The sequence below is a fragment of the Lampetra fluviatilis genome, chromosome 26 (genome assembly GCF_964198595.1).
Source record: "Lampetra fluviatilis chromosome 26, kcLamFluv1.1, whole genome shotgun sequence".
Taxonomy (NCBI): Eukaryota; Metazoa; Chordata; class Hyperoartia; order Petromyzontiformes; family Petromyzontidae; genus Lampetra; species Lampetra fluviatilis.
Window position 1 is genome coordinate 4,163,790 of NC_136300.1, and position 284,403 is coordinate 4,448,192.

Consider the following 284,403-nt stretch of genomic DNA (forward strand, 5'->3'; position numbering starts at 1 on the left):
TTGGTTCTTTCGGTAAAGTCCCGTAGAAGGGAAATAATAAAATAATAATAAAAAAACATAATAAAATCATTCTCACGACGTTTCGGCCACAACGCAAGCAACCGTCCTCAGGTGAAGAACAGGTCTGTCGGGGAGACACCTGAGGACGGCTGCTTGCGTTGTGGCCGAAACGTCGTGAGAATTTTTATGTTTTATTATTTTTATTTTATTATTTCCCTTCTACGTGACTTTACCGAAAGAACCAAGAAGCAGGCGATTGTTCGCGTGGCCTGGGAGCTTCGTGAACGCCGCGCGGGGGGGGGGGGCCTTCGCGATGCCCTCAACGCGACTTGCACGGCCCACATGCGCCGAATTTTCGCTCGGAATCTTCGAGCGCGTAGAGCGCTCTAGGACGCTGGCCGCCGACTCGGTGGCGCGGGCGTTTGAACGCGCCCGAGCACGTGTTCGCCATGACAAGCGCGACATTCGCTCGTGCCCTCGGGCACGCCACACCTCAAGCAGATGCTAATTTAACAGAAATAAATCCTTCGGAGGGTGCTGTATTCACCCATCCCCCCTCCCCCCGCCCACCAAATTGCAGCTCAATTATAAAAATAAATTAAAAAACACACACATTTGAGGCACCATGCTCAGGAAGATGGAGATGAGGCATCTGGGCTCACCCTCATGCTAGTGCACTTTTCAACGCCTTATTCTGGCTGCATCGAGTCCGCAGCTACACAACAACGAGGCTGTTTTGCTGTGGAACAGATATGGCGACAATCCGATCAATGCCCTTGCAGCACACGCGCACCCCTTGGATGATTTCTTTTCCACCAAAAACGCCTCCACATGCGGTCTTCGTTTTCTGCCTGGAGAGACAGTGGCCAGGTTGGCCCATATGTATGAATGTTGAACTTCTTTCGCACCGTACGTAGCCAACCGTACTCATCGGAGGTGCGGGGGAAGGACAACAAACCAAACACAACAAACAGTTATGAGGAAATTAGTTTTCAATCTAGATTAAAAAGTGCTTCGCTCCAGTGGCTTCCTAATATCGGAAGGAAGAGCCTTTCAGACGGCCACAGAAGCGCATCTGAAAGCAGATGTAGCAGGCTCGAACCGTTGATTTTTAAAATAATATTTACCCGTAGCAAAAGGGATGGTTGCCGTGGTATAATAGTTATGGCATAATAATATTATTACAGTGGATTTGCAATCTAAAGGTCACCGGTTCAATCTCCGTGCACGGCAATTGAAACAGTGGCCAAGTTTCTTAAATCCTGCCCTCTACCTCTGTCCAATCAGCTGTACCAATGGGCACGCTGCAGTTGGTCAATCGACAGCTCATTGTGGCACATTAGGAATGGACCACTCTTTTAATAAGTCCTCATGTGCTGTGCAGTCCATTAATGCACGTGTGTACATCAGCATGTGATGACTGAGTTGGGCCTGTGGGGGAGGGAGGGGTTAGTGATTAACCGGACGTGGACACCAGTCACGTGGTTAATGGCGACTCGGTAAGATTGCTGTGTGTGACACCACGTGCTGTCGCAAGCTACAGATTAACCACAATACATAAATGTGTTTGCCCTCGATTTGGAGCACCTGCCCAACGTCCTTAATTTCGAGTGTGCAACATCATGCGTGGGGGAGTAAAGTGCGAGTATTCCCACCCCTTCCAAGATGTCTGGCCAACGTGGAAGAGGAGGCCAAATATCCACTGGAGGGGCTCTCCAGAGCTCTGTCTGAGTAGAGGCCCTTCCGCCAGCAGTGGTGTTTGAGCCAGAACTTGCAGGGCTGCACCTTTATATTTTACCCGTAGCATTGGACGCCTTCCCTCGCTTCGTGAACCCTGTGTATGTTATCATTATCTCCAAGTGAACTTGCGATCACTTGGAATCTAAACACGTGCATAAAAAGCACCAATGTGAATTGTACCCAAACCTTTGCGTGTTTATATAAATAAATAGGATCGGTAAGGTTATTGGCATGCATTAATACAAAAAATATATAACTATGACTGTATATTAATTTTAAAGGTACAACTGTGTGTCCACCATTTAACTCACCAATCTACAAAACTTAACAATACATGCTATAGATAAGTGAGACAATTTTACAGGTAATAAGATTGTTATAGAATGGAAGAAAATTGTGACGTTGTTTTTTTCCCCCCTTTGTTACAAATTTGTTCCGTTGTAATGGGTTGTGTTCTTATAACAATTGTTGTCGTCATCATCATCATTATAATTGTCCACAGCCAACTAACTGCTGGATAAAGGCCTCCTCAAGCCACTGCTGTCTTGCATGTTGTAACCATAAACGTCGGACCTGTGCGCAATAATTTCACATTGATGTGAAGCCGTGTTTTGTAAATCCACTCAACTAAAATGTGGGTTTTGTCAAACTTCCAGATCAGTGTATCCCAGCGGCATTTGTTTATTCATTTAGGCAACTGTACAACGGACGGATTCACCTTCACCGTGTCTCGTCAGCATGGTGTGGTTCTCTGTGACAAACAACACCATTTAAGTTTTTATCAAGGGAGAGCCTCACTCGATCCTGCTTGAAATGTGTCGAAAATTGTTCTCGGGCTGTAGTGTGCGTGGGTTTTTCTTTTTTCTTTCAGCGATGAAATCAATCCCATAATACAAATAGGGGTTTTCCCCTTTTTTTTCTGGCAACAAAACTGACACCTTTTGCAAGGAATCATGCTTACATTAACCACAATACTTGCAGTCAAATGCAAACAAAAAACAATACTCTGATAAAAAAAAGGTGTCAGTTTTGTTGCCAGAAAAAAGGGGAAAAAACCCTATTTGTATATTTTGGTACTGGCAAAGGAGGTCCCATGATGTAGCAATCCCAGAATCTCAGAAGCGTTATTCATCCTGGAGAAATGCGACGAGCTGTGAAGCTCTTTGTCACACAAGCCCAGCGAGCAGTAGCTCGCGGCTTGTGGAGGCCCATATCCAGCTGCCGGATTGACCGTGGTTTGCCGATGACGGTGATGACTGGTTGATTTTGCTCGTGGCAGGGAGCCATAGGGCTCGGGGATAAGGAGAGCGAGAGAGAGGAATAAATAAACACCCACAGTGAGGAGAAAATACTCAAACACTGCTTGTATAATTCTAGATTTGAAGCTTTCGTGACTGCAAGGATTCATATTGTTAGGTTTTTTCGGTAAAGTCACGTAGGTAAAAAATTAAAATTAATAAAAGTACATTTTTAATTTTATTTTTATTTTACTTTTATTAATTTTCATTTTTTACCTACGTGACTTTACCGAAAAAACCTAAGAATACTGCTTGTATAAGTCAGAGACATACTTCCTGTTCTTCGGGAAGGAGCATGGCATCTAATAGGCATATATCATGATAACATTATTCGTGATTAAAATGGATGCTTGCAATCACGGTACATTCATTCAATTGGCGCGGTAAAGAAGGGATCATTTCAAATATATGTAAATCATATAAAAATGATTTGACAGTATTCATCTTAGGCTAATGAGGCAAACGATATGGATGATGAACAAGACGGGAAAATAACGAGACACGTCACAAGGGGCCGTCCATAAATGACGTCACGCGGTTTTAGACGATTTTTGACCCCCCCCCCTTGTCACACGGCATCACAAAAAGTCAGACCCCCCTCAAATATGACGTCACAAAGCTCTGCCCCCCCCCCCAAAACCATATTTCCATTTTGAAAATTAAACATGTTTCAATTCCCTTTAAATTATTGTCATTGTAGTGCACATTTAATGTGGCGCTGCACTCTGATGTTGTAAGATAAACCATTTCTTAAAAAGTCTATTTAATTACGTAGAACGTTTTGATTTAAAGCTTCCGTGACTGCAGGGATTCATATTCTTGGTTCTTTCGGTAAAGTCACGTAGAAGGGAAATAATAAAATAATAAAAATATTAGACAATAAAATTCTCACGACGTTTCGACTGCAACACAAGCAATCATCATCAGGTGTTAAATCCACTTTTTTCTAAATTTATTGCTGTGGATTTAATACCTGATGATGATTGCTTGTGTTGCAGTCGAAACGTCGTGAGAATTATATTGTTTAATATTTTTTTTCTTTTATTATTTCCCTTCTACGTGACTTTACCGAAAGAACCAAGAATAAAAGTAGAACGTGTTGTCTATATTTATTTAAAGTTGCGCATTTTGATGTGACGTCACATTTCTCAAACCCCCCCTCCCTCGTCACACATCGTCACAAATGTTTGACCCCCCCAGGTGCGTGACGTCATTTATGGACGGCCCCCAAGGAGACGGCAAACATGAGATGGTGAGGAGTAGATTTCCATAGAGAAACGTGACCCAAAAGAAGGACAATTCATCAAATTATTGTATAGTGCCAAGTGGTCAATCGTGTGGATGCTTAGCATCCAAAGCTGGCTCCATCTCGAAATGACCCGCCAAACCTGCCACCGAGCACCGATTTATTTTTATTTTTAATTCTAGTTCGTGCAAACAGTATTTACTTTCGCTAAACAGCGTTAAGTAATGCCCATGCAGCAAGCGAAGTGTTATTTATTGTATAACAAACACCAGCACTTGCACAGACCTCCTGTTGTGCCGCTAACGAGGCCAGGAAGAGACGCGCAACAGAGACACGCACGGCGCGCATCAAATTGGTATTCTCTCAAAAGTCCACCCTTCGGGGGTTTTGTGTTGTTCATTAATTTGTTTTCATTGCAGACGTCGGTAATTACGCTGTACATTTTCATTCTAACAAGCACTCCGGGTCCACGGTTTGTTGCGCTTAGCAACTCAAACGTTTCCGAAAAGTAGGCGTGCGATATCCTGTTTACTTCTTTGCAAATTACTTTTTTTTTATTTTACTCCATAAAGCATCTCACACAGTTGATACACCAAGCGCGTAGTTTTACGTGTTCGCTTTGTATTTATGAATTGACACCCTGGACACCCTTGCCAGTGGAATATCGCACCGGATTATGATTTATTTTTATTAATAAATGATGCCAATAAGAATAACAATAAAAGTAAAACTTAAGGTTATGCTTCGATTTAAAGCTTTCGTGACTGCAGGGATTCATCTTCTTGGTTCTTTCGGTAAAGTCACGTAGAAGGGAAATAATAAAAGAATAAAAATAAAACATAATAAAATACAATTCTCACGACGTTTCGGCCACAACGCAAGCAGCCGTCCTCAGGTGAAGAACAGCGCTGTCGGAAAGACCGCGTCTGAATGAACACCACCAAGCTTGGCAGCGTATATTTAAGCTGGGTTAGAGGTTATGCGTTCGCTAGACAAATCGTGTTCTTCCTTCTGTCTCTCGCTGTAATTCTAGACATGCAACTCTCCAACACATGGGTCAGGGAACACATACGTCAGACAGAGAGGCATCACGCGAACTGTCAAGAGACGGACGTGCATCTTTATACGGCGCGACGTTGCTGGCTGGTCGCCGTGGCGCAGGGTGCAGCGGCATCCGAATGAGGCGACGCTTCTTGAGAGGACGCCCACCATGGAGACGGAACGATAGGACAAGCTCGATGGACGGAGTTGGCATGGGGAGGGCAGCATCCAGCGGTGCATTGATCGATGCTCGCGGTGATGGGGTAGTGTGGCACATGCTGCAGTTCTATATTGCATCGCTCTGAGTGGCGCTTCGCGTTTAAGAAACGTAAGCCCAAACCCAATACATCATGAGCAATTGCTTCCATCCTGATGAGTTGAAATAGTTGAGCGTCGCCAGACAGGTGGTCACAAAATTGTAGTGCATGGAATGACAGGAGAGCAGTATAAATATGAATTTAAAACCTCAGATTAATACAACAAATATGACGAAGCAATATCAATGAGGTCACTTTGGGAATTCATAATAACAACAGATCTTCGGCAATCTACTGCTGAATGACGGCCTCACCATGCCGTGTCGGTTGTGGGGGCCTGGGGGGGGGACATTATTTGACCATACTTCACCACGCTGGTCAGTGTGGATTGGTCAAGGATTGGGCACAAGACCCGATAATTCTCCACTGATGTTATCTGTGGCAGGAAATTAAACGAAACTATTTCTTTTTTTATTTTACAAGGTAAGGCCCGCTGAGCTATATGGCTCTTTTTCAGAAGCGACCTGGCCACAAATGGTTGCTCAACGAAGTGGCTTATCACGTGGAAATGTATAGCAGCCAAATACTCCAAGCGCATGTTTCTAAATGTGGATGGAAAAACTGGAGGATCAGGAGAAAAATCCACGCGACCACGGGGAGAACGTGCAAACTCCAAATATACAGCAGGCGTCAGGGGGCCAAGCCACAACATTTACAAACTTGAGTACGACGTTTCGCCAGTAATTACAACTAGCTTCATCAGATTGTAAATGTTGTGGCTTGGCTCTCTAACACACCGGTGTGCCATACTAGTAACGAATTGGCCACGTTCTGTTTACGTGACAAACCTTACTAGTTGGCTGTGTCGGGTGGTGGCGGGTTTAACGACACATTTATATATTTACACGATATAACCCAAAAAAAACTCTGTTATTAATTATTCTGTTGCCTACAGATCTTATACACAACAGTTAACAATTTAACATGCAAGCTGCAAATGATATAAGTGCAACATATAGTTAAAGCAATGTAAAGTGCTCTCAACTGGAAATCTGGTTTGCTGTAAAAAAATAAAAGCCCCATCCCGAGTGCATTTGCGATGTAGTTGCGCTCAGTCTACCCGATGGCTAGATGTTCTATTGATTTGCAAAAAAAATGCGCACTTCAACTGGGATCTTCAAACAAATAACTCAGACATTATCTCGCTTCAACTTTTAATTCCTCTCGTCCTTAAAATCTTTGGTCGCCACCCACACGCGATGTGTGTGTGTGTGTGTTTTAATGTTTCCAATTGGTAAAAATCCACGCCCGGCGTGTCCCTGCTGCCGAGTCGGGGGAACGTTTTGAAAAGCCACGTGTTTTTTTTTTTTGAACTATACATACGGTGCCAAGCGTCGAATGTGGAACAGCTTAAAGGAAAACAAAAGTCTGGAACGTTAGAGGTTTTATAACTAATTCATGAAATGCGTATCCCGTGGACTCTGTCAATCAGGCTCATTGTGGTCACCGCGTGCACGTGAAGCAAATTGACCAAATTGTTCGAAATTCACGGAAGAAAGTGAACCATCGCAGCTGTGATCCATTGAGAAACATGCGTTGAGAGATTATGTCGATTATTTTGTTGCTAGAAATGCCCAAATGATTAGACACTTTGTTGCGCTATTGTTGGTGGTCAGGCCGCTTCCGAAAAATAGGTGGGCTTTGACTGGTAGGATGGGGACGGTTTATTTGTCGGTTTGAAGTTTTCGTGACTGCAAGGATCCATACTCTTGGTTCTTTCGGTAAAGTCACGTAGGAAAAAACAAACAGATAAAAAAAAAATTAATTAAATCACGACGTTTGGATTGCAACATAAGCAATCATCATCAGGTGTGAGAACCACAGAAATACATTTATTGCTGATGATTGCTTGTGTTGCAATCGAAACGTCGTGATTAAATTTTTTTTCTTTTATTTATAAATTTCTTTACCAACGTGACTTTTCCGAAAGAACCCAGAGTATTATTTGTAGGTGTTTAGGTGATTTGTTTACCTCACTTATAATTTTGCACTACTGTCGTTTTTTTTTTCTATTGCTTGTTGTTCTATCGTTCTTACCCGCCCCTTACTGGACATCTGTGAAACAATGAGCTTTGTGTGTCATCGGATACGTCCAGGATGAATACATATTCTCATTCTCCTGCTGCACCCTGAGCGAACGTCTGTCAAGAGTTGTCGTGATACAGAGGCGTTGTCACATCTATGCATCCCGTTTGTAAATGGATCAGTGCCGCACTCATTGCCTTGCTAAGTGAGGTTTTTGTACATTTGGTCAAACGTGACTTCTGGATCACTGCTCCGTTGTACGAATGCAGCTGCCTCGTGTTTTCTGCACGCGAACATTTGCGGCCCCGCAAGTATTTCCGTACAACTGCTCACACTGCTCCGCTGCGTCAATTGTCATCAGTCTCGTCCCGTCCACCAATGTGCATCGTCAGTGGAGATTTTAATGCGGAATGAGGCGTTCATTCTAAAATAGTAGGGCAGTGAAAACAATGCCAATTAATATTGCAGGATTGTTTTTGTTTCCTCACCCTCCTCCTCCTCCTCCTCAAAACTACATGTCAACGAAAAATATAAATCCGCGAGTAATTAAATTAAATTACACGTCTGAGTATTTCTATTCTGTTACGCTGCAAGTCTCTAAAAAGATGCTTCGTTGTTGTGTTTTTTGGCCTTTACTTACACGACCTCCTAATGGACTTAAACCGGAAGACGCGCCCAGCATATTTCAAATCAAGCGCTGCAAAAATGAGTTTGTCCCACCTCTCGTCTCCGTGAACGAGTGCACACGAGGGCACTCCGTCCGTTCTCTCGCAGGAACGCTGGGGAGCCGGAAAGGCCCTCTGCACCAGCGTGGACGGCACCCTCGTGGTGTTCACCTTCTGAAGCGCTCGCTCGTCACCGTGGCTTGCGCGATGACACCACAACCACGTGACTTTTCTTTGGTATTGTGCGCGGTGCTTTCAGCACCACAGCGCGTGGATTTGTAACGATTTGTAACGTTTGTTTTCTTTTGTTTGCTGGTGACTTTGTGTATTTCATATTGAAATCGCCTCCAGTGCTTTTGCTGCTGGCGGCAATGAAAGTTGTTTAAAAGTCAAACTCTCGCGTGCGCGCGTCCGCGCGCGTGCATTTGCGTTTTTTTGTTACGTAGCCCGCTGCAGTCACGCCCGCCCGCATGCAGGCGCGCGCACGCTTGCGCAACTCAACAGAAATTAATTACTGCGTACGAAATAGCTGACCGTCCGAAGACAGCCCCCCTTTTTTTGGAGTTTAGTTCAATTAAACGTCTCAATTAGGTGCGAGCGAGTGCGCGTGCACACGCCTTAATGATGTTGTTTGGGAGATGGCACCACGTATTGGCTCGAGTCCCCGGCCATCTGTTCCGACTGTGAATGCAGCACACGTGCTGGTGGCACGTCATCGAACGCGCGTGCGCGTGCGTCTACCTTTTCTCTGTTCGCGTCTACATACATAGTCGTACGTGATTTTAATGCACGTCGAAAGTGAAAGTGGAGTCGTATGTAGACATATCTTTCTCGTTATAGTGCCCGCAGTCAAATCGTCCTGAATACGGGCGATGTTGTGAGAACGCTGATCAACATTTGAGCCTGGTTAGTACCTAGATGTGGAGGCCGGTTTGGGTTTACCAGATGTTGTAAGCTTGTGCAGCGAGTTGATCAGTACGTGGCAGGGCAGCAAAATAATTATTGTTTCCATCCGTGTGGAGCTTTGAGATTTGTCCCATCGCACTGCGTGGCGTTTATCTGTGTACTCCTGCCTGCTCCCAAAATGCCAGGCATGAAGATAATTATGCCAAACACTCCAATGCAGGACGCTGCTGACAACAAAAACAATTCGGCTCGGTGATGGCTTCCCTAGCAAAAAATGAAGGGCACTATTATTATGGTATGTGTGTAAATGTTAAGTCATTGTTTGCATATGCAATGGTACTTGTGTCTAATAGCGTGACAATTCACTGAATATATTAAGTCGGGATTCGTATTCTACTAGACATATATGATAAAAGAGCTGTATAGCTCATAGGATTCCTCCAGTATAAATACATATTCTGATTCTGTATTAATGGTATGCGTTCTTGTAATCGTGACAGAATTCAGGGACACAACATAACTAAAAATATTACCGGGATTGTGCTACAATCTGTAAAGTTGCATATATATTTTTGTACAATTTTTGATACTTTTCTAACTTTAATGGTACACCGGTCTCGATAGCGTTTTATTGCAGCATGATTGTGAAAAAAGTGAGGGCCAATTTAAAGTTACATCTCGAATGGAAAAGTGCCTTTCTCCGCTATTTTTATTTCGTGTCTGGGTGACACATGTGCATTCATCTTATTTTATTTTACATTGGCAGAGCGCCTTCATAACTGTGAGAATATGGTCATCTTTATTGCAGACAAAATTGCTCAATTTACATGGTCACGTGACCTGTTCTCATCTAAACATTCACAGGTGTTGTGTGAATTGGTGGTGTCATGGTTAGTGCTCTGCGCTAAACCCGGATAACTGAGTTAGATTCCTGCCCAGGGCTCGCAATCAGATTTGGGCCTCCCTTAGGTTGACTCAACCTTAAATGACTATCCGGTTCAGTGTGAACACGTGAGCACTTTGGAGATAATTGCGGCAGGGTGTGATGATAGCCACACCACCTCCTCGTGCGCCGTCACAGCCTTCATGGGTTCTCACTAACAGCATTTACCCCAACAGTCGGTATGGCTTAAATTTCGATTTAAAGCTTTCGTGACTGCGGGGATTCATCTTCTTGGTTCTTTCGTAAAGTCACGTAGAATGGAAATAATAAAATAATAAAATAAAACATAATAAAATAATTCTCACGAAGTTTCGGCCACAACGCAAGCAGCCGTCCTCAGGTGAAGACCAGATGCTGTCTCCCCGACAGACCTGGTCTTCACCTGAGGACGGCTGCTTGCGTTGTGGCCGAAACGTCGTGAGAATTATTTTATTATGTTTTATTTTATTTTTTTATTATTTCCATTCTACGTGACTTTACCGAAAGAACCAAGAAGTCGGTATGGCCATAGCGGAGAATGTTTATCTTGGTGTATGCGCGTGTATGTGTCGTGGTCAAGGTTGACACCAAGGTTGACACAGGTCACACAGGTCACACAAGCTAGGGGAGAGGTACGTACTGGTCTGGACCGGTCCGGACCGGCAGGGACGAGAGGTGGTTGGAACCGCTCTGAGGGGAGGGGGCTGGCGAGAGCCAGGGCCCCGAGACACCCCCGCCCCTCAGAGGGAGGAGATATAAGACGGCTCCCGGAGAGCGGAGGGGGAATCTCAGGAGAAGCTGAAGGAGGTGCGGCCGGAGATCCTGGACCCCCAAGCCTCGAGGATGCCGCCCCGCTGGGACTGAGTGGGCTGAGTAGCTATAGGCTAGGGAAGGAGAGTAACTGGGTAGCTGTAGGCTAGGGAAGGGGAGTAAGGAGAAGAGAGCCGGAGGCTGTACCTCCCTAGGTTGTGTGGTTGGGCTGTTCCCCCAGTGAGTCCGGAGGACTAGTGTTATTGGAATAAAAGCGTGTGGCCTCTACGAAGTCTCTGCCTCATTCAAGAATACTACAACTGGTGTTAGAAGCGGCCAACGAACCTCGCCAACATGGAAACAAGACAGAAAGCGCTCACCAGGGGCCAGGAGAAGGACGTCGAGGGCGACGCTGAGCCGGAGTCGGGAGCGCCATTTCCGGGGGACGGGTCTGCAGGGGCGGGCTCGGGTTCTCCGGGGCCCTCCAGGAGTCCGCCGACGTCGGGATGGGCGATCCAGTCGGCCCATGCCCGGCTGGCCGATCTCCTCCATGCCGCTGCCTCCATCCTCGACGAGCTCACGCTGGGGGGAGCGGGAGCACCGGGTGGAGAACCAGGCCGGAGGATGGGACGGGTTCCCGCCGAGAAACGCGCCATTCCCGCGCAAAATTTTGACATCGCCTCCGGAGGGGGAAACGTCACTTCCGCTGGGAATGCGGCCGCCGGAGATGACGTCACTTCCGCCGGGGGGGTCACCGCTTCCGGGGGAAATGACGTCACCCGCCCAGGAGGTCATGGGGCACAGGTGACTCGCGTCACATCCGGCATCGGCGGCCTTACATCGGGAGAAGCAGAGTTTTCGGGTAGGTGCCCGCCGATTTGGTCGGACATTTTGCCGCCGGAAGATGCTTCAAATACTGCACTTGGGACGCTGCTGTCTTCAAGGGGGGACTACATCCCGGCGCTGCAACAGCGCTTGCCTTCGCTGCAGGTTTTCGCGGCAAAGGGGGGGGACTGGGCTGCTTTTTCACGCCGTTTCGTGGCAAATGCCGAGACGGCTGGGTGGTCTGCCGACATCGCTCTCCGAGCCCTGCCTTCCGCCTTGGACGACGTGGCCTTGGCCACGTTCCTCCTTATTCCACGGAGGGAGCGCTCCACCTTGCAGGAGGCCCTCAATCGGATGGCCTTAGTGTATGGACCTCCATCTGAAACAAGACATCGTTTCGCCAGTCGGAGGAGGGAGGCGGACGAGACACCCCTCGCCTATCAGAGTGCACTGATGGCGTTGGCTCAAGCGGCCTATCCTCGAATGGACGATGTGGGCCTGGACTCCATAGTGCTTGAGAAGTTGCTGCTGCTGGCTCGGGAACTGAGGATTGCCGTCCACGTCAAAGATGAAGCTAACCTTTCCTCGCTGGGGGCGGCACATTACTTACACACAGAGTTGCTCCTCCAGCGGGATGGGCAGGTGGCGGCGTGCGCCGCTGCAAGAGTTGACGAGGTCCCGGATACCCAGGCCTTCGCGTCGCAGCGGGCCGCCAGTTGGAGGGGGGCCGACCGGCCTCGCCAAGGGGAAACCCGGAGGAGACACGGATCCCCGCGGGCGTGGGCTCGCGTCACGTGCTACAACTGTGGCCAGCTGGGTCACCTGGCATCGGGTTGCCCAGCACCCCGGCGCCGAGCTCCGGGTCGTCCACCATCGTCCGCCCGTCCACCGGCCGCTCCACAAGAACCCCAGGCATGTCGCGACACCTCACGCACACGGTCCCTGCCCGCATCTCATACACCGCATACACCGCCAATCGGCGCGCCACTAAATCGCGTTGCGTTGAGGGGGGGGGAGCGGAACGCGGCTGATGTTCGGGGGCCACTTCGCGCTGTTCAGTGGTCCGAGTTGGCCCACAGGGTCGTGGCCGCGGCGACGGGCTCGTCGGTTATTCTCGGGGATATTGAGGGAATTCAATTTCGATTGCTGGTCGATACGGGAGCTTCGGCTACTATAATTTCAGACCTCATATACAACGTGTTACCAAAGAGATGTCAGGCACTCACCCCGTTCTCCGTCCCTTGCTTTGCGGCGAATGGGGGTTCCCTGGGGATTATTGGCCAAATAACTGCACAAATTTGTATTGGCGACATTAAATTATCTGGTCCCGTTTTGGTTTCCGATGCCTTGGCCGTTCCCTGTTTGTTGGGTACGGACTTCTTGGGGAGGATGCCCATCAAAATTTTAATTGACAAAGGCTGCATCGAGCTTCCTTCGGGCCGCCGGATGGCGTTTCTGCCCTCACCAAACCGGCTGCGCACAGCTTGCACGACTGTTCCGGCTATGGCGTCTGAAACCGTGCGGATTCCGCCGGGTGCGCAGATGCTAATACCGCTTCAGTTACGCAAACCACTGGAGGCAGACGCTACGTCGGGGGTTTTGTTGTCTCCTTCCAATACGACCGAGCGAGGGTTGGACCTGGTGGGTGCACAAACGCTTGTGCCTAGAGATGGACAGCCCTTCATTCAGGTGCTGAATGCGGGGTTGCGGACGAAGGTCGTGCACCGAGGGGCTGTCATTGCACATGCGTCGCTGCCGCTGCACACTGACTCCGTCGCGGCTCATGTCGGTGAGGCACCGGCGTTCGGGACGCAGGTGGGTGTCGATGAGGCATGGATGGATTCTCTCTGTTCAGGGGCTGAAAATCTTTCAGAGTCACAAAGATTAAAGCTGCGCATGTTGCTTCGTGAATTTCCCGATGTTTTTAGCAAACACAAATTCGATGTTGGGTGCACTAATCTATTGAAACACCACATTGATACGGGAGATTCCGCTCCCATTCGGCAAAATCCGTTCCGATTGAGTCCGGCAGAGAAGGAACATGTCCGGTTGGCAGTGAATGACATGCTTGCCGCTGACATTGTGGCTCCCTCCAACAGCCCATGGGGTGCGCCGATTGTGCTTGTTAAAAAACATGATGGCAGTTTGAGGTTTTGTGTGGATTTTCGGAAGCTTAACAAGGTTTCGCTGGCGGACGCGTATCCGCTCCCTCGCATGGACGAGTCGCTCGATGCCTTGGCGGGGGCACGGTATTTTTCAACCTTGGACCTTTTGTCGGGGTTTTGGCAACTGCCCTTGGATGACGCTTCCAAACCTAAGACCGCGTTTCGTACGCCACAGGGCCTTTATCAGTTCAATCGGTTGCCCATGGGATTGCACTCAGCTCCAGCAACGTTCCAGAGATTGATGGAACTGGTCCTCGCTGGCCTGCAGTGGGACTCTTGTCTTATATATCTGGACGACGTGATTATTTTCAGCCGTACGTTTGAGGAACATCTGGACAGACTGCGGGCTGTATTTCTCAGAGTGCGATCGGCTAACCTTAAATTTAAGCCTCAGAAATGTTTTCTGTTGCGTGAATCGGTGCGGTACCTCGGCCACGTTGTCAGTTCTACGGGTATAGCCACCGATCCTGCTAAAACTGACTGTGTAAGAACGTGGCCCACGCCCACGTCTGTGGGGGAAGTCCGCAGCTTTATAGGCTTTGCGTCCTATTACCGCCGGTTTGTTGAGGGGTTTGCGACGATCGCCAAACCCCTTCATGCTCTGACGGCTAAGGGGGCTAAATTCCATTGGGGGGAAGAGGAAGACAGGGCGTTCAGGGCGCTTCGCGATGCCCTTGTCCGAGCTCCTCCCTTATGCTATCCCGATTTCACATTGCCCTTCATCCTGGACACCGATGCCAGCAATACCGGCATCGGCGCGGTGCTTTCGCAGGTGGTCAACGGGGTCGAACGGGTCGTTGCCTACGGCAGTAGAGTCCTGTCTCCGGCAGAACAACGTTATTGCGTCACCCGCCGTGAACTGCTCGCGATTGTCGTGTTTGTTCAACAATATCGACCGTACCTATACGGTAGGCATTTTACGGTTCGTTCAGATCACGCCGCGCTACAGTATGCGTTGAAAATAGACCAGCCGTCCGGCCAGCTGTCACGTTGGCTTGAGGTCCTACAGGACTACACGTTCACGGTGGTGTACCGGAAGGGGACACAACATTCAAACGCGGATGGCTTGTCACGCCTCCCTCCGGGTGATGGGTGCGCGTGTTTTATGGGCTCGGGGAGATGCAAATCGGCCACGAGTACCGCTCCGGCTTCCCCCTTGGCGGCGGCAGCAGGGGTGGTCGATGGGGAACCTGTCACCGAGGGGGACTCACAGGTGTTGGTCGCTCGCGACTCGCTCCTCGATCTGCCTCTGGACGAATGGGGACGGTTCCAGATGGAAGACAATTCCCTCCTCAGGTTACGCCGTCGTGCGGAGAGAGGGGGAGATTGTCAGGGAAAGGTAGGTACTGTCAGCTTGCGGGAGGGTCTCCTCATGTCATGGGACGCCAGCTCGGGGCGTTACAAAATCGTCGTCCCCACCGCTCTGCGGGGCAGGGCCGTGTGGGCGGCGCACGAACGCATCCTGCATTTGGGTATTCACAAAACGCTCGCTACACTGCAATTGGATTTTTTTTGGCCGGGAATGGCGCGCGATGTCGCCGACCTTTTGAATAGTTGCACGCAGTGTGCGCGGCGGAAACACCCGGCTAGGGCGGCTTGCCCACCCCTTCAGTCCATTCAGGTGTCCCGGGTTAACGAGCTGGTGGCCCTTGACATTCTGGGTCCCTTCCCTGTCACCGCTCGGGGTAATAAGTACCTGCTGGTTGGGGTTGAATATTTCACCCGTTGGCCTATGGCCTGGCCCCTCCCCAACCAGTCGGCGGCAGCCATTGCGGAGGCGTTTCTCCAGGGCTACGTCCTGGATAAGGGCGCCCCGGAACGGCTGCTAACCGACCAGGGAAAGAACTTTTCGTCCAATCTTCTGCGGGAGGTTTGTGACCTTTTGTGCACGCAGAAGGTCCGGACTTCCCCCTACCACCCGCAGACCGATGGTATGGTCGAACGTCTACACCGGACCATTACCTCTATGTTGTGTCATCAGGTAGACGACACACAGTTGGATTGGGACCTGAGGATTCCCGGAGTTCTGGCCGCATATAGGTTGGCGCCTCACGCGGCCACGGGCTATTCGCCCTTCTACTTAATGTACGGCAGGGATGTCGACCCCCCCATGGAGGTGCAATTGCGGGTCCAGTCGGCGGCGTCTCGCTCGAAACTGTCCGAACACGCTCAGTTCAATATTCGGAAGTTGGTCGAGGCGAGGGTGGCCGCGCAGGAAAATTCCAGGGCAAGGCAACGGGCCAATGAGCGTCTGTATGATCGCCGGGTTACGGGGTATAAATGGGCGGTAGGGGATAAGGCGTGGCTGCACTGCCCGCAGGTGCCGCTGTCAACGTCATCGAAATTGCTGCGGCCCTGGCGGGGGCCGGTCGACATTATTCGGGTCGTTCGGGACCAGTGTGTTAGGGTCGCGTGCGGACGGCGTTCTTGGTACGTGCACCCCTCGCGCCTGAAGCCCTATGTCACACCACGCACTCACACATCTTCATCTCGCAGGGGCCGGCCGCGTGACGTGTCCGGCAGGTTGGGGGAAGGGCCTCGCGACCCCCTTGTTGTTCCGACACCCCCTGCCACTCTTTCGGATGCTGCAGGTGTGAGTCCACCTAGGGTGGCCTCACCGGAGGAGCGGGAAGCGAGCCGGCCGCCTGTCCAGCAGGAAGACGGCTCGCGGGCTTTGTCCCCGGGGCCTCGGGACGTGCCGGACGCCCGTCATTTGGGCCCTCCTGACCCTCCGCAAGGAACGCTGGCCTCTGGCGATGGACCCGCCACACGGACTCGTTCGAAGGGTCTCAGGTTCTCCTGAGACCTGTCGCAGACACACTGCCTCCTCGCGGAGCCTGGGTGTTCGAGTCACCTTGTTCGTTGGTGTGGTGTGTCCGCGGTGTTCTTGTGTACAGGGGGGTTGGGGTAAATTATTGGGGACGGTTGTGGTTGCTGTTCTGTTGTTGTTACTGTTGTGTTGAGGCTCACGCATTGTTCTTGTCGTGTTCAGAATTCCTGGTTCGCGAGTTAGGGTTGGGATGTGGATAGTGATGCAGCCGGGACGGCTGCGTGCTGTGTAGGGGGGGGTGATGTCGTGGTCAAGGTTGACACCAAGGTTGACACAGGTCACACAGGTCACACAAGCTAGGGGAGAGGTACGTACTGGTCTGGACCGGTCCGGACCGGCAGGGACGAGAGGTGGTTGGAACCGCTCTGAGGGGAGGGGGCTGGCGAGAGCCAGGGCCCCGAGACACCCCCGCCCCTCAGAGGGAGGAGATATAAGACGGCTCCCGGAGAGCGGAGGGGGAATCTCAGGAGAAGCTGAAGGAGGTGCGGCCGGAGATCCTGGACCCCCAAGCCTCGAGGATGCCGCCCCGCTGGGACTGAGTGGGCTGAGTAGCTATAGGCTAGGGAAGGATAGTGACTGGGTAGCTGTAGGCTAGGGAAGGGGAGTAAGGAGAAGAGAGCCGGAGGCTGTACCTCCCTAGGTTGTGTGGTTGGGCTGTTCCCCCAGTGAGTCCGGAGGACTAGTGTTATTGGAATAAAAGCGTGTGGCCTCTACGAAGTCTCTGCCTCATTCAAGAATACTACATATGCATTGTTTACATTTTTCCCCCAAATTACAATGCTGCACAACATCGGTGTACGGGATATATCACGGAAGCATTGGTTTGAGCTTAATTCCAGCTGCCAAGAAATGAAAGTTCACTTCGCAACATTTCCAAAGTCTCACGGTTATTAATGAGCTCTCCAGGATGTCAACTCTTCTGCTCAAGTTGGGCGCAGAGCGGCAGCCACGTGACCCTCCCCCCCACCACTCTTCCTCGTCCATACAGCTGCGTCCACCTGCCCCTCTCGCTCCCGCACGCTTCCTTTCACATCTCCCCCCCCCCCCCCCCACAATGCACAGGGACACATATACATGCGGCTCACGCACCAGCGCTAAGCGCAAAGGTTACATACCAAGAGGCTATGAATAATGTTTTATATGCACATGCTAATGCACGTATTAATCTGCGAATTTTTTAAGTGCTGCCTAGCAAATTAACAAAACTGGATTGTTTCATTATCCAATATTGTATCTTAATATTAATATGACATTTTGTTTTAATTACGTGACTTGCTGGATGTGTACGGTAATTTGCAATTTACGATTTGCCTCACCAGAGCAGACGGACCGTGTCACTCGGAAATATGGTGGTGTCTCTCTTCCTATAAAATGTTACCCGTTGGTTTTGTTTGTTTATTAAACGATGATGAGATATCTCAAAAGTAACCTGCGCAGTTTGAATACAAGTGCCGTGTTGCAAAGGAAACCAACTCTGTCTAGGTGCGAAAGACATCCTCATTAGATCATTGGCCGTGCACACTTTGCACTTAGACGTACCGCTCAATTTAACATTTATATTCTTCAACTGCTCCGACAGCTACTACGACTCCTAATCATTAATTTATACTCATATTTTTTCTTTCGCTGCAGTTCGGTATATGTCTCAGTTGGCAGGCTCTTTAATAAGTTCAAACCTCAGCGAGGCGTAACTCTGTTTCATCGTCGTCATTGACTCGCTGATGATGATGGTGGTGGTGGCGATTACGATGTGTTGTTAATGAAAGTACCTGGTGATGGCTGTCTTACGAAGATATTGGTCCCCACGACGGTACTGCAGAATTTCCACCATTAGTTGAAGGCGACGGACATGAATGAGCGCGGACAAATTCGTGTTTAATAGTGGGGGATATTAAATTTGGATTTGATATCTGGCACTAAATGTTAAAATATGCAATGTTGAGCTTTGCTTATACTTGTTGGAGGTGCAGAGAGGGGGGGGGTGGGTGGGTAAAAAGACCCCTCCTTTTCAAGGTTATTCATTTAACAAAGACACGTGCCCTTTTCCTTAAGCCTCGAAGATGTGAAGGCAGAGTGAGAGCTGTCATTCACTGGGAACTCTCCTCACCATTGCTTGCAGCTTCAGTCTGCCGCCAGTCTTCGGCTTCACTTTTACTTTATTTTATTTCGCTTGCAAGTGACTCCACAATATGCGAATGAGGCTTTCTTTTTCCCCGTCTGCTTTTCTACCCGTAAAAAAAAAATATGCTCCCCCCAGCTGCTCTCGTGAACGACAGCGCCTCGTGGCCACGTTTGTCTCCCCTCTCTCTCTCTCTTTCTCTCTCAGCTCCAGTCCCCTGGCTGGCTGAGCTCGCAGCCTCCATATCCCGTTTAACCCTCTCTCTTGCTCGCTTCCCCTTCTTCCCTCCCACTGCTCACATTTTCCCGCACACCTCTTACAAATAACTCCGCCATTGTCTGTTTCACCTCTCTCCTTAATACCATTGCAACCTTCGCTCTTCTCTTTTCTTCTCCATTCATCGTTGCTGCTGCCCTCTGCCTCTGCGCCTGCTGCGTTTTCCATATCTCCCAGTTTGCCTACCTCATTCCCAGTGCTGACTCTCTTGCCCCCTCATTCATATTTGCACCTCCCTTGTGTGCATTCTCCCTGCCACGCGGGCTCAAGCCCACTCTGTTCTGCAGTCTGCCCGCATCAGCGTGTCTCTCAGTTTCCATCTCGCCATTTCCATAATTCTTGTCGGCCTTCCTCACGAAGGCTTTTTTACATTTCAACATTTTCTTTGCTCTGACGAATGGCATTTACTTTGAGCAATAAATCCCCGGTTTCCCCCCCGCTGAGCTCAGAACATCGGTGGCTCATCCTCTGCCAGAGGTCCCCAATTGCTCCCACAGCAGAGAGTGTTCCCACTGCGGAGCACAGTTTATACCCTCACTGTGGCACACGAAGCAACCGCCGGTCAGAGGGGTGGCCCTATGAGAAAATGTGGTTAACTGTGCCAAACAGAGAGAGAGATCGCGTTACATATCGCGAGCTACTCTTGGTCGAAGGTTGATCCTTGTTGTTGATCGCTCCGTTCTTTGGAGATGATTTTACACGCAGCGCACAAAGAAAATGCAAAGTGTTCTATTAACGATGAAACAAATTGCCAAGCTCCTGTTGTTCATCATAAGCGTAACAATGAAAGATTGGCCAGTGTGCCAACGAGAGTTGGGAGCTCTGTGCATAAACAAAATATATTTGATGAGGTCGTGAGAGGGCGTGTTTATTTCTAATTGAAAATAATGTTTTGTTTTGAAATGGTGCTAATGCATTAGCCGTGTACGGGACTGTCGGCTGAACATTTTCATGCCTGAAAGCACAGCCTGTTTGTTGACTCTTCTCTTTCTGCCCGTCAAATAGAAGCGTATCGAAGTTATGAATCGGGTTTTCAAAAAGAGGGCATTTGAAAGGGAAGAGCACTGGGTGGTCGATGCGTCAAGTGTACAGTGCCCACCATTTAACGCATTCCTCCAGCTTTGCCTTGAATCTGAAGCCAGGTGGTGTGCGGATGAAATGCGTGACAATTATTCAGGGGGACTGCTTCCCGGCGTTATTTTGTCGTTGCTCACACACACAGAGAGAGAGAGAGAAAGCCCTGGAATAAACAGCTCCCTATTTTCACGCGGAGTAGCAGATGTAGCTGCGTCTTGATGTTGCCGGCTTTGCACATTTCCCCGCCCCCCTCCCCCCCTCCTTCTTCATTCCTTTGAAACGTTAACGCTGGAACTGCTAGCATGCTCGGTTGTCATTTGCGAGGGTTTCCTGTACACCGCCCCCACCTCCTCCCAGCACAAAGACAGGATTAGCCAAGTGAATTCGAGCAGAGGAATTATGGGATGAGTTGTAACGTGACTTGTGTTAGTTCAAGAGGTGCGGGGAGAGGTGTCCTATGGTATGAAACCCCCGCTCTTAGCAAAGAACGCCACAGGATCTTCAATATCCGCAGGCCAGACTTGATTTCTGTTTAAAGGCTCATCCAAGGCAGTGGCTGCTACATTATCACGACGGCCCCTACAAACAAACTGAGATATTGCTGGAGGGGTGAGTCGGAGGGGTTGGAATCCCAACTGAGAATCCTCTATAAATGACGGACCAGGCGCTTCGTGACGCCACTGCACGTGGCTTGCTCCCTTCTGAACAAACAAAGAGATGAGTACAATGCAGGGTGATCCAAGATAGCTTGTGACCACCAATTAATTGACCCCTAAAATAGTTTTTCCCTTTGCACGTTAATTTTTGTTTTAAATAAACCTTACTTTATTTCATTTGTTTTTCACTTCATATTTAATTGATTAGGTGTAGCCCCTGTGAGCGATGCGGCTCTTGACTCGGGTGCAACCGCAACAACAAAAATCATGAACAAGAAACATCTTAAAGTGACTATGCGCAACAGAAAAATCCAAGAAAAAACAGCAAAATCTTCCAGAAAAAAGCACCGTATATCATCGCTGTGTGCAAAAAGCCCAGCGGGATGCAAGTCAAACAATAACAACCATAAGACAATTTAGATTAAAGTTATCAGGCTAACTCTGTACTTCAACAAACAAACATGGATAAACCATACGTTTTCTAAATCACCAAAATAAAGCTATAAAAACAATGGAACAGTGATCATAGGAACTGTGATTAAATTTTAACAATAAACGATATACATAACACATGCATACTTAACGATATACATACTTAAATAATATATATTAATCTTGATTTGAAGCTTTCGTGACTGCAGGAATTACTCTTTGCTTATTTCGGTAAAGTCACATAGAAAGAAAATAAATAAATTAATAGAATACGACGTTTCGATTGCAACACAAACAACCGTCATCAGGCAAGAATTACGTTTTAGATAATTCAATGGGGGGAGGGGGGTCACGAGACATCTGGTCCAGATTGTCCAATAAAAGCATTGCGACATACACCACGTGTCACGGTCCGTGTGAAGATCCACCCCCCATACCGCTACCCCCACCCCCCTGCGATTCAAGGCCACAATTTTATTCAGTGTTGTGATTCGATTTAAAGCTTTCGTGACTGCAGGGATTCATCTTCTTGGTTCTTTCGGTAAAGTCACGTAGAATGGAAATAATAAAATAATAAAAATAAAACATAATAAAATAATTCTCACGACGTTTCGGCCACAACGCAAGCAGCCGTCCTCAGGTGGAGAACAGGTCTGTCGAGATAACATAGTCTGAATGAAAGACAGTGTCAGACGCTGTCTTTCCGACAGACCTGTTCTCCACCTGAGGACGGCTGCTTGCGTTGTGGCCGAAACGTCGTGAGAATTATTTTATTATGTTTTATTTTTATTATTTTATTATTTCCATTCTACGTGACTTTACCGAAAGAACCAAGAAGATCAATGGGGCCGCTTGACAATGTTCCCGCAGGTGTCGTGATCCATCGCCCAAAGGCAGCCCTTTCTGGACAGGCATTGTCCACCACATCGAGTGCCACAGCTGTCGACCCCATACGATTCGCCGCGCATTCTTGTACAGGGAAATTGAGTTTTCAAGTTCATACGGCGTACAGCCGTTTCAATACGGGCACACAAAAATGTTTTTTTGTCTATTTGTTTGTGTTTCTCCCTTGTGATGGGACTTTGTAAGATGAAAGTTGAGAATTATAAGGACACGGGGTGACCAATAAGGTCTGAATGGGTCTGTAATAAGGTAGGGCACTGATACAGGGTTGACAGGTTTTCAGTGCTCTCCGTGAGAGCACCAGCCTAAGTCTCCGCTTCGACGAACCCACGCACGGCTCTGGTTCTGTTCCGCGATCTTTTCTCGACACACTCGGACCGCTGTCGCAAGGTAAACTGGAACGCCCCGTCGAGAAGACGAGTGTGGGCCAGTGTGGGCTTGCCTGCGATAAATCACACGTGCAAATTGTGCACCCTGCTCATAGCTGCGGGTAGCCACGCGCGCGTTTTATTATTATCAATATTAGTCACTCTAAGTGATCAGGGATTGGACCCCGAACCCCACGCGCACAGTGGAGTATGAGGCACGTCCCCAATTTAGATTGTGGGCACTGATAAGGGGTTGACAGGCGTGAGAATATCGTTCTTCGAACGTTATTAATTGTTTGTTATTGCCCCCCTCTCCCCCTCGCAAGGATTCACGGCTGCAGGAGAGGGGGTACGAGGAGGACCCGTTTATGCGAGCTGCGCATAGACAGCAGTGTCGGATGAAGTCCTCTAGCGTCGGGAGACACGGTGCTCGGATATGACATGGTGACATGTGTCACGAAGTCAGACCACCTGATCCCAAGGATGCGACGTTGACAGTCGGCGTGAGGAAGGCTTACACCATGTTTCGACAAATGAACTTGACACGTGCATCGTAGGCAGAAGAATAAATGTTCATCGATCATTCGATGCTTTCTTTGTACAGATTTACAGCCCGTTGAGCAAAAATGTATACTGCTGGGTGAGGGGCCTCTTCATGCCACGTCGGTCATGGTTTTTTTTAATTTTATTTTGACCATTCTTCACCATGCTGGTTTGTCTGGCTTGATGGAAGGGATGGCCAGCACCATTTCTTGTATCTCTCACCACGGTTTTTAGTTGCGGCCAGAAATTGAACTCAGGTCGCAGTGTTTATAGAGCATTGCACAAATCACTGAGCTCTCGACCTCACAATATTTACATGATGAATATAAATTAAAACGTGTAAATACATAACAGAGAGTTACTTAAATACGAGTTTGAGAAGCCTTCATTATACAAAGCAAAATATTTAGCACTTATGATTATTTGGAGATTTGTCATTGTAGCAGCATTACATATTGCGAACGAAAGTTAATGGGATATGGACATGATTCTAGATTTGAAGCTTTGGTGACTGCAAGGATTCATACTCTTAGGTGTTTTCGGTAAAGTCACATAGGTAAAAAAGTGTGCCGTTCCTGGCCCTTCCCCCCTCAACCATTATATATACGGGGTAGTATTTCTTGTGATCTCTCATTTACTTGATACAGCTGTCGTGGCTGTGACGGTTCCACCTGAAGACGGAGGCTTGTGTTGCTTCCGAAACGTCGTGAATTTATTTTTTTATTTTTTTTATTTGACTTTTATTAATTTAAATTTTTTACCTACGTGACTTTACCGAAAAAACCTTAGAGTATGGACATGATGTTATGGAAGTGCTGGGCTTGGAGGTGAGAGGACTACTTACGATTTTAGAAATGCACAAGGCTCAAGATTTCAACGCTTTGCTTTCTGTGACCAGTCTGAACTGTGCTGAATCGTTGCTGGCCCTGGGCTGGGCCACAGAGCTCGTAATGTCATGGCAACTCAGCCTGACCAAGCTGCTCAATGACCCTGGCTGCTCTCCTCCAGACCCTGTGTTGTGTGTACGCTTAGATCCGGGCTGACTCAAAAAAATGTCACTTGGTCATGACGTTACTCGTTTGGTTTTAACTTCCCAGCGATGTTGTGAGTTACAGCTCCCAGTGAAGCGGCAGCAGCAGCAATGCAAAACCCATTTTTTTTGTTTGGATTTTAGTCTCACCTGAATAAAATTGGTCGCAGGACATTTGGCCGTGACATCGGATGACAGATGGGCAAAATTACTCACGTAATGTAGGCCGATGAAGGTAAGATGATTGAGAGGTAGACGGACATTAATATGGTGGGCCGAGAGATGAGAATATTTGGAGGAAACCCATTAGATGGAGATTGCCATCTGATTTTGAAGAGTGGAAGACATTCAGCGAGGCCTTTGCCAAAATAAGTAGGAATGTTGAAAGCTAACAAGGAAAGGACGGGAAAGTGTAACCTAACCAGGGCTTACATTAAGCTTAGCTTAAAATCTTATTTTTTTTTGTTGAGGTCAATTCATGTCTCCCCCACTCAGGAGGCTGGGGAGGCGGGGGAAGAGGGTGGAAGTGACGGGGCGGGTGAGGTTGAGTGGACGGCGGCTCGCGGCTCATGGGGCGTGGAGACCCGGACATGGGCCCTGATGCTGATCTGGACCCAGGACTGGGTCATTCCTGGTCCCTAATGATCATGATAACAACGCATCAGGTTACCTCGTTTGACATTCTCCTCAGGGAAGATGAAACCCGAAATTCAAATAGCTCTTGCGCGCATGCCCACAGGCTTGTGTCACGAACTATGCTGCCACAGTATACTCTAGAGATGTCACTCAATCGACGTGTAATTAAAATGAGTGGAATTGATGTGAGAGTGATATCACCGGAGTGTCATTATGAAATGCTGGACGTAGCTTTAAAGTCCATTTGCTCATGAGCAAAGCAGAAAACTCATATCAGCCTAGGTATGTATCGATAAGACTGATGCGTTTTTTTCCCTACATCCTCCTTTGCTTGACTCAGTTAAAACACGAAGGACATTAGTAGTAGGTTTTAACCCTTTCAACTGGTACAAAAACTGACACCTTTATACAAGGCATCATGTTTGCAATAACCACAACACAAGCAGTCAAAATGCAAACAAAAAGAAACAACTCTGATGATGATAATGATATGCACTGTCCTTGAAGTTGATTGGTCCACACCCGAGACAGCTTTTCTTAGAGCCTAGTCTCCATTGGTGTTGGACCAGATGACGCCAAAAGGCGTACAACTCAAAAACAGCGCACTATCAGAGTATTGAGAGCTCGGGGTAAGCATTTACACTATGAGACCTCCTTTACCAGTAGCAAAATATAGTAGTAGGTTTTTACAGTTTAAAGGGTAAAACCCTACTACTATACTTTGCCACTGGTAAAGGAGGTCTCATAGTGTAAACGAAGGACATTCTTGTTTTTTTCAGGACGCTTGCACTCCTATAAGGGTACAGGTAAATGTGCAGCCCTGCAATCGCTTGCTCACGCCACTGCTGGAGGGTTGGCCTCCCCTAGAGGGACCTCTAGGGGCCACGTGGCCGACTCGTCCACGCTGGTCGAGACATCTTGGAAGAGGTGGCGGGTACCCACACATCACTCCACCGCACGCGGCCTGCCGATCGCCTGACCGTGGTGTGTACCCATTGTGTTCCGCTGGGTGGACCGATCCGGTGTGCTGACCGCTACACCGAGGCAGCAGCACTGCACTTTGATTAGATTTGGTTAAATATCACCCAACCCCCTCCCCCCCCCCACAAAGAAAATGTACCACATACCAAAAAAATGAATAAAATTAACGGATAAAACAGCCCTTCGTTTTTTGACTCCACGATGTCAGAAACGTTATGGAGTAGAGGACGCGTTTATGAGAGCGTTTGTGGCGTCATTCAATTATTCGAGGTACGCTGGGCCCATAACTCAGGCTGTGGTTATTGCCTCCACCAGGTGCTGCCGAGCCACGTGCAAATAAAAAAAAACTAATCGGGTTGAAAATTATTTTCTTCTCGAAAGCCGCGAAGAGTATATTAAGCGTGAAAACTTTACGGCCGGCGACGGTGCACGTCGGCCAGGGGTGTTTACGAACACTCTCTGAGCACCAAAGGGTTTGGTCACCCCTCAACCCCCCCGCCCCCCCCCCAAAATGTTCCCCCCACACCGTGGGACCCAAAGCTTTGGCGAATGAAATCCGCGAAATAGTGCGAAGGGATGTTGACTCGGCTGATGCCGGCAGCGCCTCGCCACATGTCGGGATGCCGCTTACGAGGATCGCGATTTACGATTTTTGTATTTATGTCCCAGTTTGATTTTCGCTAGCAGTGTCCAAACTTTGGAAAGTTTCTCCTACAACTTGTCCGCCCTTCCCCCCTCCCCCGCCGCCGCCGCCCTCCCACCCCCCTGTCGTTCCCACATTTCAGCAGGGTGTTAATCACAGTAACATGCGGCATGGACTTAAGGTGCTACAGGAGTCGTCGTTTTCAAAGGTGTCCCGACAAATTCCATGAACAAACAAAAAATCATGGTCTATTTTGCGCCACTTTCTCTATGGCAAGATGTCTCCACCACTTAATTTAGCCTCGGAGCATGCATCAAATTATTGAGGTTTTTAAAAAATATACTAATGATTTTAATAAGAAATTTCACTCATTTTTCAATCCCATTGCTAGGTGAAGTCCTCCCCATGCTGTGTCGGTCATCGTTGTAATTTGACCATGCCAACCTCCACTCGGGTCGGTGTGGGTTGACGATGTAGTGGTCCCCATCACATCATGCCTAGGACCAGATGCGGTATCATTCGCGACTGGCATCAGCTGTGAGCGGGAATTAAACTCCAGGTTGCGAGTGCATTGACCACTGCGCCACCATTGCCTATCCCGTGTTCAACAGACAATGTCATCATTTGATCCTCAATGAAAAAAAAATAGTTGAGTAAAACCTTCAATAAGGGTACAGTAGTGGAAGAGGTGTGGACTTCTGTATGTAAAGTGTTTCGTAAAGTATGGCAGATATGACTTACAAGAAAATAAATTAACTGAAACCCTAATGTCTGAGCGATTTAATTGGGATGAATCCATTCAGCTTGGAGTACAGATGGCAAATCACCTCCAGATCCGTGTTGGGCGCGGCAGGGCCGCTCGTCTCTGGCCGCTGCCGCAATGTCGAAGGGGGCCACGGTGCTGAGATGTTAACTACCTCTCCTGATATACAGGATATCGGGTTTTCGATCCCGACCCTGACGCCTTTGGAGTTTGCATGTTTTCCCCGTCGTTGCGTGGATATCCTTCCGGGTCCCCTGGGTTTTCCCCCTCCGCATTTATAAACGCGCGTTCAGGGTGTGTGACTGCTATCGAAATTTCCACGCGGTGATGATAAGTCACTAACTTCGCTCAGCTATCATTTGTGATGGCCAGGTCGCTTCTGAAAAAGAGCCATAGAGCTCAGTGGGGCCTTGCCTGGTAAAATAACAACACAAATTGCTTCGTCTCACGCAATCAAGCGACTCTCTTTCGCTTTGCCGACGGTTCTCGGAGAGGCAAGAAGTCCTTCATGTTTGGCAAGGACCTTAGCGCTACAATACAGGGTGCTTCAAAAAAATGTTAACACGTATATGGGACTTTCGTTTTTAATGGAAAATTAACGGATAATATACTGTGACTTGATAACAAATGTCATGTTAATAGCTTCACAAAATCAAAGAGTCTTCACTTGTTCGCCATCGTTGTCAACGCGTGCCTGGAATCTTCTCCAGGTGGTCTCCAGAGCCAGGGAGCACATTTCTTGTGGTGTTGTTGTAAATTCTCCGAAGTGTTCACATTTTTTTGAAGCACCCTGTATATTTTGAAGACGCTGCACATTAGCTTTCTTATGTTAACACTACAGATGTCGTGATGCAGCCATTCATTCATTGACTTACTGTTGATTCGTAAGCTTGCAATAAAATCTATGTTTTTTTAATGATTATCGTTGTATGTTACTGGTTCATGTGACCCCCTGCATTCACCGCAGTGTAGAAACAAATACTAATCGCAGGCGGGGTGAATCGTTCCACCTCTGGTTGACACCAAAGAGCAGCGATCACGACGCTTGTGATGCAGAATCTCGCCCACTGACCCTGCCTCTCCGGGTCTAAACACGTGTTTGTGTGCCATCGACCGCTCGCCGTTTCGGAAGTTTTTAATTCGCTGAGCTCTCCGGGCTGCGGGTTGAGTGCGGTGAGCCATACTCTCAGGTTTTTCGGTAAAGTCACGTAGGTAAAACATAAAAAAATAATAGAAATAATAGAAATAAAATAATAATTCACGACGTTTCGGAGGCAACACAAGTCTCCGTCATCAGGTGGGACTGTCACAGCTAGATTTACTGTATCAAGTGAGTGCGGTGAGCCAAGCGCCAAACTCGGACGCGAGCACAACTCCTTCGTGCACCACGATAAAGGTGCGCTCACTTTCGTGAGGTTGCATCCGTTGGACAAAGCCCGCGTCATTTGCTGTGGTTCATTACGAGTCGTCACCGTCGTCATCGTCGTCGTCATCATGGACCGTTGTCTCTCAACAACGGGACGAAGGCCTCGGCTACGCAGTCTCCTTCCCAGTGCTGCTGCTATCCATCTCACACTCCTGCACGTGAACCGATCTCCATCGCTCCTCCGCGGTGGCGGTACTCACTCGCGGACGAGCTCTGCTGTGCTGTCCGCCACTCCATCACCAGCGTCGTCCATCGGGCCTCATCCAATCTCGTGACGCGACTTCTCAATTCCATCGCTTTCGATCCCAATCCGCCTTCGACACACCCTCCTGCTCCGGCTGAACGCGTTTTGGCGTCTTTCGGCAAGTTGTGAAAACGGTCGACGCTTAGGCGGTGGGTGGGATTTTAATTGGAGCACTCTCACTCATTGGCTCTCTCTCTCTCGCTCACCGTGCCTCCTGCAAATCTCAAGGTGGCCTTCGTCTCAGCACCCCCACCCCAGCTTCAGCCGGTGTTTGGCCAGTGGTGCCGTGCGAGTGTATTCGACAAACCTCGCCGTGATTGACCAGCCATTGGTGGCACCCCGACAATGTTTGTGCGTCGCGTGTGGAGTCTGTAGCCGACGACGGCTGCCTGCTTGCTTGCCTGGAGACGCGGAGCAACGATTTGCACTCTCAGGGTTAAATAATAATAATAATACAAACACGGAGCGCTGGCCTGACGCGCAGTCTGCTGCCAGCATTGATGGCCTTTGTAGATGGCAAGGACGGGCATTACATTTTATACATCCCAATTTGCCTCGCACATTAAGCGAGTACTGTGATATTGCCGTTGCGGGCAATTACGGTGTATGGTTGCGTATATTTCAACGCTTAATTTATCCCACCGCTTTGATTTACAGCGCGGTCTGTCGCTGGGCAGGTGGCCTCGGGGCAATTGAGGCCCCTCCCATGGAAGATACACCGAGGGATCCACAGCTCTCCAGGAGCGCCCCACCCACCATCATCCCCATCAACCACCACCAAAGGACCACGAACTTAAATTTCGATTTAAAGCTTTCGTGACTGCAGGGATTGCGAGTATATTTAGTATACTGATGATACTATGTAGTTTATACTTTAGTTGTTTACGTGGTGGTTTAGTTACTGCAGATACATACTATTAACATTCCTTCTCTTTATTAATGCTACCCCTACCCCCTCCCTTTGATGCTGCTAATCCTGCATAATGCACGGGGCATAATGACTTTAAACCCCTCGCCAAACCTCCTACGCATTTCACAAGTAGTACTAATCGCATATCTGCATTTCCCATAAATATGCTAAATTTCTCTTGATATGCAAATTATTTTGTCAAGGCGCTCTCTCCCCCCCTCCAACCCAGCTTAAAAAAGACGCTCCAAGCCTGGGGTTGTCATTCAGACTCTGTCTTCTCGACAGACCTGTTCTTCACCTGAGGACGGCTGCTTGCGTTGTGGCCGAAACGTCGTGAGAATTATTTTATTATGTTTTATTTTTATTATTTTATTATTTCCATTCTACGTGACTTTACCGAAAGAACCAAGAAGATGACCACGAACTTCGTCGCCAGTGCAGTCCGTCGAAGTTTTCACTGCCCGGAAACGTGACGGCACGAACACTCGGTGCTAATCGTAGAAGACGAGGGAGGGGTGGCGAGGGGGGGGGGAACTTTGAAGAGAGCGCTGACTTGCGAATCGAGAGCGTTGTAACCCTCTTGATGTTACGCTGTGCACACATCGGCTTTGTTATCTGCGTGCCGAGTCAATGCCACCCCCCCCCCCGTTTGGGGGGATGATGCCAACGGCTGTGCTGAGAAAAAGAAGGCGGGACGGAAGAAATGAATGGGGGGTTGAGAGAGTGTAAGAGCGATATGGAGTAGGAAGAGCGGGGGTACAGAGAGAGGGGGGGGCAGAAAGGGGGGTAGAGAGAGAAGGGGTAAGGAGAGCAGAGCGAGAAATATTTTGTTAAATCTTTCATTTAAAAAGGGGGGGGGGGGTTACATAAAGCAAAGCATAAAAAAACGAAATTATGAACGAAGCAAAGTGCCGACTACACCGAGCATCTTCTTGTTTCCTCTGATCGTAAAAAAAGCGAAAGGGAGAGAGGAGAGAGAGAGGGTGAAGGAGAGGCTGAAGAGAGCGCTTACATCCCCGCAGCTGGTGACTCATTTTCCCCCGCGCCGTACATTAATCAAGCGTGGATGCACAACTCTTTTGGGCTGTCATTTGTTCCGGTTCTATTACCGGAAAGGAAGGCACCGGGGAGGAAAAACAACCATCGCGTGGAGATGTATTGAGCGACTCGAGTGTCCGTAAGAAAGCCACCGTGGGTCGAAGTTGCAAATCCGCGGGGGTCGTTTAGTGCGAGGTTCGCATTTTTCGGCCCAAAATGACACGTCTGGAAAGACGACTGTTCAACGACGAACGCTTTTTCGAGCATCTGCGAAGCGAAACTGTTGCAAGGGGTTTGTTTTGGGGTGGGGTCGGTGATGGGGGGGGGGGGGTGATGACTTTGGTTAACGAGTCGTCGTTTTTGTTTTGTTCTTCTTCCCAGTGAGTCAAGCGCGCACATACGAGAGCCCTCGCGATGAGAGGGGGGGGCCATTCCGATTTGTTGCAGGCGATTTTCATCCGGAAAATGTTTTTTGTCATGACCTGTAGCGACGGCAAGGACGTGAATTACGCATATCATACTGCAGCACATCTATAGCCCCCCCCCCCTCCTCCCAGTCCTCATATTGTGGCCAATTCAGTAGGAGCTGGATACAAGCAACACGACTTGGAAGCATGGCCAACCGTGCTTATATGCAGAGCAGTGCGCCTGTATCAGACGATGCCCTTCGTCTGTCTTCAGACCAGTGTCACGTGATACGCACGCGTGTGCTTATATCCCAACTGGGCTTGTATAAGGGGCGTTTATGTTCTGCTCCTGTTTATCCACAACCAGCTGCGTGTGTCGTCTGTAGCCGACGGCTGCTTGCCTGCCATGGGCCGTACCGTGAATCAGAACAAAAGCGGTTCAATTCCAAACCACCGGTAGTGAGACATTCGTGAGGAAATGAATGCCCTTTTTAAGGCTTAATTGAACCCAACTGGATTATACTCCTTAGAATAATTAGCTTCATTGAAGTTCAATAAAAAGAATCATTGACAAATCCCACGATGATTTGCCCTTAATGGACCCACAGAAAATGAGTGTGCTTCACGCTGGACACGTGCGATATCGTTCGAAATGCTGATGCTGCGGGTTTACTGATTTACGTTCATATTAATGTAAATAAACATAGTTGTCTTTCGATTTAAAGCTATCGTGACTGCAGGGATTCATCTTCTTCGTTCTTTCGGTAAAGTCACGTAGAATGGCTGCTTGCGTTGTGGCCGAAACGTCGTGAGAATTATTTTATTATGTCATATGTTATTATTTTATTATTTCCATTCGACGTGACTTTACCGAAAGAACGAAGAAGAAAAAAACATCGTTGTCATCATTGTCCTTGATTTAGCCACTGTTGGATGTGTGCCTCCCCAAGCTATTGTCCTCTCTCGTGGTCTCGCAATGCAACAACCCATCGAGCTCCGGCACGCGAGATGATGGCATTGCTCCATCTCCACGCCGGACGTGGACTTCGGGTGTGCGCCCTTCTTTCATCGCCACTTCTTCGTTTATGTTCATAAATGACAATGAAATAGGGTACATGCATGCGCACGTATAACCCAGGAAAGCCCCATTGTGTCTCTGGAGTATTTTTAAGAGTGGGGAATCTGATTCTGTTGAGATGTTTGACCAATTAAGCATTGAGTATTTTTTTCGTTGGTAAAAAAAAACCCTCAAGTGCCCACTTCCCAGATGACACAACCGTGTGGACTAGAAACTATTTAAACTAAACATTTTTTTAAATCTTACCAGGTAAGGCTCACTGAGCTATTACAGCTCTTTTTCAGAAGCGACCTGGCCCAAAAATGATAGCCCATTGAAGTGTCTTATCATGTCAAAATGTAGAGCCGCCAATACTATAAACGCATGTTTCTAAATGTGGAGGGAAAACCCAGAGTAAAATCCACGTGACCACAGAGAGAACATGCACACTCCAAAATATACAGGTGTCAGGGTCGGGATCGAACCCACGACCTGCTGTATACCAGGCGAGGTAGTTAACATCTCACACCGCTGTCCGACGTGGGCATCAAATTTCACCGCACGTGGAGCAAAGCTACGAACATCATCACGCCAATGACCGGACGTGACACCAAACAATGCGGATTGTGCCACGCGTTGCTGTGAATATCTCACAGCAATCCAGGACCGACGCCTCTCTCCAGACCACTGGATTACAGGCAGGTGTTTTCCAAACAAGGGTATTTGTACTCTTTGGTTCTTTCAGTAAAGTCACGTTGGTATAAAATAAAATAAATTAAATCACGACGTTTCGGGCGCAACACAAGCGTCCGTCATCAGGTGGGACGACCGAAAGGGTTTTTGTTTGTGGTTTCTTTTTTGCTGCAACGTTTTACACTCATTGTCGTGTCGTGCGGGGCCCTTTGCCGCGCGGGGCAGCTGCTCAATGAATATGCAACAAGAGAGAGTGTGTGTGCGCTCCTTTGTCGGCGACTACTCGAAGCCCTGCAGCATATGCGTGGCTATTTTGAGGCCGGGCTTACCCGCTTACTCCCTCCCTCGCTAAGAAGCGAAGCGACGACATCACCGGGGTGGGGGGTGGGGGGCAGTAGGTCACGGGGCCACGGGGCAGTAGTCACACCGCAGCACAAGCGACTCTCACGTCGCTCGGACAAAAAAAGATTAATGAGAAGGGGGCAATTAGGCAGAGTCGCACGTGAACTCTTGCACCCGCCAGGAGAAAAACAATCGAAATTGAGGCCGAAGTAGTGGCAAAATGTACACGGACAAATTCCAAGTAGCACGTTTAACCTTCGTCGTTACGAAATAGCTGCATCACGGCCGTGCTGGTAAAGCCTGTGATGAGATGCGGCTCATTTAAAAAGTGGAAAAGTTTTACAAAGTAAGTGATGCACATTACACAGTGTACGGAAAATTAAAAAAAAAGATTAAAGAGTGATGCATTAAATGTGTTATTTTGATGTACGTGTTTGCGCATTTCTAGATCGTGCTCACTAACCCTGCTTGCCCCAACAGTCTGTTCAGGCTATGTACTGCGGATCTTTGTCTTCATCTAGATAGTGGTGGCAGTGGTGCATGCACAGCGCTACATACACAGTAACCTAAGTTCAAATCCAGGCCACGGATAAAATCAGTGACCAGGAACATCTACATTTATCCTGGGCCTCCCCCCGACCAATCCAGTTTTGAGTGAGTAACTCGGGCTGTGTGTAAACATCATCACTGAGTAGACACGGGACGTGGTGTCAGCCACACTTGTCCCCCACGTTTCATATTTTTATGAACAGGAACTCAAGTGGAGCATTTTCCCTAACAGTCTAAAATACTCTACGCATGCAACAATAGGCTCATGGATATGTGATTCTTCAAATAGAAATTGTTTATTTTGTTTTCAGTGGGAGAATGATTTTGGGCACCAGTCCACGAGTGAGGAATTTCATTTCTGTGTAAACGTTCGGCCAACAGGTTTACTCATTTTTGACCCAATATGTGGCCTTGCTTCTACGTGATGGCCACAGTCACTCCATCTTGTCGAGGAGCTTTCTCTTTTTACTGGTAGGAACCTCCTGGTTACACCAGCCCACGGGGGATTATTGTGTCTGTCCGTCGTGCAGGGAGGGGCTGGGTGGGGAGACAGGGGCTGGGTGAGGAGGGGAGGATGGGGAGGGGCTGAGTGGGAGGGTGGGGAGGGGCTGGGTGGAGAGGGTGGGGACGGGCTGGGTGGGGAGGGGCTGGTCACCCCGTGGTGCCCTTATAAAACTCAACGTTTAATCTACTCATGCCGGCTTGTGCCCGCCCTCACAATCGGCTATATTTGCGGAATACACCACGCCACTGTTGACCCTGGCCATTGACCGAGCAACCCAACGTTCCTACCAGCTCCCTCCGCAGGAATGTGTTTTCCTTAAGCTTATTGTGATGACATCTTCACTCAGATTTGTGTTATATTCTCTCCTGTCTTCCCGCATTATTTCCAAGTGGCTTCCCGGCGTTCTTTGCAATCTTAGTTTGTTTGCATATTTATCCAGTTTTTTTAATATACATTTTATCGTTATTGATGGCTTTTCTGTTTATTTTACTTTGCTACCCACTTTAAGTGCAATGTCCAGTGGTCGTTTTATCTTGAAAGATTTGATATACATTTTTTACTTTTGCTTCTCTAGAGATTGTAATCTGCTACTTAGAATGAGTCTAGATTCCCCTTCCTCCTGGACAACAGCTTGACGTTATCACTGTCTTCCCGTGCCTGTCATTAGCTGTGTCCTCTCTTGGCAATGATGAAGTGTAACTGGCATCACACTGGCTTGTGATCACTTCCTGCGCTGAATAGATCGTGGCTGATGATCACAATGATGATGTTGTGTACTAGCAATGTCAGTCAGCACATCCTTGTGAAATCCATTAACACTTGAGAAAGAAAAGGGGCCGACATTAAGGCTCCATACCCTTTGGTTCTTTCGTTAAAGTCACGTCGGTGAAAATAAAATTAAACAAAAATCACATTAAGGCTGCTCTTGCAACCCGTGTTTACAGTTGATTGTCACGACGGTAAAACATTCATAATTGCCAATTTGGGAGAAAGTCACAGTAACCCTGCTCGACGGAATTCCTCTCTTGCTTCATTACTGTCAGATAGCTTTAGCAGCTCGCAAAAGTAAGGGAGCGTACATGTTTAGAACGTACGTCGTTACCTCCCGTACGTGTTGAAAGTGCGTTCTTTTTGTTGGTGGCTAGAAGCCATGGGGTGAACGCCTTCCACGTGATCACCTGTGGGAAATTTTACACGGGGAATAATGGTGTCCATCACAGTCTGCTTACTCCTGTAGAGGATTCCCAAAATGTCAATGTTTAGGACCCTTCAGAAGAAGGGTCAACACAAGGTTATGGCGCTGCCCGGATATTGTTTTCTCACGCCACTGCTGGCGGCAGGGCCTCCGCTCGTCCATTTAGATGGTATTTGGCCTACTCTTCCACACGAGCTTAGACGTCTTTGAAGAGGTGTGAGCTCCCACGCTTTTCCCTACCAAACGCATCCTGCCAATTGGCGAACTTTGGTGCACCCATATCGGGTGCACAGAGAGGCCAGGTTGTACTGGAGTCAAAGACAAAATCTTCAATGTAAAAATAAAATTATAAACATTTCGTTACGTGGACATTTTAACCTCATGGCGAGACCCCGGGGTCCCATAAGCCCCCGGCTCTCGCATAAACTGCGTTGCGACGTCATTCTATGTCTGTTGAAGGCGAACGACACGGCAATCTATTCCTCTCGACGAGCTCTACACGATGCGCTAATCAAAGTTTCAAAGTTTTGTTTCTTCTGCGCATTCGCCCTCGCTGCTGCGCTTGGACGACACGACAACAGAATGATCCTTGCCAGGTGGGTCGCGGCGTTTATGTGCGCGGTGGGACGGAGTCGCCAAAAATAAATTCATTATTACGATTTTGACTTCCGTTTATTCGGGACCCCGGGGTCCCGCCATAAGGTTCGTTTGTTCTTATTGACACATAATGTTGGCAACTCTGGTTTCCCGTGCAGGAAAATACATCAATGATAAATAACATTTCGATTTAAAGCTTTCGTGATTACAGGGATTCATATTCTTGGTTCTTTCGGTAAAGTCATGTAGAAGGGAAATAATAAAATAATAAAAATAAAACCAATAAAATGTGGCGGTTTTTTTAAACCGCCACTTTTTTTCAAATTTTCTTGCTGTGGTTTTCACACCTGATGATGATTGCTTGTGTTGCAATCGAAACGTCGTGAGAATTTTATTGTTTTATTTGTTATTAGTTTATTATTTCCCTTCTACGTGACTTTACCGAAAGAACCAATAAGATAAATAACATACGATGAAAAATACGATGTAAACAAGTAAATGTAAGGCATACTATATGCTGGCTACAAATCCGCTGGCTGTGGATGTCCTGAAGGGTAAAGCATTGATTGCCATGCATTTTTCTTGCTCAGCATCATCCCAGTTCTTACACAAAGACAAGAAGAATGTTGTGGTTTTTATACTTCTTTCACGTGTTTCTTACAGTCTCACAGCGCCCTGGTGAATACAGTTTGATTTCCATTGAAGGCATGATAAAAAAAAAATCCGGAATAAATGTTGATGTCAGCAAGACATTAAATAATTTCATAGAGTACTATTAATCACGGGGAAGGCAAATTGGCGCATAATCGGCGTGGGGTTTTTCATGTGTCAACTTAATTAATGCACTGCCTACAAAACACCATAAAGTGATACGGTACATAAGCCATTGGTAGTGGTATGCTAAATTGGCTCTGCAATTAAACATAGGGTTGATTGTGTACTAGTTTTGTGCAATTTATCCCCTTAATGCAGACAATTCACCACTGCATGATTACTGTTGAGTCTAAACCCAGGGATATTTCACACATTCGGTAGCTGCTTTAGTTTGCTGAAAGGAAAGGGATCAATTGAAGTCAGAGCTGGAGGTTTGTTCATAAAAAAAAAATACTTTCTCTGTAGTCTCACTTCATATGAAAGAAGAACAACCAACTCATTTTTATTTAAAGCTTTCGTGACTGCAGGGATTCAAATGTTTGGTTCTTTCGGTAGAGTCACGTATAATGGAAACAATACAATAATAAAAAATTTAAAACAATAAAATGCTCACGACATTTCGACTGCAACACAAGCAATCATCATCAGGTATTGATTGCTTGTGCTGCAGTCGAAACGTCGTGAGAATTTTGTTTTAAATTATTTTATTATTTCCCTTCCTACGTGACTTTACCGAAAGAACCAAGAATAACCAACTCATTATGAACTGGGATCAAATGTTTACGACCTGCTTATCACAAGTGCAGATACATTTTTGAGATGCTTGGACAATTGTTTGTAGAGAGTTATCTTCTTTTTAAATTAAGATAAGGCTTACACTATAGATTATTAGTAACACAAATGCCCTGAAGATAAATACCACAAACTAATTTTATTTGATATATCGCCATATTCAAATAAACGTGTTGGAAACCTATTAATATGACAGATCCTCATAGTCACATGCTCCTAACAATGTTTCATATTGAAATCAGTGTTATTCTTCATTGGAACCTCCTTTGCCAGTATAAAAATATGATAATAGTTGTTTTACCCTTTTATCTGGCAACAAAACTGACACATTTTTTTACGAGGAGTCATCTGGTCCAACACCATGTGAGACTAGGCTCTAAGAAAAGCTGTCTCGGGTGTGGACCAATCAATTTCAAGGACAGTGCATACATTATCAGAGTTGTGTTTTTTGTTTGCATTCTTACCGCAGGTATTGTGGTCAATGCAAACATGACTCCTCGTAAAAAAAGGTGTCAGTTTTGTTGCCAGATAAAAGGGTAAAAAAACAATTATCAGTGTTATTCTGTTTATAAAGCAATACACTAAACATTTGCGAACATGTTTTAACTTTATTAAAATGCAAGCTGTTTTTTTGTGAGGGTGTTTACCTGATCTGGAGAGTCTGTGTAACTATATTTATGATGTCATTGGTTTACTGTATATATATTATTTTTGTCTCGAGGCACCTTTTGACAAATAGTTTAATTACAATATTTACGACATCAGCATCATCATCATCATTATCGTATCATTGCTGTTGCATTGAAATATGTGTATCCGTCATGAAACTTTGAATTCAAGAACAAAAACTAGTACAAGTCTACAAAAACCTATAGGGCTGAAAACTCGAAGTTCCTTTGTCATTTTTTTGGTGATCCAAGTCACTCTTGCAAATGAGACCTGTCCCTGGTCTATTGAGTTCTCGCTTGGCGAAGCGAAGGAACTTGGCTCGACTCGAGCCCCCTCCAGCTTTAGCCGTCTTGTGCTGCTCTGCCATCATGACGAGGCCTGCAGCCTCGAAGCCAATTATGGGCCTGAACACGTTTTCACCATTTAGATTTAAAGCTTTCGTGACTGCAGGGATTCATCTTCTTGGTTCTTTCGGTAAAGTCACGTAGAAGGGAAATAATAAAATAATAGTATGTTTTTATGTTATTATTTCCTTTCTACGTGACTTTACCGAAAGAACCAAGAAGACGTTTTCACCAGTTTAACACGTAGTAGGTTTTCGCGACCAATTTTATACATAATAGAGGGTTTTTTTTTTTTGGAGGGGGGTTAGATTGCGTAAATATAAATGTGTCGTTAAACCCGCCACCACCCGAAACAGACAATCAGGCAAGGTTTGTCACGTAGAGAAAACGTGCCAATTCGTTACTAGTTCAGCACACCGGTGTTTTGGAAAGTAAACCCGCAACATTTAGAATTTGAGTATGACGTTTCGCCAGTAATTACAACTAACATCATGGCTGTCCGGAGTGCTGAACTAGTAACGAATTGGCATGTTTTGTTAACGTGGCAAACCTTACTAATTGGCCGTGTCGGGTGGTGGCGGGTTCAACGACACATTTATATATTTACGCGATCTAAGCCAAACACCCCTATGACATTTTCACTAGATCGCTGAATGAATAAAATGAGCAATAAAAAAATATGACGCTTCTCCATCGACGCACAATTTTACGTGTATTTATTTTGGGGGTGTCTTAGGAACGCTAAACATTTCATTCTCTAACCGTGCCCGTTTGCTCATCGGGGCATTTGCCGAGCGGGGGAGTGCAAGAGATTATATAAGGTCATTAGACGAAGCATGCATCTGCCAAATTGCTTCCAATGAAGTCTCGCTGTTGCACAGCGGATGCCGATGCCGTGTTTTAAGTGCAAATAATTGACATATGCGTTCACTACATTTGTGTAGTGCCATTTTCAATTTCGTCGGACCTTCCTCGCTACGTTGGTTCTTGCGCGGGCTGGTTTAAAAAATAATAGCGCGCGTAGGCAGACGGTGGGGGGGTGGTTGGGTGGGGGGGAGGAATGGGACGTGTGGTTGACGAAAAGGGCAAGCTAGTTAGACGATAAACAGAAAGGGACGGGAGCTCGACTTGAGTGCTCCCAATGTCACTGCCCGCAGCGACGTTGCTCCTCTGCCTTGTCGGTGAAGCCCCCCGTTCCTCGCGTGAGAAGCGGACGCACGTGTCCCAAGTGGCGCGGTTTAATGAGACGGGACGGACGAGTATGGCGGCTGCAAATCATTGAATCGGATCGTTTCTCTCAGATTGCACTCGATGTTTGATTGTTGTTCGTTCGTGAGAGGTTTTTTTGGGTTGATTGTTTGCTCCTTTAAATTGTACTTTGCCCACGTTTATTTACGTATTACGAGCAACGCGTTTGATATATTTTTTAATGTATTCGCGAAACTGTGATTCGTGTTCTGTCGTGAGAAATTACTTCTGATTGGTGATTATTGCTAAATTTGCAGGCCCTTATGTGCAACATTGATTTTTCTTGCATTCCACATTCATTTAATTTAAATTAATTATTGTAAATGTACCTTAATTAATAACAGAATCCCAACCACATATTTCATACAGTCCATGCTATAGTCCTTATCGAAAGAATTGCCATTGGTCTGGATAAGTAGGTACTCGGCGAATCATGTGCATGCATAGGTATCGATGGACGGGATTTTTCTCACCCAATCAAGCACCTGGAAACTGAGAACCTTCGTTGGTTTCTCAGTCCACTCGTCCACGGCGAAAGCTGCGGTGGCAGCAGCGTGTTGAGCAGCGGCGGTCCCCCTTTGCCTGGCGACAGACTTCAGCACTGCTACACTAATATACACTACACGATACACTACTATACACTACTAGATTATACACTACTATACACTACACTATACACTACTACAAACTACTACACTATACACTACTACACTATACACTACTACACTATACACTACTATACACTACACTATACACTACTATACACGACACTACTACACTATACACTACACTATACACTACTACACTATTATACACTACACTATACACTACTATACACTATACTCTACACTACTACACTATACACTACACTATACACTACTCAACACTACACTATACACTACTCAACACTACACTATACACTACTCTACACTACACTATACACTATTATACACTACACTACTATACACTACACTATACACTACTCTATACACTACACTATACACTACTATACACTATACTCTACACTACTACACTACACACTACACTATACACTACTATACACTACACTATACACTACACTATACACTACACTACACTATACACTACTACACTATACACTACTATACACTACACTATACCAGTGGCGGCTCCTGCAATATCTCTCAGGGGGGGCAAATGTCTGGATGATTGATAAGGATAAGGTCCACCCATGCAATGAATAAATTAACAGCTTAAGCATGTAAAGGCAACTTCACTTCTTTAATATTAATGAATAATAAAGTGACTCTTACAATACATCTTGTTTGTTTATATACTCACTATTAAAACAAACCACTCAAGTTTATTTTATTAAAGATTCCACTAGGTGGCGATAAATTATATTGTTGGATGAAACGTGCTTACGTATGATGACGTTAGCACGTATGATGACGTAAGCACGTTAGTGCATGCCCTCCCGGAAGCCATAGAGAATGCATTGCAGCGCCCCCGTTCGAAAAAAAACATCTTTGAATGTAAGTCTATGGGGCCACTCGGGGCGATTCTCAGCCGTAGTGAAATCGCTCAAATAGAGGCGGTACTCCACAGAACGTGACATGACGCTGATTGGACTATATCCAGAGGCTGACAGTGACGGCTAGCGTGACTCTGTGGTTGAATGACATTGGTGGTGCGTCGCCCAATCGCCCTAATGAAGAAACCGCCCCTGCACTATACACTACTACACTATTATACACTACACTACTATACACTACACTATACACTACACTATACACTACTCTACACAGGCGTTCCCAGGCCAGCCGAGTGACGTCACCCCGCCAGCAGCGAGTCTCGGGCCAGCCCCGGGGTCTTCGCCCAGGACTGAAAACTGATGTACAGTAGATGTTTTTGCTCGAACACTTTTGATTTGTTTTTAAAACCTACTATCCATCTGTGACAAAGAGCTTTACAGCTTATTTGATTCCTCCCGTATAAATACATATTCACATTCTCATAAATATCAGGTAACTGCAAAATTATTGAAAATAACACGCTGTCCATATTAGCCTAAAAAAACATTGTATTTCAGATGATAGAATTTCATAGAAACAGCATATCTTGAAAATGCCCACTGAATCAGATCTCATCCCACAGAATCTCTACATTTCCAGCTTTTAAACAGTGATCATTTATTTCCTTCCCATTACCAATGTCACGTCTCTGCGTCAGGCTTGGGGAATTGCGCAAATGCCATCGTTTTAAATCGTTTCAGTTTTCGGCGTCATCATCTGTCCCCGCGGGCCAACGAATGCCCCCCTAAGGTGACTGGTGTGGAATCGTCAAAAAAAAACCCTGAACTGTAATGATGCATTCAGCAGAGGCTGCCGGGGGCGGGCGGACGGACGACGACGAAGAGTTCACTCATTGCCGATCGAAATTCCGAGTCGCGTGGTCAGAGATGTCAAGCGCAATACTCGTGCTGTGACGGTTTAGCTCATGGTGACAGCCAAGCCAACCCCCCGCCCCCCCGCCCTCAACCCCCCCCCCCCACCCCGATAGGTGACTGAGCGTAGGCCACAGGTTTCTGTTTTCTCAGCTCGTCTTGCCAGAACAAGGGCACCGTTCAGGCGGAAGGAGCTCTCTATCTTTGAGCCGGGGTTAGAGGGCGCACAGATTGCCAGTCAGCGGCGGTTCTGCGGAGTGTCATCCTGGTTGCTGGGGGTTGATGTCAACGACGGATGCTTTTCGTCAGTCATGATCCTCAGTGTCTCTCATGGAGAACGGTGCCGTCCAACTGCTCGCCGTCCCGCCGACTGATCCGTTTCCGTCCTCTTCTTGGTTCTTTCGGTAAAGTCACGTACAATGGAAATAATAAAATAATAAAAATAAAACGTAATAAAATAATTCTCACGACGTTTCGGCCACAATGCAAGCAGGACGGCTGCTTGCGTTGTGGCCGAAACGTCGTGAGAATTATTTTATTATGTTTTATTTTTATTATTTTATTATGTCCATTCTACGTGACTTTACCGAAAGAACCAAGAAGATGAATCCCTGCAGTCACGAAAGCTTTAAGTCGAAACGTTTCCGTCCTTTTCCACCTCGTAACTTCCAGCCGATGAACCACCTTCAATGTTTGGGTGTAATGGCATTCAGCACAACAAAGCATCGGCATTCCAATAGGCCCACGTGTCGTGTCACGCGCCTGCATACACCTTGTGAGATAATCACCTGCAGGGTGACGAGAAGATCCTTGAGGCAGCAGCGCAGGTAGGTCCCGGACAGGCTCACCATCTTCATCATCACCACCAATAATCAGTCCACTCCTGAATGAAGGCATGCCAAAGACGTCGCAATCACTCGTAATAACCGTGATGTCCGCCTATCACTGGGACAAAAGCTGATTCATCTTCTTGGTTCTTTCGGTAAAGTCACGTAGAAGGGAAATAATAAAATAATAAAAAATTAACATAATTAAACAATTCTCACTACGTTTCGGCCACAACGCAAGCAGCCGTCCTCAGGTGAAGAACAGGTCTGTCGGAAAGACAGCGTCTGAAATGTTAAATTTTTATTATTTTATTATTTCCCTTCTACGTGACTTCACCGAAAGAACCAAGAAGATGAATCCCTGCAGTCACCAAAGCTTTAAATTGAAAAAAAAGCGTATTTATTCGCTTCATCTCGTCGGTAGACGTCCTCTGAGATGCGTTCCATCCCTTGGCTAACACAGGCTCCTTTGTGCATTTTGAGAATTCGCTCCACTTAAGCATGGATTTCCTCCAGACTCCTCTCTTCCCTCCCAAACATTCCAAGCAGGATCCTCCAAAACCAAATCATCTTCACACTTGGTGAGGATTTATTTGGTAACTTAATACATCATTAATACAATGTATCAATTATAAAAATTGATACATTCAGGTATTATGAATGCGTTTTTCGAAGCTGGAAACGCAATCTAAATCCAGGGCCCCGAGTTCAATTCCTGGCCATACCTAACATCAGTGGTGAGTGATATTTAACCGTTCCTGGGCTCCCTTTCACAATTCAGCACTCACCAGCATGGTGATTTATTGTCCAGAAAACCTCCAAGACGGACAGAACTTAGAGTGGCCTTCATCTCACGAAGGATTGATATAGGGTGATCTCTAATTCCGGAATGTGCATAAACATTTGGAATTTTTTTTAAAGGATATGTAACTAAATGTGGCACATTAAAAAGTCATAAAATCCCTGCCTAATTAAACTCTGGGAAATATTTAATCTGATCCCTACAGGGCAGCCCTACCAGCCACCGTCGACGCAGCCCGTCCCCAGCACCAATTAAGCGTTGTATTTTCAATCTTGTGAACATCAGTAACTTCAGCAGTTGTTCAAGAATCGAGGGAGGACGCAAATTCAAATTGATGTCACATAAATCGTGCAAATTCTCCACTAAAAAAAAAACCATCCCAACAAATCCAATATGTGCATCAGATCGCGTACGTGCGTGCCACGCGCGCACGCGTGCATTTCGGCGCGCAGGTAAATCGATAGCAACACCCACGCAAGTAATTCTACACTCTGGCTACACTTATTCACCAATCCTGATCATTTGCTGAGCAATGCTTTCATGGATTTTTCCTGTTCTTGCGCAACTGAGTTTGTTGAAGGTTACGTGTCCTAAGAGGTGGCACGGTTTGTTGCAAGTCAGCGCGCTGCGATATGAAACGGACGACCCGAGCTCGATTCCTGGCCATGGCCAGCATCGGTGGCAAGTGGAATCTGATTCAGATCTGGGCCTTCGCGATGTATTTTAGGCCTCGGGGAGACCTTAACTTAGTACCTACTGCACTGTATAAAACATTGCCACTGGGTAGACAAACCTTGACCACAGCACCCTCGTGCATATTACGAGCCATGATAAAGTCCCACTCCACCTTCCACGAAACCGCACTGACCAGGGTGTCAAACCTCCCAGCACGCGAAGGCCTTCGTCTCGTGGTGTATCCACAATAATTTCGATTTAAAACTTTCGTGACTGCAGGGATTCATCTTCTTGGTTCTTTCGGTAAAGTCACGTAGAAGGTAAATAATAAAATTATAAAAATAAAACATAATACAATAATTCTCACGAGAGAATTGTTTATTATGTTCTATTTTTATTATTATTTTATTATTCTCACGAGATAATTATTTTATTATGTTTTATTTTTATTATTTTATTATTTCCCTTCTACGTGACTTTACCGAAAGAACCAAGAAGATGTATCCACAATAAGTTTCGATCTCGATTGGTGCCGTAGTAAACGTACCGCACTGTGAAGCCGGTCACATGAGTTAATTTTAATTGTATTTTTAAGCCCAATATTGAGCACCAGTCACAGGACAGTGTGGGGGGGGGGGGGGTGGAACAGCGACTCCGCGAGCCACGAAATTGAGGGAAATTCGGGCTCTCTGCCCCATCCAAGTGGGGACCACAAGCGAGAACATGAAACGCACGAGTTCAATTCTTGATCAGCGAACAGAAGTGGAAAGTGGACTCGTTCTGCGCCTCTCCCACCCCCCCCCCCCCCCTTTTACTAACAACTCAGAATGACGAGTGTGGCTGAAGTATGTTTAAACAACACCCGTGACTGACACGGCATGGACGGGCCTTCATCCACCATCGGATTTTCAAAATGCCTTATGATTAAGAGGAATAATTAAAGAGCGTAAAGAACAACAGGATGGAGATGTAGGTTTGCCGTGCTGATGAGTTTAACAACGCAATGTTGTTACAAATTTGCCTTCAAGAGCCCATATTCAATAATTGGGTTTTTCTTCTTCCTAACCCCGTTTATGTAATCAGACAAAAAGAAAAGCTTTGAAAAATACCAAATTGTTGATTTAAAAAAAATAAGTTTACAATTTTTGTAAGCAATCGAAAACTATTTTTATATTATCAATGTTATTATTCTACAGTATCAACACATATTCTTGGTTCTTTACCGAAAGAACCAAGCATATGAATCCCTGCAGTCACGAAAGCTTTATATCAAAAGTATCAACACATATAAATACATACTGGACTTCAAAGGGGGGGGGGAGTACATGATTTCCTGGTTATATTTCTCGAAAATTATTTTCAAAATTTGTTTACATTTGCAAGGGTTGCAATGAAGTGAGTTTGCTGCCTTCCCTCAAAAAGCAATGACCGGGCTAAAACATGTACCTGGTATTGTGAAATGAACATCAAACAAAAGGGTGGTTGGTCAGCACCATGCCCACCCACCTTTGTATACTGAGTGCTGATGTGTACACACTGCACCAGCTACTCATTTAAGGCTGAGTCGACTTAGGGGAAGGCCAGGACTTGTTTAGATACTCGTCACCGATGTTGACTGAGAGCAGGAATTGAACTCGGGTCGGCGGGCTAGTAGCGCAGTGCGCTAACCATTACACTACCGCTCCCCACACATATGCTCATAACCATCACCGTTTTTAACGATCCCCCGAAGGGCACTAACACCTTTTTTGACCTAACCTGGATGAGCGGGTGGTCTGCGAATCCCAGATGTTTACTGTGGTGATAGAATGGAGCCACGCTGAGACGAGTGGGCGACCTGGTGGTTTGATTGAACTGGGTGAATGAATGAAAGAGGTATCTGGGTATGGCGGGTGCACGCACGTTACTACCCATCACTTAGAAATGAGGCTTGGTGGCACACACACAAATATGTGACACTCCTAAACGCCACGTGGCTGCAAGTGGACCATGAGATGACAGGACAGCAACTCAACGATGTCTGTGCGTTGATTCTCTCCAGATTCTCCGACATTGTCCAACACGCCAAATGCTCGTATGTAGAATTAACCAAACGTCTAAAATGCAGGACCCTCCTGAAAAGGAACAATGAGACTCAATTGAAGGTAGTAATATGTTTTTACCCTTTTAACTGGTACAAAGTCTGACACCTTTATACAAGGCATCATGTTTGCAATAACCTCAACACAAGAAGTCAAAATGCAAACAAAAAGAAACAACTCTGATGATGATAGTGCATATTGTTGAGGTTATTGCAAACATGATGCCTTGTATAAAGGTGTCAGATTTTGTACCAGTTAAAAGGGTAAAAACCTATTACTATATTTTGCCACTGGTAAAGGAGGTCTCATAGTGTAAAAAACTCAATTGAGGCTTCACCCAGGCAAAGGGCATCCCATGTCATAGGGGCGAGAAAGAATTGCGGGGCTCGGCTCGGACGGAAGTTTCATAGCGGCAGGGCACGGGAGAAGGATGCCGGGCTACGGTTCCGCGCAGCCGATGGCAGGGAGGACGGGAGGGCAATCGACGTGGCATCGTGCAACGCGAGGGGTGGCAAGCAGGATATTAAAACGTTGGGTGCGGGATGGGTGGCAGCCCACTAACCCTAATTGCTGCAGCTGCCAGCAACTTTGGGACACGCTCATCGCTAATTGCTGAATTGACCTTCTTTCCGTCGCATAATTACTGCCCGGCGGCTCATTTAAAAGGAAGCGGGAGGATAAATAAATAAATAAAGAAAACTCGTGAAGGACCGCCAAGAGATCCAGACAGGGGGCTGGGTTATGGCAACGTTATAGACCTAACCTGCTGTGAGATGGTATTAGTTTGTTTGACACTAACATCGGCTGAGCTGGTTAAAGCAAAATTGCACGATTAATTGCATTTTTTTTTTGGGCAAAGTTTGTATTTTAAAGGCTCACATAAATGAGCATGAATACATCCATATGTATATAAGTAGATACATCAAAAAGCTTGTTATGTCACTTAACTTCGGACTTTTTTTCACGAATGTCATGTAAATTATGAAGTGGATTCTGAATATAGTTTTTGGATTACATTTTCAACACGTCATTTGCTTTTGTATAAAAACAGCCACTGAATGCTGTAATACTCTTTAAAAAGGGGTCTACACACAATAGGTACAAATCAGGACCGATTTTATTTTTCAAAGCAATGATGTGGCTCTGAAGATTTGAAATGCTTATGGCCCTCTGATTTTTTTCACACCGCCACTCGTATTGGGCGATACAATGGATTGCTTTTGTAGTGTCATGTGGCTTGGCAATGTTTGTGTCTGTGTGGAGCAACGGTGCAATGGTTCATGCAATGCCCCCGCGCATTCCCTAAATTTATCTTTCACCTTGTTGACTTTGATTCTCAGTCATGTCTGACATCAGTGGAAAATGGTGTCAAAACATGTCTTGATCTTTCACTGGATTGACACGGTCATAAATTAGCACCTGGTGTTGTGTGTGTGTGAAACATTGCCACTAGAGAGACAAAGACGACTGTGCGACGGTGGTTAGTGTAATGCATTACACAATTCTGGCAACCTCTGCTAGATTCCTGACATCTATCGCACCAGTGCCAATTTGTATCTGGGCTTGCTCTGCGACTGTGACATGATTTAATATCTGTGCTTGATGCAGTGTGTCCATATGGAGATCGAGGCGGGGATAATGGTATGGTGCTGACCTCACCACCCTATGTTGCATCTTTCTGGGATAAATCGATGTTTTCTTAAAGCACGCACAAAGTTCATGAGATAATTGGCCATACATATCACGAGTGGGCCCTCTTGAAAAACCGTGTCTTGGAGACTCGGCGGCGTGGCTGTCGTGTAACACACAGAGCACGCTTGTTAATACGTAATCATCCACCAGTCCGCCACTATCACCGGACCAATTGTCTCGAGCAGCTGCATGGATTTGTACCTCGGCCCTGTCCCCAAGCAGAGAGCCTTTCTGCCAAAACAGTGGCTTCATCATTTGCGATCACTCAATCATACCACGTGAGCGTGCGGCCTGTTATCTGATCAATATTTCAGGCAGAGTTGCTACCCCACGTCACCAATATTTACTGTATTGTTGACAAAGACACGAAAAACAAAACAAAGACAAAAGTTCCCCCCCCTGTATAGCCTGCACGTAGGTTGTTGGGGCAAGTGCTGTTAACGAGCACCTATGAAGGCCGCAACGGTACACGAAGGGGGTGGGTGGCCAGCACCACGCCCGACCGCCTTTGTCTCCCCAGCGATATTTGCACACCGCACCACGTACTCATTTGAGGCTGAGTCGACCTGGTGGAGGCCCAGGACCGGTTCAGATAATCGTCACTGGGTGTTGGCCGTGAGCGGGAATCGAACCCGGGTCGCCGGGTTCATAGCGCAGCGCGCTAACCGCTACACTTACGCTCCCCGCAACGAAGATGAACACACACACAGGCGCGGGTGTCAAGGTGCAATAGACGCTTGCCATCCTTCCTCTGCCCGTACCGCCCGGGCAATGCCCGATCGTAATTGAAATGTCAGCCGCGCACGCCGCAACCACTAATGCTGCCATGACAGCCACCGCGCGCGTCTGCAATGAGTTTTTATTGTGATGAATCGTTCTAATTACATTGCCTAGGGGCAATTGGGATTTTTTTTTTGCACTCGCATGTCTCTAAGCGTTTGCCCACACACGTTTAAGGCTAGAAGCAAAAAATAACGCGTGTTTAATGTTTCAGAACTCTATTTTCCTGGGTTAATTTGCATCCACCTTAATTATTAAGGGTCATTGTGTGGAGGATTATATTGTGTGTACAACATATACGCATACGTGCGCACACTTGATGTGCATCTCTCGACTTTCTGAGCTGTACAACTGTTTCAAATAGAGATTAAAATTAAGTTTCCCGATTTTCGAATAATTTGAACATTTCTGCGCGTATAGAATAAAATAATAATAATAATTAGTTTTGTCACGTCAAATTAAATAAATGTCAGTGTGTGTGATAACAAATTATTTTTACTTTAAATGGCATACAGTATCTATAAATCCCTCTGCCTTATTGCCTTTGTATATATAATTATATATATGTTCCTGGAGTATGTGAAAATCATATTTCATGCATTTAATTGTATCTTTCCATGTGTAGCAATAACTGGTCTTTTGTACCACTGGCTGGCTATAATCCCATTTTAATTTCAACATTTATTGTATCCCCTGACGGTGCCCCTCGTAGTGCAGGAACCAACCTACTGTGGGAATCTTAATGGAATCCAAAACACATGCTCACTCTTGCGAGCAGATCTAATATTTGTGGCCAGCGATGAGGAATTAACGAACATTTCCTCGAGCTCCCGCTGCACGGAGCTGCGGAAAGAGGCCCCCCTCGTTACCTCCGAGGAGATGTCGAGCGTGTGGGGTTGGATGGCTTCCTCGTCAAATTATTTTAGCGCGAGACTACCGCAGACAAACTCCACTCTACATCAGGGCACCAGACAAACTCCCCTCTACATCCTGGCACCAGACAAACTCCACTCTACATCCTGGCACCAGACAAACTCCACTCTACATCCTGGCACCAGACAAACTCCACTCTACATCCTGGCACCAGACAAACTCCACTCTACATCCTGGCACCAGACAAACTCCACTCTACATCCTGGCACCAGACAAACTCCCCTCTACATCCTGGCACCAGACAAACTCCACTCTACATCCTGGCACCAGACAAACTCCACTCTACATCCTGGCACCAGACAAACTCCACTCTACATCCTGGCACCAGACAAACTCCACTCTACATCCTGGCACCAGACAAACTCCACTCTACATCCTGGCACCAGACAAACTCCACTCTACATCCTGGCACCAGACAAACTCCACTCTACATCCTGGCACCAGACAAACTCCACTCTACATCCTGGCACCAGACAAACTCCACTCTACATCCTGGCACCAGACAAACTCCCCTCTACATCCTGGCACCAGACAAACTCCCCTCTACATCCTGGCACCAGACAAACTCCACTCTACATCCTGGCACCAGACAAACTCCCCTCTACATCCTGGCACCAGACAAACTCCACTCTACATCCTGGCACCAGACAAACTCCACTCTACATCCTGGCACCAGACAAACTCCACTCTACATCCTGGCACCAGACAAACTCCACTCTACATCCTGGCACCAGACAAACTCCCCTCTACATCCTGGCACCAGACAAACTCCCCTCTACATCCTGGCACCAGACAAACTCCACTCTACATCCTGGCACCAGACAAACTCCACTCTACATCCTGGCACCAGACAAACTCCACTCTACATCCTGGCACCAGACAAACTCAACTCTACATCCTGGCACCAGACAAACTCCACTCTACATCCTGGCACCAGACAAACTCCACTCTACATCCTGGCACCAGACAAACTCAACTCTACATCCTGGCACCAGACAAACTCCACTCTACATCCTGGCACCAGACAAACTCAACTCTACATCCTGGCACCAGACAAACTCCACTCTACATCCTGGCACCAGACAAACTCAACTCTACATCCTGGCACCAGACAAACTCCACTCTACATCCTGGCACCAGACAAACTCAACTCTACATCCTGGCACCAGACAAACTCCACTCTACATCCTGGCACCAGACAAACTCCACTTTACATCCTGGCACCAGACAAACTCCACTCTACATCCTGGCACCAGAAAAACTCAACTCTACATCCTGGCACCAGACAAACTCCACTTTACATCCTGGCACCAGACAAACTCAACTCTACATCCTGGCACCAGACAAACTCAACTCTACATCCTGGCACCAGACAAACTCCACTCTACATCCTGGCACCAGACAAACTCCACACTACATCCTGGCACCAGACAAACTCAACTCTACATCCTGGCACCAGACAAACTCCACTCTACATCCTGGCACCAGACAAACTCAACTCTACATCCTGGCACCAGACAAACTCCACACTACATCCTGGCACCAGACAAACTCCACTCTACATCCTGGCACCAGACAAACTCAACTCTACATCCTGGCACCAGACAAACTCCACTCTACATCCTGGCACCAGACAAACTCAACTCTACATCCTGGCACCAGACAAACTCCACTCTACATCCTGGCACCAGACAAACTCCACTCTACATCCTGGCACTAGACAAACTCCAATCTACATCCTGGCACCAGACAAACTCCACACTACATCCTGGCACCAGACAAACTCCAATCTACATCCTGGCACCAGACAAACTCCACTCAACATCCTGGCACCAGACAAACTCCACTCTACATCCTGGCACCAGACAAACTCTACTCAATAGTAGTAGTCGTAATAATAATGCGACATTGTTTTTATTTTATTTTGAACGTTGCCCGAGTTTTTCATCAGAACTGCGTGCTCTTGAAAAACCTCACGTTTTCAAAGCCGGCGTTGGATGTGTTTCTGCGCCCTTCCATTCGAGGCGCGTTTGTCGCACGAGTGGCGGGGCCTGCGACGAGGACATCGCTGGAGACAACTAAGAGAGACGCGGTGGGCTCGCTCGCGAACTCCACCAGCGAATTCCACAGTCATCGTTGGGGGGGGGTGGAGCGGGGTGGTGGTAAAAGTAACAAGCGGCTCCGCGGGGTGTGGCGCTGGCACGGTGATTTTTTGTTTTAATGCAGCCGGCGTCAGGTACCCAGACCTGTTCTACACCTGAGGACGGCTGCTTGCGTTGTGGCCGAAACGTCGTGAGAATTATTTTACTATGTTTTATTTTGATTATTTCATTATTTCCATTCTACGTGACTTTTACCGAAAGAACCAAGAAGGATGCGCGGAGTTATTTCAAGAGGTTAAAATCCCAGCAGGGACGGCGAACACCTGTACGTACTGCGCGCATGAGCCCCGTAATACAAAGGGGGGGGGGCGATCCCCGCCTCGCCCCGCGCGCCCGCACGGCCGCCCGTTGATTATGTGAAAAATGCACGTCCCCCGCCCCCCCCCCCTAACTTAATTAAGAATTCAGCGTGAAAAATGTCGCGTGGCAGAGCAATTTGCTGGTAATTAATTTTCCCGACAGTGTTCGCTGGTGGGTTTTTCAGGGAATTTTCACAATCCTCCGGAGAGAGGCAGATGAATGGACCGGGGGGCAAAGGGGGTGGAAGACTCGTGCGCGAGCGTGCGTTGCGGTATTGCACGCGCGCGTGCACGCGTGTACATCTGCTGAGCGTAGTTATTGAGAGAGAAAAGCGATACGCAGGAGCAAAGAATTAGGCGTGCTAATGGGATTTGAGGGAGGGGGGGTGGAAATTAACCAGCACAAGAGATCCAAAACAATGTGTTTGTATGTTCTGTTTCATTTATAGTGACTGTGACACCCAATTACTGAACTGGAAAAATATTTCATTGTGTGTGTGTGCGCGTGATGGAGTGCAATTTCCGGTGTGTATGGGGAGCGGTATTGCAGTGGTTAGCGCGCTGTGCTACGAATCCGGTGACCCGAGTTCAATTCTCGCTTACGGCCACCACCAGTGACGATTATCTGAACCGCTGCTGGGCCTCCCCTAGGTCGACTCAACCTTAAGTAAGTACCTGGTGCGGTGTGTAAATATCGCCACTCGCGGAGACAAAGGCGGCCGGGCGTGGTGCCGGCCACCCACCCCCTCGTGTGCCGTGCCGGCCTTCATAGCTGCTCGCTAACAGCACTTGCCCCACCTGTCTATTAAGGCTATACGGGGCATCTTTACCTTTTTGCGTGTGTGTGTGTGCACGTTGGTGCGCGCGCGCGGTGCTGGACCTCACACGACATCGCTATCGCTGCCTCGCGTCAATGAAGCGAAAACTTTTGTAATCATGTGGCTTGGTGGTGGTGATCGTCGCGGTGGTGGTGGAGGAGGAGGACGAGGAAGGAGACCGCCGATCCTGACGGCTGCCGCAGAGTCAGCGGTGGCGGCCGCGTGGCAGCGGTGGCGATTTCTTCTTTTTGTGTATTTCCCTCTGGGACCACAGCGTGAACGCCAGCATCGGTAGTGGCGCGGCGTGAACCGGCAACAGCGAGTTATAATTAGTGCAGCACTCTTGCTGCGAGCCGCGCCGCCGATTATTTATGCTCCTTATGTTGCCCATAAACACGCTGCGTTAAACGCCTTTTTTACCTCTTGCTCTCTCTCTCCTCTCTCTTATTTAGCCAGTCACATCTATAACGTGCACTTACTCACTTTGCGTGTAGAGGCCCCTTCTGCTGCGAGTGGCGGCGTGAGCGAGCGATTGAAGGCTGCACCGCCTCGCCTGCGTTCATTGTTTCACCGTCGTGCATGCAATCACTCTCGTTCTCGATCGAGCGCGTGTCTTTCCACGAACAGCCTCATTTGAGCCTCGATGGCCATCTGATGAGTCGTGCTTTCGCTTGGTACATGTGTGTTGTTGTTGTTGTGGTGGTAAATCCTGTCTTCAAACTCCATAGGGGAGGATGTTTTCTTTGTTTTCGTGCAGTGTTGAGACAAGGTCACATTCATATGACCTACATCATCAACATTGTACCAAATTTGATTGAAGATATACTTGTTGGTATTTGTTTTTAGTGGTATAGCAAGTGTGGAAACCTCGCGAAAACCCCTAACATGTTGCCCAATATATATATTTTGGGGGGGGGGGGGTGGGATTTCACGAATAAAGAACGCACGCATCATCACATGAACAAGCCAATCTGAGTCGATACATCTTCAGCGGCGGATACGCTTCATCTGCATCCCGGGTGTGTGGTTAATCAATGCGGCATGTTCAAAGCATAAAAAAGTGGAATAAGGAATTGATAAGAAGGTGATGACGGCATCTGGATCTCCTCCTAAGCCCCACCGAAATGATTATCAGGAGGGACAACAGGGGCATCGCGTGTCAGTGAGATACCCATGAATATAGATATCACGAGCACATTTTAAACTCGTGTACAGAGAGCCTGGCACTGCTTCTTATGGACACCTCATGTGCCCTGTCAGTAGGAATCTTCCACACGCTCGTTTAAAGCCTCCCCTGCCCCAACCCCCAGAGCAGCTGGATTACAGGGATGTTCCATCGCGCCCTAATGAGCGGCTAATTAATTAATGCGATAATTAAGTACCGAATGAATAATTCACATATCGTTCAGTTCATTCGCTTAATAGGACGTGCCGATGACCTCTACGTTTCCTGCTGAACACGTGAAATAGAGATAGACAGAAAGAAGGATATACACACGTATATAGTAGAGGGGAAATCTGTGTAGTGTGCTCACACAGAACTGTAACAAATTGTTTTGGGCCCTGATGCGAGTGGAAGGCCTGAGATTGGGGAGCCAATTGCTGTAACACGGGAGGATTCAGACGACCGTGTGGGAATTGCTTGGCCTGTCAGTGGCGAATTGTCTCAACTCCCAGAGTGAAGAGGCGCGGAAAGGGATGTGAACACAAGGACAGCAGACATTGTGGGAATAATGTGGAATGGAAATGCATTTTAGCACCATATACATGGTTTACATGCGTGTAAAAACAACATATATAACTTTGTGGTATATTATTCCTCGTGTGCGTTGAGTATAATGTCAGGATGTAAAGAAAATCCGCTGGAAAATTTGCAGATAGCAGTGTCTCAGAGAATGCCCCATGTACTCTCTTCTAGATCACTCCACTAGGCTACTTTATCCATACTAAACTAAACTATTTTATTTCACCAGATAAAGCAGAGGCAACTTGCCCACAAATGATAGCTCATCGAAATGGCTTATATAATCACGTGTCGAAATTTCCAGCGGGCAAATAATCCAAACGCATATTTCAAAATGTGGAGGGATAGACTGGAGGACCCAGAAAAAAAAAAACCCCACGCAACCATCTGGGGAGAGAACACGTGGGTTCCAAATAAACAGGCATCGTCAGGGTCCGGGATCGAACCCAAGTGCTCCCGAGAGCCAGGCGAGGGAGATAAGATCTCCTCTTTACACCTTTTATAACGACCTGCACATATTTTTGTATCATGTCAATCAAACCAATTTAAGTCCCGGAGCTGAAATAGGCTATTTAAGTGTAATGTGAGGATATATCCGGCTCAATGACGTATCACAACTCGTCATGATGATTGGCTCTGCCGGTTCTGGTTTATAGCCAATGGGGGGAAGCCTAGGGGCGTGGCCCTGACGTAATGGAAAGGTGACAGCTGTAAGTAGGGGATTGCTTCTGCTGGCTTTGGCCACAGCCAATGGGGAGATGAGTCAGGGGCGTGGTCCCGGCAGCTTACGAGGGGGCCTGGAATATTCCATGGAGGCTAACCAGGATTGGTGGAAACGTACCACGTGACCCGGGTATTAAATAGGGGTGGAGACGAACGGGAACGAACAGAGGAAGGGGGCCACGTGGGAGCGGGGCTCCGGGTTGCCACGTGGCAGTGTGTCTCTCTCTCTATCTGTCCCCCTCACGCTGCCTGTCAGCAGCGTGAAGGAAAAGCTGTAATACAAGTTGAATAAAAGACGGATTCCAGAAGTCACCTCAACGAGCTTTATTACATAAGCAACAAACCGCTTTGCCCAAATGTTTCTTGATCGTGCCATGAGATGAAGAATGTCTGTGGAACTGTTGTGGAGCAGCGCAGCACCCCATGTTAGAGAATCATTCAAGTGGGGAGATTTCACGGAAATGTTTCTGAATTCTCTTCAAGTTGCCTCTTATCTATACCGGGGACACCGATCCTGCTACAGAGAGATTTGCCAATCGCACGACAGTAAAATCGATTTTTTATTAATTCTCAGAGGTGAAATTTAGGTCAATTAAGTGCAATACCGAATTGATCACCGTGGGTTTTGTTTGCGTAGCTATTGGTGACCTGATTGAAAACATAAAATCAATACGCTTCCGCACACGAGAACTCAACTTAATTATTGGCAGCTGATAAACCGGATCCGAACCCAGGATTTCCGCGATGCCCTCTCCATTGCTCTGACCGCTGAGTAACCTGGCCACCTTTGTTCTCCCACAACTTAATGCAGGTGCTTAGCACTTGTTTATGAAGGGGGCCCGCTGAGACCCAGGATTTGTGTGGCTGTGTGGCCATGGGGCGGGGCGGGGGTGGGAGGGGGGTTGGGGGGTTGGCTGCCATTTGGAGGCCAAAGCACATGATCCCTGCTGAACGGATCCCTCCGCCTTCTCAGTCACTAGCAGTGGCAACAGTGGGACTACTTTTCTGGAGCTATTTGTCTTCGTATGAGTTTACAGAGAATTTCGGGAAAATTTAAATGTGCGTCCGTACATATGACATCTCTCTCCCAACCCCTATGCCCTCGCCATATTTATTAAATTTACAGCATCAGAAGGCAATTTGCCCAGTCAGCAAAAAAATTGTTAGAGGATTTATGGCGATGATGTTTATTCCTTTATACCTGAATCACCCCTGGGGGTTAATTAGGGAGTCCTGGCATAAAAATAAATGCCACGAGCAATTACCTAGAGAGGGGAATACTGCACACACAGCACTCGTATCTCACAAGAACAATGTGCCCAAAGCTCAGGTTGCATGGCTGTTAAAAACAACAAAACAAAACTCCTTTGACTAAAACCTCGGCACGATTATTTGCGTCCACGTGGTCGTGCCTGCACGTGTCTGTATATATATTTGAGTAGGTCTACACTTGCGCACTGGCAAGCCATTGATGGGAACACAGCGCTGCAGTAGTAACTAATGGTGCTAGTTTGAACACAGACAAGGGCTTTAATATCTGGGTGGTGTGGGTGGGGGAAGCAAGGGAATGTTAAGTGTTTGAACATACTCGTGTGCCACTTGGGACGATGTACTTGAGTGTCGAATATTGGTGATGCTCTACAGCTAAACATAAACACCTGCTTTGATTAAATGTGCCTGGGATCTGTGACGTTAATCTTGTCACAGCTGAAGGTTGTTCTTGTTATTTTTTTTATTTTAAAAATGTACCTCACCAGGTCATTGATAACCACGAGTAGCAGAATGTATTTAAGTGAATAGCTCTCTGGCCAGGTTCACAATAACTTTATGAACCTCATTGTCCATCACACAGTGAGCGAGGTGATCAGTGCTGCTACTAGTGCATCGGCCAGAGCACAAGTCGGTGCCACGAGCAGTTGGCAAATATTTAGTCACTCCAGCTTGTGTACATGGCTACGAAAAGGGATGACGTGGTTTCGTGATTATTAAATCAGGTGATTGCAAAATTCACCTCTTATTGGTAAAGATCTTGGTACAACTCAAACGTCCTCTTTGATTCTTTCGGTAAAGTCACGTAGGTATAAAATAAAATAGATCACGACATTTCGGGCGCAACACAAGCGTCCGTCTTTCGGATGCTTGCGTTGCGCCAGAAACGTCGTGATCTATTATATTTCATTTTCTACCTACGTGACTTTACCGAAAGAACCAAAGAGTATAGATTCCTGCAGTCACGAAAGCTTCAAATCAAAACTCAAACGTTACCATCTCAGGTGGTAACGAGAAAGTAACACGTTCGGTCTAGGCCCATCGGAGTTGAATGCTTATTCAGTTCCCAGTAAAGAAGGATACCAGTGAGTCAAGTTGCTGTGAGCTGGAGGCGTTTGCAGCCTCACCGCGCATAGGTCAGTGGACCACGTGTCCATGTCTAATTTTGGGTGGTATTTCTCCGCCTCAATTTATAAACTCTATCAAATTAGAAGATAAAAAACCCCCATAATGCGTTGCAGTGGCCACTATCTACCATCACATGCACACCTACACAATCTCACCCATTCAATTTACACACCCTTTAATGACTGACGATTATTTATTTTTTTCCACGCTGAATCGGTGGCCGTTTCCACGGTCAGGCGGGGCATCAGGGTCATGTACCAAGGAGGCTGTTTGGGAAGGTAATAACTTTGCTGATTTATTTCTCGGGACGTAATATATTTATTTACTTATTCGCTTTTAATTTTAAAAAAAATTTTGTTTGGCCCGATTGCCTCCCATCGGGGCATTATTGGCTCCATGGACAGTGGAAACTCAGAATGTGCAGGTGGACTTGCCCTCCACAATGTTTTGTTTAAAAATACCCTTCACTATCGAAGTGAATTATGAGCACGGCTAGCCACGAAATCCAGGTTCACTTCCAGCTCTTGCTCTTTGGAGGACGATTATCTGTAAAAAAAAAATAACCTCCGTTCGCCAATGGGGCTTTAAACTACCAATGTTGATAATATAAGAGTCTAACATAGCTGGGTGTACATGAATGCCATCTGCCTACCAGTTCATGCCCCGCAAGAGAAAAAATGCACGCCTGTCAACCACTCTGCCCCTCCAGCTATATAGCACCATCAATACCGAGATTAGGGGGTGGGGGGGGGTGTCTCTTATCCGTACAACTCTTAAAAAGAGTTTCAGTGCGAGCTGTGGGTAGCAAACGAGCGGGTGCAGTAGGTGCTCTGCTCAAGGCGGGTGGATGAGTGGGTTGTCTGTGTCCGTGGGGGGTGCAACTGCGTTTCTTTACGGAACCAGAGGGGGTATTACACCACAAATATCAGCTCATCGTGACTATATCAGCTGTAAACTCAGCACCGGCATTATACCCAAACCATTTTCTTGTGTCTGCTCCGCCGATAAAGGGGAAAATTGTGCGAGGTGGTGGCTTTGGTTTTGAGCTGATAAGCCAGGGACGGACTATCAATCCCCATGGACCCCCTCCCCTCGCTTTGCCCCGAGGTTCCGTCTTTTCAATTCCACGCGGCGAATGGGCCACATCAGTCAGGCAATCGGCATCACGGAGCCCGCTGTGTTCTCTTGGCGAACTTTAGGAAAACTTAATCTGTATAGCGATGGAAACCAGGGGTCTTTTTTCCCCTCTTTTTTTTTAATCCAACCTTCCTCACGTATTAATGTATTCATAGTCTGTGAGCAACAACATCACGCATCTGGCTGATGTGGAAATTCAGGAAGATACTTTGCTGTTGAAATGATTGTTGATTAAAACATTCTTAGGCCTTTTTTTTCTAAGCGTGTGATTGCCTCATTGTGTGCAACGGTCCTCAGCTCAGGGTTCAATTCCCGGATATGCACCACGCGACTGATCACGTAAAATCTGAGCCGATCCTCAACGCCCGCTCGATTGTTGTTGTTGTTTGACTTGCATCCCACTGGGATTTTTGCACACAGCGTTGGTGTACACGGTGTTTTTTCTGCAATATTTTGCTGTCTTTTCTTGGATTTTCTGTTTGCACTTAGTCACATATTCACTTTAAGATGTTTTTTGTTCATGTTTTTGTTTTTTGTTTGTTGCGGTTGCACCAGATTCAAGAGCCGAATAGCTCACAGGGCTATACCTAATAAATTAACTTGAACTTGATCCATTCATCCTAAAATATTAATGATGTAATGACGATTATGATAATAATGATGCCCCGTAAACCAGGAAAGCTTCAGTGAGTCCCGAGATAAATTTTTTTTAGGGAGGGTCCTGCATTTGGGATTTTTTGTTGCCAATTTTACGAATTTTTACACATCAAAGCACACTGGGGTAATCGAAGGAAACAAAGGTCCCCCGTGTAGCCTTCACAGACTGTCGGGGCAAGTGCTGTTAGCGAGCACCTATGAAGGCCGAGACGACACACGAAGGGGTGGGTGGCCAGCACCACGCCTGGCCGCCTTTGTCTCCCGCAGTTGGCGATGTTTCCACACCGCTCACCAAGTACTCATTTGAGGCTGATTCGGCCCAGAGGAAGCCCAGAATCGGTTCAAATCATCGTCACCGGCGGTGGCCGTGAGCGGGTTCGTAGCGCAGCGCGCTAACTGCTCCACTACCGCTCCCCCCAACTCTAAGAAAAACACACGTACACACAGGCGCACGCACAACACGTAAAGCTCCGTTCAGACAGATTCCAGAATTATGGCCACCTCGCAACCCAAGCTTACAACGCGATCTGAAAATTGACCAGGCTCAATGCCTGCTTGGCTAATGAGATTGGTCAAAATGAGGCGCTTTCAATTTCCAGCATCATCGGACGATTTGCCAGAATAGGTACTCACTAGTATAACAGGTAGTCACTGGTATAACAGGTCATCTCTGGTATAACAGGTATTTGCCAGAATCACCCGATGTTGCTGGATGCAATTACCAGCGAAACGTCGTACTCAGATTGTAAATGATGCGGATTCACTCAACACACCGGTGGGCTGAAGCAGTAACTAATTGGCGTTTTGTTTACGTGACAAATCCCTTACTGATTGTCCGTGTCGGGTGGTGGAGGGTTTCGACACATTTATACTTACGCGATCTTACCCAGAAACCTTTATTACGAATAATATTGGTCGCGAAAGCCTGCCACGTGTTAAACGTATTCAACTTCATCTACAGTGCTTGGAGGGTTGCGCTCATCGTCAGCCCTGGGGAGGCATCTTGGGCATGCGATCCAATTGGGGATGCGGGGGGGGGGCCAGCCTGAATTGGTACTCATTAGTATACCAGGTATTAATTAACTGGTATAACAGGTCATCTCTGGTATAACAGGTATTCACTGGTATAATGTGCTATAAGAAACTTAAGCAGAAGGTCTGTGACATGTAACTATGTATGTGAGTGTGAACATAAATGTACAGCACATGTTCATTGAATACAAATCTAGGTTTGATACAAATTCAAGGGATAACATCACAGCGTGATTATTGATTAGGGGAGGTTCACTTCATGACTCGTGTATTGTAAAAAAATAAATCAACTTCTGCTCTGTGCCTTTACGTAAAAATACAATTTCCCTTGGCTTATTGGCCTTATGCACGAGAGCTGACCCAGCTGCATTTGCGAAAAACAGGCACACTCTCGACCAATTTCGACTTACCGGTAACTCATCAGCAGCGTCACACGTGCTAAACCGGTGGTTCTCCACGTGGGATGTACGCATCCGCCGGGGGTGCGAGATGCCCTGTCTGGGTTTCTGGGGTGCGAGACGTGGCCAATTTTTTTTTTAGAAGGTAAATCGTCGAAAACATAAATTAAGCACGGGCAAAGTTAAGAGTAAAACTTACTCTTAGGTTTTTTCGGTAAAGTCACGTAGGTAAAAAATAAAAATAAAATTAATAAAAGTAAAATAAAATGTATTTATAAAAAAATAAAATAAAATTAATAAAAGTAAAATAAATGTTATTTTACTTTATTTTTTACCTACGTGACTTTACCGAAAAAACCTAAGAGTATGAATCCTTGCAGTCACGAAAGCTTCAAATCTAGAAATAAGTACAACTTACTTGATTTCATCAAACCTATGTATTTATTAAGATTAAACATTTTATTTACGATTGAGAACCAAAAGGTGCACGCTTCAGTAAAGGCTAAGAAACCACTGCGCTAAACAATGCAATCGCTATTGGCTAAGCATAGTTATTGGTGAGTTATTTGGTCAGTGCCTTCTCTCTGCACGGTCGTTTCTGTATGGAGAGGTGATGTGTATTCCTAACTCTGGGGTTAAACCATCCGTGAGGTGTTATTTGCTTGCGTGGAGTTGAATCCCTCATTCTGCCTCTGCGTCTCACTCACATCTCTGCAGTCTGCCCAATGAGCACATTTGATCAGCACTTGCCAAATCACTCAAACGCCCTCGTGTTCCAATGCGATATTTAATCTCCAAGCCTTCCAAACAGTCATCGAGATATAAAAGAATGTCTCGCACCGTTGTTTAACAACGCTAACAAAAGGCGGGTGGTAAAAAAACAAGATATTCTATTCTTAGGTTTTTTCGGTAAAGTCACGTAGGTAAAACATTTTAATTAATAAAGGTAAAATACAAATAAAATAAAAATCACGACGTTTCGGAGGCAACACAGCTTCCGTCTTCAGGTGGAACAGTCACAGCACGATAGCTGTATCAAGTGAGAGAAATTCCAAGAAAACCGTATTTTTATATATACTGGTTGAGGGTGCGGCTGAAGCACGCTGTTAGGAAAGAGCCTTTGTTGTGTAAACTAGGTGCGGATGATGTAAAGGTGCGTGTAAAAGGGACTGCCTTATATATGCGTGCAGTTCCATCACAATTGAACGCGCACCTTTTTTGCGAGACGGCACGTGTACGGCAAGCGACATGAGCTGTGCACGGATTGCAACAGCACGTACTGCCTCGACGAATGTTGTTTGCCGAATTGTCGGAAACCCTCAGGGCTGCAGATAATAAGGCCTTCCCAGGCTTGGGGGAGTAATGCCCGTGTCGAGGTACAGAGCCACTGCACCTCTGAGATTCTGAGTTCGAGCCCCGGGGCAGATAAGCAAATAAATTGAGCGTGAGCAGGTGTTAATGGATAGGTTCTCGGAAGCGGTGAGCACGGGTAAACTTGGCCCTGTCACGGGCGATTGCTAGCGAAATTGGCGGTTCACCTTTTGTTCGGCAAGAGTCAATCTCTGGGAGCATAAACGCAGCAATGCATGAAGAAGAGGAGCTGAAATTGTCCTCTGATTCAGCGTCGGTTCGAAAGCAACTGCCGTAAAAAAAATAGGCTAAATAAACATTGTACGTATTCTTGGATCTTTCGGTAAAGTCACGTAGAATGGATTACTTCCCTTCTACGTGACTTTACCGAAAGATCCAAGAAGATTATTCCCTGCAGTCACGAAAGCTTTAAATCGAAACATTGTACAATATCGAGTCGGGTACTTGGGAATGTTTCGCGGTGCCTCTGATCGGACTTTGAGATGGTCTTGAGCTCTCATGGGCTGATTTTGAAATCCATTTAAAAAAAACCGTTTGAGCCACAGTCAATTGGCTGATATTCGAAATGGATTCAGCCACACGCACACACACACACACTGCTCCACGACTGTCAATTCATAATTGAGGAAATGTTGTATTTTTTCGCAAGATATAACGACTCAGGACGTAAATAGCGACGTGGATGGACACGAGGGGATACATCGCGGGATTGTGCTCGAGTGTGCCTTGTTATAAATGTTGTTCTGCAAGCTCGTAGATTTATCAGTAATTTGTGGAGTTCTCTCATGAACGTGTAACGTGCAGTGTTTTATTTGTGACCGTTCCCTCGAAAATGAGCAACACTTAAAGCGGGTGTAATAATTAAGAATTGTTCGTATTACATTTAATTGAGCGCATTAAATGTACCCATCTGATGCACATAAAGCCACTTAAATGTTTGCACGCCAAATCCGTGTTACATCACGTCGTTACCTTGAGTCTTTCTGCGCGAGAAAATTTGCATGCGCGCTCCATTTATACCAGCGCTGATAGGAGCTGCGGTTAAGTTCTTCGTCGCTATTGTTTGTTCAAAACACGTACACGTCGTTAACAGACCGTGAGTGAATGGAGCCTCTCACGTGCATTCGAAAGAACGCCGTGGATACCTCTAACAGATATAACCTTTTACAATCTGGACAGCGTGCCCTGTTCCTCTCGTCACAATTAAGAGCCACTCCGAATTACGAACAAAAGCTGCTAAGTAATATCTTGTTTACATTTGATCAGCTCTTTCATGTTCTAATGACGTCATATCAAAGGGATCATAATGAGTTACAGCCCCGTTATCAATTCCGTGTTGGATACTGAACTTCTCACGCATGCAGTCGGTCATTGGTGTTGTTTGACCATACTTCACCATGCTGGTCACTGCGGGTTTTGGTAAAGTTGTTGGGGGGGGAGGGTGAGGGGGACACAACAGTGGTTCAGGTGTTACTCAGCACGGATGTTAAACGTGATCAGGTAATGAACTGAGGTCGCCGGCTTCATAGCGCAGTGCACTTACCTAGTGTCAACGCTCCCCATGATTTCAAACGACTCCTTCTAAAACCGATATACGTTTCAGCTTCGCGACGACTGCCCGTCCATGAGCGAATTAATTTGCCAGTGAGGCCGGTCCCTCCGATTTACCTTTGCTGCCGAATGTTGTGGCAAAGATTTTCATATTTCTTACCCAAATTAACATTCATCTCTCGAAGAAATTTGCCCATGGGCCGTGGCCATTTTACTCATTTTACAACTTTAACCAGCATTGGTTATGCACAAATTTAGTTTGCATTGCGTCTCATTAACAGAAATTCCCACCTCTGACGTTGACACAGTTTTATGAGGGCGAGGTGTTGCACGCAATTTGAAATTGTTCGGGCTGTAAGGCAGTGGTTCTTAAACTTTACTGCAGCCTTGCAACCCCGTTGGTTCTCGATCCTAAAAAAAAAGTACAATGTGCATTAATACATAGTTTGCGTGCCCGTACTTAATTAGCGTTGCAATGATTTACCTTCTAAAAAATTCTGCCCATGTCTCGCACTGTCAGAAAGGGCATCTCGCACCCCAGGGGGTTCGTGTACCTCCGGTTAAGAGACCACGGCTATAAAGAATTATTGAGCCATGGGGGGGGGGGGGGGTGTCACGAGCCAGGTGATGGCCGTTCCGCTCTTCTTGAAGACATACGTGGGATCATTGATCCCCACACAGTGCAGACGAAACAGTGTCCCTCGACGTCATGTTTTGGTAGTGAGTGTATCACCGGCCCTCAATAGCTTTTCCCACTATAAAGCATCGATTACTAACCACCAGGATCAATGTTTATCGTTTCTTGTTGGTCCCTTATTCAAGCGCTGACCTGAACCATGTACGTTTAACTGCTACGGTGTGTTGGGATTATGTTGTAGTGGATTTTGGCTGGAGACGCTTTCAAGGAAGCAGTGAAGTCAACAATGTGTTGGTATTTTAAGGCGTATGTATGTATATTGAACTTATTTCGCACCGTACATAGCGAACCGTGCTCATCGGATGTCCAGTGAAGGACAACAACCCAAGCACAAAAAGCAGTGTTAAAGAAAGTGTTTTTCAAATCTCGACTTAATAGTGCATTGCCCCAGTGGCTTCGTAGTTTCAGAAGGAAGGAACGTTCCAGACGACCGCAGAAGCGCATCTGACGGAACGACCGTCTTCGTACGACGGTTAGCAAAGCGCCGATCTTATTAGATGTCAAAGGCTAAGCAGGTTTAAGCCTGGTCAGTACTCGGATGGGCGCTGTAGGCAATGGGCGACGAGGTGGCGAGATCACGGCAGTGCGGATTGTTACTTATCTGCTTGTCACGCGGATTGTATCCGGCTACTGCGGAATTGGCGAAATATTCCAATGCAGCGCTTCCTGAACGAGATTCTTCTTCAGACTCGGCGAGGCTTTCCTCGGTAAATTATCATTATCGACGTTATTACGATGCAGACGGTGATCATTCCTGTCTCGTGCATGGCTTTTTCTGCAGGCGGTCTGCTTCACTTGACCGTGCACATTTTCTTCCCTCAACATTAATTGGCCAACGATGACAACATATTGAGACTCGGAGAGGCCTTCCCAGCTTAATAAAACATTGTTATGATCTTCTTGGTTCTTTCGGTAAAGTCACATTTCCCTTCTACGTGACTTTACCGAAAGAACCAAGAAGATGAATCCCTGCAGTCACGAAAGCTTTAAATCGAAATTTATTGTTATGATCGTGAATTGCAAACGGGGTGGGTGGGGGGGGTGACACGTTAACCGGAAGTGCAATTGACACAGCAGCCTCTGTAAAACCGCCACTTTAGGGGCCATCCATTGAGTAGGTACGCAAAAATCTGTCAAAACTTGACCCCTCCTTCTACGCACGCGTACTTTTTACACCCCCCCCCCCCCACCTGCGTACGTACGCCTGACGTTTTACACCCCACCCCCCGAATCCTATAGAACGGCCGATATTTAATCCACGCAGAGACGATCAAGGATTAATAATATTAACGTGTTTAAGCAAACAGATAGTCCACCGCCGGACTATCTAACTAATTTGAAGGCCAATGTAGACAAATTATTATCGAGGCTTTACCCCCCCCCCCCCCGTTTCCTATGCGTACGCACATTGTCAGTAGACCCCCCATTCGCAAGCGTACGCCTTTGGGTTAACAGCCCTCGCCCCTCCATGCCATGGATGGCCCCTTCGTGGCTGCGGGTAGGGCGGTAGGCTGAGAAAGGGATGACCACTCCAGACGTGACGCTCAGCAACTGGCTGTACAAGAGAGCAACCTGATCCGTGTATCATTTTGACGAGTTGGCTGATATTGTAACGTTCGTACCGAGCGCGTGCACTTTCATCCAGATTGCCTGGGCCATGCTTCATGTGTGCCTGATGAAGATAGTGGCACGGGCTAATGTCGGGTTAATGATACGAGGAGTACAAATGGGAAGGTTAAGCATCTCCAAAAAAAAAAAATGTGATTGTGCTTCCAACCTCGTCGTGTGCTACGTTTGCACGCGTGCTGTGGTCTTACTCGTGCTGCACGTATTTACATGTATGCTACGTCCACACGTCTGCTACATGTATTTACATGTATGCTACGTCTACACGCATGCACCGTTTACACATCTGCTACGTGTGCACACGTAAACACGTGGCACACGCGTAGGTGGCAGTTTCATAATAACTTGAGAACTATGGCTTAAGGGGCCGTCCATAAATGACGTCACGCACCTCGGGGGAGGGCGGGGGGTCAGACATATGTGACGATGTGTGACGAGGGGGGTGGGGGTTTGAGAAATGTGACGTCACATCAAAATGCGCAACTTTAAATAAATATAGACAACACGTTCTACTTAATTAAATATACTTTTTAATACATGTTTTCTCCTACAACATCAGAATGCAGCGCCACATTAAATACGCACTACAATGACAAAAGTTTAAAGCGATTTGAAGAATGTTTTATTTGGGGGGGGGGCAGAGCTTTGTGACGTCATATTTGAGGGGGGGTCTGACTTTTTGTGACGTCGTGTGACGAAGAGGGGAGGGGTCAAAAATTGTCCAAAATCGCGTGACGTCATTTATGGACGGCCCCTAATTCCTGCATGCTGCTGCCGAATAGGGCTTAATAAAACAAAACGGAATAATATCTCATCAAACACGAGACGCAACAGCTTAAGATGCTACTTGCAGTTTTATTATCGTTTCGTTAAACAATGGACGTGGCGGCAACATGGATTCAAACTGCTTTAATTGTAAAGCCATCATCTCGGTTACTTTTTTGTGCCAAAAACGTTGCAATTTAAATGCGGTGTCGTGCTAACCTGTGTGTCGTACGTCTTAGTTTACCCGCTTCATATATTGTCCCCACATATTGGTGTTTAAACGTTTGCGCATCTGTGTCATGAGTACCTGGTGCGGTGTCTAAACTTCACCACGAGGGAGACAAAGGCGGTCGGGCGTGGTGTTGGCCGCCCACCCTCTCGTGTGCCGTGCCGGCCTTCATAGGTGCTCGCTAACAGCACTTGCCCCTAGATTCTGTTGAGGCTATACGGGGGATCTTTGTCTTTGGTGGGTACGTACTGCCGCTGCAGTGTGCGAACGTGAACGGAGCGCTGGGGCTGCATGCGGAATGGGATATGATGAGTAATGAACGTAGCATGATGTGCTTCAATTCAAGGAGAGTGAGTGCTGGTGTGTTGGAGGAGAAGGATTTTAAGCAAGTTGGCACAACAACAATAACAACAACACAATCCCGACTCTCTGTGCATACCGCCATCCAAACGTACCTCCCGGAATGCATATAACCATCGCTTGTCGGATGAATTTCAACACAGGTTGAACACAAATTATTTGACACATTTGTGTCTTCTTCTTGGTTCTTTCGGTAAAGTCACGTATAAGGGAGATGTTTTTTCCGACAGACCTGTTCTTCACCTGAGGACGGCTGCTTGCGTTGTGGCCGAAACGTTGTGAGAATTGTATTATTTTATTATGTTTAATTTGTATTATTTTATTATCTCCCTTCTACGTGACTTTACTGAAAGAACCAAGAAGATGAATCCCTGCAGTCACGAAAGCTTTACATCGAAACATTTGTGTCTTGTCCTTGTGTAACGATTACCGTGGTGGTGTTATTATTATCATCATCATCGTTGGGAAATGTCATCATGCAGGGGAGGGGGGCCGGTAATTTCTCAGTTGACTACTCCCTGATCCAGGATGAGGCATTGCGATTGTGTTCCATTCGGAGTCGCTGGGTAATGGAGACTCCTCGGCGGCTGATGTTTCCGTCCGGGAGGCGCTAAGCCCCCGCTGGCTGGAGGTTGCTGACGCCCCTCGCCGCTCATCGATATTTCCCCCACGTGTGTTTCACAGTCACGGTGGCTTCTGCCGCAGGAGGGCCCAAATCCGTTCTGTCCGAGGCTGAAGTTGGGTTTTTTTTCACGCGCGCTCCGCCGGTCTACCCGAAACGATAAATTCAAAGACGCAGCTCCAATTACTTGGCTGTCTCATTGCTGACGGTCATCTTCATCTGCATTGCGGTGATCAATTCGCTAGTTTGCTTGTTAGGAATCAGATACGGTGCTTTAGGACAGATCGATGGACATCTTTGCTGGTTTGATCTCGTAAAGAGTTTAATTTTACGTTTTTAATCTTGTGGGATTTCTCAGGTCAGCCTATCTCGAATGTGTTATTGCAATTATTCCTGAAAAGGCCAAGTGAAGTGTTTCATTAGGTTTTCTGGGTTATTTTATGGAGCAATAAAATTGGTGAGTGGGCACCTAAGGAAATAGCTGGTGACTATTAAACCATTACGGTGCAAACAGCATCGATATTAGCCTGTCCATCAGACGTGTCATCACTTATGTCAATGCAACATTAACAAACAGCTTGAATATACAAATTGCAATAAATCACATATGCGTCCCGTAGATTACGCTGCGTCTAGGAATACAAGAACAGCATTTAATTTTGAGTTTCTCCCATTGATATGCTCTCTGTATACAGTATTTCATAAGGATGCTCACTTAAGCATTCAAATATCAACAGGCATAAGTTCAGAATTGTTATTTTTAGGAATCATATTAATGCCTACGGATATTATTTTGCTCTCATAGTTTTGACCACTCATAATATGGGCTAAAGATATACATTCGTAGTATAAACATTATACGTAGAATGTTTTTAAAGATCTTATTGTCCCACTGCGAAACATGATTATCGAGATTTTGGTCATCTAAATCCAGTACAGAGTCGTTAGCTTGCCGCACAGGTAAGGGTTAAAACACACACACACACACACTTTGTAGAGTGTGCGAATGTGCTCATAATAAGTTCATTTCCACACAGTGAGTGAACTCTCACACCTCGCAGGGAGTTCACTAAAATCTCATATTGAAGGATACCTGATTGACGATCGCTGCATAATGACTCGTCAGCTTAGGGCTGCCGGGGGAGCGGGCCGGGTGTGTGAGACGAAGTGGGGGGGGGGTGATGTGGGGGAGTTAGAGGGGGTGGCTCTGCTTGGATGGCGAGGGATAAATCTTCTGAGGTTTAATGAAAATCCCCTTGCCTGCTGCTGCTGTTATTTGTGCAGGCATGGGTGTGTCCACCCCATGGAATCCGACGCGCGCGCCATGCGTGTGCGCGGTTCGTCAGCCTATCCGTCGAGTGCGTGCGCGCGCGTGCTGTACGTATACAAGTGGGGAGCGGCGGTGCAGCGGTTAGCGCGCTGAGCTCCGATAGCCGGCGACACGAGTTCCATTCGCGCTCGCGGGGTCAACGCCGGTGCAGTAAATGTGTGTGTGTGTGTGTACTGGCTGTTAACTCGGTCGGTCAACCCATGACACATGGGTTTGGCCCGCGTGACCTCCAGCCAGCGTGTCTTCGATACTTCGCGTCTCCTCAAAGTGCACCTAGCCTGGCACATATTACGTTTACTTTGTTTAACCAGGTGAAAACTCACGAGGCCAAGGATAGCCTCATTTCCAAGAGTGCATCGTTCTGCAAGTAAGGGAATGACGATCGCAATGTAGATTCCCAATTGAGCAATTTGTGAGTACAGTTTATTTTCTGATTCGGCAAATTGGGACCCCTGACACTAACACACAATGGCGAATGACGTCTGCTGGTGATGTTGACGGCGCTCATTCGTGTGGGGTTCTCACATCCACAGTCAAACCAGGGCGGCCGTGCCGTTTGGGCCACAAGAGCTGTGGTGACTTCACTATCGCTCCGTGTTTTACTGGGTGTGGCGGATGGCCACATGGGGAGCGGTGGTGCAGCGGTTAGCGCTGCGCTACAAACCTGGGAACCCGAGTTCGATTCCCGCGCTCACGGCCAACACCGGTGACGATTGTCTGAACCGGTCTTGAGCCTCCCCTAGGTCGACTCGGCCACAAATGAGTACTTGGTGCGGTGCGTAGACATCGCCAGTAGGGAGACAAAGGCGGTCGGGCGTGGTGCTGGCCACCCCACCCCCTCGTGTGCCGTCCCGGCCTTTATAGGTGCTCGCTAATAGTACTTGCCCCAACAGTCTGTTAAGACTACACGGGGGATCTTTGTATTTGGCTTTGGCCACAGCCACCTCTTTGTGCGCTGTGCTGGCCTTCATAGGTGCTCGCTAACAGCACTTGCCCCAACAGTGTGTTAAGGCTATACGGCGGAGGATCTTTATCATTCTTGATTTATCATGGCGTGTGTGACTGCATGTGATTGTTCCCAGCTGCACGTGTGATTAATACCAACGTGATCCACCGTGCTGCATGTCACGTGGTGCTGCCAGGACGCAGATGCAAGGGAGTGTTATTGACTTGCAATCCAGAAGTCCTCAGTTTGATTCCTGGTCAAGGCGGTTGAGACGTTGGCCAAATTACGTGTCACGGCCAATGTCTGCGAAGCCTTAAATAGGTCACACTGCACGAAGCAGACTGAGACATCGCGTGTGGCGGGTTGAATCCTGACGATTTCTCTCTTCCAGCATCTTATCTAATGTGAAACGCTTGGCCAAACACCCCCCCTTGGTAAAGGTAGTGGACGTAATCTACAATGAATGGCACGGGGACGGTCGAGACTTCAGAGGGCTTACTCTTGCACTATTTGTCAAGCAATACACGCCGTGTATATATATATCAATTCGTTCCGACTTTTAAAGGCTCTGAAACTGGCTTCAGCGGTAGGTGCATCGAAAGATTTCGAGTCATTTTCCAAAATATATTCGCCGGCTGCCGGTCATGGATATGTTGCTTGACCGTTTAGATTTCTAGGCAGGACAAAAATAGCAGAGGTTGGATGGTGGCCAAGAACAGAACACCGTGATGACAGGCTGGGGAAGTGCCCGAGAGATTCAGTGATAAGGCAGTACCGCTTATCTTATCTCTTCTCCAGAGATATTCAGTGATACGATAGTATCGCTTATATTATCTCTTATCCAGAGAGATGCAGTGATGAGATCTTATCTCTTGTCTTATCTCTTATCCAGAGAGATGCAGTGATAAGATGTTATATTTTATCTCATATCTTATCCAGAGAGATGCAGTAATACGATCTGATCTCTTAACCTACATTACAGACAAATATAATGCGTCTTAGTCCAAGGCGCTTTCCAACAATAACAACATTGTACATGCGATTATTGTGGTTGATATAAAGAGTCGGGGTTATTCAAAGTGGTGGTGGAATTACAGTGATAGGAGGACAGGCGGGAGCGGTTAAGGAGGGTGAGGAGTAGTGATAGGGGTAGTGATAGGGGTTTGGGTAGTGATAGGGGCAGTGATAAGAGTAGTGATAGGGGGTTGGGGTAGTGATAGGGGCAGTGATAGGGGTAGTGATAGGGGGTTGGGGTAGTGATAGGGGCAGTGATAGGAGTAGTGATAGGGGGTTGGGGTAGTGATAGGGGCAGTGATAGGGGTAGTGATAGGGGGTAGGGGTAGTGATAAGGGCAGTGATAGGGGTAGTGATAGGGGGTTGGGGTAGTGATAGGGGCAGTGATAGGGGTAGTGATAGGTGTTGGGGCAGTGATAGGGGCTGGGGTAGTGATAGGGGCTGGGAGAGTGATAGGGGTAGTGATAGGGGGTTGGGGTAGTGATATGGGCAGTGATAGGGGTAGTGATAGAGGTTGGGGCAGTGATAGGGGCTGGGGTAGTGATAGGGGTTGGGGTAGTGATAGGGGCAGTGATAGGGCTAGTGAAAGGGGTTGGGGTAGTGATAGGGGTAGTGATAGTGGGTAGGGGTAGTGATGGGGGTTTTGATAGGGATAGGGGGTAGGGGTAGTGATAGGGGTTGGGGTAGTGATAGGGGTAGGGGTAGGGATAGGGGGTAGGGGTAGTGATAGGGGTTGGGGCAGAGAGTAGCAGTAGCAAAATGGGTTCGGGGGGGGAAGAGATGGGGGTTGTTTTACGGAGAAATGGAAGCAGATATTTCACGGACAGGAGTGAGACGATATAACAGCGCTGTAAGTTATCGGGCCAGCATGGGAAGCCCTTCATTGATCAGTGGATAGCCAATGGAAATATATTACATTGTTTATACAATATTTTTCGTTCAGAAACTATAAAGAATCCACTGCTGAAATAGTATGCTTATAAAATACGATGTGTACGTTTGGTCTAATCTAATAGTGTTAGGTGCTAAAATCATTCACTGTGTTACAATAAAAAAATTTCGCTCCTGGGTAGTAAGTGTTATTTTCTAATTGCTTATGCCTCAAAAGTACAGCAAATGGCTGTTATTCCTCACAAACTTTGCGTTTGTGACCAGGACAGTGATATTTTGAAATGTACCTATTTTCAATGAGAAAACGTGGTGTGCATGTGTGTCATTCCTTCACGTAAAGTCCTGGTATCAAAAGCAAAGTTTGTAGGGAATAACAGCAATTTCTTGTACTTTTGAGGCATAAGCAATTATAAAATAACACTTACTACCCAGGAACAAAAATCGTGTTACACAGCGGAGTGGACAATTTAAATTGATCAACTAATATTCGAATCGAGATCATTGTGTGCGTGGTCAGGCATTGTGGGGAGCACAGGAGGTGCATCCACCAGTCGTCTCAGTCGGTTAACCCATGAAGTCGGGTCTATTTCATGGCCTCCAGCCAGCAAACCTCTGACACTTTCACGTGGCCTCTGAATGCACCGAAGCCTCGCCACAAGCATTGTCGTTGGTCACCTCCCCCTATTGATTAATGGCCGCGACGGTCGTTGTAGGTCAGGCAACACTGCATAGGCCATTCTCGAAAGTGGGCATTCGTGTGGGTGTGTGTCTCTGTAAAGGTTAGCGCTACGCTGCGCTACGAACCCGGCGAATTGAGTTAGACTCCCGCACACGGCCAACATCAGTGGCGATTATCCGAACCGGTCCTGGGCCTCCCCTAGGTCGACTCAGCCTCAAATGAGTACCTGGTGCGATGTGTAAACATCGCCACTGGGGAGACAAAGGCGGTCGGGCGTGGTGCTGGCCACCCACCGCTTCGTGTACCGTGCCGGCCTTCGTTGGTGCTACTCGCTAAGAGGACTTGCTGCAACAGTCCGTTAAGGCTGTACGGGGGATCTTTGTTTGTGTTAGGTATACATTTGTGGGCAGAAGCCTGACCCATGTCATAACAGCATCACGTGGGGTCGAGCGCTTGTGGTGTGGCTCGGTGCCTCTGCCACAGATACCTCGTGTTGCATGTAAGAAGGAGTCATCTTTATTCAGACCGGAGGAATCCGATGAGCTGTGAAGCTCTTTGTCGCAGACGTGCAAGCAGTCGAGGGTCAACAACTTCCAACGACAAACAGTGGAACTTAAAAAAGGGCAAACTATAGAGAGGAAGGTTAAGCGAGGTGGAGGGACCCCAGTGTTTGTGGAGGAAGGCTGGAGAAAAGGTGTTGGGGTTGATGTCAGTGTGAAGCGGTGGGGGTGGAGGGTAGGTAATTGTATGTACAGGGACTCTTCTACTTACAAACGAGTTAGCTTCCAGAGGTCTGTTCGTAAGTCGAATTGTTCAACTTCACTCCTGCCGATTCCAAACATTCATAATAAAGGTTTTGTGGTTAGATCGCGTAAGTGTAAATGTGTCGTCACCCTCCACCACCCGACACAGCCAGTAAGGTTTGTCACGTAAACAATGTGCCAATTTTGATTTAAAGCTTTCGTGACTGCAGGGATTCATATTCTTAATTGCTTGTGTTGCAGTCGAAACGTCGTGAGAATTTTATTGTTTAATATTTTTATTATTTTATTTTTTCCATTCTACGTGACTTTACCGAAAGAACCACGAATATAATGTGCCAATTAGTTACTACTTCATGTACACTAAACACGGGGAATGACCTTAAACGTTGTATAATCTCCTGTAGATGTAGATGCCGCTGGTTCTTAATGTTCTACAGATATAGATATCACCACCGCGATCGATTGTGCGGAGGTTGAACTTACGACTCTCAGTTCTGAACAGGCAACTGGACATACGGACGGACTGGTTTGTTCGTTTCTCTGAAAGTTAGTAAGTCGAACGTTCGTAAGTAGTGGAGTCCCTGTATGTTGAACTTCTTTCACACTGTACATCGCCAACCGTGCTAATCGTAGGTGCCGAAGGAAGGACAACAAACTAAACACAAAAAAGCAATTCTAAAGAAATTAGTGTATCGCTCCAGTGCCATCTTAATATCGGAAGGAAGAGCATTCCAGACGGCCGCAGAAGTGCGCATCTGAAAAAAGCGTGTGGTGCGGTGGCCGTCTTTGTTCGACGGTTAGCCACAAGCCGTTGCGATACGACCGGAGTGCACGCGATGGGTTATGCTCCTTGATGAGATTAGCGAGTTATCGTGGTTCATGTGTAGCAAGCACTTTGTGTATGATGAGTGCGACCTTATAATGTTTTCGTGTTGCTACGGACGGTGCAAGTCGTGAGTCACCAGGAAGGAGTCTTGTGCGATAAAACGTTGTTGCGGAAAAAGATCAATAGCCAAGGAATAATATTACTGGCCTTGTGGATCAGAGAGAGAGAAAGATAAAACATTTATATTTGTCCCGTTTGATGGGCTGCAGCTAATGTGGATTAGGCTTTCCACATTTCCTGTTTATTGCAAGATCATTCTCTTTTTTGAGGAAGTTGTCTGTAAGTCTTGCTGGGATTTAAAACATTCCGGTTTTCACCATTGGAACCTCATTTGCCAGTAAAAAAATATGATAATTGTTTTTTACCCTTTTTATCTGGCAACAAAACTGACACCTTTTTTTACAAGGAGTCATGTTTTCATAGACCACAATACCTGCAGTTGTAATGCAAACAAAAAACACAACTCTGATAATGAATGCACTGTCCTTGAAGTTGATTGGTCCACACCCGAGACAGCTTTCCTTAGAGCCTAGTCTCACATGGTGTTGGACCAGATGACGCCAAAAGGCGCACAACTCAAAGACAATGCACCATCAGAGTATGAGAGCTCGGGGCAAGCATTTACACCATTGTTGTGCGCCTTTTGGCGCCTTTTGGCATCATCTGGTCCAACACCATGTGAAATTAGGCTCTAAGGAAAGCTGTCTCGGGTGTGGACCAATCAACTTCAGGGACAGTGCATACATTATCAGAGTTGTGTTTTTTGTTTGCATTATGACTGCAGGTATTGTGGTCTATGCAAACATGACTCCTTGTAAAAAAGGTGTCAGTTTTGTTGCCAGATAAACGGGTAAAAAAATAATTATCGTTCCGGTTTTCCTCATTTGCGAAGACGATGCATAATCGTGTAGCTCTCCGCCCTTCCAGTATTTTGAGATATTTGTATTCCCATGATATGTTCCATTGTTTTTTTTGCACCGGAGAGGCGGCAATCATAATCGTGGATGTTGGTGGTGTAGTGGTTAATTCACTGTGCTACAATCTTGGTGGCCACAAGTTCGATTCCTAGCCTTGCACACAATTGATTTTCAGTCGGTTATTTGACTTAATCTTAAATGAGTTGCCTGGAATGGAAGTGCTGTCATCAACAAGATTGATGTGGCAACCCTAAGAGATGTTCTCTAACAACACTTGCCCTTAATGTCTGCGAGGCTAAATGTGGGACTTTGTATTTTCCCGTGCACGTGTAGAGATAAATCATTGCACTGCTGCTTCTCTTAGCTATATCTAACTTAATAGAGGAAATTCTGAAGTAAAAGCAGATTTAACTTTACAAAGAAAGGCAGGAATCAATATTTTAGTTGAAAGGCCTTCTTGAAAATAAGTACATTTTAAAATGCCACCCTCGTGGCAATAATTGAATTCTTTAGAACCAATTTTTTCAACAATCATACATCATATTACTGTATTCCTATTGTTGATTGATGTTGTGTTTGCTCCTGAATATATAGACATGTTACCGTACCTCATTATGAGATATGCACTTCATCATGTACCTCATCGTATAGATAGATGTGTTCCTGAATAGATATGTACCTCATCATGTATGTAGATATGAATCCATCAAGGACACAATACATGTACTACACATGATACAATATTCACATTGTCTGATGTGATTGTTGTCCCCAAACCATTGCTGGGCACATTGAAAAAATTAACCCGTAAAAACAAAGTTTTTCACTATAAATCCTTTATATGCGTGGCGGCTAGAGTCCTCTCGTCCTCTGGCTTGAGATGGCTGCCATCTATGGGTCAGATGATTGCCTGCCACCATTAAGCAATTGGTAATTAAATATAATTTATTTTTTCCTAAAAAGTGTAAAATTTTGGAAAAACATTTTCACGAAAATAAATTGTCACGCACAACGAGTCTGTGTGCAAAATGTCAGCTCGATTGGATCACGGGAAGTGGGTAAAAAAACTACCGAAAGATTTGCACGGTCGTAAGCGCACAAGCAAGTGAACTTAATATAAAGGATTTAAAAATACTCCACATCAAATACTAATGTTCGTCCTCAATGGGTCACGAGCAGTTATTGCCAGAAATGTTATTCTGTTAACTCATTAGCAGCGGTGAAATAATAACAATTGAACCTAATGGCGGGACCCCGGGGTCCCATAAGCCCCCGGCTCTCGCATAAACATTATGTTATAATGTAAACAAAAACTTTGCTCTTTTTCACCAATGGGTTTGAAGGATGGTGCCAAGTGGTGTCTTGTTAAACTATGCCTTTGAAACTGAAAAGTACTTACCTGCAGTACCTCTATTTAAATAAACTATCTACAAAATAATTTACACCCCTCTGTCAATCATCGTGTTTCTCAGTGTGGATTTGTGAACACACTTTGTAAACAGTACATGAAATAGTACGCGTTTTCAGTGCGCTGTTCATATTGTAACAAGCGTTTTTACCAATGTTACTCTACATATGCTCCACATGCAAGCGGTATGTGGGGACTATGGCTTATCCGCAAAAGAAAAACTATGTGCAAAGATACATACGGACAAGATAAGTATTATCAAACAGGAGGAATTAACGGTGCAACGCATCTCATCTGTTGAATATCTGCAGGCAATAGGATTGTCATCGATTGATCCTGGCTGCAGACATTGGTAGGTCACAACTAACAATGAAGATAAGAGAGCAGTTTCACTCTATTATGCAAACCGTGATGACAAATACAGGACTTAAGTCGTCGTGTAGGCAGTTTGAGCAGCTTTGGATAAGACTTATGATCCTGCCCATACCCGAGCATGGAGTGCAGCATTCGCTTGTTCAGCTCTTTTGCGCATTCGTCCTCGCTGCTGCGCTGGGACACCACGTGACAACAGGACGATCCGCGCTAGGCGGGTCGCGGCGTTTATGTGCGCGGTGGGACCGAGTCGTCAAAAATAAATAAGCTAATTACGATTTTAACTTCCGTTTACTCGGGACCCTGGGGTCCCGCCATAAGGTTCATTTGTTAATTGCATGCACCTCCCATTAGCACGGTGGGCTATATACGGTGCGAAGGAGGTTCAACATACATACTTTAATCTCAGAATCAGAATATGTAGTTATACTGGAGGATGTCCAGTAGGGGCGGAGAAAGAACGTTACAACAACAAACAGCACAACAACATGATGGTAAATCTCGACTTAAAGCTTTCGTGACTGCGGGAATTCATATTCTTTGTGTCTTTCGGTAAAGTCACGCGACTTTACCGAAAGACACAAAGAACGCGATAGCAGTGCAAAGTACAAGAAACGTTAACAAATCACCCAAAACACATCACAAATACAACTAAACTTCCAAGTCAAGCTAGCTCCATGGCCCACGCATTTCCAAAGCGCATGGTATCTGTCTACATTGTTTGCGTGTTCAGGGCGTGGAGAGCAGTTGCCACACCGTTCTACAAAGCCAGCAACTCGAGTTCGATTCCTGGCCATGGATAACAACAGCGGCCAAGTCTATAAGGACTTTTCTGTAGGTCACCAAGAGCCTTAAATAAGTACCTGGTGTTGTCGATTTGCATCAACTGCGGTGTGAGTAAAGCCACCTGTTCGTGTGTCGTGTCAGCCTTCACAGGAACCAACCAACAGCACTTGGACCCAACCGTCTACAAGGCTATACTGGGGGATCTTCATCTTACGATTTTCACAGTGTATAGAGTATATATATGAAAAAAAAACCTGCAGAAATATATATCTAAATTGTTTTGTGCGAGAGAAAAAAAATGCCACTGGGATTCAGAGAGACCGTGTTTACACGGTGTCCGTAGACGAACGGCGATAAATCATCGAATGCAGTTCATGGGCTGGCGAAAAATGGAATGCAATTCCAAAAGATCAAAGGCGCAATACGACAAGAGCCACTCGATACATAACGGCTTTCAAGGCAAGCGGGTCAAACGTTGTTGTTGTTGTTGCCGTTGTAAATAAGACTGCTTAATCTTTTACATGGCAGTGCATTCCGGGGGAGACGGTGCTCTGTATGCAAATTATGTGGGAGCCCACGCCTCACTCATTCTGCACCTTGGAGATTCGTGTTTAATTTCCGAGCGGGCTTGTCGCTGCGGGGGTAAGCGCAAGTGGTCAGTGCTTTCGCCGCCGGTCCTATTTGCCTTGAATCAAGAGGTTGAATTCGCGTAGCCGCTCAGTAAATATGCCGGACATTGCCAAATTGAAGTTTAAAGGACCTTTAATTCACGGCAGAGTGAGGTTGAATTCGCGTAGCCGCTCAGTAAATATGCCGGACATTGCCAAATTGAAGTTTAAAGGACCTTTAATTCACGGCAGAGTGAGGTTGAATTCGCGTAGCCGCTCAGTAAATATGCCGGACATTGCCAAATTGAAGTTTAAAGGACCTTTAATTCACGGCAGAGTGAGGTTGAATTCGCGTAGCCGCTCAGTAAATATGCCGGACATTGCCAAATTGAAGTTTAAAGGACCTTTAATTCACGGCAGAGTGTGGGTGTTTCACTGTTGCTTATGAAATGCCTGGTTCGTGTAGAAGAGTAGACCAAACGCCTTTCTAGAGGAGCTGTTTAGAGACAGCAGTGGCATGAACAAGCAAGTGTGTGGTGCTGTATCACTCCTAGTACCTTTTAGTATTTTTCATAAACGAATGCCTTTGAATTCTGGTGCTTTCTGACCCCACACATGACCATCGTTCACAATGGAACTGTGGAATTTAAATACAAAAAAAGGATTTTTCTTCCGTAGTTACCCAGGTCTTCACTACAACAATTCTAATCTGTCTAATGTCCAATATGTATAACATCCAATAGCGTTGGGCCTTCAAGGTAAGGTTCAGAGGTCATCCGTTTATGCTGTTCATACCACAAGATATCGTGACCACTCCCTTACTTTTTTTGCTGGACTCCGTAATTGTGAAGTCAACAATCAGCCACCTGATTAAAATGAAGGATTTAACTAATTTTGTGATTGATTAGTTGATATATTCCTCTCCCCAAGGGTTAGCAGCAAACATTAAATATCTGATATGAGCACAATTAATCCAGGCAATGAAAGTAAACTGATGATATATTATTTTAAGTGAAAGATTGGCTTGGAATGAGGGACACAGGTGTGAGATTTACTAACCTATCCGTGCAATTCTTTCTGCAAACCAATTACTTTAACCGTAGTCTGGCCAAGAGGAAACTGTCCTCACTTGGTCCAACGGGCTTCTTGCAATCCGGAAAGCCATAAGGTGGCAGAGAAAAAAGGATCGTGCCTTTTTTTTTTCAACGCGTGGTTAACATCCCACATTGTAATAAAAGATAACCAAGATCTATTAGGCACTCGAGAAGGCTTTCTACGGAAAGTTGGGCCAGGGTGCAGACTTCACAATACGTTGGCTGTGTTCAGTTGTAAACACTGCACCTCGAGAAACATTGAATGGCTTTTGAGTAGAAAAGGGCCCCAGCTCCGTATTAATCTTAGAGGTTAGTTTGTTCACGCTAGCAGTGAAGTTGTATTGACTACGGCAAAAGCAGCTGGGCAATGCTTAAAGCTAACACTTTAAAGTACATAAAAAGCAGAAATGGGAGGTAGTTTTCCGTTGAAGTTTAACACCAAATGACAGAGTAGTGGGTTTGTTACACAACACAATGCGCCCAGGAAATCACACATTTACAAAAAAAAATGAAATCAAAAGCTTATTTGAAGGAAGCTCAAAAAGCCGTGCTTTCAACATCGAGGCAGGTTTGTCGCCGGAATAGGAAGTGGTAATGTTGCATCCACCTACACATTTTTCTAAGCCTCGAGCATTATACCGCATCATTAGCAAACCCGGGCAACAGGGCAGAGTAAAGTAAGGAGTGAAGCATTAAAGTGACACACTCTAACTGAATAAGAACAGCACCGTAGCATTCTAAGCCCGGGTAAACAACACTGGCAGCACATAATGGAAACGCTTTAATGGTGTGTTTTGCCTTCATTGCATTTTTGTTGTTGAATATTTTTTGTCAGTAGCCGTTGCCATCATTTTCATCGCAGTTTTTGGCCCATGTGTGTCCAATCTCGTATTTCAAGTCCCTACTCCACATCATAACTTCACAAGAAACCACATCCAAACACTCTCAGATCCAAGGGGCTTTCTCCGTAGCGGAGAGATTACTCTAAAATACAATTCCTTTGTTGAGGAGCAGGACCAAACCCCTATGAGACCAAAAGGTTATTTGTCAAGGAAGACCTCGGTCAAGATAACGACATCATAACGGCGAACGGGTTCGAATGCTGCACACTTAAATCACAATAGTAAACATTGTGACCGTAAGAGGTTATAAAGTGCAACATAATTAGCGAGATTAATACGCGTGCCAGGCACTCCACTAAGGCTGATCAGAGAGCCCTTTCACAGATATTTAACCTCAACTTGTTTTGGCCAAATTGTTCCTTGTCGCCTTTTCTCTCTCTCTCTCTTCCTCTCCCGGTCTGGCATCTCAGCAACAATGCATGCTTCTTACCATCACACGAGAAGGTGGACATTACCAAATATAACACTCATTGCTTCACTTAATGAAAGTAAAAATTGTGCTGCATTAGGAATGCATCGATTTGTCAATTAAACTCAGATAGGTGTCTAACAATGCTGCCGTCGATTTATTGACGAAAATGTATGCAAATGTTGCCTTCACGTTGAATAAAGCAAGCGAGACGAAATGAGCAACAGAGAGAATATACGACAAAGGCAAAACGAGACGTTCAAACGAGGTGAAAATAAATCAATTCCTCAATGAAAGGGTGACCCCCCTCCAAAAAAAAATAATGGAAATGCAATGAATGGCACGTGGAGGATGAGTTTTTCAATTGCCTGTCCATCATCTCACCATCAGAAAACCTCTGTTTTAATCACTGTCATGAAAACCACTGTGCCACTCAAACACCAAACTGGCTACCTCCTCAGTGCATACAACGTCTCTGTGAACTCACTCGAGACATGGACACTGCATCTTAAATTCATTTTACACAATAACCCCATGACCAGAGTTGACCCTTCCCAGAACTTAACCGCAGCCTTTAAACAAACGTTTTCCATTGGGACGTGATAGTTGTGAGTACAGTATTATACAGTTTTCAAATCTGCATTCAACTTTATTTGTTCGAGTATGTGTGTGTGTTTATATTCCTGTAAATATGTGTATCATTATTATGGTGAGTTTGCTACAAAAGTCAAGTCAAGTCAGCTTAATTGATCACATACCCATGCATACATGAGGTACATGGCAGTGAGATTCTTTGTTCCCGGTCGCTCTCTCTCAGCTTGTGCAATACAGGTTGAGTAAGAATTTAGACAAACGGCGTTAATGGTGTCAATGAGTGCTTCCGTTCAAAAGGATGGGGTCCAATTTTTTACGAAACGTCAAAAAAAACTATATATATTCCTTATTGTACTTGTTCTTTAGTAGGTCGGAGCATCTACTGCGTTGCATGTGAATCATTTCCTGGCAGGCTCGAATGCTCTCCCTACACGGCAAAACATGAATATGTTTGGATGAAAAGGGCTTCCAAATAAGGAGGTAAAGGGCACGTGCATTGGGGAAAATGGCCCCTAACTGGGGAGAAGGGGTTGGGGAAAGGGCACCCTATGTGGGCCCAAAGGTCTCTGGGCAAGTCATGTGTAGGTTGTTCACGGTTGTGCTATACATCTCCGTGATATATGTTTTTAGGGTTTTTGCGTAAGTTTTTGGCACGATGTCCGACATTTCGCCCAGCGTGCCTGAAGGCGACTGTGCTATGCCCATGGCAAGCTGCTCCATATGGAGACCCCGTAATATTTACACAAGTTACCAAGGCTATTTGCCTGCTGTGTATTTCAACTAATTTCTCCTAGAATCATAGCAGAAATGTTTATATTCTTAGTTATTTCGGTAAAGTCACGTAGAAGGGAAAAAGTAAAATAATAAAAATAAAACAATAACATTCTCACGACGTTTCGATTGCAACACAAGCAATCATCATCAGGTGTGAAAACCACAGCAAGAAAATGTTTATGCCTCTGCATATCCACATTTCGAAAGCAAAGTGAAACGGTTAGATCGCACTAAAAAAAAAAATAATTCCGTCATGTATTTGCTTGTAAAAATAATTAGTTACAACGAGGCACCTTCGGAGTTGACAAGTCGTAAGGACAACGCACGCACGCACGAGCGACCGTGCATGCGTGCTCGCGAGGGTGCATGCGTGTTCGCGAAGGTGCATGCGTGTTCGCGAGGGTGCACTACATTTGTTTTTAACTCCATCATGTATTTGTTTGTAAAAATAATTAACTACAATGAGGCACCTTCGAAGTTGACAGGTCGTAAGGACAACGCTCGCACGCACGAGCGAGCGTGCACGCACGCACGAGCGAGCGTGCATGCGTGCTCGCGAGGGTGCACTGTTCAGGGTTTGTTAGCGCGATAACAAGACGGACAACTAAATGCAGCACACCAAAAACGTTGTGGCCTAGGAGATATTGACAGACGCAGTGTGTCCCACGTTACTTGTGCTTTTTTTAGGATTGCTCCGCTCGTTGAGCACGTCACCGTTGTCAACGGCGTTGTCTGGCTTTTTTGTGGCGCAGGCAACGACAGCCCCACTCATTTTAATTCGGTGAAAGGGGGTGGGGGGCACTTCTTATACACAGCAGATGTTACGGGGAACTCACTTGTGGGATTTCCCATCTTTTTTCGTGATAAAAAAAATACATGTAATAATGGTAATGAATGCTTTTAGAGAGGCAGAAGACAAGTAAAAACAAAAATCCTATTGCAGAAAACCTACAAAATGTTTGCCTGTGAGGCATAAGCTATGTGACATGTCTCATTTTCCAGTGCTGTCTTCGCTGTGATGTAAGGTCACAGTTTAAGCAAGGACTAAACAATACATATTCAGTGCATATTAAATCAACTATATTCAAATGAAATTGCGCAGTAAATACCTTCTTTTTCTCGGGCAACAATACGTAACTCATTACGGATGCAGGGGCATTTTCGGCTCACGAATGACAAAGCCTTGGCAGCACAAAATGATTTCTAATGAAGAAATTGCAACTCTGTTGGCTAAAGCTACACGTGTGTTGTTTAGCAGCACGTCATGCCGCAATGGGCAGTCACGGCAAATAGCTGCTTCCCTTTCCAAATGAGAGCACTTTTCGAAAATCTTGCCCGAGGTGAAAGAAGAAGAAGCGGCAGAAGAAGAAAGATTGGGGCCCTCACTATGAGACATCTCCTTTACCAGTGGCAAAATATAGTAGTAGGTTTTTACCCTTTAAATTGGTACAAAACTGACACCTTTATACAAGGCATCATGTTTGCAATAACCGCAGCACAAGCAGTCAAAATGCAAACAAGCAGAAACAACTCTGATGGTGATAATGATGATAAAGGACAGTGCATATAATTATCATCTGGTCCATCTGGTCCAACCCATGTGAGACTAGGCTCTAAGGAAAGCTGTCTCGGGTGTGGACCAATCAACTTCAAGGACAGTGCATATATTATCAGAGTTATGTTTTTTGTTTGCATTATGGCTGCAGGTATTGTGGTCTATGCAAACATGACTCCTTGTAAAAAAGGTGTCAGTTTTGTTGCCAGATAGAAGGGTAAACAAACAATTATCATCTCGTTTCTTTTTGTTTGCATTTTGACTGCTCGTGTTGTGGTTATTGCAAACATGATGCCTTGTATAAAGGTGTCAGTTTGGGCCCTCGTTCGGGCTCCAATCCGCCGTTCCGCGCACGAGGCTCTGGCATTGCGCAGACTCAGGTCAGGCCTCCGCTGCGACGCGGTGAACAGGCGGCGAGTCCGCTGATTGTAATTGCAAGGCACTCGCTCGTCATGCAATCACACACGGCTCGCTCGTAGCCAGCCGACTTGCGCTGCGGCTTTGGCACGGGTGCCAGAAATTGCGTTGCCATCACACGCGGAGAGAGTGGACAGGCTGGGGGTGTCGGGGGTGGGTATCTGCATTGTTGGGTGTCTTTTTTGTGAAGAGGTCCCCGCGCTGAGGATTTCCAGCGCCTGTTTTTCACCGCAAGTGTAAGCAAATTGCCCGCTTGCAAGTGCGGTTGTCTGGGTTAGGCTGATGCGCGTTGAGCGTTGCTTCTATCATAGCGGATAAAAACCCGAAGAACACGATGTGCATTTATGAGTGGCTGCGAAAACATACGTGGCGAATTTATTGTGTGTGTTGGCTTGGAAATTTATATTTAAAAAAAAATGTCACGGATATTTCTGCTGAAAGTTGTATATATATAGCGCAAGGTGCCTGTTTATGGCGACGCCAGATTTTATGGTGCTTTATCTCCTCAGGTTCGAACGTATAAAGGTATAAAGAGCTAAAGGGCCAATTGCACTGCAGGAATTACCCATATGCGCACACAGCTGCGCGCAAGCTTAGTATAGTGTTGAAGTTATTAAATGTCTCTGAAATATATGCCTGCAGAATTCCATACAGATGACATTTCCCCAATATTTTTTGAGTTGTTGTTCACGGGTAAGACTGATCCCAAATATAAATCTGAAAGGCACCTAATAATGTGCAAACAAACAGAATATATAATACGTATAAATGAAAGGAGAATAATAAAACATTTAAATAAATGCCCTCCGTGAAAATAAAGCGAAGCTTGTAAACGGACGAGCCAGATGCCATCTCAGTTTTTGATGAGTTTATCCTGCAGAAAATGAGACCCTGTGAAAACCCGACGATGATGGCAGATGCGACAGCTATGAAATGGTGATTCATTGCGGCAGTGAATTACTTCATTGGTTCACAGCTTTTCCGTTTTAATTAAAGTTAAATCGAGCTTTCGCAAATTTACGTTTAAAAAAAACAACACGCAGTACGTGTACACACAAGGAAACATCACAGTATACGCATGCAATCCACGTACAAATCCTTTTCTTGTAATTGTTTGGCCAATGGCATAGCAGCATAGGGCTCCCTGCTTTGCCAAATGAATAATGAAGCCAAGATTAATATATTTTTTCTCATTTAATGGAGGCAATTTTTTCATCTGGAACTTGCAGCACAGTGTCAGGAGCAAGTGCTGTTAGCGAGCACCTATGAAGGCCGGCATGGCACATGAGGGGGTGGATGGCCAGCACCACGCCCGACCGCCTTTGTCTCCGTAGTGGCGATGTTTACACACTGCACCAGGTACTCATTTGAGGCTGAGTCGACCTAGGGGAGGCCCAATACCCTTTTGGTTAAGGCACCCATAATTCTCGGACCGTACCCATCACTAATCTGGCCTGGAAAACTCATAGGTTAACTCAACCTAAAATGAGCATATGCTACGGGGTATTAACATCCAACACTGGAAAGACAAAGGTGGTTAGGTGTTGATCATACTCGTCTGCTTGTTTGTTATTCTAACCTCAATAGGTGCTCACTAATGCTTATTTATTTCAACAGTTTATACAGATTTGTGTGTGTTTTTGGTTTTGCCGTACAGTGCATATGAACAATACTGTCCTAATACAGCAAACTTAAAAAAGTTCACACATTTCGGGTGCATTACAAACTATGTAACTCTTTTTGGTACAATCTCTTGAAAAAAGAGATGAAATTATAAAACAGCCGTGTCTAAAAAATATGAATATAAACAAATAAGCACATTTAATTTTAAAGCAATAAACCTGTTGGCTCGGTATTTACGAGCCGCGTATTTGATTTCATGCATTTTGTTATGAGTTTTGTAACATCATTAGCGGGCCAATTGTATTTTTTTTATGATTTATCTATTTTGAGTGTGTTTTGTTTATTTACAGCACGCAACAAAGCTGAGATGTGTGTCAAACATCCAGCTCTGTTAATGGGACAAGAACACATTTCCACACGGACGGGCTTAGGGTTGAGTGTGCCCCATGAATGAAGACGTCCTCCTAATGACACTGAGAGTGAATGTTCACAGAGACGCAGGGGGGCGCGCCCTCTAAGGAGACGCTGTCAGTGAATCCGATCATGCAAAACATTTGCTGCCACCGCCGCACAAAACGCCCTCATCTTTCATGCGCGTCAATCCACTCTGACTTTCACGAAAGTTTCACAAAAAGGGGTGCTCCGGTGACAGGCCACGGCTAAACGGGAAAGCTAATACGCAACGGCCAACAGCAACACACGCAGTCTCTTCTCTTGGAGCGGTGAAAACTCGTTCCCTCGGTTTTGAAATCACAGACATCGCGCGATATTTCCGCAAATTTGATGTTAAAACTCTGGGCATCAGAGCAGCCGTGAAAATAATTGTTTTAAGCGGGACGTGTTATTAACGGCATGGGTGGAAAAAACCCGATTTTTCCAGCGGCAGGCATCGGGTTTTTTCTTTAATACAATTAAACCCGATTTCGGGGAATTAAAACCTGGTTTAATGAATACGAAACTCTGATCCAAGGCTTAGGCTGCTTCCTCGTCGGTGCTGCTATCGTACTCGGGGGGCCGTCGGGCATGGGGTAGTCGTAGAATGCGGCGGGCAGGTTGGTCGTGATGAACACGAGCTTCTCCTCCACAATCGTGGGCATCGCCAGTGAGTTCCTTCGCTTGGAATGGATGAAGCCCATCGTTGAGAAGTTGGCAACGTGCGGTTCTGCAATTAGAACCAATTAAACCGGATTTCTCCCAATCTCAGATGATGGGGTTTAATATGAAAAGACAATTAAGCCCGATTGTAAAAAAAACCCGACTGTGCCACCTTTGATTAACGGCGGTGTCAAACGTTGCTGAAGAAACAAATGTTGCAGTCTTGTGTTTTTTTTCTCTCTCTCTCTCACACATATAAAAGAGGTAATGGAAACATGATTTTTGAGATGAGAAGATACGTGATTAAAGGTGGGATTGTGAGCGCCGAGCGAGCCTGTGTGTACAAACGTTGACATCTTGTAGCTCGGGAAAATTGGTAAAGATGTTAGTTGTGGTATCTGTCTTGTGGCTACCTTTAGAGATTAAAATGTATAAAAAAAAAGCCTCCTTGGAAATTCCTACATCTGCGGTCAAATGGAGATGTGTCACGTGACATCGTCTAAAGTAAAAGCATCTTTCTTCTTGGTTCTTTCGGTAAAGTCACGTAGAAGGGAAATAATAAAATAATAAAAATGAAACATAATAAAATAATTCTCACGACGTTTCAGCCACAACGCAAGCAGCCGTCGGCCACAACGCAAGCAGCCGTCTGTAGGGAAGACAGCGTCTCATTCAGACGGGGAGACAGCGTCTCATTCAGACGCTGTCTCCCCGACAGACCTGGTCTTCACCTGAGGACGGCTGCTTGCGTTGTGGCCGAAACGTCGTGAGAATTATTTTATTATGATTCATTTTTATTATTTATTATTTCCCTTCTACGTGACTTTACCGAAAGAACCAATAAGATAAAATGTATTATTTTATTTATACCCACGTGACTTTACCGAAAGAAGCAAAGAGTATGGATTCCTGCAGTCACGAAAGCTTCAAATGAAGAATGTATGAAATGAATTTATATATTTTTTATAATTCTGGTCAAACATTATTTCATTTAAATCTTTTTTTTTTACTTGGCTCCACAAGGGGGGGGGGGGGCGACCCTCTAGCTCCTCTGCAGGTCTTCTTGACCTGGTAAGAGAGTAAAACTGGAGCACTGACATGCAATTACCGCAATTGGAGAAATGTTTTGGTATCTCGAGATTTAATAACCAGCACGAAGGTTATTTCTCTCTCTCGGATGGATTCACGCAAGGCCTTTGACGAGCTCTTCAACATCCAGTTTAAACGTTGACAATGTTCTTTTTGGACTGCCACACAGCGGTATTCGCGAGCTGGGGTGGTCTTTGAAGCGCTGAGACCTGTCGATCTGCTGCCTCGGCGGGGAAACGCCCGTGCCGCGAACTTAGCAGCAACTTGAGGGTGCCAACCTTGCGATGGGAAGCTGTCGTTGAGATGTTAGCCTGGGGGCTGTTTCGAAGATGCTGTTGCTTAAATACCATTCGACCTCCCTTCCCAACGCATTTGCATCGGCGGAGAACGGTACTGATCAATCTTGGGATTCAAAGTAATGCGTTGATGCTGAATTTCAATGCGTGAGAACCATGAGTATCCTGCGGCGAGGTGTGGAAATGTCCTCTGTTATAAAAAGGTGATATGGTTCATGGTGAATCGCGTGACCTTTACCCCACCGAAAATAAATATATAATACACGTGTTTCATCATCATATAATCACTCACTCCAAATTGCCTCGCTAGAATTTCCCCCAGGATTGTATGTATTTATTGCTATTACAGGCACTTAAGGAAATAACAAATTGCTCTGGGTGAAGATTTTAACGGCGCCGTGTTTTAAAGCCACCGGGCCCAAAAGCCTGAACTCTGATCCAGACCACAGAACTACAAGACAGGCTTTAATAGAAATAAACACAATCTTTACTTCGCCCCTTATTGCCGTGCAATAACGAAAGTTTAACCGCAAAGTTTTGCTCAGGGGAATTTTTTTTTTCTCTCTCAAATTATTTCCTTTTCCGCAAATATATATTTTTTGTACCCAATTTCAGATTTTTTATTCCTGGCCAGTTGAGCTTTAAGCATGCCATTAATGTGGAACCTATAACTTTAACGGTCAACCCTACTGAGGCCAGCTATCTCCTCGAGTGCTGGCAAGTGACTCAGAGACATTTCGCGAAAGAGCTGTGCCCACCAAAGCCCTGGCTCTGGACCGCACCATTTCGGTACAGTAAATCCCTTAATTTATTACATCTTTTGCCCCCTTGACATATACCACTCATTGATTTTTCGACCCCGCCGGCCCTGTGAAAACTAAAATTTACTGCCGCTATCCAAGTCCTGCGTTAATCCGGGATACATAAAGAGACTTCACAGTCCCTGCCTATTTTTCAATTTTCAACAGCATCGATATTACCGTATTAACTTGTCCCTTCCCGGGCATCCGAGGCTTCATCCCCCCAATGCTGGCTACCAGCCGCCCCCTGTACCTCCCTGAGCTGCAGCCTCTCTCTCTCTCTCTGCCAGAATCAACCCTGGCTGGAAAGATTCGCTGGAGCGTTGCCGACGCAAGATAAAAAAAATATAATACTTTCCTCCGACGTCCAAGTTGCGGATTTTGAACTGGAGTCTAAATAATGGCATGCATAAATATAATTGTTTTCCATGAGTAATTTTATGCATTGATTTATCGATCGCGTGTTTGCGAAGTTCACCCATTTGTCGATGCTGCTGCTGCTGCCGCTACGAAGATTGGCATGCTGAAGGATGTGAACTATCGCCCATGTTGGGTGTGTTTGATATCTTCTGCATATTCAAATGGAACATGCGTGGAATTTAATTTTGATACGGCAATAATTTCAAGTTGATGTTGAAACAGCAGCGTTGCAGTCGTTAGCATACGCTCACTATGAACGTGCCGGCCTGAGTTCAATTCCCCGGTTATGGCTGAGAGCAGTGGGAAGTGCTGTCTGAAACGGTCCTAGCCACCCGCTCACACACTGGCCCTAACCAGCGTGGTGAAGTATGGTCAAACAAACCTCAGCATCGGGAGGCCTTAATCCAGCAGTGGATTGGCAAAGGGCTGTACGGTGTTATTACGTTTTTATTAATATTGTGTCCGAATCATTTCCTGCCCACCTGGACATAAGCACTGATCTTCTCTTAACACATCCATCCTGAACACATGGACATCATACCTAACGGCGTGATCCAACTGTGGTGGTCATCTGTATTCGTGGTCACGACTCGGTGCTGGTAATTCCACATCGCTATGGTCGTGATTATCTTTTTTTTTGATGTTTGTTGTTGCTGCTGCACAAATGCTGTTTATTTCCCACCAAGTGCAAAACCTCGGAGAGGCAGTGCTCATTGTGCCAGCAAAGCCCTGGCCAGGATTCAAACTTGAACCTCGAGAGGTTAGCTGGACGTTAACTCACATGAGCTGAGTCTTGGCCCGTGTATAATTACGTTGCAGGACTATGCCCAAATCACTCGGATTGCGCCCGATCTCATCAGATCTCGAGAGCTAAGCCTGGATAGTACTTTGATGGGTAACCGCCATGTATACAACAGGTGCTATAGGCTGCTGCTGCTGCTGTACTACATTTAAAGCAGAGGCCAGCACAAAATTGTTGATTGTTGTACAGCACTAAACTCCAGCATATGTGATCTCTGCCTTTGCCGACCCAGCCTGCACAGAATGGTGAAGTATGGTCATCAACCCCCATGACCCGCACATAATGGGGAGACTCTCATCCAGTAGTGAATTGTAAAAAAGGGGCCGTATATGTACATACATATGTTGCTGTTTGATATATAGATGTACTGCATTTTTTTAATGAGGCGGTAATAATCATTATGCTGAAAGACATGTATGCACGAATCTCCATCTCATATATGAACGCTGCACGGCCTTTCCTGCTGGATAACATTTGCACAGTACTGTATATCAAGAAAATGAAATCATTGATTATTTCAATGCCATGTTTTTAATCAGGTGGGCTATATTACACGTAATTTAATGTTGTACACGATGGTATATGTCACGTATATAGTCAATTATATGTTTTATTACCACTATTTTTTTCCCAGCATACGTAGGTCACAGAAGGTTACAAACATGGAAACCGCGTTTGTAAAAACAAGAGTGACAAATACTTAAGTGCGGTGGTAACCCGTCCGCATGTTAAACAGAAGCTCATTGCAAATTGAGAAACATTACATGGGAGGTCGCAAGACAAACAACACAGTTAAAAAGGAATGCAGTTTGCATCCGCTTGTTGTTTTAAAGGTGACGAAGCATTCGCTGCTGTGTGTGTGTCTATAGCTGGACGACTATGGTGTCTTTTCTTTCTTCTTTAATTTCCTCCCAAATTTGATTACGGATCGCTATGGGCATCATGCCCGTTGGATGAGGCATTGGAGCGCTCGCAGGGCAGTGCAACCTTTCGTTGTTAGAGAACGGAGCCCACAGAGCTACCTCTGAGAAGCCTTCAATTGACCTCTGACCTGCAACACGGTAGAGGGCAACACTCTCAATCCCGCTCTACTTATGAGAGCGAAGTTCGCCGCGTAACCTCGGCGGATTTCATTCAGCCAAATCAGGTGCGGGACCAAATGTGATTTGAGCTAATTTTCTTTTCAGTGCCCTCATCGGTGACCGATCTGAGAACATCAACTCCCTTCACTTTGAGGACCCCGATTTAATCACAGGCAGTTGCCTGCAAATCGAACACAGGACCTCAGCGGTGCCAGCTTAGCACTCTGGTGCCTAAATAGGTCAATCAACTGCCCTCATCACGGACACATTCGTGTGGACTTCAGCCATCAACTACCTCGTCCAAACCAGCACTCACCCCTCGGCGTGGCAGCAATGTTCTACGCCACCCGCTGCGACGAGCATCCTCTTTCGGTGGAGCCGCACCACGTGGCCGCAGTCGTCTTCGATGCGTGCGCTCGTTCCCGTGACGTTTGTGTGTGTATGGCGCGCTGCCTAAACACTCCTTAATGGAGGCGCAATGGATCGTGCGGCAGTGACCGCTGGGGAAATTCGCGGTGACCTGGCGACGGTAAACGGCAATCTGTATCACGCCTTCCTGGGGCGTGTGTGTGAGAGAGCGCATGGCAGCGAGACCGCCCCACCGATGATCGCGCGTGGGCTCGACGTGACGCACCGTCTTGACATATCGACGTGGGAGGGCGGCCGAACAATTCTGCCGAGCGTCTTCATTTCTCTTATCTCGGTTGCGTTCTCGGCTGCTTTTTTGGGGGGTTTTATTTTTCGTGATCCTTGCCGTTGATATTTTTGCTGCATGCAGCGTTTTTTTGTTTTGTGGATGGCCGGGGCATGCAGCTGAGCATTGCGTAGGTAATACAATGATAATAATAATAATAATAAGAATTTAGGGGTGGGCAAAGACATGCAGGAAACATAAGGGTGGGTCGGTGTAATTGATTTGGATGCTCATTCCCTAGGTTGGCTGTTCACGTGAGCACATGTTAAGGTTAATCTGTGCCCTGAGCCAGGATATGTTGAGCGAGCGAGCCCTGGCCATGCCACGAAGACCCTAATCCATCCACTAGACCCGATGGGCACATAGGTAGCAGTCCGCTCCCTTGAAGGTCACTTCGCCGGGCTCGGAAAGGTGCGATTCACGAGGGTCTCCGTCTGGTTTCATCGCAAGGAAGCGGTGCCGTGCGGTGCCGTGCGGTGCCGTGCGGTGCCGTGCGGTGCCGTGCGACGACGCGCGACGACGCGCGACGACGCTTGCAGTTGTGCCGCTATGCCTCCGCTGTAGAGCACCATCTAGATTTGAAGCTTTCGTGACTGCAAGTATTCATATTCTTAGGTTTTTTCGGTAAAGTCACGTAGACTAGCCGTAGTGTCAAGCCGCACCTTACCATAATAAAGGCTCAGTCCTTTGTTATGTAGACTAGCCGTAGTCTCAAGCCGCACCTTACCATAATAATAAAAGTGAGCCGGTCCTGGCCCATCCCCCTCCCCCCTCAACCTGTATATTTACGGGGTAGTATCCCTTGGAATCTCTCATTTACTTGATGCAGCAGTCGTGCTGTGACGGTTCCACCTGAAGACGGAAGCTTGTGTTGCCTCCGAAACGTCGTGATTTTTATTTTATTTTTATTTTACTTTTATTAATTTTGATTTTTTTACCTACGTGACTTTACCGAAAAAAACCTAAGAATATAGAGCACCATCGTTCAGGGTAAAGCAGGCGGGTTGTTTGTTGATCCGGTACTCACCGATTCTCTACAGTCATTCTAGATTTGAAGTTTTCGTGACTGCAAGGATCCATACTTTTTGGGGTTTTTCGGTAAAGTCACGAAGGTAAAAAATAAAATACACTAAAATGAAAACAACTAAATTAAATTAATTCACCAAAGTAATTTTGCTGTGGCAGTTCCACCTGAAGACGGAGGCTTGTGTTGCTTCCGAAACGTCGTGATTTAATTTAGTTGTTTTCATTTTAATTTATACTCTTAGGTTTTTTCGGTAAAGTCACGTAGTTAAATGTAAATAAAAAAAAATTAATAGAAATAATAATAGAAATAAAATAATAAATCACGACGTTTGATTATTACTTATTTTTACCTACGTGACTTTACCGAAAAAACCTAAGAGTATGAATCCTTGCAGTCACGAAAGCTTCAAATCTAGAATCCATTTTAATTTATTTGATTTTTTACCTACGTGACTTTACCGAAAAAACCAAAAATTATCTCTATAGTCACTCACTCATCGGCGGTCAGTCACCTCCTCATTAAATGTCTTATTATTGCTACCACCACGGTGGTTTATTGTCCCCAAAGAACTTCACTCATTGATTCATTCATCCTGCCCGTGTTGATGGCTCGGTCGACCAGACTGACCGTTCCGTCCCGTTCGCACTGCGTGGTCAATCGCCAACACACCGCAGGTCACGGCGAGACGTCTCCTTCCGCATCTTTCCTCGCACAGCTTGATCGTGCAATTCTCTCCCATCCTCTCCTCCGCCGAGTTCTTAAAACCTCGATTCAAAACGTTTAGGAACGTGGTAACCCCCGATTTATTTGCACATTCACGAGTGCTGTTTTTTGCTGGCCCTCTGGCGTTTTGGGCCTCTGAGCCTGTGGCTCGGCAACAGTGGAGTACGAAAAAAAACCCTAAAGATTGTCTGCAGCAGAGGCCAATGGAGACCTGTCCGTGTGTGAGAACACAGGCGTTGCCACGGGCAGTACAGGCAATGCCTTCACTCAGCCACCCCCTAACAGAGATTTCGATTAAATGTAACAATTTGGCGTCACGATTGAATTCAACCATCGGTTGTATTAGAATTTTTTGCGGTTTTATAAAATATAAATAATTGATTCCCACGTGTGATGTTGGATGCATGTACCACGAGCATGCATATTTATCTTCATATTTCCATTATTATTAATATCTTAATGATCTTAATATCACCATTTTTACATCTCTGCCCTCATTGAAACTGACTATTAAAATCAGTAAAGTGCAAGCGTGAATGTGATTTTACAACATAATTGCTATTATTAAGCTTTTTTGTTTAATCTGTAATTGTGAAATGCCTTGATAATGTCTGCCGGCCGAGAAGCCTTTGAAAAAGATCTTCTTAGCCCAGCAGGAGTTTACTCGGTGGGAAATACTCGGGATTCTGAATGGAAATTATCCATCGTTGCTCGCCGAGTGAGCAAACCAACAAATAGGGCCGCCAATAAGTGAGGGCTTCTATATCCAGGTTGCAATTTCCTTCAGGTGGCCGAGTGGCTCAAACGGTCAGATAACTATTCTGACACCACTGAGGTCCTGGGGTCCGAATCCTGACGGCCACTCATCATTAAACGGTGTTCTCAAGTCTCATGAGCTGATGAGATTCTGGGCAATCGCCCAAAACAAAATAACTTTTCACGTAAAATCTGATTTTGTACTAAATTGATTAAATTCTAGCTCCGAGAATTTAAATTGTTGGCTTGGCTCTCATGAGACATCAACTTTATAGCAGAGCGCACAGGAAAATGTGAACCCCTACTGAGAAAAAAATAACTTGAAGGATGTCTCAGAAGTCCTTTGAAATAACTCTTCTGCAGACATCCCCTGATACACGACTGTTCTGTGAGATTTCCAAATGGATTACTCATCTCATTACATGATGCCAATAGCACACATTGAACACATATTCTTTAGGGTTTTTCGGTAAACTCACGTAGATGGTTCAAAGAAAATATTAAAAAAACTACGACGTTTCGATCACAACACAGCGATGACGACTGCTTGTGTTGTGATCGAAACGTCGTAGTTTTTTGTTATTTTCTTTGAACCATCGAAGTGACTTTACCGAAAACCCCAAAGAATATGAATTCCTGCAGTCACGAAAGCTTTAAGTCGATATTTTCAAATTGAACATATTGGTATAAAACACCAACATGTTAAAATATTTACATTTATTTTGTCAGAGACAAACAACTGTTACACACAATCATTGGCTACATTTACACGTAGGCTCTCACAACCAATATGATTTATAATTAGTTTTTATTGGGGGGGGGGGTATAATGCCAATTCTAAGTTATACCCCCTGACATCTTACAGGCAAATATGCCAAGAGATTTAGATTTTGAGCAATAAACCGGGATATTGAAAAGCAATGCAAAACGTTGAGAATGTTGTGCTGGAGATGACAACCAGCATCATCAGGCGTTCACAAAGCTCATCTCTTATGCTGAAGGTGAGCTGTTGCCCACGTGACGACTTGATTTAATCGGCTGCATCCGGTGGTGGAGGGTTCAAGTCAAACATTTTAATGACATAATTCACTCATGATATAACCCAAAAGAAACGAATCGTGAATCGTCATCATTGGCTATCCCACACGTCTCTCACGCACATCTAACACGTTTCACCGATATTTTTTGTGCTGCTGTAACTTCACGCAGTTCAGCATGACCCGTCGGAGAGCTATACAGCAACACTGCCAAAAGTAACGCAGTGGTGTCTGTAATGACTATTTCTAGTCTTGGGTTTTTTCGGTAAAGTTACGTAGGTGAAAATAAATAATAAAATATTCGAAATAATCATATTAATAAAATAATAAATCACGACGTTTCGGGCGCAACACAAGCGTCCGTCATCAGGTGGGATAACCACAGCAAGAAACAATTGCTGAAGTGGGCAAAAGAGCTGCTGTAACAAGAGGCTATATAGGTAAGAGACGGGGGGAGGAGCCAGGGAGGAGAGATAGAGGAGGAGGGGGGGGAAGTGGGCGGGGCTGGGAGTGACTTTACCGAAAAAACCTAAGAGTATGAATCCTTGCAGTCACGAAAGCTTCAAATCTAGGACTATTTATAGGTTGTGGTTGGTGGAGCACCGATTGATGGGGAGACGACACTGGCGCCAATGCATCTACTCTGGTTACCCCCCTGTGAAAGTGAAATACTTGGCAGTGCGTTGCGCTTTGCTGAGGCACGCGGTTGTGTGGATTCAGCAAATCTGTCGAATTACAAGAAGGGAGGGGGGGGTAAAGGCGAAATGAGTTACGTGATATATGTTTCTTGGTTTTTAATTCGGCTTCAAAGATTACATCAAACGTAGAGTGTTGCGTTCAAATGCATTTTAATGGCACGCATTAGGGCATGGCAATGCGATTCTGCACAAATCTCTCTTTACCTTCCACGAATAATGCTGGCTTTATTAATTGTGTAATACCGTTGAGGACTCTTGGACACCCGGGGTTGAGGCACACGTATTTATTCCGCAACAGTTGTCACAACCGCGGACATACAATACTGGAGGGGGTATCGGCCCCCTCACCCGGCTAGCTGGGAATACACTCTCTGACCTACCTCCTAGTCCTCCACTAACGGGCTAGGGGAGGCTGTCTGGCCCGACACTGGTAAGTCGGGCTACGGTACCCGGAGTCCCAGAGCACTAGCTCTGGTTCTCGGGACCACGCCGCTGGCTCGGTCCTGCGCGGCCCTGACAAGGGCGGCGTCCCAGGGGAGTCCAGGGCTCTAGCTAGACGATCTTCGGTCTTCACTGGTTTAGCTTTAACATTCTGCCCCGAGCCCTCTGACACATCCCCCTTTATACTCAACCCCCGCTGAGGGGTGGGGCCCCGGGCTGCCAGGTGCGGACGTCGTTGAGAGCACCCCCCCCCCGTGCACTCACGTAGCCCCGCCCACTGTGTTTGTTTCCCATAAGCTGCCATGCATAACGGCTCTCTCTCTAACACCCCTACAATTGTGTACATGACAGCAAATAATCAAATAATGTAAGCCCTGCGCTTTGTAAATCAGATGCAGAGTTCAGTGAATGGAAGTTGACTGCATAGCGCTTTGTGAATTAGAATAATAATTGGGTTTTTTATTTCAACATTGATTTCTCAGAGGACACGCAACGGTTTTTTTTTGCGTTAAAAGCCATCAATGGAACGATTATGGATCAAAGAGATGGTAAAAAGAACTACAAATATTTTTCCGAGTGGAAACGTGCCTTTACCCTGATGTGTTCCAACACGTGTATTTTGGGGCGCAACGGTGGCGAGATGTTAACTACCTCGCCTTGGATGCATGAGGTTGTGGATTCGATCCCGAACCTGACGCCTGCTGTATATTTGGAGTTTGCGTGTCTCTCTCCCCGTGATTGCGTGGATGTTTTGCTGGGTCCTCCGATTTTTTTCCCCTCCACATTTTGTAACTTGCGTTTAGAGTTATTTTACTGCTTGAAAATGTCACGTGATAAGCCACTTTTGCTGAGCTATCATTTGTGACCATGTCACTTATGAAGAAGAGCTATATATTGCTCAGTGGGCCTTACCTGGTAAAATAAAAAAAAATTGTGTAGTTTTCAAAATTAATAACAAGTTGACTTTAATGGTTTTTAATTTACACGAGCTCTCTTTCTTTCTCCCTGCCTATTGACATCGTATCGACTCTCAAGCAAAGTGTGCTTGGGAAGGGCAAGCGTGTCGAGACTAACCGTGGAAGAGAGGCAATGCGCCCGGCAGAGACGTCCACCGAGGGAGATGGAGCGATGAGATCGGCAAGATAGATTGTGACACCCCTAGACCGTAGCAGGTGGTGACGGCTTTGGGGAGACCTTCATCAAAGAAGTGTGGCTAGATCGTGGATGATGATGATGATGATGAATCTGTACAATATTGTAACAAAATAATTCCCATCTGCCTATAGATGTTGCTACTAATGTTATTTACGAGGTGCCAAAGAGGTTTAGAGGTCTGAGGACTGTGCTGGCAAAACTGAGATCTGGATTCGAATCCTGTTAACCGCCGTCATTGACCGTCCTCTGAAGCGCGTGACTTCATTATCACTTTGGATTGCGTGACAACAGAACTTGATAATGGAAGCGATTTGTGTGTGTGTGTGTCTCCCACACCACGGTTGTGCCTGCTGAGTTACGGCCTGCTCCGAGTGTTCCAGTGACCGTGGCTGTTTGTCAACGCGACTGGTTAGCAAGGGTCTTAAGAGAGCCAAACGCCGCAGCGAGCGAGGTTTTGGTGGGGGGGGGCTTTACTCGCTTCATACACGCACACTCGGGTGCTGCACGTCTGTGAGCGTTACACATTTGGAAGTGTGAAGTGTTCGGTTGTGCCGTGGCGTATGGAGAGAAATAAAAGTTTAGACTGGAACGACGATCAGATGTTTTGTCTCTTCTTCGTCTTCTTAGAAGTCCTTTGATTCGTTTGGAAAAAAAAAATGAGCGTGTGATCAGGACCACCGATGCATGATTGAACAAACCTTTGGATAGGGCTCTAAAGGAACCGACTGACAGTGTTTCATGTCTAAAGATTTGGCGTGGAACAGCCGACGGAATTTTTGTTTTAATGTTGATATTTCCCCCCCCCCTCTTTTTTAATTGATTTCAAATGAAACTCAAGGTGTGATGCGCTGCAGAGCAGAGAATGGAGGAAGGGAATAGTGTGGAACAACTTCTGAGTTCTCTTCAAATAGCCCTTTCTTTTCCATCCACTCAGAGAAACATTCATTGCATTGGCAAGCGATAAACAAAGTTTTATTCGAGTTTATTTTTGCGTGTAGTTATGCGTGACCGGGCTGACATCGTCAAATCGGACTTCAACTCAGGGGTGTAAGCGGTGCCAAGCTCAGTGCTGTGACCCCTGAGTCATCTGAACATATTAGACGTCACGTAACTTTACCGTTACGTTTACAATTGAAGGCAACGTTTACTATGCGAAGCAAAATAACTCTTTTGGCGAGACTTAGATCTGCTTGACTTTCAATGAAGGCCATGGTGGTTCACGAGGATTGCTCGAGCAATTAAAATGTTTATCAACCGTTGTGACTTATTCCGGTCCAATATGTGATATTACGTACCAAATCCCACATATACAACAATATTTATCTTTGCCATATCCTTTGTAAATGCACAATACTTTACTGTATGAGCATGTGGATATGACAGGTCTAACAGATTCGATCAGGGCTTTATTTATCACTGAATGTTCTCTGAGTCGCGGGTAACCGTGGAGTAGGCACATGTCTCGGAACAACGGCCTTAGCAAAAGGGACACTGGATGTGGTGTGCTGGGGTGCGGCTACGTACCGTGCGAAAGAAGTTCAACACACTTACATACAGACTGGGGTAGGCACATGACTTAGAGCCATAGTCGTGGCAAGGCGTATACTGGATGCAGTGCGCTGGGAGAGGAAATATTTTCTGGCTATCCGACCGAGACATTCTCAGCTGAACTCAAACCCTGGCTTTCAAGTAACGAGCTCTTATTCTTGGTTCTTTCGGTAAAGTCACGTAGAAGAAGAAAAATAATAAAATAATATAAATATTGTTTTATATAAATATAATACAAAATATTGTTTTATATAAATATAAAAAATATTTATATTATTTTATTATTTCCCTTCTACGTGACTTTACCGAAAGAACCAAGAATATGAATCCCTGCAGTCACGAATGCTTTCAATCAAAATTTAACGAGCTCTTGTTCCGTAACGCATTCAGCTGATTTGCTAAGTGACTCCGTTGCCTATGTCCAGAGAGGCTGTTAGCCACCATCTTGTCGTCTCAGGGTAATAACCTTCTCATTTCACAAATGCCGTTTACAATCTCTCTTAGATTATCTAAATTGTGGGTGGTTTGTGAACCAACATTTGCTGACCGATCTATCCACAGTGTGCTAGGAATGAGTGTCGAAGCAAGGCTCCTCTGTTATTTATTTTACCTTTGCAGCTCCATCTCGTGTGCCTCTTGATTGTAACAGAGAGGACGATTTAGTCAGCACGCTTCGAATGCCATAAAGAGCAGTTGTTGATTGTTCTGGGCTGCTTTTATTCGAGTTTCATTGGGTGTGCTTGCAATAAAGCGTGTTCGGTGATCAAAACAGCCAATACGCAACTTGCCGCTGACTGCTGATGAGAAAGCACGCCTTGCTCACCATGCTCCGATGTGCGATAGATTTTGCAAGGTGGGTTCTACATATGTATGCGATTTTAACCAACTTGTAGTTTGATACTTTGCACCTCCGATTACGTACGGTGCTAAAGAAGCTCAACATGCAGACATTACAGCGTGTCGTTGACTTACTGCTGTACGAAGGCGTCCCTCATGCTGTGCCAATCTCCACGGGGGTTGTTGACCATACTCCACCACGCAGTGGTCAGTGTGTTGCTGTGTGGAGTAAGCTCAGGACTGGTTTAGATATCGCTCGCCAGCGATTTTGCTCGAGGCCAGGGCATCGGGGTTCAATGTTCACAGGTGCCATACTCCGGCACTGCGCCACCGCATCTGCAACAGGCGATAATTTATTTTTTGAGTGAAGTGAAATGCTAATTAAATTGGAATGGAATTTTTAAAGGATTTTTTTCTTTGGGCCCTGCATAATTACATTACTTTGCACATTAAAAATGCACAATGTTTGCATGGCACATGTGTTCGCGCACACAATATTTGATGTGTGGCATGCGCCGCAGCACACGTGGACAATTTATCTTCATACGACGGAGAGCGGAGTGGCTCGTAAGGTCACCTTAGGCATTCTGCACCTCTGTCAGTGCGTCACAGCTGCTCGTATCCACGCACGAAACAAATTCCTCTCCACCCCCGGCATCCACGACAGGGCTGTGAGCTCTCTAACCGAGCCGGCTCCTATCATCTCGCGCTTTACACCTCTGGACAAAACTCGCAGTCAATAATAGAGAGGTTTTATTGGGGGGGGGGGGGGGGTTAGAGCGTGTAAAAATATATAAATGTGTCGTTAAAACCCGCCACCACCCGACGAGCTAACTAGTAAGGGTTGTCACGTAAACAGAACGTGCCAATTCGTCACTAGTACAGATGCATTCTTGAGCATTGTGGGGGGGGATAAATGACCCATTAATCCCCCCGCAAAAGGGTGGTCACCACATCTACACCTCTATATAAGGAACGAAAGAGGTAGACTTCTCCACAAATCTGGCTGTCGCCTGATGAAGCTAGTTGTAATTACTGGTGAAACGTCGTACTCAGATTGTAAATGTTGTGGCTTGGCTCTCCAACACACCGGTGTGCTGTACTAGTACACGACACTTTACACTACACAATACACTACATTACACACTACACTACTATACACTACACTATACACTAGTGCTGTGCTAGTGACGAATTGGCCACGTTCTGTTTACGTGACAACCCTTACTAGTTAGCTGTGTCGGGTGGTGGCGGGTTTTAACGACACATTTATATATTTACGCGACCTAGCCCAAAGAAAACTCTATTATACCTCTGGATTGCAAGTCCAGTGCCGGCAACCATTACAACCACGGCAGCGGCCATGAACGCGTAAATTAATTGTTCCTTTCCCTATTTTATATTCGGCTTCATAATTATTTCTCGCTGTCTTTGTCTGCTTTGGGCTCTCCTTCTTTCTCTCTGTCCCTCTCTTTCTCCCCAGCTGCCTCCACCAATGTAGCCTCAGCCCCCCCCCCCCCCCTTTTCCCACACACACACTCGCTTGCCGCTCAAGTCAAATCCAAGATTGGTCGCTGTCGGTAAATGTCAGCCCCAAAGCGCTGGGGGCTCGCAGAGAGCCTCTCAGATCGTTTTCGAAAGTTGGGCTGGCCTTTCCGCCTCGCTCCGAAAGGCCATGACAAAACTGCAGATAAATAAATGATGCGCGCGCGCGCGCACAGGACTCGGGTTCGAAATCTGACGGGCCCAAAAACCGGCACCTCTCATCTCTCGAGCGATTGGGGTTTTATAGGAATTGCAACGTTCAATTGGGGACCGAGAAGATTAACTTGCCCCCCCCCCCTCCTCCTCTCGTCCCCACCGAATCTTCAGACCAGCCGCGGGCTCAACAATTTGTTCCATTATTTGTGGTTACAACAGGGCGGTGTTTTTTGTTTGTTTTGTTTCAGCCTTTGTGTCTGATATTTCAAGATAATTTGGTCGCAGATTCGCCGATTAAACATCAAATAGCAGTCTTGGTGTGTCTGAGGTCTGAGCAGGACTTACAAACGCTGGAGTGAACATGAACACATTAAAAAGCAACGCAACGCCTATGGAACACTTTCATATACATTTTAATATTTTGTAGACACTATAATGTTACCTTTGTATCTTACTGTTATTTCTCATGCTGTTGTTTGCTTTATTGTTCAACGTATTTTTAATTGAGCTGTTCATGCAACTTCCCAACAGGAATACAAACTGACCAATCGGTAGAACCCACATGCCTGGATGGTGAGTGGTCAGCTTTACCCTGTTGGGAGGAGCTTAATGATCAATTTAGGTTGCTTCAATGTGTTCTGTGGTCGTGGGTTGGCGTTGATGTGGGATAGAATTATGGGACCTTCCTTGCTTTCTCCACGATGTAGTTAATCGCATGGTCTTTTTTGGCAGTGTGCAACCCTCTGCTACATCCCCACCCAATCTCTCATGTGAAACAGGGTTTCTGTCTCGCGTCATTCACGGTGCCATCATAAGATCATTGTATAATTTCTTATAAAAATCATATCTGTGTGCGGCGTCCTCTGTCCAAATTACAACACATTTTTTTTCACCACTCTGATGACGCTAAATTAATCTCTCTCTTCTTGCGAAATATGTTGCAAAGAGCATTTAATTCAACCGCCGTACAGCAGGTTCTGGAAATGTGTTCATGTAACAAAACACATCAAACTTTAAATTCTTGTATATAGCGCATGTGCTCAAAATTGTTTTAAGGATCGTGTTGTGAATATTTCAATTTGGAGGAATGTTCCACGGTTTTGAAAACAAATATTTTAAAAATATATACAAAGCGCCAGGAAGTCCTGTGTTAAATCACGTTGGAGGCGGCACGCATTCATAAACGTGTCGTGGAATGGCGAGAAGTGAATTTTTTCGTTTAAGGTTACGCACACATTGCGTGTGTCGTGTTGGTGGGGTTGTCCGACTTTCACGTTGAAGTCGCAAATGCGCGCGTGTGTGCGCTACGTGGGAGTGCGCGGGTGGCAATAAGCAAGGTACAATGTCAATAATAACAAAATTACACAAGTGAAAATTTTAATGAAAAATTGAAAATGCACTTCAGGGCAGTGCATGAAAAATTCAATTATTCTTTTAATTGTGACAAATTAGTTTGCTAAGAACACTGTCTAAAATCAATGGCACTGTGACCTTTGACTATTCATTGGTAAAAAATGGCAAATACAAATGGTCTCTATAAAACCATGCATTACCATGCCCTTCAGAAAACTACTATAGATTTTTGCTAAGGGGAGAAGATGGAAAATTGTGTAGATTTATTGACTGGTTTAACCTGCTAAACCACTGTTGAGATATGTACTCTACATTCGAAATCGTGTTTGATCCATTCTCATAATGCAAGTTTTCATTTTATGAGATTTTGAGCAATGGATTTGGCTGACATTTCAGAAGATATTAGAGACCGTTTAGAAATCGTCGCCCCCCCTCCTCTGCCCCCCACCATCGTCCACAATTCACACAAATAATTCGCTTTCGTGCATCGCATTTGGACACAGCTTCTTTGAAGCTGGAAAAAAAAAAGTACATTTTTGCGGACACGTGATTACCGATTATGGCAGCAGGCATCACCGTTGTTTTTTTTCTTTATTTTTCTTGCCAAGAGCTGCTAAGCCACGCGCCCGCCCGCTCTCTCGTACGCTCGCTCGCGCGCGCACTCACTCGCTCGCTCGTACGCTCGTGTCGACACATGGAACACCGCCGCCGCCGCCGCCACCTTTATATTCAACGGGGGTGCATAGCTTTGTGATCCGATTATATTCAACTGCGCTTGGTACAACAGACTTCGTGATATACAGAGGAACAATATACAATAAAGCAGCACCCCCCGAGCCCTCGCCGTGATGGATCTCACGCGGACCCCGTGGGGATTTAGGAAAGCCACGGCACAGACCCGATAGCTGACATATCCGTCGCAACGCACGTCTCATCCATCCGTGTTTTGCCGGGCCACGCTGGCCGCCCTCTTGCCATATGTTTTGTCCACTGTTGTCACAAAATCAATGGCTTGTCTCACCACAGAGACGGATAGAGTCTCGTTTTGCAGCCAAGGGGAGGGAGCCACGGCGGAGCCAGACCCTTATTCTTGGCGAATATCTCTCTATCTCTATCTCACGCTTGCTCTCTCCAACATTTCTCCGCTTTGCCCACTCTTTCTAACATATTCATTTCTTGTTTTCACAAACAGTTATGGTGTGTTTTTTTTGTCACTCATCAATGCTCTCTATCACCCACCCACCCCCCTCCGCCTCCCCCTGTTGTGTTGTCTCTATATCTTTGGCTCCCTCGATTAATCTCTCGTGTTATTATCTCTGGAGGTCACAATGGGTTGAGAAACGGAAAAAAAAGACGTGCGATTTCAATGTGTGACTTGCCTGCAGGGCATGTCACCCAGTTCGTTTGTACCAAACAAAGACAAAGATTCCCCGTATAGCCTATGTATGCTGTTGGGGCAAGTGCTGCTAGCGAGCACCTATGAAGGCAGGAATGGCACACGAATGGGTGGGTGGCCTGCACCACGCCCGGCCGCCTTTGTCTCCCCAATGACTATGTTTACCCGCCCCATCAGGTACTCTTTTTTAGGCTAAGTCGACCTAGGGCAGGTCTAGGACCGGTTCAGATCCTCATCACTGGTGTTGGCCGTGAGCGGGAATCAAACTCGAGGCACTGAATGAAAAGCGCAGTGCGCTAATCGCTACACTACCGCTCACACACACACACACACGAAGAGGTGTCAGGACAAAACTTAAATTTCTCTTCTTAATCTCGTCACCTTAAAATAACACTAATGGTAAAATAACAGTACGATAATTAATAAAAAAATGAAATTAGCAATGTTCTGTGACAATTCGTAATGTATCCTAGAAGGTGAACTATATTAAAACATCAATTGCACTGTTGACACTGCAGCGTATCGACTTGTGCCTCCAATTATATGTGCAGGGTTACAGTGGCTTTGTTTTTTTTTTCTAATTAAAAAAATAATGCTACGATCATCAGATCGTCATTTCATCATTTCAACCATTCTCAATCTACTGCTGAGTGAAGGCCTCCCCTACGCTGACACCACCGTCAGAATTTCTCTGCAGCTTGCACTCTGCACTTTTCCATCTCCACGTGGTTTCTCTTTTTTTGCCCAGTTCTCCATCAATGCTCACGTTGTTTAGCCGTTATGAATGTGCTAAAGAGTTATGGCCCACGTACTTTTCCGTCCTCGTGTGTGGTGTGACGTTTCGGACTTTGCTGTCTAATTTCTCCGCATGCCCCCTCTGCGTTATCCTCACGGACTTTCACTTTGTCGCTGGGGAAAAAAAATAAATGTACACTGTGATGTTGTCTGTAATGATGGTGACGGTGATGATGGCGATAGTGGTGGTGGCAATTAATATATGGAATCGATGCCACATCCTTAGAATTGTGTTTGTGGCAACAGAGACTTTTTTTTACACGTAAGCTTTCGCGACCACAGGTATTCGTACTAAATGTTTTTTGGGTGAGATCGCGTAAATATTAATGTGTCATTAACCCACCATCACCCGACACGTGGCCAATTCGTAAGGTTTGTCACCTGAACAATACGATGTACTGAATAGCGAATTGGCATGCTTTGTTCACGTGACAAACCTTACTAATTGGCTGTGTCGGGTGGAATGTATGCACGTGGAACTTCTTTCGCACCGTACGCATCCAATCGTGCTAATCAGAGGGTGGTGGTGGGTGAACGACACATTTATATTTACGCGAGCTAACCCTAAACCGGTATTATGAATTATGGCACGGAGACCTTTGAGTGGCTATGCCCCGAAATTAGGAATTGCCCAATCCTTCTCCATATTGCTAACCGCTGCATGTTAAGTCTGATGGTGTGGGAGGGGTGCACGCTGTGGTGGCGCTGGCCATAAGAAAATCACATGCTTAGGGCCTCTAGCAGGCTCAATGACCCTCGGGTTCACAAGAAATGTATCGGTGGAAAAAATATAAACTTGGATTCAGATACGAAGAAGCGTAAAAAGCGGTCAAATTAAATATTAACGAATGAATACCTCTCCTCTCTATATTGTGTGCAGCAGCTCTCTTGTCTCGTCTCACTCCATCTCCGTCTCTTGTGCACATCTCTCTCATTTCACTTAATTTCTGTCTCATCTGTATCTCGTCTCAGATCTCATTACACGGCTATCTTTTTCCACATTTCTCAAAGCTCCGCCACATTGTCTCCCTTGTCTATATCTCCTTTATCATTGAACTAGGCGATTATAAATTGAAGAGGTGGATGGCCCTGCAAAAAGTAATTTCTCTGTAGCCGCCTTCCCCCAATGAGCCGACACTGTCTGTATGCTGAACTTCGTCCGCACCGTACATATCCAACCGCGCTAATCGGAGCCATGAGGGAAGTACACCACACTACAGACAAAAAAAAGCAGTTCTGAAGAAATTCGCTTGTCAATTTAGACGATTCAAAAGCGCACGGCTCCAGTGGCTTCGAAAGGAAGAACGTTCTGGACGGCCACCGAAGCGCACCTGACTCGTCATGCCAACTGCGGGGCAGGCGGGCGGCGGGGGACCATGGAGAGTGGTCAGGTGGCCCCAGAGTGTGAGCGAGAAAGAGACCACGTCGCGCCGTGTCCGTGCCGGGGGGCCCTCCGCTTGTCGGAGAGTGGCAGCGCCTGGACACGTTGGTGACTTGGCCGCTCCGCTCTCTGAGGCTCGAGCACCGGGAGCTTGCTGCCACACAGGAAGTACACCCTCAGCATGCGGTGCGGCGCCACCTGCAATGGTATTGGAGCCGGGGAAACGCGCGCGCGTGTTTGTCGATGTGCACGCACGGTGACCCTTCGGTCGAAATCCATCGCTACCGGTCGAGGGCCTCCCCCCATGCGGTGCGGGTGGCGGGGGGTGGAGGGGTTACGTGACCGTACTTCGCCACGCTGGTCAGTGCGGGTTTGTGAAGGAGGGGAGGCACAGACGTGGGAGCATTAGAAGCACAGTACAACATTGGGATTTGCTGCAGTGCCCTCTTCTTGCACGCAACGTAGCACAGCCGTGGAGCTGTCAGTGACAACCTGGTGTGCTTGGTGGTCGCCCATCCTAGGACTATCCAGGCCCAGACTTGCTTATCCTGCGAGTGATTTGCGCATAATATATATTACGTTTGTTTAACTTCCTTGGGATCGTGCGTAGCCAACCGTGATCATCGGATGTGCGGGGCAGGGACAACAAATTGAACACTAAATGCAGTTCTAAAGAAATCAGTTTCCAATCTAGTATTTAAAAGTGCATAGCTCCAGTGGCTTCCTAATATCGGAAGGAATAGCGGATGGCTGCAGAAGCGCATCTGAAAGCGCTCTGCGGTGCATCGACCTTTGTTCGATGGTTGGCCAAAAGCTGCTGCTGCTGCTGCTGCTCCGAGGATGATCGGAGTTTTGTACGATGGTTTACAAATACACCCAATCAAACTCTGATAAAAGTAGCCAATACAAATCAACCGCCGCTCTTTATTAGTTTCGACGCATGCCGTCTAATCCGAAGCGCCCGCTCTGCAAAATCAAGCGCACATTAGAATTTGCGTGTCATCATTGCGCAGGGGCCATGCTAATCTTCTCTGTATCGTTCCAATTTTAGTATATGTACTGCCGGAGCAAGTACTTTAGAGGGAGCTTCAAAAATTAAATAAATAACCAAGAGGCCACTTTAGCTCTCAGTCCTAGTCCACTGTGGATTGATTGGTCAGCAAATGAGGTTCACATTACACCCACAATTAAATACACTAAGAGAGCTTGTTAACAGCATCTGTGAAACGACCCTTTATTACCTTTGGCCAACAGAATGGCGAGTAAAAGCCCCTCAAATGCAGCCGATGTCGTTACTTAGCAAATCCGCTGAATGCTTGAAGGAACAAGAGCTCGTTACGCACGAAGGTTCTAGATTTGAAGCTTTCGTGACTGCAAGGATTCATACTCTTAGGTTTTTTCGGTAAACTCACGTAAATAAAAAGAAATGATGAAAGTAAAAATAATAGAAATAATAATAGAAATAAAATTATAAATCACGACGTTTCGGAGGCAACACAAGTCTCCGTCATCAGGTGGGACCGTCACAGCCAGATTTACTGTATCAAGTGAGGCCCCGAAACGTCGTGATTTATAATTGTATTTCTATTATTTCTATTATTTTTACTTGTATTATTTATTTCTCTTTAATATCAGCTGGTGTGTGTCCAGCTCAGGGATCCAGACCATATGTCCGCACCTGGCACACCACATCCAGTATAGCTCTTGCCATGCCTCTGTGCCTATCAGTCACGTGACTGCTCCTGTGACATTTTACGTGAGCAATTAAATTCTGCCTTCGAAGCACGTTAAGTCACAGGGTGAGTTGACACGAATCTGAATTTAAACTCACATTTCGGTAACCACAATCACATGTCTCTTCCGAGTATGCTTGTCCCCAGCTATCTGAGAATGATTCAGCAACACCGCTGGCATCACTGGCTGTTTTAAAAAGTAAAAAAACTAACTTTAAACGGGACGGGGTAAATATCCAAGCATGTCAACGATTGACGCTGCTGTCAAATGTCCTGCATATATTCAATGCACTGCCTTCCACCGCCTTCCATCAGCTCTCTTTAATCCTCTGCTCTGCTTTTTTCTTTTGTCATTTCCTATGCCATTGTTCGAATTCCCAATGGACCCATCCATTACCAGAGTACCTTTTAACCAGATATGTTTAACCAACCCTACCTTGCATAGCTCTAAAGGGATGTATGAAACATGTATTTATTTATTTCCACCTTTTATTAGCTTTCAGGCTTGCACAGCTGCCTTTTAGAATTCATATTCCGCAATGGATTTTTTTCCCACGGCATCACAATGTGCAGCAAAGCCAATTTGTGGCTGTTAAACGCGGTTGAATATTCTGCAGACTGGGTCGCAGTGGCCCGAGGCTTAAGATGGCCCCGTCTCCGCCGTTCAATGTTTAAGCTGGATTGTGCGAAATGTCGTTTCCTTAATGTAAAAAAAGTAAAAGTGCTTTATTCAAGAAAGATCCTGGCTTTGGCCTATAAATGAATGGGACCAGGGTTTTTAAGCAAGCACCTATAAAAGCCATTTTTTTTTCTCATGATGGGAAAAATCTGGCCAATGCTCTTGCGTAATTGCCTTTGTCTCCCCAGTGTTTATGCTCTGAAAAAAGAAAATTTCAAGCAATCATTTTAGACGGAGTCAATCTAAGAGATTCCCAAGCCACGTGTTGAGAAATGCAACTGCCCTTGGTGCTACGGGACCCTTTTTGGGAGTATTAAGATGATAATAAAAACAAAGAAATGTTTTTACCCTTTCCGGCAATGATGCACATACTGTAACTTAACTTGAGCTAATCACGCTTTGGCGTTTTGCATCGTCCTTGCGCTGTTCGCCTTTTGACGTTCTTTGGTCTCCAATGAGACAAATTATAATAATGCAATTTATAACGCGTGCAAATTTGCGGACGTAACGACCGCAACTCAGAGGCGCGGAGCCAAGCTCAGAGTCGCTCGAAAGCACGTGGTTGTAGAGGTGAGTTTTAAAGTCTCTCTTGAAGGAGGCGATTGAGGTGATGCTGCGAACGTGCAGAGGGGATATCGTTCCAGACTGTTGGGGCTGCCACCGAGAAGCGGCGCATAGACACGTGACCATCCTGGATCTTGGTATCAAGAGGAGGTCGTGAGTCGCGCTGCGCAGGCATCTGCCGTGTGCTGAGCTGCAAGTTGTCAATAATGAAGAAAGGTACGGCGGGCAGGCAGCTGTGAAGGCATTGTGGCAGAGGCAGGCGATCTTGTATAAGCCATACAAGAGGCCGTCTGCTGGAGGCGGATCAGTTTCAAGGGCAATGCGTCCATTATTGAAGCGTATGCATGGTTTTACCACACGCATGTGCAGTTTGCCGCAGACTTGATGCCTTGTCCTCGGTTTGTCTATTTGGTGTTCGGACATCTTAACACCTCCCCGTATTATTGTCGAAAAGGTTGAAAGTCAGTTCTTCTCAATAATAATAATAATAAAAAATGAAGCATTATTTGCCACCACACACCATAGCCACAGGCCTCGGGGTTGCACAGCTTGGGTCATTTCATCACCGACACGCAGATTGGTTGTTGTAAAAAAAAACTAAAAATACAAACCTCAACGGCTCCGATCCAAATCCACTTCTTCTACGAATTGTTTTTTTGATTCAACATTGAGTCGCTAGGATCGCATTTCATACATTTCACTCTGATATATTGCACTCCGTTATTATGAAATGCATTTTTTTTTTATTTAAACCAAAATATTATGCTGGAAAACTCCCTTGGAGCCATTGAATCTCAACAGGCTTTCCACCAGTAATCTACATAGGCAGTATATGTTCAATCAATCGGCAGTGTGAGGACATGACATAATCAAGTTAAAAGGGACGCTTTGCTGCTGCTTATTGAAGTAAGCTGTCTCCTATGATGCATTGCTGCAGTGTCAAGTAGCTACGTATTTTTCTATTGAAATCAGATTATGTATTAATATTTGGATCTTTCGGGGGTTTGTTTGCAACTCAGTGTCTGCCTTTGTACAACTGTGCATGTTCATGCGCCAATTCGAAATTGTTCATGCTTCCTCCAAAATGTTCATTTTCACAAAACTGTAGAGTGCAATCTTCAACTTGAATTCAGTCACATTATTTGATCTCTCTCTCTCTCTCTCGTCTGAAAAAAAAGTTCATCGTTGCGAAAAATAAACCCGGTTCGGATCAGGGAGCTCATTTGCATGATAAGCCGGATGTAATCGCCAGTATTCCTCCAGTTTTCTTTAAACATCTAATTATTTGGCATATTTGCCCACGTAAAAAGATGCTTTTATTGGCCCTGTAAGGTGGCGAAGGGTATAGCTGAGCATTGGTATGAAACCTACACGATCTAACCAGAGATGAACTCACGACGAACCAAGAGATGTCATTCTCATCAAGGCAGTGTTACTGACTGTGTTCGGCTGGATGGCTCAGCTGCAAGAGTAAGCAACTCGCAAGCGGAAAATTGTAACGTACTCTTTGGTTCTTTCGGTAAAGTCACGTAGGTGAATTATTTTTTTTATGTAAAATAACTAAATTAAATCACGACGTTTCGGAGGCAACACAAGCTTCCGTCATCAGGTCATCAGGTGGAACAGCCACAGCTAAATTACCGTGAGAACTCACTCACTACAAAAGTACTGTGAGTACTCACTACAGTAATTTTGCTGTGGCTCTTCCACCTGATGACGGAAGCTTGTGTTGCCTCCGAAACGTCGTGATTTAATTTAGTTATTTTCATTTCATTTTATTTTTATTTTTATTTTTCATCTACGTCACTTTACCGAAAGAACCAAAGAGTATTGATCCTTGCAGTCACGAAAACTTCAAATCTGGAAGGTTGTAAGTTCAACTCCTGGCTGGGGGTTGACGCATCCCATTACCCCTCAACGTTGTGGGGAAGTCAACAGTGTTTGTTGATGGTGACGACGACGATGCTTGTGCGATGGGTAGACTCGTGCCCACCCTATGAATGTGGAATAACCACCACTGGCTCATGGATGTCAACAGGAGATGAGCGCTGCCCCAACGCTCATTTGAGCAGAAAAGCACTTTGACTTTGACAGTGATGATTGTCGGTAGTGTATACTATGATTTGTTATTGTACATTATTGCTAACGGAGCCTATTTCATTTTACTCGCTCAACAATTCGCCAACTCTATCAAATTGCACGTTAAAGTCGCTTCGTGTTGTGCCCCGCTGACGCTTGTTTTACTCCGCGATCAGCGAACACCGAACACACCGCCCCCGTCGCCACAAGGGCACCGATATTGGGCCGCTCTTGTGGGACGGTTGTCGCAAAAAGGGGCTTCGAACGGACGGACCCCCCGGCGCTCAGCCTTTGTGGAGATGCCCCGGGTACCGGGGGCCAAGAGAGCGAGAGCAGGGAGCAAGGCGGGAGAGCCTTGTGCACGGTGGCAACGCTGCCTCCCTCCCTGCCGTCTCGAACCCGCCTGCCCGTTCTCGAGCGCGTTCGGGGGTCACGGGCTGCCACGCGGCGTTTTCTCCTTGGTTTGAAAAGCTGCAACCCTGAGGCTACACAGAGGAGCAATTAAGCAACTGTGTTTTGGTGTAATTGAGCCGGGTGCGGGTGACGCACGCGAACGCGATCCGGCGCGCAGGTTGGGACCTGGTGGGCTGTGAGGTGGGTGGGAGGTGGCGGTAATGCAAGCGTGTTGAATCCATCTGTGCGGAGCCTCGAGTGTTATTCCCTTGGGTTTTCTTTGGATATTTGGAATGCATTTTTTTATGTACCTGCGCAAAGTTTGAGGTGCTATCTCGTCGTATGTATGTGTATTTGTGTGTTTTTTATTCGGGTGTTCAGTTTCCTACACCATGTAAACACTCGTGATTGGAATTTGCCAAAATATCGTCATGCAAAACCCTCCTGCAAGAAAGTTCTGAAACTCAAAGAGTCTCTTCTACCTAATTAATAGCCCTGTAACGATGCATAAATTCACCAATTAACATGGATTCTTAAATGCGTGCGCGATACATGCATATAATCGCGCGTGTGATCATTGATTATTTAGCGTTTGTGTAAATTGTATGCCAATATTACAGGCAGGTTAACGGAGCTAGCGATCCTGCACAATGAGAGAGAGAGAGAGAAATATGAGAAAAAAATACAAAAAGGAAGGTTTAAAACGACACTAAAAAGAATCAGTTTTTGAATCAAATCGCAACTTTGAATCGTCATAATTCACTATGTAGCACGATTTTTGTTCCTGGGTAGTAAGTGTTATTTTCTAATTGCTTATGCCTCAAACGTATAAAGAAATGGCTGTTATTCCCCACAAACTTTGCTTTTGTGACCAGGACTTTACATGAAGGAATGACACAAATGCACACCACGTTTTCTCATCGAAAATATGTACATTTCAACATATCACTGTCCTGGTCACAAAACCAAAGTTTGTGGGGAATAATAGCCATTTTCTGTACTTTTGAGGCATAGGCAATTATGAAATAACACTTACTACCCAGGAACTATTTTTTTGTTACACAGTGATCCAATTATGGGGGGGGGAGGATGTGAGAGTTGAACAGGAGTGAGTGTGGGTGGAGTGCTGAATTGTTATACACCTGATCCATAAATTACATTTCATGCCATCACACAATTTCTTCCTGCTAACTCAAAAAATTTATGTGGTGGGGTATTATTATTATTATTTTTGCACGGTGGGTGCAGCACTAACCCGGGGGTTAGCAAAGCAAAATAACAGCAGCAACAGTCAGCCGCTACAAATATTCGCGTCTTTCACGTGCGCCTGTGCATGACGATATGGCGTGAAAACGTGGGGGTGGGGTGGGGTGAGCCCTTGGCCAGGGTGGTGGCCACTGGCGCCACGATGGCGACTCCAGGTGATGTACAGGTGCCGCCTCCAGATTGCCTTTGACAGCGACGCGCCGCTTTGAGCCACGGCTGACCGCAGCAAAGCCCCGGGCGTCATGGTGAAAGCACCGGATACACGAGGCCCAGTTGCACGGGTATCGATTTCGCATTGGACACTTGAACACATGCTGCCCGATGCAAAATGCCAACGGGGAGTGCGACTCGTTCTAATATAGCCGCTCTTGATGCATTCGGTAATCGGTCTTGCTCGGACTTTGTTTGCAAGCACGTGGACTCTTTGGTACAGGCTGCGCCCTTCTCTCTCCCCTTTTCACGGCTGTTGCAGCCTGAAGATAAATCGACGTTTCCCAGCCGCATCTACTTATATCCAATGTACAAAGCACACTGGCTCAGCCCCTGACTGAGTAGAAGGGAAGAAAATTGGTTTAAATGTTTTCTTAAAGAGATTATGATGATGATACACGGCGCATTGGAGCTCACGCCTTTTCTCGGTCTTGCCCCCGAGTATTCCTCAAAATCCTCACGAAAATTACTTGTGGCAGCGAGCAATATTGGCGCTTTGCAATCGCCCCGCGCGCAAAGCGTGCAACAATTGAAACAAAAAAGAGCTGTTGAGAGCAATAACGTTCAACTTCTCCCAATTAATGAATTCGCGAACAGAAGATGCGAACGGGCGAATGAATAATTTATTGAATTAATTACCTCGTTAGACGGTTGAATGAACGTGTTGAATAATTCAAAGGCCCCGTCCGCAATTTTGCCGGCACTTCCTCATTCCAGCGCACCACCTCCACCCCTCGTGCCACCTCGTCTCATCATCCTTGCCGCCCGCGGTTACCTGTACCGCTGCTTTGAGCTCCCTCGATTTGAGCCTTGCCCCCTGCCGCTCGGCGAGTCGGGAGGCCTGGCACGTGGCGGCGTGCGTGCTCGCCCACGCTGCTGCTGCTGGGGGAGCCCCTGGAAAGTGACTCCAATCCCCTGGCTGGCGTCTGGCGAATCCTGGCACGTGCGTGCCCTCCGTAGCCTGCGCTCGCTCGCACACACGGGAGGAAGCCCATGAAAGCATTACTCATCTGCAGCGTTTGTACAAAAAAAATATATATAACGTTTAAAATATATTCATTGCAAAGGTCAATGGCTCAATACATTTCTTTGCAAAGGTTCCTTGCGTTCAATTTTTCATTGGGAGAAAATGCACAATTATATTGTTTTTTTTAAAAAGTCACAATTTTGGTGTGTATTGATCCAATAGGGCATTGTGGCAATGCAGGACGTGTTGATGTGTTTTTTTTGCGATGCGGTTACGTTACGATATCGGTCAATTACTTGGACATGTTAATTGTTGTAGTTGATGGCAATGAACATGCAGTTTCTGTAATCATTAAGCAGATGGGTGGGGAAATAACACCACCTTGAATTGGCCAAAAACATTTTTATAGACAGCATTTCGGTAAACACGTTTTCCCACAATTTACTGCTGTCTTCTTTTGTAGCTTATGATTAAATGATATAAGCATGGGTGGGAATATTAATATTTTAAAGTTCAGGAATGATTTATACATGTGGAAAGATAATTTGTACTCGGATATTGAGTTATCATTTCCATGAAGTACAGTGAGTATCCTTGTTCAAAAGACTTAGCCATCATCTTAATAAATGCCTCTCCTCCATCAGGGGCTATCCTTCAAGTAGAGGTTATTCTACATATGCCTGGTGGTTACCTGTTAAAAAGATTTTTGTCTGGACACATGCTGTGAAGAGACTCGGATAAGGACTGATGTGTTATTTAATGAATTAGGTTACTATTCAAACTGCATAAGATATTTTTTTCCATTGAAGTGCACTATTTGCAAGTACAGAGAAGTAATTTTCTCCATGAATATATATTACATTTAAAGCCCTCTGATGTGACTTGCGACTTGGTTTTGGTTTAGAGTGCCGCGGCTGAAGGTTAATAAACACTTGACATCAAATACAATGGAAGAGCCTTTTGTACAAGTGCTTAATTGATAACTCAATGTAATGAACATTGTATTTCCTGCTGGTGCTAAGTTCAGTCTAGCCCAGGGTTGTGCTAAGCCCCTTGTGGTCACTTGCATATTTTTTTTTTACTTTTATCAGATTCACAGCTTTTTTTTTAATTCGCTTTGCTCTTTAATCTTTGGCTCTCGTCTCTCTTACGAAAGTAACACCGCAGGACAGGTCTTGCCCGCCGGCAAAAAAAAAACCGAATCCCTCTGGATAGTAAGGCCCTGCAGGGAGCGCACCCACACACACGGGCACACTCAATTCGCTGAAGTCGCAATCGTTTCCTGGCCGTGTATCAGGTGGTGGTAGGGGGTCCCTCCATCAGCGGAGGCCCCAACTGAGCTCCAATAAAATCATCAAATCACTCCCGGTGCTGCCTCAGCTCTTCTCCCTCCTTAATGGTGGACCGGCCAGGTAGGGGTTGCTTCTTTTTTTTTACTAAAAACCGGCTGTGTTCGAGACGGAATGTCTTCATGGCGTTACATAAAAATGTCGATCTACACTCAGGAGGGGGGTGGAGGGGGTGGGGTAATGCATCGCGGCCTGCCGTCAGACTAAGCGTCGTGTTAGCGGAGCCAGGATTCTCAGGTAGGGGAGGGCAACCCATCAAGCAATGAAAAATTATAGGACTTGTTAGTAAGTAAGGACTTGTCCATGGCTTTTTATTCGACGCGTGTGCGGCGATGACGCAGCCACCGATCGAGGGTCGAATTCGAACCGCGTCGTGTGATCGGCATCGCACTCGCTGAAGGTGAATGATGCCTTCAGGGCAGTCGTGTACTGTATAGTCTACTGCGCACCATTCTGTGAGTCACTTATAACTGCTTTGCCGTTACTTATTTCCAATTATGGACTCAGACTAATGTCCTATCATCTCATAGAGTCTCTGGCACGTAATAATATGCTACACAGTGGCAGTGGGGGTCGCAAAATGCCGATTTATTACTAATAAACCCCAATGAACAGATCAAAATTAGGGATTTCGATCGGATCATTGGGGGGGCACGTGCCACCCCACTCCCCCCTCACTGGTGGTCGTGTACCCATCCATACTGCTGGGTGGACAGAGGCCGAGGAGATTTGAGAAACTTGTGCGTTGTTTCGACTGCCGTACTGGGGGGGGGGGGTGGGTCGTGTCGAACCGGTAACCTTTGGATTGCGCGCTAAACTAAACTTTGTATTTTTTTATTTTACCAGGTAAGGTGCACTGGGCTATGTAGCACCTTTTCAGGAGCGACCTGCCTACCACAAATGATAGCTCAACGAAGTGGCTCATCGTGTCCATAAATGAAGAGCGGCCAATTACTCTAAACGCGTGTGGATTGTAAAGGAGGTGGGGGGGGGAACCGGAGGACCCGGAGAGAAATCCACGCGACCACGGGGAGAACATCCAAACTCCAAAATATAAAGGCGTCAAGGTTAGGATCGAACCCACGACCTCCCGTAGACCATGCGAGGCAGTTAACATCTCGCACCCGTGGCGCTCCATGCAAGTGCGGTGTGATGACAATTATACCGTGGCAAGATTAAACAATACACGTGACAGGACGCTTCATGAGGATGCTTAGGCGCAAGAAGGAGATGGGCAATAAATTAATAAGAGGGGAGGGTTCGTCAGTTTAATGTGCGCCCCTTGCCCATATCGGTACAATCGACGTTACGTGAGCAGTTTTTTCCCCCTTCCCATGTGTAATTAACGGCCTTAATCAGCTAGCGGACAGATCCAGGTTAGAGCGCTTGGGACGCCCTCCTTGAATGGCAGCCCCTGCTGCGTGTGAACGTCACAAAATAATTTAATAAGTTGACAAATAAATAACGATCGGCCCTCGGAGTTGCCGATTAATTCATAAAACAGGTGGCCGTACGGCATGCCTTCCAAACGCCTTTAACCTTCCGCTCTCCAAACGCGCCGCTGTATTTTAATCAGGAGCAAGGATACTTTAAGTGTGTTCCCCTTGCCGGGATTGTATAAACACTGCCCGTGACCTTGAAAGTGTAACAAAGTGTTGCCTTGAAGTGCTCTAAGTAGACAGGGCTGTTTCACACACACACACAAAAACTTCCTTTATTTGTTCTATTGAGAGAACTTAAATATGATCACTTTCATGGCTATCAAACGAGCAACGTAATTGTTTTAATTTAATGCTTCACAATTCACGTTTAAAGTGTTTACGCACTATCTCCATCCATCCCTAAGGGAGAAAGGTGGGGAGGGGGGGTTAGGAGGTGGGGCTAATCAAAAACTCTTGTTCTTAGGTTTTTTCGGTAAAGTCACGTAGGTAAAACATTAAAATTAAAATTAATAAAAGTAAAATAAAATTAAAATTAAAATCACGACGTTTCGGAGGCAACACAAGCTTCCGTCTTCTGTGTTGCCTCCGAAACGTCGTGATTTTTATTTTATTTTTATTCTACTTTTATTAATTTTAATTTTAATTTTTCACCTACGTGACTTTACCGAAAAACCCTAAGAATATGAATACTTGCAGTCACGAAAGCTTCAAATCTAGAAAAACTCTTGTAACTTATTTTGCCAGCCGTGAGTCGCCAGCAGTGCTAATCGGAGGTGCGGGGAGGGTTGGGGCCTCACTATAGAGCGCCACATAAACGAGCGATACGGATGAGAGTGGAAAAACGTTAGGCAAGCCGAATACATTGTCAATAACGAGTAATAATCACGTACATTTTTTACATAATAGCACCAAATTATACATCACATTTTGACTTCACTTTTAGGCACGCATTCTACCTAATAGCTGACAGCTTTAAACTGATTTGGTTTAAAAAAAAAACATCCCGGTATATAACGATGAAAATATATTCAAATCATGTCGTATGCAGAAATTAAGCTGTGTGCAAGATATGCTGTAAATTATTTACGATATAGCATCCGCGCGTACCTGAGTAGTTATTATATGGAGCAGAAATGTGGTGGGCGTGATTTAAGTCTCACGTTTTAATTGGGGCAACGACAACTAGGACGACACTATAACTATTAAAAGGAGTAAATCCAATAGGATAACAACCGCAAGCTGAGTTCGAGAGCCATCACCCCTATCCATCTAGTTCACGGTTGCAGCAATTTCCCTGGGTGTGTAAAATAGCGGGTAGTGTAATTGAAAAGTGTTGCCCGCTTTATCGCAGTGCTCGCGTGTGTGTGTGTGGGGAGAGCGACGCGTTGTGTGGGTGCTGCATTTTTTTTTCGTGTCCACAGTGGGGGCGTGTGCGAGACATTTTGCTCGGCGGAACGATTTCGGCTTTCGTGGAGAATTCAATGAAATACAACCGGGGTTTGTCTGCGAAGGCCTTTTTTATAATCTGGTGGCTGGAAAATTAATATGGCCGGGAACCATTGCATTGTCTCATCGCTGACCTCCCAGAAGCTGTTCAGCTTGGAAAGCTTCCAAAACGGCATCGCGTATTGATAGATTGAATGTATATACATGTACGATTGTACATCTGTACGTATGCATGTATGTATGCAGTCTACACGCACAGGACTGGGATAAAGCGCAGTTCATAGGGCAGCTGGGCATAGAATGATTATTAGGTTGTGAGTTTAAATTGTGGCCACGGTCACCACTGCCCTGCATCGGCGTCCACAGCTGCAATGTTCCTCGTGGGGGCGGATGAGAAAATAAGCACCACACATCATTCAACACTTATCGGCCATGGTCAATCCACTGCTGGATGATATGGATGTCATGGCTATTACATGACAATGTGGAATATTCACAATGAGCTCAGTACCACTCGCAAGACTCTCATAGAATCGTTGTCGAATTGTATGTGTCCATATGTATGATTTTTTTTTATTCTTGGTTCTTTCGGTAAAGTCACGTAGAAGGGAAGTAATAAAATAATAATAAAACATAATAAAATAGAATTCTCACGACGTTTCGGCCACAACGCAAGCAGCCATCCTCAGATGAAGAACAGGGCTGTCGGAAAGACAGCGTCCGAATGGCTTTCCGACAGCCCTGTTCTTCACCTGAGGACGGCTGCTTGCGTTGTGGCCGAAACGTCGTGAGCATTGTATTTTATTATGTTTTATTTTTATTATTTTATTATTTCCCTTCTACGTGACTTTACCGAAAGAACCAAGCAAATATATACATCCATCCAAATCAATGTTCCAAACTCGTGCAAATAAAAGAGTGAATTGGAAATCCAACAACTAACGGTCTCACCAGGGTGCTGTGGCACAGACGTGAGGCGGTGGTGGCAGCGGTGGCGATGGTGGCAGCGGTGGCGATGGTGGCAGGAGGCCAGCGGCCGGCGTGGTCCCGTGCCACGCGGTTGTGCATGCGCGCACGCAGCGCGAACCCCATTCCGTTGGGCCACCCAAAGGAGTTGGCAGCGCGTGACCTCACGATGTTGCTTTCATCCACAAGCCAGGCTCGCTGGAGAGGACACACATACACAAAGATAAAGACAAAGATCCCCCATATAGCCTTAACAGACTGTAGGGGCAAGTGCTGTTAGCGAGCACCTATGAAGGCCGGAACGGTACACGAGGGGGTGGGTGGCAAGCACCACGCCCGACCGCCTTTGTCTCCCCAGTGGCGATGTTTACACACCGCACCAGGTACTCATTTAAGGCTGAGTCGACCTAGGGGAGGCCCAGGACCGGTTCAGATAATCGTCACTGGTGTTGGCCGTGAGCGGGAATCGAACCCGTGTCTCCGGGTTCATAGCGCAGCGCGCTAACCTTTACACTACCGCTCCCCACATACACACATACACACACACACCCGTACACACCCGTATATCCTTTAACAGACTGTTGGGGAGGGTGCTGTGAGTGAGCACTGATCATTATGGCCGGCACAGCACACGAGGGGGTTGGTGGCCAACAATAGGCCCGGCTGCCTTTGTCTCCCCAGTGCTGATATTTACACACTGCGCCAGGTAGTCATGTAATGCTTTGTTGACATAGATGAGGCTTACACCGGGTTTATATGCTTATCACTGATGTTAACTGTGATGTTTTTAGTGCTGGAGACGACAAAGACAAAGATCCCCCATATAGCCTTAACAGACAGTTGGGGCAAGTGCTGTTAGTGAGCGCGTATGAAGGCTGGCACGGAACACGAGGGGGGTGGGTGGTCAACACCACGCCCGGACGTCTTTGTCTCCCCAGTGGCGATGTCACGCACCACATCAGTTACTCATTTGAGGCTGAGTCGATAATCGTCACCGATGTTGGCCGTGAGCGGTAATCGAACCCGGGTCGCCAGGTTCATAGCACAGCGCGCTAACCGCTACACTACCGCTCCCCACCACACACACACACACGTACTCTTATAAACGTGCATGTGCACACACACACGTACTGTTATAAACGTGCATGTGCACACATGCACGAGCTTGTACGCTGCAGCAGGGTTAGACAAACAGCCCTGGATCCATATCTCTGGCTTATTTGTGTTGACTGCCCCTGTGGTTTGTATGTGTTGGATTATCATGTTAATTGCTTATACATTTCTTAATTAAGATATCAAATATTGTTTGGTGGCATTTGCTCTATCGTATTGTTTGTTCGATTATTAACTATTAGTTAAAAGCAAGATTACTAGCTATTGAAGGACTAATTATAGTATTGGTGATTTGGTGTTTTTTATATATATTAATCTATATTTCTCATATTTCCACATTCCTTTCTGGGTATTTATTTATTATTTATATTTCCAATCATTTAAAACAAATATTATTATTCCCACTTAATATTCAACATATTCACGAAGGATCTTTTTGTTTGTCTTATTATACATTTGGACAAAAGTCAACGTGCTATTTTCAGCTGAAGATGTGCCATTCTAAACTTTATTTTTCAGAAGAAATTGTTTATTTGCTTCTTGAAGGATAATTGGCATTTGGGCTGGAATACAGCCCCACTTATATTGTAGTTGTAACCTTTCTGCCAAAGCGCCGAGTCATATGAAACCTGCTTTGGGATCTGCAATTGGAGACAGCTCTATGGGCTAAATGACATGAATCTCTATTCCATAACTTTATTATCTTTACATTTCACATTTGCGATTGCATAATTTTAATAATTTAAAAAGTTTGTAAAGGCATGTTAACCAAACATCACGGTGACATTATGATCATTTAATGTTGACTGGTCCGATCATATAAATATTTCCTCTGTAAATGTTTCATTGTTAATACGGTGCAGACATTAAGAATGCCACTTATTAATGGTAAGCGTCACTGTTTTATTCAACAGCATATCATGTTTAACAGTCATGTAATTAATTGCTGTGTAGTTTTTTTTTTATCAGGTGTAAGTGTTAATTAGTGGTCTGTTGTTAGGACTGGCCTGCCTGTTTGTGTTTTTTTTTATTATTTTACCATGCGTGTGAGTGCACATTCATTGTGATGTGTATCAACACAGGGTCTGAGTGTTGACCTCTAATGCATTGCAAATGCTGGTCCATTAAAAAAAAATTGGTAATTAAATTACAATTGCATATGCATGCTTGCCACCACCAGATTATCATGTCCACCAGTATTATTTTCCACATTCTGCCGAATATATCCATGCCTTATTTCAATGCTCAAGGTCTATGCACCGCATTTTTTACACTTAAAAGTACGGTAATATTGAAATAAATTAATAATGTTCTAACAATTACATTTAATTGATTATAACACCGGTAATAAGTGGTATTTAAAACAAATCGGCTGGTATTTTAAAATGTGCTGTCGATGAAAAGCGAAACCTTTAAGGCTAATCAAGATAAGAAGAAACTGCCTACAAAAGTAGACCTTTCCACAATTTAAAAATGTCAGAAGGAACCTCTGCTAAACTTTGAGGAGTGTCCTCCTATTTCTCCGTGTATGTGGGGCTATCGACAAGGAGCAGGTGTATATGTGAGATCTCATTTCTTTGCAAGAATAGATCACATCCACGGTTCCCTCACTTGACGCTGAGCTGATCTGATGGAGGCCATCACCTGCCACTCATCCTCGAGGTTGAATCAACTTATAGATGGGGCTTCCCCAGGTGCATGAACTGGAATGGATGTCAGAGTAAGAGAAAAGGGCATGAGGACAATCATTGTCTGTCTGCCCAGCTTGTGCAACAGCATCAATAAAACTGCTGATACACATATTGAGTCATTGTATTAACATTCCAGGGATTGCATTTGAGGCTCTGCAGAAACACATGTTGATAATACGCTTAATATATTTGTCATTAACCAACATTTCCTTTGTAGGAAAGCTATATTTATAATAGCATCATCTTTTAGGCAAAAGGCCCTTCATCAGAGCTGGGAGAAAAGGTAGACAAAAATTGCGACTCATGGTCGGACTCAGCATTTTACAATTGTTGTACCCTGAAGAAACTGTGGTATGAATACTCTACAAAAATGTACAGCTCCTTTGTCAATCCGCTGCTGGATATAAACCTCCTTCTGGCCCTTGGTGCAATGGGTTCGTGGGCCCAGGACTCGTTTATATATCACTGACTACTGATGTAAGGTATGGCTGGCAATAGATCTCCGGTCAATGGGTTCAGAGCACAGTGTGCTTAACTCCACTGCTCCTTCCACGTCGACTACGATGTCAGAATTTGACGCAAAATTGCAATCAAATTGCTCTTGCGAAAGCCTTCGCCGAGAATCAAGTGGCGGCGGAGGTGTGACACTGAGCACGAAATGTTTTATAAGATTTTTTTTTTACCAAAACCTTAATGGCTGATTAATTAATTAGGCACCGAGCACTGATGGAGAAAAAGAATCACCTCCAGCTCTTCGTTGTCAGCGGCAGGGCCGCTCGTCTCGAGTGAAGAGGGCGTCTCGTCGCTCAGCCGCCTCCGTGACGGCTGATTGGGGGTGCACGTAGGCAGGTGACTCTCGCCGTCCTCGCTCCTCACACCCACACCTCATCAGCAGCAGGGGCACGCGACGGGCAGAATCAAAGCCAAGGGGACAGCTATGGTGATTTAAAACCCGCCAACTCATGGCCGTTGTAGGCATCGTCAGCATCGCAACGATTGTCATCGCTGTGGTTTTTTTTTTGCCGTCAAAATGTGGAATTTGTTATTTGTGGAAAACCCCCATTCGCAGGTTAATTCTTTTTCAGCTTCGTTTTGGACATTGCGTCGACCCGCAGAGCATTTGCGTGGAAATTTACGTGCAGATGTTGTCGTGATGGTTAGGACGCTGGACTTGGAATTCAAAATTCGCCGATTCAATCTCCCAGTGGGGCATGTGTCCATCCAGCAGCATAAATGGCTACGCCACGCGCGTGAACGGCTACAGTGTGGCTATGCTCCCACAATTTTCCGCGATGTCTGTCCGACTTGGAAGAGTAGGCCAAATTCTGTATGCCTCCTTTTAGTCGAGGCCCTTCCTTACGCCAGCAAATGGCGTGATCAAGAAATTGCAGGGCTGCAATCTTGACCCTTTGACACGGGGCCCCACTGAGCACACGCGCATGGTATGCACAGCGGCCTGATCGAGCCACACGGCTGAAAGAGTCGCGCTGGCGAGGCTGTTTTTCAGCTGGGAGGGGATGTTGGCAAATGATTAAACCCCCAAAAAATCCCAGCATTGAAATGCATTTCCATGAAAATATATATTTCCCATTTCCGTCATTGTTGTGAAAAACTATAAGAACGCTTTGCTCATTAGAATTGTTTTTATTATTATTACCGAAGCAAATGCATAGTAATATGATGCAAATGAAATCACACGTACAAATAGTATTTTTTCGAATGAGCAATATTCATGAGTGTCAGTGATTGTGATATCCAGCTAATGCACAAAGCATGTAATTGCACAGTTATATATGGTTAGATAATAAATGCATAAGACTTGGGCTTTACTGTAATAATACATATATATAAATGTGAAAATCGAGGGTATGCGGAAAGATAATGACTTGCAGGCAGCAAACTTGATTACTTACTAAAGTGATTATAATTGTTTACGATGTTGAATGGGCTGTAAGTAAAATAAAATTACTGCCGGATTTTCCGTCTGAAAGCAAAATGAGATTAAAATCTGCTGCGCTTGACTACACAGGGGGCAGCAGCCAAATAGGAAGAGTCGCTGGTGCTGCATTGTGTAGAGCCGTGCGTGAAATTCAGAGTTCCATGCTGAGCAGGCACGCTTGGCTCCAGGAGAGAGATTGTGGGAAAGAATACGGAAAGTTGCATCCGTGTTGGTGCGGAGAAAAAAAAAACCTCGCCAACTTGGAAGAGTCTGCCATCTCTTGGGATCTGAATTCCGTTTTGAGGCGACACACGGCTTTTGACAACGTGTCAATCCAGAGGCAGATGTTGCAGGTGATGCGGTCACGTGCAGCGCCACGCGAAATTAAGCAAATTATTTCCAATCATTTCATGAATTTCAATCGAGGGGAGTATTGTGCAATCCTGGTAATGTACACAATGCCCGTAAAGATTTGTAGCCTTTGCTTGTTGGTTTTACTGATTTAAATAATTGAGGAGCAGCAGTTTATTCATTCGTGTTTGTCACGAAATACTGCCACCAACATCTTCTTCATCTAGAATCCAATGTTCGGGAATTGGTTCGCCTTCTAAATATTTGTGTTCCCGTATTTTTGAAGCAGAGCTCTTTGTCCGCACACTTCTACGTGCATGCTTTTAAATTTCGATTTAAAGCTTTCGTGACTGCAGGGATTCATATTCTTGGTTCTTCCGGTAAGGTCACGTAGAAGGGAAATAATAAAATAATAAAAATAAAACATCATAAAATAAAATTATCGCGACGTTTCGGCCACAACACAAGCAGCCGTCCTCAGGTGAAGAACAGAGCTGTCAGAAAGACAGAATTTTATTTTATTATGTTTTTTTTTTATTGCCCTTCTACGTGACTTTACCGAATATAAAAAAACCTTTACTTTTAAGACCACTTTCCAATCTTATTTTTCACACAATCCCTTCATTTGTTTTCAGTGTAGTTTTGCTTTTTCAATACCACCTGCTTGGACCTGCCTTTTTTTGTTTTTCAATCAATGTCGTGCATAACCCCCTTAACCCCTAACTCTAACCAGGGGTACAAATAAGAAAGGGGTAACTTTTGTTTCGCTGGTTGGAACGGATATTTGTTTCCCAAGGGTACAACTATTTTTGGGAGAAAAAAAAACGGAATGCATTTATACCGGCACTGCTCAAATCCTGGGTCTGAATCCATGTATGTATGTTGGACTTCTTTTGCACCATACGTAGCCAACCGCGCTAATTGTAGGTGTTCATCGGAGGTGCACATCCAGGCAGTCACCAATTATTTAAATCTATTGCAAAGTGTAGTGAGTCAGTGACCTAAGCCGACGGTGTGAGCAAGCAGTTGCAAGGCTGCACCTTTACCTCCTCACATCGTCATCATCATCGTCGTCGTCGTCGTCGTAATGCTCGCACACTGACTTGCTCTCAAAGTAAGGATGAGAGCATGTAGGAGTGCTCTTGGAAAACACAAATTTTGCACTTGATACTGTTATAAGGCAACTTAGCGCTCTGTATATATATACACACACACACGTACACATGTAAGTTACTCGATAATTATACTGGGCATTGTGCGCCGGTCCTCTCTCTTTGTGTTCATGCGCTCATTAGGGGCATGCAATGCTTCCGTTTGAAACATCTATAAGCGCCGCGGGCTTGACAGATTCCATTGTGTGTTTGCCCGTGGACATCAGCCAAATTGTGTCACCGTCACATAATTAAGCTCCCTTTGACACTTGAATGGCCACGGACACACTCTGCCTTCAAGGGACGAGCGCGGCGGCTGCGAATTAGGCAAAGTCTTGCTGTTGCCTTGGATCCATAGTTACACCCGGCAGAGGGCCTAAACCCAGCAAAGGGCTGGCAATATTCACATTTTAAAAAAATACTTACTCTCTCTTTAGCTTGTTCTTCAATTCAAGTTCAAGTTAGGTCAAGTTCAAGGTAATTTATTAGGTATAGCCCTATGAGCCATTCGGCTCTTGAATCGGGTGCAACCGCAACAAACAAAAAACATGAACAAGAAAACATCTTAAAGTGAATATGTGACTGAGTGCAAACAGAAAATCCAGGAAAAGACGGCAAAACATTGCAGAACAAAAATCACCGTACACCAACACTGTGTGCAAAAATCCCAGTGGGATGCAAGTAAAACAACCAACAACAACCACAAGACAACTTAGGTTAAGGCCATCAGTCTAACTCTGTACTACAACAAACAAACATGGCTAAACCAATACACTGATAATTGTACGCCATGCACATGGGTGCATGTGCATGTCCCTGTTGCAACTGCATATCTAGATGCGAGGCTCCCCATGCCTTGGTGGTCCTTGGGGGCCATTCATCCATACTTCATCACACTGGTCAGTACAGGTTGATAGTGAGAAATTCGAGTTTCGAAGCGTAACATACCGGCGGATTATCCTGGACTTTCCGTTACTGACCACCACCTGGCGTAGTCGTCCGTTACACCCCGGTGTACACGGCCGATGCTCAGTCATGCTCTAACACGCGGGCTTAATCCTGCTCGCCTCCTGAGATGTGACAAGATTGGGCTCATTGCAGGTGAGTTGGCTATCGGAGGGAATGGTTTGTTTTTTTTTGTCAGAATTGTATGCAGCATCGAATGGCGGCCTCGTGGGTGGACTGTAGATGGTGCGTTTTGCAGTGGTGCACTGGTCACCTATTCACTCGGTTTTCTTTGCTGAATTATTTAACTGTTCATGATGTTTCGTTTTCTTCAGCGTCATTCGTGCAAATTGCATCTCACGTTTTGCGAAGGAATCACAGACGAGCTGGAAGGCAGCAGCCAGGCAGTGAACTGTTGACAACAACAATTGCCCAAGCTCTGCAGTCCTCAATAACATACTCTTTTTTCGACCAATTAAGTGTTATAGACGTGGGAGGAAACTGGGGCACTTGGAAAAAAAACACACGTGCGAGGGGACAACGTTCTATCCCATACGGATGGGACGGGTGGTGTTTGTTCACAGTTTGCTGTATCGCCTTCTCCTGGCGCGCCAGAGTGTCGTATCCCCGACGGCCACAGGAAGAGAGTTTCACAACGTCTCTGCGATCCGCAAACCTTCGCCTTCACAGGTGCAGAATTACCGGCGTGCCTCGCCACCACCGCCCGGCTGTATGTAGTCGATGACATCTCAAAGAGATGCTTTTTAATGCACGTATCTGTGATTGATTCAACATGCAAATAACTGCCCAGACCGACAGCTTATTACTTAAATACATAAAATAATGTTTTATAATGTATCTCTTCAGTTTGACTACTGGGGTATGTCACTAGACCATGCACGCAGGCGAGTGCTCTGTACAGAACAAAGCAAATGCATCCGCGGACCTGGCTGGTATGATTATTCACAGCACAGGGAGGGAAGGTGTTATGTTGTCATATTTCCTCTTGCCCTCTCTTCCCCATTGTTAATCTTGTATTGTTGCACGGTCCATTGTCTCTACGGTATTGTGTCTCTCTCCATCATGTCCCCGTGTCCCATTGTCTCTCTGTGTCCTTTGTATCCCCCTAACCTGCCTGTGTCTCCGTGTTCCTGTGTCTCTATGTGAGTCCCTACCACCCCCCCATGTATGTTACGTAATTTATATATTTTAAAAACACCATGCAATGAACCATTGTTAGATCGATACATGAATGTGTACATTTGTATTTGATGACGGTGAGTGTGCAGCGATCCACTGGAGATGCACGCGTCTCATTTGCAAGGACATGAAGCCTCTGAAGAGATGGACTTAATTTCTTCAAATTAGCCACCGTGGGATAATTCAGCTGGACCAGAGATGCTATTGACATGTTGGTGGGATTTTAGCCAGCACCCTCGGGTTAGCATTCCTGATCGTTATTGAGGACTGTGACATTGTCTTTAATGTCCACAGCAGATTGGACTTGGAATTAAATTCTCACGGTGAAAATATGTTTACATGGTCCAACGGGAGAATTCGTCAAATGAATTGTTGTGCAAATTTAAGCTGGCTTCATTTTATTATCGACCACTGAAAATGATATTGCCTATATGTATCATATTTTTTTTTTGCATTCCACGTGGCAACGTTTGAAGAAAAAAGCCATAAAAACGTTCCGCTTGAAAATGCTGGCTTCGTGGGGCACCCGTAGCCAGAGATAGAACGGGAGTCTCATCATTTAAACATAGGACGCAGCTCAAGCATGCCTCTTTCCGCATGATGAATAAGCAAATAAACAATTAAGAGGAATTAAATTGCATTGTGGGAGGGGGGGGGATGAGGGAGTGGGAGACACAGGACGGCTGGAGGGTTTCCAATGAGGGGTAGAAGGGTCCGGGAAAGGTACAGCGAAGGCCGCAGGGAAGAAGCGACAGGACGCGAAGGGAGCCCGGCATCTCTGGCAGAATGAACTTAATGAGGATCTCAAACGAGATGGGCGAGCGTATAACAAATGGTTAGGTTGAGTCAAGGAATTAATCTGAGGCTGAAAATACCCCATCGCCGCGTGGTACAATGCGCGCTATAAAACATTTATTAGACGTGATTACAGACGAGGGTGGTGATCCAGATAGGAAGACATGCTCCTCCGACCTTTGCCTGTCCTCCGCTAACTTTTTTTTCCCATCTGCACAACAATTACAGTGCCGCGTGTGTGGCCTTTCCCTTTTCTTATTTCGCCAGAGGAATTCAATTTGCTTCTTTTTCCTTCTGAGCTAGGCAGCAGGCTTGGGCTCGCAAGGTGCTTTTTTACTGGTGGATTGGCATTTCAGTCACAATGTCCTCGGATTCCAACCCGGAACCACGTGCTGACAGGTGTGGCAATTGGAAGATGACCAAAGTTATTTACTAAATATCTTTGCTCATCCCGGAAATCCTCGATGAGTGCCGATAATTATTTTGAGGTTGCCCTAATTGAGATGTTTGCTCAGTTTCTGTTACTGATTTAAATGCAATACTTTAATGTTCGTTGGAAGAAACTGCAGTGGCTGGAGAAAACTCACATGCTGGGAGAGAACTCTCAAGTTTGCTGGCTGCAGTGTCTCCTACAGACATGCTGTTGCCCTGTTGGTGGAGGTCTCATGCACAAGCACGTGACACACTCACTTGATGAGCTTATCTTTGCGTGATGCACCAACCCCGCCTCAAAGTTGCTGGATGGAGAATCGCCAAAGCATGCCTTCTAGTGATGATCCTGGGAATTGGCACTAGAATCTCATTTTAACTGGAGAGCCAGAATCTCCCTTTTCTTGCTGGATGGAGAATCGCCAAAGCTTGCCTTCTAGTGATGATCCTGGAAATTGGCACTAGAATCTCATTTTAAATGGAGAGCCAGAATCTCCGTGAAAATTAATGGGAATTATGTGGGAACGTTAATTTAAATATAGATTCCTGCACCTTAATTATTCATAGAATCACAATTCACTTCGAGAAAAATTTCTGCGTCGTCATTCAAATTAATGTGATTCTAGTGGCAATTCCCAGCATCGCAATTAGGTGACAATGTTTTGTAAAAAAGTTTTTTTACAACAATACTGCCAATTAGAATTGCTGCACGAGCCCATTAGGAATCGTGTTAACATCAAATATTCACATACCTATCATGGCGATATGGCTCATAGGAATCACCCAGTACTGATGTTTGTTACATAGAAAAAATGATACGAACATGTTTTGAATACAATAAATGACACCAGTGGCATGTAATTTGCACACTTAGTGGGAGTCAATGTAAACTCGTAAACACATTGATGCCCTAGGTACAACAGGAAGCCCCAGTGCTGGTTAAATAAAACAGGCGGTGATTTTTTTTGTCACATTTGAGAATGAGGGTTCATTTAAAAAAAAAAAAACATTATAACGGCAACAGCGAAAACAAAATATCACCCCGTCCAGATTTATGTTTTAATTTTCAACATCGAGCTTGCCACCACAGAATGTCTAATTGAGTAGCTCTTCTATGGATGAAATATAAAGCGAAGACATTGATTCTGTCGAATGAAAAATAGCCGATGTCATTTGCGGTGCAACAGCTGAACTCATCTAATATGAGATGTCTGTTTTTTTTTATGACATTTACCCACGTAACCATTTGGATTAAAGTCATTTTAATGCCACGTTCATTTATTGTCATGCTCTTTTGAGGTCTCAAGTGGATGTGATTAGGTAGATGTCGATGTACATCCATAACATGGCACACACCCCCCGTGAAATATTCCATCTCTTTAGCATTTTTTTTTTCATTTTAAATGAAATGGCATCATGTGCATTTGTTGCAGATATGGGAAGGATAAAAATTGATGGCTTCATGAAAAAATAACACGTGTGTGAACGTCATTGTAGCAAACACTGATGCAATAAGTGTTCGCTCATAACCAATGAAATAAGCTTTTGTGTTGCGTATATGTAGACGTGAATATTTTGAACTTCTTTCGCACTGTACGTAGCCAACCGCATTAATATAATGGTTATGAAACAAGTTTGTATTATGCTCTTAAAGTATGAATATACATTATGATATATATGAGGGCCAAATCAAAAGTAAAAAATGTAACATTTAAAAATATTGTTCGGATTTTATTGCTGGACACAATTAAAGAATCAAGTTTGAATTATACTAAGGTGTAGCCTTACACCTTAGTAAAATACAAATGGGTACAAGTATTTTTCTCACGAATGCAATAATAGATATTAGTATTAATACCAGTAATTATTGAAACATTTCGCTTTATAGTGTGAGCCAATGTATTATTTTGAATTCCTTTAAAAGTGCCGGTAAGTGTGTGTGGGGGTGGGAACAGAGTCGGTGTCAGTGTCAGATCAGTAATCACTCACCACTGATCTCAGTCATCACTCACCACCGATATCAGCTGTGATCAGGAGTCAAACTCAGGCCGTGTCAGATTCATAGCGCAGTGCACGAGCCACTGCACGACTGCTCCGTACCGTTACAACTATACCAATACTATTACGAACGTATTGTGCAAGCATTGTAGTGGATCAGACTGGGTACCATGCGAAGAGTATATTAGGCGTTTATATAAGGGTCCGTACATAAATGACGTCACGCACCTAGTGGGGGGGGGGGGGTCAGACATTTGTTAACGATGTGTGACGAAAGGGGGGGGGGGGGTAGGTTGAGAAATGTGGCGTCACATCAAAATGCGCAACTTTTAATAAATGTAGACAACACGTTCCACTTATTTAAATAGACTTTTTAATAAATGTTTCCTCCGACAACATCAGAGTGCAGCGCCACATTAAATACGCACTACAATAACAATAGTTTAAAGCGATTTGAAGCATGTTTTATTTTCAAAATGGAAATATGGTTTGGGGAGGGGGGGCAGAGCTTTGTGACGTCATATTTGAGGGGGGGTCTGACTTTTAGTGACGCCGTGTGACGAGGGGGGGGGGTCAAAAATCGTCCAAAATCGCGTGACGTCATTTATTTACGGCCCCTAACACACCGCACATGTGCTTGGAGTCACCGTGTGCCTAATCTCGCGTGTTTCCAGGTTGTCACGCATGTTGTTCGGCACCGTGTCTCGACGTTTCGCCTCGCAGCACGTGCAGCGAAACGTCGGACGTCGTGCCGAGCCATGTGGCACGACCGCGGAAGCCTCTGCAGCAGAGGTCGCAAACGGGTTTGGATTCCTTACCCGTACCCGTACCAGGCCGCACCAGGGTCGCAAACGGGTACGGTTATCGGGTACTTGATTGCGACCTCTGGGATGAAGCCATTTTGCAGGCGCGGGTGGGTTGATTCTAGGAACTTGAATTGTGAGAAGAGACAAACGGTGACTCACCAGTGTACGGGTAGCCGGGTATCGGGTAGGGTACGGGTATCGGGTACCCGGTTGCGACCTCTGCTCTGCAGTGCTACCACCTGCCTGTTGTGAGCTGGTAACAACAACAACAACTTACATTTGTAATGCACTCCTAAGTCATCAGACGTTCCATGCCACAGTAAATCGAGTTTTTCTGCACCCCAAACTGCGTAAAGGTAATATTTTGAACATTATTATTCTTAGGTTTTTTCGGTAAAGTCACGTAGGTAAAACATTAAAATTAATAAAAGTTAAATAAAAATAAAATAAAAATCACGACGTTTCGGAGGCAACATAAGTACATATATTTACTTGATACAACATTAAAATTAATAAAAGTTAAATAAAAGTAAAATAAAAATCACGACGTTTCGGAGGCAACACAAGTAAACACATTTACTTGATACAGCTATCGAGCTGTGACGGTTCCACCTGAAGACGGAAGCTTGCGTTGCCTCCGAAACGTTGTGATTTTTATTTTATTTTTATTTTACTTTTATTAATTTTATTTTTTTACCTACGTGACTTTACCGAAAAAACCTAAGAATATGAATCCTTGCAGTCACGAAAGCTTCAAATCTAGAATTTGGAACATTGCAAATGCAATGTGAATTTTTTTTGTACATGTTTGAAGGAGACAGCTGCCGACTTGTTTGACAGACAGCAACCTATGGGCCCTCGCAACGCAGTGGGGCTCATAGACGGCAATTCAGCAGCTGGATTTGAATGCAATGGGCAGGTAACCAGGTGGCTTTTTGAAAGCAGATGTGATGGGTCTGGCGGGCTCTCCTGCAGTGCCTATGACAAGGACATGGGACAGGGCTATCTGCCTTAATAATAATGAGCACACCGCCGGCGCCGAGAGATATGACTGCTGAAGAGCACTACACTGCTTAATAAAGGAATAAAAAAAATTGAATCTGACCACTGCTCATCTGATGCTTGATATGAAAAGAAAAGGCAGATAGAAATGTCATATCAAACGCTGTGCGCGTGTGTGCACGGCTGTATATGGGCACTTCTTTCTGTATTTGTCTTGCTGCTTCCATTTCTCTGCGACACCATAGACTCGCATGTGGGCATACTCTCTGTGTGTGTGGACATACTCTCTGTGTGTGGACATTCTCTCTGCGTGTCTGCATCCACACAAGTTTCTGTCTGTGTGTGTAGGGGAGCGGTGGTTAGTGGTTAGCGCTACGCTGCGCTACGAACCCGGTGACCCGGGTTCGATTCCAGCTCACGGCCAACACCCAGTGACGATTATCTGAACCGTTCTTGGGCCTCACCTAGGTCGACTCAGCCTCAAATGAGTACCTGGTGCGATGTGCACACATCGCCACTGGGGAGACAAAGGCTGCCGGGCATCGTGTTGGCAACCCACCCCCTCGTGTGCCGTGTCGGCCTTCATAGGTGCTACTCGCTAGCAGCACCTAACAATCTGTCACAGGCTATACGGGAGATCTTCTTGGTTCTTTCGGTAAAGTCACGTAGAAGGGAAATAATAAAATAATGAAAATAAAAATACTATTTTATTATGTTTTATTTTTATTATTTTATTATTTCCCTTCTACCTGACTTTACCGAAAGAACCAAGAAGATGAATCTCTGCAGTCACGAAAGCTTAAAATCGAAATTTATACGGGAGATCTTTGTCTTTGTGTGCCTGTATGTACATATTTGTGGGGAGTGGTGATGCAGCGGTTAGATCACTGTTAGGACCCCACCGACCTGAGCTTGATTTCAGGCCAGGGCCAACAACGGCGGCAAGTGGTATCGAAACTTGTCCTGGGCCCCCCATCAAGTCGGCCTTACCTAAGTAACCCAGGCAGTGTGTACATATCGGTACTGACGAAACAAAGGTCTGATGTTGTGTGATGTTGGCCACTCCATCGCTCTGTGCACCATGTTATCCTGAATAGGTGCTTACTCATAGCACTTCTCCCAACAGGTCCATAGGGCTGCTTGTGGGTGACCTGTGTCTTTGTTGAAGTATGTGTGTGAGATCATCTGTGTGTCCATGTTTGTGTCTATGTATTTCGTATGCATCAGTACATATGTGTGTGCTGTTGTGGAAGCACACGTTCACAAGAGCAACGAGCAAATTCAAGCTGAGAGTTGGTGTGCATATGCACAGCTAAATGTTTTTCTTATTTATCTTAAAAATGCCTAAACCTCTGTGGTCTGTTGCCACAATCCATCTTGGCACTGGCTCGCAAATCACCGCTTAGCATGAACCGTTAACCCTTCCATTGCAAGGCCCTTTGGCACGCGAAAAATAACCGACCAATAACTTGATTCCACTCCGACCGCGCTGTGATTCATGCTCAGAAAACACAAAGACGCCGAGCTGTGGCATCGTTTGCTCAAAATTTGCCGAACGTGCCTTTCACTGGTGGGTTTTGTGAATCGTTCACAGTAAAATACCAAACTTTATGCTCCGTCAGGTAAAGCTTTGCGTGGGGCATTCGTAAAGGTTATGACGTTTTGTTTCACTTAAGATGTAAACGCGTGGCAATCTCCCAAGAGATGGCGGTATTTACTCTTGCAATAAAGTTACGTGTGCGTGCGTGCGAACGCAATTGACTGCACATAAATGCTGTCAGCAGAAAAATGTTGATGACGTTTTCCCAAGTTCGGTAATGTACATTAATGCAACAAAATTAACCAAAGTACATTTTATGCATCGTCTGCACACTGTCATGAAAAATGCTTCATGCTTGCTAGTTTCGTTCATAATTATAACTGTTGGGGTATTTGCCGAGATGGTTTTAAATAATTTCGAAAAATATCTGTACACAGCAGGACAGCGTTGAAATTTTTTTTTGGATCAATGAATCATTTTCACAAGGTTGCGGAATAAAACACATCTGGCTTTGCCATTACAGTGCCTCGGGTCGTGATCGTTAAGGCCTCGAATTGATAACAACGCACAATGCAGTTGTTCAATTTTGATGCACAGTGCATGATACAATTGCCTCTGTGTTCATACTTTTAGGTTTTTTCGGTAAAGTCACGTAGGTAAAAATAATAATAATAAAATGATAATAAATGAAAATAACTCAATTAAATCACGACGTTTCGGAAGCAACACAAGCCTCAGTCACCAGGTGTAACTGCTAAAGTAAAATTACTGTAGCGTGTTATAATTTATACTGGAGCAGTTACACCTGATGACGGAGGCTTGTGTTGCTTCCGAAACGTCGTGAGTTAATTTAGTTATTTTCATTTATTATTATTTTATTTTAATTATTATTTTACCTACGTGACTTTACCAAAAAAAACCTAAGAGTATGAATCCCTGCAGTCACGAAAGCTTTAAATCCATAATTAATGCCTCTGCGTTACAACGTATCGGATCAATTTAATACGACAATGGCCCATATTGAATCAATTCAAGGATTCTTTACGGGAGTTGTAGCGCGAGAGCCATTTACAATGAATTTTGTCTTTGGCAATTCTGGAGTTGTAAACTGGTCACAGAGGGGCAATTATTTTTCACACTTTAGCTTATTAAACCTATTTATATATCCATAGCTACGTTTTGTTTATGCCTGCACTAAAATACAGTACCACCACACCAGGGTACTTATATTACTTTGAGATAATCTAATCGTTGTCCATGCCACATACAAGAATGGAAATACAGTGGCCAGTCTTGTACAATGCCATATCATCCGGATGAATACAAATTATTTTTTTTCTAACACGATCACTCCCACCAAACATACACAAAGTTACATATACACAAACATCAATATGCAGATTTGCCTATTAACACAATAAATAGCACTACAATTGGCTGTTTAAGCTGCTGTGTTTTTAAAAAAAATCTATGGTTGTTACAGTAATTATGAGGTTTGACACGGACACACAGACACGAACTGCACATTACCCCATTTACAAATGAGCACACGTGTAGCGGTCCTGTCTGCTGTACTTAGATAGATTGCTGCAAAACTCACATAATGGAACTGATGCGAGCACACACACATAGGCACGCTACCATGCGCACCAATTGCATCTCTTTACATAATTTAAAATGCATGGAGTTAGACGCACAATGGCCATTAAAAGACACAGTTTGGTGAATGTGCTTTGCTTAAAATTGCCTGTACACACATATTTACACAGATTGCATTGTCAGGTTTTTTTGTTAAGGTTTCTCAACAATGAGTATAATACGTTTATCTTCTGAACGTACAAAGCAATCACGGTATTTTTTTGGAGAATAAATGCATCATTCAAACCAAAATCTCCTCTCTCCAATCCAAAAGAAGACTCCCCATAATCATTCCATACATTTCCCCCATTGCTCTGCACGTTTTGTCCGTGGCCAAATGCCGCATGCATAAACATTTTTTGTGTAATTATTTTGATTGCAACGTTTACGAGCAACACGCCGTGTTGCAATTCATTCGGGGGTCCATTGCAAACAACTTGTAAATGCCACGTGCATAAATCAGACCACCCATTGTCCGTAAGACCCTGCCCAGCCATTCCCCATACCAAAGGGGGTCTTCACTGCTCGGTAAGAGATCAGAACATATTAAAAACTATTTTAAGATACTAAACTCTTTTATATTTGAGCAGGTAGGGCCCGCTGAGCTAGAAAGCTCTTTTTCAAATGATGGCACAACGAAGTGGCTTATCAAGTGGACATTTTTGGCAACCAAATACTGTAAACCAGTGGTTCTTAACCTTAACTGCAACCTGCACCCCCCTTGCTTCTCAGAAAGGGCACATTGCACCCCCAGAGGATGCGTGCACCCCAGGTTAAGAACCACTGCTCTAAACGCATGTTTCTAAATGTGGAGGGAAAAACCGGAGGACCCGGAGAACAATCCACGCGACCATGGGGAGAACATGCAAACTACAATTATACAGCAGCAGGCGTCAGGGTTGGGATCGAAGCCACGACCGCCTGCATACCAAGCGAGGGAGTTAACATCTCGCCACCACAGCGCTTAAATGCTTCGTGTCATGACGCCCAGGGTTCAAATCCTTGGAAAATGATATCGATGTTAAACACATTATAGATGCGACCACGAGGTGTACAATCATGCGATACTCTTGAATTATAAGAAAAGGTTTTCCCCTTTTTTCCATCAACAAAACAGATGTTAAGATCTTAAAACACCAAACTGAAATCTTTTACAAGGAATCGTGTCTGCATTAGCCACAATACTTGTGGTCAGAATGCAAACAAAAAACATACTCTGATAATATATGCATTGTCTTTGAAACTGATTGGTCCACACCAGAGACAGCTTTCTTTTGAGCCTCGTCTCAAAACGGTGTTAGACCAGAGGACGCCAAAAGGTGAACAGCACAAAGACAATGCACTCTCAGAGTAATGAGAGCTCGGGGTGAGCTGCTACAACATGGGACCTCCTTCGCGAGTATCAAAATATGAGAATAGGTTTTCCCCTTTTTTTCTGGCAGATTATATCTTATATACGATCATCACGATAATCATGATCATTGTCAATCACTTTACAGTCTCGATGCTTGCAGCCACTCTTGGTAGATCACCATCAGCATCATCACCATCGGACAACCATAATCTTTAAGTCATTACAACTAAGGCCACTCACAGTGAAACAGGGCCGCTGGACAATGAAGCTAATAATGACTTTACTGTGCACTCAGCCCAACTTAAATAGTTTTTTTCTTTTTTTTTGTGCAACCGATTAAGGTTAACATTTGAGTTTGGCACGGCGCTATGGTCTAGCTCCGGGCCCACTTATTAGGATGTGCCCGGTTGCCCGCTGGTCCAATCAAACACCGTGGCCACCTAAGACGAGCAGCGCTTACGTGTGCCTCTCGTTCTAAAAGCACAATTTGTGGATCGTTTATGCGCCGTCGTGTGATGGACTTACAATACAAAGGTCAACAGTTCAATCTCCTGGCTCCGTAGTTGAAAGAACGAGCTAGTTTATTCAATCCCTTTGCTTCTGTCCACCGAGCAGTACAAATGGGTATAACCACATAACGTCTATTGGCAGGCTCCACGTGGTGTGGTGGTATAGTGTGATTACTCCTCGACTTGCCAATCACTGGTACCAGCGGTGTCAAGATCGGCCTCTGTGGAGGAGGCTCGTGAAGGACGCTGCTGCTGCTGGGCAGTTGGAGGCAGTCGCCCTCCAGCAACAACGGAGAGCAGAGGAGCGACGCTCACAACAACGAGTAGAGCGTCGGGCGGATAAAACACTGGATTGGAACAATAGGGGGCACAGGTGGTGCATCAGTCAGTCATCTCAGTAATTCAACCGATGGCACCTGGGTCTGTCTCGTGATCTACTGCCAGCAGGCGTTCGACACTTCACGTGGCCTTAAAGTGCACATGGCCTGGCACAAGTGAGGTGGTGATATCACCACCACTTAGTGGCGAATGGCGGTTGATGTTGTTGTTGAGGTACTATCTAAAGATACCTTCCTCGAGTCGAGGCCCGTCCACCTGTAGTGGCCTGAGCAGGCACTTGCAGGGTTGCACCTTAACCTTTTTCATGTTTTCCTCGCACAGAAAGCAACCGGTGAACTATGGAAAGCTGCACAATCTAAAAACAAATCTATTGGAACTGCGTGGGACTATTTCTGCGATCATATTACGTATAGGTTGCAAGAAAATGCTCTTACAGCAATTCAAATCGTTGCACTGAAACTACCCGAATATGTCAAGGTGGGATAACGGCATCCACATCGCGATCTGCCTCGCTTGCGATTCCCCGGCCATCCAGCTGATTGACGTGGCCTTGGCAGTTTTGCTATCGGGCCCTTTTTTTTGAGCGACACAAAAGGCCCCAACATATTTGCTCTCTTTATGAATTACAATACAGGGTGGTGTGAGCTCGGATCTATTGCTGCGCCAATCATCCGATACAAGGCACTGACATTTGACTTTAAGTCTCCCGCAAACATGGTACATTTCAAAAGCGTTTAATTCTTATTCTTAACCTTTACAAATTGCTCGCACGCCTCTGCAATACCTCCCCGTTGATAAGGATATTGAGATATTTTTTACAGCATTTTTTTACAAGTTATTATCTCAGTTAAAGAGCGTTACCAAGAGATAGATAATACGTTTACAGTTTTCAATATTTATCTTTTCAATGAAAGGTATTCTATGAAACCATATGTTTGTAAATGCCTTGGAACATTTATATGAACATTCCATGCATAATGTTGTAATGATAGAGGTTTTGTTTGGCATTTAGCTTTTCACAATAGCCACCTGATTCAAGCTGCGCTCTGATCTGATCCTATTTTAGAGTTATATTTGAAATTATTCTAGCACTTTTGAGCCGAGTGATGATGTGTGATGTATTCGGTAAGTCCTCCCTTAACGCATTTAAACATAACTAGTTTTCGCTATCACACTTATCGTACAACTTGTAATGTGGAACGTGCTGCTGTTATAACGCGGTTTTTGAGCGGTCAACAACAAACTACTTTCTTGAACTGCGCAGCTGAGCTCTACGACAGAGGTCGCAAACGGGTTTTGATTCCTTACCCGTACCCGTACCCGGCCGCACCAGGGTCGCAAATGGGTACCCGTACCCGTACCCGACCTGGTACGGGTACCCGTTCCCTACCCGTACCCGTAGCCTACCCGAAATGAGTGACAAACGGTTACTCACCAGTGACTCACGGCCTACCCGTACCCGTACCCGGCCGGACCAGGGTCGCAAACGGGTACCCGTACCCGTACCTGCCCGGGTAAGGATAGCCAGGTATCGGGTAGGGTACGGGTATTGGGTACCCGGTTGCGACCTCTGCTGTACGATACGGTAAGCGCAATGAGATAGTACCTGGCGTACCCTCATCTCAGTTCTTTGTCCCACCACAGGATGACTGCATGTTGATTTCATAGTGCCAATGTGATTCAGTGCGGTAATTCTTCACCAAGTGTGGTCTTAGCTTAACACGGCACTTGTCAGGAACGCATCTAACCGCATTTGTGAAACTCTGAAAAATGGGCTGACGTGGCCACGTGATGGCAGTGCGTCAGTGGGCTCAGGAACCCGCCTGTGTGGACCTTGAGATGGCTCTCCACTTTCGTGGGAGGACAAACATCAAACATCCCAGTTCGTGGCCGTCATAAATAGTCTTGAGAATCTGCGAAGCCTTCTTGGATGAACAAATGGCATTGCATGGAGGAGCTGGGGTGGCCCACAGTTTATCCCAGCACAAGCAATGCACTCATAGATTCACGGTATTCTACTCAGTGGATGTACACAGGCAACAGATGGTTTGCGTGCCCAAATATATTAACTCGTGTCGAACCAGGATTTTAATTCAGTCACTTCATACCCCATCCAGTGTGCTAGATATCACGCCATAGTAAGTCTGAACATGGTATGCAAATTTGCACTCCGGATTTAAGACGTGGAGCGGTCTGAAGGGTTTTGAGCCTCTGGGAATGTCTGTATGTTGTTTGCATGTGCCATGTTGTATGTATGCATGTTGATCTTGTATTGCACCGTACGTAGCCAACCGTGCTAATCGAGGTGCGGGGGAAGGACAACAAACTAAAAACAAAAAGCAGTTCTAAAGAAATGAGTTTTCAATCTAGATGATTTAAAAGTGCACAGCTCCAGTGGCTTTCTAATATCGGAAGGAGGGTTCCAGACGGCCGCAGAAGCGCATCTGAAAGTGTGCGATGTGGTGACCACCGTCTTTGTTCGACGGTTAGCCAAAAGCCGCTGCTTGCGAGGATGACCGGTGTTCGCGTGATGCTGGTTTACGCTCCTTGACGAGATCAGCAGCAAGGTATTGGTGGTTCATTTGCGACAAGCACGTTGGGTGTAATGAGCGCAATCTGATCATGTATTCGTTCGGCATTATCCACTGATGTAGCCTGGATGGTCACCCAAGGGACGCCCATGGAAAACGCAGGTTCCTAGGGGTAAAAACCCCTCCGAAACACGAGGCAGACCGTTCAAGTACGATTTTAAAGCAAAGCGTTTCTTCTTGACGCCGGGACTCGGCTCACGTTCTTTGCCTCCCGCTGCTCTGCCTTGAAATCGTGCAGCTTAATGCGGGGCGAAATTCGCGTAACAAAATGCACCGCTCCACAGTGCGCCTGCAACAGGGCGGTGAGCGGTGCGGAGCCGTCCCTGTGGGCACGAGCGAACATTGAGAGCGCGAATAAGCCGTCGGAGCGATTCCACGTTGTTCGAAGAGAAGAGATGCTAACACGTACTGTATGTCAACACACTTGGGGGAAGGGGGGGGGAGCTCTGTAAGCCAATCAAAAAGATCAGTCATCGCAGCATGATGTGCGACCATCTGTTCGGGCCTACTGTACTTTTTGTTCATCCATCAACCCCGTGAGACCACGTGCACTTTTTTGTGATTGGCTGCAAGCTCTGATCGTACATATATAATGACAGGGTGCCATCTGTTGACCAGAAGGGGCAATCACGAGTATGGGTGCCTTATATAATAACCAACTAGAAGAGGGGTGAAACTGGGTTAAAGGTTAAGGGCGTGGTCAGTCGGCAAGCTTCGGGAACTTGCTCGAAGGTTCTAGAAGGGGGCCTGAGCCACGCTGAGGAGTATATAAGGGGGACGTGACCAACGGTTCGGGCTGTCGTGGGATCCGGGTCCTGGCTGCCGCCGCTGTGTTCGCCATCATCTCTCTTCATCGTCCGGCCGCGTGGCCGGTCCTCGGCACGGCTCCCATCGTCGTCGTCGCTATATTAGTCAGCCAGCTGTGTAGTGAGACGCCGACGATGGGGCTGTGTGGATGGGTCGGCGATGCGTAGCCGTGTATGTCTATATGTCGCCCAGTGATTGTGCCTGGAGTGTGATGAATGAATAAGAAGCCCTCTGCACGTTGCGTCTTTTCAGAAGTGGCTCACTACACACACATACATACCCGGTTATAATTCAAGGATGAGTGCATGTCCGTATGTGGGTTCGTGTGAATGGAAGTGTTGGGATTTCTCAAGTTGGAGGGGGCGGCGAGGGAGGTGCATGAGAGGAGTGGGGACATGGGGAGCTGGGTTGAAGGGAACGGCCACAGATGCTAGGAATTATTTCGATGATTTGGCTGCTATCAATGTCCACATAATAAGGCAATTCGTCGAGCTATCATTTGTAGGTAAGTGGGCTTTACCTGGTAAAATTAAATTGTTTGCTTTTAGTTTAAATTTTTGTCCGATTTGTTACCCTTTCCTATACTTGTTTTGTTTTGTTGTGACGTTCTGACCTGCTCCTTGCTGGACATCTGTGATAAAGAACTGTATAGCTCATGGGATTCCTCCAGTGTAAATAAATATTCTGATGCTGTTAAGTCGGAAGGAAGTTAAATGCTGTAGCCGATGGGGATGGGACATGAGGTTCGGGTGAGATGAACATGCGAACAACACGGGTTCAAACCCTCACGTCGGACTGTACACTGGTTTTGTTTGACTCGCCAATCGGCCACGGCATCTATCCATTCTAGATTTGAAGCTTTCGTGACTGCAAGGATTCATATTCTTAGGTTTTTTTCGGTAAAGCTTGTGTTGCCTCCGAAACGTCGTGATTTTTATTTTATTTTTACTTTTATTAATTTTAAATTTTTACCTACGTGACTTTACCGAAAAAACCTAAGAATAGGCATCTATCCACTCAGCGATGCTGTTTGTAACTCGAGTAATGACGTAGAAGTCCTCCTGCTGTGTTTGGTTCACACCTGATGACGGTTGCTTGTGTGGCGATCGAAACGTCGCGATCTATTATTTTTTGTAACTACGTGACTTTACCGAAAGAACCAAAGAGTATGGATCCCTGCACTCACGAAAGCTTAAAATCATATATTTTAAATGTCACGATTACCTAAATTGGCTCTTACCTCTCTCTCGAATGGGCTAAATGTTTTTGGTCGTGTCCCTCCTTATCCCCCCCCCCCAAGCCCGCCGCCACCTCCAAGTTTGCCAATGTGGGGAGCGCAACAGCCGCTTGCACACCCTGGCATCACCAGACACGTGGGCGGAGTGCCCCCCTCCCCCATCGACGACAACGCGAGTCGGGCACCGCCCGCAGAACGATGTGATGATGGGTGTGATATAATTTTTTTTTGTTAACCCGGTTAACGTCGACATTTGCAGAAGGAATCTGCCGCTGGCGGTTTAGCTCAAAGATTAATACATTTCCGTTGAACGGAGGCAAGAGGGCCATTCTGGCCAAGAGATGTATATAAGAGATAAATTACATCATCGCTCACGCGCTTACAGAAGGCTCCGGTGCACAGTGAAGGGAAATCAAGAAATGTCTTTGAGCGACGTGTTTTATTATATTCCTAGCCTCCCTTTATCACGTCGCATCGCGCCAGGTGTCAACTTTTGTGAATGTTTCCTCTAAAACTACAAGCAAAAGAGTCTGACTGAAAATGACATTTCACCCCCAAGACCAGTTCGATGAGATCATGGATTTGGATGAGGTCAATTTTTTTTTTACCCAGAATTCCTTGGCATGTGATGAAGTAAGAGAAAAATAACACGAATGCTTTTCCAGAAATGAGCTGCAAAAAATGGCATAATGTGTCTGTTAGCTGTAGTTCTTGAGGACGTGCAGAGATTTGGTTGATGGTTAAAGCAGTGTAAAGAGTTAATTTGATTTTCAGAAGTTTTCAGCTTCATCCAAGGATGAAAACATGAAGAATTTAAATTCAAATTCTAAGATATTTCCCCATGAATATAAAACGCATTCGTTCATGAGTTTCAATTATTGTTTTATGTTGAATGACATAAATTGGTGTCGTTTTTATTTATATTTTTGGGGGGATTGGTGGCACAATAATGAGTGCACTGCACTATCAACCTTGCGACCTGAGTTAAACTCCTTGTCCACGAATAACATGATATCTGAACCGGTCCTGGGGCTCTCTTCACAAACCCACACTGACCAGTCTGGTGAAGTGGCAAATGAAACTATTTTTTTTATTTTACCAGAGTGAGCTATGTAGCTCTTTTTCAGAAGCGACCTGGCCACAAATGATAGCTCATGGAAGTGGCTTATCACGTGGAAATGTATAGCAGCCAAAATCCTCTAAACGCATGTTTCTAACTGTGGAGGGAAAACGGGAAGACACGGATGAAAAATCAACGCGACCACAAGGGGAACTCCAAATATACAACAGGCGTCAGGGTCGGGATCGAACCCACGACCTCTTAATTCTGGATTTGAAGCTTTCGTAACTGCAAGGATTCATACTCTTGGGTTTTTTTTTTCGGTAAAGTCACGTAGGAAAAAGATAAATAATAATAATAAATAATAATATAAGAAATCATATAAATAAAATAATAAGTCACAACGTTTCGGTGGCAACACAAGCTTCCCGTCTTCAGGTGGAACCGTCACAGCACAATTGCTGTATCAAGTAAAGAGAAATCCCAAGAGACCCGACCTTGTATATATACTGGTTGGGTCTCTTGGGATTCCTTGTGTTGCCTCGGAAACGTCGTGATTTATAATTGTATTTCTATTATTTATATTATTTATTATTTATTTTGTAACCACGACCTCTTGCCTACCAGGCGTGGGAGTTAGCATCTCGCCACCGCCAGACTGTCCCCATGGCAGACATTGCATGGGTAAGGCCAGGGGCGGTTTCTTCATTAGGGCGATTGGGCGACGCACCACCAATGTCATTCAACCACAGAGTCACGCTAGCCGTCACTGTGCCTCTGGATATAGTCCAATCAGCGTCATGCTACGTTCTGTGGAGTACCGCCTCTTTTTGGGCGATTTCCCTCCGGCTGAGAATCGCCCAGAGTGTTCCCATAGACTTACATTCAAAGATGTTTTTTTTCGAACGGGGGCGCTGCAATGCATTCTCTATGGCTTCCGGGAGGGCTCGCCCTAACGTGCTTACGTCATCATACGTGCTTACGTCATCATACGTAAGCACGTTTCATCCAACAATATAATTTGTCGCCACCTAGTGGAATCTTTAATAAAAGAAACTTGAGTGGTTTGTTTTAATAGTGAGTATAGAAACAAACAAGATGTATTGTAAGAGTCACTTTATTTTTCATTAATATTAAAGAAGTGAAGTTGCCTTTACATGCTTAAGCTGTTAATTTATCCATTGCATGGGTGGACCTTATCCTTATCAATCATCCAGACATTTGCCCCCCCTGAGAGATTTTGCAGGAGCCGCCACTGGGTAAGGCCTTCATCCTTGCAATGGATTGACAAAACACTGAAACTCACTGCCTTTCACGCATCATTTATCCATAGCCATTGCAATGGAGTGAGGTCACGTGCAAGTGAACCGCAATATTTCTCACAACGTGGCCAGGTGGCTGGCTGCAAAGAGTGGCGGTGATGGGGGGGGGGACGCGAAACCACGTGACGAAGAGGGAAGGCCACAATCTGACCGGATGTCAGACTATATTCTTAGGTTTTTTCGGTAAAGTCACGTAGGTAAAAATTTTAAATAACAATTAATAAAAGTTAAATAAAAATAAAATAAAAATCACGACGTTTCGGAGGCAACACAAGCTTCCGTCTTCAGGTGGAACCGTCCTAACAGCGTGCTTCAGCCGCACCGAACCTCACAAAAATAATATTCAGGGCCTACCTTGGCTCCTCCCACCCTCAACCAGTATATATACAAGGACTGTTTTCTTGGAATTTCTCTCACTTGATACAGCAATCGTGCTGTGACGGTTCCACCTGAAGACGGAAGCTTGTGTTGCCTCCGAAACGTCGTGATTTTTATTTATTTTTTATTTTACTTTTATTAATTTAACATTTTTACCTACGTGACTTTACCGAAAAAACCTAAGAATATGAATCCTTGCAGTCACGAAAGCTTCAAATCTAGAACGGATGTCAGACATCAAAACATTGTACGGGGAGGAAGCTCTCTCAATTGAAATATGCAGCAATGGGGCGGGCAGAAGCGAAAAAGGCCACTTCAAGGGTACACTGGCGATGGATATTGCAGAAGAAGAAATACAATTGAGCAACGACACATATTTGTTGAATGCATACCAGTTTAAGTTGTGGTACCGTACTGTCATTTATGTTGTGCAATGTACTCACTCACATTTTAATACACATTGTAAGACGCCCTATTGCCGTTTGTTTTCATGAAGAGAGTAGTATTCATGACGAGGGTATTCGGTCAGTCAGGCAAGATTCCAGCACACAAACAACTCACATCCGCAACGGTGCATCAGACTCCGCAAAGAATGTGAAAAAATCTACAATACAGGATAATTGATTTAATCTCCCTTTTAAAAGATCACACACCGAATAGGTTTGTCCATTAATTCACTACTTTGTACCCTTGTCAAACGACATAGGGATTTAATCATACTGGTAGGAACCTCCTGGTTCCACCAGCCCACAGGGGATTATTGTGTCCGTCCGTCGTGCATCAAAAAATAGGAGGGGTGGGGCTGGGTGGAGAGGGAAGGGGCTGGGTGGGGAGGGTGGGGAGGGGCTGGGTGTGGAGGGTGAGGCTGGGTGGGGCTGGGTAGGGGGGGCTGGTCACCCCGTGGTGCCCTTATAAAAGTCAACGTTTAACCTACTCACGCCGGCTTGTGCCCGCCCTCACAGTCGGCCATATTTGCGGAATACACCACGCCGCCGTTGACCCTGGCCATTGACCGAGCAACCCAACGTTTCTACCAGCTCCCTCCGCAGGAATGTGTTTAATAGCCATGATCTATCCATTTCAAGATGGAGGCTTCCCCAAACTGTTTCCTTTTCTCATGTTTATGCGGGTAAAATTACAACTTACTACAGCATTAATGATTAAATTACAATCGCCACGGAAATTATCTCCAACAATCATTTAAATACTGTAGAAGCTTCCACGTACCTCCGATTAGCGCGGTTGGCTACGTACGGTGTGAAAGAAGTTCAACGTGCGTTCAGTGCAATCTTTAATAATAATAATAAAAATGTTCTAAATATTGCTTGCTGCGACTATCAAACTAACGGTAGGGACTTTCACACCATCAATATTTTGGATGGGCCAAGAGATCAACCTCTGAGGACACTCTCACTGCCACGATCACCACCCGGGTGACTTAACCCCATTCAACAAAAAAATCACAATAACTCGATTCTCACTTGACAGCTCAAAGAAAAAATAAAGGCTCAAAAAAAAAATAAGTTTGGGCAGCTCTTGAAACCGTTATTTATTCATTTTTCATTCAATAACACATTTTGAAATATGGTACACTTGTTTTCATATATCTCCTGCAACTGAATAAATTGTAGAAAGCTGTACACAAAAGCGCAATGTTTTGGACGTATGGCTCTACCGCAGAGGTCGCAACCGGGTACCCGATACCCGTACCCTACCCGATACCCGGCTACCCGTACCCGGCCGGTTACGGGTACCCGTTTGCGACCCTGGTGCGGCCGGGTACGGGTAGACCGTGAGTCACTGGTGAGTAACCGTTTGTCACTCATTTCCCAACGTCTTGTCTGCTCTAACAATTCAAGTTCCTAGAATCAACCCACCCGCGCCTGCAACGTGGCTTCATCCCAGAGGTCGCAATCAGGTACCCAATACCCGTACCGGTCGGGTACGGGTAGGGTACGGGTACGGCCGGGTACGGGTACCCGTTTGCGACCCTGGTGCGGCCGGGTACGGGTAAGGAATCAAAACCCGTTTGCGACCTCTGCTCTGCCAATTTCAGCGTGGATAGTTGGAACCTGACCCTGTTGGTGGTTCCTTGGCAGGGTTTAAAAAAATATATATTTTATGATTCGTATTATTTATATTATTACTTTCCTTTCCTCCCTGGCTCCTGCGTTCCGTTTCCCCTGGAGATGCATCCGGATTGACTTGGGCGTCTTGCGGTTGTGCCCCGCTTTCCAGAGGTGTGGACTCGAGTCATGTGACTTGGACTCGAGTCAGACTCGAGTCATGAATTTGATGACTTGCGACTCGACTTGGACTTGCATAACAATGACTTTGTCCCACCTCTGCCGCTTTCCTTGCTAAAAACGCTCCGCTCAAATCACACACATTCACCCACCCCCCCCCCATATAGTGCGACAGATGTGTGGGTGCCGCGCTCGCTGGGCTACGGAAGGATGCAGTGAGCAGCAAGGCTTTTGTTTGTATTGGTGGGTCAGCGGGCAGGCAGAGGTGGAGCTTGGGGTCTTCAGACAGGCTTTAGCAGAAAATATAGGCCAGCTAGAAGAAGTGATGCAGGGGGTCTGGGGTCCCCCCCCCAGAAAAAAAAATCTAAATTTGAAAACGAATTTCCTGCCTAAAATATAAAAAAAAATCACTAACACATAAGATTGACTTTTTATTATTTTTTTTACAATAATGTCTAATAGTGTATTGTATTACCTTGTTCTGTTTTACCTTTTCTTGTTTCATTGTATGCAATGGCAGAGATTATGGATTCATAAAGTACAACCATAACCACAATCATATAAACAAAAATCTATTTTATAGCAATATATTGGGGAGGACATTTTGAGCATATTTGAATATATTGGGGGGGGGATGTGTCCCCCCCCAATATACATTATAATTACGGTCTTGATGCACTTCCAAGTTCTATATACTTACCGTATGCAAGGCTTAATTTGTCACTCATTTAGTTTTTTTTCGGGATCGCTGCGAGGCTGGCTTCGAGTAGAAAATATCAGCGTTGGGAATATAATAATATGGAGAGAGAAAAAACGTGAGCGCTGGATTTTAGGACTGGGTTTAAACCATCGGCCACACCATTTTGAGTCAGATTTTTGGAAAACACAAATTAATCTCAAATACCATTATGGGTGGCCTTTGTCAATGGGGATGACATTTAGCTCCGTGGAAATTAACGCCATCATCCAAGCTCTCCCAAAGCGAGGCCTTAATGAAAGAAATATGTAAAAATTATATTATATATCAGCATTTACAAGTAAAAAACAACTACACTGGTAAATTTTTGACTTAAACTTTCGTGACTGCAGGAATTCATATTCTTTGGTTATTTCGGTAAAGTCATGTAGATAGAAAAATTAATAATAAAAAGAAAGTAAATACAAATAAAATAAACATAATAAAAACAAAAACCACTAATGTAGACTCAGTTTAATAATAACCATTACTATAGTCTACATTATCGACTGCCAGTACACTCACTCAGATTAAGAACCAGGCTACAGTCTACATTATAGACTGCCAGTACACTCACCAAACTTAATAACCAGGCTACAGTTTACATTATAGACTGCCAGTACACTCACTCAGATTAAGAACCAGGATACAGTCTACATTATAGACTACCAGTACACTCACTCAGATTAATAACCATTGCTATAGTCTACATTATAGACTGCCAGTACACTCACTCAGATTAAGAACCAGACTACAGTCTACATCAGTGGTTTTTGTTTTTATTATTTTGATTATTATTTTTCTATCTTCGTGACTTTACCGAAAGAACCAAAGAATATGAACAACACTGGTATAAAACGTATAACAACTAATGGAAATTGACTACAGCTACGAGAAATCGTTGAAGAACATTAACACAGGCGGCGAATTTGGTCTTAAGATAGCGCACACGTTCGCGTCATCGTTTGTGTATCTTAGCGTAGGCAACATTGGATAAAGCCGCTCCTTACGAGTTACACGACAGACAACGCATTCCATCGCTCGACACTGCGGGCAGCCGTGCAGACAGCTGGCCGGTACGATGGCCGACAGATGGAAAAGCGGGCGATTCTACAGGCACGCTGGATGATGGGACGTGCCAACAGACAAGACAGCCGGGTGGCGTACGTGCACGTTGACTGTCAGACAGGGTAGGGCCCGGCGTTTGTGTTGATCGGCAGCCAGCCAGACAGACAGGCAGGCGGGTGGTCTGATATGCTGGTGCACAACACAAACCAATATTTATTTACACGTGCGCGCGTGTGTACGGCTGTGGTTGGTGTTTCACACTGCGGCTCATTGTTTCAGCGGTGGACTGCGGCACACGTGCTGATTGCGAAAGGGTCGTACACTCGAACAGAAGCAGCCAAAGCGATACGAATGGTGTGCAACGTGCCTGACTGGAAATGACAAGCTGTGTTTAAAATGCTATTGTTGGGATTGTAAAAAAAACACTATTAACTTTCCTTCCCTTTATTAATGCTAACCCTACTCCCTCCCTTTGATGCTGCTAATCCTGCATAATGCACGGGCATAATATGACTTTGAAACCCCCCGGCCACCTTCTACGCATTCCACAAGTAGTGACTAATCCCATATCTGCAATTCTCATAAATATGCTAAATTCCTCTTGATATGCAAATTCCTTTGTCAAGGCGCTCTTCCCCCTCCAACCCAGCTTAAATATACGCTGCCAAGTGTTCATTCAGACGCTGTCTTTCCGACAGACCTGTTCTTCACCTGAGGACGGCTGCTTGCGTTGTGGCCGAAACGTCGTGAGAATAGTTTTTTTATGTTTTATTTTTATTATTTTATTATTCCCCTTCTACGTGACTTTACCGAAAGAACCAAGAAGATGAATTCCTGCAGTCACGAAAGCGTTAAATCGATACTATCATACATTTAACGCGAAAGCACTCGCGGTTTTAAGTGAGAGAATTTCGTCGCTTCAAAATTAACCTCAAGAATATGTCACGTGACTTATATTAGTTTGCCGTTCTTAAAATGTTTAGATCGTCGCTTGCTGAGAAATTACATGCGCAGTTCTCTTCTGAAACGTTGCGCGCATGGTCAGAGTGATTGTGCTCTTTGAGATGCGCAATGACTCAGTGGCAATAACCAACGGTCATCCTAAGTCCAGGTTTATTGCGTGTCTCCGAAGCGTTTTCAAATTAATGAAAAATTAGGATGACGAAAACTAATTAATGAATCTCAATTGACTTTCACTTGGACGTTGGAAGTCAAATGTCGTATGAAGATTAGCAACTGTTCTGGGAGCGCTAGTATACTCCAGTGAGGCACCTTTGGGAAATGCTAAAATAGGTGACTTATAACCCGCCTCTGGAGAATTCTGGAAATGAAGTTTGTTTTGTGAAACTTTTTTTGAAAGCAGCAAATTACACAGTACAACACAGCTACCATATGCGAACCACATACGAACCACACACATCAATCACACTTCAACCACACACCAAGCACACACACCAACCACACACCACCACACACCACACACACACCACACACACACAGTTTCACGAGCGTGCCGTGCATGACAAGTCCCACATCTGACGACGACAAGCACATCGTACACAGCATGCACAGATGTATTCACGTTTACGAATAAACTTCGAGCACAATTATTGAAAAGCTTTCAAGTTAATTGGTTCCAAAAGGAGAGTCTAAATACCAAACACTAGCACGTTTTTTCATTATTCAGTTGCTTTACATGAAAATCCAAATGCAACGGTCGTATGCTCACAGCTATGGGGCAAACCTTTGAGTTTCACACACACAGCGTGAAGACGTGACATTTTAAACATTCTTTTCAAAAGCCCCCCATATAGTTGCGATACAAAGTGAAACCTCGTTCCAACCGAGCCTAATGTGCGCCGGTGTGTAAAGCTTTGTCCAGCTTAAATTATTTTTATTTCCATTTATGAAGAAGAAGAAAAAAATATATAGTATTCTTGGTTCTTTCGGTAAAGTCACGTAGAAGAGAAATAATAAAAATAAAGCATTTTATTTTATTATTATTATATTATAATAAAATCATAATAAAATAATAAAAATAAAACATAATAAAATATTATGTTTTATTTTTCTTATTTTATTATTTCCCTTCTACGTAACTTTACCGAAAGAAACAACAATATGAATCCCTGCAGTCACGAAAGCTTTAAATCGAAATGTATATATATAGTGTCTCTCTAATCGCCGAGCGCCTCTGTTAAGCAAGTAAGACGAGCCCGCTTGTCAGCAAGAGCAGAAAAAAAACAAATCTCGTTCGGTGTCCCAGTTAACCAAACGATGTTCCTGTGCATCTCCCCCCCACCCCCCCCACACGCGCACCCCTCTCTCTCTCAAATGTGCGCCCGCCGTAGGATTGAGCGAACTTATTAGAGGAGTGGAGTTGCTTCTCACGCTTAAACTGTTGCCGCGTCGTTCCCCGCAAGATAACATTGCAGCGCCGACAGATAGGGGCGTAGCGATACTCTGAATCCCCGTTGATTTATTGAACTCATTGCACGGTTTCTCCGCGCTGATAGGTTTCCCTATTGAGCGGTGTCTACCCCCACCCCCCCCCCCCGAATCTGTCCTTTTAACGGCAGACATTCAACATGGCCCATACAAAAGCCTTAACGCCTGGCTTCCAAGGCCGATATTGTCATTGCTGTGATAAGAGTTACATTAAAAATATCTTTTGAATAAAAGAACGGTAACTCGAGGCTGCCGAGAATGAAATGACTCTGCGTGCGCGTGTGCGTGTGTGCGTACAGTGCGCGTGCAAAAGAAAACCTCGTCTTAAAATGTGCACTTAGTGGGAAAATGTAGGATTGATGTTTTCTCCCCGGTGGCATTAATCAGCATAAGGTTAACGTATGCGACGGCCATGTATTTCCCCCCCCCGCCCCCTGATATAGATGGCGGATATTTGACGCAGACGTTTTCACGTGAATACTTTTCTTTCTTGTTTTTACGTGGGTCACAAACGCCGCTGAGTTCCCGTGTGTCAAAGGAAAGCGTCACCGGGTGCGGAGACTTTTGTTCGGTGAGGGTCCTGCGCACGGACGGTGTTTTGGGACCATTCCGTGACTGAACATTTGTCTTCTTGGATTTTTTTCGGTAAAGTCACGTAGGTGACTACGTGGCTCGGTCCCATTAGCAGCAGTTGCACTTTAACAACTCTGGCACCCCCCCCCCCTCTCAGCCAGTCTACATAACAGTCCTTTGTTATGTAGACTAATCGTAGTTTCAGCCGCACCAACCTTACCATAACAATAAAAAGGGGCCTGTCCTGGCTCCTCCCCCCTCAACCAGTATATATATACGGGGTTGGATCTCTTGGAATTTCTCATTTACTTGATACAGCTATCGTGCTTTGACGGTTCCACCTGAAGACGGAAGCTTGTGTTGCCTCCGAAACGTCGTGATTTTTATTTTATTTTTTATTTTATTTTACTTTTATTAATTTTTATTTTTATTTTTTTACCTACGTGACTTTACCGAAAAAACCCAAAAATATGAATCCTTGCAGTCACGAAAGCTTCAAATCTAGAATGAGCATTTGTCATTCGGGAAGAAGCCAAAGAGTGGCCCGCAGACATCCCACGCGCGTGACAGGGTGACACTGTGAGCTCCGCAGCGATAGATTCATGAATCCATCGGTGTGCTGCCTTTTCTTTTTGACCGTTTCACAGCACGACACAGACGTGTCAAACATATACCCCCGTGTCGTAAACACAAGATGTACGATACGACTTAAATGTAGTCAACAGTACGTGTCGATGAAGTGGTTGAGGTTGGTGTGCAGGAATATTTATATATTATCTGTGCGCTGTCGAACGTTGTCAGTGCATTTCTCATCATCACAGGCACGGTCAAGCGATTCAACGCTGATACAAGCATGTCTCCTCACTTTGGGCGTTATATCAATACAACAGATATTGAGCACACGGACAAGAACAACTCTGTACAGCATGAGTTACCGAACAATAACTGGCAGTCGCATGCCAGTTATTGTATGTGAGTTGTCATAGAACACAACACCTGGTCACAGTGAAATTTGAATTTAATGGGGTTTCTGTAATTTAACATTATTGTTGTTTATCTTCTTGGTTCTTTCGGTAAAGTTACGTATAAGGGAAATAATAAAATAAAAAAACATTTCACATAAAAAAATACAATTGTATTATATTATGTTTTATTTTTATGTTTTATTTTTATTATTGTATTATTTCCCTTCTACTTGACTTTACCGAAAGAACCAAGAAGATGAATCCCTGCTGTCACGAAAGCTTTAAATCGAAATTATTGTTGTTTGTATATAAAAGCACCTGCTTTAAAGCCATTTTGTCAGTAAGGTGGCTCACGAAATGCGCTCTACTCGCATGTTAGATATTCCAACCGGTTGGTTTGATCTTCATACAAATCATCATCCTCAGCTATGAGGATGATGATGGTGGGCACAATCGCTGGCTTGCGCCAATATAATTTTCACCTTCAGGGGAAGTTTGAATACATGTTTTACCCTTACATACGTCAATTTTCTCTGGGCATTCCAGTATCACTGCCACGTGGACAAATACTCATCATCATCACCATCAGTCGTGACATGTCCACTGCTGGATTATGGCCCTCACCAAGTTGTCACCATCTATCTCTTACAGTCTTACGATGTACCGATCTACCGAGTACCTGCACAGGAGCCAATTTAATTATCCTACTCCACAGTGCATGTCATCTCAGACGCGTTGTCTCCCTTAACTCCCCACTTTGTTGCTTAGTCTCAACCGCCAGCAACCATTTCTTCTCGTAATTTGCCTTTCCCGAGCAGTCAATACGATGTATTTAACCTCTGCGCGTGTTCTAATCCACCTCGGCCCTCCTTCTGTCTCTCAGCGTCTCACCGAGCCACGCATCTCTCCGTGCAAAATAATTAGCGAGCGAAATGCGGTATCTCCTGAATGCCCAATAGCCGCCTGCGAATTCAAAACAGGCATTCGTTTGCAGCGTTTGCCAAATATTCATTTTTGGCGAAGCTGTCACGTTGACACATTTTTAGCCTTCGCTTGGAGAAAAAGTTTGAGAGAACCGAGAAGGTGTGACATAGTCATCTGTCACAATATCCCACGCGAAGAAGGACCGTCCCCCAAATGTTGAGCTAATTTAGATGTGTGTCCCATCCCCCCCACCCCCCAGCTATAAGGCGGCGTGTGTAATTAACGACGGCGACGGTAAACATCTTTCTGTCAGTATTTATGTTATGCACCGCGAAGGTTTATTTTTAATCCGCACCTCTCGCCTTCACTGTTGAGAGTCACGCCGAGGCTGTTAGATTTTCTGTGTTTGTGCGTTCGCTCGTTCCTCTCCCCGTCAGCTAATTATTGGCCGTCACGGGCGAGAAGGCAATTGCGCTCGCCGGTACACGGATTAAGCGAGGGGTGCGTGAGTTGTTAATGGCTGTAAACGCCGGGGTGATAATTGCATTGCGGGGCGCAGCTGCGACTTTACGTGCGGACGTAATAACAACGGCGACTGTGATCATACTAATGATGACAATCGTGAAGAGGAAGACGCCACGCCCGTCACGCACTGCCGATGCGCTTGTTTGGCTTCGCGCTCACGGCCGCGGACAATTAAGCAAGAGGGTTGTGTGGGGGGGGGGGGCTATCGAGAAGGCGTCGGGGAGGCACGGACGCTCGACTTGCGTTTGTGCGACTGCGGTGAGCGCGACGTTACGCTTCACGAAACCGGCGACCCGAGTTCCATTCCCCGCTCACGGGCCACCAACGCCAGCGACGAAAATGTGAACCGGTCCTGGGCCTCCACTAAGGCGACTTTGGCCTCAAATGAGTAGCTGCCGCGGTGTGTGATCGTCGTCACTGGGGAGACAAAGGCGGCCTGTCGTGGTTGCTGGACCACCCCCTCGTGTGCCGTGCCGGTTATCATTGGTGCTCACTAACAGCACTTGCCCCAACAGTCTGTTAAGGCTATACAGGGGATCTTTGTGTTAGATCGGTGCTCTCTGACAGCAGCATGCCAATGCAGTGCATTGGCTATGGCGAAACAACGTTTGTCTTTGGCGAGATCGCAGCCCACCAGATTTGTATCGAACATTGGCCTGCGACTTCCTGAGGTTGACTTCATCATCTCAGCTGAGGACCTGGTGTGGTGCTGTGGTGTTCAATGCGAGCAGCGGCATCGACAATGTTGGTGGCCACTCACCAAACCACTCCCGCATGTAGTTAAGTAACATGCACAATGTTCAAACATTGTCAAAGTGGGTGGTTTTTGTGTGTGTGTGTCTTGGCAGTCAGCGCACTGTGCATTAACCTCATTGAACCAGATGGAGGGAAAAAATGTACCCGTACCCACACACAGACAGAGAGAGACGGACAGACACGCATCTGGGTGTAGGTGAACTCGGCTTTGAACTCAGCACTCGGCTCGGGAAAGCGCCGACACTGCGGGCACAAAACCTCGGACGGTGGCGTGACACGTGGCACCAGCACCAACGCTCGATCCACCGTGGCCCCAGGGACCCCCCCCCCCCCCCCCATTTAGCCCCCCTCCCTTTGTTTAACCCAAATGGAGTCGGCTTATTTGGTGCGATGGCGATGAGGGCACGGCGCGACCATCTCGGCAAAGCCCTTAAACTGTCAATTTGTTTAGCCCGTGACCTCATCGCTTCGTTATCGCAGAGTTAGTACGGAGTTAGTACGCGCGCGCGTGTGTGTGTGTGTGTCTGTGTGTGTGTCTGTGTGTGTGTCTGTGTGTGTGTCTGTGTGTGTGTGTCTGTGTGTGTGTCTGTGTGTGTGTGGGGAGCGATAGTGTAGCGGTTAGCGCGCTGCGCTATGAATCCGGTGACATGAGTTCGATTCCCGCTCACAGCCAATACCAGTGACGATTATCTGAACTGGTCCCAGGCCTCCCCTAGGTCGACTCAGCCTTAAATGAGTACCTGGTGCGGTGTGTAAACATTGCCACTAGGGAGACAAAGGCGGTTGGGCGTGGTGCTGGCCACCCACCCCCTCGTCTACCGTTCCGGCCTTCATAGGTGCTCGCTAACAGCACTTGCCCCTACAGTCTGTTAAGGCTATATGGGGGATCTTTGTTATCTTTGTTGTGTGTGTGGGGAGGGGTAGTGTAGCGGTCAGCGTGCTGCGCTGCGAACCCGCAACCCGAGTTCGATTCCCGCTCATGGCCACCTACACCAGTGACAATTATCTAAAGCGTTTCTGGGCCTCTCCTAGGTCGACTCAGCCTTAAACGAGTACCTGGTGCGATTCAGCCTTAAATGAGTACCTGGTGCGGTGTGTAGTGAACATCGTCACTCGGGAGACAAAGGCGGCCGGGCGTGGTGCTGGCCACCCCCCACTGCCTCGTGTACCGTGCCAGCCTTCATAGGTGCTCGCCAACAGCACTTGCCCAAACAGTCTGTAACAGGCTATACGGGAGACCTTTGTCTTTGGTGGTGGAGAGCGGGAGTGTTACGGTGAGCGTGGAGCCAGAGAAACCCGGCGACCCGAGTTCAAGTCCCGGTCGCGGCCGCTAACACCGGTGACGATTGTCTGAACCGGTCGTGGGCCCCCCCCCCCCCCTGGGTTAACTCAGCCTCGAATAAGTCCCTGGTGCGGTGTGTAAGCATCGTGACTGGGGAGACAAAGGCGGTCGGGCGTGGTGTTATTGTCCACCCACCCCTTCGTGTGCCACCGTGCCGGCCTTCATAGGTGATACTCGGGAACTGCACTTGCCCCCAAAACAAAACAATATTCTGAAGGCTATACGGGAGATCTTTGTATGTGTTCTAAATACATTGCACATAGAGGCATTAGGGGCATTTTGGCCAAACTGCTGGAAAATACTACTTGGAAAATGGATAAATCATGTTGGCGAGTATAATACTCTATGATGGCGACGATATGTAGAGTAGTCGCTAGTGATGAATTGTTGCTGGATACGCGCGAATATTGTCCGCCGTGTACCGTATATCACATCGACCGCAAATCGGAAATTCCGCATGTATAAAACTGCAATTTACCAGATTGTATACCGTGACTACACAATATCAGATTGCGCACGGAGACTCGAATGCTGGCTCCAAATTGCCGTTATCCGTTCCATTTCCACCGGCGGGCGGGTTGCTTTGGCTCCTGACCCGTCTGGCCCGAGCTCTAACAATGCTGAACGCCGCGTGTTCACGCGAGCACAAGGGTGGCGGTTCACCTACGTCCACGTGTCCACGTGTCCACGTGTCAACGCCCTGCAGAACGCATTCCGTTCGCACACAAGACGAGACAAAGATTTCCCCCATACCGCTTCGACAGACAGTTGGGGCAAGTGCTGTTAGCGAGCACCTATGAAGGCCGGCACAACACACGAAGGGGGTGGGTGGCCAGCACCACGCCCGGCCGCCTTTGTCTCCCCAGTGGCGATGTTGACACACCTCACGAGGTGCTCATTTGAGGCTGAGTCGACCTAGGGGAGGCTCATGACCGGTTCAGGTAATCGTGACTGGGTGTTTGCCGTAAGCGGGAATCGAACTCGGGTCGAGGGGTTTGTAGCGCAGCGTGCTAACCACTACCCCACCGCTCCCCACACGCGCACACATGCGCGCACACCATTCGTGCAGGATACATGTGTACTGCGGGTATTTTTAATGTGAGGATCTATTCAAGCAGTGGCATTGTGTTTCAAATTGGTAACGATTGACAAAAATTAACGACCACATTTGTCTTAAATGGGCTGTGCATTGCCGGCATGCTCAAGCGTATCTATATATGCAATTCCATGTGTGTACTTACGAGATCAGGCACGAACGCACATTACACATATATATATAAAACACAAATAATTTGGTGATGTTGCGTTTGGCAGTGGTGCATAAGCACAGTTAACAAAACAACTCGTCACATTTCAACAGTTTGCCGCCTTGTACATCATACCGAGTGTGTTCTGTATTTCCAGTTCACCTTATTTTATTGCAGTGGTTCTTCTTAACCTGGGGTGCACGCACCCCCTGGGTGTGCGAGATGCCCTTTCTGGGGTTGCGAGACATCCCAGATGTTTTTAGAAGGTAAATAATCAAAAACACAAATTAAGCACGTACAACTACTTTGTTTCATCAAACCCCTGTGTGCGTATTAAGATTGCACGTTTGTGTGTTACGATTGAGAACCAAAGGCGGTGCAAGGCTGTAGCAAAGGTCGAGAACCACTGTTTTATTGAAAAGTGTTCGAGGGTAATTGCCAAGAAACCTGCAATCCATAACGTGGAGCCGTGCAACCGGCGCAACGCTCACGCCCAAGTGGGGCACGTGACCTCGCCGTGACAGCCTCACGGCACGCGCCATGCGGTGCGCAGTACACACACACACATACCCACGTCGCCATCCTCACTGGAGGATTGAACCGTCCGATTCGTGAGCTTTGCTTGGTCGTGCGCTCGTTGGTGTGCGGTCTTCTTGGGTGGACACACAAAATTGCAGCGATCTCTCCGCAATGTCGTTGGCCCCGTTTTGGTCAACTTTGCGCTGAGATACATTATTTACACTGAATGATGGCGCATTGAGTGTAATAATGTTCAGTAATAAATCAATGATGCATTACGACTGTGGGCTTATAAATGTGTAAAAGTGTATGCGGGTGAGCATAATTTTGGGAATTTAAGGAAGACTTCATCGAAAACGGCACGATACTTTGCGCGTACGTGTACGTTTTTTATATATATAGTGGTAAACAATGGATGTAGACTTCAAAAATCAATGTTTTCAATGAATGTCTCGGTTTTTTATGACTCGGTTGTATATATTGCTAAAATAAAGTTCCAGGTAATTGAAATTTCTCCACCCGAGATTTTGATAAATACGAACCCTGTCACGTTGTATTGAATTTCACCGCTCTTTGTAATCCCGCTGTTGTGAAGCGGCACATGGTGGTTTTATCTAGATAAAGACACTTTGGGGGGCAAAAAAAACATCCCGCTTTTTTTTTCTTCCGTTAGCACTCACTCCAAAAAAGCATTTTCGCCGGCAATTTTCCAAACAGAGGAATGACACAAACTGATGGTGTGTATGACAGGCTGGCCCCGTGCGTGGTTTTGTTTTTTTTCTTTCCTGCCAGCAGTGGTGGGTTGGGTCCGTGATTACGAAGATACCGCCAGTGGAATCAAGGCAATTGCGCCATTGACACAATTGGAGAATGGAAATAGAGGGCAGCCTTCACGCCGTGTCCCTGTATCCTCCTTGCTGAATGTCTCACTACGCAGTAACCCGTGCCCAATAACCCCCTCTTCCCTATAAAAATCCACCCTACCCAAAAATTCCCAAGGCAGTTTCCCCTCCGTTTTGCAATGAGGGCTCATTGCAGGAACCTGTAAATTAATCCAATTTCATTTTCCTCAAGGTGGCCACTGAGGGCGATTGGCCTGTGTCTGTCCGCAGCGTGTCCGTGCGTGTGTGCGGCGAAGAGCTTTCGTGTTGCATCGGGGGAATTAAATATTCTAACACTGATCAGGAAGTTTTTGTGGAAATTCCTCAGAACCACTGGGAATGTAATTACCATCACCTTAACAGCAGGTTCAGGTCAAGTGCCTATATTTTCAATTGTGTTCACAGAAAGCCTCGTATGTAGCATTATATGAACACTGCGGGTAAATAAAATGATACGAACGTGGGATCTGGAATTTTCTTTCAATTTTTATTCAAGATTCCTGGAAATATTTTGTTTGTAGCTGGTTTACTGTGCTTTAAGATTAATAATTCGTCAGTGGAATACCATAAAATAAATGGACACCAACCATGTGTACATATTTGTTATCGCATGGGGTTTCTATGTGAGTCATCTGAGTATGCTCAGACAATCTGGGATTAAATAAGAATGTGAGATAATTTTATCTCAATGTTGCATTTTCAGAATTTCATGAAACATTTATCAGAGGATATTTCCTGCCCACTATTCCTCTTACAGAAGTGTGACATCCTCAACATCTGTTATTGTTATTATTTATTGCGCTTGTTTACCCAGGAAACATCTGTGACTAAAACATGAATATTAAAAAGAATGCGAAGTTTTACAAATTCTTAGGTTTTTTCGGTAAAGTCACGTAGGTAAAAAAACATTAACAAGTAAAATAAAATACAAATAAAAATCACGACGTTTCGGAGACAACACAAGCTTCCGTCTTCAGGTGGTACCGTCACAGCCACGACAACTGTATCAAGTAAATGAGAGATTGCAGTAGCTACCACTCCGTTTATATAGCCTAGTGAATTAAACCAGTGCAAACATAATTGTGCCATTTGTATGTGTTTTAGATATATATAAGAATTATGCAGTTTTACTTTACTAATTTTTACAATAGCGATCATTAATTATACTTGGGCATTTGTGACTATTCATAATTAAGCATGCTATTTCCGTGTATAGGTGTATGTGTGTGTGTATATGGGATGGGGAGCGGTAGAGTCGTGGTCAGCGCGCTGTACTACGAACCGGGCGACCCGAGTTCGATTCCTGCGAACATCGGTGACGATTATCTGAACCAGTCCTGGGCCTCCCAAAGGTCGACTCAGCCTCAAATGAGTACCTGGTGCGGTGTGTAAACATTGTAACTGGGGAGACAAAGGCGTGGTGCTAGCCACCCACCCTCCCGTGTGCCGTGTGCCAGCCTTGCCCCAACAGTCTATTAAGGCGATGGGGGCGATATTTGTCTTTGTATGGGATGGGAGTTGGGGATTGGGCATCAGTTAAAGGTCTTTAGCAACATTGCCTGGGAATCGAAGTGAACCTGTCCAGTAGCAAATGGCAGGTGGACCGAGCTAGCGTGATTCTGGCCAAATGTTTATCCTCTTGTGCTGCCTTGTCTGCCCCTCCAATTAGCACGATTGGCTACGTACGGTGCGAAAGAAGTTCAACATACGTACGTCTGACATGTGTACTCACAAACAATACTTGCCAAAACAGTGTACTGTGCAGGGCTACATGGGGCGGCCTATATTGTCTGTTTGTGTATGTGAAGTATTGGAAAATGACGGCAGGAAACTCCTTGACGGGAACACACTTCTTTTATTAAATCTTGACTTGTAACAATACAACGCGTGGCCTCTCTTCTTCACACCGCACTTCTCTTGACTCAGGATTCTGTGCTGCCGGCTCTCTGTGCCTCGTGTAGACTCCGCGCCTCGGCTACACTCCTCTCTCGCCTCGTGTAGACTCTGCGCCTCTGCTACACTCTCCTCTCTCGCCTCGTGTAGACTTTGCCTCTCTCTCGCTGGCTACACCGTATGCATACTCGGCTCGTGCAGACCGTTCTCTCTCGCTGGCTACACCGTATGCATACTCGGCTCGTGCAGACCGATCTCTCTCGCTGGCTACACACTACACATTACTCAGCTCGTGTAGACCGTTCTATCTCGCTGGCTACACACTATACATTACTCAGCTCGTGTAGACCGTTCTATCTCGCTGGCTACACACTATACATTACTCAGCTCGTGTAGACCGTTCTATCTCGCTGGCTACACACTATACCTTACTCAGCTCGTGTAGACCTTTCTCTCTCGCTGGCTACACACTATACCTTACTCTCTTCTACTCTCCATTACTCTCCTCTCCGGGCTCTATCTCTACACCTTCGTCTTCATTCTTAGATGGTTCCACTTCTGCCCCTTGCTCCTCTGTGCATCACCTTATATACCCCTTCTTCCCGGGAGACGGAGCGGATGCGGACCTCAACGTCGGCACCGCTCCTCCGTTACCCAATCCCCACGCGCTATCCCCACGATCCGGTTCCGCTCAGCGCGTGTTTCCACTCTCCGACCAATCACACCGCGCTGCTACCCGATCACTCCCTCTGGGCGCGTCACCGGCACACAGCCAATCAGCAGCACTACCCCCACCCGCGCACTGACGCCTGCTCCTCCCCGTCAGCGCGCGTCACCACACACACACCCGTACATACGCGCTGGCACACGACATATACACCCAGCGCGTATCACCACTACATCACCCCCTCCCACATAGCTCGCAGCCGGCCCGGCTGCTAACAACAACCAACCACGACGATAAAACGACAACCAACAAAAAAAAAACCCCATAACCCCCCGAGTGTGCCCCGTAACATAACACAACAACAACAACAACAAGAATAACTATGTACAGATTGACAATGAACGCGAAAAGTCAACAATAACACGATACGAGCAAATTCGAAACGAACGCGCCCCACGTCCCTGCGACTACACGCAGTGACGAGGCGCTCCAACTGCCCCGACTCCTCACGAGGCAGGTCATGCAAAGTAGCACGACCTGGCGCGAGTCCGTCTGGCTGGTCCATCGTATGGGGCGGGACACTGACGACCGTCCGGCGGTTCCGGCCGCTCCAGACGGCGCGGAACGGGCCTGAAAGGGCCGGCCCCGCCGCGGAGATCCGGCCGCCGGTGATCGGCAGCTGTCAGTTCCAAGACACCTGGGAGCAGATCAGGCGACAATACGTGTGGATCAGGCAGAGACATTTCCCCCTCTGGGTCGCCGGTCACGTCACACGCCCGGCCATCACGACACAAGGGGAGGCCATATGGAGGCGAGAACGGTTTCAGTCGGGAGGGGTGAACGTACCACCGGCGCTTTCCCCACTTTATCTGAACGCACTGGGGCCGTGCAACGCGCACGACCTCCACGGGTCCCCTCCACGGTCTCAACAATTTAGGCGACGTAGCCAAGGGTGCCTGAGGGCAATGCAGCCAGGCCCTGTCACCTGGTTTCCATTCGTGCATGGACACCTTCCGTGCCCGCAACCGTTCATTAGCAATTTGGCGAGCCCGCGAATTAAGCCGTGCGGCCTCCCTCGCCTCTGTCAGCTTATGAATATTAAACTTAATATGTTCTGCCAAATTAGAATTAGTTCGTGGAGCGGACAGGCCAAGTTGCGTTTCTATTGGCGGGTCAGCTTCCCGACCGTACATCAAATAGAATGGGGAAAACCCCGTAGCTGCATGGGGGGCCATTCTATACGCGGCAAGGACTCCCGGGACCTGCAGGTCCCAATCTACATGTGCCTCGCACACCTGCTGGCACAGCATGGAAGTCAAGGTTTTGTGGAGTCTCTCCACCATCCCGTCAGTCTGCGGGTGGTACGGGGAGGTACGCACCTTCTTGGTACCCAACAGATCGCACACCTCTTGCAACAATTTACTCGAAAAATTTTTACCTTGGTCGGTCAGCAGGCGTTCGGGAGCCCCCTTGTCCAGGACATAGCCCTGGACGAAGGCATCCGTCACAGCCGCTGCCGACTGGTTAGCGAGAGGCCACGCCATAGGCCATCGGGTAAAGTATTCGACCCCCACTAACAAATATTTATTCCCTCTCGGCGTGACTGGGAAGGGCCCCAAAATATCGAGTGCAACGAGCTCGTTGGTACGCGAGACCTGAATAGATTGCAGCGGTGGATTAGCTGCCACGGCCGCTGGTTTACGCCTGGCGCACTCAACGCACCCCTTCAGAATATGCACCACATCACTTCCCATTCCCGGCCAGTAATAGTCACGCTGAAGCAGGGCAAGCGTCTTGTTAACTCCCAAGTGCAAGAGGCGTTCGTGTGCCGCCAAGACAACCCTCCCCCTCACAGCGGAAGGCACCACGAGTGCGTTCCGCCGGGACAAACTGTCCCATTTCAATAACACGCCCCGCTCAAGTACATAGGAGCCGGTACGCTCCTGGTCCCCCTCGGGACCCCCAACCTTGCGGCGCAATGCTAGCAGCGAGCTGTCCGCCATCTGGAGGCGGCCCCATTCGCTGAGCGACAGCGAGAGCAGCGAGTCCCGACCCTGAGAGGCAGTGGAATCATCCCCACTCGGTGCGCCCGCTGTCGCAGCCAGTGCCCCCATCTCCCCCGCAAGCGTCGGTTTACAGCGCGCCGATCCCGACAAACACGCGCATTCATCACAAGGCAACAACCGCGACAAGCAATCGGCATTCGTGTGTCGCAACCCCTTACGGTACGTAGTCGTAAACTGATAGTCCTGGAGGACTTCCAACCAACGCGACAACTGGCCCGAGGGCTGGGCGACCCTCAATGAATACTGTAGCGCCGCGTGGTCCGTTCGGACTGTAAAGTGACGACCATACAGATATGGCCTAAACTGCTGCACAAAAAAAACAATGGCAAGCAGCTCGCGACGGGTGACACAGTAGCGCTGCTCCGCCAGAGACAACACCCTACTACCATAGGCGACAACTCTTTCGACACCCCCAACGACTTGGGATAGCACCCCCCCAATGCCCGTGTTGCTAGCATCCGTGTCCAGCAAAAAGGGACTGGCAAAATCGGGATAACACAAGGGTGGGGCACCCACCAAGGCGTCGCGGAGGGAGCGAAACGCGGCCTCCTCCTCCGGTCCCCATTTGAACTTCACTCCCTTCGCCGTTAGAGCGTGCAAGGGTTTTGCAATAGTGGCGAAGTGCTCAACGAACCGCCGATAATAAGAAGCAAACCCGATGAAACTACGCACGTCGGAAACGGACGTAGGTGTCGGCCACGAACCGACACAATCCGTCTTCGCGGGATCGGTGGAGATCCCCGAAGAATCGACAATGTGACCCAAGTATCTAACGGACCTACGAAGGAGGTGACATTTGGCCGGTTTAAATTTCAACTTAGCCGATCGCATTCGCAAGAACACCCCTCTCAATCGCCGGAGGTGTTCCTCAAACGTTTTACTGAAAACAATGACATCGTCCATATAAATCAAGCATGTATCCCACTGCAAGCCCGACAAAACCAGCTCCATAAGTCGCTGAAACGTCGCTGGAGAGGAGTGAAGTCCCATGGGTAACCGGTTAAACTGGAACAGCCCCCCTGGAGTCCGAAATGCTGTCTTAGGTTTCGACTCTTCGTCGAGCGGCAACTGCCAAAACCCCGATAACAAATCAAGAGTCGAAAAATATCGCGCACCAGACAATGCATCGAGGGACTCATCCATCCTGGGGAGCGGATACGCGTCAGCCACAGAGATCTTATTCAGGCGACGGAAATCAACGCAGAATCGCAGGGACCCGTCCTGCTTCTTAACCAGCACAATAGGCGCTCCCCACGGACTAGAGGAGGGTGAAATAATATCGGCTTCTAGCATATCGTTAACAGCCGACTGAACATGTTCCTTCTCCACGGGACTCAGTCGGAAGGGATTTAGCCTGACCGGCGCCGCATCGCCCGTTTCAATGTGATGGTGCAACAAATCCGTGCACCCAATGTCATACTTATGTTTACTGAATACATCAGAGAATTCAATGAGCAACTCGCGCAGCGCACCCAACTGCGCCGCCGACAAATCGTCCGAGGCGGCACATAACGAATGGACCCACTCAAGGTCTTCCCTTGGCTCAACGTTCCGCGCGGGGCTCGAGCCCACCTGCGCAACCAACCCATCATCCCCAGGAACCTGCGCCGCGTGAGCCAGCACGGTGCCCTGCGGGATGACAGCTGGTCGCGACCCCGCGTTCAAAACCATCACAAACGGATCCCTGTCAGCCCGCACCAAAGTGTGAGCCACCGATAAATCAAGACCCCCGACAGCCTTGTTAGAAGGACCCAAAAGCATACTCTGTCCCGAAGCCTCCCTCACCCATGGTTTTCGCAACCGGAGGGGAATCAACATCTGTGAACCCGGGGGCACTTGCACTGTCTGCGTCGCCACCGCTTGTATCGTAGCGCACGCCGTCCGAATGTCAGTAGGGCCCGTCAAAAATGAAATCCGGCGACCCGATGGCAGTTCAATGCATCGTTGATCGATAAGAATTTTAATGGGCATTTTAGCCAAAAAGTCAGTGCCCAAAAGACACGGAACTGCCAAAGAAGACGAAACGAAAACGGGTCCCGATAATTTGATATCTCCAATGCAAATGGACGCCCTAACCTGACCGATAATGCCCAACGATCCCCCATTAGCGGCGTAAAATGGCACATCCACTGGAAGCAGCGGACGACATTGGACTGGAAGAATATTATAAATGAGGTCCGATATAATGGTTGCCGATGCCCCCGTGTCCACTAACACCCTAATCTCAACCCCATCAATAGATCCCGTAACAACGGACGAACCCGCCGAAGCAGCCACAATTCTATGCCCCAATTCCGCCCATTCAATGTCTCCCTGGTCCCGGCCGAACCCCCCTCGCCGAACCGAATCCCCGAACCTTAACCGGCCCTCCTCCGCCGCAACGCGGCGTCCCATGTGTGCCGAATAAACAGGCCGAGCGTGTGAGGTGCCGCGACTTGCCGGGGATTGTAGAGATGACTTGGGCTCTCGGTCGTCGTCCAGCCGAGCTCCTATGGCGCGCTGCCGCGGAGCGCGGCACCCGGACGCCACGTGGCCCCGGAGGCCGCAGTTATAGCACGTGACGAGGGTCGGAGTAGATCTTGGTTGCTCCGACTTTCGGCCCGATCGCAGAGGCGACCGGGCCCCCGGCCTCCAGTCCCCTGGTCGTCCCGTGGCGAACGCCTCCTCTCGTGGGCTGACGACTTGGGGTTCGGCGACCACCAACCCCGGGGCTGCGACGACAGCAGCGTTGCAACCAACGCCTTGCTTCCGTTGTAGGGCCTCGTGCGCTTGAATACTCGTGGCGACTCTCAAAGAAGAAATATCAATGTCGTCAGCTGTGTTGATAGGGACCCCCAGGTCCTGCGCCAACTTGAGCAGCTGCTCCAAAACCATCGCGTCTTGGCCCTCCTCGTCCATCCGAGGGAACGCAGCATCAGCAAGAGCCAGCAACGCCGTGCGATAGGCCAGCGCGGTCTCCGTGGCCGCTTTCCGTCTTGCGTAGAACTGATGGCGGCATGTAGAGGGAGGCCCGTAGACCCTGGCCAACAAACCCAGCGCATCCTTCAGCGTGGAGCGGTCCGACTTCCGTGCAGCCCTGAAGGCCGCGAGCGCATCGTCGTCCAGCATGGCGGGCAATGCCCGCAGCGCCGTAGCATCGGACCACGCTGACATCTCTTGATGCGCCAAAAACCTTCGCTGAAATTGGCCCCAGTCTCCGCCTTCCGCCTTGAAGGCTGACAACGTGGGCAGGCGCTGCTGAAAAATGAAGTCATCCGCCTCGTGGTTCCTCTCCGCCTGTCCGTCGGTGTCTAAGATGGCGGCTCCAGCAGCAGACGTAAGATGGCGGACCCCCTCGCGCGCTGATGACGTCGATGCGCGCGCTTGGGAACCCACCACCACGTGGCGCTCGCCGTTCCCGCCAAAAGTAGGCCCAGGCGCAATGGCGGGAATCCCCCATTCGTTTTGGCGGGAATCTGCGGGGCGACCTTGTAAAATGTCCCCCACCGTCCCCGCTCCTCCCGACGAGCTGATCTCCGCCAAGATGGACGCGGCGGCGAGCAGCAGCTCCGCCAGTCGGGAGTGCGCCTCACGAAGCCCGGCGTCTGTCCCCGGTCGCTCGGCCGGCGCCGTCGACGGACCCTGCAGCGTGGGCAAGTCCTCTTCCTCACCCCCCGCCACCAGCGGCTCCGAGTCGTCCAGGTCTTCCTCGCGGTCAATCCCGTGGGTCCTACGGGTCTTCCTCGTCTCCATACTTGGAAGCCCGTTTCACTTCTGACGCCAGATGAAGTATTGGAAAATGACGGCAGGAAACTCCTTGACGGGAACACACTTCTTTTATTAAATCTTGACTTGTAACAATACAACGCGTGGCCTCTCTTCTTCACACCGCACTTCTCTTGACTCAGGATTCTGTGCTGCCGGCTCTCTGTGCCTCGTGTAGACTCCGCGCCTCGGCTACACTCCTCTCTCGCCTCGTGTAGACTCTGCGCCTCTGCTACACTCTCCTCTCTCGCCTCGTGTAGACTTTGCCTCTCTCTCGCTGGCTACACCGTATGCATACTCGGCTCGTGCAGACCGTTCTCTCTCGCTGGCTACACCGTATGCATACTCGGCTCGTGCAGACCGATCTCTCTCGCTGGCTACACACTACACATTACTCAGCTCGTGTAGACCGTTCTATCTCGCTGGCTACACACTATACATTACTCAGCTCGTGTAGACCGTTCTATCTCGCTGGCTACACACTATACATTACTCAGCTCGTGTAGACCGTTCTATCTCGCTGGCTACACACTATACCTTACTCAGCTCGTGTAGACCTTTCTCTCTCGCTGGCTACACACTATACCTTACTCTCTTCTACTCTCCATTACTCTCCTCTCCGGGCTCTATCTCTACACCTTCGTCTTCATTCTTAGATGGTTCCACTTCTGCCCCTTGCTCCTCTGTGCATCACCTTATATACCCCTTCTTCCCGGGAGACGGAGCGGATGCGGACCTCAACGTCGGCACCGCTCCTCCGTTACCCAATCCCCACGCGCTATCCCCACGATCCGGTTCCGCTCAGCGCGTGTTTCCACTCTCCGACCAATCACACCGCGCTGCTACCCGATCACTCCCTCTGGGCGCGTCACCGGCACACAGCCAATCAGCAGCACTACCCCCACCCGCGCACTGACGCCTGCTCCTCCCCGTCAGCGCGCGTCACCACACACACACCCGTACATACGCGCTGGCACACGACATATACACCCAGCGCGTATCACCACTACATATGTATAAATTACTTTAAAATTCTACAAAAAAAAGATTTCTATAATAATCAACACATGTCTTACATACTGACTTATCTAATGATTGTTAATGTATTATTCATACAATACAGGACATTTAGTGGGTTCTAGACGAATAATTATGGCACTAATTGCCGTCAAAATGTACAAGTTCTCTGTAAATGTCAGCCTCCAAGTTGCATGCTGTTGGTATCTCATTAAATGTCCCCTCTCACCGCCAAACGCCACCACCACATTTCATTCTCCCCACTTGCTCCCTCCACCTCCTCCATCTCTCTCCGCCTTCCCCTCCCCATCTCCCAACCTAAACTCCGTCTCCCAATTTCTCTCCCTCTGCAATTTTCTTTTAACCCTCCACCATGCAGTCACTATCTCTCCGTCTCAGTTTATCCACCTCCCCTCGTTCTTCTCACATCTTTATAAAACCTCTATCACTTCACGAATGATTTAAAGCTTTCGTGACTGCAGGGATTCATCTTCTTGGTTCTTTCGGTAAAGTCACGTAGAAGGGAAGACCGACAGACCTGGTCTGAGAAAGACCGACAAACCTGGTCTTCACCTGAGGACGGCTGATTGCGTTGTGGCCGAAACGTCGTGAGAATTATTTTTATTATGTTTAATTTTTATTATTTTATTATTTCCATTCTACGTGACTTTACGGAAAGAACCAAGAAGAAGACTTCACGAATGCTCTCTTATTTTTTCCGTCACCTTCTAGGTCTCCCTCCATCTCAGCCCTCTGTCCTCATCGTATTCGTTTATTACCACGACTCACATTTTTTACCACCTCCAATACCCTCTTTCACTCTCTCTCTCTCTGCTGACCTCCAATTCTCTCTCCAACCTCTCTCCCTTCTCTCTTTTTTCCATCTCCCCTTTCCTGAGGCCCTCCCCTGCCCTCCCGCTCTCTTTCCATCCCTCTCTCTCTCCTTCACCCAACCCACCACTATCTCCTTTCCTCTATCCGCCTCCCCCCCATCTCCTGCACTTTCACCTCCCCGATCTCTCTCCCGCTTCCTCTCTCCGCGGCTGTCAACCACTGCCTTTCCCTCGTTCCATCCCCAGCCCCCCCCCCCATGCCTCCACCCCTCTGCGTTTGCCATGCACGTCATGGGCACCCAGATGCTGCGTGAGACAGATGGTGAAAGGAGGAAGGAGCGCTTCCCAGGGGGGGGCGTGGGGGAGGGGGGGCCGGGCCTTGGGTGTGTCTCGGTGCCGAGCTGGGGGCCCCGCGCCCCCCCCCTCCTCCTCCTCCTAGACACGCCGAGTTTTTATTTATAGCGAGAATGGTACGGAGACGGCTGTGCCTTGAATTACACATTCACTTTCTAGACTCTCTACCATCTCGCAACGAGAGAGAGACACGTTCACTCTCTACAGACTCATCTTCTTAGTTCTTTCGGTAAGTCACGTAGAAGGGAAAAGTCACGTAGAAGGGAAATAATAAAATATTATTTCCCTTCTACGTGACTTTACCGAAAGAACCAAGAAGATGAATCCCTGCAGTCACGAAAGCTTTAAATCGAAATCTCTACACACACTCTACCATCTCACAACGAGAGAGAGAGAGACACATTCACTCTCTACATACTCTCTACCATCTCACAACGAGAGAGACACATATTCACTATATGTAGACTATCTACCATCTCGCAACGAGAGAGAGAGACACAAAAAGAGAAACAAACATCAACACTTGAATTCGATAAGCACTCGTACAATTCAAAGGACGCTTTTTTATCGCTTTGCCTGAGCGACGTAATCATTCCAGCGATGGTAAACAATTACTGATCAGGCGTCGAGCAAGTGAATATATACGTTCAACGATTGCTAATTGAATTCGGTTTAAAACATTTTAGATTTACAAAAGATACATCAACACGTGACAACACACAATGTGTTTCTATAAATGCTTTTACAATCGCTATTTAATTACTATTACTTCGACTACAATGTACACACACCACACACACTTGCCATAACCTCATTCTTTCATGGAGTAGTCATTTCTCAAACAGAACATTTGAATGATATTGCACAGTGTCTGGAGCGAAAGTGTAACATTATCTGATGATATCCGACGCTTTGAACGCTGCTTTTCAGCCTCCATTTGATCCCATTACTCCGAGACACGTGTCAGTCCGATGAGTGGAGCAAAGATTGCAATTTCCCAGCTACGAAGCGTTAAGTTGCGATGGACAGGCCGCACGGAGCCATGCCTGTGATCTCTGGACTACTCTTGGGTTAAAAAACGAAGTCGAGCATTCTGCTAAATATTCTGTAAATTGGTTTTGACTTGTGCGCACATTTTTTTTTGCATATTACAAAACCTGCGCCCCCCCCAAAAATAACAGCAAGCCGCGACAAATGATTGCATTGTACGCTGCAAACTTTGCATAACATTAAAGCATTAAATATTTAAGCAGCACACGTGCTGAGATTTGCATCTAGGACCCAACGATGCATTATTTATCAAACCGTGTTTATTAAAATGTATAATAACGCGTAAAGAAATCCAGCAGTACACAATTGAACAAACACGGCTTCCTTATAAGCAGTGGCCAGGATTAGGAGTCTTCAAAGATCTATATTTCAAAGCGCAAAGAATTATGCACAGATGCTTCGAGCCACGCGTATAGTTTCGAACTGTTTCTTTTTCAATTTGCGTAAAACGCACATTGGGAGTGAAATGGGTATAGTCATTCCGATAAACATTTCCTTTGCGTTTGTTCGGCGAACATTTATCGTCGATTCGCTTAAAGTGAAAATGCGCATCGTTTTTCTAAGTGTGTCGCGTAATTTCCGCAACAAACAATCACATCCGTGTCGACAAGTGGAACAGCGCGCATCTGCACATTCTGTTTTTCTCACACATGGCAGCCTTGCAGAGTCACAGCGTCGGCACGGGCTAAGCCACCACCCCCACCCTCCCCCCAAAGCTGAATTAATGTACCAAACTTAAACATATATATTGGTACAATATTTCACGCCAGTGGTCGTTTTATCTTCACAGTTTGCCGGTGCAACAAACAGCCTTAACCGTCCATGTTTACCCTTCCGTCATGCCCACAGGGGTTGAGAGCCGGAGCAAAATGCACGATCAAAATCGTGTCAAGCCACCACCACCCCACCAGCAGCAAGCAAGTCCACTCAGAATAGGACTGGAAACAGGAAAACTTCTTCACAATTCTGGAAAATCGCCTGATGAAGCTGGTTGCAATCACCGGCGAAACGTCGCGCTCGAATTGTGAATGCTGTGGGTTTACTCCGCAACACACCAGTGTGTGTGCTGGAGTAGTAACTAACTGGCACGTTTCGATTTCAAGCTTTCGTGACTGCAGGGATTCATCTTCTTGGTTCTTTCGGTAAAGTCACGTAGAAGGGAAATAATAAAATTAAAACATAATAATAAAATAAAATAAACTAATAAAATAATATAATAAACTAATATAATAAAAAATATACTACTATTATTATGTTATATTTTTTTTATTTCATTATTTCCCTTCTACGTGACTTTACCGAAAGAACCAAGAAGATGACTGGCACGTGTTGCTTACGCGACAACCCTTACTGATTGGGCCGTGTCAAGGTGGTGGTGGGTAAACGACACATTTATATTCACGCGATTTAACCCCCCAAAAAAACAATTGTGAATTATTTTAGTCGTGAAAGCCCACTACGTGTTGAACAAACAAGTACCATACCACAGATATGGAACACGTCGACGTTTAACCGGCCCTCTCAATGGTACGGAATCCTCCCTGGTGAAAGTTCCCCCACCCCCCACGACTTGTACTGTGGCTGTGTCTTCCGTGGGCCACCAATTATCGCTGTGCACCCACTGAGCGTGACGCCTAAAGATCTCATTGGACTCAGCGGTGGTGCTGGCCCATTTGGGGCCCTTAGCAGAAATGCATTTCGAGGCAGGCGCTCGTTCGATTGATAAACTCCTCGTCTGACGACAGACGAGACATAGGCAAGAGACAGGCGTGCAGTGAGATGATAGAAATATAGAAAAGATTTAGAGCTGTAATGAGAATAAATATGTAGAGTATGGACATGATAAAGATGAACGATATAGCAACTTTATGTTAATTGATGTATAATATTTATTCGAAATCGAGCTCATATTCGGAGTGCCTAGATATTTTTTTCCCATGAATCTGGCACCCCTTGAGCTGCTGGGGACACTGCGGATTTGCTTTCCTTTACTTATGCCTCTTACGCAACTTCCAATTCCAGTGCTACTATGTTTTATTGCACTAGGTAAGGCCCACGGAGCTGTGTAGCTCTTTTTCAGAAGTCACCTGGCCACAGATGAGAGCTCAACGAAGTGACCTGGAGATACATCCATGCGACCACGGGGAGAACATGCAAACTCCAAATATACCGCAGGCGTCAGGTTTAGGATGGAACCCACGACCTCCTGCATACGAGGCGAGGTAGTTAGCATCTCGCCACTGTCGGCCATGAACTTAGAGCGGCATCCATGAGTGGGGGGTGCAGGGTTGCCTTGACACGTAACGTTTGGAGGTTTGTTCGTGGCGACGCAATTAGCGAACGCTTTTTGTAAATTAATTTGCAATCCTGTCACTCCCGGTTAACGTGTCGGCGTGGTATTTCATCGGGGTCTTGTTCTTGCTTTGTGGATGAGAATTTGATCGAAATCAACTGTGCCATTTGGGAAGAAAATGAAATGGACAAAAAAAATCTAGAATAAAAAGCCTCTTAAGCGTATCAGACGAGTACTTATATAACATCTTCTGGAAGAAAAAAACACTAATGTGAGTAACTCAGTGATTGAGAACGTGTTTCATTATAATGGGTGCTATAATGAGCTGATTTTTATTTTACATATTTTGGATAAGTCAACTGCTAAAATCGTATTTGATGTCAACGGAAAATGCAGCCAGGCTTTACCTTAGGCATCAATCTCACTCGCATATCTGTTGATCCATCTGTATTTTGCACAAACACTGAAATGTTTCAGTCATTCCAGTCAATGCCACAAAATTGCAACACGGCCTGATTGATATAGTGCTGACAACTTAATGTCTTAATCGCTTTAAATTTTTTCGAGGAACGCTTCCATTTTTGATGCCACGGCTAAATGACACAGCATGAATACGCCACGGAGTGCATGTGCATGACTCGCTTTTGGTAGAAGGGAAGCAGTGCCTACAAGTAAAATAAATAGCAACGCCTCTGCCAAAATACATCGCAAAAAACGCTTTACTGAAAAACGCAACTTCCCAACCTTTGCTTGCATGCTAAACCATGCAGCAGGGCATTTAGCTGATTAGTGGCCAGAGTGAATACCACCCTGCATCAGCAATGCGTTCGTGAGTAAATAATCGCTTGGCAGCTGCAAAATTACTTGCATTAGTGAATTAATTGTGCAATGGGTCATGCCATTTCTCCTTGAATCCGCCCAAACAGCATTTATGAATGTACCAACCGCACTGCCACTCCTTGACCGACCGCCCTCCCCAACACCCCCAAAACCATCTCCCGTAATCCGCCATCCGCATTGTCTTACCTTGCAGCACTCCACTCCCCCTACCCCACGCCCCCACCCTCTCTCTCTATCTCTCCTCCCTGCCCCCCCCTCTTACCTATATAGCCTCTTGTTACAGCAGCTCTTTTGCCCACTTCAGCAATTGTTTCTTGCTGTGGTTGTCCCACCTGATGACGGACGCTTGTGTTGCGCCCGAAACGTCGTGATGGATTTTTTTTTTTTACCTACGTGACTTTACCGAAAGAACCAAAGAGTATGTGTACATCGTGTTGTGCGATTGTGCTAAGCGGCTCCCGGTGTCACAGATTGAGAGCAGCACACCACAGGTGTGATTCTTCCTTTTGAGCTAATTCACACGAAGGTCAGGTGCTGACTGTTTTTTGGTTTGTTACTATTTGTAAAGGAAGTTCATTGAGGGAGCGTCCAGTTTTTTTTTTCCCGAGGAAGTTGGTCATGCAATAAAACACATGTGCACGTGGAGACGAGCAAAAAAACCCCACCATCAACGACGCAGTAGACATGCCAACGTTGAGATAACGTTGGCATGTCTACTGGGTAGAGACGCACGTGTTGGGTGCACGGAGTTTCACTCAGTGCTTGCGATCTAATGCACGTAAGCTCGCTGGTACACAACGGGACAACTTTATTTTAATCATACGTTTTAATAGAAACAATATTTCTATCATAATTGTTTTTTACCCTTTTATCTGGCAACAAAACTGACACTTGGTCCAACCCATGTGAGACTAGGCTCTAAGGAAAGCTGTCTCGGGTGTGGACCAATCAACTTCAAGGACAGTGCACACATTATCAGAGTTATGTTTTTTGTTTGCATTATGACTGCAGGTATTGTGGTCTATGCAAACATGACTCCTCGTAAAAAGGTGTCAGTTTTGTTGCCAGATAAACGGGTAAAAAAATAATTATCATATTTTTTACTGGCAAATGATGTACCAATGGTGAATATTTATATTGTCAATCTTGCCCCAAACCTGTACGTATATTACACGTAGATATATATAAGCTGCGTGGAATGTCGCACAGAGATTGTTTGTGTGGTTTAGTGGTTTTCATGACAAACATGACAACTGTCCTCGAGCAGACGGACAAACGGACAGACAATATTTTCCGGACCTTGTAATAAGTAAGCTATCAATGAATAAAGAACGTAAAGTCGGAAGTGATTGAACCAGTGATACACAAGTACATGCTATGACGCACTGACACCATATTTACCTCACACATTTCGCATCAGGACGCCACGATCAGTTCTAACAGTTATTAGCCAAAGGTGTGAATTATAGACGTTAATTGGTCAATGTATTATACATGAGACTTGCACTGATCCAGGCTAATTAAGAACCAGTCGTGGATTAATTAAAAGTCATGTAGAAAATCAACGTCGAACACCCAGCAAAAAAGGGCACTTGGCAGCTGCATTTATTTGTGCATACAACATACATGCAAAGGTTACACCGACGATCCACCATATTGCCTTACAGAACTGCATTCACTCTCTGGGTAAATCTGTTTTTATTTTCAATTAAACACGTGGCCCCTGTCTGGCACAAATCTGCCACTGTCGGGGCAAGTGCTGTTAGCGAGCACCTATTAAGGCAGGCGTGGCACACTATGGGGTGGTGTGGCTATCGCCATGCCAATCTGTTCCTGTCTCTGGAGTGCTATCGTTCACACGCCACCACAACCGGCATTCGTTTGAGGCCGAGTCAAATCAAGGGAGGCCCAGGGCTGATTGCAGACATTAAAGGCTCAGTCCTTTGTTATGTAGACTAGCCGTAGTGTCAAGCCGCACCTTACCATAATAATAAAAGTGGGCCGGTCCTGGCCCATCCTCCCTCCCCTCAACCAGTATATATACGGAGTAGTATCCCTTGGAATCTCTCATTTACTTGATTACAGCAAGCGTGCTGTGACGGTTCCACCTGAAGACGGAAGCTTGTGTTGCCATCCGAAACGTCGTGATTTTTATTTTATTTTTATTTTACTTTTATTAATTTTTATTTTTTACCTACGTGACTTTACCGAAAAAACCTAAGAATATGAATACTTGCAGTCACGAAAGCTTCAAATCTAGAACTGATTGCAGACATTGTTTGCCACTGATGTCAGTCGTGCCTTGGAATCGAACTCAGGCAAACAGGTTCAGACCGCAGTACCGTGAAACCGCACACCCGGCGCCCACGCACACACACAAAGACAAAGATCCCCCGTATAGCCCGAACAGGCTGTTGGGGCAAGTGCTGTTAGCGAGCAGCACCCATAAAGGCACACGAGGGGGTAGGTAGCCAACACCACGCCCGGCCTCGTGGCGATGTTTACACATCGCACCGGGTACTCATTTGAGGCCGAGTCGACCTAGGGGAGGGCCCAGGACCGGTTCAGATAAGCGTCACCGGTGTTGGCCGTGAGCGAAAATCGAACGCGGGTCGCCGGGTTCGTAGCGCAGCGCGCTAACCCCCCACCCCCATGTGCCAGACCCTGATGCAACCCCATTTTCAATGTGTTTATTTTGTGGTGTAAATGTGAGATGCAGTGGGTGACCCGTACCTCCGGCACATGATATTGTTGGGCATGGCCAGATTTGCGCCACGATGCAGTACAACCACGGGGTCTACCTATCACTGGCAAAAGACAATGTGCTGTTGCTGTTGTTGTTGGTACCACAGAGTTTACTCAATCCATGCGTTTGTGTTTCTTACTCCCTCGAATCGATGGTATTTATCGACGGCCAGGCGGGGATAGGTTGCAGGGAAACTATATACGAATGAAATATCTGTAAAAGTGCGCCTCAATGTGAATACGAGCACAAGTCACGCAATGAGCCCTCTCAACAAGTGAAGACATCCGTTGGATGGACACAACCGGAGACCACAGGGAGTTTGTTTAGTATCAAGCCGCTCGTTGTAGAATCACGCCGGCTTTATACGACGTCGGCACCACGTGGTTTCAACTTAATGTGCAGTAGTTTCGTCACGTCTGCGCCTTCTTAATCGCATCAGAGTATGCACAGCAATGTCGAGAAGGCCGCCTGTTGAAGGAGCAAAGCGTAGTATATACAATACAAGTGTTAGACCCGAGCGGAGCGGGTTGAGGCGCTTTTTAAAAAGATTGAACTTGATCATTAAAAGCATCATTCCCGTCAGCGGTGAGTGAGAGGAAAGTTCTAACTTGGTGTATATTAGCCGCAACGACATGAAGGTACAAAACACATTGACGTTTCGATTTAAAGCTTTTGTGACTGCAGGGATTCATCTTCTTGGTTCTTTCGACAGACCTGGTCTTCACCTGAGGACGGCTGCTTGCGTTGTGGCCGAAGCGTCGTGAGAATTATTTTCATATGTTTTATTTTTATGATTTTATTATTTCCCTTCTACGTGACTTTACCGAAAGAACCAAGAAGACACATTGACGTTGACAGAGAAAACACCCAAGAGGGAGAACGCCCATTGCAAGCATGAAGCGATGAGGTGAGCTCGTAGCGAGGTGAAATAGTGCGACCAGATGACGCCAAAAGGCGCCTTTTGGCGTCATCTGGTCCAACCCATATGAGACTAGGCTCTAAGGAAAGCTGTCTAGTCTCATATGGGTTGGACCAGATGACGCCAAAAGGCGCCTTTTGGCGTCATCTGGTCCAACCCATATGAGACTAGGCTCTAAGGCAGGGGTCTGCAACCTTTAAGACATAAAGAGCCACTTGGACCCGTTTCCGAAGGAAAAAATAAACTGGGAGCCGCAAAACCATTGCAACATTTAAAACAAATATAACACTGCATATATTGTTTCTTACCTTATTGCTATATACAGGATCGTGCAGTCAGCTGTCAATCTGAATAAAAAAAGGACTTTTTCACTTAACAATGTAAAATATATTTTTGCAAATTAATAGCTAAATTACCTGGTTAATGGGATTTTTGCTCCTGAACCTCAGTGCACAGTGTCTGCACATCAGGGCTGTAAGACGTCACCTTCATTTTCACACAGGCTTGCAAGCTGTCATCTGTGAGGCGTGATCGATGTTTGTTTTTAATATAGTTCATGTTGGAGAAGACCTGCTCACATACATATGTGGAGCCGAAGATCGACAGGACTCCAAATGCATACTTTTTCATGTTTATATAAGTGTTGGGGATGGCATTCCATGTTTCGAATACAAGTTTGTCCTGTTTGGGAACGTTTTCAATATCACTCCATTTATGATTCTGAGCCAGAATGGCCTTCTGACGGGCAACATCCTCAAGAGTAGCGGTCAAGCATTTGAACTTGGACACCCATATATCTTTGTCGGCTATATCGGCCAGTTCCATCTCAAGATCAGGTTGACTTACACCTGCAAATGCAGTCATATTCAATAGGGATGGATCGATCGCCAGGGGAGTGACAGGGAAGGATAATGTCGGGGCTGGGTGGGGAGGGGCTGGGTGAGGATGGTGGGGAGGGGCTGGGTGGGGAGGGTGGGGCTGGGTGGGGGGTGGGAGGGGTGGGGCTGGATGGGGAGGGGCTGGTCACCCCATGGTGCCCTTATAAAACTCAACGTTTAACCTACTCACGCCGGCTTGTGCCCGCCCTCACAGTCGGGCATATTTGCGGAATACACCACGCCGCCGTTGACCCTGCAGGCCATTGACCGAGCAACCCAACGTTCCTACCAGCTCCCTCCGCAGGAATGTGTTATTTTGATGGTATCATGTGGTAATGCTCCATCACATGTTTTAAATCTATACACAGTGAATATTGAACTGAAGCTTGACTTTTAAAAAAATGTAATCGCAATATCTGCCAGAAAAATCGCAATTAGATCTTTCCCCCAAATCGTTCAGCCCTAACACACACAGATGCACGACACACACACAGATGCACCACACACACACAGATGCACCACACACATACAAATGCATCACACACACACAGATCCACGACACACACACATAGACACACACACATAGATCCACGACACACACACATATGCACCACACACACACACAGATCCACGACGCAAACACATAGACACACACACAGATGCACCACACACACACATATGCATCACACACACACACAGATCCACGACACACACACATAGACATACACACACAGATGCACCACACACACACAGATGCACCACACACACAGATGCACGACACACACACACAGAGATGCACCACACACACGCAGATCCACGACACACACAGATCCACGACACACACACACAGATGCATCACACACACACAGATCCACCACACACACACATCCACGACACACACACACAGATGCACCACACACACACACAGATGCACCACACACACACAGATCCACCACACACACAGACACACAGATGCACCACACACACACAGATCCACCACACACACACAGATACACGACACACACACAGATGCACCACACACACACAGATACACGACACACACACACAGATGCACCACACACACACACAGATCCACCACACACACACACACAGATGCACCACACACACACAGATCCACCACACACACAGAGATGCACCACACACACATAGACACACACACACACAGATACACGACACACACACACAGATACACGACACACACACACTGATGCACCACACACACACACACAGATGCACCACACACACACAGATCCACGACACACACACACAGATGCACCACACACACAGATGCACCACACACACACACAGATGCACCACACACACACACAGATGCACCACACACACACAGATCCACGACACACACACAGATCCACGACACACACACACACAGATGCACCACACACACAGATCCACGACACACACACACACACAGATGCACCACACACACAGATGCACCACACACACACAGATCCACGACACACACACAGATGCACCACACACACACAGATCCACGACACACACACAGATCCACGACACACACACAGATGCACCACACACACACAGCACACCGAAGGCACCGTTCATGAGCCACCGCTGCTGCTTCACCCTGAAGCACCACGTCACCTCCGAACCGAGACCCGCAGGGCCGCGTGGTGTGCATGGCGACGCGACGGCCTTTGAACGTTATTTTATAAGTCTCTAATCGGTCGCCATCTGTTGTAGTTGTTGCTGTTGTAGTTGTTGTTGTTTTCGAGCTGTGTGGCACTTTGCCTTCGGTTGGCGCTGCTTAGCACCTACGGCCTCATGCATTTCTCACATCCTGCCCCAGTTCTTCCACCGCAAGTCAGATCCGTGCACTCTCCAAGGGCAGGGTCACACAGCGTGCGGCGCCCACCTCCATCTGATTACGTACATGCTTTATGTTTTTTAGTTTCGGTGACCCCACGCAGACAGCACCACGTGACCACCCTCACCTCTCCATCCTCATGAACCCCAGGCTCCGTGACCCCGTTTCAATGCTGGGGATAATGTCGTCACAAAAAATTAGCCGTTACCACCCTCATCCCTGCCGCATCCACTCCACGCACTCGACTCCCTCTCTCTCTCTCGACCACACACATGTTGGTGATGTGCACGTCTTCTTCGAACGCTGGGGAGCCGGAAAGGCCCCTCTCTGCACCAGCGTGGACGGCGCCCTCGTGGTGTTCCCCTTCTGAAGCGCTCGCTCGTCACCGTGGCGTGCGCGATGACACACGACCACCACGTGACTTTTCTTTTGTATTGTGCGCGGTGCTTTCAGCGCCACAGCGCGTCGATTTGTAGCGTTTGTTTTCTTTTGTTTGCTGGTGACTTTGTGTATTTCATATTGAAATTGCCTCCAGTGCTTTTGCTGCTGGCGGCAATAAAAGTTGTTTAAAAGTCAAGTCTCTCGCCCTCTCTCAACTTAGCGGGACTCCCCTGTGAGTACAAGACATTTGAAAGATGACTGCGTTCTGTTGCTTCCGCCGAGCACATTGTCCAAGCCTTGGCACGAGCGTGATTCAAAACACCGAGCGAGCGAGCGAGCGACGTGGCTGACCGGTGGTGCACACTCCTCACGGCCTAATTGTGCGCCGAGAGTGACTTTGGCCATCAGAATCCCAGGTAGTTAAGCTCACCAAGGTCACGTTAAATCAGCACATCGGCGGAAGGTCGTCCTGCGAGTGGAAGCTGTATACACATAGACAATAAAAGATCATCGAAATTTTGCCGTGTTGAACTGGACGATACCAGGATATCATCATTGTCCAGAGAGATGATCTATAAGATTGCCTCGTGTGCCTGATGTAGCCTCAGCTGAGAAATATATTTTGCCTGTTTTAGATCCTGACCAAGAAATGCATTTTACCCCAAATGTAGATGCATTGCCCCCATTCATACATAAATAAATATGAATTCGTTTGTACGTTTGTCTGTGCACGAGTAGTCTGGCAAAATATAGAAAAACAACCCCCACCTCGATTTAAAGCTTTCGTGACTGCAGGGATTCATCTTCTTGGTTCTTTCAGTAAAGTCACGTAGAAGGGAAGTAATAAAATAATAAAACATAATAAAATAATAAAATATAATAATAGAATATAATAATATAATAAAATAATATCATATCATAATATAAAAAAATAATTGTATTACTTCCCTTCTATGTGACTTTACCGAAAGAACCAAGAAGATGAACCCCCACCTCTTCGCTGGGTGTCAGACGACAACACTGCGTGGTATGTTGTGAGCAGTGGCATTGGAGGGAAGGCTCAAAGGCTGATGTTAATTAACTGTTACCCACATGGTGTGCTCGCAAGCCACCACAGTAGCCCACGTGGCCTCTGGACGAGTGCGAGAGGGAGCCCCTCAACCGCCAATTAAATTACCCCACAAAATCCATAAGTAGATAAAAAAATATATATATAAAAACCTTGTGCCGGAGGCCCGAGCAGAGGGGACGGGACAGGCATCTATGACGTCTTCTGATCGAAACCCGTTTGGCAGAGCACTGAGGCTGAACTGCTCTCCTTGGAATTTCTCCAGAAGCAGGAGGAAGTCACCCCGGCTGGCTAAGTGGGGATGTCCAAATGGCCACTGCGGAGAAGAGCTGCCATATTCAGAGCTGGACCGGCACCTAAAGGAGGTCCGGTGGGACTGGTTTTGGCCGAGGCTGAGAGCAAGAGTTCGATTCCGCTCATGGGCAACATTGGTGGCGAATATCTGAACTGGCCCTTAGATTCTCGTGAATCCGCTTAGCTTTAGGTGGGGAACGTCCGGCCCGCGGGCCGTATAAGGCTCGCGAAATCATTTGGCAGTTCTAGCCATCACATTAGGGGTGAGTTAATTAAATGTTTGACCAAATATAACAGGCTAATTTATAAGTTGATACTTTTGTATGGCCCGCGAATGATGTTATTAATGTCCAAATGGCCCTTGGCAGAAAAAAGGTTCCCCACCCCTGCAAGTTTAAATGAATACCTGGTGCTGTGTGTGAATATCAGCGCTGGGGTGGAAGGGGTGGGGGGGAAGACGGACAGGACGTGATCCTGGCCATACTACTCCCCTTGTGCACCGTGCCGGCACTTGATGGCTAACAGCACTTGCCCCAACAGCCTAAAAAGGCAATATGTGGGGCATTTGTCTTTGCGTCTGCGCATCCCTGAAATGAGTTATCATGCCCCTTGGCATGGTCAACTGTGGCACTGGGGAGACGAACAGGCTAACATTTGAACATTGTCCCGGCCAGATTTGATTGGTTTTTTCTTTATGTGGATCCTTAGGACAACTGGCTGTGAGAATGCGCAGTATAAGCTCGTGATTACATCTGACATAGTTCCTCTCCTGCGCTCTGCCCGCGTTAATAGGTGCTCGCTAACACGACTTTCCTTAGACAGTCGACGAGGCACAATGCAAGACGTTTCGCGATCTTTCTGCCCGAGTGGAAAATTGCGAACGGAAACATCAGGAGTTGGGGGGGGGGGGTTTGTTCTAAACCTGAGGAGTAAATCATGATGTAAGTAATGCTTTTGGATAGCACTTCACATTTTTAACGTGCCATCATGTTCCTGATTAATAAAGAACATTTAGGGAAAATGCCGAGTTTTAATTTAAGGAAAAAAAATGTAATTAAACGTACCAAACGAAATGGCTTGCATGCAGCCGTGGTTAACTTGACATGGTAATGGGGTAATGGTGATGGCAGTGCTGATGGCATCGATAATCATATTTAATGATAATGATTACGTCCGCAATAAAAAAATAAATGGGTTTTTTAAACAAACTTTCTGAGAAGTCAAGCCGTTTACTGTGTCTATGTATGTGTGTGTGCATGTTGAGCTTCTTTTGCACCGTACGTAGCCAGCCGTCCTCATCGGATATCCGATGGAAGGACAACAAACTAAACACAAAAAGCAGTTCTAAAGGAATTAGTTTTTAAATCTATTTGATTTAAAAGTTGCACAGCCTCAGTGGCTTCCTAATATCGGTAGGAAGAGCGTTCCAGACGGCCGCAGGAGCGCATCTGAAACCGCGCGTTGCGGTGAGCGGTGACCGTCCTTGTTCGATGGTTAGAATACGTTCTAGATTTGAAGCTTTCGTGACTGCAAGGATTCATACTCTTAGGTTTTTTTCGGTAAAGTCACGTAGGTGAAAAATTTAATTAAAATTAATAAAAGTAAAAGTAAAATAAAAATCACGACGTTTCGGAGGCAACACAAGCTTCCGTCTTCAGGTGGAACCGTCACAGCACGATTGCTGTACTTGATACAGCAATCGTACTTGATACAGCTATCGTGCTGTGACGGTTCCAACTGAAGACGGAAGCTTGTGTTGCCTCCGAAACGTCGTGATTTTTATTTTACTTTTATTAATTTTAATTTAATTTTTTACCTACGTGACTTTACCGAAAAAACCTAAGAGTATGTTAGAATACGTGTTGGGTACGTATGATTGTATGTGTTACGGTAAGCATGTGTTCACTCAGCCTTAAATGAGTACCTCGTGCAGTTTGCTAACATCAGCACTGGGGAGACAAAGGCGGCCGGGCGTGGTATTGGCCACCCCATCCCCTTGTGTGCCGTTCCGGCCTTAATAGGTGCTCGCTAATGGCACTTTCCGCAACATTTTGCTCCTGGAGAAGTGGGGAGGGGTGGGGGGGGGGCCTTTGTCTTTTTGTACGTGTGTGGGTATTAGGTATGTGACAATTCCATCTGATTGTTGAGTCTATGAATTGTCGAATATTGTGCTCATTACTTGCCTGAAAAATAGTTGGCGGTTTTTTTCAAATTTTCTTGCTGTGGTTTTCACACCTGATGATGATTGCTTGTGTTGCAATTGAAACGTCGTGAGAATTTTATTGTTTAATTTTACTTATTTTATTATTTCCCTTCTGCGTGACTTTACCGAAAGACCAAGAATAAAAACAAACGAGTACTGTATACGAATCGATTAGTGTGGTTCAGATCATGTATTTGATTTGACGAATAGATTAAAATGTCATGCCTCGTATGTGTTTACACATGCATGTTGTATGTATGAGATAAGAGGATTATGTACAGAGGTCCAAGATATCCTTTGCCTCCTAATTTATGGCCAAAATGATAAAAACGAAGTAAAATTTGGCCTCTGCTAGGGTGACCCTAAATCAAATACCTGGTGTGGTGTTGTATTAAAAATCAATCCACTGCTGGGTGAAGGCCTCCCCACACCGTGTCAGTCACGGGGGTCGTTCGACCATACTTCACCTGTCTAGTCAGTGTGGGTTGATGAAGGCGATGGGGAGGGGCAGGGTCCGGGACCAGTCCAGATATCACTTAATCTAAGTTGTCTTGTGGTTGTTGTTGGTTGTTTGACTTGCATCCCACTGGGATTTTTGCACACAGCGTTGGTGTACACGGTGTTTTTTCTGCAATATTTTGCTGTCTTTTCTTGGATTTTCTGTTTGCACTCAGTCACATATTCACTTTAAGATGTTTTTTGTTCGTGTTTTTGTTTTTTGTTTGTTGCGGTTGCACCCGATTCAAGAGCCGAATGGCTCACAGGGCTATACCTAATAAATTAACTTGAACTTGAACTCGCCACTGGTGCTAGCTTCTAGCCTGATATCGAACACAATTTGCCAGGCTCAGAGCGCAGTCTGCTCACCACCACGGCACCCAATGTGCTGGTACTGGGAGATAAATATGGCCATGTGTGGTTCTGCTGGTACCAACCCCCTCGTGTGCTGTCCCGGCTTCAGGAGCCGCTTGCTATACCACTTGCCCTGACATTTAAAACATCGAAATGGCGGCTCTTAATCGTTTTGTTTGGATGAGATCTTTAATTGTCAATCTACTAAATGTATATATTTTTAAAAAAGTATGTATACGTTTGTGCTTTAGCAAACATTAATTCGGCAGCATTGTAAGAGAAAATGGGTCGTGCTATGATTATACAGACTGGAATTATAAACTATACGAAGAGCTCCTGTAGCCATATGTGTTTTTTCCCCCACTGTCTTCATATATGGTTCGCATTATATAACATGCCATTGTGGACATCCCCCAAGGCTCTGTAAGCCGAATCCCAGTTTGCCACATCACTCATTTCCTTAACCCTGCCACCCCTTGTCATCCACAGACTGCCAAAAATCATTTTGGGAGATCATTGCACATTAATTAGCAGCTGCCATTTGCGTAAACATTCGGCTTGCCCTCCACAGCCACAAACTTGCGCAAGATTATTGTTTCCATCTCACGTGGCATGCGTGTCTTCCACAAAATGCTCTTTTTATACATTACAAAAACGGTAAGGCAAAGGTAGACCCCACTGGCCAAATGTCTTGGAAGATGACCGTCTAACACATTTGTACCGCTGGGTGAAGTGAGGCAGGAGGATTAAAAAAAAATTAACCGGTAAAAACTAAATTTTTCACTATAAATCCTTTATATGCGTGTTCAATGGGCCACAACCCAGCCCACATTGGTCTTTGAAATGGGCGACTAGAGTCCTCTCGTCCTCTGGCTTGAGATGGCTGCCACCTATGGGTCAGATGATTGCCTGCCACCATTAAGCAATTGGTAATTAAATATAATTTTTTTTTACCTATAAAGTGTAAAATTTTTGGAAAAGATTTTCACGAAAATAAATTGTCACGCACAACGAGTCTGTGTGCAAAATGTCAGCTCGATTGGATCACGGGAAGTGGGTTAAAAAACGACCGAAAGATTTGCACGGTCGTAAGCGCGCAAGCAAGCAAGCAAGTGAACTTAATATGAAATATTTTAAAAAGCCATTTGCCCATTGTTTCGACTGCCACGCCATGAGATGGCACAGATTTCAAGTTCCAGTGCGCTATCCATTATACAACAACAGCATCCACACAAACGATACTTGTCGTCCCATGTAGCAAGCTCTTCAAATTATCGGGACTAGTGATTTTATGGATAATAATGACTGTTCTTATTTTGGCATCTTGTAAATAATTTTTTTCTTAATTTTTTAAAAATGTTGCTGTATATGTGTAAAGTCAGCCACGTGTAGTTAAAAAGAGTGTTCCAATTTGTACAATTTTCACCTGGACTAGATGTTTAGTGCTTGCGTGTGGCTATTGACAAGCTGTCACAAGGCACTTCCCGGTGTCCTGTGGATGGTGACGACTGTGTATACACAGAGGCCACCCTCTTCACTGGCTCGTCCATGCTAAGGTGGAACATGTTGTGTCTTCTACCTTTTTGACCAGTTTGCAAACACACGGAACAACTCCATGACCAGGTGAGAGGTCATTGAGACGACACGTCAAGGGAAACGTGTATTTACATACACAGGTAAACAATACAATATTGAAAACCGCCAAAATGTATCACTTTGCCGCAAGTAATTTTTTTTGTTTGAATCATGACATCACCACGACAGGTATTCATGCAAATCAGAAGATAAAAACAAATCAAGACTGGAAGAGGCGGAAGGCAATGATCGCTAACATTTGCAGGATCAATGACCGTATGTTAGCGGGTTTGATATACGTAAATTAATAATTATGAAGTGAGTTTTATAGACTGACATCATTGCACAATACTTAGACAGAACAGCATTGGCAAGCAGATATGCTCAATAATTATAAAACAATTAAATTGCCTAATTAAAATTTAATTTAATTAACAAAAAAATGATTTAGCACACGCTCGCTGATGTGGTCGTATGATTTCCCAGCAGCAACCGGGATTCATCTTCTTGGTTCTTTCGGTAAAGTCACGTAGAAGGGAAATAATAAAATAATAAAAATAAAACATAATAAAATAATTCTCACGACGTTTCGGCCACAACGCAAGCAGCCGTCCTCAGGTGGAGAGCAGGTCTGTCGAGGAGACAGACATTCAGACTCTGTCTCCTCGACAGACCTGCTCTCCACCCGAGGACAGCTGCTTGCGTTGTGGCCAAAACGTCGTGAGAATTATTTTATTATGTTTTATTATTTTATTATTTCCATTCTACGTGACTTTACCGAAGGAACCAAGAAGATGAATCCCTGCAGTCACGAAAGCTTTACATCGAAAAGCAACCGGGCTGTTTAAGCCCCCATCAATTGGCAATTTTATAACGCTCTTAAACCATAAAATTGTAACCTTTTAGGCTACCGGTTACTTTTTTAATCCCCGTAATAACATTTCCTTCGGTATCGACTTCCTGACGCATTAACTTTCGATGAAAAGATAGAGAACTATGTTTTTGGGCAGAATGTCTTACGAATTTTCTCTGCTAGATTATTCACTGTTCAGGTCATAATGAGTTGTGTTATGCTAAGCACCCACAAAATTACCATGTATGCCAATTATTCGCAATTAAAAAACACAGCCTATCACTTCCAAAACTTTATACGTAATTAAAACTGGCGATTGGGCACTTTGATTAACCAACTTGCATGATATTCCGAGCCTCCAACTTTTCCATCAAAAGAATTCAATATTTTAGCTGCCTTGATGGGTTTTTTTTTTACGTATCGTAGTTTTTATACATTTTGTGCTCTGCCAAAAAAAACACACACACACACACACAAACACGGGCACACACTTGCGCACATGCCTCGTAATCATTGGGTAAATATGTTAACATCGGTAATTATATCAAGTTGTCGCCCCCGAGTGAGCCTCTCGGTCACCTGCCGGCAGTGGGGCTGGGTGTTCACGTGAGCTCGACAGAGCGACACGGGGAGAGACGGCTCTTGCCGCATTGGATGCAGTGACACTCGGCACCCCCAACTGAGTGACCGGGTTCCTTTGAAAGTCCTCCGAAGCCCGCCCAGCATGACGGTGCGATCCGAATCACCTGCGCACAGTTGCTCGAGGGTTTGAGTCAGGGATGTTGCTGAGCTTACGCATTCAATCGGCCTCTGTAGTAGAGGGTCGTGAAGGACGCTGCTACTGGGCAGTTGGAGGCAGTCGCCCTCCAGCAACAACGGAGGGCAGAGGAGCGATGCTCACAACAACGAGCGGAGCGCCAGGTGGCGAAAGCACAGCAAGTTGGCACAGTAGGGGGAACGGGTGGTGCATCTGCCAGCCATCTCTGTCGACCCATGGCACATGGGTCTGTCCCGTGACCTCCTGCCAGTGGGCGTTCGACACCTCACGTGGCCTTAACATGCACGTAGCCTGGCACAAGCGTCGTGGTGAAGTCACGGCCACTTGGTGGGGAATGGCGGTTGTTGTTGTAGTGACACTTAGAGCTGAAGACATATTGTCCAATTGCCATATTTTATTCGAAAATTACGTGAATCATTCGTGTGTGTCTTACCGGCAAGCTGTGGTCTGGTAAAAAAAACAATGCGACTACTGGGTATCCTGATGTCATGGACATGTGGAGCCATACTCTTGCATTGCAGCTAGTGACACAGCATGGTTTGCACGTGCTCCCCCCCACCCCCCCCCTCGTGCCATGAATGAAAAGGTGGCCAGCCACACTCCCTAGCCTGGCGCCTGGGTGCCCCTCTGGGCTGCGGGACATCGGTGCGGTTGCGCTGCCCGCACACTCAATAGCTCGGCCGCTGTTGTCGGCAATGCCCAGCAATCTCTGCGCTGTCTTTTCATCGCCCCGGCAGAAAGAGAGAGAAAAAAACCCCACCAAAATACATCGTAGAGAGGTGCGGCTCGAAGCTCTTATGCTGTGGCAATACAAAGCAGACACTCAGCCAAGTAAGTGCTTGCTACGTCTGTGTATATGATAATGACTGCTTTGCAAAGCCCTTATGTTAAAAGGGTTAAGTATTTTCCTACTGCCTGTTTTTTTTTTTGTCGTGGCGATGAGGGCCATTCCTTTTCATATGTTTACAAGCTTTATGTTTAGCCATGCAAATTAAAGCCCTGCCCGCGACCGTGGCTATCTGTCACCTCAGGCAGCCAGAGAGGGCCTCGTTCAGCCGCAGGGGTCATTGCTCCACTTACATTTAGGTCACATTAAAGGACCTGGCGTGCAGCCATCCGCTTTATGAATTAATCAGCAACTTCAAAGAGTAATTCTTGTATATAAATGTATTTTTTATGAGGCACGCACGCACACACACGGAGGCCAACTGCCACTCACATTACATCCCAAGTGCAGCAACCTGAATCTGTCGCCTGTTTTGATAAAGGCCTTAAAATGTGTGCGGCTGAATTGCATGTCTGATACTCGATCAACATCGCTGACGCAACGATGCTTGGCACCCTGAGGTCGAGCATCCATCCACGGCTGTGTGGCCACGGGAGTAAACTTCGTCACATGCGCCTCTTCCTCTCATAATGCACAGCGCGGCCTTGTCGAGTTACGAATATCATAGGAATCGGAAGAAGAAAACCGCATGGAAATCGTTTTTTTTTCTGCCGCTCGTCGCAGTGATCACACAACCTTTGAGAGGGTGTGCCGTACGTACCCGCATCCCGCACAGGCCTTGCCTTCTTCTTCGTCAGCAGCGGCTTGGAGAGCCTTTGTGGCGTTCGAAAGAGCTCGCAGACAAACGCACTTGCTTGTCAAAGACCCAACGCAGAAGATCCCCTGGGACTTGATCTGCCACGAAGCTCATGGTCCACCCTCAATCGCATCCACTGCACAAAGCGCAGCAGATGCGGATGCCTGATGCACAAATGGAAAATTTTAATCTCTCCGGTAGCGAGCGACTGTTGTCGTCCAGAACAGAGACCGTACAACGCGTGACGACGCATTGCCAGATCCACAAACACGAAGGGGACATCGCAGCGATACCACTCGGCTGCATCCTGACGCGATGATCTGTCTTAACCACCTGAATGTGGCATTGTAAGTTGTTACTCTGCGTCTACATCAGCCGTACGAAAGAAGAAGATGATAAAGCAACAGCTAAACGAGACTCCCTCTTGCCCCAGCCACTCTTCCTCCCCACTCTGGCATTGCAACAGCCGTCACCTGTACACGTGAAACGACGGGTGTGTCTTGAATTGCCTTGAGAGGGAGTATCACGCAAGCGACACTCTCCCCTGCATCTGCTCCAGTTCAGTGACTTTCTTTTACAAACCCATGAGATTACATCAGCCACAGAGGGTCTAAACTAAAACTATTTTAATTTTAATTCAACTATAAACTCAACTTTTTATTTTACCAGGTAAGGCCCACTGAGCTATATAGCTCTTTTTTAGAAGCGACCTGCTCACAAATGATAACTCAAAGAAGTGGCTTATCATGATAATTGGCTTTTTACCCTTCTATCTGGCAACAAAACTGACAAGGAGTCATGTGGCTTATTGTGTGGACATGTATATCAGACAAATACTGTAAACGCACGTGTTTAAATGTGGAAGGGGAAACCCGGACAACCCGCAGAAAAATCCACGCAATCACGGGGAGAACGTGCAAACTCCAAATATATAAGCGTCAGGATCGGGATCGAACTCACGACCTCCTGCATACCAGGCGAGGTGGTCAACATCTCCTGGCCACCGTGGGTCTGCTCCCAAAACCGCTCAAAACAATTCCCACTCGACGGGAGGTCGCGTCTCCGTCTCTGCTGCCTCAATTGAACCCCGAAGCCCAAGCAAGGGTTGTCCACTAAGCCACTTAGAAATATCATCATTTTTTTCTACGACAAATTAAACTGAATAAATTTCATATTTTGCTAATTACGTGATCGGGGGGAGGGGGGGAGGGAGTGGATGGTTGGAGTAGCGAATGCCATGATAATCAAACGCGATGGTTCCTGACAGCGCAACACTGCCAAATGCAGTGTGTGTTGCCGGTGGAACGGCGACACAACAGAGGTGAAACGCCCCGATGTGGCACGACACATTTGCAAGCATCTTGCAACTCGCTGGCAATTACTCGCACCTCGCTGGAACAACGACCCCCCCTCCTCTCCCCTTCTCTCTCTTGGGTTTCGAGCGAGGGCGATTTTTCCACCGTTTAAATGTCAAATGAAATGAACCGGCCGTGCCATTTTCATCTCCGTGCCCGCTGCTTCCCTGAGTTGCTCTTATTGTTGTGTGCATAGCCTCAGGAAGGAGTCTGAAATTTTCGTTAAAAAAAAAGAGATAAACAAACACACACGCGCGAGCAAAATTTCGCCCCTACGTACGTACAAATGCACACGCAAGCAATTTATTTCTAAATGTAGGATGTATGCTTCTACTAATGTTATTTGTCAATGCAGGCAGCATTATAATGATTTTAAAGTGTTTTCCTCTTTTGTTGTCGAATTATACCATAATAATGTAATGCTTTGCAATGATCAATTGATCGCTTGTTTATGTATTGATGTATGTCCCTATTAGTTCAACACAAAATAAATGTGCGAACCTAAACGGGGGATACAAAAATAATGCAATTAAATAACAGCCCTATGGCGAGTGACCATATTCCACCGCGCAGACACTAATCTCTTCCTCTTAAAGATACATAAGATAATCTCGCCTCCTCCTCTGTTCGTAAAGGCTGCTCTCACAGTGTTACGGTTGATGCTGTGCACTTGGGCCTGACGTCACACCGGCTGGCACACCACGGGGGCCATCTCAGAGCGTGTGCAGTGTTCCACGCGGGATCGTGAAACACACGGGAGGCTGTCGTGAGTTTTAAAAAAAAATGTGGCCGCTATTCTCACAAGCGCTCGCGAAGCGCCATTCATCCTCGGGTGCTAACATTATCCATTGCCTCGACTCATCTTGCGCACGCCTCTGCATCCAGAGAGACACGTACACAAGATGTTTCAATACCTGCACCTTAAATCCGTGCTACTGGTCAACGTAAAGGTGCAGCCCTGCAATTACCTGCTCACGCCGTTGCTGGCGTAAGGGCCTCGACCAAAGTGGAGCGCTAGAGGGCTCCACTAAAATCTACGTATGTGTGTGTGTCGGACTTCTTTCGCACCGTACGTAGCCAACCGTGCCGATCGGAGGTGCGGGGAAATGTATTTTGCTCTGCTCTTCCATGCTGGCCAAATGTCTGCGAAGAGGTTGGGACAACCCACACTTTACCCCGCCACATGTGACCCGCCACATGTGACCCGCCACATGTGACCCGCCACATGTGACCCGCCACATGTGACCCGCCACATGTGACCCGCCACATGTGACCCGCCACATGTGACCCGCCACATGTGACCCGCCACATGTGACCCGCCACATGTGACCCGCCACATGTGACCCGCCACATGTGACCCGCCAATCGACAAACTTGTGGTTGTACCCGTTGATATTGCCGGATGGACAGAGGCAGGGGAATTTATTAAAAGTGCCCATTATCTTCACTGCCATGCCGAGACATCGAACTGGTAACCGGTGGATTGGGAGTCCAGTTTGCTCACCGTTGCACCGTGGCAGCGTGCGTAGTTTTGTGGAGGAAATGTTTGTTGTTGTAATCTGTGCGGTATAAATTCTCCCAAAATTTACCGCGGTTCCGCGCCCGCCTGTTATTTGTTCGAATATCGGAGGAACAAATGAGCTTAGGGGAAAAAAAAAGAAAGTCAGTTGTAAAAACATCAACAGATGGACTCTCGCTCGTCAACAATGATCCATCCGCATCCATCTCTTTTTCTCCAGCTCCCCTGCTGCCCGAGGAAAATCCATGGTGCACGCGGTTTCCTTCGATAAAAAAAAACAGTTTGAGCAATCGGGGGCATCGATCGGGCCAACATCATCAACTGGCTTCAGCGACAGCCGAGCGATTTGCGCGGCAGGGGAAGGAGAAAGACGGACACGAGACACGCGACGCAGAGGGCCGAGGCGCCTCTCTCTTTAGGACGACGTTTGGCCTGGGACTTGATCTGCCACGAAGCACATGGTCCACCCTCAAGTTCAAGTTCATTTATTAGGTATAGCCCTGTGAGTCATTCGGGTGCAACCGCAACAAACAAAAAACTAAAACATGAACAAAAAAACATCTTAAAGTGAATGTGTGACTAAGTGTAAACAGAAAATCCAAGAAAAGACAGCAAAATTTTGCAGAAAAAAACACCGTGTACACCAACGCTGTGTGCAACAATCCCAGTGGGATGCAAGTCAAACAACCAACAACAACCGCATCCACTGCACAAAGCGCGACAGATGCGGACGCCTGATGCACAAATGGAAAATTAAAATCTCTCCGGTAGCGTGCGACTATTGTCGTCCAGAACAGAGACCGACAGCCACATGGATGGGGAGGACAGGGGTGCCCACACTTTACCGCACCGTAGCCGATGCGGTTATGTAATATTAATGTTGCGCTGACATGATGATGATGATCCATATTTGTTCCGTGGGTTTAGGCCACGTGGTCGTTTTTATGGCAAAATGCGTGTCATTAAACCTCCACCGCCCGACAATGTTGTGTCACGTTTACAAAGTTGTGATGTGTTACGTGCCGATGTATTGATCACATTCTGGCCGATAAAGCTTCTCGGCAGTCTTTCAAATTGCTTTAAGCTTCGTCAGGTAATGAACTCGGAAATTATGATGTTCAATAATGTCTACTAATAATAATGTAGAAAAGTTCCCACGGACGTACTCGGAGACGGAGGTAAGTTAAGGGCTTCCGCCAGGGTTTATTAAAGGTGAACAATAACACACAGCAGGGTACACAACTGCCAGGGGCTAGGGGGCTCCTACTCTGAGTCCGGGTCCCTGCCGGCTGGCTCCGGTCTCTCTCTCTCGTGTCGGATCGTGAACTCTGCCGACTCCACCGAGCGGAGAGAAAAGCACCTCTACGGCTACCACCGGCTTCTCCCCAGACTCACCACTCGATCCCTCTCTCTACCCACTGGTTCCCTCTTCACCCCTCTTACTCTACCCGTTCCCACAGTGACCCCGCTTACGTCACGGGGTCTCCCTTAAGTAGCCTAGGAGACGTGACGTCATTGTACTGAACGGCACACCTGACGTCACGTCCCCATTTTACTCCTCTACAATAACAACAACATTCTTTCCAACATTATGCAGTCTCCAGCTCTTGTATCAATCCACTGCGTCCATATGCTGTGTTGGTCGTGTTGGTTTGTTTGATGAATTACTTCACCACGCTGATCAGGTTGGTGAAGGTGGCAACACAGTGTGGACTCGTTCACATATCACTCGTCATTGTTGTTAGCCGTGGCAGGGACTCGAAATTAGAGTTTCACGGTTCATAACGCCGTGTGCTAAACACTGCACCAACACTCCATCCTCAATGGTGGAGATATTAATGGAAATTGATGCTTCAAATGCAGTGGCGGCTCCTGCAAAATCTCTCAGGGGGGGCAAATGTCTGGATGATTGATAAGGATAAGGTCCACCCATGCAATGGATAAATTAACAGCTTAAGCATGTAAAGGCAACTTCACTTCTTTAATATTAATGAAAAATAAGGTGACTCTTACAATACATCTTGTTTGTTTCTATACTCACTATTAATATACAATCCACTCAAGTTTCTTTTATTAAAGATTCCACTAGGTGGCGACAAATTATATTGTTGGATGAAACGTGCTTACGTATGATGACGTAAGCACGTTAGGGCGAGCCCTCCCGGAAGCCATAGAGAATGCATTGCAGCGCCCCGTTCGAAAAAAAGATCTTTGAATGTAAGTCTATGGGACCACTCTGGGCGATTCTCAGCCGGAGTGAAATCGCCCAAAAAGAGGCGGTACTCCACAGAACGTGGCATGACGCTGATTGGACTATATCCAGAGGCACAGTGACGGCTAGCGTGACTCTGTGGTTGAATGACATTGGTGGTGCGTCGCCCAATCGCCCTAATGAAGAAACCGCCCCTGTTCAAATGTCTACATTCAGATGTGTTTGGATAAAATTATGCATGCGAAAAGTTATTTTGTTCATCCAGAAAATACTGGAGATGGAGCGATTATAATACCGCTATGATTGCAATTAAAGAGAGAAAGTGAGGCTTGAGCAATGACATCATGGCCAAGACTAATGTCGAACTGGCAGCCAAAGGAGGACATGGACCAAAGAGACTAAGCGATGACTTCGGATCCTGTGTGCAGGCCCTATATGGATTGCTATTTTGCAAAGAACGTGAAAGGTTGTGAAATCTGGATAAGGCCTTCATCCAGCAGTGGGTAGATCATGGCTGACAATGATGTAGATGAGTATTTGTGGCCAGATCCTGGACTACCCACAAAACAAAATCGATATATATGAGGTGGGGAAACAAAAAACATTCAAACTTTCTCTCAAGGTAGGTGTCTCGTGAAAATGAAATCAACACAATCCAGCAAAATCATGCCTCTGAGTCGCTAGATTACAGGTTAGCACTATCATTCCCAGCCAAATAATAATATTAATAATACACGGAACACATTCAGCGTATTTGCTTTTTATAAAAAGCAGTGGCTAGTGTCACTGAAGGGCTCTCTTTTATTTACTTAAAGAACAGCGCTGCGCTGAGAGGGGGATGACCGGTGCAAGAAAACGTATCCTTCTAAAATAACTAAAATAAATATAAAAACTAGATAAGCCCTGATAAAATACTGATGGATTTTAGGCTGTCAGCAGAGAAAGCGATTTAGCATTGCGGCCGCGTAAACGAAAACAGCGGTTGCGAATGGCAGCGCGCTTAAAATTATAGTCATAAGATGAGGGGGGGGGAAACTGTTTCACGTGGTTCAGCCGCAGTATCCCAATGAAATGAGTATTGACGGAGGACGTATCGTCACCCCTGGTTCGTGGAAGCAGGGTCGATAATGCAAGACGTGTGACAGCGCCGATGACAAATAGACGCCTTTGCTGCAACCCCCCTCGTAAATGAGTGTAATTGCATCATTACACTTGCGTGCACTCCACTCCTGTCTGTATGAACAAAATATAAAGTGAACTGATCTGTCTGCCGATGTGTGGGGAGGGGTAGTGTAGCGGTTAGCGCGCTGCACTACGAACCTGGCGACCCGGGTTCGAGTCCCGCTCACGGCCAACACCAGTGACGCTTATTTGAACCGGTCTTGGGCCTCCCCTAGGTCGACTCAGCCTCAAATGAGTACCTGGTGCGGTGTGTAAACATCGCCGCTAGGGAAACAAAGGCGGTCGGGCGTGGTGCTGGCCACCTACCCCCTCGTGTACCGTTCCGGTCTTAACAAACTGTAGGGACAGCACTTGCCCCTACAGTTTGTTAAGGCTATACGGGGGATCTTTATCTTTATCTTTGTATTCGTACGCACTTGGACAAGCGGTGGCGTAGCAGTTAGTGGACTGCCCTCTAAACCCCAGCCATCCGAGTTCGATTCCTGGCCATGGTTGACGTGATTGGAGGGCAATATTTGAACTGGTCGTGGGCAGACCTTAGGTCGACTCAACCTTGAATGGGTGCGGGTTGATGTGCTGTGTAAACATCAGCGGTGGAGGCACAGAGAGGGTGACGAATGCCACCCTCTCGTGAGTCACGCTGGCCTGACCGGCTCTTGCCCGGACGGTCTTTGTTGTATGTGCAACATACGTACGTACGTATGTTGAATTTCTTTCGCACAGTACGTAGGCAACCGTTGTATTTGGAGGTGCGGTGGGAAGGACAATAAACTAAACATAAAATAATTTATTTTATTTTCTACCTACGTGACTTTACCGAAAGAACCAAATAGTATGGATCCCTGCAGTCACGAAAACTTCAAATCTAGATTAAACGCAAAAAGACGTTCTTAAGAAATTAGTTTAAAATTTAGATGTAAAAGTGCACAGCTCTAGTGGTTTCCTAAAATCGGAAGGAAGAGCGTTCCAGACGGCCGCAGAGGCGCATCTGAAAGCGCGCGCTGCAGTGCCCGTCTTTGTTCGATGGCCAGGATGACCGGAGTGTCGCCTGATGGTTCATGCTTCTTGCGGCAAGCACTTTGTGTGTAATGGGTGCGACCTTTTGTAATGTATTTGTTGGGAAAATTAATGGACTGACATCACTGACTACTCGATCTCACTTTACCAAGACTGCTTAAGATTCTCTCTGGTTAACTTCAATATCTCCAGTCGGCCAAAACATTGAGAGCTACCGTTCCTCTCAATGACTGTCAAAAATCCTGTTGTTATTTTGTATTACGGTAAACTGTTGTTCTTCCGTTAGGTTCACGGAAGCAGCAACTTAATAGTTGTTATATATCTACAGTATTTACTTATCTATATGTATAAAAGGGAAATTTGTGAATGTGTGTGTCTGTTCGAAATATTTAGCGTACCTCCCAACATGCAACACACTTTAAATTTGGCATGTGGGTAGCTTCCAGACTCTACACAATGCAAAACGTCTAAAAATAGACTTTTGTATTTTGGGGGGGTGGGGGGCGCAATAATGGATATATTTTGCACGGCAAGTGAGCGGTGACGTCACATCTGTGATGTCACTCGCATGCGGCAGCGTCACGCAGTGTGCCTGCTGACGTCACGCACCCCCACTACCCTCGGCGTAGGCCGTGTGTTAATCCAAGACACGAATCCAAGTCTCGGGCGAAGCCGGGTAAGTCAAGCTAGTAACTGATAAATGGACTTTGCCCGCTTGCTATTTGCTTTTGTGTCATACTTCATGGATGGCATAAATTACTCGGGTCATTGATCGTTGAGGCAATATTTTAAAAGTGATTAGCATGAGAATTAAAGCAATTCATATATATATTTTTTTAAAACTTCAGCTGAGCCTACCCCATAAGTTAAACCATGAGTCATTGAGATATCATTTTTTGGGTCCAAATTAGAACAGTTTTGAACATTGGACTATTTTAGTTAGGAGAATAGACGTAACCGTATTAGTGCCAAATGTTATCATTTTATCCATCCTAAAACATAATAAAATTAACATAAAATTGTCACTCATAATTGACTATACCTTTATGTACATACAGCATGTGTTTATGTAAGTATGTATGTGTGTATTATGTATACGTGTCAACGAATTGATTTATGTAAAATGCCAAGACAGTTAATGCAGCCGACTCAATTTCCATCGTGAACTGCCTGAACGAGCTCGAAGCCATTTGAGCTTGCCGATGTTAAAGTCAGTCACGGAAATTCTTAAGCCGCAGGCGAGGAGCTTTATTGCACAGAATTCGATCGATAATAAACGACACGTTTGTGAACGCGACAATCTTGTCAGCTAGTGGAGCGTTAATGACAAGATTGTTTCCTCGCTACAAAACTGCTACGTGGCCTCTAACTCAAAAGCAAATGTGGATCGGGTATCTGGGTTCATAGCCGGCTCGGCCCCCACGCTGCCATGCGCTTGACCAAACAAGCATGCAAACTTCAACACTAGGGAGACAAAGGCGGCCCGTACATGGTGCAGGGAAGACGCGCAGATAAATGCGGATAATAGGACATGATTTCTGCCACTTTTGGGTTGCCCATTTGCTTAACCCACATTTCGGCACGAAGGATAGAATGACTTTGCCACAACTTGTAGGTTACTATTCTTATCTGTGCAAAAGTGTCGTTAATAGGTAGCATAGGTACGCGTCTAAGGGTAAGGTCCATGGATCGTTACAGGGCATGGATAGTGTCAATGTCAGGTAATAGGAAGACATATACGACAGCCTATGTATACAGACTACGTAACGTTACAGCATAAAGAGAAAACGCGCCCAATAGGGCAACTACTCCGGAGATGGAGCGCTGAAATCAGTTCACGTGCGGAAGTGAAATTAATGATAGCGACAGCACTGGATCGTGAGGAATGGTGACATTGTGGAGAGGCCTTCATCTAGCAGTGGATAGGCGATGGCAGATGATGATGTAGTAGTAGTAATTGTACATATCCATTGTCTACTGTGCACGTGCTATGTTACGTAATCCTGCATTTGTCTATGCGCTCATATATAATGCAAGAAGTGCAACGTTTTAATATTGAATGATATTGAGCCTCAGCCATCGTTTATTAAATTAGGAATGTAAGAAATCTTTTCATGCACTTTTGCGTTAATTATAATGGCTAAGTTGCGCGGCTGTTAATGACAATCATCTTTATCCGCGGCTAAATGACGGATCCTCGGCCTTTAATGCACGGCGAGTTGCAGCAAACCGACGCGTCCATGCGTTATGGCCTCGATCCATACACCAGCCACTAAGCAGGCAGAGATGCCCGGGGCAAAGTAGAAATGTGCAGAATCAATGGCTTGCTTACACATCGTACGGCATATGCACGCATTGATAAGAGACGAAATGTCACTATGGCTAACGACAGTGATGATGACGATTAGATTGGCTATCGTCCAGAAGATTTCCTGTAGAGTGCAGTTTGTTTTTTTGGATTATTTTGTTCGTGTGTTGTTTTTTTGTTGTAACCTGGCCCCAATAGAAAATGAGTATTTATTTCCGAATGGATTTTATTTGTGCCCAAATAAACCTAGTCGAAGCAGTTAAGTCGTCACGAGATTTGTTTTTAAAGGATTCTACTCATCATTATGGTCATGACGATTATTTTGATACTGTCTTAATGTCATCAAAATCTCCACATTTAAAGCCCGCATAAACATTACCATTCACTAAAGCCGGTCGGCTACGGGGTTTTTTTAAAGCCATCTTTGCCTCCTCTGGATCTTGAACGCAAAAGAAAGTGTCACCTCTTTTTTTCCAAATGTATAAAGCTGTATTAATATCGTTTAACATCTGTGTGTGCTCTTGAGATTTTAAGAAATGGCCAACTTAATGCTTATATTCGGTGAGGCTTGGATTTTTTTTATTGCACGTAAGTTTCAAAATTAAGGTTTGGCCAATGACTCCCAACACGAAATTATCTACTCCTCAAAGTGATGCCACGGGATCTCTCGCTTCCACTTTGCAGCGGCACTGAAATTCCCGATTGACACAATCGAGGCAGCAGAGGGCAATTGAACCGTCGCTTGAAAAATGAAACGGTAACTTCCGTCGATTTCCATCTTCGCCGGTTATGGGCCCCCACGCGGACACGCTCGCAGGCCTGTGATGCGTGCCGCGAGGAGCTTCCACGGTGTAACCACTCATCCACCCAGCAGGCAAGGTCGTCCTTACACCACAAAGCTTGACACGTGTGTAATGGTGCATAGCCTATATGGCCATCGCGATGCATTAGAGGGCAAGAGGGTGGTTGTTGGGTTGGGGTGGGGGGGGGAGTGTGTTTTTGTGGCGCGCAATTGGGTCCGAATTGCAGCGTTTCGATTCGATTTGCGTGTCGCCGTTTTATATATATGAGAATTTACACGCGCACATACACGCACACACAAACTGCACTGCAGAGAATGCTTTAAACAAACTTAAGGACGGGGGGAAGGGGGGGGGGAATTCGGTGTGAATGATATCATATGTTTCAATAAAGCCAATTATGTAAATTGTAAATTTACATTGCATTTTAATTAAGTCATTATGAAAATGGAACAAATTCCATCGTGGTCGTGTTTTTCAACTGCAGGTTTCAATTGTGAGAGTATATACACACACGCATACAGTATATACACACAGTATATATACACGCACGCATACAGTATATTCGCGTACACTATATGTATGTATGGGTAATATTGTAGACGTTCACATGCGTGTACCGTCTCTATGAAATGCATCTGTAGACCTCAACACACCAGACGTATCAATGCACCGCGTATTTTATTTGATTGTCAACAACCCTGCCGAAATGCCGGGGTCCGTACGCGTGCTGATATGTTTGTTCAAAGTTGTTTTTTGGAGAGGAGAGAGAGAGCCCCCCCCTTTCCGCGTGCATCTCCCCATGGGATGCACCAAGACCCCCCCCACACTAATGCACCGTTTTGTTTCACGGCGAACACTGCCAAGAAACAAACCCAGCCCACGTGGAAGTCGCGTGCCACTGGGAGCGTGATGGGCAGGGACACCGCGTGTGCTCACAGCTCACGCCGCCGCCGCCGCCACGATTTTCCCACATCACGTTCACCACCCCCTCCCACAGGTAACAAAGACAAAGATCCCCCGTGTAGCCTTGGCAGACTGTTGGGGGCAAGTGCTGTTAGCGAGCACCTATAAAAGGCCGGCACGGCACACTAATTGGGTGGGTTGGCCAACATCACGCCCGGCCGCCTTTGTCTCCCAACATCGCACCAGGTGCTCATTTTGAGGCTGAGTCGACCTAGGGGAGGGCCCAGGACCGGTTCAGATAATCGTCACCGGGTGTTGGCCGTGAGCGGGAATCGAACCCGGGTCGCCGGGTTCGTTGCGCAGTGCGCTACCCGCTACACTACCATACAAAGACAAAGATCCCCCGTATAGCCTTGACAGACTGTTGGGGGCAAGTGCTGTTAGCGAGCACCTATAAAAGGCCGGCACGGCACACTAATTGGGTGGGTTGGCCAACATCACGCCCAGCCGCCTTTGTCTCCCTAGTAGCGATGTTTACACACCGTACCAGGTACTCATTTGAGGCTGAGTCGGCCTAGGGGAGGGCCCAGGACCGGATCAGATAATCGTCACTGGGTGTTGGCCGTGAACGGGAACGGAACCCGCGTAGCCGAGTTCGTTGCGCAGCGCGCTACCCGCTACACTACCACACAGACGCACGCACCTGCCTGCCCCCAGCCCTGCTTTCCAAGGTCATTCACGCAGACTTTAAATCCGTAATACTGGTAGGAACCTCCTGGTTCCACCAGCCCACAGGCGATTACTGTGTCCGTCCGTCGTGCATCCAAAAATGGGAGGGGTGGGGCTGGGTGGAGAGGGGAGGGTGGGGAGGGGCTGGGTGGGGAGGGTGGGGAGGGGCTGGGTGGGGGGTGGGAGGGGTGGGGCTGGATGGGGAGGGGCTGGTCACCCCGTGGTGCCCTTATAAAACTCAATGTTTAACCTACTCACGCCGGCTTGTGCCCGCCCTCAAAGTCGGCCATATTTGCGGAATACACCACGCCACCGTTGACCCTGGCCATTGACCGAGCAACCCAACGTTCCTACCAGCTCCCTCCGCAGGAATGTGTTAAAGGTTTTTTTTCTGGGTTAGATCGCGTAAATATCAACGTGTCGTTAACCCACCACGACCACCAGCCACCCGACACGGCCGATCGAGGTTTGTCACGTGAACCAAACGTGCCAATTTAGTGAATCACTTCTCCAGCACATCGGTGTGTTGCAGAGTAGACCCACAACATTTCCCCCCCAAAACACATTCCTGTAGTGTATAGTAGTGTATAGTGTAGTAGTGTATAATGTAGTAGTGTGTAGTAGTGTATAGTCTAGAAGTAGTGTATAGTGCAGTGTATAGTAGTGTATAGTGTAGTGTATAGTGTAGTGTATAGTGTAGTAGTGTATAGTGTAGTAGTGTGTAGTAGTGTATAGTCTAGTAGTAGTGTATAGTGTAGTGTATAGTAGTGTATAGTGTAGTAGTGTATAGTGTAGTGTATAGTAGTGTCGTGTATAGTAGTGTATAGTGTAGTAGTGTATAGTAGTGTATAGTGTAGTAGTGTATAGTAGTGTATAGTGTAGTAGTGTATAGTAGTGTATAGTGTAGTAGTGTGTAGTAGTGTATAGTGTAGTAGTGTATAGTAGTGTATAGTGTAGTAGTGTATAGTAGTGTATAGTGTAGTAGTGTGTAGTAGTGTATAGTGTAGTAGTGTGTAGTAGTGTATAGTGTAGTAGTGTATAGTGTAGTAGTGTATAGTGTATAGGGTAGTAGTGTATAGTAGTGTATAGTGTAGTAGTGTGTAGTAGTGTATAATGTAGTAGTGTATAGTGTAGTAGTGTATAGTGTAGTAGTGTATAGTAGTGTATAGTCTAGTAGTGTGTAGTAGTGTATAGTGTAGTAGTCTGTAGTAGTGTATAGTCTAGTAGTGTGTAGTGTAGTAGTGTATAGTGTAGTAGTGTATAGTAGTGTATAGTCTAGTAGTTGGATAGTGTAGTGTATAGTAGTGTAGTGTATAGTAGTGTATAGAGTAGTGTATAGTAGTGTATAGAGTAGTGTATAGTAGTGTAGTGTATAGTAGTGTATAGTGTTGTATAGTGTAGTGTATAGTGTAGTGTATCGTAGTGTATAGTGTAGTAGTGTATAATGTAGTAGTGTATAGTGTAGTAGTGTATCGTGTAGTAGTGTATAATGTAGTAGTGTATAGTGTAGTAGTGTATAGCAGAGGTGTGGACTCGAGTCATGTGACTTGGACTCGAGTCAGACTCGAGTCATGAATTTGATGACTTGCGACTCGACTTGGACTTGCATAACAATGACTTTGTCCCACCTCTGAGATGTGGACTCGAGTCATGTGACTTGGACTCGAGTCAGACTCGAGTCATGAATTTGATGACTTGCGACTCGACTTGGACTTGCATAACAATGACTTTGTCCCACCTCTGGTGTATAGTCATGCATAGTAGCGTAGTTCATAGTAATGTGTAGTTTATAGTAATGTACAGTATAGTAGTGTATAGTGATGTATAGTGTAGTCGTGTATAGTAGTGTATAATGTAGTGTATAGTGTAGTAGTGTATAGTAGTGTATAGTGTAGTAGTGTATAGAGTAGTGTATAGTGAGTAGTGTTATGTATAGTGTAGTAGTATATAGTGTAGTAGTATATAGTAGTGTATGATGTAGTCTATAGAGTAGTAGTGTATAGTAGTGTATAGTGTAGTAGTGTATAGTGTAGTGTATAGTGTAGTAGTGTATAGAGTAGTGTATAGTGAGTAGTGTTATGTATAGTGTAGTAGTGTATAGTGTAGTAGTGTATAGTAGTGTATGATGTAGTGTATAGAGTAGTAGTGTATAGTAGTGTATAGTGTAGTAGTGTATAGTGTAGTGTATAGTGTAGTAGTGTATAGAGAGTAGTGTATAATGTAGTAGTGCTAGAGACCATCGCCAGAGAAAGGGAGTTGTGGACTGAGAAACGAACGAACGACATCTTGGAGGCTCTGAGCTCTGCGGTCGGCCAGATGGACGAAACAAAGTTTGAACCCGCGCGATTCTCAAATTTTTTAAAAAGTGAATTCGTAAAAAAAAAAACAGGCAAACAGGGGAATGCATGCAATCCTTGTTAACTGTTAATTTCTCAAATGAACCCTATTTTAACCGCAGTGGAGCACGCAGTGTGGATGTACATGCTTGTAGAGTTAACTTTACTGGCCAATGGGGCATTGATGTTGAGTTCATTAAAACAACCTCGAATTTTAATTCCAGTGATTAATGGGTGGGTGCAGTGTGGGTTTGCGCGTGGTTCTGTGAACGTAATTAAGGATAATAAGCCCAATAAGCATTCATATTTTAAATGCACAACTATAAAGCCAATTATGTGGCTGCTTATTTTCCATCAATATGGAAATAAAATTAACATGCATGTACAGCCAAGTACTATACAGTAATGGGTCTATTAAAAAAAACACACACGAAGAAAATAAATGAAAAAATTGATCATAAAATGGGATTATTAATTATATTCGCACGTATTGAATTACATTTTCCAAATGAAACGAGTACAGATTTGCGTGGGAAATGTGTGTACGTGTGTGGTAAGGTTCATACGCTGTGCTCTAATCCTATTGTGCAAGGGTTCAATTATCTTTGGGTTTATTCGGTAAAGTCACGTAGGTAAAACATTTTAATAAATTAACTCACGACGTTTGGGAAGCAGCACAAGCCTCCGTCATCAGGTGTAACTGCTCCAGTAAAAATTGCTGTAGCGTATGTACATTTTTACTGGAGCAATTACACCTGATGACGGAGGCTTGTGTTGCTTCCGAAACGTCATGAGTTAATTTATTTTCATTTTTTACCTACGTGACTTTACCGAAAAAACCAAAGAGTATGAATCCTTGCAGTCACGAAAACTTCAAATCAAGGGTTCAATTGCTGGCCACACACAGCCAAGGCAAATAGTTATCTGAACCTGTTCTGACCCTTCTCTGGCTCTGACAACACAGATATTGATACAGCGTTGGCAGTGGTGCACAAGGACATATCACGCTAACTCGACACATTCTTCAATAACAATTCCCTAAAGATGAACAGTTATAGAATAGGAGAAATGTCTGGCCATTTGCCCGCGTTCTTCCCTCTGCTTATGAAGGAGGTCTGCTACCCGAGACGTCGATCATTTAACTCCTTCTCGGTCAACTGAGCCCTGTGCAGGGCCCTTCCCTTAATCGCTGTGTAATGGCCCGCTGACACTACAAGTCTGCTTTCAAAGAGGACACTTGAGAACATAATGTAAAGTTAACTTCTGCGCGAGTGTTTTATATTGCCAAACTATTTCACGACGTCCCGTCCATTTATTGCGATGATATAACCACGAAATAGCCCTTGTAGCGGAGACGACACGTTGTAAAGAGGCGAGATGCTATTGCCCCGAGTGAGCAACTTGCTCTTCAAACTCGGCATCGCCCGTCCAATGTGTTTTATTGCTCCGCTGGTGCTGAGAGCGCCCGGCGCTAATTGCAGGCTGAGCTGACCTGGGTGTGAAGCCCTGAGTGGAGGCATGTCAGGATGGGCTGACCTGGAAGACGGTATCCCTGTACTCAAAGCCAAGCCCCTTTAAGCCTGTTAGGTAGCCAAATAGATAACCAGACAATGCATCGTCTTCTCCGTATATTTGTCTCCACGTAAACAAATTTTTGTATTTTTTTATCCAAACATCAGCCCCATGGTCATCATTTTACAAATGTACAAAATAAAATAGTGTGTGTGTGTATAATAATTTAAATCCCTTTGTCAATCCACTGCTGGATGAAGGCCTGTCCATGCTGGGGGTTGTTTGATTTTACTTCTCTTCGCGAGTCAGGCGAAAGGGGAAGGGTGCAGTGGCCACGATGGTTCAGATTTCACTCGCGACGAACGCTAGAGCCATGGCCAGCTATTAAACTTGTGTCTCTGAGTGTATCGGCCAATACTCTGGTCCACTGAACCACCGCTTCCCAACAACGGTGTGTCCGTTTACATTTCTACGCACATATATATTTACCAGTTATTGTCATATCTATATATATATGTCTGACGCGCGGTGCATTTTGCGCTTATTAAAACGAATTATGCACGTGACTACCGCGATCGGCGTTTAATAATAAAGAGAAGCGGTCGCAGCGTGACTACCCCGCGTTAAAGATTCGCCGGCATAATGAAGAGTGGCGGGCGAGAGAGGGCGGCTTGAGCGCTGCCAACGCAGTCGAGCGGGCCGGGCGCTCCTCAATCAAACTCCATCAGCCGCGAAACGGTCACGCACGGCGCTCGGATGCGCACCATCTCGTCGACAATCAGTGTCACGCATAATTTCCCATTATTTTTACATGGCTCCCCCCCCCCACCCACCCATCTACCCACCTACCTACCCCACCTTCGTCTTCTTCTTCACCCAGTCGGTGCGGCGAGTTTTTTTTTTCAATTTAAAAAGAAAGATTGAATTCGTTTTGTGTGCGTGCGTGTGGAAAGTGGGCACTGCAGTTAGTTTTGATACAGCTCAATATGACACAGCCTGACCACCGAAAACAACGGGGTTTTTTTCGTGAAAAAAATAATAGAATTAGTTTTGTCTGGTGTAGCCTTAACAGATTGTCGGGGCAAGTGCTGTTAGCGAGCACCTACGAAGGCCCGTACGGTACACGAGGAGGAGGGGGGTGTGTCGGCCAGCACCACGCCCGCCCGCCTTTGTCTCCCCAGTGGCGATGTTTGCACACCGCACCAGGTGGTCATGTGAGGCTGAGTCGACCTAGGGGAGGAGGCCCAGGACCGGTTCGGATCATCTTCACTGGTGTTGGCCGTGAGCGGGAATCGAACACGGGTCGCCGGCTTCGTAGCGTAGCGCTAACCGGGAGGTGGAGTGTGGTTATCACCCTTCATGTGCAGTTGTGATACGGCTCAATAAGACCAGGTCTGACCACCACCTCCCACGCCACAAATGGTCACCCTCCCACCACTGAAAACAACATTCCGTATCGATCTCAATACTTGATCTAGCACTGATACTGAGACATCTCAACAAACCCTTTCCCCAGAGTGAACTATATGTGCAGGTTTGTACGTTTGTGTGTGATATATAAACCGATTCTGGGCCTCCCTTAGACTGACTCAGCCTTAAGTAAGTACCTCGTGCAGTGCATAAGCATCAGCACTGGGAATAAGTGTGGAGCAGTAACATAGTGGCGAGTGGACAGCACTACACACTTGGAAACCTGAGTTCGATTTCCTGCCATGGTTAAGAATCAGGGGAAAAATATTTTAACTGAACCTTGGGCCTCCCTTAGGTCGACACGGCCTTAAATCAGTACCTGGTGCAGTGTGTAAACATCAGCATTGGTGGCGGTGGGGGGAAAGTGGCTGGGCATGGTGTTAACCATACCACCCCCTCATGATTCGTGCCATCCTTCATTCATGAACGGTACTTGCTAACAGCGCTGGACTCGGCTCAAGTAGGTTTCATGGAAAATGTTTGTCCTAGGTCGTTGGGAGCATGGCTTCAGTTGTTATCAGTGTAAATCATGATGATGTGGGATGTCCACGCGTGTCTTACCATCACCGGTCAGGATCTATCTACAGTTGAATGAACGCTGCCTAAAAACTGTCGCCATCCATCGTAGTTTTGTGATGCGCCGATCCATCATCCACATGGGTTGTTCCCATCACTCCATCTCTGCAGAGTGGATGTCCTCGTCGGGGGTGTGCTCCTTCACCTTCGGCTGCCAATCCCATTGACGCTCTCTCTGCCTCCGCCCCCCTCTGTCTATTTAAGGCCTCGCTACAGAGACAATCTCCCTCTCTGTGCCTGTGTTACTCTCTCTATGTATCTTGGTGATATCTGTCTGCTTATATGTCTGTCTATAGTTTTCTGGTTAGATTTTTGTTGCTATTTCATTTATACCTGATAATGATTGCTTGTGTTGCAATCGAAACGTCGTATGTTATTATTTAATTTATTATTTTATCTTTATACGTGACTTTACCGAAAGAACCAAAGAGTAACCCATTGATGCTCTTGGCCACCCATCCATCCCATCGAGCGACGTGTCCTGCCCAAACATTCTTGAGACTTGACCGACATTGTGTTCTTAGGTTTTTTTTCGGTAAAGTCACGTAGGTAAAAATTTTAAATTAATAAAAGTAGAATATAAAATAACAGCGTGCTTCAGCCGCACCGAACCTCACAAAAATAATATTCAGGGCCTACCTTGGCTCCTCCCACCCTCAACCAGTATATACACAAATACTGTGTTCTTGGAATTTCTCTCACTTGATACAGCTATCGTGCTGTGACGGTTCCACCTGAAGACGGATTTGTGTTGCCTCCGAAACGTCGTGATTTTTTTATTTTTTTTATTTTACTTTTATTAATTTTATTTTTTTTACCTACGTGACTTTACCGAAGAAAAACCTAAGAATATGAATCCTTGCAGTCACGAAAGCTTCAAATCTAAAATTGACCGACATTGCCTTACTCGGGTGAGTTTGTTGGTGGACACCGGCGGTGGAAAGGCAGTGCATGTCGAGTTTTAACGACACTTTTGTATATTTACGCGATCTAACCCAAAAAAAAACCTCTATTATGAATGGCATTGGTCGCGAAATCCTACTACGTGTTAAGGTTGCATGTTGTAGGATAAGGTGTGGCTACTTCCACCTTTGCCAAGATGTCTCGCCAGTGTGGAAGAGTAGGCCCAACACCCTCTAGAGGTGCCCTCTACACCTTTAGCGGAGGCCCTTCCCCCAGCAAGCAAATGCAGGGCTCCACCACTACATCAGAATAATCACTGTGTACAATCTTGGGCAGCGCTCGCTAGACGAAAAACACTCGATTCCAGCAACGTTAAATAAGTATGTTTCAACAGGCTTCCTGTTGTAACGTACAAATCGAACGGGATTTCTGCAAGATGAAAGACTGACTTATGTTGGTATCATAAGAGACATGTTTTGATGTGATCTGGTGCGTGCACTCACGCACACCGCCATGAGGACCCGCGTGGCAGCGTTGCCCTATTCAAGGCACGTTCCCCATCAGCCGCGTGCTGTAGGTATAGTACATCAAAGTCAATCTCATTCCCACGTGGGGGTCTTTAGATCGCTGTGCAGCTCTAGTCCAGCCCCCCCCCCTACGCCTTAGACACAACCTCCCCCCTCCTTACCCTCTCGTGCCCCTTACCACAAATACAAAGGTCCCCCCCCCCCCATATATCCTTGGCAGACTGTTGGGGCAAGTGCTGTTAGCGGGCACCTGTGAAGGTCGGCACGGCACACGAGCGGGTGGGTGGCTAGAACCACGCCCGTCCGTCTATGTCTGCCCAGTGCTGATATTTACACACTCGCACCAGCTACCCCATTTAAGGCTGAGTCGACCTAGGGGAGGCCTATTCGTCACTGATGTTGGCCGTGAGCCGTGATCGAACTCCGGTCGCCGGGGTTTACGGCGCGACCGCTACAACACACGCGCGCACACACGCACGCACGCGCGCGCACGCGCACATGCGTGCGTGCGCGCATAAAAACGCGCGCACGCAGATGTGAGCGCGCACTACGAGGCACATAAAAACGGAGAGAAATAAGAACTGCACTCGTAAAATATCGGTCGGACTTTCGGTCGGCGGAGTAAGAATTAATTTATCATCACAGCGTGAGCGAATGAATAAAGACGGACATAAAGCATCTTGGGATCGCTCAGAGTGTGAGAGGCTTTTGCATATCCATCAGCCGGCACTGTGCATGGCCACCCAAGCCAGACATTTTCTTTCCTTCAAACACACAACCCGGAGCATTTGGCAACTTTAACGCTTATTTCAACGCATTTATTCAGCCACAAAAAATAAAATGTATATTTAACCGTGGAATGCTCGATGTGTGCGCGTGTGTTTAAGTTTTTTTTCTCTTCTTGCTTTCTTTTCAGTTGCTGTTTCATTTTATCTGATAGTAATTGCTGCACCTGATATATTTGTGACTTTTCGTTTTGAGTCCCACAATTTTTCAGAAGTCATGAATACGAATGCTTTCATGCAGACTCTCAAATGACTACAAAAGAAAACAATTGCTGTAGTATTTTTATATACATGTGTATATCAAAGTATTTTTTCTGATGTATATGTAAGTACATATGTTGGTGTATGTGTATCAGTGTATGTGTGTGTGGTTAGCGCGCTGCACCATGAACCTAGCCACCAGAGTTCGATTCCCGCTCACGGCCAACACCAGTGACTATTATCCGAACCGGTCCCGGGCCTCCCCTAGATCGACTCAGCCTCAAATGAGTACCTGGAGCGGTGTGTAGTGAACATCGTCACGAGGGAGACAAAGGCGGCCGGGCGTGGTACTGGCCACCCACCCCCTCGTGTGCCGTGGTGGCTTTCATAGGTGCTCGCTAACAGCACTTGCCCCAACAGTCTGTTAAGGCTATGAGGTGGGGGGATACACGGAGGATCTCTGTTTTTGTGTGCAGACAAAGGATAGCTTCCTACTGGTCAACCTCGTGATGTATGCCGATGACCTCGTGATTACTGCTCACTCTGAGAAGGAGTTGCAGACTCTCGCGCTGAAGCTGAAGCATGTCACTAGCAGACGGGGCCTTACCATTAGCCCCACCAAAACAAAACGCCTCCCTGGTTAATCTTTATGTCATAAAACACTCGACTTGCTCAATTGCTTACCAGGCATGGGGAGGTTTTAGAGACAGAGGGGTTTCCATACCCAAGTAGTGTTGTTCGTGATTAACTAATCTTTGCTTCTGTGATAGTATGGTCTAACATCATGACCATTCGATAGAGCTACACGTGGTGGTTTAAAGAGACGCATGCGGCTCGAGACACGCCGGTTGGTCGAGAGTAGGGGTGGGGAACGTCCGGCCCGCGGGCCGTACAAGGCCCGCGGGCCGTGTAAGGCCCGCGAAATCATTTGGGTCTGGCCCTGCCAAGGCAACCGCAGGCGGGACTCGAAATTCAATAAAGCTCGGAGCAAACCTGGAAAAGCAGTTGCGAGTAGCAGCAACATCATCAACACCAGCTAACATCACACGCCTCGCCAAAGAGAAGCAGTTCCAGCCATCGCATTAGGGGTGAGTTAATGAAATGTTTGACCAAATATAACAGGCTAATTTTTAAGTTGATAATTTTGTATGACCCGCGAATGATGTTAAAAATATCCAAATGGCCCTTGGCAGAAAAAAAAGGTTCCCCACCCCTGATCTAGAGAATAGATGGGCTGATGGGATGCAGGAGACATTGAAGCTGATTGCAATTGCTGACGATTTGTGCCAGCAGTGCGAAGATCGTTCTTTAGCAACCACGAAGGGGTGGAGGAGCAACGCTCACAACGAATGGGCAGATCACCGGTGGGGCGGCCAGACACACAGCGAAGGTAGTAACGCAGCAGGGGAGCACAGGCGGTGCATCTGTCAGTCTTCTCAGTCAGGCTCGCACGTAACCCCTGGGTCTGTCTCATGAACTTCTGCCAGGGAGCCTCCGATGCCTCCTGGAGCCCAAAGTGCACCGAGCTCGCCACAAGGGTCTCCCATAGGTCGATTCCGCCTTACGTGTGACCCTGGCGTGGCGTGTAAATGTCAACAGTCACGGTGCTGGTCACACCACCTCCTCGTAAGCATTAATAGGTGCTCACTCACCATACTTACCCCAAAAGTCTAGACTTTATGGGGTGTGTTCGTGTGTGTGTTCACATGCAGGGGAGCGGTAGTGTAGCGGTTAGCGCGCTGCGCTATGAAACCAGCATCCCAGTTCGATTCCCGTTCACGGCCTACACCAGTGACGATTATCAGAACCGATCCTGGGCCTCCCCTGGGTCGACTCGGCCTCAAATGAGTACCCGGTGTGATGTGTAGACTTCGCCTCTCGGGAGACAAAGGCGGTCGTGCGTAGTGCTGGCCACCCACCACATCGTGTGCCGTTCTGGCCTTTATAGGTGCTCGCTAACAGCACTTGCCTCCAACAGTCTGTTAAGGCTACACGGGGAGTCTTTGTCTTTGTACGTATGAGAAGGGTGCGCACGCAATACATGAAAAGGTAATTCGACGCTGGCAACCTAATGGTTAACTTTTTGCATATTCCCTGATACTGATACTTCAATGCACATTTACCCGGAAGCCTGCAGTTAAAGCGACAGGGGTTGAACATCAACACATTGTAATTTTCCTTTACGCTTACCCTTTTTATTTTATTTGACTAAAATATTTTTAAAAACCCTGCCGCACTTTGTGAATATAATTGAGTCAGCAGGGTCCCTTGCCCATGCGGTGGGATTACTGAAAGCAAGTCCTGTGTGACTGCCAAGGATAGAGGATCGCTGGTTACCACTCCCGCTCTGTCGCATAATTTGCATTATTGCAAACAGGCGAAAGGACAAATCTGTGAACGTGTCTATATTTTCTTGCATGAGATACAAGTGAAAGTCGAAACATACACTCAGTGCCAAAAGCGTCGCCAATGGACTACAGTAATGTCATGATTAGGATGTTTTGTCTGTAGTTGTAATAATGTCACGGGCTGGGGACAACCCCTGCAACATGATTCTACACCAAAACCAGATGTGACTTACCGCCAAATCACAACCAAACCGTGCATCCAATCTCGTCGGATTTCCGAAGCTAAGCAGTGTTGTGTCTGGTTGACACACCGGATGGGCGACTGCCTGAGAATAAGCCACGCTACAGGCCTGGTTCTGCAATGTGGCCAGGAGGAGAGGACGGTGCTGTCATCAGACTCGTGGCTCTATTCGTGCAGAGCGAAGACGATTACTCATCTGTACGCGTGAGAGTTTTCTCCAGGTCGTCCGCTTTTCATCCGAAACGCGCAATCACGCAAGCGGCCAAACATTCCAATGCCAACACTCCCGAGAAAGATGATTGAGGCTGCGGGGCTTTCCAGGGTACAACATATCATTGTTATGGTATCATCATTATACTCCCAGAGTCACTACGAGTGGACTCCCGTACTTAACGGTAGATGTTGCTCCGTCATACTCGGGAGATATCGCTTCAGCGTACAGTCGGGTCCGGGTCTGCTTCACACTAAATCCCGCAAAGTTGAACGGGGACAAATTTAATTGGTGCTTTTTTTCGTTTTGGGGGGGGGGGGGGTATTAAATAGTGACCGGGCTCAGATGATGAACTTGCTACACTTGACAATAGTGAGTTCATAAAGGCCACCTTGCTCGTATCGAAACGCCACGATTTCGGCAGTGCGGTCCGCATACTCCGTCGAAACTGATTCAGAAGCTAGATCTTGGTGGTGTTACGCAACATCAATAACATTTATGAACGCAAGAAACGGCAGTATACGGACGAACGCGAGACTGCGCAAACTTTTAACATAGCCCCGCGTCGGTGTTTGCAACATCGACGTTTCTTATTTATTTGGGTCTTTCGGTAAAGTCACGTAGATAAGGTTCAAATAAATTAACAACAACAAAAATTGGTATTTTCTTTGAACCTACTTTTTGTCATTTCAACTACCTTTTATTATTTTCTTTGAACCTATCTACGTGCCTTTACCGAAAGACCCAAACAATATGAATTCCCGCAGTCACGAAAGCTTCAAGTCAAGATGTAGCGACGTCTCTGTGTACACCGGGAAGCGTTGCCGAGGAGGGCATTAGTTTGCGGTGTACAGCCAAATTCCGGTTTTTATTTTCCTTTGTCGAGCGCGTCGATCCGAGATGTCTTCGTTTCTCACTGACGCGACGGGGTGCGAGCGTGCGATGGGCGCTTCAAGGCGAATGCTCGCCGCCCGTGTTCTTTTTCTTCTTCTTAATTGTTTTACCTTTTATTTTTTATTACGTTCGCGTCTCGAGCAACGATGGCCTAGCGCGTGCGCCTTGGTGGACTCGGTGCTTTGACGGAGCAAAAAAAATTCGATTTAAAGCTTTCGTGACTGCAGGGATTAATCTTCTTGGTTCTTTCGGTAAAGTCACGTAGAAGGGAAATAATAAAATAATAAAAATATAAATAAATTTTATTATATTATTCTAATGATCAGTCACCAGAGATTGAGGCCATCGAAGGTCAACTTTAAAGTTTGCTAATCAAACAGGTGCTTGCAAAATGACGAACAATTTCTTTTTTACCAGGTAAATGCGGCCTATGCCGTAAAACATCCGGCCAGTTTTTTGTTGAGTAAGTTTGTTTCAAATCGGAATACTGAGGTAATGGACGAAACAAAATTTAAGCAAATACAGTAACATTTCGATTTAAAGCTTTCGTGACTGCAGGGATTCATCTTCTTGGTTCTTTCGGTAAAGTCACGTAGAAGGGAAATAATAAAATAATAAAAATAAAACATTATAAAATCATTCTCACGACGTTTCGGCCACAACGCTAACAGCCGTCCTCAGGTGAATAACAGGTCTGTCGGGAAGTCAGCGTCTGAATGAAACACCACCAGGCTTGGAGCGTATATTTAAGCTGGGTTGGAGGGGGAAGAGCGCCTTGACAAAAGAATTTGCATATCCAACCCAGCTTAAATATACGCTCCAAGCCTGGTGGTGTTTCATTCAGACACTGTCTTTCCGACAGACCTGTTCTTTACCTGAGGACGGCTGCTTGCGTTGTGGTCGAAACGTCGTGATAATGATTTTATTATGTTTTATTTTTATTATTTTATTATTTCCCTTCTACGTGACTTGACCGAAAGAACCAAGAAGATGGAGCAAAAAATGTTACGCCGAGGCAGCGTTTGTCGTCGTAGTCCTCTCTCTCCCAGCCTCGAGCGCCGCGGCCACATGCTGCAGCCTTCCCCTTGTCGCAGGGTTGGCACCTCTGAGCTCCACAACACAAACAAAAATTAACCCTTAAAAACAAAGTTTTCCACTATAAATCCTTTATATGCGTGGCATCGGTTTTATTTTATTATTCATGAGTAAGAGTTTCATTTTTATCACGTTGGTATTTTAAATTATATTAGAAAAAAAATTTTCCTAAAAGTGTTAAATTTTGGAGAAAGTAAATTGTCACGCACAACGAGTCTGTGTGCAAAATGTCAGCTCGATTGGATCACGGGAAGTGGGTTAAAAAACGACCGAAAGATTTGCACGGTCGTGAGCACGCAAGCAAGCAAGCGAACTTAATATAAAGAATTTAAATAAGTATAACCCGTAAAAACAAAGTTTTCACTATAAATCCTTTATATGTGTGGCAGCGAACATAATATAAAGGATTTAAAAATATATTCGCCTGTGGAGGACGCGGGGATCGATCCCGCGACCTTTGGCATGGGAAGCGAAGGCGCTACCAACTGCGCTACTCCGCCACGGCCTGTGGAGGGGTTACGCTCTGGGCTCTTATACTGTGACGTTCAGCCAAAGCGATGAATGAGTTCTATTTGAATATATGTAAAATATTTTTTTTTTGCCTAAAAAGTGTAAAATTTTGGGATTTTTTTTTCACGAACATTAATTGTCTGTCACAACGAGTCTGTGTGGAAAATGTCAGCTCGATTGGATCACGGGAAGTGGGTTAAAAAACGAGCGAAAGATTTGCACGGTCCTAAGCAAGCAAGCAAGCACGCAAGCAAGCAAGCAAGCACGCAAGCAAGCAAGCGAACTTAATATAAAGGATTTAAAAAACAAAAACCCGGGGACTTTGAATACCCCAGGAAGACTCAGATTTCCTGGGACAGCGGCTACCTCGACACGAGGACGATTCAAAACCACAACCTGACACATCCGTCAACTACAACGGCCCTGAAAGCAGTAAAGATCAAATAGACGACGTTTCAGGCACCGCAATATCTCTGTGTTGTATATGTTTTCATCTTAGGGCAATGTTATTAACGAATGGTATTTGTGCATCACTGCCAATGCAGCACCTCAGAATAATTGTTTTTGTGTAACAATGCAAACCAGGACAGGTAGTAATCCCGACCTCCTCCATGGCCCCAGCGAGACGCAGCGCATAGCCTCACAATTCAGCCTCTCACCTTCAACCCCTCCACCCAATACCTCAAAAATGCACTCCCCCAGCAGCCCTCCTGGCAGGGGTCAGCAGCCCGAGGCTTTGGGAATTTTGTGAGGCCTGAAGCTATTTATCATTTCATTTCGTGCTCGCTTGCCCAAAAGCGAGCAGCGGTCCCCCTTCGGCATTGATCACGTGGGATGATTCAACGTCAACATTTCAAGGGAACGTGAAAGCAGAGAGAGAGAGCTCTGGGCGTGGGCGCGTACCGATTTGTGGTGATCTGAAACGGGCGTAAAAAAATAATTTCGCAACAGGTGTCGGTTGCACCGGCAATGACATCACCGACGATGAATGCGCACCTGAATGAACGTCCGCCACGAAGATGGGCAACCTGAGATCGGCTCGAGGTGGATTGCGAGAGACGGCAGCGGATTGGTCACGGCTGATGGTGGTAACATTGCAGACCGGAAATTAACGAGGCTGCATCACTTCAGCCACGGACCCCCACCAGTGTAGAAACGATGTTTCTCCCGGTGCCAATGATCAATGCTGCCGGGGTTTTGAAGGAAGCTACAGAATTCCTCCTCCTTGTACCGTCATGTCATGCTACTGACCTCGTTCCAATTCAATGTTCTCTCCTCTCCTCCATCCGCCCAGTCCTCCATTCTCTGACCCGAAGCCGTCTTCTGTCACCCCACAGCATCCTCGCCCCGAAATCCCAGTTCCTTCTCGCACCCCTTGTCACCTGCTCGCTCATCCTCATTCACCCCCATCCGGCCCCCACCGCCCCACCCCAAAATACACATATTTCCCCCCCCCCCCCACACCACGCCGCGCTCTCCCTCTCCGTGACATTCCCACCCCCGACCCCCCTCGGGCGTGTGTGACAGGCGGTACCGCTAATTGGGACGCGAGACTTGCTCTCAGCCCAGCGCCTGGCCCACACTCCTTCCGAGACCCAACCCCGGAGCCTGCCAACACCTCCAAATTAATACAACCAGCCCCCGCTCACCCTCCACCCACCGCTCACCCAGATCGCTGCGTATCTCACCCCTTGCATTCATTCCGATTTCCTTCGCTGTGTGGAGCATTTTCATTTTTTCTCTTTTTTTTAGGACACTTTTTTTTCTTGGGTTCGAACGTTCGTGCAAAGGGGGTTGTGTGACTGCGCAATGCTCAGAGCACTGCGTCGCGATGCACCTGGCTTACCTGCGATTGACTTCCCGTCACGGCGAACATCAGTGGCGAAGGGCTACCTGCGCCTCCCCTTCATCAGCCCCCCACTGACGGCTGTGGTGAAGTATGGTCAAACAATCCAACATCACCGACACTGCATGGGGAGGCTTTCGTCCTGCGCTCGATTGAGAAAGGGCCAGCCGTAATTTGCTCTACATGTTTTTTTTTGTTCGTTGTAAGCTGGCATAATTACCAGCCTTGATTGGTAGTGCGGCAGTGTCGGTGAGGTGTGGTGGCTTGAACGGCAAAGGCCAGATGGCCTGTGACCTCTTCACCTTGAATACAAGGGTGATACTGACACTTAACGCGTAACTTACTCTGGGCTAAGTTGTCACGGGCCAGTATCGCAATTAGCATGAGGATGATGGATGAACATACAGTACTAATAGGGGTAAGAAAATGGGGGGGGGGGAGAAGAAAATAATAACAAAAGGCACGTCACATAATGAAGATATCAAACGTGCCATTTTTTTCCTTCTCACGCTGTCTCACGTTTCCATACAAACACCTCACTCAGCGTATGCAACTTTTCCTATTGTTTCAACTATCGCGCCAGCGCGAGATCGAATGTATAACCTCGAATATTGCAAGTACGGTGCGCTCACCATTACGCTACGGCGGCATAGGACAAGCAGTAAATCATTGGGTTCTTGTTATATCCCATTTTGTTTGTCTTTACACACGCAGGATCACGTTACCGGCACTGTGCGTCAGCTCGCATTGCTCTTCCCCCGTGAACGCGTGCGCCCTGGCTCCCAGAGTGTCGGAGACGGGGCAGCGGTGCCCGCAGCTGTCGTGATTAGCGACTGCGCTACCCTTCGAATGGAGCTCTACCCGCGCCTCCGCAGGGAAGGCCCATTTAGTCCTTTGATGGCGTCGTCTCTCCTTTCCTAACACCTCCTCTCGCTCGCTCGCTCGCTCGCTCCCTCGCGATTTCGCGAGACCGTCGCTTTGTGAGTTGCGGCCATGAAAAAGACATCGCTGCGGTGAGAAGCTCGCGAAGGCGGCAACTGTATCGTGAAAGGCCAACATTTCGTGGGTGCATCCCTCAAGCCTCATCCCACAATGTATTCATGAGCAGCGAATGCGTTGTGCTTTTTGGAAAAGGTCACGGTGGTCATGGAAATTGTGAAATTTAATGAAGGCCGTTAAATGTGGGAGGAAATGGCTGTGAGAAACGCGGGGTTAGGTGTTGCCTTCATTTCATTTTCAAAAGTGCCACACGAAATGCACTAAAACACAAATCTGCATTTTCACTGAGAATAATTAACGTGATGTGGTTGCCATTGCAGCTGTGGGTGTTTATTTGATTTTCTCCGAATTGACTCGAAATGCAAAAAAAGGTGAGGAAAAACTACTTCAATGAATCACTTAGTTAAACTTTTTTACTTTTACATGGTTATTTTAACAGTTAAATATATATTTTGCAAATATAGGCATTGTTGTACCACCTCACCTAATTGCATGAACTCTCCACCAATTCTATGTTTTTTTTTGTTTTTCTCACCTCAACCGTGAATTTTACTCAAGATTACCGTGAACAAACGCGTCACCCTACCGGTGAGTCTCGTGGGCTACCACGTGGGCAATGCGTTCCTTGGGGTTATTGAGCCAGCATTGTTTTTTTGTGGCATGTGATTTCTTGCTTGGGTTAATATGCAAGAACTTTTCTGGCGTTAAAAATGCATTTTATTAAAAAAAACTTCTTTGTCTCGCGCGGACCTCGAAAGTAAGGGAATTGACATTTTTTAAAGTGACCCGGATAATGAATTAGAACAAAAAAAAAACCTCTCAAATGTTCATTTGTTTTTTGGCCGGTTCAACCCCTAATTAAAAAACACGGAAAAATACCCACGGCAAAAAAAAAAACCCGCGTGTAATAAATCCTGGTTCAAATTAAAATTTACATCAAGTGCCCGCTTACCCTTTGCATGTACTCTTGCCATCTCTAATTGGTGATTGGATGGTCTTCTGAGTGTGGCTTCAATGCACCAGTGTTTTTTTATACGAGTATTAGAGAAAAAAAAATGTCTCTAGATTTGTTTAATTCCATAGTCGTATTGAACGTGTATGGGAGGGTCGTTTTAGTAGTATTATTAGTGGGCTAGTAAGCCCTGTGGGCTAGGCATGGGTAATCTGTTCCCGACATACCTACCTTCCGGGGACATTTAACAGCTGCCTTGGATTACAGGACCCACAGCTCCCTCTGCATGAGACGCTTATACACATGTAGGGTGTTAGAGAGAGAGCCCGTTATGCATGGCAGCTTAGGGCAAACAAACACAGTGGGCGGGGCTACGTGAGTGCACAGGGGAGGTGCTCTCTACGACGTCCGCGCCAGGCACCCGGGGGGGCTCCACCCCTCAGCGGGGGGTTGGGTATAAAAGGGGATGTATCGGAGGGCTCGGGGGTCTTGTTAAGCTAACCAGTGAAGACTGAAGACGTCTTAGCTAGAGCCCTGGACTCCCCTGGTTCGCCGTCCTTATCAGGGCCGAACAGGACCGAGCCAGCGGCGTGGTCCCGAGATCCAGAGCCGGTGCTCCTGTCAGCGCTGGTCTGGGACTCAGGGTACCGGGCCCGACTTACCAGTGTCGGGCCAGATAGCCTCCCCTAGCCCGTTAGAGGAGGACTAGGAGGCAGGCTAGAAAGTAGCTAGCGCGTGTATCCCCAGCTAGCCGGGTGAGGGGGCCGACACCCCCTCTAGAGTTGTATGCCACAACCGTGCTGTGTGTAATAAACCTGTGTGCCTCCAACTCCGGCGTCCAAGAGTCGTGAACTCTACTACACACACATCAGAGCGTGCATACACCCACCATTTATCTATAATGTGTGTGTGTATGAGTGTACCATTATATCTTGTCCATGCCAGGAATGCACATGGCCACGCATATTCATCCCCGCTCCCTCGGGAAGAGGCCTCGCTTTCAAAGACGGAAAACCATCGACATAAAGCACTGCAGATCGAGCTCGGAGGTATATATATACGGCATGCTCGTTGGCTCTGAAATTTAAAAAATGGAGTAAAACAAAACACAAAAATGCCTCCGTAATGACTAGATAGTTAACGAAGAGGAATGCAAGACATCGCCATGCCCAAACCAGAGGTCGCAATCGGGTACCCGATACCCGTACCCTACCCGATACCCGGCTACCCGTACCCGGCCGGGTACCGTTACGGGTACCCGTTTGCGACCCTGATGCGGCCGGGTACGGGTACGGGTAGGCCGTGAGTCACTGGTGAGTAACCGTTTGTCACTCATTTCGGGTAGGGTACGGGTAGGGAACGGGTACCCGTACCCGGCCGGGTACGGGTACCCATTTGCGACCCTGGTGCGGCCGGGTACGGGTACGGGTAAGGAAATAAAACCCGTTTGCGACCTCTGGCCCAAACGCCCCACCTTGTGTCACATCACAAGCTGCGCCTTCCTTCAGAGCGGGACGTGAAACCAGCTGTCGCGTCTGTTTGTGGACGTTAAAGATCCCACAGCACTCATTGCACGAGGAGGCCTCAATGCGAGGGCCAGCACAGTGGCCAAATTGTCGCCCTCTAATACCGATACTCTCTCTCTCTCTCGACAGGATTGGGATGCTGTGCAAATAATTTACGCAATTTTCTTTAGGGCTGTAATTACACATTTTACGATTAATTGAAATAGTATTTTCCTTACACAATTGTTTTCGTCAAAGTGACACCGACGTCACACGTATCGGGACGAGGAATCCGATCGGAAATCTCACTGAGCGGCGATCACCACGTGAAGAAGAGAACTACCGCGGGACTTCTCGCAAACGATCCTTCTCTACACAATGGAGACGGTGCTTTCCCGTACACTCCACCAAAGATATTGTTTTGCCGTGAGAATAAAACGAATGCATCGGTGAAGTCTCGCAGCTGGACATTAGCCAGAGGACATGTGAAACCAAACTTCATACGACGGTTAAATTTCTATTTAAAGCTTTCGTGAATGCAGGGATTAATCGTCTTGGTTCTTTCGGTAAAGTCACGTAGAAGGGAAATAATAAAATAATAAAAAATAAAACATAATAAAATACAATTCTCACGACGTTTCGGCCACAACGCAAGCAGCCGTCCTCAGGTGAAGAACAGGACTTCATTCAGACGCTGTCTTTCCGACAGACCTGTTCTTCACCTGAGGACGGCTGCTTGCGTTGTGGCCAAAACGTCGTGAGAATTGTATTTTATTATGTTTTATTTTTATTATTTTATTCTTTCCCTTCTCCGTGACTTTACCGAAAGAACCAAGAAGATTCATACGACGGCTTTGCTTTGTCCAGTCATTCATGGCCCAGCTGATGCCATCACCAATCACTCCCCTATACAGCCCCGCTTTAATCCCAGGCTACGTCGCAGGCACTCGTGAGAATCCAGGTTCCTGAGCCGCCGTGCCGCCTTGTTCGCACTCACGTCTCGAGCCACCCGGCCAACTGGTCACCGGCCTCCTTTCAATAGTGTGCATCATTAATTACTGCGTCGAATAGAGGGCTTCGGTATGTAGTGTTAGTATTATGTGGATAACAATTTGAAATATCTATGAGAAATTCAATAAATCAGCTGTGATGTATGTGTTCAGTGCCCGGTTGCTACATGTATTACAGCTATTCCTATTTTCTTTACTGGTAGGAACCACCTGGTTCCACCAGCCCACAGGGGATTATTGTGTCCGTCCGTCCGTCGTGCATCCGAAAATGGGAGCGGTGGGGCTGGGTGGAGAGGGGAGGGTGAGGAGGGGCTGGGTGGGGAGGGTGGGGAGGGGCTGGGTGGGGATGGGAGGGTGGGGAGGGGCTGGGTGGGGAGGGTGGGACTGGGTGGGGGGTGAGAGGGGTGGGGCTGGGTGGGGAGGGGCTGGTCACCCGGTGGTGCCCTTATAAAACTCAACGTTTAACCTACTCACGTCGGCTTGTGCCCTCCCTCACAGTCGGGCATATTTACGGAATACACCACGCCGCCGTTGACTCTGGCGATTGACCGAGCAACCCAACGTTCCTACCAGCTCCTTCCGCAGGAATGTGTTATTTAATCAGGTAAGGCCCACTGAACTGTATATCTCTTTTGCAGAAGCCACCTGGCGACAACTGATAGCGCAACGAAGTGAGTGGCTTATCACGTGTAAATGTTATAGCAGCCGAACACTCTAAACGCACGTTTCTACCTGTGGAGGGACAAACCGAAGGACCCAGATGACGTGCAAACTCAAAATATACACGCGTCGGATCAACAAACTGGATCCACAGCTCCAGTTGGATAGCGCAGTGGTTGCGAGTTGAAAATTCCATGTACTGTGCTCCAACGTCTACGGATCGTGTCTTCACCAGCCCACCAGTGATGCAAAGTACGGTCAAACCAAACTCCCACGGCCCGCACGGCGTGGGAAGGCCCTCTCGCAGCAGTGGACTGACAAGATAGCGCTGTTAGCGAGCACCTATGAAGGCCGGCACGGCACACGAGGTGGTGGGTGGACAGCACTACGCCCGACCGCCTTTGTCTCCCTAGTGACGATGATTTTTACACACCGCACCAGGTACTCATTTGACGCTGAGTCGACCTAGTGGAGACCCAGGGCCGGTGCATATAACCGTCACTGGTGTTATACATACACTTGTTATTATAAAGCTCCACCCGTATAGCCTTAACAGACTGTAAGGGCAAATGCTTTTAGCGAGCACCTATGAAGGCCGGCACGGTACACGAGGGGGTGGGTGGCCAGCACCACGCCTGACCGCCTTTGTCTCCCTAGTGGCGATGTTTACACACCGCACCAGGTACTCATTTCAGGCTGAGTCGACCTAGGGGAGGCCCAGGACCGGTTCAGATAATCATCACTGGTGTTGGCCGTGAGCGGGAATCGAACCCGGGTCGCCAGGTTCATAGCGCAGCGCGCTAACCGCTACACTACCGCTCCCCACACACACGCACACCACAAACATCTCTCACTTGTTCATTTGTGAGATTGGCCTCGTTTGACCCTGGCGTGTATGTGCGTGTGCCTCCTTCGGACGTTTGGGACTGTGTTGTACCGACACTTTTTTTTTTACCCACGGCGAGCCGAGCTACGTGTTCTGAGTTACTGTTTTTTTTTGCAGGCTCGGCACCAGACGCGCGCAGTCAATTTCAGTGACCGTGAACATACAATGGTGCCGCCATCTCTACACCCTCAATCAATGTCCTTTATTTAACCAGGTGAAACCCCATTGACGTTCATTACCTCTTTTGCAAGGCACCCCCCACGTGGGTAAACCATATCGTTACAAGGACGTGTTGTATTACCACCTAGAATGTAGCGATTTCTTGAGCATCAGACATTTCGCGTTCATCTTTTTGGGAAAGTGTTGCCTAAAGGTTGGCAATTTTTCACACAATTGTCGGACCATGAGCTGACACCGCAAGGCACGTGACATCCAGGTCTGAGGGCTGCGTTCGTGTGTAGGTCGGTGGGCAGTTGTGGCACTCGGACACAACCCCGGTTAACCTGGACCTGATTCATGGCCATTGAATCTGCCCTTCGGCTGGCTCAGATTTAAACGAGTAACTGATGTGGTGTGTGACTATCAACACTAGAGTTGAAGAACATTCAGGCATAGGATAGTGGCCACACTACCAAAATCGTGGACTGCAACCAGCAATAATAGGAGGTCGCCAACAGCACCTGTACCTCCGGTCTCGAGAGCTAAAGGAGGGATCTTTGTATCCCTGACGTACGTGTGAGTACTCTTAGTTCTTTAGGTAAAGTCACGTAGGTAAAAAATGAAATAAAAATTAATAAAAATAAAATAATAAAATCCGTCATCAGGTGGGACCGTCACAGCCAGATTTGCTGCAGCAAATCGTCGTGATTTTATTATTTTATTTTTTATTAATTTTTATTTCATTTTTTACCTACGTGACTTTACCGAAAGAACTAAGAGTATGAATCCTTGCAGTCACGAAAGCTTCAAATCTAGTACGTGTGAGTGTTTGTAGGGGGAGTGGTGGTGCAGTGCTGAGTGCCCTGCTCCTCAGCCGAAGATGAGTAACCTGGTACATTTTTCAAACATTGGAAAATAAAGTGCCGTTCCGGCCATAATACGCGCTCGCTAACAGGATTTGCAAGTGCTGTCTATAAAACTGAAAGTGCCATCTTTGATGTGTGTGTGTGTGGGTCTGCGTGAATGCCTTCACGCTCTGCCCAATGAGCAAACCTCGCTCGCGTCGTATTATCTATCGGCAGCCGTTGTTGCCATAGCTGCCGTTTGTAGCAGCCCCATTCACTTTTGTGAGCTCTGTGCTCCCCGATTCGCTACATCCACTGGCTGCTCTGTCAGTCCATTTGCAATCAAAACAAGATCTATGTGGCACAAGTAGCCAGCGCGTGTGTTTGCCAGCCTTTACGGGCCCGTTTGTGCAAAGTGACTTGCCAGTATTTATGAGCCGGTCTGCTCGTGTGGTCTGTGTGCGTCTGGTTGCTGCGGGGGAGCGGTAGTGTAGTGGTTTTTGCGCTCGGCCAACAACGGTGACGATTATCTGAACCGTTCCCATTCCCTCCCCTAGTTCGACTCAGCATGAAAAGGAGTACCTGGTGCGGTGTGTAAACATTGCCACTGGGGAGACAAAGGCGGCCGGGCGTGGTGTTGGCCACCCCACCCCTTCGTGTGCCGTGCCGGCCTTCATAGGTGCTCGCTAATAGCACTTGCCCCACAGTCTCTTACAGGCTTCTACGGGCGGGGGCAGGGAGGGGGTCGTTGCCTTTGTCTTGCTCGTGCGGTGAACGCAATTAGGGCGGCCTGATGCTAATTACAATGAAGCGTTCACGGCGCCGCGCCGACGTCTGCGATCGCGTCGACGATTCAACGCGCGGCCTGAACGCTTTCACGCAGCAGCAGCAGCAGCAACAGGAGGATGATGATGAGGATGATGATGATGAGGAGGAGGAGGAGGAGGAGGAGGAGGAGGAGGATGATGATGATGATGATGAAGATGATGATGAAGATGATGATGATGAGGATGATGATGAGGATGATGATGATGATGAGGAGGAGGATGATGATGAGGATGATGAGGAGGGTGATGATGAGGGTGATGATGAGGGTGATGATGAGGGTGATGATGAAGATGATGATGAAGATGATGATGATGATGATGAGGAGGAGGAGGAGGAGGAGGAGGAGGAGGAGGAGGAGGATGATGATGATGAAGATGATGATGAAGATGATGATGATGAGGATGATGATGATGATGATGAGGATGATGATGATGATGAGGATGATGAGGATGATGATGAGGATGATGATGATGATGAAGATGATGATGAAGATGATGATGATGATGAGGATGATGAGGAGGGTGATGATGAGGGTGATGATGAGGGTGATGATGAGGAGGAGGAGGAGGATGATGATGAAGATGAAGATGATGATGAAGATGATGATGAGGATGATGATGAGGATGATGATGATGATGAGGAGGATAATGATGAGGATGATGAGGATGATGATGAGGATGATGATGATGAAGATGATGATGAAGATGATGATGAAGATGATGAGGATGATGATGAGGAGGATGATGATGAGAATGATGAGGAGGGTGATGATGAGGGTGATGAAGGTGATGATGATGATGATGATGGTGAGGGTGATGAAGGTGATGATGAGGGTGATGATGAGGATGATGATGATGATGAGGGTGATGATGAGGAGGATGATGATGATGAGGGTGATGATGAGGATGATGATGAGGATGATGATGAGGAGGAGGATGATGATGATGAGGAGGATGAGGAGGATGATGAGGAAGAGAGTGATGATGAGGGTGATGATGAGGGTGATGATGAGGGTGATGATGAGAGCTATATTCTTGGTTCTTTCAGTAAAGTCACGTGGAAGGGAAATAATAAAATATTAAAAATAAAACAATAAAATGAAATTCTCACAACGTTTCGGCCACAACGCAAGCAGCCGTCATCAGGTGAAGAAACAGAGCTGTCGGAAAGACAGCGTCTTAATGAACACTGCTAAGCTTGGCAGCGTATTTTAAGCCGATTGAAAGCCTTCGGCAACGCCGTTTATCGCTCGACGGCGGTGCGAACGTGAGGCGGTTGCCGTTGTTTGTTTGTTGTTTGTTTGATGTTGTTGCTGCTGCTGTGTTTCTTCGCGATTTTTCTTTTCAACGGTGAGGTGGGGAAGGGGGGAGGGAGCCACTTTCGCCGATAATGCATCGTCAGTGCCAGGGTGCCACCACGCCATTTGAAACCATCGTGGGTTTGACAGCAGCACGTGGTGGTGATGATGATGATGGGTTTGTTCATTGTCAGGGACCCCACTAAAGGCCATCAACAGGGGCCGGCAGTGGCTCGCGGGCCTTGCAATGAAGAGCACACCGGTCGTATTGCGTCAGTCCAGTGCGACATGCACACCGCGTGGCAAATGTAATAGCAAAAGATCGTAGTGCTTGCGATGAAAACTCATAGAGGTTTACGCGCGCCCTTTTACGTGCATTTTCTATTCTGTGCATGTCACAATGCGCAGGGGAATTCACTAAATGTTGCTGGCATTTGTTCCACGTCCAACAGCGTGTGTGGAATGAAACGGTTTTATTTTTTAGGCTAAGTTCATCGACACGGCAGGCATTCGTCCGGGCAGAGATTCGAGTTGAGTCAACGATGATTGTACGATGAACTTCTTTCGCACCGCTCGTAGCTCAGCCGTGCTCATCGGAGGCGCGGGATTGGGTTCTCGCTTCGGAAAACGGTCGGTGATGATTCATTTCCGTTGATCCTAGCACCCTCTGTCTTCGTAATCGAACGGGCGAACATTCTCTCAAAGACCTCGCTGCTGGTCTCCTTGAGTCTCAGTCACACGGCTATTATTAATAAGGTGTTGCGGCACGGGCAAATGAACGCCCCAACGTTCCAAATGTGTCTTTTAACGAGGAGCGAAGCATCGGCAAATGCGAATAAGTGCTCGGCGAAGAGACGTGCGCCGCTAAAAAAAAAAATTCTCTCCGCGATCGTAATGGCAAAGTCGACGCAGACCGGTAGAGCTGCCAGGCGTGTAAACATATTATTGACACGGCATTGTCGTGATTGATAATGACTTCACTTGTGACCGGAACCCGAGAAGGCTATTGATATATCACCTATCAAACCGGGAAACGTTATCTTATTTTCGCTCGGGAGCTCCAAAGGTGCAATGATTTGACAGGTAAAATGGATCACCCTTTTTATATGTATTTATGCATATCGCGCATTTACATATGTATGCATTTTGTGCCATATCTTCCACATACAGTAGCTCGATGTGTACATGACTTAAATATTTTACAACATATATGGAGATCTTGCCAACGCATCGCTTAGATGAAAACCTTCCCATGCTGTGTAGAGTCATTTTGACCATACCTCACCACCCAGGTTAGTAGTGTGGGTTGGTTAAGAAAGGTGGTGTGGGTTAGGACCGGTTCAGGTATCACTCACCACTGGTGCCAGCTGAAACTGCGAATTAAACTCAGGTAGATGAAGTGCACGTGCAATGTGCAAATCTGTTTACTTGTGCTAAAATGTATGTACATACGGACATCGATTGTACGTATGTGCCTCATTATAGACCCACACCATTTGAGAAAGAACATCCTTAGACCAAAAAGAATACAGGAATGTGCGACATGCAATTAAATGTTCCAGGTCATGCCCTGACCTTACATTTTTATTATTTTACTGAATTTTATCCCAGTTTTGTTATCGGCATAAAACGTTAAATATTCAATTCGGAACTCATGTGGAGCAGTCCATGTTGGAGAACCCTTAGTGGAAGTGTATATCATAAAACTACTTTTGAAATTTGTTCCAGTGACCTCACTTTCCCACCCACCCTGCCAGATTAAGTTACAAAAGCGAATATAATGTTCCGGGTTTTTGTGTTATTGCCAGCAGCATGAGACCATGAACCCACTGCATTTGAGAGCCCGGTTTAATCGCAGGCAGCCACCACCCCAGGATATCAGGAAAGCGTCGCAGGGTCTCAAAGCCTTTAATTAAGTTTGACTCTTTGAATGAAAATGTTACACAAATGTCATTATACATACGTATTATTATTATTATTATTAGACATGTGGGAGGAAAACCGATTAGCCCATATACAACACATGCACATTGAGTGGACAACACTCAAAGGTCAACGCTTATATGTGTTCATCAACACATTTTGCTTTACCCCCCCCCCTCTCCTCCCAGTCACTTCACATTATCCACAAATCATTGCGTCCAAAGCGCTGCATGCCGGGAATTCACCACGCTGTCCTTAGAGAATGACCACGCTGAGATTTGTCGCGACTGGTGGGAAACATATTTATCCCACCCGGCAAGCAATCATTACCTGGAATGCCCGCTGTGAGACGTGGCAGAGGCGAGGTCTGAGTGTGCAGCATCGCCCGGATACGAACGCACGGCTCCATAAGGCAGGCGCAGTTCTTGACGAAGGTCATATCCAGAAGAGGTGGGTGTCAGTACAATGGCTTCTTAGTGGCACGCAAGCAAAGTTATGATGCAGCAAATGCGTTGTTGATCACGATGTGCGTGCACACGGATGGTCCTCTTTCGACGGCAACAGACAATCGCATTAAACGTCACATTTAAATGACTGCGTGTGCAAATAACTTGTATGCAACCTTAACATGGACATGTGTCTTCTTGGTTCTTTCGGTAAAGCCACGTAGAAGGGAAGTAATAAAATAATACAAATAAAACATAATAAAATAATTTTCACGACGTTTCGGCCACAACGCAAGCAGCCGTCCTCAGGTGAAGACCACGTGTCTCCCCGACAGACCTGGTCTTCACCTGAGGACGGCTGCTTGCGTTGTGGCCGAAACGTCGTGAGAATTATTTTATTATGTTTTATTTTTATTATTTTATTACTTTCCTTCTACGTAACTTTACCGAAAGAACCAAGAAGATGAATCCCTGCAGTCACGAAAGCTTTAAATCGAAATGGAAATGTGTATTACTGTATTGTTATATGCCCATGCATGTATGTATGGATAGAGGCCTTGTCTTGGCGGTACTGATAACTTTAGTTGAATATTCAGTGCAATCTGCTGAGGACCTTGATTCGTGAGTATGTTATTATTGCCCAACGCCAAGTTCTGCCAATGGATCACCAAGTTAAACATTTACTCCCCATGCCTTCGTTCCAATATTGCAAATATACCCGCCGCCCATACCCGCTTGAATATTTTCAAAAGAGGAATTACAGACTGAATAATATAGACTGAGGAATTACAGACTGAGGAATTACAGACTGAATATTTTTAAAAGAGGAATTACAGACTGACAATGCAGCCGAAAACGTGTTTAGGTTCAGGATACACACACACACAGCACAATACTGCCTGTGCAATAATATCATTACAATATAAAACAGAATGACACAATCTCACAATGACAAACGAATAGAACGATAATTCAAAATCAGACGAACATTAATTTACCGTCGCTCCTCAAATTTTGCCAACCTTTACCAAAAAACATAGTGAATTCACAGACCACTATTGTGTACAGATAAACCGCGTGGTGTGCGTACACCTGTGACAATTTTGTGCAAACGACAAAAAAAACGTTGCCTTTGACAAATTCCTGCATCACATTTTCCGCTCGTTACCTGGGTTTAGCATTCAATCCCGCGGGAGCCCAAAGGCACTCGTCTGCTGGGTACGCTATCGTCGCTGTCCATGCGGTCTTGACGCTCAAGTGACGGAAGTTATTGAAAAAAAAATGAAGAGGGGGGTGGCTCTAATGCATCTCGTGGTTTGTATTGACTCGCTCCGTGGGTCAAACACCGTTCCCTTGCCAACAAAAGGTCTCAACAACTCAATAGCGCACGCAGCACGCACGGACGCACCGCGTGGTCAGAACGTGACTCCACCACCACGTTCCTTCATCTCTGCTTGTGCCCGGGCTCTCGGACACACGCGGACAAAGCGCTCAAGAACCACGCGTGTGGATGGAGCCAGGCTGCCGCGTATCGACGGGATACGTTTCAGAGCAGCGCCGCGTGTGATGTCGTCTTCGTTTTGTCGTGCGGGAGATTAAGCGTTTGGCTTTCTTCCTGATGAAACACCAACTAATCGATGGCACTGCCTGCCTGCAGGTGTCCGCTTTAAGAACTTTCGCATTTGATGAAGTGTTTGCGGTGTGCGTTTCGGCTAGCGGTGGGGAGCGGCGGTGCGGCGGTTAGCGCACTGCGCGATAAGCCCGTCTACCCAGGCGCTCACACCAACACGTCAGTGGCGAATATTTCAAATTATCCTGGGCCTCCCCTACGTCGACTCAGCCTTAAAATAGTACCCGCTGCAGTGTATAAACATCAGCACCGGGTATGCTACTGGCCACAACCATCCTCTAGTTTTCAGTGGCAGCCCTCATCGGTGTTCACAAACAGCAATTGCCCCCACAGGCCGTTGAAGGTATACAAGAGGTCTCTTTGTGTGTCGGCTATGTGTGGGCGCGATGGCGGGGTGGTTAGTGGCGAGTACATCGCGTTCTTGACGTGAGTTTAATTCCTGGCCCTAGCTATCATCAGTTGCAAGCGGTAAATATTTGGTCCTGGGCCTTTGCTCATGCGGACTCAACCTTACACGAGTAGCCGATATGGTACGCACACATCAGCACGACGAAGACGAAGGTGGCCCAATGTGATGTATTGTCCACACCGCCTGCTCATGTGCCATGTCGGTCTCAATAGGTGCATTGCCAGTCTGCATCGTGATGTGGCGGTCCTTTGTCGATGTAGGCGAAGGACACCAACAAGAATGGAGACGATCAGCCGTAATGTGGACCAAGCTGAATGAGAATAAATGTTGATCTGCTGGATGACTCCATATTTCATCTCGTAAGGTCGCAAGTGGCTTTGTTGCCACCGTTGAAACTGGTTCTCTTGATGCGTTTGCGTGCAAATATTGTTCATCCTTCGAAAGATTTTTAGGTCGGCCAAACATTTGAATTGGCTTGCAACCTTCTGGCAGTCTTTGGGTCCCAACAAATCCACGCTTGTCATTATGCGCTAATTTCTGTGGAAGTGGTCATGGAGACACAACTATACAGGGTGCTTCAAAAAAATGTAAAAACTTCTGAGAATTTGCAACAATTCTAGATTTGAAGCTTTCGTGACTGCAAGGATTCATACTCTTAGGTGGTTTTTTTCGGTAAAGTCACGTAGGTAAAAAATAAATAAATAAATAAATAATAAAACTACCATTTTTTTAATAAATCACGACGTTTCGGAGGCAACACAAGTCTCCGTCTTCAGGTGGAACCGTCACAGCTAAATTTAGCATTCATGGAGACACGCTAAATTTAGCTGTGACGGTCCCACCTGAAGACGGAGACTTGTGTTGCCTCCGAAACGTCGTGATTTAATTGATTTCTTTTCATTAATTATTATTTTATTTTTATTATTTTTTACCTACGTGACTTTACCGAAAAAACCTAATTTGCAACAACACCACAATAAATGTTGCCTCCGGGCTCTGGAGACCACCTGGAGAAGATTCCAGGCACGTGTTGACAATGATGGCGATCAAGTGGCGACTCTGACTTTTTGAAGCTATTAACATACATTTGTTATTATATTAGGGTGTATTATCCGTTCTTTTTCCGTTAAAAACGATAGTTCCATATAAGTTTTAATGTTTTTTTGAAGCACCCTATATATGGAAATTGACTGGATATTCCAGGTAATTCCTGAAATAAGTGAGCAGTGGCTGGACTCAAGCCGACGACTGTGTAAACTAACGCAGTTGCATGCAAATTGACGATACAACACATTTCTATTCAAACAAAAAGGTAATTTTTGACATTTTCTGTCCCAACTTTCTCTGTAGGTACGTCTCCCAGTCCAGCCAGCTTAGCCTCAGTAATGAACAATCTGGTAATGGCTACCAATTAGGGATAATTGTCTAAGCGTGTCTCTAATATCAGCACACATGGGTCTAATCTTGGCGGCCAATGTCTCATGCGAGTTTTTTTTGTTGCCTATGCTCCACGTGTTTGTGTGTGTGTGTGTAAACAGGGCACGGTCATGGGCTACGTGAGATGGACTGAAATAGTACAGGGTGACGTGGCACTCGATAACGGCTATCAGTCTCGTCAAGATCGGCCTCTGTGGGGGGAGGGAGACTCGTGAAAGATGACTCGGCAGTTGGAGGCAACGACCCTGCAGCAACACTAGAGGGGGGAGGAGCGACGCTCACAACAACGTGCGCAGCGCGGGCGGTTAAAGTGCGGCAAGTTAGCACGGTGGGCGATCGCAGGTGGCGCATCTGCCAGCCAACTCAGTCAGTCAGCCCAGAAGCACCTGCGGTTGTCCAGTGACATCTCCTCGGCAAGCCTTCGACACATCGCGTGGCCTCAAACTGCACGTAGCCTTGCACAGGGCGCTGCGGTGACCAATATCACCACTTAATAGGTGCCTTCAAACAGCACCCGGTCCGGTTGAATGTTGTGGTCATGAAGGGGATCTTTGTCCCTGTTTTCAAGACATTCTCAATGGTGTCTTACCATATTCTTAGGTTTTTTCGGTAAAGTCACGTAGGTAAAAATTTTAAATTAATAAAAGTAAAATAAAATAAAAAATAAAAATCACGACGTTTCGATTGCAACACAAGCAATCATCATCAGGTATAAATGAAATAGCAACAAAAAATTCTAACCAGAACAACTATAGACAGACATATAAGCAGACAGATATCACCAAGATACATAGAGAGAGAGTAACACAGGTACAGAGAGGGAGATCGTCTCTGTTGAGTGGCCTTAAATAGGCAGAGGGGGCGGGGGCAGAGAGATGGAGGGGGTTAGATAAAAACAATTAACATGTCAATGAGTGCGGAAAACGCGTAGTAAAGAAAGCAAGTTTGAACATTAGGAGAGAGGGAGAAGGAACACACATGTTTCTTACCAGCATGTGTCCGTCGACTGAACGGGAAGTGCTCACGGTTATAGTAGCGTTGGCCGGGATTGTATTTCTCCTCTGAGCGCCTTTAGATTACTTGAAAACTCACGAGCACAAGGGTAGCTTTTCCGTGAAATTATCAATCGCAGCTTATTAATAGCAAGTCGTAGCCGCTGAAGGGCTAGAGTTGACCACTTGCGATGGTTGCGAATTTACAGCGTTGCGGTGTTTTCTTTTCTTTTTGTGTTCTGGTGACACGCAAACAAAGACACACACACACGATATTCTCTTGTGGGTGATGACTTTGTTGTTGGTTCATTATCTACGCACAGAGGCATTGAGAACTCACAGTTGAGACGCGACAGACAGATTCAGAGATTGATGAAGGAATTACGCCGCGTTTGACCTGACTTTGGAACGCGTTTGACATTGAACCGTTAGCACACGATTACACGCGAATACGTGATTTTAATTGTTTATTTTAACATTATACTGTACATCGCTTGTTTGAAATATATATTTTAAAGGAACTTTTATCCCTTTCAGGTCAATACACTGCAGGACGAAGGGGTCAGGTGTCGCTAGTTGTTTGTTTAACACGTAGGCTTTCGCGACCAATATTATTCATAATCAACGATTTTTGGGTTAGATCGCGTTATTTATAAATGTGTCGTAACCCTCCACCACCCGACACGGCAATCAGTAAAAAAGTGTCACGTTGAAACCACAACATTTACAATAAATGTTGTGGTTTTACGCTTCAACACACCGGTGGGCTAAAGCAGTGAACTATTTGTCTTTTGTCAACGTGACACTTTTTTACTGATTGGCCGTGTCGGGTGGAGGAGGGTTACAACACATTTATACATAATGCGATCTAACCCAAAAATCGTTGATTATGAACAGTTGTTTGTTGTTTGATTGTGTCAGTTGATCTTGTTGAACGACGCAAATAACTCAATAGACCAGCGCTAGTCTCATTTTGCGATCGTAACCTGGGTCACCCGAAGTTAGTACAAGTGGGGAGCGGTAGTTTAGCGGTTAGAGCACTGCGCTACGAACATGGCCACCCGAGTTCGATTCCCGCTCACGGCTAACACCTGTAACAATTATCTGAACCAGTCTTGGGTCTCCCCTAGGTCGACTCGGCCTCAAATGAGTTCCTGATGCGATGTATTAAAATCTCCACTGGGAACACAAAGGCGGCCGGGCGTAGTGCTGGCCACCCCACCCCCTCTTGTGCTGTGCCGGCCGTTCATAGGTGCTCGCTAACAGCACTTGCCCCAATAGTCTGTTCAGGCTATACGGGGGATCTTTGTCTGTGTGAAAGATGGGGGCCAGAACCTTGTCGCTGATGTTTAGCCGTGGCCAGAAATTCAACTCAGATGGCAGGATTTGTAGTGCAATGCAATTACATCGGTGCCACCGCTCCCCCAATTTAAACATAATTTTTTTACATCTTGACTTAAAGCTTTCCTGACTGCAGGAATTAATATTCTTTGGGTCTTTCGGTAAAGTCACGTAGATAGGTTCAAAGAAAATAACAAAAAAAACTACGACGTTTCGATCGCAACACAAGCGACCTTTACCGAAAGACCCAAATAATATATATATTTTTTATATATATATGAGTGTATATAATCTTAGTCACACTACAGTATCCTGTCAGTCTGAGTTTTATTCCTGACCACAATGCACATGGTCAGTGGCTATAAATTACACTCAAACCCCTCCATTGTCTCCCGCACCTCCGATTAGCACGGCTGGCTACGTACGGTACGCAAGAAGTTCACCATATATATAAACATACACTACCTTTACTCAGCCGAATATTAGCAGTATCAGGTACAGTACAGATCCGATAGTTGAACTTTCACAGAGCAAACCCAGTTCTGGCCTTTGAATACTGGTAGGTCCAGCGGATGCTAGATATAATTCATGGAAGAATATGACCAACAACTAGATTTTTTTTGTAGATGTAATCAGGATAAGCAGGTTTTGATAGGAGGGGCATGTGAGCAGCATGTCGGAGGGCAGGTTACTGGGGACGACATTGGAGTGGCATCCAGAAGTCGGCAACCCATGGGAAAACGGAGGCCAGACAGTGATGACGAACCTCCAGGAGCGGGCCTTGGAGGTCACCGAGTGGTGGCATTAACAGTAGGGACGAAGACGACCTCTTGACCTCGCCCTTGAGATGCAGCGGAGGGGTCAAGGGCACCCGTTGTCTGCATGGTGATGGGCCCCATCACACTCTCGTCTTCCTCGCAGGGCCTAATGGGTGCTCAACCACAGCACTCGTCATTGACACAGAGCTCGTCATTAACGGCATAAACGACGACGACCACTTGACCTGGCCCTTGAGACGCAGCCGAGTGGTCAAAGGCACCCGTTGCCTGGATGGTGATGAGTCCCACCACACTCGGGGCCTAATGGGTGCTCAACCACAGCACTCGGCATTGGCGTTCGCGAAGGCGCAATGTGATGCATCGTCTCCCCTGCTTGATGGCGCGATATTCTTTGTCTCGTGTGTTGCATTGTACAGTGAGATTGACGACTCGTGCCGACCATTGAAATAAGGCGGGAGGAGGGTGGCCAGGTTGAACCAGGGGTCAGATAACTGAGCTGGCACTGCTGAGATCCAGGACTCTGTCTTCTCGACAGACCTGTTCTCCACTTGAGGACGGCTGCTTGCGTTGTGGCCGAAACGTCGTGAGAATTATTTTATTATGTTTTATTTTTATTATTTTATTATTCCATTCTACGTGACTTTACCGAATGAACCAAGAAGAAGAGAAGACAGTTTGTGTTTTCATAGCGGTCTCTTTTGACCACACAACCCACACCTCATCCCCTTCAACAACAAAAACTAGATCTATATTACACTTGTGTTTTCAATTTAGTTTGGCTTATTCTATCGACAATGTTGCATACTCTTCGTAGAGAATATCAAAGATATGCCTGTTGCAAGCGACTTTAGAATTGAATCGATAACATGATCTGTTCCATAGTCCATCTCTAACGCAAGGTGGTGCGCTGCTCGCTGGCAGAAGATCCGGGTGTAACATGCCTTGCTCCTCGATACAACGTGACGCCTCGGGCATCACAATGTGGAACGTAATTGGGTGGGAGGGAGACACACACACACACACACGCACAAAAACAACTCACGCGTGCGGTTTTCCGGTTTCAATTTTTTATTTTTTACAGCCACGGCCCAAGAGGACGAGCGGATCGAAGAGGTGGACGCGACGAGTGGATAATAATTCATCTCTCGCTTAAAACATTTTTACATTTTAAATAAAAAAAAAAGGTCCGTACGTGGCGGCGATCTGACGAACGTACGACGAACGGCGCGTTCACGTGGGCGCTTGAACAGAGCGCGTGGCTCTACAATAGCCGGCGTGTGATCGCGGCTCTTGATAGGCGCGCGAAATCTCGTCTCGCATGCATTTCCAGCAGGGCGTCTTCTCCTCGAAGTTCAAAACAGTTAAGTCCAAATTAATATGACCGGAGCGGCGCACGTGAGGATATTGGCTCAATGGTTCGGGCTGAACGATTGTTTGTGCTGTTGATGGCGGGTGTTTATGGGGGTGGGGGTTGTTGATGGGAGGGATGGAGGTGGGGTGAGCAGGGGGGGTGGAGATGGGAGATAGGGGGCGGGGGATGTGTTAATGGGGGGGGAGGGGTGGTGTTTGACTGTGCTGTGTGTGATGCAGTCAGAGCGTGGTATGGGTTTTAATTGGCGGCAGCTGCATCCGCTCCGTTCGGCTGCGAATGTTAAAATGCGCGCTCTTTAAAGATGCCGCCGTCACAACCGGCGGCTCCTCAATTAAGGCGTTTTCCAGCGCCGTTCTCAGCCCCTGGGAGAGAAGGTGAAAGCGTTTACAAATGCCTGCAACACACACGCGCGCGCACACCACGCACACACGCTGTTGACTCGTACACATGCGCAGTCACAAACAAGGCGATATTTCAATCATGAACCGACAAATGAGCCACTTAACAACAAAGCAATCCCCCCAATCGGCCTATTTATTGGCTTTCCGAACCAATGTATTGAGCGTCATGCAAATGAAACGATATTGATATATTGCGCATGCCGAATGTGAGTACAACGTTGCCTTTTTTGCGTTTCACAGGACCCCGTAGTTTAGATGGAGAGCTAATGCCGAGAACGTCTGATAAGCCAGCAGAACTTGTTCATAAGCCTCACTCCGCTGATGAGACCCATTAGCGGAGTGATGCCACCGTGTTCTTGATGTACGTGATAGGGGATCTGTTCTTCTTCTGTGCTTGTGCACCAGTGCAAACACTGATGCAGCGTTACCAAAATCACGTTGTCTCTATTTTTTCTTCACCTGATGACGGCTGCTTGCGTTGTGGCCGAAACGTCGTGAGAATTATTTTATTATGTTTTATTTTTATTATTTTATTACTTCCCTTCTACGTGACTTTACCGAAAGAACCAAGAACACGTTGTCTGTGTTTGGTGCATATACTCATCCACACAGAATATCTCAGCACACCTGATTATTCATCCGTTGTTGGGTCTTCTACGGTTTGGTAAAATGTGGGTGGATTTCCCCACCATGTCTTTGAAATGAGCACTTATTTTGTTCCACTTCATTCATCCGCTGCTGGATGAAGGCCTCCCCCCGCACTGTTCCAATCATGGGGGCTGTCTGAACATACTTCACCTTGCTGGTCAGTAACAGTTGCTATAGAGTGTGAGTGTGGATGCCCAGAACCGGTTCAGATAACACATTCATGCGGAGGGAGCTGGTAGGAACGTTGGGTTCCTCGGTCAATGGCCAGGGTCAACGGCGGCGTGGTGTATTCCGCAAATATGGCCGACTGTGAGGGCGTGCACAAGCCGGCGTGAGTAGGTTAAACGTTGAGTTTTATAAGGGCACCACGGGGTGACCAGCCCCTCCCCACCCACCCCCCACCCAGCCCCACCCTCCCCACCCAGCCCCTCCCCACCCTCCCCTCCCCACCCAGCCCCACCCTCCCCACACAGCCCCTCCCTCCCCACCCAGCCCCTCCCTGCACGACGGACGGACGGACACAATAATCCCTTGTGGGCTGGCGTAACCAGGAGGTTCCTACCAGTATCACTCACCAGCTGATGTTAGCAGCGGCCTGGAATCTGGTTCAGCTCTCTATGTTCATAGTGCAGTTGTGCTCTGTATGTCTGTTGAACTTCTTTCGCACCGCACCTAGCCGACAGCGCTAATCCGAGGTTAGCGCAACAAACGAAACACAAAAAAGCAGTTCTAAAGAAATGAGTTTTCAATCTAAGTTTAAAAGCGCGTAGCTCCATTGGCTTCCTGACATCGGAAGGGAGAGAGCGTTCCAGACGGCCACAAAAGTGCATCTGAAAGCGCCGCGCGATGCGGTGACCCCGCCGTGTTTGTTCGATGGCTGAGCCAAAAGCCGCTGCTCCACAGCTCTCGCACCGATGATCCCTTGGGGTGCATGTGAAATGGATGTCTCATTACCCGGCCGTGGATGTGTAAGGACATTTTATAAACGATCATCCGTTCGTACCAATTTTTAAGAAACCGTGTTAGCATTTCCTCTCTCTCTCACACATTTAGCTGTTTGGTAAATCCTTAAGAAAAAATACGTCATACTGTGGCAGTTAAGCCCCACCTTTCTTCTCGTGCCATTTAAATAAACGCGATATAATGTGTCTTGTAATTGCCGCATCGACAGTTCCCTGTTAGAAATCGAGGGAATTCCATCACAGGGATTGAAGGCTTTGCCGACACTGACCCGCAGGCTGTCCATATGCAGATCGCCGCATATTTAAGGAAGGGCATTTATGCGAATTCCACCATGGGCACAAAAATAAATCTCGTATGTTTAGCCTTTGCCTTCCCTGCGGGCGAACCTTTCTCAATAACAGCACAGCGGTGTTAATGGCATACGATACAACGCGATTTTGATTCATATAGCGTCCAAGTTGCAATCACATCTCAAAGATTGTGCGCATAGAAGTGGGGGTGGGGGGGGAACCCAAAGACGTATCTGCATCGTGGTTGGGACAATATTGAGACACGCGTGGAATCACGCGTTCGATGTACGACTATGTTCAAGGGTGGCAAAGTCTCAAAGGGGGTTTTGCGGGTAAAAGCGCAGCCCTGCAAGTTTCGTGCGCTACCCCAGTGCCGGTGGACAGGGCCTCCACGAGAGGGAGGTCTCGCAGACCTACTCTGTGCAAGGCAACAGGCAGACCTTTTTCAACCCGTCACAGTTGGACGAATGCCTCTTTCACGCTACGTCGGTCGTGAGTCTTGTGTTGTTTGACCATACTTCGCCGTGCTGGTCAGTGCGAGTGTTTTTTTACACGCTTTTATTTAACTCACTCTGTCTGTTGTTGTTGTTCTTGTTGTTGTCGTATCCTCAAATCTTGTAACTAAATTTTAACCCACTTACCAATGTGGTATCGACTGCAAACTTGGTATAATTATGTCTTACTGATGACAATACTATATTCTATCATGAAAATTTTAATTAAATAAATTTAAACCATCTTTTTTATATGTTATGTTTTGCCTTGGGTCTAATTGTCCACGCTCAACTAACGTTGGCTGTAAATCACCACGACTCCTTACGTTATGGCAATCTTCGGGGCTACTTCCTGGAGTCGTGGAGTTCTGCCATTACTCGTACGGTACATTTCATTAAAGCGTGTTATTGAAAAAGTATTTTTAAATATTACTTATGTGTGTGTGTGTGAAGGCGAGCTGCAGCGGGGAGACGCGGGCCGGTTCAGCTATCACTCGCCACTGACGAGAATCGAATCCAGTTCGCCGAATTCGTGCAGCGGTGAGAAAACCACGGCACCGTACGCTCCACCCAATGTATGCAAACTAGGATACAATTGCATTTGTGACCAATGCTAAATAATAAAGTGTCCCATGCTATCGCGTGCCCCCAAACTGAATCGTATCACCCAGGGTGACGATACGCATTTTTGCCTAGCACGGTCACTGCCGGGAAGCCTACAGCAGCAGAACGCCATAATGTATTGTGTGTTGAACTTCTTTCGTGCCGTACGTAGCCAACCGTGTGTCCATCGGAGTTACAATAGCTGTCATTTCTCCCGCACCAAGACCGAGATCCGCATAGGAGCAGGGGATAGAGATGCTGGAGCGCTCGTTTTAGGACGGCAGTGCACATGGAACGTTCGTATAACACTCGCCACTGATGTTGGGCCGTGAACGGGAATCGTATTCATGTTGTCAGTTTCACAATGAAGTGTACAAATTACTGTGCCACTACATCTACCAGCCCCCTGGATTAAATCCAGCTGGAAAATATGCGCCAGAGGCGTTCTAGGGGGCTGATGGACTAACGTGTTTTATTAAAATTTGACGTTGTAAAATACATCCCGACGTATTATTACGTGTTACCGTTACATCATCGCTGCGCTCATGCATTGGCAGTGCCGTCAGCGCCGACTCAAGCGACAACTGTATTCTATATAAATACTCGACTTTACCCGAACGCTATGTTATCAAGAAAGCCCGCCTGTGTCTCGAGACTCACCCATGAGGGTCTTGCGTTCGCGATGTTTAATCAGGTTAATATATTCATTCATTGAAATGGGTTCCGTATGTGAGAGTTTAGCAGAGTAACCCGGAGAAAACCCCACGCATGCGCACGTGGTGAAGAATAAGTTAAAAAGCTCCGCACAGATGGATTGAATAATCTATTGCAATACTCCCATCTCCTGGCCACCAAGCATACACCGCCTGATATTATAGAGGCGTGCTCCCATCCAATGCATCGCCAAGGCTGCAAGTATGCGTAGCGTCCGAGAGTTGGCAAGCCTAGCACCCACGTGCGGCATGATGTGATTGCCGGTCACGTGGCTCCGTGCATGCTGTTGATATCCATCCCGGAGAGGCCCAATCAATAGGGAAATGAATTGTCACGAAAATCGACACCAATTTCAGCCCCCTCCCCCCGTCCATCCCTTGCCCACCCGCTTTGCCCGCTGAGCTGTCTGATGTTAGAGGTCCAGGCGTGTGTGCATTTCAAGAATAATAAAGCCACTGAACGGACTTTCACGTGTCTTTACACATGCAAATAAGAGCTTGAGTGTTGTCAGCACATGGAGTGTTGCGTGTTGTGTTAAACGGGAGCCCATCGTGAAGGTGGAGTGCCCATGACGTGAGCCAACCAACCGGTAGAGTAGCTTGTTTGACAACCCCTGATCGCTGATGAGACCCAGGCAGGCGAAACCGGCACAGCATTTGCTGGTGTAAACAAATGTAATGTGATTCAGAAGGCCAATACTCTGCGCATTAAATAAACATTGTTACGTCAGGCCCTAGCCAGACCTCTATTTAATATGTGAGTGATATTGGTTCGATCACCAAGAGCACTTGTATTGCGACGGTGTGTATGGATACGTGGCTAATCACGGGGGCATGTTTATACGAGCAATTACTGTTAGAGCGCACTTACCAGGAACGATCACATTGTCAATATCAATTCTGTCAGATCACGATAGAATTATCGCATACATTGTGCAATCATAATAATCGATGTTCTTCCGTTCGTACGCTGCGTGTTGTATTAATGAGTTGGCGTGACCCATGCCAGTCGCCAGAGGCCACTACGTTCGCCCGAAGGCAAAACAAGATTGTTCAATTTGACAATTCATAGGATAGCGTGGGACGGATGAATCGTCACACCCCGACTCAGGCCTGAAGAGGCACGACAAGGGGTAGGTGATGTTGCCACGACGATTGCGCGACATCCATTGTGTTTGTTTTGTATTAAAGACTGAACAACGCGCACGTACGGTGCGCAAGAAGTTCAACATGCATACATGCGTACGTAGAACATGTATTGGGAAGCGGTGTTGTACGTAGCGGTGGCGCGTTGTTTTCCATACACAGCATCACCGATACTGAGAAACACCATGAGCTGATTCTAATCAACACGTTATCGAATCCGCGTTCAGCTGGTTGCATATTTACTGCAGACGCGGCCGCTACTGTTGTTTCGTGTTAACGCGTTTGCTATTCCAGCAACGTCCCAAGTGTAACTCTAATCGTACAGAATTAACCCGCGTGCAGTTTAGTTCGAACTCAAAAAACGAAACAGTCTTTACTACGTGCTCAATATTATTCAGATAAATATTCAGAGCGTTTACATTTGTCCTTTTCGAGAGTGGGATTACTTTTTCTGTCCGGCAGGACGTCCGCATTTGCATGCGTCCTAAACAATGTTCCAAAGAAGCTTTCATTAATTGTCTTTTAACCAAATCTTACCCGTTAGACTTGGGAAGCGAAGCAAGGTTGAGCCTGGATAGTGGTTGGATGGGCCACCGCTGTGCAGCAACATCCAGTTGCAGTGGGCGTTTGTGAGCTAGGCGATGGAAGTAGAGCAACCCCCGTTATTGTTCCGTGCTCCCAATACCTTCGCCAACTCCGCATGGATCAACTCGGTCATGTATGGCTCAGACGCGGTGGATGCCAACTTATCTCTCAGTGGATTGACAGAACCGGGTCGTGCGCGTAGGGACGCCACTTCATTCGGATTTAAGAGCGCTGCCGTCGTGCTTTGGCGCACAGGGACATGGCTTCATTTGTGGAGGGTGTGGTGTTTAAATGTCGGTGACGTTTTTAATTCACGATTTCGATGGCCGTTTAATTTACATTATATACGCGCGGAGAGAATAGCTTCCTGCACGCCATTTCTTCCACCCTGCCCCAGCTAACAATCCCCACGCTCGCGTTAAGGTGGTGTAAGTGTAACACGAAGAGCCCTCGTCTTACCCCGCGTAAGTTATTAAAGACGCGCCTGCTCACGGCTCTGCACAAATGCATTGAGTTGTCTTGACAAGAGCGGCTGGCTACTATCTCAATGCCACGGGTATTTAAACGAAGGCGAATGTTTATCTCTTTTGGGTGAAAAGAAACGAACACACGTTGGCTGTTAATCATTTGCATGAGTCAACAAAGGTGCTATTTGTCCAAGCGATATGCACAACCGTTGCTCATTAGCCGATTCCCAATCAAAACAGTAAACATGGCTGGTAATGTGAGGCCACAGCGAGTTCTTCTGGCGACGTGCGGCCAATAAGAAAATGTGGCCACACAGAATACGCACGTGCCGACACACACATATACTAGCTGACACACACACGTGGTGACACACACACACACACACGTCCATACACACAACATACGCACGTGCTGACACACACACAGACGTGGTGACACACACACACACGTGCATCCACACAGACGTGTCGACAGGTGCATACATACAGATGTGCTGATACGTACATTCACACGGACATGCTGACACACACAAATACAAAGATCACCCATATAGCCTTGCACGGACTGTTAGGGCAAGTGCTGTTAGCGAGCGCCTATGAAGGCCGGCACGGCACACGAGGGGGTTAGTAGCAAGCACCACACCCGGCCGCCTTTGTCTCTCCAATGGAAATGTGTACACATCACACCAGGTACTCATTTGAGGCTGAGTCGACCTAGACAGACAGACAGTCACACATACGTACGCACGTGACAAACACGCGTCAGAGCTGGGCTAATTCGTGTCATGATTTTTCATTTTTACTGCATCCAATTACAAGAGCGTTAACGTGATTAATTTGTGGCTAACTGCCTTTTTATTGCGCCTAAAGCCGAAACCTTTATACCGCCACTTGTGAAACCATTCTTACATAATTGCGCACTTCATAGTTAAGCACCACTGTGTTTAAAATGCAACATCGACAGGGACGTCTTATTAAGTCGCTCTAATAGTTAGCCATCCCTATCTATAATGAATGCACAGTGTTGCGCGACCACGTATCAATTGCAAACAAGGCTGGAGATGACGATGCATTTAAACCGAGGAGCTTACCTTGCGTGCACGGTTATTCCCCCTCGCCAATTCCTCTCGCTCGCTGACAGACGCTTCCCTGAACCTGCAGTTGATTTCACAACCGCAGGAGGAGTTCCCCCCACCACCCACCCACCACCCACCCACCCACCCACCAGGCCTGTATCAATGCGACATCATACAGTAGCTCTCCGATGTGGTTTCGGGCTTTCAGAACCCTGGACAGCTCCAGCATCTGGGAAGCTTCGCTAAGGCTTTCAGGACCCTGGAAAGTTCTCCGAGCAGACCCCAAAGAAGGCACGCGCAGTGGCAGCCAAAAAACACATCGGGAGAGCTGTTTTCAGCCGAGCTCTAACACAGCAGTACTTCCACAGAATACAATTATACGTGAGCAACGTGGATTCAGCTAGAATCGCATAACTCAATGTCAGATTTACACAGGAACCTAGCTTCGGTGTTTGTGCAATTAATGTCAGTGCAGATTACTGTTCATTGCAGTGTAGACACCCTAAATGTCAATTCAGTGCAATAGTACATGCGTAAGACAAGCCAAAGGCTGAAGTGTGTGTGTGTGTGTGTGTGTTAACCAGTCCTTCGGTTTCCTCTCTATGCTAAATACGCATTAATAGAATCGAAAAAACGTCACAACGCAGGATCCTCGTGAAAAACAATCCCGAGGTTCAACAAGGCTCTCCCAGATAAATGCAGGGCAATGATATTACTCGATGCGTTGAACGTTGGTACAGCGGTTAGTGCACTGCGCTATGCATCCCGAAAATTGAGTTCGGCTCCCAGCCACGGCTTGAGAGTAGCGAGTGATCTCGAAGTTGGTCATGGTCACCTTCCTTGAGTAACCCGCACTCACAAGCATGGTGAAGTATCTTCTTGGTTCTTTCGGTAAAGTCACGTAGAATGGAAATAATTAAATGATAAATTTTTAACTTAATATTATGTTTTATTTTTATTAAAATTTAACGTAATATTATTTTTATTATTTTATTATTTCCATTCTACGTGACTTTACCGAAAGAACCAAGAAGATGAATCCCTGCAGTCACGAAAGCTTTAAATCGAAATGGTCAAGTATGGTCACGCATGGGGAAGCCTTCATCCAAGGCCGTGAAATCAAAAGCTGTAAATAATAATAATTATTACTACAACTATGTAATATGATTTCACTGAGTCGTTGCATGAAATAGGATTGTGAGTGCAGGGGAACATATTCGTAACATATGTTCAATTATTAAAAAATTTGATTGAAAACTCATTTCTTTCAAACTGCGTTACGTGTTTAGTTTCCTTTCTTTCCCCCGCACCTTCAATGCGTACAGTTGGCAGCGTACGGTGCAAAAGAAGTCCAGCATACATACCAGAATTGGCTAAATATCACAATGTAGGACCCTCCTGAATATGAATATTGAGAATTAGTAAGGCTTTCTTGCACACACAAAAAAAATATCACATGTTCACATTTATCATCCGATAATATAAAATGAGTATTGCACTGAACGCATGTGACGCTGTATAATGGTCGTGTGTCATCTCCCACAAATTTCATATACCCCGGGGCATTTCCATTTGCGAAGAAAAGGGTCTCAAGTCGTCACGCCCATCACGATTAATGCCGGCTGTAACTTTGAATGTAAACTGAGCGGGTACGCGCACTGCCCGTTTGTCAATCCACTGCTGGATGAGAGCCTCCCCTGACGCACCCTGCAGGCAGTGGGGGTTGTTTCAAAACAAATAGTTTGTGAACGTGATTGCAAATAAAGAAGCGTGTTTGTCGGGTGTAAATTATGGTCAAAATGTCGATGACGTAAATGCACGGGTCGTACGCAAAGGCCCTCTCGATTGCAGGCGACGCGAGTGAGGTTTGTGCATCGTGCTGAGATGGCGTTGTGACGAGAAGCCTTTGCGTGGAAGCCCGAGCGTCGATATCGACAGCGTATAAAGTGGGTTTCTCATCTTTTCGTGGAGAAGTTAGAGTGGTCTTTGCTGGTATGTGACAGTTTGTTTTTGTCCCCCCCCCCCCCAGCTACGTGCATTCATATCTCAAACAATATTTTTTTTTTCGAAAGGAAATAGCCAAACATTCCATTGCAGGATCTTCTTTATAAAAAAAAATGTCGAGACTTGGCGAAGCAAACAAAAGGACAATATTCATTTCATTAGGCGGAGAGAGAAAAAAAATATATAGCGCCAATTGACTGCGGCCGCCAATTTACCTCTCACGTTGCGGACCTGGACTAATTAACACAACACCTGCAAAGCGCTTATCTCCTTGCGGAGATTAAATAATGGCGAAGGGAAACACGCAGGAAAGTGATCATTCACTCTCGTGTAATCTCATCGTGCTTTAAAGGCTGCACCCCCCCCCCCCCCTTGCACTGCGCTAATGAAGCGGAGTGCTGACTGCCGTGTCGAGCGACTCAGTGGGACACACCACAGAGACGGACTCTCTCACCTCGTAGTCTCGGCCAGGAGTGCGGGTGGTGGGGGGGTGGGGGCGCGCTGGCTGGCTCCGTAAGATAACGCCGCTGCAGCTCCTCAAATCCATTCGTCCTGAAACGCCACAACTCTACGCTGTTGCATCGCGTCGGTTGAATGCAGGTCGCCGTGCCTCCATAGTCATCCTTTCACTGCTGTATACATTACCCCGAATGGGCTCCTTGTATGCCGCTAGCACAAAGGCGGAGTGGTTTATCTTTACACGTCAACACATTGTGTACTCGTGCATAATTAAACGGAATAGCAAGTAAGTATTGTGTGCATGTCGATTGTTTGTACCGGTTTTTTTGTAGGTGTTTTTTTTTTGGTTACGTTAAATACATTGATGGTTAGCCCTTTGCCAATCCGCTGCCTGATGACTGCCTGCCCACGCCGTGCGAGCAGCTGCCGCTTGGTTGACCATACTTCACCACCTGAGTGAGCAGGGGTCGCTGAATGAGTGGCACAATTCCGTTTGGGAGGGGTATCAAACCCGGGCTGCCAGGTTTATTTCGCAGTGTGCTCACCACTTGCACTGCCTGGAAATTAAGGGGAAAAACGACTTATCGTGAAAAAAATTGCAAAATAACGCGGCGGCAATTAAATACCCAGTGATTGGGATCGGCGGTGTGTGGAGTGGTGAGTGGGCCGGTTGTATCTGAAGGTGTTGACAGGCAAGACCCGTTCAGTTATACAGCATTCGACGGAGATGTTAGCCGTGGCTGACACTTGAACTCAGGTCACTACGTTCAGGATGTAACGTGCGAAACACTGCACCACTGCACTCTCGACTCGCTCCCCTCTTTCCTCCCGTTATTGCGTTTTATTCCCTCTATGTTGAATCTCAGGTCTCCGTTGCAATAGAGACATTGCCTGTAATTGCTCCTACCTGGTTATAATCTGCGACAATCTGATTCACTCATGGCAACGGGCAGCATGCACGCGAAGCATCTTGAGCTCGACCGTGCAAATTGATCTCAATGATGTGTTCATTAAAAAACAATAATGCCCTTTCGTGCCGTGCCAACGTCTCGCTCTGTAGCTTCGGGGACGTCCCCGCGAGCTTATTAACATCCTATGAAGTTGTCCTCTGCGAAGCTGCCCATTTCGAGGGGTGTGCATTTAACTTTATTAAGCGCGCGCATTGCGACCGCCCTTATCATTGGCTGCAGGACGGGCAGCGCTGGAGACAGAGGTTGGTTGGGGAGCGGCTTGCAGGGGCGGCGGGGCGGGGGGTGGTTAACGCGTGGGACCCGTGACGCAGATTGATCGTGACAGCCACCAAGACGACACGAGATGTACATCTCTTGACAGAACCAACGTTCGTCTCTTTAATCTGCCGCCATCGCACTCCTCGACACACACCTGCAATGCAACAGAAACGCGCGCGTGTGTGTGTCTGTCTGTATGTGCTATAGAGACGGAAGGTCCCATGCGTATGGCCTTAAATATGCTGTTGGGGCAGGTGATATTGGATGAGCACCTATGAAAGGCTGGCACGGCACTTGAGCGGGGGGGGGGGATGACCAATATCACGCCCGAAACGCCTTTGTCTCCCCAGTGATGTATACGCACCGCACCAAGAACTCGTTTAAGGCTGAGTCGACCTAGTGGAGGCCAAGGCCCGGTTCAGATATTCGCCACAGAATACTGTAGGGCGAGGTGCTGGCCGCCCACGCCCCCATGTGCTCGCTAACTGCACTTGCCCCAACAGTCTGTTAAGGCTATACGGGGAGTCTTCATCTCTATGTGTATATGCCTATGCCATTAAAAATAAACACCAGGGTTCTTGAGCGTTAGCGTTTAGACACACATAGTGTATAGCCCTGCACACCAGCCCACCCACACACCATCGACTCTATATATACATAAACTGTATGCCTATATAATATCTGTATATGTGTCATACATACGTTGTCTTAATTCACACATACAGACCAATATACCGCACATACAGATCTGTACAAGACATTCGATGCTGCCTATATATAGATTAAAGTTTCTATATACAGCACAAAAGTATGTTTGTTAATATCTACAGCATAGATGTGTTGTACGTTAACATCGGGCCGGCGTTCACAAGATCAGTTTTCAAATGGCCTTTAACAGCAATTGGTAATTGCACTCCATTGGGACACGCGAACGGCATAGCTTCGAGAGGAAGTGGCTTTTCAATGGCATTGCGATCAGAATTGCCGACACGAAGGCGACAACGACGAGTGCTTGTACAAGCATCGTGCACACAACTCGTGTGTGGAAGGGCTACGCAGCAGAGCGAAAGCTGCTGTGTGGTGGAAATGGAGAAATGCAATTTTAAAATTGGATGAATAAAGCGAAAAAGAGTTCAGAAGCGCATTAGCGCCAGGGCCCATGTTGATCAATTTTGCAGCTTGAGACTTCGATGCATCCTGAACGCGACACGCCACGGTGGCTAGGAGATGTTAACTTACCTCGCCTGCTATACAGGAGGTCGTGGGTTAGATCCCGACCTTGACGCCTGCTGCTGTATATTTGGAGTTTGTGTGTTCACTCCGTGGTCGCGTGGATTTTTCTTCGGCTCCTCCGGCTTTTCCCTCCACATTCATAAACGTGCGTTTGGAGTATTTGACTGATATAATTGTCCGCATGATAAGCCACTGAATTGGACTATCATCTGTGGTCAGCTCACTTCTGAAAAAAGAGCTATATAGCTCAGTGGGCCTTACTTGGTGAAATAAAAAAAATAGTTTATAGTTTAAATTTGTTCTCATGCGGGTGTACACATAAAGGGTCGCATTTACACAGATACAGTAACGACAAAATAACCGTGTAATTGCTGAAGAGTGGGGGGGTGGGGACAGGGAGGGGGGGGTGATTTTCTGATGGGGAAATGTGCCTGGCACTTGCTGTTTGCTCCGTTTCGCAGCGTGTGATCTTTTTTTTTTTATCAACATTGCATCTGGGAAATTCGTGTTAATCAATTCGCTGCAGGTACGCACGCCGGTGCATGCGTGCGTGCGCTCGCTTGCGATTCTGCAGGTAACAAACAAAAATAAACTGAAGCTTTAAAAAAATACGGGTGACAATTTAATACAAAATTACAAAAACAAAAAAATATTGGTTTAGCACGATCGAATGTGCTTAGAACAATTCACCTTCAATGTTAATCTTAATTACGGTAAACTATCATAATTTAAATCTTCCTATGAAATGCGCGTGACCCTTAAAAAAAAACAAATCGCAGTCTTCTTTGAAAATTGGAGGGTGTAAAATACGCACATTTTCGTGCCGGGATCTCAATTGCAATGAAACTTGAGTGTTGCCAACATAGGCCGGGCGATGGGGGAAGGGGGGGGGATGCAGTTACATTGTTCTGTATTCGTGAATCGTTGTACAAGTCCGTGGACCCAGCACGCATTGCTCGCCTCTGTGTCTACACGCCTCGCAATTGTGTGCGTCAACGAAAAACAACCGAAACAAACCACCTCTTCGCTGCCGTGATGCGCGCGGGTTCAGAGGCGAGGCGGAGCGCTTTTGGGGGTCAGGGATCTTGGAGTCAGAGATCTTGGGGTCAGGGATCTTGGGGTCAGGGATTGTCGTGCGGCGGAGTGGCGAGGCGAACGTGGCTGTGAGCGTGAGAGGGGCAAGGCGTGCGAGGGGTGAGCGGTCGAGGGAGAGTGAAGGGGGTGGGGACACGAGAACGCGTATGACATCGTAGCTCACGATAAACACTTACATGATCACAGGAATGTGTTTTCTTAGAACGACTCCTTAGTTTTAAATACGGCTTTTTTATTCGGGTTTTATTTTTTTTGTTTGCGTTCCGTTCATTTCAATAGATTTTAACGATGCCCACGATCTTGCAAAGCGAATATCAAATCTGCGTTCGATGGCTCACACACTATTACATATACATATTTATGTACTGTACGTATCATAACACGAACAAACGACCAAAGAGACCTCAATACAGGAGCGTCAGTTGAATTGTCCTCTGCGCGCTCAGCATCCGCGCGCGTGGGATGCGTTGTTGCTGCTGTGTTGTTGTTGTTGTTATCTTCGCGCTTTGCCATCGTGGCATCTTGGACATCAAGTGGGGAGGGGAAAGCTTTTCAGATCCACGGCCTCACCGGCACAACTCAAATTCTTTTTGCGTTTGTGCACTGTCAAGTCCCCGTGTCGTGTATAGTATGCACGGCCAAAGATAAATACTGCAATGAGGACAGTAATGTTGAATAATAACTTGTATATAATTTTTTTTTTCAACGAAAATTCAACAACAACGAACTAAAAAAAACCTTCCGCACGGGTGCACATCGAATATCGGGGGAGATGGGCTTGGAGGGCGCGCACTCTGCGTGCTGCCGCAGAGTCTCTTACACCGCTCGCTGTACGCGCAACGACGCTTGTAGCTCGGGAGGAGAGACCAGACTGCAATGGCCCCATCGGAGGGCCCTCCATCTCCCCGCCAGCTCTCAAACTAAAATCACCTCGCCCCTCCCCTGCCCCCGACTGCACACACACACACACGGCCACCCACTCTACCCCCACCACACCCACTTGCCTTGCACCCCCCCCACCACCACCTCCCCGCCAAGCAAAAAAAACCAAAAACTGCCCTTCGATCTCCCTTCACAGCGGGAAGATGAGGAACCCCGAGAAGGTGGAGTACTTCCAGCCGCCCATGAGGTTGCCCCGTTCGAGCTTCAGGTAGACGCGGTCGCTCTTCTCCATGATCAGCAGGACGCCGTTGCTCGCCGCCTCCCGCGTCACGTCCTGGTCCCCGGCGAACGCCGAGATGATGGGCCACCCGTTGAGCATCAGGCTGACCTGGTCGCGCGTGGCGCGGGCGAGAGAGAGACGGCGAGAGAGAGGGACTTTTGAATTTTCAAGAACTTTTATTGCCGCCAGCAGCAAAAGCACTGGAGGCGATGTCGATATGAAATACACAAAGTCACCAGCAACACAAATAATAAACGCTATAAATCCACGCGCTGTAGCGCTAAAAGCACCGCGCACAACACAAAGAAAAGTCACGTGGTGGTGGTGGTGGTTGTGGTGGTCATCGCGCACGCCACGGTGACGAGCGAGCGCTTCAGAAGGTGAACACGAGGGTGCCGTCCACGCTGGTACAGAGAGGGACTTTTCCGGCCCCCCAGCGTTCAAAAAAGACGGGCACATCACCGGTATGTGTGTGGTACGCATGCTCCAGCCGGAGCCGCACATTGAGCAGGCCCCTGAACACTGAAAGCACGAAACAGCCGTCGGTGTCACCTGGCAGCATCTTTTTCCTCGTTCTGTACACCGCCATCTTCGCCTGAGCACAGGCGAAGTTGGCGAGGTCATGGCGCTTGTTAGTAAGGTAAGGCACCACCCCAGATACGAAGCTGCTGCTTGTGTAGAACGGCACCCCCAGTTTCCTGATAATGTCCCCCAAAAGGCAGAACATTGGTTTTAGCCACTGGTAGCGTAAGTACTGGTGGGGCAGATCCTCCCTGGCACCGCAGGAAATGCACAAGTCTGTTACCCCTGGCGAGATTCGGCTGAGCCACACGGCCAATGGCAACGTGCAGTGTGCCAATCTCCACTGGAGGTCACCGCAGCGTTTGGCTACGGGAGACTTGTACATTAGAGGGCGAGAGAGAGAGAGGGGGGGCGAGAGAAAGAGGTGGGTGGGTGGGGACGCAATGCGATGAGCCGCGGTGAAGAGTGACTACCGAACAACCTGCGACTGCTGGATGTCTGTAACAAAGAGCTTGATAGCTCATCGGATTCCTCCAGTATAAATGAACATTACGATTCTGAACTCGGGGACTGGTTGTCTAATGAGAGCTCTCTGATGTGCATGATGCCCGACGTTTCGCTCCACATTGCCGGGAGCTTCTTCGGGAACGTCTGCAGGAACTGACGGGTGCTGACGAAGCTCCCAGCACATGGAGAGAAACGTCGGACATCGTGCCGAACAACACGCAGTGCCACCCGGAAACACGCCAGAGAGCTCAACACCATGACTGCAAAAATCCTGCACAGAAGTAGGTTCGGACTAATAAATGGATTCATTCATCACGCACATATATGGAAGCAGGAGTGTGTCCCTACCAAACAATCATTTAATGCTACCGTGCATTTTACTTTTTTACTCAAATGACAACATCATTTGCATGACACATGCACAGAACACCCACTGCTGGATCATGGCATCTTCAGCTGTGAATGTCACTTGACCATACCCCACCACATTGGTCAGCGCTGGTTGGTGAAGGTGGGGAGCACATAAGTGGTGTCATAGAAGTACAACGCAGCAATGGATTTTGCCACGCTGCCCTCTGCTGCCCGTCACGCAGTCCATGCAGTCCATGCGAGGCCTGTGACAACCTCGTGACGGTTCCACCTAAAGACGGAAGCTTGTGTTGCCTCCGAAACGTCGTGAATTATATTTTATTTTTATTTTACTTTTATTAATTCAAAATTTTTACCTACGTGACTTTACCGAAAAAACCTAAGAATATAGAATGTGACAACCTTGTTTGTGCGCATCGCGGTTACCCATCCAAGCATTGTCCAGGCTCAAACTCCACTTAGCTTTTAAAACATTTATGCGATCAAGTGCATTCTGGGTGATCTGCTCATAGCTCCATCCCCGGCTTGGCTTTTTGAGCGCATGCATCATGCAGCAAGCCCGCAGGCGAATTTTCGGCAATCGGCGCTGCCTCTTTATACATGCTTAAAAGCCTTGGGCTATTCACGACCGTTCATGAGCTGTATTATTTAAGCACGGGCAGCAGCGGTGAGGTACGAGGTTGATTGGGAGAGATGGAGCGAGGGTGCCTCACCTTACCATATTAATAAAAAGTGTGCCATACTTGGCCCTTCCCCCCCTCTCCAACCATTATATATACGGAGTGGTAGCTCTTGTAATCTCTCATTTACTTGATACAGCTGTCGTGGCTGTGACGGTTCCACCTGAAGACGGAAGCTTGTGTTGCCTCCGAAACGTCGTGATTTTTATTTTTTATTTTATTTTACTTTTATAAATTTTAATGTTTTACCTACGTGACTTTACCTAAAAAAACCTAAGAATATGTTGTCTCCCTGTTTCATTTCTTTGCCATATGCGACGCCGGCGGTTATGCCAACCGAATGGCATACCTGTGCTATGCCGTTTACAGTTGCACTCAGGGTATTCACATTCTGACACGGGCAGTCAAACGTGTCGAGACGGACGGAACTGCGACCCCCCACCCCTCCCCCCAAACTCGAACTCATCTCTGCACGATTATGCGGTCCGATATTTTTGATGTCACGGCCACATCTGCCTCGGTTTGCCAATCGCCAGATGCATGCCAACGGCCCGATGCTCATTCGGGTGAGAAGGTTCGCGAACGTGAAGAGGTGGACCGTGGAAGGACGTGAAGGGTGGATATTGGGACCACGCTCATTCGGCCACATTGTCATCAACTCGGGAAGATTTTGCCCGTGGCCTGAGCCCAGCCAATGTCAACTGGATTTTCTGTTTGCACATAGTCACATAGTCACTTTAAGATGTGTTTCTTGTTCATGTTTTTGTTTCATGTTTTTGTTTTTTGTCTGTTGCGGTTGCACCCGATTCAAGAGCCGAATGGCTCACAGGGCTATACCAAATACATGAAACTGAAACTGAAAGAAACTCGGTTGTTGACATGTGGAAGGGGAGACTGTCATCAATGTCTACCTATTGATTGCTTGACAGCAACATCTGCACCCACGGTTGTGTCCAGGAATTGCATTTTTTTGGGAAGTTGGTGGGGGGGGCGCACAATCAGCGTATTATGTTTTTGAAACATGTGGCTTCGTAAATTACTATCACCATTTTGTCAAGTGCTTCTAATTAGAACCCTTTGTTTGCTCACGAATGTAATGATTAAATGCACCCCTGGAATTGTTGCACACTGGCCCAGCCTCATATCTAAAGTGAAGGCATGCTGTGTTTTGTGTCAGCTTTCCATAATGTGGCTGTAATGATGGTAAAAGCTTTTCCTCGCACAATGTCATGTCTGCTTTGCCAAACTGTCATTAAATTGCACGCAATTATTGTGTTTTTCTGGGTCAAGGCCTCAATGAGAGGTAGGTTAAAGTCATTAGTAATATAAGAACAATTCTAAGAGAACAGGAACCTTTCAACGAGGCTGTAGATCTTTAGAATAATTGTCACTGGTTTAGCACAGGTAGCAGTCAACATATGTGTCTCCGATCAATCACCCGGAAATCTATCCGATCTCAATATCAAAAGCTTAAGCAGAACTGAACCTGGTTAGAGCTAGGATGGTGGTGTAGTGTTGAGACGTCAGTCCAGCACGGGATTATTGAATCCATCTGTGCGGAACTCTGAGCGGTACCTCCTCGTAATTGACACTTTTTTTGCAAGCACTCAAAATTCATTAAATCAGTGCAGGACCAAACCTGAAAAAGAGTATTGTGGCATGGCTAAGCTTTTCTGTGTAATTTTCAAGGCATCATTAATAATATTATACCAATAAAGTCACCAGGTCGATCTTGTGAAATATATATTTCGGCTCAGTGGGTGTTTAAACGAGGCCAACAACAACAACGCAAAAAAAAACGTACAGGGAGCTTTGTATAGGTTTCCAGCTATCTGCTGAGCACCCCTCAAAAAATCCAGAAACGGGTTCTGTGTTTTGACTGGAGTCCGTTTGGTCGGTTGAAAGTGAATAGAGGCAGAGTGAAGGCGGGGGGCGGTAGGGAAGGAGAGAAGTGTACAGGGAATGCAGGCTCCATACATTTTCCGTTATAGCCGTTAATATAACGAAAATGTGAATTGCGTCCAAGGTCAGAACCATCGCACAAAATGTATAGAGTTTAGTGCAGTTTGACCTGCATTGACATACGTTACTGACAGAACATTCCGGGTACTGTCAAGAACCGCACTGACATTTTTGCGTGTGTCAGGGATCTACCGTACACAAAGCAAAACTGTGCATATGTCACAGTGTAATTTGGAGGAATTGTTGGATGGATACTGAGGCTGCATTTATTTGAATGTACAGTAATCACCTTCCCACTGTTATTTTAAAAGCCCTTGCTCAATCGTCAATGCTTTGCAGCTGCAATGTCTGGACTTAATTTTAAATGCTTCGCGATAAAAAATAAATAAAGGGTTTACGAGCTCACTGTTGCTAATTATCATACGGAGTTATAATTTCTAGGTGTGCACAGTTTTGTCCCGATATTTTAGACATTTTGGAAAATAAAAAATACGGAAGAAAAGCGAAGCCAGCTGGCATAGAGGGAAGAGCACTCAGCCAGTTCCACTGAGATCCGAGTTAGTATCAAAGTATTCCACCCGAGATTCAACTGAGTTATCTGCCACAGTGAGTTGATGGCCTCAGCCTGGTCGCCAATGACTGCAAAAAAACATGAAATATTAAATTTCGTTTTACACCAATTTTAGCTGTTGAGAATAGCCGTAAGGAACATTTGGCGGAATGAAAAAGTTTAAGCATCAGCAGAAATTACTAATATCTTCGAGGTGAGGAAGGCGAGAATTACATGGTTTGGGCACGTGCTGAGAAGAGACAGAGTGGATGCGATGAGAATGGCTCTGGAGATTGGAGACCCATAGGCTCAAATTGATACCCAGAGTCTCATACAGAGAGCCCAAGACTCACATAGAGACCCATAAACTCACAGATAAACCCAAAGACTCACATAGAGACCCATATACTCACACAGAGACCCATAGATTAGAAGAGCTATGGAGATTGGAGACCCATAGGCTCATATCGAGAGCCATAGTCTCATACAGAGACCCCATGACTCACATCGAGACCCATAGACTCATACAGAGACCCATTGACTCACATAGATTAGCAGAAGAGGTATAGGCAGGAGACTGAGTTTGAGATGGAGGGATGCGGTGGAACGGGATATGAGTGGTGGATGTGATGAGTGAAGAGCACAGATTGCAAACGCGGTGGATGGAGAGAGACAATCCTAGCAGTCTGAGATATTGGGGCGTTGGCTTCGAAGTAAACTCAATTTGACTAAAATTCAGCTCCAAGATTAAAGAACATCTGCTTGACTGCCACGTGACAACAGAGGTTACTTGAACGGATCTCAGAGTTAGTTCCGTGATATCCCCTTCCACGGGCCCTTTTCTAACACGGGACACGACAACCGAGAGTTCTAAACGGACGCTTTGTATCATGACACGACACCAACGACGCAATTGGAATAGCATTCGCGAAGGGAGGTGGCGGGGGGGAAGGGGGCAGTGAATACCGTATTTTTAAATCCTTTATATTAAGTTCACTTGCTTGCTTGCTTGCGCGCTTACGACCGTGCAAATCTTTCGGTCGTTGTTTAACCCACTTCCCGTGATCCAATCGAGCTGACATTTTGCACACAGGCTCGTTGTTCGTGACAATTTAGTTTCGTGAAAAAATGTTTCAAAAATTTTACACTTTTTAGGAATTTTTTTTTTATATTTAATTACCAATTGCTTAATGGTGCCAGGCAATCATCTGACCCATAGGTGGCAGCCATCTCAAGCCAGAGGACGAGAGGACTCTAGCCGCCCGTTTCAAAGACCAATGTGGGCTGGGTTGTGGCCCATTGAACACGCATATAAAGGATTTATAGTGAAAAACTTTGTTTTTACGGGTTAATTTTTTAAATAATCAAACTGTACGAGAAGGACGAAGTACGAAGAATTGCATCTTAGTTGCACGGAGCTAAAATTCACTCGGCTCACAATGGGCCGCATTCTGCATTGCTAAGCCTTGACTTCAAGCGTAAATGGGGTTGGGGGGGGGTCGGTGAGTGAGTGTGCGTTTGTCTGCCTATGCGTGTAACTTACAGCTTTGGCGAAGCGTAAATGCTAGAGGACGTGGCTTTGGCGCGGTACGCGTGGGGAGAGGTCTTGCCAAGCAATTCACTGTTTTCTACGTTAATGGGACCACCTGCTGCTGTCGTCTTTGCCCACTCTCTGTGGCTCCTTCTTCTGTCGTGCTATAAATACAAATTTCCATGTACCTGTCTATCACGATTGGATGTGTTGAGACGGTACACCCTAAATAAGTAACTGCGTGCTTCCAGGGATTCTTTTTTTTTTCTTTGAGAGTGCAGTTTTTTTTATTTATTCGGCGTTGCGCCGGCTCAAAACGTGAGCTCTCATTTCCCGACGACTGCATAAAAAATTGTGCCGTTGGCATGGCAACAAATTAAAACAATACGCATTTATAATTTTGTTTTAATTACTCAACGCTGCCTCCAGCTGTCGGTAAAATCAATTTGCGCGAGCTTGCCAATTTTCCAGCGAATCTGCGCGCGCCATCGCGAGGGAGCGAGACGCTGCCGCGTTAATGGGCGATACGTTCACGGTGGCATGGTGTGCCACCTGCGGTAGTTGGAGACCTGGAGCCAACGCGGTTTGGCTATACTCAAGTTTCAAGTTTATTCATTAGGTATAGCCCTGTGAGCCATTCGGCTCTTGAATCGGGTGCAACCGCAACAAACAGAAAACAAAAACAAAAAACATCTTAAAGTGACTATGTGACTAAGTGCAAACAGAAAATCCAAGAAAAGACAGCAAAATATTGCAGAAAAAACACCGCACACCAACGCTGTGTGCAAAAATCCCAGTGGGATGCAAGTCAAACAACCAACAACAACAACCACAAGACAACTTAGATTAAGGCCATCACTCATGCCGCGATCGGGCGCCTCACTATAACGTCGGCCGCCAAACGAGAGAGCGGCGCCTACTCCTTGATGATTTAATGGTCGTGGATGTTGCTCTTCGTTTACACCCCGTGGAGAGCGAGAGAGAGAGAGCGAGAGAGTGAGCGAGAGAGTGAGCGAGAGAGTGAGCGAGAGAGCGAGAGAGTGAGCGAGAGAGTGAGCGAGAGAGTGAGCGAGAGAGTGAGCGAGAGAGTGAGCGAGAGAGTGAGCGAGAGAGTGAGCGAGAGAGTGAGCGAGAGAGTGAGCGAGAGAGTGAGCGAGAGAGTGAGCGAGAGAGTGAGCGAGAGCGAGAGCGAGAGCGAGAGCGAGAGCGAGAGCGAGAGAGTGAGAGTGAGCGAGAGAGTGAGCGAGAGAGTGAGCGAGAGAGTGAGCGAGAGAGTGAGCGAGAGAGTGAGCGAGAGAGTGAGCGAGAGAGTGAGAGCGAGAGCGAGAGCGTGAGCGAGAGAGTGAGAGTGACCGAGAGAGTGACCGAGAGAGTGACCGAGAGAGTGAGCGAGAGAGTGAGCGAGAGAGTGAGCGAGAGAGAGAGAGCGAGAGCGAGAGAGTGAGCGAGAGAGTGAGAGTGACCGAGAGAGTGAGCGAGAGAGTGGGCGAGAGAGTGAGCGAGAGAGAGAGAGCGAGAGCGTGAGCGAGAGAGTGAGAGTGACCGAGAGAGTGAGCGAGAGAGTGGGCGAGAGAGTGAGCGAGAGAGTGAGCGAGAGAGTGAGCGAGAGAGTGAGCGAGAGAGTGAGCGAGAGAGTGACCGAAAGAGTGACCGAAAGAGTGAGCGATAGAGTGAGCGAGAGGTGGGGGTTTACATAAAGCAAAGTTGAAAAAAAAATTACGAAATGATGAACGAAGCAAAGTGCCCAATACACCGAGCATCTTCTTGTTTCCACTGATCGTAAAAAAAAAGAGAGAGCCTCACCTATTCTTGCGACTCCTTCCTTATACCAGGAGGGTCCCCGCCATTTGGAACGTTTGGCCAATTCCAACGAGGAGCGGCTTGGCTTCGCGTGGGAGGACATTGGAATGTGCGGAGGGAAATTCGAACGTGCGAATGGGGTGGCACTTAAATCTCTGCGCGAATATGTTCGAGGATCCGTTGTTGTACCATTGCTCTTTTTGGCGAGCCTCACGGCCCAAGTCTTCTGACGAGATCGAGCGTATTCGTGGTGAATTCGTCATGGATGCGTACGCGCGCCGAATGGCTCACAGGGCTATACCTAATAAATGAACTTGAATTTGATATTCCGAAATGCAACGTACATTTTGTTTGTTCGATTATTGCTGAGCATTGCGTCAATGCACGCCTGTAATCTGGATATTTGTCGATGAGGTTCGTGGATCATGCAGTGATGGAGTCGTCGCGCAAACGAGGAAAGACATTCAGGGAAATACATTCAGGGAAATATCTTTCCTCGGTGTACTCTACGTGTGTTGAACTTCTTTGGCGCCGTACATAGCCAACCAGACTAATCGAAGGCACGTGGAAGGGTAAGCAGACTCGACAAAAAAATCATCTGAAAGGGCTTTTGATCGGATAACTGTCTCGAGTTTGAGTTGTCTGGCGTCCTCCCACACTCAGATCAACTCATAAAAAGCTGCTGGCCAAAAGTCCATCTTGTAACCGCACTCCAAATAGTCCAGAGAGCTGGCTGGACCTCTCAGGGTACAGAGTACTAACCTAACGTCAGGGTTTCAGCACTCTTGTCGAAAACCAGCTTCTCCAGTGGAGTGAGCTGATGGCATCCACCTAGTTACCCATGACTGCACAAACACACAATAATGTTAAGTGTGGTTTTTCACTTGATTTGGTAAAATTTCACATCCATGAGAATTAAAAATAAATATCGCTTGCGCTGCCAAGCGATGCACATTTCTTCGGGGCAGGGCCATGTGGGAGAGTGTGTGTGTACATATCCTCAGCCTCACATGAGTACCTGGTGCGGTGTGTAAACATCGCCACTGGGGAGACAAAGGCGGCCGGGCGTGGTGTGGTGTTTGCCACCCACCCCCTTGTGTGCCGTGCCGGCCTTCATAGGTGTTCGCTAACAGCACTTGTCCCAACAGTCTGCTAAGGCTGTGCGGGGGAGCTTTGTCTTTGTTTGTTGTTTATATATCCCACTTGAGGATGAGGCTTCGTGATATTACAGAATAGGTAGTGGCGTAGGCTTCGCCCCTGCAGACAGACTCGCCCCCGCCATAGGAACGTGGACTTTCCACTGCTGGCTTGTGTCAGGCAGTGAGATGACCACTGCTGCAATGCTCCTTTTAACAGGAAATCACTTTTGACTCGACCCCTTTGGCGTCGGTCAAGTCTCCCAATTTGCATATTCTGTATTATACTGTAAATTAGCTTCCTTAAAAACTGCCTCTACGTGCGCGCCTCGTGAGAATGAAAAATGTAATTGTAACAAATTTACAGCATGCAACGAGGGACCAATTCTCATTGCCACAATTCTTCAGGCCACCCCCCCCCCCCCCCCCCCAAAATAAAAAAAATCCTAACAACGTCTCTCTGAAGCAAACGCCAGACGCAATGTGCGCGCGTGCGATGGCAACCGACGGCGGCCGCGCTTGGCGTCACGTGCGACAAATCCGTTCATCGCGACACGCAAATCACATTGACCGCAGGCGAACGCCGGCACTCTGCCAGCCAGCGGCCCGGCTCGCCCCCGAAGTCCGTATTAGTTTAAACAATTTTAAAAATAAAAAGTGAAGTCCCCTGAACAGACAGACTTGCGTGCCGCAGGGCCAGGAGTGACAAAGACAAAGATCTTCTTGGTTCTTTCGGTAAAGTCACGTAGAATGGAAATAATAAAATTATAAATAAATGAAACATAATAAAATGTCAGAATTCTATTATTTTATTTTATTGTTTTTTTCTCCATTCTACGTGACTTTACCGAAAGAACCAAGAAGATGAATCCCTGCAGTCACGAAAGCTTTAAATCGAAAGACAAAGATCCCCCGTATAGCCTGAACAGACTGTTGGGGCAAGTGCTGTTAGCCAGCACCTATGAAGGCCGGCACGGCACACGAGGGCGTAGGTGGCCAGCAAGACGCCCGGCCGCCTTTGTCTCCCCAGTAGCGATGTTTACACACTCATTTGAGGTTGAGTCGACCTAGGGGAGGCCCAGGACCGGTTCAGATAATCGTCACCGGTGTCGGCCGTGAGCGGGAATCGAACTCGGGTCGCCAGGTTCGTAGCGCAGCGTAGCGCCAACCCCCCCCCCCCCACACACACAAACCTGCCGCTGCCTCAACCTCTCATTGTCCGAGACGAGGCCTCTCCAAAGCATGTAAGGTCGAACTTCTTTCGCACCGCACGTAATCCAACCGTGCTAATCGGAGGTGCGGCAGATCGGCGCTGCTCAGCTCGAGTTGCCGGGGAATTACAAACACTTGAAGTTCGTCAATCCAGCGTGTGTTGACACGGAGCGAATGTCCAAATTGCCCCCTTGGATTGAGTCGTAATGATGATATTTGGCCATACCTGATATTTCAGAGCCTGAAACTAATATTGCCATCGGTAAGTGTAAGACTCAAGAGACCTTTCAATGATATGACATTGCGAAATTAACATTACGTTGCGTGTTGATGTCATTCGTTGAATCTGGATGCTTTAGCGAGCTTGAGTTTGTTTATTTTGTTATAACAATGGGGTCAACTTGCAATGTTGCACGGCAGTCGCCCGCTCACGAAGGCACGGACATGGCTCAGAAGTGCGAGGAACGAGAGGCAAGCGGACAGGCAGCCACTCGGCACCGACAATTTCCCAAGCTCTGCGATCCTCTGCGCATGAAGATATCGACCACATTAGCGAATGTTCACCTGTGGGAGGAAACCGGTTGCACCCAGAGAGGGAGCGGGGGGGGCAGACACAACGTCCCACACAGGCGGGACAGGCAGAGTCCACGTGTTTTGCGGCACAGTCCTGAAGGGCAATGCCACTTGGAGTGCCAAGGGATGGCAGTTGAACAACATTTGTGTTCGGTGATCCACCCACCCTGGCTCCCTCCACAGTGCTGGATCACAGGCCGCGTGCGAAGCCACCACTGCCCGGCTTGACTACGAATGCAGGCAAATTTGGCAGATTGTGAAGTAAATTTTAATTTGAATGGAATCATTAGAATTGTGTGATTGTTATCGTGGTGTACGTGTAATTTTCATTTGGTCTTGGAACTGTACGATTGTGGTTTAATAGGCATTGCGTGATGTTTCGATTGACGCACATTAATTCTTAAGCACGTGACGCGCGAATCAAATTGTGCAATTGAGTTACTAACTTAATTCAACTTAAGTGCACAGAGTGTATGCTCATGTTGCACGAAGGACACTGCGTCAAACTCGACAGTAACAACAACAAAAGAAGAGTAGTAACAATATAAACAATACTAAAGGTGAGATGAAAATAAAATTGGCTCTTGAATCGAATCGTGACGTTGAATTGTGTTGATGTAATCTCTGGGGAGAGGGTGTGTATTGCCACGACACTGTACTATTTAAGATGATCCTACTAATCGTTTATAGTATTTAAACTCGCCATTACTTATCATGGCTCCTCCTGTATTGTTTCATGCTCGTCGCTTGGCCAACACTCTGTTTGGTTCTCCTATTTACCCACAAGTATCCCATTGCCAACGCGATTTTGCTGCCTGAGTGTGCGCTTGGCTGGCTCTCGATAAAGAAGACTTATCTGCCTGGAGGAAGGGGGGTGGTGGCGTCAAGGTGGTTAGCGCACTCGCAGAGCCGTGGACCTGGCGACCCGAGTTCGATTTCCATCCGTGGCTGACGTCGGTATCGAGGGGTGTGAACAAAAACAGCCACGCCCCTCTTGCCCCTTCGCTAATCCACGCAAGATCGGCGTGGTGAAGTATGGTCAACCACCCCCCCCACCCCCCCCCCCCCATTATTACCTACCTATCTGCCTGATCCATCAATTAAAATTGTTTCTTCCCATCAGAGTAAAAGCCGTGCGCGAAAACGAGTCAAGCAATTCTCTCTACTTGTATACGCCGTATTCATTCCATCCTGTATTCATTCATTCCATCCTGTATTCATTAATTCCATCCTGTATTCATTCATTCCATCCTGCTCCTGCTACTGCTCTAGACGACCTCAATGGCAAAAAGGGAGAAAAAAAAATTATTCTCGGATCGAACCGTGACCTCGAATCGGGCCGTCCATCCACCAAAGGTCAGAATATATCCACGCAAGTTTATCGGTAAACGATCCATCGATTTCATCAGCGCACGTTCGTGGCCCAACTCCTCCTGCCATGCCAACAGCTCCCTCGTGTCAGGGGGCGCCATGGTGGCGGGATGTTAACTCCCTCGCCGGGTGTGCAGGAGGTTGCGGGTTTAAACCCCGACCCTGGCGCCTGCTGCTGCTGCTGTATATTTGGAGTTTGTGTGTCTCTCTCCCCTTGGGCGCGTGGATTTTTGGTCCGGGGACCTCCGGGGACCTCCGTGTTTTCCCCCCCCCCACCCCCCCTCCACATTTAGAAACACGCATTCAGATTATTTGGCTGCTATACATAAACCATTTGTAACTTTTCGTGTAATTGCGACATGCTGCCATCGTGAAATCTACTGCTTTGAATTTGGGTCCATCTTTTTGAAACACCCTGTACATTGTCCACGCGATAAGCCACTTCGTTTAGCTATCATTTGTGATAGCCAGGTCGTTTCTTTAAAACATATATCCATATAGCACTTAGTGGGCCTTACCCGCTAAACACAAGTTATCGTGTCGATGCCCGCACGCGATCGCCCAACGCTGGTTGCTAGAATGTCGGCGAGTGCAAACCCGCTGTTCTCTGTGCCACCACCGACTCACCCACCTGTATCGTCTGCCTGTTGTACACTTTGACGACGTGGAAATTGAAGCTGTAGATCCCTTTCCGCGGAGCGACGAACATGCTCCGTTCGGTGTCGAAACTCGCCCCGTGGTTCACCAGGATCTGCGTTTAAGGAGAGAGGAAAGTGAGAACCAACGTAACCGCGTTAATCCTCCGCGACCCCTGATGGATTACGCCGGGGGTGGTGGTGGTGGGGGGGGGGGGGGGGTGGTGGGGGGGGTCACACTGGCAGGAGTAGAAACGGCTGTGGGCAGAGTTTGGAACGGATCCCAGACGAGGGATGATACCAACGTGCACCATCTGCAGTGGAGTCAATATTGAGAAGGAAATGAATGCTCAGTGATGTTATTCGCTCCGGCTGCCCATTGCGTATCTGTGTTAAATGAAACAAGTCAAGGAGTTGATGAGTCACAAAAGCAGCCTCGAGCCTCTGCCTTTGAATTAATCACGAGGTATCAGTGTGCCCATGCTTGTTACAATCGTACAAATGACGACTCCCTGTGACCATCACCTGTACTCTATGTGTGTTGGATTTCTTTCACACCGTACGTAGCCAACCGTGCTGCTTCTCCTAACCTCACCTGCTCGAAACTCTCTGTGTGCGTGTTTAATTCTCAGTGTTTCTTCATATCGATGGATCTCAATTTCTCTCGAGGACTCTTTGCTTGTCTTCACCCAGCTGGCCCCGTGGTGATGTCAGCCTCTGGGCAGCTTGGCACTGGCCAGAGTATTGCTCGCGGCACTCTCGAATTGTGGAGGCCTTCCACGGATTTTTTTTTTATTTTCTTACGAAGGAGTCCCGACACAACACGCGTAAATAATAAGACGGACGTTGCACCTTCTGAAAACGGAGACGATTTAAGGCTCGCATCGAACACTGGGGACCCACTAGAGGAACCTGGGGAACAATTTATTCAGCTTTCCCATATCTACTTGCGCCCACCTCTGGCCTTTTGTGGAGAGAAATGAGTCCCCAGGTCGAGAGCTGTGACCCACTGGACGGAGGACCTCACTGCGCAGTTTGCCAATAACTCAGCGCACCTTCCCCTGCGGCTTGCTCAGCTGATGTGCAGCTGATGGGCACGGCAAGGGGCAGTCGAGTCTGGTTAGCCCAGGACGGACCTCTCTTCCGTGGTCACTAAATGTTTGCGGTGCCTCTCTTATCACCGGGCAGGCTGCCAACTCATCGATTCAGGAGCGCAAGAGCTGGGATACTGGGCCCGGCTTACGAGGGGCCATCCTGCCATTCAAGCACTAATCTCTGCTCAGCATAGCATTGCATCTCCTTAGGCTGCGTTTGCTCGGGAAGATGGAGGGTGTCCATCAGCAGCTCCATTGTCAGCTCGTTTGTTTAATCCGCACGTCTGCAGGCTTCCCATGATTGTTGGATCAACCTTGCCTCTTCCTCGCTCAACCCGAAGATTTGACTGTTAATGTTTTTTGTTCTTCTTCATTGGAGTGAGTTTGTACTGGTAGGATCCCTCCTGGTTATACCAGCCCATAGGAGATTATTGTGTCCGTCCGTCCGTCGTGCAGAGAGGGGCTGGGTCTGGAGGTAGGGGCTGGGTGGGGAGGGGCTGGGTGGGGAGGGGAGGGTGGGGAGGGGCTGGGTGGGGAGGGTAGGGTGGGTGGGGAGGGGCTGGTCACCCCGTGGTGCCCTTATAAAAGTCAACGTTTAACCTACTCACGACGGCTTGTGCCCGCCCTCACAGTCGGCCATATTTGCGGAATACACCACGCCGCCGTTGACCCTGGCCATTGACCGAGCAACCCAACATTCCTACCAGCTCCCTCCGCAGGAATGTGGTTTAATTGAAACTTATGCAAGGGCCTGAGGGCTAATTGAATTTGCAATTTTGTGAATGCCAGCCATTAATATGTGTTTTGTTGTTCTGATATTGGATTGGCTAATTAGTTGCTACCATGATGTCAAACTTTTTGCAGTAATTCTTGCTTCTTTCTGGGGCCTTCGGGAGACTCGCGTTGGATGCTGAAGATTGTGAAAGATGGATAGCAGCTGTCACGGTCATCCACAGTCGTTTATGAGGATGACATTCGGCACACGGATGCAGCTCAACGGTTCCCACTTGTTCAAGTAGGTCATTGGTCAATTAACCGCACACGTGTGGTGGAAATGTCATCGTTGTGTTCCCCTTGCTGTTCAAACGCGTACTGCACGATTAACCTGAGAGTTTACTTGGTCGACGTGTGTTCAAATTGTGGCCCGTCACTCAAATCCGAGTAGCCCATTCTTTGTGGAGCAGATTGCGAGGGATTTATTTTATTTTATCATTTTAATTCGTCGCTACGCTGCTCTTCAATGCGACGTCTTTGAATCCGACGGGTGGCGAGGGTTGCGGGAGTCGTGGCAGAGCGGCGAGGGTTGTGAACTCCGCGAGCCCAGGTTCAATTCCCAGCCACGGCTAACATCGTTGGCGGATGATCAAACAAAACCGGTCCTGGGGCCTCCTCCCTTCAACCGACCTGCACTGACCAGCGTGGTGAAGTATGGCCGAAAACAACAAACAAGCAAACCCCATCACATGACAGCCGTAGCAAGGGGAGGCCTTCATCCAGCAATGGATGCACACAATGTATGGACATTTTAATCCGACGAATCTCCGCGTCGTTCTTTGCGCCGTCCTGGTTTAATCCGCGGGAGGGATTGACAACGGCACGGTGCGACAGGACACATTGTTCTCTCGCCCCCTCGGAGTGAGATTGCGCAATTAGGATATTGAACGTAGTCTAGGAAGATTCCGCGCAACGGACGTGGTCATTTGTTCAGGTTTCACGCGGCTCCTAATCCGATTAGGCTGTCGTGTGTGTGCTGCAAATGAGTTTCAACCCAGGTAAGTTTTGAACGTGCACTTTGTTACGTCTTCAGCACAGCGAGACAGCACGGCAGGGAATTACTCCGATCAGGCCCCCTAAACCCCTTCCATCCGCTCCTTTCATCCTATTCTCTGTCCTTTACGCTTTGGTAAAAATATTAAAATAAATAAAATCACGACGTTTCGGGCGCAACACAAGCGTCCTTCTTCAGGTGGGGACAACTTAGCGAAAGCACAACCGCTTGCAGTCACGAAAACTTCAAATCTAGAATCTCTGTCCTTTCTGGAACTTTCCCTGAATCTCCACCCTTGTTTCTTCCTAACGGTCTCTCAACCGACCCCTCATTTCAATTCCCCCCCCCCCCGTCCCTCCACCGTCCAATCAGATTGCGTGCCCTGCGTCAGCTGACCATGCGACAGCCGCTCGCTAATGTAGAGAGCCGCGCCCTCTGACCTCGCAAGCCGTTATAACACCCAGTCAGCGTATGTTTATTTCTTAACAGGGCTCACCTCTCGGCATTCTTGAACACGTTAGTTCATCATTTATTTACCGTCGACGCGAGAAAACCCTTAAAAGCTGGTGTAAATATTCATGATGAAAAAAATATTAAGTTCTAATGATCAAATTTCGATTTAAAGCTTTCGTGACTGCAGGGATTCATCTTCTTGTTTCTTTCGGTAAAGTCACGTAGAAAGGAAATAATAAAATAATAAAAATATAAATAAATTCTATTATATTATTTTAATGATCAGTCACCAGTGATTGAGGCCATCGAAGGTCAACTTTAAAGTTTGCTAATCAAACAGGTGCTTGCAAAATGACGAACAATGTATATTTTTACCAGGGAAATGCGGCCTATGCCGTAAAACATCCGGCCAGTTTCTTGTTGAGTAAGTTTGTTTCAAATCGGAATACTGAAGTAATGGACGAAACAAAATTTAAGCAAATACAGTAACATTTCGATTTAAAGCTTTCGTGACTGCAGGGATTCATCTTCTTGGTTCTTTCGGTAAAGTCACGTAGAAGGGAAATAATAAAATAATAAAAATAAACATAATAAAATCATATACTATTATAAAATAATATTATAAAATAATATAATAATATAATCAACTAATATAATAATATAATTTGGATTATTTTATTATTTCCCTTCTACGTGACTTTACCGAAAGAACCAAGAAGATAAATACAGTAACAGTTAGACTACACAGACAGCTCCACGGCCTACTTTCTGTACCGCCTCCAGCGGGCGCCATGTCACCTAACGGGTGTGAGTCTCACACTTGGGAAGCTTTCATCTCTGCACGGTCCTCCCACCCCACCCCTCAAGATCTTAGACCACAGGTGCGATCGTCTGCCACTACGTCCGGCAAAAATAAAATATTCTACTGCGATTACTTCCAATTTGAAAAGAGCTGTGGGATGGGAGTCCCCCGATGTTTGGAGTGTTTCTTCCCGCAGATTCCTCGGCACGGTAACCCGACTTGGCATAAGCAGTCTGGACCGATAGGGCCCCACAAGAAATTAATCCCACAGTAGTTGTCTCAGCGGTGAGACGCGAAGCTGGTTTGGGGGGGAAATGGGTTCTGTCTGTTCCCGTGTTTTATTCATGATATGCTCCGCCTCGGTTTATATATAGCGTATATATAGTACCGGGATAGGTAACACGACTGAATCATGTTGGAAACAGGGTGTTTTGTTGTACCCAGCCTCCAGCGGCGTCAATTAGAAACGTCTGTCACAGACTTAACAGTCCTTGCATGCGGAATACGTTGGGGGGAGGGAAGGGGGTTGAACGGTTATTTGGCATCTTTCATCCCACAAATCATGTTTTTATTTCTCCCTCTCTCTCTCTCTCTAGGGCCTCCCTTGTGAATGAAACGCATGCGTGGTCTCGATGGCCTCTGGGTCGGCATTGCAGAATGATTGCACGGATGATTCGATGTCTCTCCAAGACTGCGTAGGGACCGTAGCACCGCACCTCCACTCGGTCGCCAGTAAAAGTCTGCGATGCATACGGCCCCTTAATGCCGATAGCTGGCCGTCATTTTAAATCCGTGCGTTGAGTTAATTGCTCGGCGCCGAAGTCTTTGCACGTGCCTCGCAGTGGAGGCTATGATCCGCTGCAGTCCTCACTCAATACGATAACTCACAGGCACTGCGTTGTGGGACTGGCTTCATTGCCAAGGTAGCCGAGCGAAGGCTACCGTGGCCAGATCGTCAAATCCACGCCCCTCCCCTCTCCCGCCTCCGATCAACCAAAGTACATTTTAACTCAGCTTGTTTGATTCCACCCTTTCAATATGTATATTTATTTTTGTATTTTTTTTTGGCATGGGACACCAACAGCAAAGTTGTCTCATGCTCAGATAAAGCACGTGTGGGTCGGTCGTTTTCAGCGCTGGCTTTTGAACCAATGCTGGAAATCCACGTTACCATGGCGAGGTCCGGCCACTTGTTAGAAACACCTGCTGCTGACCTTTGAACCGAGTCGCGTGACATTACGAGGTGGTGCCCAATTGACCAGCTCCGCATCGGGCTGCGTTGACCCCTTGCAGGTCGAGCGGTGGGACGGGTGATGGGGCTGGTAATTCCAAATCGTGATTTCACACTGCACGCCACAAAACGTAGCTCTATGTCCCCAGTCATTATTCGTACGTAATTGCGGTGCGTGCCTATGTATACAGCACGTGATGGAAGTGGCTCTGGGGAGCGGTCGGGAGCTTGATGAATCTGAGGCTGTGGGACCAGGAGTGATTGCGGGAGAGCTTCCAGATGATGGGATCAAAGCCTCCAGCTGAATCCCAAAGCGTGTCAAGCTGCGTTTAGATGCTTTCCATCACTTTGTGAGGCTGGAAAACAAGCTACAGCGCCAAGTGCTGTTCACAAATCATGCACACACGTGTGTCGAACTTCCTTCGCGCCGTACGTGGCCAACCGCGCTGCGAATCATCGGCCGTTATCTATCCGCTGCCACGTGCAGGCCCGCTTACACCACTACCATCCCTCGCAGGCCCGGGAGGTCGCGATCCATCTCATTCCTGTGCACACTGAACACATCGCTCGTGGCGCAGGCGGCAGTCCTCTGGGGTGTGATTCTCCTGTGGCTGTCATTCCGTCAGCAGTCTTTCGCTTCGGCCATCGTCAATTCCAGCGACGTTGCTTTATGTCTGAGCTGGTTGACTATTTTAAGTAGATATATTTAATTTTACCAGCTAAGGCCCACTGACCTGGTAACCAATGACAGCTCAACGAAGTGGCTGGTCACGTGGAAGTTTATGGCAGCCAAATGCTCTAAGCGCACGTTTCTAAATGTGGAGGGGAAAACCGGAGGACCCTGAGAAAAATCCACGCGACCACGGGGAGAGACACGCGCAAACTACAAATATACAGCAGCAGGCGTCAGGGTCGGGATCGGACCCGCGACCTCCTGTATACCAGGCGAGGTTGTTAACATAAACGGGACGCAAAGTCACTGGTTAAGTGTGATGGAGGAGGGCGGGTGTGTTGTATGTATCTATAATAGAGTGTTGAAGGACGTTCCTGGCATAACGAACTCCTTTAACATTTTCATCAATCGAAGATGAAGGGCTTTTAATACAGAGGCTCCACGTCCCGCAGTCACATCGCATTGTGTGCGCGCGTGTGTCTCTGTGTGTGTGCACGTGTCTATGTGTGCGCGCTTGTCTCTGTGTGTCTCTGTGTGCGCGTGTGTGTCTCTGTGTGTGTGCGTGCCTCTGTGTGTCTCTGTGTGCGCGTGTGTGTCTCTGTGTGTGCGAGCGTGTCTCTGTGTGTGCGTGTGTGTCTCTGCGTGCGCGCGCGTGTCTCTGTGTGTGCGTGTGTCTCTGTGTGTGTCTCTGTGTGTGTCTCTGTGTGTGTCTCTGTGTGCGCGTGTGTCTCTGTGTGTGCGTGTGTCTCTGTGTGTGTCTCTGTGTGCGCGTGTGTCTCTGTGTGTGCGTGTGTCTCTGTGTGTGTCTCTGTGTGTGTCTCTGTGTGCGCGTGTGTCTCTGTGTGTGCGTGTGTCTCTGTGTGTGTCTCTGTGTGCGCGTGTGTCTCTGTGTGCGTGTGTCTCTGTGTGTGTCTCTGTGTGTGTCTCTGTGTGCGCGTGTGTCTCTGTGTGCGTGTGTCTCTGTGTGTGTCTCTGTGTGGTGTCTCTGTGTGTGTCTCTGTGTGTGTCTCTGTGTGCGTGTGTCTCTGTGTGTGTCTCTGTGTGTGTCTCTGTGTGTGTCTCTGTGTGGTGTCTCTGTGTGTGTCTCTGTGTGTGTCTCTGTGTGTGTCTCTGTGTGTGTCTCTGTGTGGTGTCTCTGTGTGTGTCTCTGTGTGTGTCTCTGTGTGTGTCTCTGTGTGTGTCTCTGTGTGGTGTCTCTGTGTGTGTCTCTGTGTGGTGTCTCTGTGTGTGTCTCTGTGTGTGTCTCTGTGTGTGTCTCTGTGTGTGTCTCTGTGTGTGTCTCTGTGTGTGTCTCTGTGTGTGTCTCTGTGTGGTGTCTCTGTGTGTGTCTCTGTGTGTGTCTCTGTGTGTGTCTCTGTGTGGTGTCTCTGTGTGTGTCTCTGTGTGTGTCTCTGTGTGTGTCTCTGTGTGTGTCTCTGTGTGGTGTCTCTGTGTGGTGTCTCTGTGTGTGTCTCTGTGTGTGTCTCTGTGTGTGTCTCTGTGTGTGTCTCTGTGTGTGTCTCTGTGTGTGTCTCTGTGTGCGCGTGGTGTCTCTGTGGAGAGCGGTTGCGCAGGGGGTTGCACGCTGCCCTATGTACCCCGCGACCCGAGTTCGATTCTCGTTCACGGCCAACACCATTCACGACAATTATCTGAACCGGTCCTGGGTCTCTCCTAGGTCGACTCAGCCTCAAGTGAGTAACCTGGTTCGGTGTGTCAACATCGCCATTCGGGAGACAAAGGCGGCCGGGCGTGGTGCTGTCCACCCACCCTATGGCGTGCCGTGTTGTCCTGCATAGCTGCTCGCTAACAGCACTTGCTTCCCACAGTCTGTAAAGGCTTTACGGGGGGGGGGGGATATTTTTGTTATCCCAAAGCTGTCCATCTGTATGTTTAACCAAGATAGCTGCTCAGTTATCGGACTCATCTCATCAGTGTGCGTGTAAGGTATATGTGGGGGGGGGGGGTTGGTCTTAGTCTTCGTATGCGCACTGCACCGTGAACCTCGCCACCCGAGTTGTATACCCACCCAAACGCATCAAGACATCAGCGGCGAAGTCTGCATCCACACGGGCCCAGGGCTACGACGATGAGTCGACAGCGACCCTCGTGTGACGAGTCGGCCTTCGCACGTGCAGCGCGTACTCGCTAACAGCACTTGCCTCCAACAGCCGGTTAAATAAAGCCACACTGGGGCATCTTTGTCTTTCTTTTTGGGGGGGGGGGGGGTAGGGGTGGGAGGTGTCTATGGGCCGGTCCAGAATAAATGTTGGGCGCGATTATTGTTGTGATGAACCCCTTGAACAGCACGGGACATCGCCGTTAAAAAGTTAACCCGTAAAAACAAAGATTTTCACTCTAAATCCTTTATATGCGTGGCGGCTAGAGTCCTCTCGTCCTCTGGCTTGAGATGGCTGCCACCTATGGGTCAGATGATTGTCTGCCAGCATTAAGCAATTGGTCATTAAATATTTTTAAAAAAATTCCCTAAACAGTGTAAAATTTTGGAAAAAAAATTTCACTAAAATTAATTGTCACGCACAACGAGTCTGTGTGGAAAATGTCAGCTCGATTGGATCACGGGAAGTGGGTTAAAAAACGACCGAAAGATTTGCACGGTCGTAAGCAAGAAAGCAAGCACGCACGCAAGCAAGCACGCAAGCAAGCAAGCACGCAAGCAAGCAAGCAAGCGAACTTAATATAAAGGATTTAAAAAAAGGACTCGCGCACGGCGCCTGCTAGGGAAGCCGCTGCTGTTGCGACTTGTGGCGTTAAAGGGGTGCCGACTTATTATTGGCGAAGCCTAAATCGTGCGATGGGTTGTCACGCGCGGATCAACATCGATACGTGTGCGCCGGGGGCGATCCATCCTAGCGGACGCGTTGACTGAGAGGCAAAAAACCAGAAACGGGAGCGAGAGAGAGAGAGAAACCCCATCGGGTACAAACGCAGCGATCTCGTTTGTCAAAGTCCTGTATCTCACGGCGGCAAATCACTCATCGCTCAAACTGCATGCGCTCCCGGCAAAGGCCCGCTACTGCCCCTGCATGCCTTAACGTATGCGCTCGAGATGTATTGTATGTTAGGGTATGTTGAACTTCTTTCGCGCCGTACGTAGCCAACCGTGCTAATCGGAGGTGCTGTGTGTGTGTTGAACTTCTTTCGCGCCGTACGTAGCCAGCCACGCTAATCGGAGGTGCGGGAGTAAGGACAACACACTAAACACAACAATTCGTTCTTAACAAGTGAGTTTGCAAGCTCGATTTCAAAGTGCATAGCTCCAGTGATTTCTCAATATCGGAAGGAAGAGACACACACACACACACAGACTGTTGGGCAAGTGGTGTTAGCGAGCACCTGGAGTGATGTTGCCAGCACCACGCAAGGTGCCCGACCCGGCCACACTCTTTTTGTCTTCCCCTCGGTGTCAGATGTTTTACGCATTCACTTTAAGGCTGAGTCAACCTAGGGGAGCGCCGCCGCCTGCCCCAAGGGACCGGTTCAGTTCCTGTACAGTATGCGTACTTCACCTGTTCCGTCCGAATGGGAGAGAGAGTGTTTTCCCCCCCCTCGCATTAGTGTGTTGCCTTATTCATTAGCAGATAACACCTCGATATATAGAGGAGCGCAGAACTTGGGCAATCGTTTGGCTCCGAGTCTCCGCGTGGCTGCCTTACCCCGCGTGTCCATGATTCATCCTCGCGCCTCCGAGCTATCATTTGTGGCCAGGTCGCTTGTGAGAAATAAGTGAATACCTCGGTGGGCTTTGTCTGGCAGGATGGTTTAGTTTGATTTGCAGGCGTTTGGGTGATTAGTTGGCCTTGCTTGGACTTTGCACTCCTATCGTGTCTCTTGCACTGTTTGTTGTTGTGACGTTCTTACCCGTCCCTTGCTGGACATCTGTGAAAAATAACTTTATAGCTCATCGGATTCCTCTAGGATTTATATTCTGATTCTGATGATTCTGCTCTCCACGTGAATCAGCGACGGCTTTGCCCGCTACAAGTTGGACTTAATATTATTATGTTTGTCCAGCAGTGGATTGACAACAGGGCTGTGTGCACAGTGCCGGATTAAGCTGGTGCGGGGCCTGTAGCATCTATATATATAAAATCGCAAATCCGTCTGTCTGTCTGTGTGTCGCCGAACCATACGCAGTTTCATTGGACGGCGGTTGCCCCTGGCAACGGGTAGCGACGCATTCGCTGCGGGGTGGACGCCATTTTTAATTCCCGTTAAAAATATGCGCACGCATTAACACGCGACTCTGAGGTAAATTCATCAAAGTTTCACGTCCTCTTCACTCACTCCCCCCCCCCCACCACAATGTGTGCAATTACTATTATAGGGTCGGTAGATTATAAAATTATAGCGATTAGACAACATTATTGTAGCGCGGGGGGGGGGGGGGGGTAACGGCCCCGGTACCCAGCCTCAGCCGAGTGGGCAATCTAGGCGAGGCCGGAGGCTCTGCACGGTACTAGGCCTCGACACCCCACCACACTATAGGCCGTACATATTACTGCACAGCGGCAGAGGAGATCGTGGCTGGGGGGGGGGCAGGAGTAGCAGCCCATCTGTGTATATATGTAAGGTTATTAAGAAATATATTTTTCACCCGGGCAACGCCGGGTACTTATGCTAGTATGCTATAAAGGGGCCCTAAATATATTTAAAAAAATATTGAAACACGTAAAAAATGTACTTGCATAGTAAAGTAATTTTATGTTTTCATTTGCTATACAGACAGATAATGCGACAAATCGCTAACCTTAAACACCCAGCCGTTCATAAAAGTTGAAGGCAGTATAGTACTATAGTAATAGAGCAAGTGCAGAATCACTGAACCGAAATTGATAGCTTGAAAGAATTTAGCGCGGGGCCCTTGAAAGTGCGGGGCCCGTAGCTACTACACGTGTAGTAGCTACTACATGTGTAGCTACTACATGTGTATCTACTACATGTGTAGCTACTCTTGCTACGAGGATAATCCGGCACTGCCTATGCACGTGCATGCTATTATTTGCACACTGCGCTGTGGTTGACGGAGAGCAAACTCAGGTATCGCCGGTCAGTGGAACCCCTTCTCCAGCTAAACAGGCCGTGGTCAATCACGTCGAGGGAAACGGATGACAACCGAGATGCCATACCCCGCTAAAGCTGAGTCTGCACATACCTATATTTGCTGTACTTTTGCATGCCTCCCCAATAGGCATTTGTCCTCGAAAGAGCCGGCATTAACGAGTGCGCTATTGAGTTACGAGACATGTGCGTTTGACTGGCCCATAAGTGACTCGAAGCCTTCATCCAGCAGTGGATTGACAAAGGGCCCATAGCCTTGCATCACGCACATACATATCTCGTTGTACAATATACCCGGACGTGACACTTACGCACACACCACCTTTCATCTTTCCGTAACATCTCTCTTCTATTAAGTCGGATAGACTGGTTACGAATCAATAACAATTTGCAGGGATCGCTCCAGTGAAGGCGAGTACATTGCTTTCATTAGGGAGGACGGGAGAGAAGGTCGGGATGAGATCTCGATAATTTACTTGGCGCAATGACAAGCCGTTAACGCTTTTTGCGGCACTTCAGCGATATGGAGAGTATAGCGGATACGTGCGCGCGTGTGTGTGTGTGTGCGTTCATTGTGGAGTCGGTCATCTCGGTCAGTCGACCCGTGGCACCTGGGTCTGCCCCGTGACCTCCTGCCAGCGGGCATTCGACACTTCACGTGGCAGCCTCAAGGTGCACATGGCCTGGCACAAGCGTCGTGGTGACGTCACCGCCACTTAGTGGCGAATGGCGGTTGTTGTTGTTGTTCATTGTGGGGAGCGGTAGTGTAGCGGTTAGCGCTCTGCACTACAAACCTGGCGACCCGGATTCGATTCCCGCTCACGGCCAACACCGATGACGATTTTCTGAACCGGTCCTGGGCCTCCCCTAGGTCGACTCAGCCTCAAATGAGTACCTGGTGCGATGTGTAAACATCGCCACTAGAGAGACAAAGGCAGCCGGGCTGTGTGTTGGCCACCCACCCCCTCGTGCGCCGTGCCGGCCTTCATAGGTGCTCGCTAACAGCACTTGCCCCTACAGTCTGTTAAGGCTATACGGGGGATCTTTATCTTTGTTCATTGTCCCATCGCCTGTGAGTGCATTTAGGGTCAGTGTCACCCAACCCTGTAGCCGTTACCTTGTTTAACACGGGCGGAGGGGGGGGAGGGTCATACAAGACTCGTGGGCGGGGCACAGCACGCGTGAACCAACTCTGACATAGCGGTGAACGCCACCACAGAACGAGAAATCGCGCCATCAGCCTCTGGCGATCACACGTGTGCCGTTCTCGCTCCCAGCTCCGGTATTTTTTTAAATCCTTTATATTAAGTTCACTTGCTTGCTTGCTTGCGCGCTTACGACCGTGCAACTCTTTCGGTCGTTTTTTAACCCACTTCCCGTGATCCAATCGAGCTGACATTTTGCACACAGGCTCGTTGTGCGTGACAATTTATTTTCGTGAAATTTTTTTTTTAAAAATTTTACACTTTTAGGGATTTTTTTTATATTTAATTACCAATTGCTTAATGCTGCCAGGCAATCATCTGACCCATAGGTGGCAGCCATCTCAAGCCAGAGGACGAGATGACTCTAGCCGCCACGCATATAAAAGATTTATAGTGAAAAACTTTGTTTTTACGGGTTAATTGTTTTGCTCTCGGCACGGCTCGTGGGGGTCAGAGAGCCCGGTTCCTTTGGGTACAACGAATCGGGGCGACTGCACCGGGCCTCGCGCTTTGGGGGGGGGCGGCGGGGGGGGGGGGCGGGGAGCGCGCTGTGACGTCACGGTGTCAGATGTAATATTCCCCGTTTAGTTTGAAGGGATCGTGGGGACCCAAAGTGGAATTTGCCCAGAGCCCCCACACCCCCCCCGCCCCCACGGCCCTGCCTGGGGGTAAATGGAATGGGCCCCAATGTCCACTCACCGCTTCTCCTCGTCATCCGGCGCATCGAATTCTCCCGACCTCGGGGTCGCGGTGCAATTGCACCGCCCTGGACACTCGATAGTAGCTACTGCCACCGGTTGCGGTCGCGTTTGGACAACGTCGTGGGTCGGGCTGCGCGAGCATTGAAATTCGGCATCCCACGAGCAATTGGAGGGAGCATTGCGGTCAACCCTTTGGAGGGGGGTGGTGCTGCGTGATGAGCCACAGGGGAAGCAGATACCCCAACACGACTTCTAATCTAGGCCGGGCAGAGGATGTTTGAATGAATCGGCAGCAGTTTTGTCGATGGTTGCTATTGTGACCCACATTTATGATTTAGACGCTAGAGTGGGAATAGCGGTGGTGATGGTGGTGGTGGTGTGGTGGTGATGTGGTGGTGATGATGATATTGTGATGATTATAAAGATGGTGATAATAGGGATGGTGGTGGCGATGTTGATGATCGTAGTGTCGATTGTGCTCGCCGAAATAAATTATTAGCCACATTCGCCATCGCTAAGATGAAGCGACAGGTCACATTTAAAGGCATGCGTAATACACGCGCAAATGCACACGCCAACTCTCTACGGTGCAATGGTCTCTTCGATACGGGTGTTGCAATGTTCCTCCCCACCAGCTGCGCGGGTGTGAGGGAAGAACGCGAGCAGAAATGACACCGCACACGAAAGGTGTGCATCGCATCTGCCGGAAGTTTGCCGCGGTGTTCGAAGAATGGTTGTTAGCGGCAGAGCGAGCGGGTCGGTTTGACCCTCAACTAGCCTAGTTTGCTTGGCTAAAGAAAGGCAGCAGACGCTAATGGAGTTGTCAAAAAAAAAAACACAACTACCCCGTGTGTTATCTCATCGCCGCGCCACGGCGGAAAGGACGATCGGTTAACCGGCGCGTGAAGGTGTCGCGCGTGCGTCAATCGCCGATGAACGCAATGTGCAAGCGCAGGGAGACTGCCAATAATGCAAAGGTGCATCGTCATCATCATCATCATCCTCAGGGTTACGATTATAAGTATTGCTATTACTCAAGAGCACAAACGACGTAAAGCAACGCACATCCCTTTAGGTCATTCCACTGACAGAATAATTGATCGTAATTCACAACACTGCTCAGTGCGCGTTGGTGAAGGTGGAGGAGCATAGAAGTACCGTACAACAAATTGATGTTTACCTGCCCTGCCCTCTGTTGCCAACAGCGTGAGACCCCGCAGATGATGATGATGATGACGATGCACCCAACACGTGCCCAACACGTGCCCACCAATCCAGGCACTATCCAGGAATTAAACCGATTTTCGCTTCCGAGATCTGAAGAGATCGGGGCGCATTTCTGCGTGATCTGGTCAGATGCTAATTCTTTTTTTTGGGACGTTCACACAACGGGCTTAGAATACTCGGCCCACACGAACACGAGCCGAGGACATCGAGAACGCCATTTAGACGGTGGTTCGCATTTTCAGAGTCGAGAACAACGGCGTTTTGGATCGAGAACAAAGGCTGTGAGAGAACGCCTCTATGGCATCACATACCTTCTGTGTGCATGATTACCATTGCCATCACGAGCACCGTCAAAGACTAAATCATCCCCCGTATAGCCTTAGCAGGCGGTCGGGGCGAGTGTTGATAGCGAGTAGCGCCTATGAAGGCCGGCACGGCACACGAGAGGGTGGGTGGCTAGTACCACGCCCGGCCGCCTTTGTCTCCCTCGTGGCGACTTTTACGCATCGCACCAGGTACTCATTTGAGACTGAGTCGACCTAGGGGAGGCTCGGGACCGGTTCAGATAATCGTCACCGGTGTTGGCCGTGAGCGGGAGTCGAACTCGGGTCGCCAGGTTCGTAGCGCAGCGCGCTAACCGCTGCACCACCGCTCCCCACCACCACAAGCATCATCATCATCATCGCCACTTCGAAACTAATGCTCATGAGTAAGTGATAACACAAACCATTCCATTATCATCAAAGTTGCCATGTTTCTGTAATCATGATTACAGGTCGTTCTTAACAGCACTTAAGGTGTAAGTGACATCATTAATATTTTTTGACGCCATCGTAAAGTCGATGTAATTATCACGGGCCGCTCGTAAAGCGGTCAGGATTAAGCGATGAATGCCAATAATCCGCCGTCACCAAAGTAGCCCCAACTGCAATGTTGAGTGCGTGCAGTTGATGAAGAAATCGTGAAATATAAGAATATTCAGCGTCGTTATCATCATCGTCGTCATCGTCGTCGTCGTGTGGAAAGAGTTGTTTTGTGTCTTGGCAAGTGCGATCTGAAGAGGAAGACGGAATGATTTGACTCTAACTCCGCAACTTGACACGGCAGAGAGCTGTGACGAGTCTCGGTTATTCGGCAAATACGAATGTACAACAGTGGGCGTCACGACACCCGAAACCGTTGCGCCTGACCGAGCCCTCAAAACAATTCCGTGATGCATATTGTTGGGTGCTTTCGGTAAAGTCACGCAGATAGCTTCTTGTTATTTTCTTTGAACCTATCTCCGTGACTTTACCGAAACACCCAATGACATGAATGCCTGCAGTCACGGAAGCCTTAAGTCAAGATTTCATTCCGTGATAAATCTCCACCCCCCCTCCCCCACCGCTGCCAACCCCCTTCATGTTCTTCGCTGTTCGCGTTACCTTCGCCGTACAGAAGCCCCACATTGGCACACGTGAGCTGTGGGCTCCCTTTATGTAACACTACCAATAATTTATATCTCTATAGCGTGCGTATTGGCTCACAGGACGCATGGACCCCCTGCCCCGTTCGATTATCCACCGGGAGTGAGGAATCCATTTCTCGACGAGAAGTGAAAATTCTCGTCAAAGTGCGCACGGTAACGTCCATGTATGCGTGCGTGTGTTGGACTTCTTTCGCACCGTACTCCGCACCACCGCGCCAATAGGAGTTGCGGTCCTATTATTTTGCGCACCTGGCATATGCGCGCAGACACTGCCCATAGCGCACCGTGCCAGCACAGCGCTATTCGAGTTTGCGGTAACATCCAAGGCACGCGTCGTTGGGTATAATGTCAAATTAAGCTCCGCTTGTCTCAGCGAATTATGTAATGTCCCAACTCTGATGAGTGGGGGCCGTGTCGAGTTGCGTTGCTCTTACGAGGCCTCACCTTGAAGTTGGCGAACACGCAGCGAACGAGCGAGTAACGAGCGGACACACACGCGCACTCGCCCACCAAAGACAAAGCACCCGCCCGCCCGTATAGCCTTTGACAGACTGTTGGGGCAAGTGCTGTTAGCGCTTAGCACCTGTGAAGGCCGGCACGGCACACGAGCGGGTGGGTAGCCGACACCACGCCCGGCCGCCTTTGTCTCCCTCGTGGCGATGTTTACACATCGCACCAGACACTCATTTGAGACTGAGTCGACCGAGGGGAGGCCCAAGACCGGTTCATTTATTCGCCACTGATGTTGGTCGTGAGCGGAAATCGAACTCGGGTGGCGGGTTTCGTAGCGCGGTGCGCTAACCATTGCGCCACCGTTCACCCACCGTACAAAAGATCCCCCGTATAGCCTTAACAAATTGTAGGGGCAAGTGCTGTTAGCGAGCACCTATGAACCGGTGTCGCCAGGTTCATAGCGCAGCGCGCTACCCGCTACACTACCGCACACACACACACAGACACACAGGCGCGCGCCCACACAGACACACCCCAAACACTCAACAATCAATACCTGATCGAAGTAAATGACCATGGTCCGGTTGCTCATCTCCGACGGCTCGTGGTTCGTGCTCCGGATGACCGAGAAGGCCACCTTGGCGTTGCCGGATCGAACCGAGATCCCGAACGAGGCTCCAGCCGCTCCGGCGTGCTCCACCGAGGGGCTTGAGTCGCACACGACCAGACACTTGCCCTCCAGCACGATGGGCTCCGTCTCGTTCTGCCCGAGAACGGGCGCGACCCTGGCGAGGCTGAAGACGGCGGCGGCGAGCAGAGCCCACGGGGGCCGAGTCCGTGGCCGCAGGGACGCGCACCCGACGAGCAGCAGCAGAAGCCCCGCGCGGATCGCGCAACGATCGTGGCAGCCGTGCGCTGCCATGCTCACGACTCGCGACTGCCGCTACGCCTCGCCTCGCTCGCCTCGCCTCGCTCAGGGGGGCGAGGGATGTCGCGTATCGTGATGGGACGCGGCACCGGACTAACGGCGGACCCACTCTGTGTCGGCGGCGACGTGAGCGAACGAACGGAGGACTGTCAAGAAGGCGGCTATTGTCGTCGATAACGAGTTGCGGCTCGAGGAACGCGACACGCACGCGCGCGCGCACGTGCGTGCACGCGCGGCGGGTATAAGCGTGGGGGTGGCGGAGGGAGGGGGGGTGGCGGGGATGAGTTTGAAAGACAACAGAACCAGACGCACGAGGAACGGACGAGCGCACGAACTGCGCCGTTCCCTTCTCGGCGTGGATCGCGGCGTCGTCTCAGCGGTGCGCGCCGCCTCCGAGCGTCTGAGCCGAGTCGCCTCCCACTGCGCTCGCCGCGCGTGCCGCGCGCTCCGAGCGAGCGAGCGAGGAGGATGAGGAGGGTGCGGCGTGTCGTGCGTGCGGCGCGCTGTCTTGGGGCTGCTCAATCGGACCACCCACCCCCCCACCACACACACCCTCCCGCGGCGCGGCCGAGTTCTAGCGCTGGGTGCGCGGTGCTGCGCGCTTGTCCATTCTCGCGCACCAACACCGACTCCAACGTTAACACCCCCTGCGTGGAGCTCTCTTGCCTCTCTCGCCTCTCTCTCTCGCCTCTCCCTCTCCTCACTCTCTCGCTGCGCTCTCTCACTCGCCCCTCTCGCCCCTCTCGCTCTGAATTATTTATGAGAGACGGTTGAGAACAATGCCCTATTTAGAGACGTTCATGGAGGCTGTGTGGTTTCACCCCCCCTCCCAACCCGGCCCTTCGCCCCCCCCTCCACACACACGTACACCTCCTCCCCCGACACATTCGCTGTCCCATCCTCTTACAGTTGCGTCGTCGTGGTAGGTGTTGGGAAGTTTGTGCTGGGTGGGTTCGTGGTTTGCGGTTGGT

At 46.9% G+C, this 284,403-nt stretch overlaps 1 protein-coding gene, 1 long non-coding RNA gene and 2 other non-coding genes across 5 annotated transcripts; all 4 read right to left on the minus strand.

Annotated features, from left to right (window-relative positions):
* Positions 1-108,694: 108,694 nt before the first annotated feature.
* LOC144942218 (U6 spliceosomal RNA) lies at positions 108,695-108,800 on the minus strand. The gene has a single exon (XR_013639336.1). It is a non-coding gene; the product is annotated as a U6 spliceosomal RNA (small nuclear RNA).
* Positions 108,801-120,951: 12,151 nt separating this feature from the next.
* On the minus strand, positions 120,952-232,224 carry LOC144941979 (uncharacterized). Of its 2 annotated transcripts, XR_013639301.1 has the most exons (4): positions 232,161-232,224; positions 230,877-230,970; positions 124,368-124,507; positions 120,952-121,017 (listed from the first exon to the last, which is right to left on the minus strand). It is a non-coding gene; the product is annotated as an uncharacterized LOC144941979 (long non-coding RNA). The 2 variants fall into 2 exon arrangements; XR_013639302.1 differs by lacking the exons at positions 230,877-230,970; positions 232,161-232,224 and adding an exon at positions 218,888-218,977.
* On the minus strand, positions 217,554-217,626 carry TRNAG-CCC (transfer RNA glycine (anticodon CCC)). Its single transcript has one exon. It is a non-coding gene; the product is annotated as a tRNA-Gly (tRNA).
* A 17,827-nt stretch (positions 232,225-250,051) lies between the features above and the next one.
* LOC144941978 (cerebellin-1-like) lies at positions 250,052-284,189 on the minus strand. The gene is made up of 3 exons (XM_078868559.1): positions 283,061-284,189; positions 266,365-266,484; positions 250,052-253,628 (listed from the first exon to the last, which is right to left on the minus strand). Exons 1-3 carry the CDS (start codon positions 283,424-283,426, stop codon positions 253,431-253,433), a joined length of 684 nt encoding a protein of 227 aa, XP_078724685.1. The 5' UTR covers positions 283,427-284,189; the 3' UTR covers positions 250,052-253,430.
* Positions 284,190-284,403: the final 214 nt, after the last annotated feature.

Excerpts from the sequence above, each read along its gene's own strand:
- LOC144941978 (XM_078868559.1), bottom strand. The coding sequence starts at position 283,426 with ATGGCAGCGCACGGCTGCCACGATCGTTGCGCGATCCGCGCGGGGCTT. Across the intron at positions 266,485-283,060 it reads TGGTCATTTACTTCGATCAG|ATCCTGGTGAACCACGGGGC; the intron begins GTATTGATTGTT and ends CCTTAAACGCAG. Across the intron at positions 253,629-266,364 it reads ACAACAGGCAGACGATACAG|GTCAGCCTGATGCTCAACGG; the intron begins GTGGGTGAGTCG and ends ACGCGCGACCAG.